The sequence below is a fragment of the Aotus nancymaae genome, unplaced genomic scaffold (assembly GCF_030222135.1).
Source record: "Aotus nancymaae isolate 86718 unplaced genomic scaffold, 86718_ANA_hifiasm-v0.15.2.pri h1tg000014l, whole genome shotgun sequence".
Lineage (NCBI taxonomy): Eukaryota > Metazoa > Chordata > Mammalia > Primates > Aotidae > Aotus > Aotus nancymaae.
The window spans coordinates 17,457,732-17,746,089 of NW_026988425.1; the positions used below are offsets into that span (position 1 = coordinate 17,457,732).

At 42.4% G+C, this 288,358-nt stretch overlaps 1 protein-coding gene, 1 long non-coding RNA gene and 1 pseudogene across 3 annotated transcripts; all 3 read left to right on the plus strand.

The window, feature by feature from the left end:
- Positions 1–19,154: 19,154 nt before the first annotated feature.
- BASP1 (brain abundant membrane attached signal protein 1) lies at positions 19,155–114,967 on the plus strand. Of its 2 annotated transcripts, none has more exons than XM_064375886.1 (2): positions 19,155–19,243; positions 113,323–114,967. In XM_064375886.1, exon 2 carries the CDS (start codon positions 113,332–113,334, stop codon positions 114,013–114,015), a length of 684 nt encoding a protein of 227 aa, XP_064231956.1. In that variant the 5' UTR covers positions 19,155–19,243; positions 113,323–113,331; the 3' UTR covers positions 114,016–114,967. The 2 variants fall into 2 exon arrangements, with proteins under 2 accessions (XP_064231956.1, XP_064231955.1); XM_064375885.1 differs by lacking the exon at positions 19,155–19,243 and adding an exon at positions 51,525–51,620.
- On the plus strand, positions 34,627–37,566 carry LOC135274833 (DDB1- and CUL4-associated factor 13-like; annotated as a pseudogene).
- Positions 114,968–238,039: 123,072 nt separating the features above from the next.
- On the plus strand, positions 238,040–248,508 carry LOC105733071 (uncharacterized). Its single transcript, XR_001111180.3, has 3 exons — positions 238,040–238,924; positions 247,039–247,961; positions 248,296–248,508. It is a non-coding gene; the product is annotated as an uncharacterized LOC105733071 (long non-coding RNA).
- Positions 248,509–288,358: the final 39,850 nt, after the last annotated feature.

Genomic DNA, 288,358 nt, shown 5'->3' on the forward strand with positions numbered 1-288,358 from the left:
TGGAAATTACTAGAGATTTGTAAATGACTATTGTTTGAAATTTACATGGTGATAAATTTACATGGTGATTTACTACCTACAAGTATATAGTCAAAATCAACCATGAAAGTTATTTTCTCCTTACGAAAATATAAAAGTTAAAATTAGCCATAAAAGTTATTTTCAAAGCATTTCCTTTTGGACACGCAAGGAATGCTGACTATTCAACAAACAGTAGTTGTTGCATAAAGAAGATTTTTGGTCCCATGATCTGGCTGAAGCTTTGCACGAACAGCTGCTTATCTCATGAATGGAATTTCCTGTTAATATTCTTGCAGGCTAATTGTTCATCAAAAGTACAACAAACGTCAACAAACATCACAAACGTGTTACATCTTAATATTTAAGAGACATTAGAAATAGTTCAGATGTTTAACTTGGTTGAGCTTAAAAGGCAGGAGTGCAATCTTTAGCTTTTGTCACAAACTACTCTTGAAGGGATTCATGCTATTCATATAAGCCATTTGTTTTAAATGCCCTCTTTCCTGTTAATTTACAACATACGGCTTAAGATAGCACAGGATAAGGGAAGAAACAAAACTGTAACTTCAAACAGTGTAGTTGAAAGCACCTCTGTTTTGAATGGATTTCATAGACTTTTCATCCCAATTACAAATGGAAATAAATTTTCTTAGAATAAAAATGCTTCAAATGGACTCTTAGACTGGACGCGGTGGCTCACTCCTGTCATCCCAGCACTTTGGGAGGCCAAGGCAGGAGGATCACTTGAGGTCAGGAGTTTGAGACCAGCCTAGGAAACATGGGAAAACCCCATATCTACTAAAAATACAAAAAATTAGCTGGGTATGGTGGCGCACGCCTGTAATCCCAGGTACTCAGGAGGCTGAGGCAGGAGAATCGCTTGAACCCAGGAGGTGGGGGTTGCAGAGAGCCGAGATCGCACCACTGGACTCCAGCCTGGGAGACAGAGGGAGACTCCATATAAAAAAATAAAGGACTCTTAAATTCTGTGGCAGCAACCACAAAGACATCCACTTGTCTAAGTGAGAGGTGGGTTTCCTAGGATGGAGGTCCCAGGAGAAAATAGTATCACCAGGCCATCAGGGTTCGGATGAGAGGTGAAAATTTAGAATCAGTAGAAATTTCCTGAAACACAGACAACAGATTTTGTTTTTAAAGCATTTCCAGATTTTTGTCTTTTTTCTGTGAGTGAAAGTAGCATTTTGCACTGAAGCGTCAGTTCAGGAGCTGTTTCAGGAAGGTGCTCAGGGAAGGTGCTTTAGTACAACCCCCCGGCCTCCTTCATGATACTCATCATGCCCTATTTCCCTTTCCCTAGCCCTAACAAACGCAGAGTGCTGAAACACTGGGAGCCAGCCACAGGTCTTTTTCCTGTCTCTTCCAGATGGTAGTCATCTTGTTCCTCTTTCAGACATAGGCGAAAATGGAAGCTTCTAGAAACTGGAGCTTCCTTCTCGTCGTCTTGGCATCTTCTTCTGGGGAGAGGGGTAATAATTTTACAGGTACTGGGAGCCACTTTTTAGGTTATAAGGAGGGAAGTTTAGTTACCTCCACCTCTGCTATCTTCTCTATTCCTGTACATTTTAGGCAGGAAATGTCTCCATTGGATATTTGTGTTTAGGATTTTTTTTTTTTGAGACAGAGTCTCACTCTGTTACCCAGGTTGGAGTGCAGTGGTGCAATCTCAGCTCACTGCGGCCTCCGCCTCCCAGGTTTAAGCAATTCTCCTGCCTCAGCCTCTTGAGTAGCTGGAAGTACAAGCAGGCACCACTATATCTGATTAATGTTTGTATTTTTTAAGTAGAGACAGGGTTTTGCCATGTTGGCCAGGTTGGTCTTGAACTCCTGGCCTCAAGTGATTTTCCAGCCTTGGCCTCCCAAAGTTCTGAGACTATAGGCATGAACCACTGTGCCCAGCCCTGGCTAATTTTTTTAAAAAGTTTTTTGTAGGTTGGATACAGTGGGTCAATCCTGTAATCCCAGTACTTTGGGAGGTGGAGGCAGGAGGATCACTTGAGACCAGAGGTTCGAGACCAGGCTGGGCAACATGAGGAAACCCTGTCTCTACTAAAAGTACAAAACATCTTGGATCACTTGAGCCTGGGATGTCGAGGGTGCAGTGAGCTGTTATTGTGTCACTGCACTCTGGCCTGGCTGGCAGAATGAGACCCTCTCTCAAAAAAATATATAGATATGTGTGTAGAGGCAGGGTTTCGCCATGTTACCCAGGCTGGTCTCGAACTCCTGGGGCTCAAGCACTCTGCTCACCTCAACTTCCCAAAGTACTGGGATTACAAGTGTAAGCCACCATGCCTGGCCTATTTAGTTTTAAGAACCCCCCCAACTCTGGCATGATAAGTACCCATAAACACCACTACCCTCTCCTCACCCCTGGACAAAAGTAAGACAAATGACTGAACATGGAGTATGGCCTTATCTACAGGCTCCTGTCTGTAAGTCATGCTCTGGGTTTACACATAGTCTTTTTATTGTTCAGTATAGCTGTGTTTTCTGGAGTAATAGCAAAGTCTTGTCAGTCTGCAGTACAGTCGTCATATGTGTCCATGAGTTTCACAAACATTTAGTGAGCGTCCTTCCTCATGTGCTCTGCTGTAAGTGAGGCACAGGGTAAGAGATTTTTGCTGCCCGCAAAGTACCTGAAATAGAAAGATGACATAAGGAAGGTGTTGGCAAACTATGGCCCGAGGGCTAGATCTCAGAACAGCACCTGTTTCTGTAAGCCCTGCTAGCTGAGGATATAAAGGGTTACAAACCAGAAGAGAGTATGCAGCAGAGATTTATGTGGTCTGCAAAGCCTAAAATATTCACCGTCTGGCTCCTGACAGCCAAAGTTTGCCAACCCTTGACCCGAGGACTGTAAAGCAAGGTAGAATATTTCAGGATCCCTATCAGGAGTGGCTAAAAGGCACTGCAGTGCAGAGGAGAGAAACACGACCCTCAACTCATGGGATCAAAGAAAGGTCTGTGGATGGAGGAAGCGGGTTTTAAAGAAAAGGTGTTTCAGCGAAAGGATAGGGAACAGAAGCCGTTCCTGGGTGAGGGAAAGGAGAAAAAGAGCAAATGACCAAGTGAGTGCTTCTCACTCCTTGACCGCACATTGAGATGCTTTGGAAAGCTTTTAAAATGTATTCATGTTGGTCGTGCACGGTGGCTCACACCTGTAATCTCAGAACTTTGGGAAGCCAAGGCAGGAGAATCACTTGAGGTCAGGAGTTCCAGACCAACCTGGGCAGCATAGTGAGACCCACATCTCTACACAAAATTAAAAAAAAAATTAGCCCAGTGTGGTGGCGTGTGCCTGTGGTCCTAGCTACTCAGGAGCCTGAGGTGAGAGGGTTGACTGTGCCCAGGAGTGTGAGGCTGCAGTGAGACTCTTCCTCAGTGACAAACCAAACCTTATCTCTAAAAAATTAAATAAAGTATATTCATGTCAAATTCTAAAATTAAAAACAATGGAAACAAATACACCTAGCTGTATACCGAGTTGGAAACGTAGGCATAACGGGAAATAATTATTTCAAGTGACTTTTGACCTCAATGCTCTGACTAGACATTTCTTATGGGAAATATTGTGAGAGTCAAAAGAACTGCAAGGAAATCTTAAGCTTTCCTCAGTAGCTTTATTAGGAGTTGTAAGGCTGGCACTGTAATTTTGAAATTTGTTTGTTTGTTTGTATTAGGGCATGGTGGGGAGCGCCTGTAGTCCCAAGCAAGTTGGTAAATATGTTAATTGTATTAAAAATCAAGGTTTTGGGTATAAAAGAAAAGAAATACAAATTAAACAATAAGAAGCATTAAGAAGGTGAAATATTAATTGGGAGTATTAGCATAAATCTGTCATTTCAGTGTATGCATAGCCCCTAGTTCTTGATTTAAAGTATTTATGTATGCATGTATTTCTAATGAAGAAAACTAGAGGTGATGGGTGTCCAGTAGCCACAAGAACCCTGCTGCTCAGAATGGGTTTCTAAAGGCTATTAAAAGGAACCCCATCTTTTGGAGAATGGCTGATCCTAGGCTTGATTCAGGAAAGTTCAAGGTGAGAATGGGAATCTTATCGTGCCAGATGGCAAAAATGTGTCAAAACCCAATGAAGTCATGTCGAAAGGTTAAGGACTAACTCGACAGCCTTCCCACTAGGGAAGAATTGAGAAGAATTTGAGCATTATTAAGAATGATAAATGTAAGTGATCGTAAAATGTGGAGTAAATAAAAATACCGAGGTCTGCAGTTATAAAAAGAAAAGGGAGGGCCGGGTGCCTCACGCCTGTAGTCCCAGCACTTTGGGAGGCTTAAGGCGGGTGGATCACAAGGTTAAGAGATTGAGACCATCCTGGCCAACACGGTGAAACCCTGTCTCTATTAGCTGAGCATGGTGGCGCGTGCCTGTAGTCCCATCTACTCGGGAGGCTGAGGTAGGAGAATCACTTAAACCCAGGAGGCAGAGGTTGCAGTGAGCCGAGATCCACCACTGCACTCCAGCCTGGGTGGCAGAGGGAGACTCCATCTCAAAAAAAAAAAAAAAAAAGAAAGAAAGAAAGAAAGGAGAATGACAAAAAAGAGGAGGTCTGGAAGTGTCTACTGTAAAACTCTTTCCTCTAGAAATGGGTAATTAGGTGGAAAAATCAGCATTTACTCTGCCTTGATAAACCAATCAGTGGTTCATCTCAAGTTGATGAGGAAATGCTTTTCATCATGGGAGAATGCCAGCTAAGAAATATAGACGATGACGGAATTTAAAAACAATTATTCAACAATCATACACTGTGGGGAGAAACACAAGATGGTCCAGCCACTGTGGAAAAGAATTTAGCAGGTTCTTCTGAAGTCAAACACACATTTACTAAACAACTCAGCCATTCTACTTCTAAGTATTTACCCAAGTGAAATGAAAACTTTTGTTCACACAAACGCCTGGAAGAGAATGTTTCTACGGCTTTATTTGGAATTGCTCCAAACTGAACACAACCCATCTGTCCTTCAATGTGGGACTGAATAAACAAGGTGGAAAACAATGGAACACAATGGAATAGTGCTCAGAAATAAAAAGGAAAAAACCGCTGATGCGTAGAACAAGAAGGGATCACGAATGCATTGTGTTAAATGAAAAACACCAGACTCAAAAGGCTGTACGGTGTATAATTCCAAGTGTGGGACATTCTGGAAAAAGCAAACCTAAAGGAACAGAACGAAGATCAGTAGCTGCCAGGGGCTGGGGCTGGGTGAGGGGCTGACATGGAGGTATTTGGAGGGGATGGTGGAACTACTCTATGTCTTAATGGTTGTGGTGGTTACATGAATGTATACATTGGTCAAGATCTAAAAAATTACAGAACAGAGGGTGAATTTTTACTGCCACATAAGTTATTTCTTAATTAAAAAGTAAAAAAAAAATGACCATTTTTTTAATTTGCAACTAAGCAATTCTTTCAAAGTCACCAATGGATGGCAAAACTATCAGGTGAAATTTCATAGGGAAAACAGTATATTCATGTGCCAGACTATCACAGATTCCTGGCTAATTGCAAATAGACAAACATATTGTAATGGAAAGATACGATGGCCATTCCTTCCATCAAGGGATGAAATTCAGCATCACTAAGAGTATGACAAATGGACAACCTACACTGGTTGTGACAGGAAGTTCCCATCTCCTATGAATTGTACTTGCCCCAAATGCTTAATCTGAATATAAATTCAGATTTAAATTTCAGTTTACAGGACCAAGTGGAAAAATACACACAAGTTAAAAGATACCAGGAAAAGACAATCAGACCAATATAGATTGTCAACTATTCTATAAGAGAGCTGGCCTGATTGCTTTAAAAAGTCAAAATAAGAAGTAAATAAGGAACCAACCCAAATGCCCATCGATGATAGACTGGACAGGGAAAATGTGGTACATATACACCATGGAATATTATGCAGCCATCAAAAACAATGAGTTTGCATCCTTTGTAGGGACATGGATGAACCTGGAAACCATCATTCTCAGCAAACTGACACGAGAACACAAAATCAAACACCACATGTTCTCACTCATAGATGGGTGTTGAACAATGAGATCACATGGATACAGGGAGGGGAGCACTATACACTGGGGTCTGTTTGGGGGAAACAGGAGAGGGACAACGAGGGGTGGGGAGTTGGGGAGAGATAGCATGGGGAGAAATGCCACATACAGGTGAAGGGGAGGAAGGCAGCAAATCACACTGCCACGTATGCACCTATGCAACAATCTTGCATGTTCTTCACATGTACCCCAAAACCTAAAATGCAATAAAAAAAAATTAAAAAAAAAAAGAAGTAAATAAGAATGTCAGGTGCGGTGGCTCATGCCTGTAATCCTAGCACTTTGGGAGGCTCAGGTGGGCAGATCACCTGAGGTCAGGAGTTTGAGACCAACCAGCCTGGCCGACATGGTGAAATCCTGTCTCTACTAAAAATACAAAAAGTAGCCACATGTGGTAATGCACTCTTGTAGTCCCACCTACTTGAGAGTTTGAGGCAGGAGAATTGCTTGAACCCGGGAGGTGGAGGTTGCAGTGAGCAGAGATCAAGCCACTGCACTCCAGCCTGGGCAACAGAGCATGACTCTGTCTCACACACACACATAAAAAGTAAATAAGAAGTAAATAAGTAAAAAGAGCAATAGACTAAAGAACCTTAACAATCAAATGCAATGTATAACATTTGATTGCATTCAGTTTTTAGAAAAAATACAGCTGAAAAGGAGATTTGGGGGACAATTGAGGAGATTTGAATATGCTTTGTACATTAGGGAATAATCGTTTCTTTCTTAGACATGATAATGGTATTGTGGTTTTGTAGGGACATTCTCTTATTGCTAGATAGTTCCATGCTTAAACTTAGGGGTCACACGTCATGTCTGCAAATTAGTTTCAAATATTTCAGTTCTATCTATCTATCTATCTATCTATCTATCTATCTATCATCTATTGGCTATCTAGTTACCCATCTAGTGTATTGCAAATTAGTCACAATTATAATGGATCTATAGATTTTCATGTATTATTTGTCCAATTCTTTATATTAAAAATTTTTATAACAAAAACTAGGGAAAAAAATTAATACCAGATCCCACTCCAGACTAAATAAATCCGGATGTGTTGGGAAGAGGACCTAAGCTACAGCACTTTTAAAAAGATCTCCAGATGCTTTTTTTTTTTTTTTAAACATAAAATGACCATTTTATTGGGCTCCTGGATTCTGTTGGTCAGAAATTCAGGCAGTGCAAACAGGTGATGATTTATCTTCGTTCCACGATGTCTGGGGCCTCAGTTGAGGTGTGGTGGTGCCTGGGGCCTGGGGTCATCTTGGATGTATCTTACACACACACATGTCTGGCAGTGCAGCCTGGCTGCTGGCTGGAACCTTAGCTGGGCTTCTGGCCAGGACGCCTCCATGTGGCCTCTCCATGAGTCTCTCTGCAGAGCCTCCAGGTGATTTTAATGCGAAGTCAGAATTTCCCCAAACTTGAACAATCATTAGGATTACCTTAAGTATTTATTCAAATTCAGATTTCCCGGCTGGGTGTCGTGGCTTATGCCTGTAATGCCAGCACTTTGGGAGGCCGAGGCGGGCAGATCACCTAAGGTTAGGAGTTTGAGACCAGCCTGGCCAACATGGTGAAATGCTGTCTCTACTAAAACTACAAAAATCAGCCAGGCATAGTGGTGCACGCCTGTAATCCCAGCTACTTGGGAGGCTGAGGCAGGAGAATCGCTTGAATTCGGGAGGCAGAGGTTGCAGTGAGCTGAGATTCCACCACTCCACTCCAGCCTGGGTGACACAGCGAGACTGTATCTCAAAAGAAAAAAAAAAAGTCAGATTTCCTGACCCCTCTTCTGGGTCTGGGGTGAGGCCTATTAATATTACGTTAAAACTCACCGAAGTGATGGTAAGGGAAAGGGAAGTCTGGAAAGCACTGACCTAGGGTGTTAGCCCCATAGTTCTTTTAAAGTCCCAGATCTGTCCAGACATCAAGTACCAGCTACCACAGAAAATGGGAAATGTCACATACTGCTGTTCTATTTCCGAAACTTTGTCCTAGACTATTCCTTTGATTCCTAGTTTATTTTGCTGCCTACAGCTTTGTCTTTTCCTTGGCTATGAATACGATTCTCCTAAGATTATTTATGTGGGTCTTGCTGCTCTAGTTAAAACACTTGTCTTACTTGACTATGCCCTTGGAAATTCCTTAGGCAAGACATAATTTTCTTTTTTTTTTTTTAATTTGAGATGGAGTCTTGCCTTTTTGCTCAGACTGGAGTGCAGTGGCACCATCTCAGCTCACCACAACCTCCGCCTCCTGGGTTTAAGTGATTCTCCTGCCTCAGCCTCCTGAGTAGCTGGGATTACAGGCGTCTGCTATCACGCCTGGCAATTTTTTTTGTATTTTTAGTAAAGACGGGATTTCACCATGTTGGCCAGGCTGGTCTTGAACTCCTGACCTCAGGTGATCCACCTGCCTTGCCTCCCAAACCCCTAGGATTACAAGCATGAGCCACCAAGCCCGGCCAAGACATGATTTTCTAGGTATAGAAATTAGATAAGTTTGAGGTAAAATGGGAGAGAAAAAAAGAAGCTAGGTCATATCAATTCTTGAGGGGCGTTACACTTATTTTTTTGTCTTTTTTCCCCCCTTTTTGTGGAGAACAGGGTCTCGCCATATTGCCCAGGCAGGTCTCGAACTCCTGGGCTCAAGCTATCATCCCACCTCTGCCTCCCTAGGAGCTGGGATTACAGGCATGAGCCACAGTGCCCAGCCAGGTCATATCAATTCTTGAATGCCAGGCTGGGGAGTCTGACCTTAAGTCAATATGCAATGGTAATCCAAAGAGGATCGATCATGAATTCAAAAGGATCAGCAATGTACATTCAGAAACATGATCAGGAGCAGTGAAAGCCTAGAGGCGGGGAGAATAGACCAGGCCTAGGAGAAAAGTTATGGGGCATTTACTAAGATGACGACAATCTCCATATTAAGGAGAAGATGGATCTGGGACATGTTGTTTAAACATTCCTTACAGACCATTGTCACGTTCCTTGGCATCATGTTGGTTTATTGAATAAAATGAATAAACATTTTAAGAAGAAAGATGACACTGATAGTTTCTAAGCTCCACTCTGACTGGGCTCTAGGCTTGTCAATGTGTATTTGAGGTGATCAAATGGGATCAGACTCTCCTGATTGCATTGTTTCCTTTTTGGCCAATAGGACTCAAGCTGAGCTAAGCTTTGGATCTGTGGACATTTTCCTCGGGAGTGTGGTTTCCCAGCCAACTGAGTAACCTAAAGCCAAGAAAGACCTTCTGTCCCCAGATTAGAACCAGAGAGACGGACTGTCTTCCGGGAGGTTCCCACTGGTATCTGCTAAGTGATTACCTAAGCATGTGGGTGTGATTTTTGTTTTGTTTTGTTGTTGTTTTTTGAGATGAAGTCTCACTCTGTCTCCCAGACTGGAGTGCACTGGCGTGACCTCAGCTCACTGCAGCCTCCACCTTCTGGGTGCCAGTGATTCTTCTGCCTCAGCCTCCAGGGTAGCTGGGATTACAGGCACCCACCACCACACCTGGCTAATTTTTGTATTTTTAGTAGAGATTAGGTTTCACCATGTTGGCCAGACTGGTCTCGAACTCCTGACCTTAGGTGATCTGCCCACCTCGGCCTCCCAAAGTGCTGGGATTACAGGCGTGAGCTACCTCGCCCTGTCGGGTCTTTTCTTTTCTTTTTTTAAAAATTTATTTTTTGTAAAGTTCTACCTAAAGTTAATGAAGGTATAGTTTCTGCTAGTTATTTAGAAATAAAGAGTAACTTCTAGATGAATCCAGGACAGGTCATCAGATTATAGCCCACAGCTGAATAGGGTCAATGCCTGCTTTCGTAAACAAAGCTTTACTGGATATAGCGGTGCACATTCTGATTCTCACGCATGGGCTATGGCTGCTTTCAAACTACAAAGGCAGAGTGGAGTGGTTGCAATGAAGGCCGTATGGCCTGCAAAGCCCGAAATGTTTACTATCTTGTTCTTTATGGAAAATGTTTGCTGACCCCTGATCGAGGAGACTGGCTTTCTCATCAACGGATGGTGTGGTCTTCCGTACGTTGATGATGTTGAAGAACAACGAGAGGATCGAAAACTTCTTTATCCATTTTCTTTTTCGTCTTGAAAGTCCGGTTGAGAGAGACTGGGAAATTTAAATTATCCTTTTTGTGTGTTTTCTTTGAAGTTCTTACTCTGCTTTTAAGGGAACTGTTACTAGATTTATATTTGGCAGAACTACAGTCAGGACTCATCTGTGATTTGTGGAGCAGTAGTTAAATCCGTGGGCTCCGGAGCCTGCCAGCTCATATTCACATCCTCACAACTCCACTCACTCCCTGTATAATCTGGGGCAAGTTATCTGGCTGCTCTGTGCTTCAGCCCCAACTATATTAGTAGAACCTGCTGTCTATGGTTCTTGGGAGGATTAAATGAGTTAATGCATGAAATGAGCAGAACGGTAAGTAGCTGGCATACAGTCAATATCCTGTAAACAGTAGCTCTTATTAGTATTGATTTGATATAGGGTCGTCTATAGCCAACATTCTTAGCTGAAAGCACTGGCATTCCTCTTGTCAATGATGACTTATGCTTTAGGTGGGAGGGAAGAATCCGTTGTGTGTTGTCTGAAATCAGAGAGCCCTGAAATCAGACAACAGATTTCACTTCTTCCAAGTGTTTCTCAAAGTGTCCTCCCTGGACTAGCAGAATCAGCCTTCCCTGGGAACTTGTTAGAAATGAAAATCATAGGCCAGGTGTGGTGGCTCGTGCCTGTAATCCCAGCACCTTGGGAGGCCGAGGCGGGCAGATCACAAGGTTGGGAGTTTGTGACCATCCTGGCTAACATGGTGAAACTCCGTCTCTACTAAAAATACAAAAATTAGCCAGGCATGGCTGTAATCCCAGCTACTCCGGAGGCTGAGGCAGGAGAATCGCTTGAACCGGGGAGGTGGAGGTTGCAGTGAGCTGAGATCACTCCATTGCGCTCCAGCCTGGGTGACAGAGTAACACTCCATCTCAAAAAAAAAAAAAAAAGAAATGTAAACCATCAGGCCCCATCCAAGATTTACTGAACCAGGGACTCTAGGGACGGGAACTAGCAGGTGGTGTGCTGGTACAGATTTAACAACCAGCTCTCCAGAAAGCAAATGCCCTTGCACTGCTGATTCTAGTGGTTTAAATTCTCACACTATGACTGCCTGTAAGTTATCAACCTGCTGTAATTGACTGCGGAGTTGGGAAGAGGTATGCACAAGAAGCTCTCCTGAACTGAGAGGAGGAGCTGGCTCACGCACACTGTTGGCCCAGCCATCTGTGCTTCAAAGAGCTTTTCAGATTATTCTGATGCACGCTCAGATTGGAGAGGCATTGAGTGTGCTGATCCCCAAAGAGCATGCTCACCTCAAGTCCTGAGAAGAGAGTGCGACAGAGCCCTGACGTCGGCACCAGAATTTCTGGGTGCAAATCCAACTCCACCACTTCCTGACCTCGAGCAAATGCCTGACATGTAGTTAAGCATAACTGCACATTGGTTGTTATTATTATTGCTCCAAATGCATGTTTGCCACAGTCAACCAACACCTTCCCCAATACTAGGAGGAGCTCCAAGGCCTTGCTGCTGCCCGGGGTCCCTAGGGAAGCGCGTGAGGCTGCATTTTGCAGGCAGATCTCCAGTACTTTGCCAAGGGCTTTGGTGTGTTATGTATTGTGCTTCACAGTGAGTATATATAGTGGAAAATGGTTTTTCTTTTCTCATTTTATATGACAATAGTAAAAATAGGCAACATCAGTGGGGGGATTTACAGAGTCTTATTCTCATGCTGGGTTGGGGTCCAGGATGTAGGCAAGGTGGAGGCTCATTTTTGCACTTTAGTAACAGAAGCTACTTTGTTTGAGAGGAGGGGAGAGGACATCTAACATATCCTTATAATTCCAGTTTCCACCACAATAAAATAGCTGGGCTGTGTGTGTCAGGGTGCCTTGTGGGCAGAGGCCAGGATGGTCAACCTGTAGTCTAACGAGGCTTCTTAAACCCCGCTGAGCTTCTCACCGAATGGCTACATTCACACCCACGGTTCAGACCTCACCAACGTCTATGCTGGTCTTCCTTCCTGCATCTCCGTCATTGTCAATTACCAGCCCAGAAGCCACCTCTTCTTCTTCCTTGTGAACATAGCCCTGATTTTGTTCACACACCATGAGAAAATGTGCTCAGGGAAGATTTACCCCTCATCTGACTGCATGGGTGAACTCTGATTCCAGCACTGCTCAACAGACCTTCATGGGTGATGGCAACAGTCTAGAGCTGCACTGCCCATTATGAGACCACTGGCCCCATGTGGCTACTGAGCACCTGAAATGTGGCTCGAGCGACTGGGCAACTGAATTTTATTTTATTTTATTTTTATTTTGTTTTGAGATGGAGTCTCGCTCTGTCGCCCAGGCTGGGGTGTAGTGGTGCGATCTCGGCTCACTGCAACCTCCGCCTTCCGGGTTCAAGGGATTCTCCTGCCTCAGCCTCCTGAGTAGCTGGGATTACAGGCACCTACTACCACGCCTGACTGATTTTTATATTTTTAGTAGAGATGGGATTTCACCAAGTTGGCCAGGCTGGTCGCGAACTCCTCCACCTGCCTCGGCCTCCCAAAGTGCTGGGATTAAAGGCGTGAGCCACCACGCTCAGCCTTAATTTTAAATGTTATTTAATTTTAATTTAAATCTAAATTGCTTTATGTGGTTAGCAGCTACCATGGGAGATAGCACAGAGACTCTAAATTATGACAATTTCACTCTCCTTTGCCAGGTGTTGGCTCAGATATCCCTGCGTGGCCCAATCGTGACCTAGAGGCTTTGACAATGCATGAGGTCTGGGAAAGAGTTTTCTCCCTGCTAAAGGAGAGAGATGCCCATGGGAGGCTCATGTCATTCTTATCCTTTGCCTTGTCTCCTCCAGCACTTTCCTTCCTGTCCTGTGTGCCGTCATGTGTGGTGTGAAAGCCTGCTGCTTTGGAAACGATCTTGTGACAATGAGGGATGATAAAAATAAATGAAGATGACAAGAACACACACTCATAGTGCTTATTATATGCCAGGCTCTCCCTAAGTGGTTTATAGGTATTCACTAATTTAATTCTAACAGCAACTCTGGAAGGAGATACTACTGTTTTCTCCAATTGACAGAGAAAGGAACCGAGGCTCAGTGAAGTTCAGTAACTTGTGGGAAGTTTCTCAGACCATAAGCACCAAAGCTGGGATTTGAACTCAGGGAGACCCATGGCAGAGGTTGCGCTCCTCACTGTCATGCCATACTGCCTTTCTAGAACCAGGAGAATTGCAGAGAAGCTGCTGAACCTGGGAGCCATAAATCTCTGGACTTCTTGTTGCGTGAGATAAACACACATGGTTATGCTTGAAGCCACTATCAGTTGGATTTCCCATGAGTTGCATCCGCAGACATCCTGAGTGATACCAGTGTCTTTGAATGCGTCTCCTCCAACCCGGGTACCCGACTACAGGAGTCCACTGAATCATTCCTCTATCACGGGCTGATTCACGGCAGACGTGGGTGAGGAAACCATCCCAACGTCCAAGAGAAACAATCCATCTAAGGCAGGGGAACACCGATGTGGCAATACCCAGTGATGACACCCGCAGGAGGATCCCACTGGGACCCCACCCCAGAGCTCACAACAAAGCTCAGCTCTTTGGCATCTGCCCGTTATCTCTGATTCTAAAAAATAAAATCTGTCCAAAGGCATTGTGGGAATGGGAAGTTCAAAGGCACAGGGAAGTTTGAAAGCCATCTCCAGAAGCCTTTGGCACATACCTGTAATGTTTCAGCTGTCATTATTCATTATGCTCTCATTGGTAGTCAGCGTCTGGGTTTCCCCAGGGCCCCAAATTCTCTCTTTGGTGACTAAGAATTTAGGATGACTTGCCATTGGATTTCACTAAGTGGGGTGTTCATCTTTCCAGGCTTATGAAAATGTGGAAATATATAAATGCTCAATCCTTTCAATCAGAGGCAAACATGGGCTTAAGGGAATGACGCTGAGGACCACCTGTCCAAGGTAGCACAAGATACGTTATATTGGGGACACAGCAGGCTCCCATTGGCAGGCAGTTGCAGGAATCGCCCTTCATCCCCATAATCGTCCTTCTTCCTTCCTTGTGCCAGGCTGGCCCTTTCTCCCAGCTTCCCACCGCCCTTCTCCCTCCCCGACCCTGGCATTCCCTTCTTACCACATCCCAGGATTAAGCAGGGCCTAGGTTGCAATGGCACAATGAATGGGGTCATATAAGGAAGAAAGAACAAATCTAAGTGGCAGAGGGTCCCAGGGCCCACCTCTCACCACGGTCTTTACTGACCCCTTCGCTCATTCAACAAAGAATTACTGAGCACCTACTGTGTACTAGGCACTGGAGAGACTAGTAGAAAAACTCTTTTTTATTTTTTTTTAGATGGAGTCTCTGTCACCCAGGTTGGAGTGCAGTGGTGCGATTTCGGCTCACTGCAACCTCCGCCTCCCAGGCTCAAGCAATCCTTCCACTTCAGCTTCCCGAGTAGCTAGGATCACAGGCACACTCCACCACAGCCAGCTAATTTTTTGTATTTTGGGTAGAGACAGTTTCACCACATTGCCCAGGCTGGTCTTGAACTCCTAGGCTCGGGAGATTCACTTGCCTCGGCCTCTCAAAGTGCTAGGATGACAGGTGTAAACCGCCACACCTGGCTGAAAAACTCTACCTGGAAGAAAATGCAAACGGTTTGAGTATCCCTCTGGGGTTTTATTTCTGAACCTTATTTCAGTATTTGGTGTATCCAAAGACCTGGCATTGTCTTTAGATCAAAGCTATGAGACAAGTAAGTTAGGCACCATTGTCCCATTTTTCATGGGAGAACATGAGACTGATGCCGAGCGATGTCTTCGTGGGATGTGAGTAACGGGTAGACTCAGGCCTCAAACTCACGTCTTTTGACTCATTTCTTTTCCCCTGACATGCCTCACCCCAGAGGCTGGCCTGGGCAGGACCAGCCACCGCAGGCGTCCACACTGCTCTGAAGCGGATTCTCCAAAGTGCTTTTCACCCGAGGCCCCTCATTGTGGGGAAAGGCGGGGTTCACTCACAGTCCCCTGCACAATCCTGCTGGCTAGTCTTTGAAGTAAAAAGCCTTGAGATCAAAGGAAATATTTTGTTGAACTCAGCTATTCATCCTTGATCTGCTAAAAACCTTAATTTAATTAGCAATATAAACTTTGTAAAGACTTCACTTTCTCAAGTTGGTTCAACTTATACTATTTTTTTTTTAATTTGGAAGTAAATAAGGAAGAAATAAAGAAGAAAAAGTATCTAAAATATCTCACATAAGTCATGGACTATGCAATACTTACGTCTCATGAGTATTTTTACGTGGTATTGACCTAAATTTTTATACTTATCGTCCAGTGAGCAATAAGTTATAGTAGGAAATATTTTGGACAGAATTATCTAGTTGTGCTCTAAAAAGGCAAACTTCTCAGATTCCCTGAGGTTTGAAATCACAGCATTTTAAAAGGGAGGGTACTGGCATTATGACATTCCTTAAGTCAGGTGCCTTATATACGTTTAAATAATTCAATCCTTACAAGAATCTGTGACATCGGTATTCCTCTTTTTAGTTTTCAAAAGAAAGCAAGCGGCAGTCTCATGGTCACACTGTGTAGAACTATGGATCAAAGATTTCAATCCACACTGGCAGATACCAAGCCCTACTCTGTGTTAATAGTTTACTGTGGTTTTAGAGCTACCTTTATTTATTTATTATTATTATTATTATTATTTTTTAGATGAAGTCTTGCACTGTCACCTGGGCTGGAGTGCAAAGGTGCAATCTCGGCTCATAGCAACCTCTGCCTTCCGGGTTTAAGCGATTCTCCTGCCTCAGCCTCCCAAGTAGCTGGAATTACAGATGCCTGCCACCATGCCTGGCTAATTTTTTTTTTTTTTTTGTCTTTTTAGTAGAGATGGGGTTTCACTATGTTGGTCAGGCTGGTCTTGAACTCCCGAAGTTGTGATCCGCCTGCCTTGGCCTCCCAAAGTGCGAGGATTACAGGCGTGAGCCAACAGGCTCAGCCATTATTATTGTTTTTTAAGATAGGGTCTTGATATGTTGCCCAGGCTTATCTTGAACTCCTTGGCTCAAGCCATCCTCCCATCTCAACTTCCTGAGTAGCTGAGACTACAGGTGAGCGCCACTGCACCCAACCGGAGCTGCCTTTAGAACTTCAGAAATCACCTGGTCTACTTACTTCCCTTATGTCACAGCAGAAGAAAATGAGGCCCAGAACCTAAAGTACCTGATGGAGTGGAGAAAAATCTCAGGACACCAACTCTCCAGACTGTGGTCTTTTCCCTTGTACTTTTATAGATGGTCAAGAAGGAGAAAATTTGTCCCAGGTGGGTGCAGGCTACCTCTGGGGTCCTTGAAAAAACTCATATTAATGTTGGTGCAAAAGTAATTACCTTAAGTAATTACTAATGTGTGTGAGTGTGAGAAAGCTATGCATCTGCCTCTGTGAGTCTGCATTCATTTCAGACAAACATCTGCCCTAAGCATTTGTTCTGGGAAGGATTCCACGTGGAAGTGGAGAAGCCACTGGCCAAGATTTCAGGCCCTGATCAGTGTCATGCCAAACCTATGTTTGCTGTTATGAAGACGTGGTCAGTATTTTGGGGCAGTCATTTGAGTTCATCGAATCCCACAATGGGAGGTTTCAAATGACTCTGGTCATAAATGACATGGCTAGCAGACGAGCTAAAATCGGCTGCCACCGCCTGTATTTTCACCTTTCACTTTCACCTGCTAACAGAAAACAGAAGACCCTGGCAAGTGACTGTATGATTGTTAATATTGATGATATAAATTCACTTTTTCTCGATCAGACCTTGTGCTTCAAAAAAGAAAGAAAGATCAGGCACAGTGGTTCATGCCTGTAATCCCAACGCTTTGGGAGGCTGAGGTGGCAGGATTGCTTGAATCCAGGAGTTTGAGGTTAAAGTGAGCTGTGATTGCAGTACTGCACTCCAGCCTGGGCAACAGAGCAGGACCCTGTCTCAAAAATAAATAAATAAATAAAAAGAAAAGGAAGGAAGGAAGGGAGGAAGGAAATCCCGCCACACTTGAGAAACTCTCAACAGATAAACCAATGTCTCCTTTCACCTCAAGAATACTAGCCAGCTCAGACTTCCTCTAGAATTATCTCCAATGATTCACCCTGAGATGATCTCCCATAAGGTGCTTTTCTTTAAACAATCTGAAGTGTAAATTTCCATGACTTGTCTGGAGTTTTCAGAAATCAAATGTTATTCCCCCACTCCGCCCCCGGTCTCCCATCACTCCTGCCACCACCAGCATTTCTTTAGCTGGGAAAATTTTAAGCTTCTTACTGGAAGTTGCTGCCATGTGGTTAAAATCCACAGAAGTAAAATGTGAGCTTGGCATCAATAATCAGTTCTGTTTTAGAGTCGCATTCATAATAGTAAGTTGCAATGAGACAGATTCCTTTTTAACTAGGCTTCTAGTGATTTCCCTGAAATCTAATTGAAATTTTGAGTCTAGGAAGAATTTCGTAAAACGAATTGTATGTAATTTGTACCGAGAACTGTTTTAATTTGGGTTCCAAAATAAGAGGAAATAGGGAGGAACATGCTCCAAATCTTGTGCAACACATTTTAATGTATTCTTCTTTCCTTTTTCTTTGTTCTTTTAATTTTTTTTAAATAATAAAAAGTGATGGGGTCTCGCTCTGTTGCACAGGCTGGAGTGCAGTGGCACAATCATGGCTCACTGTAGCCTCGAACTCCTGGGCTCAAGTGATCCTTCTACCTCAGCTTCCTGGGAATACAGACACCTTCCAGCAAGCCTGGCTAATGTGAAAGTTTTTTATAGAGACCAGATCTTGCTCTGTTGCCTGGTGGGTCTCAAACCCCTAATCTTAAGCAAGCCTTGGCCTCCCAAAGTTCTGGGATTACAGATATGAGCCGCCACGCCTAGCCCTTTCTTTTATTTTCTCTTTTCTTCTTTTCTTTTTCTCTTCCCTTCCTTTCTTTCCCCCCTTTCCTTCCCTCTCCCCTTCCTTCCTTTCCTTTTTTCCGTCATCATCTACTGAACATAGTGGCTGAAATGAGTTGACAGTTGTTGAATGCTGAGGCCAGGTGAGGGGTTTACAGGGCATTGTTATTCTTTTATCTATATTCTTGTATATTTGAAATTTTCCATAATAAAAAAGGAAAAATGAAATAGTGGCCGAGAGGAATAATCCTGGCTTGAGTACTGGGCTGTTCTTAGCTTGAAAGAACCATTGCAGAAAACTCAACAGAACCTGAAATTACATACAGTTCAAACTCATTTTCCTAGGAGACTTTTTTTTTTAAAAGAAGTATTTTGCTGGAACCTAAAACCACACTCCCAAACTGTTTCAACATGATCCCTCCTGGCAGGAGTCAGAGATGGCTGGCGTACAAGACGGTTGAGAAAGCCATGACCTACAGTTAGTGGCTGGTTGAGATAGTTTCCAAATATAAGTAAGTGATTGCAGGACTAGAAAAATCGGCAGAAAGCAGTGATTCTGACATTAGCCACATGGCTACCATACATGACCTACTTTACTTGAGAACCAAAAATATCGTTTCAGGTTCTTACACATTATAGTTCCTACCTGTCTTGCTGCTTGAAGGGGGAACTCCACGTCTGGCTTTTTCTAAACAAGCAGAATGTGCAACCACGCTTAGAGCAAACTGCTCTCAATTTCAGATTTTACAGGGGAAAAGAGGAATGTACATTAGGCAGATTATTTTACCTCCCTAGTCATGCCAGGGTAAGCTTCCTAGACTAATTCTCCTTCGAGTTCTGGCACCTCCCAGCTTCCAGCCGCCAGCCGGGCCAAGCAGAGCTCCTTCCTCCTTCACCATCTGTGGCCCCAAAGATTCCCCTGCCACCAGGGTCGACGATCAACTGACCACAGGCTGAGTGCTCCAGGCCCTGGCAGCTCAGAGGACAGGGAGACAGCAGCACACGTGCGGCCCCCTGGAGTCTATCCCATCTGGTCTACCATCCTGTCATCTCCAAGAATCACCCAAGCTCTGGCCAGGCCGGTAACATGTCTCCTTTGCACGCCCTTGCCCCCTGCTGCTCCGTGGGGCTTCCCCACGGACTCCTGACTCCTCTTTCACTCCCACACCAACCTTTTCCATCGGGCTGTCTGGGATTCCTGATCTTCAGTCAATACTTCCTTCTGTGTCCTCAGTCTTGCACCCTTGCTGAAACCCCACTCTCTCCAGAGTACCCCGGCTTCCCCCTTTCCACATGTCATCTACTGGGTTGGGGACTGATTTACGCCAATCCTCTGTGATCACGTGCAATCTATGACTCTTCCTGCTTTTGGAAAATATCCCTGCTCTGTTGAGTCCTTGATATTTAAGGGGTGTGTGTGTGTGTTTGTGTGTGTGTGCACGTGCACTCGTGTGTGTGTACATATATAGTGTTAAGGGCTCCAGCTTCAATATCCAACGACGTGGGTTCTAATTTTGGTTTCGTACTCACTAGTTTGTGAGACTTTGGTCAAGTTACTTTTTTCAAGGCTTGTTAACTCTTCTATAAAACGTGGATAGCGGTACTTCTATAGCATGGGATTGTTGTGAGGATGACGCGAGAAGATCCATATAAAGTGTCTAGCGCATCTCCGTGTAACTCAGTCAATGAGAACTACGCTCACATTTGGGCTGCTTTCCTTTTCAAATTCCCCCTCCATCTTGAAAAATGTCAACGTTCTTTGGCACTACACAACCCACTCCTGACAGTTCCCGGCTTCCTTCACTCTGGAGCATGCGTTTCTACTACACACCTGCCCCACTTGCTGGAAACGACCTCCTGGTCTACCTGCTCATTCTCCCTGCCTGGGTCACCTCCTTCCTCTCCACCATGTCCTTGCCTTCCCATAGCACTAGCCTGGGACGCTCCAACCTCAGCCAGATAGTTACTTTCACTGAGACCTACACAGTTTGTGGTGTGTATCTGATTCATCTTGTGTGAATGTCATGTTTATTCTGTGGTTATATTTTTCATAATTCTTCTGTTATAAGGATCCATATGGGGCTAAACTATTTCCGATACCCCACCCCCATTCCCACAAGCCAGATCGCATGTGAAGAATCTGATAACCTCCCGCTTATCTGAAGATTTGGTCTTAGTTGAGTAATGCCCCTGATCCCAGGGAGTTAGTTGTCTAGGACGCAGACTTGGCAGGGAGGTGAGGTAGCACTTTTCAGTGGCCATGACTCGGTGGCTTGGAAACAAGGAGGCTGCAAAGTGGTCTTGGTCATCTGGACCAAGTGCATAAGCTTGGATGAAGGGGTGGAGCAGGGCTGGTGAGCGGTGGACACGCTCAGCTGTGTTTCTTGTGCTTCTGAGGTTTAGGCTTGTTACATTTTCTTGATTTTCTTTGATTTCCCTTTCTCTTTTCTTTAGTAAGTTTTGGAAATTCTAGTCTGTTTCACTTCTGCTGAAGCACAGCAAGGGTAAGGGATTTTGCCCTGGCGTGGCTCCGTCTTTAGGTTGACACTCATCTTTGGGAGGCAGAATGCCAGGGGCAGAGGGAGTCGGAGTGAGGGCTCTGTATGTTGATCCCCCGCCTGTGGCACACAGAGGATGCCCAGGTCACCGAGCTAAGACCTTCCTGTGCCAAGGATGTGTAGAACCGGGGAATTTGGGGAGAAGATTTAGCTCGGCTGTGTCTTATCTTTCCCAGCATTCTGAGAGGTGAGGTGGCTCTTTCTCAGAATGGAACGGAGAGGAAGGAAGATTTTGGAGAATCAGAACATGACAAGGTACTCGCACCATTTTGTTTGAGGTTTTATGAATTCTCAAAACATCAGAGGCATTTCTATCAAAAAAAAGAGAAAGGTCACCTCGGGCCGGTGGCTCATGCCTGTAATCCCAGCACTTTGGGAGGCTGAGGTGGGTGGATCACAATGTCAGTTCGAAACCAGCCTGGCCAATATGGTCGAATTTTGTCTCTACTAAAAATACAAAAATTAGCTGGATGTGGTGGCGGGTGCCTGTAGTCCCAGCTACTCAGGAGACTGAGGCAGGAGAATCACCTGAACCTGGGAGCGGGAAATTGCAGTGAACCAAGATCACACCATTGCACTCTAGCCTGGGTGACAGAGTGTGACTCTGTCTCAAAAAAAAAAAAAAAAAAAAAAAAAAAGAGAAAGTTCTCCAAAAGGCAACTCTTGATTGACCACCATTTTGGAGGATTTATTCATTCTTGTGTTGTAGGTAGATAATAAAGAATAAAATATAATTGTATAATACTGGTAAAAGACTGTATGAGAAGCTGGGAGTTCTGTCTGCCAGGCTCTGTTCGCTCGCTGGAAGGCGGTGTGATTTACTCTAAGATCCTTAACTTTGCTCTCTATTTCCTGAGGTTTAAAATAAGATTTGTACTTATCTTTTCCTCTAAATTGTCCTGAACAACAAGGGAACATTTATGTCAAATAATTTGAGCAACTCAAGGGAGCTAAGTGCTTTAAAAATGCCAACCAGACTGTGAAGTTTTTAGGTTTTTGAGGAGACCTATAAAATGCGCTGGAAAAAATAACAGACATGTGTCCAGAAATCGCCAACAGCTGTGCGTTTACAGAGAAAGCAAAATCATATTTCATATTGAGAAATTGGAATATCGGGGTTGAGTAGACAGGAAAATAGGGAAGAAAAGGAGAAGATGCAGAAAAAGAAGGCTTTAAAGATTTGCGCCTTGCCATTGAGCCTCTCTTCATTGTCATTCCCAGAATTTCATTCTACTTTTTCCAAATTTATTTTTTTGAGGGGGATGAAGTTTTGCTCTGTTGCACAGGTTGGAGTGGAGTGGCGCAATCTCTGCTCACTGCCACCTTCGTCTCCCGGGTTCAAGCGATTCTCCTGTCTCAGCCTCCGAGTAGCTGAGATTACAGGCACCCGCCACCAGCCTGGCTAATTTTTGTATTTTTAGTAGAGATGGGGGTTTCGCCATGATGGACAGTCTGGTCTTGAACTCCTGACCTCAGGCGATTCACCCGCCTTGACCTTCCAGAGTGCTGGCGTTTACAGGCGTGAGCCACCGCCCCCGGCCTACTTTTTCCAAATTTGATCATGAGTTTCCTGGGGCTGCCATAATGAAGGACTACAAACCCGAACCGGGTGGCTTAAAACAGCGGAGATCTATTTTCTCCAATTCTGGAGAACAGGAGTCTGAAATCAAGGTGTGGGCGGGGCTGGTTCCTTTCGGAGCTCCTTCCACCTCTCCCAGCTGCGGACAGTCCTTGGTGTTCCTTGGCTTTTGGACGCATATCTGCTCTCTGCATCTCAGTGTTCAAATCTCCTCTCCTTATAAAGACAGCAGTCATATTGGATAAGCGCCCTCTAGTGACCTCAGTTTAACTTGAGGCCAACTGCAAAGAACCTCTTTGCAATAATGTCCCATTCGCATGTAAAGTGGTGTTAGGACTTCAACATGTTTTTTGGGAGAAGACATACAATTCAACCCATAACACTGACCAAAACTTCACTTTCCCTGGGTGATCCAGGCATTGGCAAGTTTTCTGCGTGGATGAGGCTTCTGAGGATTTTTGTTGTTGTTTTCTTGAGACAGAGACTTGCTCTGTCGCCCAGGCTGGAATGCAGTGGCAGGATCTCGGCTCACTGCAATCTCCGCCTCCCGAGTTCAAGCGATTCTCCTGCCTCAGCCTCCCGAATAGCTGAGATTACAGGCGAGTGCCTGGAGGCTCAGGGAGTCGGAGGTAGAGGGACCTGAGTTGTACTGTAAGCGACATGAGGGTGCTTTGCTCTAGTTTCTTTCCTGGGTCTCGTCACGCCGTCTCCTAGCCCTCAGTTGTTCTTCAGCTCTCAATCCAAGAAATTTATTTGCAGTTTAATGAACAAATCAAATGCTTTAAATAATGGGTTAGTTTAATTTAAAAAAATCAAAGCCTTTAAAAAATGGATCACGATGTGTGTCTCTAGCATCTTGCATTCACCTTTATCTTTCCTCCATCTGCTACAGTCACAGGGAGAGCCTCCACTTGACCTGTAGTCAGGGACCCTCACTCAGCTGCCTTCAGCTGGTGACCGCAGATGCGTTATGAAATTAAATGTCCTCCACTTTAAAATCTTATTTTAAAACTTCTACAAGTCGTTAAAATGTTTTCGTTTATGAATATCAGCAGGAGTGGTAGGGTGGGAGGAGGATAAGGGAAAAAAGAGGACGTTTTCAGCTGAGAGGAGCAAGCAAAGTTTGACATTTACAAGACCCGCGTGTTATCTCTGGCCTGGCCGTCTTGGTTCACATTCTTGTGCGGGTTCAAGTTTCCTGAGCACAGGCATATTGACCTTAGGCCAGTTCTGGATTGCCATGAGTCAGCTCACTTCTGCTGCCAGAAAATGGATTTTTTTTCTTCAGCAAAAAGTGCCTTGTGCAATTTTTGCCTAATCATGTCTGAAAAATAGTGACCTCTCATTTTTGCAAAAACAGTTTACTATTGACAATATTAATAAAAACACCTGAGTGTACATAAATTAAGAGTGTGAGTCCATTTCTCTGTGCTTTGGCTGCAGTGCCTCCTAGTGGACACTTTTATGTTATACAAGTTTCTCATGGTCAATTTTCGCAGAAATGCGAAGAATGCATTTGAACAAACTCACTGTTTTCTACAGAGGGTTCCTCTTTTGTTTCTTGTCGGGTTTTAATTTTTCCCCAGCTAAGGTTCAATTCAATACATGACCAAATTGTACAATCCTCTGATTGTTCTCAGGAAGTTTTCTATACCTCCCCTTCCTCAGGAGAGAATGGAGAGATGGAATAAAATGCGTGCATGAGGAAGTTGCCATAAGAACTTTTAAACTGTGGTTGGTAACCTGATATATGTATCAAGAAAAATTAAAATACTAAAAACACCATGATAATGAAGCTTTAAAACTAAGATGATTATAACTTAAATATTTAAAAGCAGGAAAGGAATAGGAATGCCTTAAGCAAGAGTTAGATATCTATTCCATCCTAGCGGGCTGTGGCAAGCATGTGGGAAGGAGGGGCGGGTCCCCAGATAAAGGCCACCTTCTTGCTGCTTTGCAGAGAGGTGTCCTGCCTGTGACTGTACCCCCAGATGATTCAGGGAAAACTGGCTGTCCAGCTGCCCGCCCGCATGTTCTCTCTCACTGTGGATGTAATTGGGGTTCAGGTGAAAGTCCTCACCTCACTTCCTGGCATTGTCGCTTCAGGGGTCTGCAGGGCGGCAGAGTGAAGGGGTTTGAGCAAGGCTTGTCTTGTGTGGGGCACAGCTTTGGAGGGTTCTGAAGGCTCCTTGAAAGTGGCTGTAAAGTGACGGCAGATTCCCAGACTTTGAGATTTTACAAACACACCAGGAAATAAAGCGTGCTTTTAATGGGGGATTAAAAAGATGTCCAATTAAAAAAACAAACAAATAACTTTTCCCCTGGCATTAAAAACACACTAATCATGCCGGCAATCCTAGCACTTTGGGAGGCTGAGGTGGGTGGATCACCTGAGGTTAGTAGTTTGAGACCATCTTGGCCATTATGGTGAAACCCCATCTCTACTAAAAATATAAAAATTAGCTGGGCATGGTGGTGTAATCCCAGCTACTCAGGAGGCTGAGGATTACAGGCATGCACCACCACCTCAGGAGTCTGAGGCCTCCTGAGTAGCTGGGATAACTGGAGCCCAGGAGGCAGAGGTTGCAGTGAGCCAAGATTGCACCACTGCACTCCAGCCTGGGTGACGGAGCAAGACTTCGTCTCCAAAAAAGACTAATTATGAAACAACTACCATCACCTACCATCATTGGTTCAAAGTGTTCAGAGAAAGAACACTTTAACACAAAAGACAAGGCATAATTTTAAAAGCTAGGACATTTCTTCCCGGGAGAACATGTTTTCTGTCTATGGTATATAGATGTGTGTAATATATATGAATATACGTGTATATACACACACACGCACACATCTGTTCTTACTTTTCTTTCATTTCATCATGAAGCAGAGAAGAGTTTCTTGTGAACTGGCAGTTGTCTGTGGACTGGCATGTGGGGACTGATGTGAGAACTTTGTCCCTGAACTTTCATGTTCTCTGTGTGATTTGCAGAGTGCCTTCGCTAAGTCCTTTCTTTGAAATCAGGACTCGGGATGACACAGTTGCTTAAGGAGAGATTTTGCCCTCTTGAGTTACAGAACTTGTTCCCTGCTGGCCTCTGCTTGTGGTGGAGAACACGTGAGAAGTTCAGACCCGAGAGGCTCTGGGGAACCACAGGACCTAAGGGGTCCGTTAATCCTCCCAATTCAATGCAGAACTGTACGTGATTATTCCAGACAGATGGGAATGTGCCCGTAGGTTCAGAACCTCAGAGGAAGGATTCCAAAGCCTCCCCAGACATTGCATTCCAATACTCAGGAAAGCTCGCTCTCAAAGAGGAAATTTATAGACCCGTAGACAGCCATTTACAGCCAGAATGGGCTTAACATCACTTGGTTTGAATTTTCTTATATTACAAAGTTGATAATCAGCCTTGGAGACACGAAGGACGTGCAGGGGTTCACTCAAGTTGTTTTTGGAGAGACCAGTACTGCTCTATGTGACCCACACAGCCTCACGCTGCAGCCTTGAACAGGGGCGCACATCTCAGATGACGGGATGTAAAATCACACTTAACTCAGCCCGCTGAGATGAGACAGTGATTCATCTCAAACCTAACCCCGCTCCCTGGAAATACAGCAATGCATAATTTCACATCTAACCTCCCCCCCGCAAAATATAGTGATGCATCTCACACCTACAGCGAGGCATAATTTCACACCTAATCTCCCCGCCACCCCACTGAGATGCAGTGTTAAGCAGTGAATATCCCTGCCCCACATTTGAGCTGAAGGAAAGTCAACATTTCCTTTCCTGAGAGCCTTCACCTGATGGGCTTGGACCCATTATTTTATTTTCCAAGCTTTCTTTTATTCATGCTTGAACTTTTCATCCTTTATTTAAAGGCCTTATCATTTTTTTTTTTTTTGAGACGGAGTCTCACTCTGTCTCTCCCAGGCTGGAGTGCAGTGGCATGATCTTGGCTTACCGCAGCCTCCATCTCCTGGATTCAAGCCATTCTCTTGCTTCAGCCTCCCGAGTAGCTGGGATTACAGGCATGCGCGACCACACCCAGCTAATTTTTGTATTTTTAGTAGTTTCTCCATGTTGGCCAGGCTGGTCTCGAACTGCTGACCTCAGGTGATCTGTCTGCCTCGGCAGCCCAAAGTGCTGGGATTACAGGTGTGAGCCACGGCACCCGGTCTGAAGGCCTTATCTTAATATTTAATTGTTTGATGTTTTTTCAAATTTAATTCCATTTTCACGTGTCATTCCGAATGTGCACGATATTCTAATGCCCAGTTGATACTGAATATTTGCACAATGTATGCGTTCTCCTACTCTGCATGTTGAAAGTCTACACACTGCATCCTCTTACTTGCAGATATTTGCTGTGCATCTTTCAATTTGCTTTGTTCTGTCTTCCTAACCTTTGAATTGTTGTTTATCTGGGCTATTTAACTCAGTTTGTTGGTTTTGGATAATGTCTTTATAGTGGGTTGAGTGACACCGTCCCAAAAGATATGCCCAGATCCTAATCCCTGGAACATATGCTGGTACCTTATTTGGAAGAAGCCTCTTTGCAGATACGATTAAGGATCTTGTGATGAGGAAATCACCATGGGTTATCCTGGCGGGCGTTAAATCCAATGATAAGTGTCTTTGTGGGAGACGTACATAGGACAGACAGGCCAAGGAGAAGGTGATGTGAAGACGGAGGCAAAGGTTGGAGCGATGCGGCCATAAGCCAAGGAATGCTGACAACTGCTGGCAATACTGGCAGCTACCAGAAGCTAGAAGAGGCGAGAGATGGATCCTCCCCTAGAGCCTCTAGAGGTAGGGCAGCCTGCCAACACCTTGACTTTGGACATCAGAAGAGTACGTTCTGTTGTTTTAAGCCATCAAGTTTGTATTACTTGGTTATGGGAGCCACAGAAAATGAATCTGCTGAGTCTCCAATATGCCAAGGCTGTGTTCAGCACATTTCCTATAAGATGCTAGTCAGTCATTATTTCTTGATTTAATAACTTCTTACTCTGCCGTTTGGGTCACAGATCTTGGTCATTTTGCATTTTCTAGTCGTTACATTTTATTGGCCGACTTATGGGCTGTGTCTAGAATTGGAGACTTCTGTATCTTTACCTGTCAACAACAACAAAAAAATTGGTTTATTTCTAATTCTGACATTTTGGAGCAAAAGCCTAGAAAGCTTACAGAATTGAAGAGTTTGACATCTCAGAAGGAAATGTGAGTCACATGAGGGTGTTTTTGAGCATTTGCACTCATCGTATTGTTTTCACAGTTAGTGTGTGTTTGGGAGCTGGACTTGCAGGGTGGGAATCCAGCTTTCTCAGTGGGCTGTGAGCGAGTTATTTGTTTTCTCTGCCTCGATTTCCACATCTGTGAAATGGGTACAATATTATTATACCAAATTGCAGGGTTATTTGGTGAAGATTAAGTGAAGTGATACATGTGAGGTTTTTAGAACAACACCTGGGACAAAGCGAACACCACAGAAATGTTAACTAGTGTTCATGTGTGTATGTTTACACATCTAATCAGCATAAAAGCTCCTTAAGAATGGGAGGGTCTGGGCGGGGCACAGCGGCTCACACCTATAATCCCAGCACTTTGGGAGGCTGATGTGGGTGGATCACCTGAGGTCGGGAGTTCGAGACCAACCTGACCCGCATGGAGAAATCCCGTCTCTACTAAAAATACAAAATTAGCCGGGCGTGGCAACTCATGCCTGTAATCCCAGCTACTCGGGAGGCTGTGGCAGGAGAATTGCTTGAACCCGGGAGGCAGAGATTGCAGTGAGCCGAGATTGTGCCATTGTACTCCAGCCAGGGCAAAAAGAGCGAAACTCCATCTCAAAAAAAAAAAAAAAAAAAAAGGGAGGATCTGAACTTTTATAACTTTAAATTATTTCCTTAGGCTAAGAAAATCAAGAAAGTGCTCCTAGGTACATAATCCTTGATAACCCTGAAAACAAGGTTTTAGGTAGAATTAAATATACTTGGATGAGTAAGAAATGACACACTCATAAAGCCAGTATTAATTATGCTTTATGCTGTTGATAGCTAATTAGCAGGCAGCATGACAAATGCCCTCCCTTATTAAACCAGCTAGCCTGTCTCATTCCTTAATCCTTTGCACTATTTCTCAGATTTATTCCATCATTTCAATTCAAAGGCTAATTGATTAATTTCATTGAGCTCATTATATCTTCATTCTAGCACTACTGTAAATCTTCATGGAGCTCATCTCCATGTAACTATTTTCCCTTCAGCAGAATTTTGAGCACAGCGTTCTGTAGTCCCCAAACCTTGTGAAACTCCCAAAGTCTACAGCATGGGCCTCAAAGCTATTTTAATTCTGCATACAGATGGTGGGGAAAAAAAGTGACATGCCACATAAATAATACACAAATGCTATTAAACTAGTCATATATACTTGATAAAACACATAACAGAAAGTTTTGAGAAATGAGTTTAAGCTGAAATGGGAAGTCTTTCTAAATGTCTGCTAATCATGGTACTCAGACCTATCATTAGCTACCATTTCAAGGCACACTTTATGCTTAGGTGAGGTTTCTTTTTAATAACAGTGGATACAAATCTCATGACAATGCATCTTCCTGGTAATTTAATTTTTTCCTAGCTTATTATTAGAGGTGATGTGATCACTGCTGCTTTTTTTTCTTTTTTTGAGATGGAGTCTCGCTCTATCATCCAGGCTGGAGTGCAGCGGTGTGATCTCAGCTCACTGCAACTTCTGCCTCCCAGGTTCAAGAGATTCTCCTGCCTCAGCCTCCCAAGTAGCTGGGACTATAGGTGGGCCACCATGCCCAGCTAATTTTTGTACTTGTAGTAGAGACAGGGTTTCACCACGTTGGCCAGGCTGGTCTTGAACTCCTGACCTCAGGTGATTCGCCCACCTCGGCCTCCCGAAGTGTTGAGATTTTGGGTGTGAGCCACTGCGCCCGGCCCACTGTTGCTTTTAGCTCAGGCTGGGACGTAGGTGAGTCTGCTCTGCAACTTTCTTGTTGCTTGCCTGTTCTTGCCCTGTTAGTACTATTAGTGCTAATGATCTGTAATTTCTTTCCAGGAATCTTTTTAAGCCACTTGTCCATTTTTTGAGGGTTAATTAAGCTAACACATGAGCCATGTGTACTGCAAAACAGGACAATAAATAGGAAGTGAAAGAGTGGGAAAGTCTGTATGTGAGACGGTTCATGAATCTATCTCCACTTCCGCCACCCAAACCACGCTGGGATAGATTCAGGCTGAGTGAATTACATTAATTGCTGTAATTAATGTTGACAAAACAGAAGACCCAACGTGCTCTTGCTGTCTGTCATTTTGTGCACCTTCAGTGTGGATCTGCAGCTCTTTGGGGAACACTGAAAAGCTTTTTAACCTGACTTCTAAGACCTTTCGGAGCCTGGACTCCATCGACCCTTCCTGGTTGGATGGTTGAACAGCTCCTGTAGGACCCAAATTGAGCAAAAGCAGTTAGTTAGTATTTACATTGTATATATAAAAATCAAGGTAATATATATATAATTCAAAACATTATCAGTACAAAAGAGCTTATAATGGGCCGGGCGTGGTGGCTCACGCCTGTAATCCTAGCACTTTGGGAGGCTGAGGTGGGTGGATCACCTGAGGTCAGGAGTTCGAGACCAGCCTGGCGATCATGGTGAAACCCCATCTTAAAAAAAAAAAAAAAAAAAAAAGAGCTTATAATGGAAAACACCCTTGCCCTACTCACTCCTTCCCATCTTTCTTTTTGCTTTCCTTAGGGATAGGGTCTTGCAATACCTCATTGATTTTCCTGGCAAGTTCCTCTATATTTTACCGTTTTTTCCTAATTTTTGATTTGTCACATGTAGACATTGTTTACTGATTTCTGTTATGTGACATAAGCATAGAGCGTTCTGATAGCTCTCCCTCTCATCTCCCCTTTCCTTCTTTTCAGCCTTGCATTTTCCTAATATGTTGTAATTTGTTGTTAAATTGTTAGTCAGTATTTACATTGTTATGACTGTATAAATATGGTTTACCACTGAGCCAAGTAGGGTATATAAGCTGATGCCTTTTTACAAACTTCTGTTTTTCCTGAAGTTGCCACCTTTTCTCGTGTGTTTTGTTGTCTCTGAAACTGTAATTACTTTTGATTTCTGAGTATCTATCAGTATTAGTTTCCAAATTCTCAAATGCATCATATAATCTTCTGGTTTAATTAATCTGATATGGACCAGCTGTTGTCTGGATTGGCTGTGCTGTTGTTATGCTGGGACTTCCCTCTGATGCTCCCTTGTGTTGGACACCCTCCTTTTTGGATTCTATGTCTTTCTTCTCCTTGGCTTTGACCCTCATTCTGACAGGCTTTGAAAGTCTGAATATGTCTATTCTATCCTTTCTTTGGATGGATAGATTGGTTGGGTATAAAATACTAGACTGGTTGGGTGTGATGTCTCATCCGTGTAATCCCAGCACTTTGGGAGACTGAGGTAGGCAGATCTTTTGAGCACAGGAGTTTGAGACCAGTATGGGCAACATAGCAAAACCCTATCTCTACAAAAAATACAAAAACTTATCTGGGCATGGTGATGTGCTATGGTCCCAGCTACTCAGGAGGCTGAGGGAGGAGGATCACCTAAGCCTGGAAGTTGAGGCTGCAGTAAGCCATGATCATTCCACTGCATTCCAGACTGAGTGGCAGAGCAAGATCCTGTATCAAAAAATAAAAAAATAAAAAAATAGGAAATTCTAGATTGACAGCAATTTGCCTTTAGAATTTTGAAAGTCTTTATCTTTTTACATCTAGCATGGCCATTCTGATTCCTGATTCCAATTGTTTGTTTCCTCTCAGGAAGTCTTCTGCATCTTCTCTTTATCTCTAGGGTCCTGAGATTTCAAGATGGTGTGCTTTCTTATGCTCTTTTTATTCATTCATTGTGCTTGACACAGAGTGTGCCTTTTTAATTCAGAGACTTGTGATCCTCGGTTCTGGGAAAAATTTTCTACAATATCTTTGATAGTCTCTTTTGTTCTTTTGCTGGAATTTCAGAATGTTGGACCTCTTGTTTTGAATCTCTTTGTCTTCTTTTCACTCCTATTTTCTATTTCTTGACATTTCTGTTTTCCTTTCTAGCATTTCTTCCATGTTATAGTCTAATCCTCTACCGAAATTTATCTTCTACTGACTTCTCTAGTTCATGTTGCAAGTTTTCTTTCTTTTTTTTTTTTGAGACAGAGTTCTGCTCTTGTTGCCTGGGCTGGAATGCAATGGCGTGATCTCGGCTCACTGCTCCGCCTCCTAGATTCAAGCGATTCTCCTGTCTCAGCCTCTCGAATAGCCGGTATTACAGGCACCTGCTACTATGCCTGGCTAATTTTTTTGTATGTGTGTATTTTCAGTAGAGACGGGGTTTTGCCATGTAGGCTAGGCCGGTTTTGAACTCCTGACCTCGGGTGATCCACCTGCCTCAGCCTCCCAAAGTTCTAGGATTACAAGCACGAGCCACTGTGCTCAGCCACAAGTTTTCTTAAATACCTGGTAATCCTTGGCTGTCCTTTTATAATTAAGACTAAAATACATAAAAGCAATTTGCAAGTTTGGGCAGAGCTTGTGAAAAAATGGGTTTCCCAGTAGGTGCAAAATGCATTTTGGCTAGAGAGCCAGCTGGCCTCTGCATTAGGTCTCCAGAGAAGCCTCCAGTCTCCTACTGATGGGTATTTTCCTGGTTACAGACTTCTGGGATCAGACTGTGGGAAATGGAATGGGCACTGTCCCATCAATAGGCTGACTAAGGTTAATTCCCCCATTCCCAGGTCTGCCCCTCAGTCTCCCTCCTTCATGCTTATCAGTAACAAACAATTAGACTGGTGCCTCTTGGAGTCAGTTTCTCCAGCCATGTTTCCAGACAAGGGTGGGAGTCAGGGCGTTGGAGGTGCTTGCCTCTACTGAACAACTGGGAGGGAACCCCTGCAACTTTTTGATATCCTTTGCCTCCAACTCCTGGACCTTGGAGGGCACTGTAGGTGACAGGCTTTCAAACCCTCCAGTGAAAGAATTACAGTATAAACTGTTGGCCCACATGAAGGAATATCACTGTGAGGTATCTAAATGGATGGAGTCTGTGATGCTTGATCTGGGTGGAAAGAATGGATGGGAACTGCAGCTCAGAACTGACACCACTCAGGGCAGTTTTGTTAACATGCAGACATTCAAAGAGCATGAAGTTGACATCGATTTGAAAGTCCATTTGCATTCCCTGGGACCTTAGAATGCATCTGCATTCTTGACATTCAGCTATGTCAAGGGGATTTCAAAATAATTCTGATTTGGCACCAAATAGGCCTGGCTCTGTCAGCCTGCCCTAGCGCAAGTAGAGGAGTGCCATTTTCCTTTCCTAGATGCCAAGGACCCACTATCATAAGTGGAAAACAAAAATTATTCAATAGAATTGAATAAAAAAAGTAAGAGTATCTTAGGTTGAGTAATTTCTTCTTGTTGGTTGTATTGAGCAGTCGAAGAAATTGTACCTTCCGAACTACAAGAGGCCGCAAAGGCAGAGTTGCAGCGCCAGGGAAATGAGCGCTGAGCGCCCGGTAAATATTCTGGAGCGCATGCGTCCCATGAATGGCACTTCATCCTCTGCGCTTTTCACTGCTTTCCATGGAGAGGATATCGTAGACTCTTTATTGGACTCTAAATCTCATTTTAAACCTCTGAATGATGCCAACACCTTGTAAGGGAAATTAGATAGTGCCTACATGTGCTTTTATCCGGAATATGGCAGATAAATTGAATGAATGAATAGTGATCGAGGATATTAACAACTTAATATGTATTCGTTGCTTAAGATATACCACACACGGGGCTAGGTATTTTACACATATTAGCCCACTTATTCTCACAGCCACCATAGGTTGTATCAGTTAACTTAGACTAAGTAATGGCTCAGTAAAATTAGTCCCCAAATCTCAGAAGTTCACAGCAGTTCACGTTTACTTCCGCCCACGTGCCGTGTCCGTCGTGGGGCTGTGTCACTGAAGGAAGGCAGCACTTGTGTGGAGATTGGTAGTTTCGAGGCAAAAGGAAAGGCGAGATGGCAAACCAGGAGGTAGCTCTTGAACTTTTGTGCAGACGTGAAACACATCACATCTCCCCACAATTCAATGGCCGAAGCAACTCACAGGTCCCTTCTAACCTCAATGGGCCAGGGAGGTTTTGTCCCACTGCATGGAAGGGCATCTCAAATCCCAGGGCCACGTGTGGTATCAGTGGGTGGGGAAGCACACTCCTCCACCAGGGAGGGGCAGCAAATATTTTGGGTGATATAACCCCCCACAGAAAGACACTATTATTCTCACCACTTTACTGATGAGGACAATGAAGCCAGGGTAAGGATGACGTCCAATTCTCAAACTCTATAAAGGAAGCAATTGATTTGGACACCTAAAAGACTATAGTTTTTATCTAATTAAAATGCAAGCAAAGCAGAACAGAACAAAAATGCCGTGTCGGGGACATAATCACACAGAAGCATCAGAATCAAACCCTGTATGTCACTTTTTTTCGAGATAGACTCTCATTCTGTCACCCAGGCTGGAGTGCAGTGGCATAATCTCAGCTCACTGCAAACTCCGCCTCCTAGATTCAAGCAATTCTCCTGCCTCAGCTTCCCTAGTAGCTGGGATTACAGGCGCCCACCACTGCACTCAGCTGATTTTGTATTTTTAGTAAAGATGGGGTTTCTCCATATTGGCCAGGTTAGTCTTGAACTCCTGACCTAGGTGATCCACCTGCCTCAGCCTCCCAAAGTGCTGAGATTATAGGTGTGAGTCACTGCTCCCAGCCTACATGCCACTTTTTAAGAAAGGACAAAAATTAATTTTCACCTGAATTTTCAATATCCTAGGGTGTAGTTAGGGGGAAAAAAATCAAATGTTAAGATAGTCTCAATGAGGAATAATAACAAAAGATTTCTTTTCAAAAGACCCAATCTAAGGCTGGTGCAGTGGCACACGCCTGTAATCCCAGCACTTTGGGAGGCGGAGGTGGGTGGATCGGTTGAGGTCAGACCAGCCTGGACAACATGGTGAAACCCCATCTCTACCAAAAAACACAAAAATTAGCTGGGGTGTGGTAGCACGTGCCTGTAGTCCCAGGTACTCAGGACGCTGAGGCAGGTGAGTTGCTTGAACCTGGGAGGTGGAGGTTGCAGTGAGCTGAGATCACGCCATTGCACTCCAGTCTGGGTGACAGAGCAAGAACCTGTCTAAAAAAAAAAAAAAAAAAAAAAAAAAACCAGCCCATGGAAACTTATTTACACAAATGAAATTCGCATTATTAAATCAAGAGTCCAGACAGTTTAGGTGGTCTCAGAGAAGATCCTGAGGGAGATTCTCTAGTGTTTTGCATTTCTCATGTGACTTTGAAATTTGCCAAATGTAAGAAATAGCTGAGAGGCAGTAAGTATTGTTATTTTAAGGGGAAATCATTTCTAAGAGAAAATAGGAACCCAGAATGAAAAGCTGGTGGAATTTGGCAGGAAGAACGACCAAGAGGAAGGTGAAGATGCTGAGCTGGAACCCAGATAACTATGTCCGTGAAACCAAGCTGGACTTACAGAGAACTCCCAGAAACTATGATCCTACCCTTCACCCTTTTGCCGTCCCCCGAGAATACGTAAGAGATTTAAATGCTGTCAAACTGGAATGAGTATTTGCTAAACCATTCCTTGCTTCCCTGGATGGTCACTGAGACGGGGTCAATTGCTTGGCAAAGCATCCAAGGAGCCTGGCTCCTGTCCTTTCTGGGACATGTGATAGAGAGGTTAGAATTTGGAACCTGGCTCAATGAAAATGTGTCACTTTTGTGAGTCTTCTTTTTTTTGCTCTTGGCGATGATAGGACCGTGAAGCAGTGGGAAATGGAGGGACCGGGCTATGGAGAAGGGAAAGAGCTTTTGCATATGGTATTAGGGAAGGCAGTGGATACTGGGATTGATCGTCACTGGAAAGAAGCTGTTTTGCCACATGTGGACAGCAAGTAAATATTTGGGATGAACAAAGAGCTAATCCTAGTTGGGTGTGGTGGCTCACGCCTATAATCCCAGCACTTTGGGAGGCTAAGGTGGGTGGATCACCTGAGGTCAGGAGTTCAAGGCCAGCCTGGCCAACATGGTGAAACCCTGTCTCTACTAAAAACACAAAATTAGCTGGGCGTGGTGGTACATACCTGTAATACCAGCTACTCTGGAGGCTGAGGCAGGAGAATCACCTGAACTCGGGAGGCAGAGGTTGCAGTGAGCCGAGATTGCACCACTGCACTCCAGCCTGGGTGACAGAGTGAAACTGTCTCAAAAAAAAAAAAAAGAAAAGAACTAATTCTGACTAATTCTGGGTGGGCGCAGTGGCTGATGCCTGTAATCCCAGCACTTTGAGAGGCCGAGACAGGCGGATCACCTGAGGCTGGGAGTTGGAGACCAGTCTGACCAATATGGAGAAACCCACCTTTACTAAAAATACAAAATTAGCAGGGCATGGTGGCAGGCGCCTGTGAGGCTGAGGCAGGAGAATTGCTTGAGCCTGGGAGATGGAGGTTGCAGTGAGCCAAGATTGTGCCACTGTACTCTGGCCGAGGCTATAGAGTGAGACTCCATTAAAAAAAAAAAATCTATCTACACCCAGATTCAGTAACCGCACATCATGAAAGAAGCTTTTGCCAAAAGAAAGTGAATCGTGTTAAATACAGCAAGCCTGGATCTATGCTAATTGCACCAGAGAAGAAACTCATAGTGGCAGCTGTAAAATAATATTTAGTATTCCTAGTAATCCTGATATATAATTATCTGTAACTTTTTATTTGAGAATTCTACAAATAAAAGTGCTGGGTCTAGTTTAACTGAGAAAAAAAAAAGAAGTAATTTCACATCACCAGATCTTAAGATTTTGAGTCCCTGGCTAATCCACATTTTATCTCCTTTCTCATGGTCGCAAAAAGTCTTGTCTGACATAAGACGAACAAATACATGAACATTCTAATGCTATACTTTCCTTTCCAGTATGTAAAATGTTCACTTAAAAGTCGTCACTTCTCTGGGCTTACTACTTACTACACAGAAGTCAGCCAAGCAGGCCACACTGTGTTTTTTTTTGAACAAGCCTGCCACCTTGTGGTTATTTGGAAAACCAGACTGGCAAAACCAGGGCTCTGCAGCGCCTTTGCTTCCCACCACACGTATTTATTGAGTGCGTAATGTTATAGTCAGCAAGCCCTGTGCTAGGCTCTGAGCTTACAACAGTCAATGAAATGGGCAAGGATCCACACTATCCTGGAGTTTATGTCTCAGAGCATAAGAACATGTGCATCTAAGTTAATATTTGGAAACGTAGCCCACCTTCATCAACCTGTTAACCTAATAGCCTACCTACGCGTCAGCCCTTCTTCCCTGTCATTCTTTCTCTTGTAGGTGGGCAAAACACCCCTGTTCCTACAAAGCCCATCCCTTCCCTGTTTCTATTCCCTGGACCCAAACACCCCTTGCCTTTTCAAGGACTCAAGGATTTTGCACTGTATCTGGCCTCTCTTCCTCCGATCTTAGCTCCCTAGCCCTTGCACACCCATCAGCATATACACATGCTCTCACAGCCTTTATTACAAAACCTTTTCTGTAATCCAAAATTCTCTCTCTTTTTTTTTTTTGAGACAGAATCTCATTCTTGTCGCCCAGGCTGGAGTACAGTGGCGTGACCTCGGCTCACTGCAACCTCCGCCTCCTGGGTTCAAACTATTCTTCTGCCTCAGCTTCCTGAGTAGCTGAGATTACAGGCACCCACCACCACACTCAGCTAATTTTTATACTATTATTAGAGATGGGGTTTCACCATGTTGGCCAGGCTGGTCAAGAACTCCTGACCTCAGGTGATCTGCCTGCCTTGGCCTCCCAAAGTGCTGGGATTACAGGCGCAAGCCACTGCGTCCCGCCAGTCCCAAATTCTCTCTAGCTAATGCTGCATTTCTCTGCTTCCTGTCACAATCAATAAAACTTCTGGAAAGTTTCATCTGTGTTCACAGTCTCCATTCCCCTCCACTCACCTTAGCCCATGGCGTCTGTTATCATCACTCCCCAGGAACCTGTCCAGCCGGGGCCACGCACTACCCTCATCCCCAAAGCGTCCCTCTGTCCTCACCTCACTCTGTCCCTCAGCACTGAACACAGCAGATTGCTGCCCTTGCCTCCTTCCAGAAAGCCTTTGTGGCTTTCAACTAGCGGAGCCCTGTATCCACTTCCACCCTCTCCTCAGGAGCCAGGGCTGGCTCTCAAGGTTCAGTGCTCCTCCTCCCATGCGCCTTCCCCGAGTTCATTAGAAAGAGGCCCCTCCTGAGAGGAAGCACCATCTGGAGTGATCTTGTTCTTTTTACCCCTATGCCGGCAAGCCTTGCATCTGCCCTGTTTCTTGCTGAATTCCCAGCACTCAGGAATAGTTTCCAGCATTTAGTAGGTGACCCCAAATTATGTTTAGTTTGTATATGTTTAAAATTCATGTTGCAATAGTGGCCACCCATCCCATCCTGGTGCAGGGATAATGTGGTATTTCAAAAACTGAAGCACAGAAAAGCATTGAACCGACTGGCACATCACATTCGGCACTGGGAAGATTCTTAACCTTAATGTGTCTTAGATGCCCAATTTATAATAGGAGGAAATTGGACTACAGTGGAGATGACAATGACATATCAGCTTTGGGGTGAGATCAGATTAATTGGCAGTAGAATCTGGGACACAGAAAGAATGCTTTGATTGATTGATACTGATTGATTATCAGTATCTACCCCGGATGTGGGAGGGGACTTGGCTGTGTATTTTTCGACATGGTTTCCTTCCGTTCTAATTTTTAAAGAGTGATTTAAAAAGCTTTTCAAAACATTGTTCTTTCAATTTTATTTTATTTTATTTTATTTTGAGACGGAATCTCCCTCTGTCACCCAGGCTGGAGTGCAGTGGTGAGATCTCTGCTCATTGCAACTTCTGCCCCTGGGTTCCAGAGATTCTCCTGCCTCAGCCTCCAGAGTAGCTGGGACTACAGGCATATACTATCACGTCAGGCTAATTTTTGTATTTTTGGTACAGACAGGGTTTCACCATGTTGGCCAGGCTAGTCTCAAACTCCTGACATCAGGTGATCCACCGTCTTGGCCTCTCAAAGTGCTGGGATTACAAGTGGGAGCCACTGTGCCCAACCTCAGTTGAAATTTTGATTTGAACTAGACAAACTTTTGAAGGGTTCTCAACATGTAATGATATAATAAAAATAAAATCCAGACATAAAATGATTAAACTGCAGTCTTCAGGAATTAATCTAAGATAACTGAAAATAGATCTACATTTATTCATTTAGCCAGGAGTCATCTGCTATCCTATATCATGAGGCAAAAGTTTTCTATTGTAGAATATTTAAAAATGTTCCATTCAGAAAAACGTCCTGCATTTGTTCTGCCTCCTATTTTATTTCCTTTTATCTCCACGTCATTTAGTTGGCTGACATTACTTGCTTTCTTTCCCCCATTTTGCTTCTCTACAAGGAGATAATTCCAGACTACATTGGCAGATATTTCAAGCTATATTTCAATTACTAGGATACTGTGAAATTCATGAGATTAAAATAAAATAAATCTCAGAAGCAAGTATAAGCCTCTTCTAATGGAAATCGGGATTAAATTCAAGTTGTCATCACCTTATGTCATAAATGTATTGAGTGGATGAAAAAAACAATGAAATATATTTAAATACATGAAAGAATATACAGAGTTAACCTTAGCAAAAAGAAAAAGGGATGACTTGAGAATGTAGAAATATTCACATGAAATTCTCTAAATGACATGTTCAAAAATTAGAGAACTCTTTTTTCTCCATTTATTTGTTGCTTCCAAATAATTTCCTAAGGTAGGGAAGATAACACATATTAAAGCAATTTGAATTCTTTGAAAGGAGCCTTCAAACTCACATAATTATAGTTTAGGAGTGATTTTAGCAGGAATAAATTATTAATGATATAGATCAGGAATGGGCAAACTGCTGCCCTTGTGTCCAGAGTGACCTGCTACGTGCTATGTAAATAAAGTTTTATTGGAGCACAGCCATGTCCACTTGTTGACACATTGTCTGTGGTTGCTTTCCTGGTACAGTGGCACGGTGGGTAGTGTCAACAGAAATCTCATGGCTTTCAAAGCCAAATATATTCACTATTTGACCCTTCATGAAAAATGCTGCTGACTTCTGCTCTAGATTATCAGCATCTCTATCAGACTCTATATTTTTTGAAGGCATGGCCTCTGTGCTTAAACTTAGTTTTCAATTGATCTTAAAAACACATGTCGGTTGGCACAGTGGCTCACGCCGGTAATCCTAGCACTTTGGGAGGCCAAGGTGGGTGGATTGCTCAGGCTCAGGAGTTCAAGACCAGCCTGGGCAACATGGTGAAATGCTGTCTCTACTAAAATACAAAAAAATTAGCCAGGTGTGATTGGCAGGTGCCTGTAATCCCAGATATTCTGTAGGCTGAGGCAGGAGAATTGCTTGAACCCAGGAGGCGGAGGTTGCAGTGAGCTGAGATCTCACCACTGTACTCCAGCCTGGAAGAGAGAGTGAGACTCTGTCTCTAAAAAAAAAAAAGTATGAAAATATGTCAGGGCCGGGCGTGTTGGCTCACACCTGTAATCCCAGCACTTTGGGAGGCTGAGGTGAGTGGATCATCTGAGGTCAGGAGTTCAAGACCAGCCTGGCCAGCATGGTGAAACCCTGTCTCTACTAAAAATAATCCCAGTTACTTGGAAATCTGAGGCATGAGAATCGCTTGAACCTGGGAGGTGGAGGTTGCAGTGAGCCAAGATCGAGCAACTGCACTCCAGCCTGGGTGACAGAGAGAGACTTTGTCCAAAAAGTAGTCCCAGCACTTTGGGAGGCTGAGGTGGGTGGATCACCTGAGGTCAGGAGTTTGAGACCAGCCTGGCCAATATAGCAAAACCCCGTCTCTACTAAAAATACAAAAAAACTAGCCAGGTGTGGTGGCGGGCGCCTGTTATTCCAGCTGCTCCAGAGGCTGAGGCAGGAGGGTCGCTGGAACCCAGGAGGTGGAGATTGTCGTGAGCCGAGATTGCACCACTGCACTCCAGCCTGGGCCACAGAATGACTCTGTCTCCAAAAAAAAAAAAAAAAAAGGAAGAAATATAGTGACAAACAGGTTTATGCAGTGGGTGGCATTCTTTATACCAGAAGTTACGTGTGTTCTGTAGGTTCATTCCACTTCCCCACCCTCAGCTGGGGGCTCCAGCATCCCCATCCCAGAAGGAGCTCTATGCAGACGTCAGGTCCCTGATCTTCCAGTTTGGGTCTCCTCCCAGTGTTCTCCAGGAGCCACTTAGGGTGCTTCTGGGTGGGTCCAGGGAGTTGCTGGGGAACAACTGCCCTCAAAAATCCTCCTGGCCCAGGTTGCCTCTTTCTTTCTCTATGCTTCCTGCCTCTGGGGCTTCCCCCAGCAATTTGCAGGCCCTCAAACAGATTTTTTTTTTTTTTGAGAGGGAGTTTCGATCTTGTCACACAAGCTGGAGTGCAATGGCGAGATCTCGGCTCACTGCAACCTTCACCTCCCCGGTTCAAGCAATTCTCTTGCCTCAGCCTCCTGAGTAGCTGGCATTACAGGCACTTACCACCACGCCCAGCTAATTTTTTTGTATTTTTAGTAGAGCTAGGATTTCTCCATGTTGGTACGGCTGGTCTCGAACTCCTGACCTCAGGTAGTCCTGGCTCTACTAAAAATACAAAAAAATTAGCAAGAGAGGAACTACCAAACACTTACAAAACCATCAGACCTCATGAGAACTCACTCACTATCACAACAATAGCATGGGAGAAACCACCCTGTGACCCAGTCACCTCCCGCTGGGTCCCTCCCTCAACACCTGGGGATTACAATTCGAGATTTGGATGGGAACACAAAAAGCCAAAGCACATCCATATCATATAAGGCCTGATGAGAACATTTCTTGATCGCTAGTAAAAATATTCACAAAAAATCGACTTTAAGAAATTCAGCCTGGGCGCGGTGGCGAACATCTGTAATCCCAGCATTTTGTGAGGTTGAGGCAGGTGGATCACCTGAGGTCAGGACCAGCCTGACCAACATGGTGAAACTCCGTCTCTAGTGAAAATACAAAAAATGAGCTGGGCGTAGTGGTGATGAAACTCTGTCTCTACTAAAAATACAAAAAATTAGCTGGGCGTAGTGGTGGATGCCTATAATCCCAGCTACTATGGAGGCTGAGGCAGGAGAATCACTTCAACCTGGGAGGCAGAGGTTGCTGTGAGCTGAGTTAGCACCACTGCACTTCAGTGTGGGCAACATAGCAAAACTGAGTCTCAAAAAGAAAAGAAAAATTCAGTAACCCTTACAAAAAGGGATATATCAATACAGCCCTCTCAAAGTTGACTGATAAGATTTGCCCTTCCTGACACATTGGAAAGATTTTCTTTTACTGGATAATAGGAGTTAAATAGTCCATGTTTTAATATTTTTTTCTTGCCTGCCAGGAAGCTGAGAGCTAAATTCCTTGTGCAAACATAGCAACATACTTCAGGTTTTCCACGATAACTCTCTGTGCCTTCCTTCTATCCTTTCAGATTAAGTACTTAGTTCTTTTTTTTTTTTTTTGAGGCAGAGTCTTGCTCTGTTGCCTAGGCTGGAGTGCAGTGGCATGATCTCGGCTCACTGCAACCTCTGCCTCCCAGGTTCAGGCGATTCTCCCACCTCAGCCTCCTGAGTAGCTGGGATTACAGGTGCCAGCCACCACACCTGACTAATTTTTGTATTTTCGGTAGAGATGAGGTTTTGCCATGTTAGCCAAGCTGGTCTCGAACTCCTGACCTCAGGTGATCCTCCCGCCTCAGCCCCGCAAAGTGCTGGCATTACAGGTGTGCACCGCGCCCAGCCCCATATTCAGTACTTGGTTCTAGTTTTATCTTTCCCTTAATGGTCCTATTGGTGGCGCTATAAAATCATCTTCACAGCACATTTTCTGAGTGTGTTGTGTGACTTGGCTAAGGGCTTTACATACATTTTCTTATATAACTCTTAGAATAGCCCAAGAAAGCTGGTAACATTCCTGATTTCCAGGTGAAAAGATTAGGTTAGAGAGATGAAGAAATGTGCTCAAACTCACAAAGATAGAAAATGGAGGATTTTAACTTCCATTAAAATGTTAGGATTTTAACCCATTACTACCTACTCACCAAGCTTGTCCACTTAACCACTAAGATGTACCATCTCCCTAGTCATGTTCCAGTGGAGTTCAACATATGTGAAAGAGAACTCATGTGTAAGAACCAGATCAATTTTCGCATTTAAAACACGATTGTCAAAAAGATGGACAGTGGCCAGGCACAGTGGCTCACACCTGTAAACTCAGCACTTTGGGAGGCCAAGGCGGGTGGAGTACGAGGTCAAGAGATCGAGACCATCTGGCCAACATGGTGAAACCCTGTCTCTACTAAAAACACAAAAATTAGCTGGGCATGGTGGTGTGTGCCTATAATCCCAGCTACTTGGGAGGCTGAGGCAGGAGAATCGCTTGAACCAGGAAGGTGGAGGTTGCAGTGAGTCGAGATCGTGCGACTGCACTCCAGCCTGGTGACAGAGTGAGACTCTGTCTCAAAAAAAAAAAAAAAAAGATGGTCAGTTAGAGGACTTTTATTCATAAAACTGGAATTAACCCTTTCATAGGAGACTGATACAGTTACAGTAGACCAAACCCAAACAGTGTACCAACACTGGAAAAACAAAGTCTAACCTTACCAGCAATTAAATATATGCACCTTAAAACCATTTTGTACCTATAAAAAGTTGTAATGGTCAGGCGTGGTGGCTCATGCCTGCAATCTCAGCACCTTGGGAGGCTGAGGCAGGGGGATTGCTTGAGGCAGGAGTTTGAGACCATCCTGCGCAATAAAGTGAGACTCTATGTTTACTGCCCTCCCCCCCAACAAAAAAAGGTTTTAGGGTGCCTTGGTGTTGAAGCTCTTGGTTGCACTGAATTTATTTAATTTTATTGGAGGACAAAAGTCATAAAAATCAGCATAGTCCTGATTCAGCAGCAATGCTGTGTCACAGAAGATCATTCAGGGATACTGAGAAAAACACAAAAAAGAATGTTGTGTGGAAAACAGAACTTTGTGTTTGTGTTGTGGGCTCATTAATACAAAAAGTAGGTTAATATATGAATGGAGAAGGTAGGAGCTACCGATAGGCTAAAATATTCTTTTTCTGTAAGCGCTACTCATTTGATCAATAACCTTAAAATGAACAACGCTAGAGAGGGGTTCCTTTGCACTAGAAGCGGACTGGAGACCTGCACCAGGCGTGGAATATCTTTCTATTTGCTCTGAGGTCAAAATGAGTGGAAATAATGCCACAAAGTCAAAAAAGAAGTGCCAGGGTTTTGGCTCCATTCTTCACTCGCGTGGAGTCACTCGTTGTAAGATGAAGAAGCAGAAAGATGTAGGAAGCAGATGTATGGTATTAAAAAGAGGCTGGGCGCGGTGGCTCACGCCTGTAATCCCAGCACTTTGGGAGGCTGAGGCAAAAGAACACCTGAGGTTGGGAGTTAGAGACCAGCCTGACCAATATGGTGAAACCCTGTCTCTACTATAAATTCAAATTAGCCGGGCATGGTGGCACATGCCTGTAATCCTAGCTACTTGGGAGGCTGAGGCAGGAGAATCACTTGAACCTGGAAGGTGGAGGTTGCGGTGAGCTGGGATGGTGTCATTGCACTCTAGCCTGGGCCGCAAGAGTGAAACTCCATCTCAAAAAAACAAAAAACAAAAAGCAAAAAAACCAGTCCGGGGGCTGGGCTTGGTAGCCCACACCTGTAATCCCAGCAATTTGGAAAGTGGAGGCAGGCAGATCACCTGAGTCAGGAGTTTGAGACCAGCCTGGACAACATGGTGAAACCCCGTCTCCTCTAAAAACACAAAAATTAGCCGGGCATGTTGGCGGGCACCTGTAATCCTAGCTATTCGGGAGGCTGAGGCAGGAGAATTGCTTGAACCAGGGAGGCGGAGGTTGCGGTGAGCTGAGATAGTGCCACTGCACTCCAGCCTGGGTGACACAGAGCAAGACTCCATTTCAAAACAAAACAAACAAAAAACGCCCTTGCTTAAAAAAAAAAAAAAAAAAAAAAAAAAGCAGCCCAGGGAGAGCTGATAAAAAGGCAGGCTTCAATGAGTGATTTCCTAGCCCTGAACAGGAATCCTGGGCGACTCCTAACATTGTATGTTCTGAGTACCAAAGTGACAAATGGTCATTGCAAAAACATTCGTTCAACATAGAATTTTATAACATGGAAGGAAAGCTAAGCTATCCTCTATCCCACCTCTGAAATGACACCAGTTCCCAGCGACATCCACTCTTAGCAGTCTGGGGTATTTCCCAGGGTTTTATTTGTAACATCAATGGGACGGTCTCTACAAACTGTTCAGCAACTTGCTAGAGGCATCTAAGAAGTTGTTTTTGACAAGTTCCCTAGTGTTTGATTGTGATAATGTTAACATCTTAATTACATGAAATTGCTTTTCTTTTTCTGCCCAAGTTTTTCCAGGTGCACTGAGGCTTCAAGACAGTGACCATGAATTCCTTGTCTTGTCAAGTACCCTGGTACATCGTATGTTCATTTACCCCATCTTTTTTTTTTTTGAGACAGAGTTTCGCTCTTGTTGCTCAGGCTGGAGTGCAATGATGTGATCTCGGCTCACCCCAACCTCCACCTCTCAGGTTCAAGCGATTCTCCTGCCTCATCCTCCCAAATAGCTGGGATTATAGGCACATGGCACCACACCCAGCTAATTTTTGTATTTTTTAATAGAGATAGGGTTTCTCCATATTAGTCAGGTTGGTCTCAAACTCCTGACCTCAGGTTATCCACCCACCTCAGCCTCCCAAAGTGCTGAGATTACAGGCTTGAGCCACCACGCCTGGCCCATTTACCTCATTTTCATACATGCCATTCTGTTTCCCTGAAAACTATTGACACAGTAGCTGGGTTTTGCTTGTTTGTTCAAACCTGGCTCTCTTATTTCTTATCATCTTACTTTCTTCCTGTGGGAAGAAATCATTCTTTCTGACCCTGAGTTGTACTTATCTGAGTAGGAGATTGCTAGGGTCGAAAAGCAAGAGGGTTATGGCATCTGTTTGGGAGTCTTAGAGAGTTTATCAAAAGAGCAGAGTTAGCATGGTGAAATCCTGTCTCTACTCAAAATACAAAAATTAGCCGGGCATGGTGGTGTGTGCCTGTAATCCCAGCTACTCGGCAAGCTGAGGCAGGAGAATCGCTTGAACCCTGGAGGTGAAGGTTGCGATGAGCTGAGATCGCACCACTGCACTCCAGCTTGGGTGAAAGAGTGAGACTCTCTCTCAAAAAAAAAAAAAAAAAAACGAATAAAGATGACAAAGATGACTACTCCTTTGGCAGAGCAGCGGCATGGGCTGCTTGGCTAAAGATACTTATAGTTATTTTTTGATCATATTCTAAACAAGAGGTGGATTATTCGTGAGTTTTCGGGGGAAATAGTGGGCAATTCCGGGAACTGAGTGTTCCTCCCCTTGTTAGACCATATAGGATGACTTCCTGATGTTGCCATGGTATTTGTTAACTGTCATGGCACTGGTGGGAGCAATGAGGACAATCAGAGGTCACTTTTGTTGCCATCTTGGTTTTGGTGGACTTTGACCAGCTTCCTTATGGCAACCTGTTTTATCAGCAAGGTCTTGGAGACCTGTATCTCATCCTGTGACTTAGAAGGCTTAACTTCCTGGGAATGCAGCCCAGTAGCTCTCAGCCTTACTTTACCCAGCCCCTACTCAAGATGGAATCACAATGGTTTAAATACCTCTGACAATTTTATGTATTTTCTTACTAGAAAATGTTGGGCAGGGCGCAGTGGCTCACGCCTATAATCCCAGCACTCTGGGAGGCTGAGGTGGGCGGATCACAAGGTCAGGAGATTGAGACCATCCTGGCTAACATGGTGAAACTCCGTCTCTACTAAAAATGCAAAAAGAATTGGCCGGGCATGGTGGCGTGTGCCTGTAGTCCCAGCTACTTGGGAGGCCAAGGCAGGAGAATAGCTTGAACCTGGGAGGCAGAGGTTGCAGTGAGCTGAGATTGCACCATTGCACTCCAGGCTGGTCGACAGAGCGAGACTCCATCATAAAAAAAAAAAAAAGAGAGAAAGAAAGAAAAAGAATGCTGGTGACTGGAAATGCATTTTGGGACTCAAAGAACAGGTGGAGGAATTAGAGTGTATGAAAGGGAGAAGGGGGTTGGGAATGAGCTGTTTAGGTAGACAGGATTGCTTTTATCTGCCTCTATCTTGGGCAAATGTTCCTAACGTAGCTCCCAGGCCAGGCTGTCCCTTCCATTTCAAGTCCGGTGCTTCGTAGTAAACAAATGTTTGCTCAGGTTTCCCAGCTATCTTTTTACAGTACATGAAGAGGAAATTCAATAGGGAATCGAGGTTAAGTCATTTTCTTCCAGTTACTAGGTGTGGGTAACAGGAAATGGAATTCTAAATCCCTGTTTTGAATCTTTGACATTCCTCTTGAAATTATTGCCTCAATTTGTGTTAGTGCGGAGAACGGTGCTGCTCAGCGTGCACTGTGCATTGCAGGCCCTTGTTAAAAGGGAATTCTCCATTAAATTTTGTGCCTCCAAGCCTGCTGCCCTGCTGAAGATACCATAAACCACAGCAAGAGGCAGCTTCTCTCGGCAGCATGCGCTCTTAGAAAAAAAAAGATGAGGCATCTTCCAACGAGGCAGCAACGTTATGCTCATTGAAACCTGGGTTTCTCAACCTTGCCATTGCTGAGGCCCAGATGACTGTCGCGGGGTTGTGCTGTGTGCGTTGCGGGGTGCTTAGCAGCAGCCCTGGTTTCTACCCACTAGAGCCATAGCACCTTTTCCTCCTCACCCTTTAGCCCACCATGGTGACAGCCAAAAATGCCTCCAGATATTCCAGTTGTCCTCTGGATAGCAAAATAGCCCCTGATTGGGGCAGATTTAAACAAAGGAAGTCCTTTCACTTTGCTGTGTGAAAGGTGAGGTTGTAATAACCAGGTAGGGCTGGGAGTAGGAAGGAAGAAAGATGAATAGATTTCAATATTTTCTTTGGTTAAAAAATTATAAATATATTTAAGGGGGAAAAAAACTGTACACTTTCATCTGTAGTAATACCATCTGGCCTTTTGCTTGAAATTTGCAGGTGAGATTTTATAAACAAATTGCAGCAAGTTGGTCTTCCACTGAAAACTTACCAGTAGAGCTAATTTACTTTCCAATTCTCTAAATGGGTTTCTGAGGGTTTGGATTAAAAGCAGTGGCTTTGAACAGAAGATATCCAGAAGGATGTCAAGCAAAAGTGGCTAGAGTCACACTCGGGTGACACTAAGGTCACCATGCTTCTGGCTCATTCTCGCTCTACATCTTTTACTTGAGATTTTAATCATCTTTTTAGCATTTAAGAGGAAAGGATGGGGAACTGAGAAAGATGCTAGGCCTTGGATGATGTGGGAGGTGGGGAAAGGGAAGGTTAAGAGTGAGGTTTTGAGACTTGATGAGGTCTGTGTAATAATCTATTGTAGGTGTTGTAGTTGACACAATAGATACAATTTGAAAAGCTGAACACACATGGAAATTTTTGTAAACTGACTAGTAATTTAAGTGACAATGAGTCCATTATACTGCAAGCAATGACAAATCTTGTAGGAAAAAACCAGCAATCATAGAATAATTCATCTTTTGGATAAAGATTTTCATAATGCAGGGTATGCTTTCCTGGAGCAAGTTATGCAGGCAATTAAAAATGACAATGGAATTTAGTTTATAACTGATGAAATCCAGTTTTGTTTGTTGAAAATATATTCATTCCATTTGGAGAGTAAAGCAGTCTTTTTTTCATGATTGTAATGGGGAAAGCTAATTAAATTCACCATTAATTACACCCTTAACATTTGTTCCCAAGTTCATTAGTCTATAATCTAAACAGATACATCCACAATAGTTAATGTTAACAGTGTTCTAACATTCAGAACTTTAAAAGTTTATTCATTTATTCCCCAAGTGTGTGTTCAAAAAATTGTTTTAAAGAGCATACATATTAAAAATGTATGATGTTAGATGAACAACCAACTAAAAATGAGACTACGAACATCACCAAATTGAATTTTATGTAGTAATATAGTTGCATTGAGATGTAACATCTTGGCAATCATTTGGTGCAAGCCTACAAATTCCGTAAAAGATTCTATTCTTAAGATTAATAGCACTATCAGTCAATTGCATCTTTATATCATGAAGATGAATTCTCACCACCCTTTAAAAAAAAACTTTAAAGAGAACAACTAAATCTGATGGAAGACAAAATGAAGGAGACCCACACTTCTCATTGGTGTAAGCTTTTGCCTCTGGTTTCTATGGTAACCTATGATCTGTATTCCAATCACACCTTTGAAAGGCTTGTTTTCTCCATCATGAAAATTTAGCTGGAAGTGCCGAAGGTACTAAACATTAATTTTTATGTTGTCTTTCTTTTCTTTTTTGGAAAAATTGGAGAAAGAGAATAGAGAAGGAAGATAACATCCACAGGCTTATACTGCAAAAACAATGAGAAAATCTATTTGCCAATTTTAAGATGATTTACACGCCTGGAAGATCACAAGAATAAAAACCCTGAATGCTAATTGAACAAGTCCGCAGCTCCTCTAACAAACTCAGAAAATGCCTTGAGCATAACATTGCAAATATTCATGTAATTCAATAGGGTAAAAACCTAGAGACTTGCTCATAAAGGCTGAAAATATAGCTCAGTGGTTTTCAACCCAGAGTGATTTTGCCTCCCAGGAGACATTTGGCAATATCTGGAGACATTTTTGGTTGTCACAACTGGTGCTAGTACTGGTGGTGTGTGTAGAGGGTGGTACTGGCTGCTGGTAGAGGCTAGCAATGAATGCCAATCATTCTACGTGCGTAGGACACCTCCTAAACAAAGCATTATCTGTCCTCAAAAGGAGGTTGTGAAAATCTGCATCCTGCGTTTAGCTTTATAGATGGTGTACTGGTGTGAGGGAAATAAATGTTCAAAAGAATAAAAAGTTTTGGAGGCAACCTCATTTGTAATTTGCATCCCCTGTTTATTTTACCACACTAACTTTTAAATTTTACTTTAAATGGCAGAAAGAGAAAAAGGAACAAACAAACAAACAGTTCTCATTTTTTTCTTACCTTTGGTTTAAATGTGAACATTTCCAGCTTGCATGTATTAATCTAATTTGGTACTGCTTCCCACCCGTAAATGTGTACAGCAGGGTGGTCAAACGTAACCGCTGCAAAATCGCTAGTGCGGTTGGGTAGACATTGCCACTTTGCTTAATTTAAATATGTAAGTTAAAATTATGAGAAGTTAATTTTCCTGTTTAGTGAAAATGCACTTACCTTTACCCGGATGAATACAGCTGCACTTGCCTTTGACGTCTACCTCCCTAAGTATGGTTACAGTTTGTCGCTCCGGTTCTGGAGGGCGACCCTGTCCCTGAATTCGCGCCCAGGTCACAAGGGCAGAACCATCCTGAGGACAACCTGCAACTCAATCGATGTTTTCTTTGCTGGGACGCTGGCGAGCATGAAAGCCATCCAAACACAGCCAGAGGGCGCCAAAATGCCGCAAATAAAAGTTCCAAAGGCGTCAAATGGCTTTTGCGGGAAGGTAAAATGGGCTTTTGTCTAATCAAAGAGCTACCGTTGTCAACGATGTCACGTTACATTATTTTTGCATGTCCCTCTTGCCAATAGGTAAGCAAAGTGAACGCATCTCCCAACCCCGGTGGCTATTCTGTGTCCCGGTGCTATGCCAGGTGTCCGCCCCCCAGGGCACCCGGCCACGCCGCGGTTGGCCGCAGCTTGGACTCGAGCGCTCGCGGGCAGCGGCGTGCAGGCTGCCTCGGGCAACCCCGTCTTCTCAGTATTGGTGGCCTCCACGAAAGCACGGACATCAGAAACATCGACGGTCCCTTTCCCCTCTTCTCTTCCCTCTTTCCTCTCCCAAGTCCCGAGAGCATCCTCCGAGGGGCGACGTGGCTCGCCCCGCCAGCTGGACCTTGAGGGCCGCGCCAGCCTTCGGGGCTCAGCCCCGCGGGTGCGGCTGCGGGTGCGGGTGCAGGTGCGGAGCCGCCCGAGGTGCGCAATTCGTTTTCAACGATGCCGCCCAGACGCGCCTGCAGCTGGGGCTCACCCCAACCTCGCTGCCTGCGGGGGTAGCGGAATCGCAGCCAACGTCGGGAGCAGGCGGGACTGGGGTCTGAGAAGGGTAGCTGGTGTCCAGGGGCGTCAGGCATCACCTCGAGGCAGCTCCCTAAGTCTGAGCGACAGCCCGAGCACTTCTCCAACTGTTCCGAGTAAATGAGAAGCGGGGTGAGAGAGAGAGAGAGAGAGAGAGAGAGAGAGAGAGAGAGAGAGAGAGAGAGAGAGAGAGAGAGGATAGAGAGAGAGAGAAAGAGAGGAGCCCACGGACAGCCCAGGCGCGGCGGGGGAAGAGGGAAGGGGGAAGGGGGAAGGGGGGCACCGGAATGGAGGGGAGGAGAGGGGAGGCGGATGGGGGATCTGAATAGAGGGCAGTTAGGAAACGTTGGCGGGGCACTGGGTTGGAGGGAGGGGGGAGAGGTGGGGGGAAGGGAGGGATCAGGATGGAGGAGAGGAGAGAAATGGGGGTGACTGTGCTGGAGGGGAGGGGAGGTGGGGGCCCAGAACTGGGGGGAGTAAAGTGGAGCCGGGCGTGTTGGGGCTGGAGGAGAGGGGAGGGTCTGCGCCGGAGGGAGGGATAGGGAGGGAGGAGAGGGAGTGCAGGGGGTGGGGAGCCCCGAGCTGGAGGGAGTGGAGGGGAGGCGGGCGGGGCACCGGGCTGGAGGGAGGGGAAAGAGGCGGGCGGGGAGCGCGGGAGGAGGGAGGCTGGGCGGGCGGACGCGCGGGGGGAGGGCTCTGGGCAGGAAGGGGAGGGGGAGCGAGCGCGAGAAATGCAGAGGCTGCAGCGGCGGCGGCGGCGGCAGTAGCGGCAGCGGCGACGACGGCGGCGGCAGCGCTCCAACTGGCTCCTCGCTCCGGGCTCCGCCGTCGAGCCGGGAGAGAGCCTCCGCCAGAGGCCAGGCACCAGCCAGACGAGGCCAGCGACCCCGGCCCCTCGGCGGCACCGCGCTCACCTAGGGGCTGTACAGGCACCCAGAGCCGGTAAGGAGGCGCGCCCTGTGGCCCCGTGCCGCCGCGGACCCGGGGGCCTCCGTCCCCCGCCCCGCCCCGCCCCGCAGCCCCCGGCTCTCCCTCAGCAAAGCGGGCAGCAGGGGTGTGGGCAGGCAGTAGACGGCGAGGGCCTGGGGGTCCCTCTGTGCGCTTCGGGGATCCCGGGTGACGGGGGGCCCCGAAGTGGGCGGCTTCGGCCGCTCGCAGGGTGGGGAGGGCGAGGGGGGCGGCGAGGCTGGTAAGCGGAGCTGGGGGGAGGGGGCTGTCGGGGAGAGAAGCTGCGGGTGAGGGACGAATTGCCGAATGCGAAACGCCCTAAGCGCGTGGAGTCCCGGGGAGACGGTTCTGTGGGCTGAAAGGAGCGCTTCTGTCATCGGAGCCCTTACCATCCCGGGAGAAAGCGCTCGGGGCGAGGGGCGCAGCCGCCAAAGATGGAGGGTGGGGGGTGGGGTGGGGCGGGAGTCTAGGGAGAAAGAAGACAGGGAATCTGGCTCGATCCGAAGGAAGGGGCCGGTTTTTGCTTTGGCAAACGGGTTTTCCCGACCCGTGGGACTCCGGGATCTTGGTTCTGGTGGCCAAGGAATACGAGGTTCACACGGCAACGTGCACTTGGAAGCACCTCCCGAGCAGATCGGAGCCCCAGCCTCATCGGTGGCGGAATTGCTGCCTTCTTACTAACCCGTGGGCTGCCTTGGAGCGATTTGCTTTTTCGAGCCTTCTGTTCCAAGAATGCGCAGGGCGCCTCCGCCCTGGGCCCCGGCCCCGGTCCCGGCCCGGGGGGTGTGGGCTTGAACCTGACAGCGCGCGGCCTTAGCGAGGCTCAGCCAGGCTGGGAGTGCGGGGTTGGGGTTGAACAGCTTTTGCCCAAAGCGCTAACGCTGAAACCTGACGCCCGGTTCCTGCTCCCCTAGTCCCCGTCCCCCCTCCAACTCCAGAAAAATAAAAATTGCGGAATCCTGGATCCGATCGCACGCACAATGCGCGGCTGCAAACCGCATTCTTTTCATGAATATTCATCGAACGCTTGGCCGGGTTCCTTATCTGCTTCCCCAGAGACATTTCCGCCTTGAAACGAACTCGGTGGACAGCCTTTGCCCGTGTAATTTTCACTCTGTTGAAATTAGCACAGCGCACATGTGTGCATTTTTGAATACCTTATACAGAGTTGACACACCTCTGTCTACCCCGCGGCCACTCGCACTGTGGGCAGGCAAAACCCAACACTAGCATCGAAATGGCCTTGTGCTATAGAGGTGTGGACCGACTTCTCCCCTTCCCCCCGGGATTACAGCCCGGGCTAACAGACCCCCAGGACTGCAGGCAAAATGAATGAATCGGGACTGTAATTACCTATTCCTTTGTCTTGGCCTCGCGCATGCGCCGGAGAGCTGGGTGTGGAGGGCCCGGCAGCCCCATCCCATCTCCATCATCCAGCCACCCACTCCCCTCCCGAGCCGACGAACAAAGGCGTTTGCCCTAAATGTTGCGGGAAACCCTTGAACACCAATGACAGTTTTTCCCGCCTGTGTGTATGTTTCTTCTTTTCCAGGCCGTCTCTCATCTTTTGCTTTCTTACTGATTTCAGTTGACCAAAATTAAGATTTGCCTCGATGATGAGGGCAAATTGTGGATTAAATATTTTGTACCCGCACACTGCGATTTTTCCTTTCTAGTACTGCTCATTGTTCTTTTTCCCGTAACATATCTTACCGCAGTGAGGGTGCTTTCTTAATTTGCATCAATTAAACGTTTGACAGATCTTTGTTGGTCATTTGATTAAGGGACTGTGGCCTCAAAACTGTCAGTGGGCGTTGCCGCCAGTGACACCACTTGGGGAAAATTAAGACATATTGGCGTTTATTCTAACAAGATGGCCTACGAAAACCAGAGAGAAGAAAATGGTTACCTTGTCAGGATCCTAACACTTTCTGTTTTTCTCTGGACCCCTACCTCATTGTTTCGTTAAGGATTCCAAAAGGCGAATGGCGTCCAGATGGAAATCTACTGATAGGGGGAGGAAGAAGGCAGCCGTTGGGGTGAAGCTGGTTAAGTTCGCAATGATCCTTTTTTTCCCCCGGTTACCTAACAGAAGCCATGATATACCTTTGATGGCTGACTTTCTTTCAGATGATCTATTTTCCAGGTTATGGCCATTTAGATTTCTTTTTGGGCTAGTTGTTTTTACCACCCAAAAAGGGATTTATTGTGTATATCAAATAGGAGCCAAATATGAAATTTTCTGCAGTGGTAGGTTATGTTTAATAGGGCTTTATGCTTAAGTATCGTCAGTACATCCTGGTGGAATAACACGTGGCAGCAATGGAAATCATATCTTTTGTCCTTTTTGATGAGAACTTGATATTGACCACCTTCAGTATATCAGGGCCCATCTTCTGGCTTGGGTGGCTGTCTAGCTGTCTTGTAGGTGCCACGGATTGTACCCTCTGTACTCCTTAGTATTGAGTTTCATTATGATTTAGAGAGCTACGTGTATGGGCTTCTTTTTTCTTTTTCTTTAGATTGTGTTTTTGGCGAGGGGTATGTTGGAATATAGAACAAATTCAATAGCAAATATATACCAGCATGTCCCAAATTCAGTAAGTCTTAGGTTTTTGAGTGAGATAGTATTTAAATCGAATTTTAAAAATTATTACAGAATTTAAAAATTTCTATCATTTCCCTTAATCATTTAGCCAGGTAGCTTTTTGCCAAGCTTTAGCAGGTAGAGAAATTGAGCCTTTTGAGAAAATGCACCAACAATGACAGTGGCATTTCTGTTCTTGAACTGGTCCTCAGCCTGCCATTGTGACGTGTAGAAGAGAACCGTTTCTCCTCACATCACCCTAGTTTAAAGGCCCAATGGGAGAGCCCTAAACATTTCGGCTCTCTATTCTTAGAGGTCTCTTCTAATCCTCCTGGGTTTACCGGGATCCGTAATCCTCCTGGATCTGATGATGCAAGAGGTGATGGGTTCTGTCTCTTTATTTTTAAATTTCACAACGAAGAACAATTTGAAGCCATTTTCATTCTATAGTCAAGATAAGTGGAGTGTGACATCAGAGAGAAACTTTCATTTGGGGGAGATTTGATCACTCTAAAATGGATGTCTGTGTTAATCATAGTAGTTTTGTAAATATTGCAAAATCTACACCCATTTTTAAAAACAAGATGTCATGTATATACACATGCACACATATACATATGTGTTTATACGCACACTATAAAATCTTATGAATAACTTGAAACAAACTGGTTGGTATAGAATATTATTTTATAGTGCTTTCACACTGGTCTTTAGAACATAATCAGTTTCTTCCTTTCTAAATATGTGTTTGAAAGGGAAAGCCTACCTAGCCTTTTCCTCACTTAATAAGCTCTCTTCCCATTTATCCCAGTGTACCTGGAGCATTAAGCTAAGAGGTTCATTCACAGGCTTAAAAACTTACATTAAGCACTACTGAACTTTACAAGCTGGAATAAACAATGTCTACTAAATAAAGGATTTATAACATTGTTCTGTCTTATTTTTGTGATCTCTAGTAAAAATTTTTTTTCAAAAATATCCGAAGAAGACCTGTGAACTATTATTTGTCAAAAGCAATTGCCCTTGGTATCTGATTCTGTTGAAAGAAATGCTTTGATTTGTCCAGGCCTTTACCTTAATGTAGTTTGTACCTACTTATTTCACACCTTCTTTCTCTTCTTAATGATGGTCTTAGCTTATTTCACACCTTCTTTCTCTTCTTAATGATGGTCTTAGCTGGTAAGCTGGAAACCAGGTAACTGCTGAGGAAAAACGCCGAGTAGGTATAAAGACAACTTGAATGTTCTCTCAGAATGGGTATGGAATCTTTATCAGATTTTCTCTGTTCACCTAATCCTTTGCATTTATTGGATCTCTCAAGACTTTAGATAAACCATGGACACGAGCTTTTCTCTTTGTCTTAATTATAGTGGACAAATAGTAGAAAGTAACAGTGAGGTTGCAAATAGAATTTTTTGAGTACTAAAGTGCTCTTTATGAGTTTTGGGGCAATGTTTTTGGGGTGGCTTCTCAGGAAATAGTGTAAAGACACTGGCAGTGGGTACCCACCTGGGCAAATTACTTAAAACCTCACTGAATTTCACTTTCTTCAATTCTAAGATTGGGATAATAATTTAATTCCTATGTTGAAGTAATAATAATAATAACTACACAAGATGTCTGAAAATGAGTAAATGTGCAATGGCTGGCTCCTAAGGGCTCCTCAACCTCTGTCTCAATTACTTAGTGATGTCAATTACACTACAAGTGTTTTCAACAACTGATAGTGTCAATCAACACTTGCAGTGTAATTGACATCACTAACTAATTTCAGTATATTCACCTGTATTTTTCTTTCAGCTTGATTAATGAAGTCTTGGGGACTCCCAGAGTATTAAGTTAGAAGTAGGATGTCTCAATCCCAAAGGGGACCAAATATCATAGTTCCTATTTACTGCCCTTGTGTTGGTAGATATTGGAAATTCTGTGAGACATTATATGGGAATCAGTCTGTAAGTGCATTTCATGATGTCAGGATGGCCACTTTCCTTGAATTCTCCAGGTCTGCTTATGCTAATGTAACTCAAGAGGTGACATTTACTTTCTCTTGAGAAAAATACAAGGGTGGTCTTGAAACCCCAGCAGTGCCCAGCCTGCCCAAGGAAGGCTTTTGTGAAATGCCTTTCCTGCCACATCCATTGAAACAGACGTCTAGTTAAGTGTCACATGAGAACAAGTGTCTGGTAAACGTTCTCAAGAGTAAAAATCAACCATAGAGAGTCCGTTTCTCACCAGAATATAGTTCAATTATAATTTAATTGTGATTTGGAGGAGCCACAAGCCTAAGAAGGAAACTGATTAAAACAGCATTCTCCTTTTCCCTGGAAGTCAGGAATGGGATGAAATGGAGGCAGAGAGAATGAAATAGTATGTTTTTCTTCTGCACTCTAAGGACTTAAGTAACATAAATTATTCTTTAATTTTTTACAGACTTTCCATACTTAGTACATTTTTGAACAAAAACAGGGAAAACTGAGCTGTTTTGACTCACCAAGGCCATCAGTGCTGAGAGGTGGTGATTGAGCAGGATTGGAAGTCTAGGAATACATTCCTGAAAGCTTTAGAGATTTAGAAATAGAAACCATCTGCAAGCACAACAGGGGCCCAGGGCATAAGGAAACACTTCAGGATAATATAGGAAAATGGTGTGCAGTGGAGAAAGCAAAGCATTTACACGATATTTTCCCCGTATCACTTAAGCATTTTATGAACTCTTTTTTTTTTGTTTTGTTTTGAGGGAGGCAGGACTGGACTTCATTGGTTTGTTTTTGAACTTCTCTTTGAAATAGATATTGCAGCAATTTGTATATTGTGTAGGGAGTATGATACTTAGAAATCATGATTTTGGGGGTTAGGCATGGTAAGGGTGGACTTGTGAGCCACAGCACCAGGTTAGAATCTTCTCTCAGCCATTTACTGCTCGTACGATCTTTGGCAAATTGCTTACTTTCTCTGTGCCTCAATTGTATTTAGAAAATGGGGATTGTAAAACATGGTTACTGTAAGGATGAAATGAAATTGTCATGCACTTAGGACAATGCCTCCTTATATTTAGTGCGTCTCTTTAATCACAGTCACCATAAAGGAGTGAGAATATCAGTTTTCTTTACTGCGTCCTCCATCTATAGGTATTCATATGTTTGTTTCTACCAACTACTGTCTGAGGCACCACCATTAGCCTGACGTGTTTATTGCACATCAGGCTAATGGTGGTGCCTTGGACAGTAGCTGGTAGAATAGAGAAGTCTGTGGTTTAGAAAAGTCCTCCAGGTGTAGCTAGGATACCCTAAATATGTCAGCAGTTCACTTGGACTGAGTTTCAAAAGTCCACAGTGGGTAGGTTAATATAACCCCAGCCTCCATCCTGAATTTGTATTTTTTTAAATGGAAGAAAAAAAGTGAAGGTTCTTGGAACTTCAGAGACAGGATCACTGCTTTGATGTGTTGAGACCTGGACTCACCTTGATTAGCTGTATGACCTTGGGCGTAGATATAATTCATTTAGATTCCTGAAAATCCTTAGCTTTGTTGTGTCTTGAATCAGATGTATCATTAGCATTTGAAAGTTGTCTAAGTCGTTAGTACTAAGGTTGATGATGTTTTACATTCCATTTTAGTCCCCCTACCTCCACCCCGCCCCGGCCAAACATGCATCACGTGACCACCGCCTCCATACCTGGAGTAAAACTGAAGCGGGTATTATGTAGGAATGTAAAGAAGTTGTAATGTACTGACAGATCTTTGGAAGCAGTTATCTTCATGGAGACCTTAGGAATCAGGAACTCTGAACAACAAAACAAGTTCTTTGGAATTTTAGATGTTTGGGGTGGATCAATTCTGAAATTGGTTTTAGCATTTCAGACATTTACTTCAGGGATATGCCCAAGGGATTTGCCTTTGTCCTTCTGGACACTTTTTTGCTGTTGAGCAAAGGTGAATTCACTCTTCTGGGTAAATTGTTGTTTAATAGCTTCTTTAATCAGGTTTTTGAATCCTGTGGATTCTGGGGGGAGTTGCATATTTTACTTTATCTGTCAGGTGTTTTCTGTAAGGAAGGGGATTTTAGATTTAGTTTCCTAGGATTTTAGAAAAAGTTTCCTAGGATTTCAACCCATGTCTGATGGAGCCACACTGTACTTCTAAGCCTTGCCATTTTATCTTAGGTAATATGGACTCTTGGGGGAAAAAAAAGGGGGGGTGTTCTTGGATAAAATGGGTAACCTTTTCACATTGACGTCTTCAGTATTAGAGAGAGCGATATTAACTTCTTCAATGAAAAGTTATTTATCATGGAAAAGATTCAGTATGTGCCTTTAAAAGTTAATCGGTATTACATCAAATTACTTGTAGATTAGAGGTGCTTCTTGTCATAGTGAACGGGGGCTAGTACCTTAAGTCATTCCTCTCTACTATGATGATGGCGGTTGCTCTTACGACTCGAAGTGGAGATTTGGTTGACCCCTTCACGTTTCTCCTTGCTCATTGCAAATGGAAGTCATAAACCCAAATGCCTTATCTCCAATTCTGCTCTGAGACACGAACCAAGTTCTAGTAGACCCTCTGCCACTGTGTAGTGTTGCCTGAGTAGAAATAAACCAAGTCCTACCTAAATTTGTCAGTCTGTTTCGATCTGCGTCCACGCAGGATTCATTTACAGAAAGCCAATGGCTGCTTTTAACCACTATCCAAACCTCAGTCCTTTGTAAATACCTTCCTTGGAGCAGAAGGTTGAAAAGCTCATGACTAAACTCTTATTTTGGAACTCAAAAGAATCTTCGAGAAGTTAGTGGATTGCTCAAGGTCTCATGAGCTCCTTATCGGCTCCGTGGAAACCCAGGTTATTTCCCCAGAAAGCCTCACTCCTGCTGCCCCTCCCTTCTGAGACAGAAGCAGAGAATATCTAATTGAGTCAAACATTTACTCACTGTCTGCAACTTAAAACATTTTTGTCCATTTTTTCTGTACCCTAGAACCATTTAAAAGAAATCCAATCTAGATCCTATATCTGTCTTACTCTCTTGCTCAGAGAAGACCTCTTTGGCCTTTTAATACACCAACCATGCGCGGGGGTAGGGAGGGGGGTTTGGTGGGGGTTTCGGGGGGAACGACTTTGCAGTCACTACCTGCTGCCACTTCATCCACAGGTCATTTTCCCTTCAACTGACCCCTCTCTGCTTCTTACGTTATAGGCACATGCTTTCCTTTATATGCCAAAAAGTGCTGGGTGCAGTGGCTCACGCCTGTAATCCCAGCACTTTGAGAGGCTGAGGTGGGCGGATCACCTGAGGTCAGGAGTTTGAGACTACCCTGGCCAACATGGTGAAACCCTGTCTACTAAAAAGACAAAAATTAGCTGGGCGTGGTGACGTGCACCTGTAATCCCAGCTACTCGGGAGGCTGAGGCAGATAATTTCTTGAACCTAGGAGGCAGACGTTGCAGTGAACCAAGATTGTACCACTGCATTACAATCTGGGTGACAGGGTGAGACTCTGTCTCAAAAAAATAAATATATACATATTTTTTTGTATATATATGTATATATATGCCAAAAAGTGTATGGCATGCACTAAAACAACTTTCTTCAAAAACTGAATTTTAGTTTTTTAAAAATTTAAATTAAATCCTTGTTTTTTTCTCCCAGAAGGCACAGTGGCTGGGGGTTGGGCAGCTGGCGATGGTGGGTATGCGCTTGAAAATAATGCTAACTGGTTTTAAACTTATTTGGGGGCTGTATAGCCAGTGGAACAGTCAGGCATCCCACCCCAGAAATGCTCCGGACCCTCTTGGCAGATCCAGTGTGCATGGTGCTGTGGACGGGTGGTGGATGGAAAGCTTTTATGCTGGTTTCTAGCATTATCTGGCTTATTGGTTTGGGAGCTGCATAAAATGGGATGTTTAATCTTTTTTATTTAAAATGACCATTTATAGTATTTGGGGGTGGTTTAGAGGATTTAAAAAATCTGTTGGATTTTGAAGTAGCCCTTAAAATATGGAACTTAAGCGCTTAAGTTGCTAAAACACTTCCTAAAGCATACTGTAGGGATGTTGAAAACTGATGTTTGTGTAAACTGTGTGCATTTGTTTTTGGATAATCTGTGATAAGTTTAGTTTTTGATGAGACATAATTTTATTTTCACATTGAAAATGATATATTTAGGTCAATAAGAGGAGCTTTGAATTTACACTTTCCAGAGAAACCCACAATTAATAGGTAACTTTAGTTTTCATAATGCTTTTAATTATTACAGTTACATAGATTCAGAAATGGATATATTCCTGAAATAAACCCTTATTAAAACTTCTTTTTCCTTTTAAAAAAAGCTATGGTTCTATTAGGGAAAAACACTTCTTTTTTAAGTTTATGAATAAATCGATGTTAGATAAAAACTTTTCCTGGTTGAACTTTCTAAGTTACAAGTTTCCTCAATTGCTTGGCAAAGTGAATTTGAAAAGACCCATTTCATTTTTCCTTTGATAGTCTGTTCCAAACACCATTACACATAGGTGAATACGACAGCCAAGGTAAATAGTAACGAGATCTAATTGGGGAAATAGTGTATCAAAAGGGGAAAAATAGTATCCACTGACAGAGAGAATGAGCTGTTTCTTAAAGAGACAGAGAAATTTCCTCAGAGTTCTTGGGTCTTCACAGGGTGCTGTCCTGGGCCTCTCTGAGCTTGCCTTGGAAGCTGTAGGGGCTGTAGGAATATTTGTTTCTTTAACTCTTACAAATGTTCTCAGCTGTTTCAGTAGAGGAAAACAGTGCCTGTATTTGCCTTAGGTGTAAGATGATTAGAGAAAAAGGAAAATGTAGAGAAATCAGATTGACTTCAGATTGACAGGCAGAGAGTTCTGGAGTGACTTCCCACTCGTTTATATTGCAGTGCACCCAGAGGGCAGGGTGAGGGTAGTGACTACCTGGGTATTTACTAAAGCCATTACTATGATTAGATAAGTATGGAATCTTCTCTGAATAACTCATTTTTGTCTTTGTCTTTTTTTTTCTTTTTCTTGCCCTGTCACCCAGGCTGGAATGCAGTGGCGCCATCTCAGCTCACTGCAACGTCTGCCTCCTGGGTTCAAGCAATTCTCCTGCCTCAGCCTCCTGAGTAGCTGGGATTACAGGCGAGTGCCACCACGCCTGGCTAATTTTTTTGTGTTTTTAGTAGAAAGAGGATTTCACCATGTTGGTTAGGCTGGTCTCGAACTCCTGATCTTGTGATCTGCCTGCCTTGGCCTCCCAAAGTGCTGGGATTACAGGTGTGAGCACCACGCCTGGCCAATTTTTATATTTTTAGTAGAAAGGGGGTTTCACCATGTTGGCCAGGCTGGTCTCAAACTCCTGACCTAAGGTGATCTGCTCACCTCGGCCTCCCAAAGTGCTGAGATTATAGGCGTGAGCCACCACACCCCGCCAAAAACTCATTTTTCTAAGGAAGAAAGAAAGAAAGAATCTCAATTAACAGTTGGTGATTATAGTGGCTCCCAAGGCTTCTCATAATCACCCAACCTCAAGTAAACAGGGTGAATGGCACTCTGTTGACAGAGGTTTATTGTGGTACTGTGTTTTCCTCAGGAGCCCTGGTGATCTATCGTTGAGAACCCAAGCTCAGATTTCCCAGGGCTCACCCAACTGAACTTTAGAAACCTGGTTCCAGAATTTTCAAATGTTTGGTTTTTCAGACAAATAGTAGCAAGTGTTTGTACCAGTGTTCTCCAGAAGGTTGTTAGGATAAGATTGATAATGCTTCCCAGGTATCTGTGTTTTTTCCTCACTCACAGCTGCGTGTTACTAGTTTTCCTCATCCGACCCAGTGATTGATCGATGGAAAGTCTCATTGAAGGTTTGGTTATCCTTTCATTGGTGGAGGAGACAAAAGCAGAACCCAAAAGGCTCCTTCTATTCACCTCTCCTTTTCTATTGTAACTGGATTTATTTCTGCCATCCAGAGAGCGTGGGGTTTGATTTCATCTGTACCGAAGTTTGCTGGGTGGGCAGGTACAGGGGGTCATCATAAGAGGACTCAACTGACCACAGTGCAGAACGAGGTGACTATCCAGTAGAATGGTAACGTGGTCCCCGCTAAGGTAAGAACTGTAGTATGACATGAAGTGAATTCTTGATGGGAAGGGAGTTATTACATTTAACTTAATTAACTCTTAAATGCAGGGAATTTAACTAAAAAGTGAATTTAACAAAGAAGTGAATTGAAAAGTCAACCAGCTTCACCACTTCTCTCCAAACCCGTATTAATTAGCCCTTTTGCTTAAGTAAAATCACCTTGTTGAACTTTAATGATGTGACTAGCAATGCATCCTTTTACCATATGCTTGTTTCCAGCAACAAATACTACTGTTTAGGGGAGAAGGAAGTGATGGATAGAGGGAACAGTTGGCAGATTGGAGCCCATGTACACACATTATCCCTTTAACTTGCTTTCTTTAGACCCGTGGCTGCTATCTGTGAGTCTCATTTCTGTATTGATCCCCACTGGCTGAGCATACGACCAAAGAAGGAACCTTTTGTCATTTCTTCAGTGAGCTAGCCAGGAATCTCAGATAAAGGGCAAAGAAGCCCAGAATGACGTAATGCTGCAAAAAACGTTACTGCTGTTTCTAAGGGGAGTGGAAGAAACCCAAGCCAGTTTTGAGTCGGGTGTGATTCCTGTTGGAAGGGGGTGAGAATTCAGAGATGTATGCCTATTAAAAAAAAACAACTCAGGATATTCAGCCAGTTGTTCCTATTAGCAGCACATAGAATGGGAAACTAGCATTCCCTGACCTGTTAGCAGGTGTTTGCATAGTTTACCTGGTAGAGAAAGTATCCAACGGATAGAACCAAATGTTTGACACTAACAGGCGCTGTGGCTAGTGTAAGGTTTAATTGGCTGGATGCATTTCCATTTAAATCTGATTCTGATAACACATTTAACTACCTCCCTGCTAATTACACAGTCCCAGGCTTGAGGGAGGAAGAGGCATCTGTGAGCAGCGTCAGGTCTTGTTGAAGGGTTTGAAAGCCCTTCCGAAGAGGAAGAAATAACTGTGCTGGGGAAGTCTGAGCATGGTAACTGTGCTCCTGGCTGGTGGGGGAGCAGGGGGAAGAAAGCCCTTCCTTTCTACTCCAAGAAGTGTCCAGATTCCCCTTATGTGGGCAGAATTTTTGGTAAGTGCAATACAGGAAGCAAAACCGCAGGGTTCTAGGTCAGCAGTCAGTGACCTCTTACTCTGAGCCCCTCTGTTCCCTCCTCATTGTGTGTGTAGGGGACAAAAGCACCCAGCAGGAGAAGAGGAGGGGAAGGCTGGGGGAGGCTGGGAAGATGCACCCACATTGACACAGGTCGGGGGGAACCAGTGCTCTGTTCCTGTGTCTACTCAGGCTGCCATAACAAAATAGCAGACGGTAACTTTACCGAAATACACTTTTTCATAGTTCTGGAGGCTGGAAGTCCAAGGTCAACATGTTGGCAGGGTTTTTTTGGGGGGGAGGGCGGAGATGGAGTCTTGCTCTGTCGCCCAGGCTGGAGTGCAGTGGCTCAATCTCAACTCACTGCAACCTCTGCCTCTCTGGTTCAAGCAATTCTCTGCCTCAGCCTTGTGAGTAGCTGGGATTACAGGTGACCACCACCACGCCTGGCTAACTTTTTTGTATTTTTAGTAGAGACAGGGTTTCACCATCTTGGCCAGGCTGTTCTTGAACTCCTGACCTCGTGATCCACATGCCTTGGCCTCCCAAAGTGCTGGGATTTATAGCCGTGAGCCACTGCACCCGGCCAGGGTTAGTTTTTTTTGTGGCTTTTCTGCTAGGCTTGCAGGCGACAACCATCTCCCTGTGTCCTCACGTAGTCTTCCCTCTGTCCATTCACATCCCTGGTGTCTCTCTGTGAATCTGAATTTTCTCTCAGAGGGACACCAGTCAGGTTGGATTTGGACCCACCCCACCTCTTTTTAATTATATAAAAAAGGCCCTATATCTAAATATAGTCACGTTCTGGGGTGCTGGGGGTTAGAGCTTCAACATGAGTTTTGGGGAGACAGAGTTCAGCGTGACCGTTCCTCTTTCGTATTCAGAAAGAGTGTTTACAGTGAAGAACATCTGAAGCTCCTGTGAAACACACTTCGCTAGTGCCTGCCCTTAACCAGGGGGCGACAGGGAATTGGCGACTTGTAGCCCTGGTTTAACTCTTATGAATACATGTGAGGCAATCATGAGGGTCCCCATATGACACATGAGATGCAGAGGAGTTAATTCCCCAAGATTCATATCACGAGGAAAGGAGAGCCTGGTGTGAGATCCGGTCAGGGTTCTGTGGCGGCGTGGTACTGAGGATGCAAAGGGTGTGTCCAGGTCCCATCCCCACTGTCTCACTCATCATGAACGTGGGCATGTGGCAGAGGCCCCAACACAGAGCCGTAGGCAGCTGCCACCCATCAACCAGCATTAACACACAGTCAAGTCTATTTTTTGTTCTGACACTATTGTTTTTTTTTTCTTATTTTTCTTTTAATTATTATTATACTTTAAGTTCTAGGGTACATGTGCAGAATGTGCAGGTTTGTTACATAGGTATACATGTGCCATGGTGGTTTGCTGAACCCATCAGCCCGTCGTCTACATTAGGTATTTCCCCTAATGCTATCCCTCCTCAATCCCCACACCCCTGCTATCCCTCCCCTAGCCATCCACCCCCCGACAGGCCTCGATGTTTGATGTTCCCCTCCCTGTGTCCATGTGTTCTCACTGATCAACACCCACTTATGAGTGAGAACATGCGGTGTTAGGTTTTCTGTTCTTGTCTGACACTATTGTTAAAATGCTTTCTTTCTGCTTGAAGACTTTCCCATTTGGGTATCTGTATACTCAAATGCAGTCACGCATTGCGTAATGACAGAGACACATTCTGAGAAATGTGTCATTCGGCCATATCATCTTTGTGTGACCGTCACAAAGTGTACTTACACAAATCTAGATGGTAGAGCCTTCTGCACCTCCAGGCTATGTGGTATTATAGCCTGTTGCTCCTTGCTTACAAATCCTGTGCAGCATGCCACTGTACTGAATACCATAAGCACTGTGACATCATGGTAAGTATTTGTTTATCTAAACATAGGAAAGATACATTAAAAGTATCGTGTCCTTTGTGGGGACATGGATGAAGCTCGAAACCATCATTCTCAGCAAACTGACGCAAGAACAGAAAACCAAACACCGCATGTCCTCCCTCGTAGGCGGGTGTGAACAATGAGAACACGTGGGCATAGGGAGGGGAGCATCACACACTGGGGTAGGTTGGGGATGGGGAGCTAGAGGAAGGAAAACACTGGGAGAAATGCCTGATGTAGGCGATGGGGGTGGGGGACAGAGACTACAAACCACCATGGCATGTGCGTACCTATGCAACAGCCCTGTGGGATGTGCACATGTGCCCCAGAGCTTAAAGTACAATAAAATAATATATATGGTATGATAATGGGACCACCACCATATTTGCAGCCTCTTGTTGACCAACATATCGTTATGTGGCACACGACTGTCTTACAGGAGAATGGATAAAGAGAGGAAGATGTGCTTAGTGCATGTCGCGGGAAGACATAGCCAGACTCGACTTTTCTAAATCAGAGTGGAATTATAATAGGAAAACTCATTTTAAAATCTCTTACCAAGAGTGGCGATGGTAGAGAGCCCTTCTTGTTCTAGACGGAGCAGTTGACCAGATGCCTAGGCCACTTTAAAATTCTATTCTAGGCCAGGCACGGTGGCTCACGCTTGTAATCCCAGCATTTTGGGAGGCCGAGGCGGCCAGATTACCTGAGGTCAGGAGTTTGAGACCAGCCTGCCCAACATGGCGAAACCCCGTCTCTATTAAAAATACAAAACATTAGCCCTGTGTGTTGGCGGGCACCTGTAATCTCAGCTACTCGGGAGGCTGAGGCAGGAGAATCGCTTGAACCGGGGAGGTGGAAGTTGGAGTGAGATGAGATTGTGCCACTGCACTCCAGCCTGGGCAACAAGAGCAAAATTCCATCTCAAAAAAAAAAAAAAAATCATATTCTAGCATCTGTGCTTTCTGTTGGGGATTCGTCAGACAGACTCTTATTGTGGAACAGATTTTGCTGGATAGAGACTTGGGGTTGAAGATAGAAGACGGGGGCTTGGATAGAAGCAAGTGCAGGAAGAGTGGTGGAGGTTTTGACAGCAAGTGTATGAATCAGTGGGACACTGAGGAAAGGGAAGTAAGAGTGTCAGGAATCATGAAATCCTCTGACTATAAAAACCAAGGCTAATGAATTTTGGGGCCTTTCCAAGCAATAAAACAAGTAATGATACTTACAGGGATTCTTTTGAGGAGCATTCTTAACAAATGTGGGTGTGGGTATGTCTACTCTTAACCCTTTTGAAAGGGTCTTTTTTTATTATTATGTTGTTTTGTTTCTTGAGACAGGGGCTTGCTCTGTGACCCAGGCTGGAGTGCAGTGGTGCGATTTCAGCTAACTGCAACCTCCACCTCCTGAGTTCAAGCTGTTCTCCTGCCTCAGCATCCTGAATAGCTGGGATTATAGGTGTGCACCACCATGCCTGGCTAATTTTTGTCTTTTTTTGGGGGAGAGATGGGGTTTCATCATGGCCAGGCTGATCTCCAACTGCTGACCTCAAGTAATCCACTGCGTTGGCCTCCCAAAGTGCTGGAATTACAGGCCACTGCGCCCAGCCCAAGAGGGTCTTTTTAAAACAGTTTACAACTTTTAGGCGTACCCTGTCAAGTAATTCCGTTATTGCTTTCCTGTCTCAAATTTTAGGTGACATCACATTAATTATGGCAATAAGAATATTGCCTCATGAATCCCCAGTGAAATTGAGAATATCAATTTAATTTTACTACTCTAGATAAACAAACCACTGGCCTTAAAAATAACTGAAACTTGATGCTGTTTATTATCTTTTGTAAAAACTTTCACTGGTGAATTGTCTTCTACATAAAACATAGAATGAAAGTTATTGTAGAATTTAAAATTTTTAAGTCTTAAAATTGATGCAGTTTCTGTTTTCAGCTCAGTGTCAGTGAGGGCCTTTAGCGCTCACTTTCCTAATAGGTAGCACGTTCTTCCAGTCATGCCAGAAAACAAGGCTTGTCTCCTGGAATTCCCCATATGGCGTCCTTCCTGGGTAGTGAAACTCACATATGTCCATTTCCCTCTACTTGAAGCCTTGAATCTAGTGGAAGCTTCTATCCCTCTCCTGGATCGCTGCCCTAATTCTCTCCTAAATCCAAGCATGACATGGCTCTGCTTAAGACTTTATATCATAACTCTCCATTATACCTGCAAAAAAAGGCAAAGCTCTCAGCACGTTCATCTTCTATTTTCGTCTTTTACCTCCGTTCCTACACACACTCTCACCCACCCTCTTCAGCCATGTCGGTACCTTTTGGGTCTCCCAGGGCTCCAAGCTCATGCCTACTGTTTCTTCTGCCTGGAATATTCTTTTCCCCACTGTTGAAGTTACTCCTAGTTCAGATCTCAGTTTAAATGTCACTCTTGCAAAGATGCCCCCACACCTCCTGGCACTGAGGATTTTTGTCCCTGCATTTACCAGAATTGATGAGATTATATAATGTCTCTGCTCCTCCAGATTAAAACATCCAGGAGGCAGGGATGTGTCTGTTTTGTGGACCCATAACAGTGCCCTATAACCATTTCTGATCCATACCAAGAACCCCATGTCTGTTCAGTGTTGAAGGCTGTCTGTGGCACCTTATGTTCATGGAGAGCACGTGTCTTCTGAACATCCCCTTTGGCAGCTGGGATGACTTCCATTAAGGGACCAAAATTTCACCTCATCAGTTGTGCTTACTGTGAAGATGAATAGCTGATAAACTCCAATTAGAGTAATTATTCTGTTTCCAGGCAATAACCTTAGTAGTAATTGTTCTAAAGCCCTGAGACTTTACAAGTAATGAGTACTGATGGCGCATGCATCTGAGTGTCCTCCCAAGGTAGAGTCTGAAATGAAAAATGAAATTGTGTATTATTTGAGGGAGACAAATGGTACTGCATTGTGGGAACCTTTCAGAAACACAACACGATGAGTGAAAGCCGAGGATGCTTGTAGTTAACACTCCTCGCCCTCGCCTGTGCCATTGGTCTGCTTTGGATTAATCGTTATTGAACAACTTAACCGAATACATTTTAGTAACAGCCTTTGTGAAGTTGCGGACTATCAGGCTCCCAGAAGAGCAGGTGGCTTGAAATCTTTACACATTAGTCAATTATAAACCTAATGAAGTAAAAGGCTTTAGCCCAGATTCTACGCTATGACTACTTACTCTACATCGTGAGTTCTGTGAGGTTAGGACATTGCTTTGTTCATCTTTGGATGTTGGTTTCTAGCACCTAATGGACCCTGTGGTCCAGTAAAGGGCTGGATACATGGAAGGATATTTTTCATGGCCATGTGGCATCATGCTGTACAAATAAGGCAAGTTTCAGAATGACATGCTTTGCTTTACTTTCACATCTAGGAACCAGCTTGTAATGAACCTTTGGCAAACATCACTGGGTTTTTTTTTTTCCTTTGGAGGAGGAAGTAGGGGGACAACTAAGATATCATTTGTGATTTACTCCCCCTCCTCTTCGTGTCACATACCTCTTAGATGGTCAACATTCAGCTTCTGCTGTCTCATTTCTGAGTGCCATTGGCTTTAGTTTTCACTAGGATTATTAGAGAGAAATATTTTTGTGTCCGTCTTGAGATCTCTCATCAGATCAGTGTGTCTAGTTTTCTTTAGCTGATTATTGGTGGAATTCTTATTAAATAAAAAAATGTTTGTAGCTTTTCCCGATGGTGTGAAATGGATTTCTAAAGTAGCCTGTAGTTAAGAAATAATAATGTAGGATTCTAGTCAGCATGTCTAACTCTAGCAATACAGTTTTCTCATCGCAAAACCTTTCTGGAGTGGATCCTTTATTTGAACAATTTTTATTTTAATGGGCTTCTGGTTTACGTATTAAAACTGTAGTTATAGTTGAAGTGTTGGTAGGGTCTTTATTATACATGTGAGCTGGGTTGAAGCGTAAGACATTCTCATACCATCTGTGTAATCTGTGCCATAAACATTTGGCACTTGAACCATTAAATCAATACTTTGTCTGAAAATCGTCTCATTTTAAATGAATTCAGCTCATGAATTGGCCAGTGGCAGCTTCTTCAGCTGAGACTCCTTTATCTCTTCCCCCTTCTTCGTGTTCCTCCCCTAACACACTCCCTGGGTAAGGTCTGAAGGCGCTGGCTATGGGTCGTCTAGTTCCGAGGGCCACGTCAGTGTGACGTAAGTCGGGTAGTAGAATGAAAAGGGCAGTGATAGCTCCTTGCAATTAATTTTTTCTCTTAATGTTTAGAGTCCCTACTGCACCATACTGCCTCCTGGTTTCTCACAGGCTGTACTGTGTGTTTTGTTTGGAAACCTTGGCTCATCTTGTGGGTTGTGTACTTGGGGTATGTAATTAGCCAGAATGATACAGTATCGATGGTTGAGCAGCGGTTTATGACACAGATGAGTAACTGGGTGACTGATATGCCTTTTGATGTGTCTTTCTAAGTAGATGTTATTTTCTTTTTTTTTTAACCTTCTGATGTGATTTGCTAGTGATGGTGATGGCATCATTTTGGTTTTAAAACTGGAAAATACAGGCTGGGTGCGGTGACTCACGGCTGTGATCCCAGCACTTTGGGAGGCCAAGGAGGGTGGATTGCCTGAGGTCAGAAGTTCGACACCACCCTGGCTAACATGGTGAAACCCCATCTCTACTAAAAATACAAAAGTAGCTGGGCGTCATGGCGCACACCTGTGGTCCCAGCTACTAGGGAGGCTGAGGCAGGAGAATCTCTTGAACCTGGGAAGTGGAGGTTGCAATGAGCCGAGATTGCACCACTGCACTCCAGCCTGCGTGACAGAGTGGAGACTCACTCTCAAATAAACAAACAACTGGAAAATACAAACAAGCCCAAGAGTGATTGACAGATGTTGAGATTCTACCATTTCTCAACTTTAGGAAATGTTCTGTATGGGTCTCAGTCTTCTGCTATTGCAGGCACATACCATACTTCACCCCCTTCAACAGTATGAAGATTATTCTATTTCTGCTCTGTAAATATGTTATTGGATTGGATGAATAAGATGTCCGCCTACACATTTGAAGCTGTAAGTAAAAAAAAAATTTATATAGTTAAAAGGTACAAGTAATTGCTTTGTGGTGAATTTATTCTTTAAATGAAAGATTGGTGGCATTTGTTCGCGTATTTCTCAAAGCTTTCTAAACAGTTCAAGTGGCTCCAAAATGCTAAGAATATGTTGAAAACTTGTTTTTCTGTATACAAATGAACAGCTAACATGAGGTGTTTCTAATTTGTTAAATACAACGTGGGAACATACAAACCACATTAAAATATTGCGATGCCGAATTAATGTTTGTTTATTGATGGAGTTGGGAGATGTAACTCCATTAAGTAGCTTACAATCAGTGAAGGCAAACAAGGAAATCAGTAATTACAGTGCGGCAAGTGTGGGTCTGTAGATACGGGGTAGAGATATAAACAGCAGATAGTCATTAAGTTTATTATTCTGATCAATTATATTCTTTTTCTTCCATCTGTCTTAAAATCCACCTCTTTTGCCTGAGCCATGTGAGATATCCCAGTTCAATTGGCTATTATTTAAAGAGTTTTACGTAAATATCATTGTAGAGAATATGGGAGAATTCAGCATTGATTACATTTAGTTGAAAGGTCTTAATCACTAGGTAGAAAAGAGATTCACACATCTTAAATTTCCACCAAAAAGCAGGTATTTTGGCACTAGAAATTAAGGAAAAGACTTCGAAGAATAGCTAGTTCTTAAAACACAGTAAGAATGAATATGCTTAGCTCTTGAGCACAGTGTTTTTGTTTTGTGTTTTGAGATGGAGTTTCCCTCTTGTTGTCCACGCTAGAGTGTAATGGCGTGATCTCGGCTCACCGCAACCTCTGCCTCCCGGGTTCAAGAGATTCTCCTGCCTCAGCCTCCCAAGTAGCTGAGATTACAGGTGCCTGCCACCATGCCTGGCTAATTTTGTATCTTTAGTGGAGATGGGGTTTCTCCATGTTGGTCAGGCTGGTCTCGAACTCACGACCTCGGGTGATCCTTGGGGAAGTGTCTCCAGCCGGTGCTGTCTCCTGACAGGCTAACTGCATTAAGATGGGCCACTTAGCTTGAAAAACAGAAAGATTTGCTATTGCTCTCATCTTCGAGTTTAAGAAAAGCTCACAATAGTTTGCAAAATCTTTAAAATCTTTTCTCTAGGGAAGTTGTTCCCTAACTCCAAGGAGTGAATGATATTTCTCTGTCGCTCTAAAGGAGGGTGTCATCTCTAGGAAGTTGGAGGTACCTGGAAATGACTCTGAAATTGCTTGTGACATATGATGAAAAGGGGGTATCTTATTTCATTTTGATAAAACGTGTTTGGAAATATTAATTCTAGAGTTTCCTCGTGGGCTGGGTGAATTTGCAGTGCTAATGTTAACAACTGATCTTTTTTATGTTTTTCATAGGAATTACATTTCCTTACATCCCTACTCAGATGTAGATATTACTTTTGCTCAGAAGTGCTCTTTTCTCTTGACTCCTGAGTTGCAAATAGCTTACCAAGGTAGCTGGGACTCTTGACTATGATATTTTAATTTTTTAATTTTAATTTTTATATATTTATTTTTTTTGAGATGGAGTTTTGCTCTGTCTCCAGGCTGGAATGCAGTGGCGCGATCTTGGCTCACTGCAACCTTTACTTCCTGGGTTCAAGTGATTCTCCTGCCTCAGCCTCACGAGTAGCTGGGACTACAGGCGTGCGCCATGACACCCAGCTAATTTTTGTATTTTAGTAGAGATGGGATTTCACCATGTTGGCCAGGATGGTCTTGATCTCTTGACCTTGGATCCGCCCATCTCGGCCTCCCAAAATGCTGGGATTACAGATGTGATCCACCGCGCCCGGCCAACCATGATATTTTTAAAAATGAAATCTGTCAACAAACGTAGGGCAGGATTGGTAACTAGTATTTTATCATTCCTCTAACCTTCACCTTCCAGCCTGGTTTGTACTACCTACCATCTGTAATTGACGACTGTTTCTCATGACCCCACAGGAAACTCCTTGGATGTAGGAACTCTGCCCGCCTGAGTTTTGTTTTCCTAGACCTTGAGACACTACTTGTCCCAGAGTAATCGCTCTTTATGAATCGCTGCTTTAGTCCAAGCTGGTCCAGTTCTCTGGCCATGACGGCTTTGAACGTGTCTGACACCAATTTGTAAACTTTATTAAAATGTGATATTATTTTTTTCTTTTTTAACTCATTAGCTATCATTAGTGTATTTTATGTGTGGCCCAAGACAATTCTTCTTCTTCCAGTGTGGCCCAGGGAAGCCAAAACATTGGACACCTCCACCCTTGCGTTTGGTCTTTGAGACTATTCCACCTTGGGAGGGAAAAGCAAAAATGATTTCTTATTACATGTATTTAAACCAGTATTTACATTTGTAAGGATCTTGGGCAGGTTATCCAGAGAGCTAGGCTAGTTTCTTTCTTTCCTTCCTTCCTTCCTTCCTTCCTTCCTTCCTTCCTTCCTTCCTTCCTTCTTTCTTTCTTTCTTTCAGATGGAGTTTCACTCTTGTTGCCCAGGCAGGAGTGCAATGGCACAGTCTCGGCTCACTGCAGCCTCCACCTCCCGGGTTCAGGTGATTCTCCTGCCTCAGCCTCCTGAGTAGCTTGGCTTACAGGTCCCTGCCCCATGCCTGGCTGATTTTTTTATGTTTTTAGTATAGACAGGGTTTCGCCCTGTTGGTCAGATTGGTCTCGAACTCCTGACCTCAGCTGATCCGCCAGCCTCCACCTCCTAAAGTGTTGGGACTACTGATGTGAGCCACAGTGATGGCCAGGAGCTAGTTTCTTGATTGATAAAATGTTCACTCCTTGTTGATGTCCTCTCCTGTGTAGTTAGATGGCTACTGAATATGTCCTGACAGCTGGTCCTAAGAGTTTATTTTTCATGTCATTGTTGGAAAAGAAAAAAAACAAAACCAGTAATATTTTAATAATAGGAATTAAAGATATGAAGACCCTGATATCTGAAAGTTGAGTGGTTCAAATATGGTGAGCAATGCACTCTTAACTAGACCCATATCTTATGGGGAAAAAAAAATGTTTTTAGTAGTTTTCTTGGTATCCTCTAATCTTAAGAAAAAATTCTTAACAGGCAGACTTGATGTAAATAAACCACAGTCCTGTATATTTAAAAAGCTGCTTCTGCTACTGTGTCATTCCCCTGGAATTTTCAAAAGCTGGGATTTTTCTGTGTATACTTTGAAAGCTAATGGAATTTACCAGCCCACGCGGTAGTAAACAACCAAGAATTCTTGATGGAAAGGAAAGGTGATAAGACTGTCTAATGAAGGACCCACAGAACTCTTGCTGAGCTCACCCAGAATGCTTTTCTGGAAACTGAGAACCTGTTCTTAACATTAGTGACTTGGGTATTGTTCACTCTGAAGAAGGAAAACTGCCTAAATCTATGTTTGAATTTGCACACATTACAGGTCTCTGGAAATAAGATGCTTAAACAGGTTCTATAATCTGGTTCTTACTAGGTAAGTGTCCCCAGACATTGCTTTCTTTCTTTCTTTTTTTTTTTTTTTTTTTTTTTTTGTGATGGAGTCTCTCTCTGCCACTCAGGCTAGAGTGCAGTGGCTTGCTGCAACCTCCACCTCCCGGGTTCAAGCGGTTTTCCTGCCTCAGCCTCCCGAGTAGCTGTGACTACAGGCATGCACCACCATGCCTGGCTAATTTTTGTATTTTTGGTAGAGACAGGGTTTCACCATGTTGGCCAGGCTTGTCTTGAATTCCTGACCTTAATGATCCACCCACCTCAGCCTCCCAAAGTGTTGGGATTACAGGCGTGAGCCACTGCGTCCAGCCCCCTGACATTGCTTTGTAAAGTAAGATGACCCGTAGTTCTCAGTGTTCGCCAAGAGAGTAGAAAACACAACATGGGTTAAGAGGCTGTTTAATTACATAAATGCTTATTTGGGGGATTCTTGTTCTCAATCGCCTTCTCTCTTTCGGATAGATACAGGCAGTGTGATTGGCGCTCCTATTGACACTTTATTTGGGTTGTGACTTGTTTGTCTAGGTGCCTTTCTATTCATATTTTTTCTCTATTTAAACTGCTCTCTTTTTTTCAGTACAGCACTGGACGTTTTCTTTAAAAATCTTCCAGATTCATTGGTTGTCTTCATCATCTCAGCTTTTCTCACGCAGGAAAAATGTCACTGTTCAGTCAATTCAGTCTACATAGCTGGCTGAGTTTTTTTTTTTATTAAAACCAAAATAAACTTCAAAGAAACGGAAGAAGCTGAGCCTCCCTCCCCTCCCTTTCAATTAACACGTATTGACGTTTATCTTGGAAATAATTTGATGTTTATTTGAAGAAACCTGTAGTTAAGGGTTAATGGAGGCTAATGTCAAGCTTCAGAACAGTGTGGAGAAAGCTTTAGTGTTCTGTGTCTAGAGTCTGATGCACGGGCTCTGTGGAACCGATGCAAGCTGGGAGAGAAATGCTCGCCTGATACCCAAATAGTCTCCTGTGAATGTACCGAGGCATCACCGCGTTCATTCCAAATCTGAACCTGACCTGCTTTTCCCCTTCATCTCCTGCATCTCTTTCCCTAGTTTGTCATCTTCTTTTCCAGCTCCACGAATGATTCATACTTTCTGATAAATATCTGATGTATGGCATCAATTATATGACTATTTAAACATGACTCATAATGAACTGCACTTAAATATTGATATGACCTCATGCGTTTTTGAAGAACCTGTGAAATGTTTTTTTGAGTGTAGATTACTAATCACCTGTTTTCTGTTCAACTTTGATTATCTTCAGTAAATTTTAATGTCTTTCCCTTCAAATGAGGACTTCCCGGCTGTGTGATCAATGGGTAGGAAAGGACAGTTGGTTCTGCGCTTGCTCATATCAGTCCTGTAAGAAGCCAGCTCAGTTTAGCTCATCTAATAGTTGGGGAATAAAACCACACAACTCCTTTCCTTACTTGATATCAGTCAACACTTGACTAAATCTTACACCCTGTCTTCAGCTCTTTCTTAAAGAAATCCTTGGCATATGTGAAAATTCTCCTTATTCACTGTGGTAAATAATTCTTGAGGTCACTAAACTCAGGATCTAAATAAAACAAGTCAGCGTGTTAGTACATGGAACAGAAGACCATATTTTTGGTGATAATTGTTGACTCCATACTCACCCTGGAGTTTTCCTGTCAATGACCTAGTATGTGTTTAGATAGCCCGGGCTGTCAATCTTGTAATACAGCTTTGCTTAGCTTTCTTCTAGAGCTTTGCAAAGTTAAGCTGATCCTAGTTAGGACCCAGTTAGGAATTCATATATATATGATATATTTGCATGGGATACTGCCCTTCATTTGAAAACACAGGCTTAAATTAGTGAAGTAAAACTCTTTTGGTCTGGAATCCCCCCAAAATCTGTGAATTTTTACTAATTCAAAATCCTCTTTGCTGGTAACCACTGTAGTGAGGTCTTTGGAAATTTCATCCCAGTAGCATGGTGGTGTTGCTTTTTCTCTTGATTAGTCTAGTTTTACAGTCAGAACTGTTTATAGAGATGTAATTTTAAAGTGACCCTGCGCTATGGTTTGAACATGTGTGTTCCTCCAGGATTCCTATATTGGAACCTAATGCCCCATGTGATGGGATTAAGAACTGGGACCTTCTGGGAAATGCTGAAGTCATGATTGTTCCACCTTCGAGAATGGGATTAGTGCTTTTATAAAACAGGTTGGGAAAAAAAAAAAATAATTAAATAAATAAAAACAGATTGGAGCCCAGGAGTTTGAAGTTGGAGGGAGTTTAGAAGCCGTGATCATGACGCTGCACTCCATCCTGGGCAACAGAGCGAGGCCCTGGCGGTGGTGATTCATGCCCATGATCCCAGCATTTTGGGAGGCTGAGGTGGGCGGATACCTAAGGTCAGAAGTTCGAGACCAGCCTGGCCAACATGGTGAAACCCCGTCTCTACTGAAAAATACAAAAATTAACTGGTCATGGTGGCGGGCACCTATAATCCCAGCTACTTGGGAGGCTAAGGTAGGAGAAGCGCTTGAACCTGGGAGGCAGAGGTTGAAGTAAGCTGAGATTGTGCCATTGCACTCCAGCCTGGGCGACAAGAGCGAGACTCCTCTCAAAAAAATAAAAATAAAATAAAATAGTGAAACTCCTCAAAAAATAAAATAAAACAATAAAAAAAAAACAGAGTGAGGCTCTGACTCTTAAAAAAGAAAGAATGTGCTCACTTCAGCAGCACATATACTAAAATTGGAGTCCTGTAGAGATGAACATGGCTGCTATGCAAGAATGACAGTGAAAATTTGTGAAGCATTCCGTGTATTTTGAAAAATAAAAGATAAAAATAAAACAGGTTGAAGGGAGTGCCCTCATCCCTTTTTGTCCTTGATCTTGGACTTTCCAGCCTACAGAACTGTGAGAAATACATTTCGATTCTTTATAAATTACCCAATCTAAGATAGTTTGGTAGAGCAGCCGGAATGGACTACTAAACAAAAAGACAAAATTGTCGTGATTATTCTAAGTTGGAAACATAAAACCATCATTGCAGAGCAAAGGTTTCTTTTTTCAATGGCATTTAAAAAATATTTAATAATCTCTTTTGATCATAACATTACAAAATAAAACCTTTTAGTCTGTTGAGCACAGGCTTAGTGCTTACCATGTGCCAGGAAGGCCACGTCCTAACCTTTACACAGATTGACATTTTACTTTTTTTTTCTAATTTTTGTTGTTGTTGTTGTTAGACGGAGTCTCACACTACCACTCAGGCTGGAGTGCAGTGGTGAAATCTTGGCTCACTGCAACTTCCACTCCCCAGTTCAAATGATTCTCCTGCGTCAGCCTCCCAAGTAGCTAAGATTACAGGCATGCGCCACCACACCTTGCTAATTTTTTGTATTTTTAGTAGAGACGGGGTTTCGCCATGTTGATCAGGCTCGTCTTGAACTCTTGACCTTGTGATTCACCTGCCTCGGCCTCCCAAAGTGCTGGGATTACAGGCATGAGCCACTGCTTCTGGCTCTACTTTTTTTTTTTTTTCTTGAGTCAGTCTTGCTCTGTCACCCAGGCTGGAGTGCAGTGATGCGATCTTACCTCAGTGTAACTCCGACAGGTTCAAGCTATTTTTGTGCCTCAGCCTTCTGAGTAGCTGGGATTATAGACATTCACCACCATGCCTGGCTAATTTTTGTATTTTTAGTGGAGATGGGGTTTCACCATGTTGGCCAGGCTGGCCTCGAACTCCAGGCCTCAGGCGATCTGCCCGCCTCAGCCTCCCAAAGTTTTAGGATTATAGGAGTGAACCACCGCGCCAGGCCCAAAGATTGATATTTTAAAATACAGCAGCTAGATGAGGTGGATTCTATCATTATCCCATCGTAGAAACGAGGAAGCGGTGGCACAGAGAAATAAATAACAGGTTACATAGCCTGTGTGACCCAGAACATCTTAGTTCATGTGCCATGCTTCCCATTTGCTGGAAGCGTTCTCAACAAAAAAATTAATTTTTTTGCTTCCAGTTTGAGTAATGTTTCTGACTTCTTTAAATAAGTGCTGTCTATTTGCTGCATTTGCTGGGAATGAACGAGGCCCTGAAGCTTTCGTAGATCTGTGCAGGAACTGGAGTGAGCTAGTGTGTGTCACATGGGTGTCCCTCAGTGTCCTCTCCTCCTGTCCCTTCAGCTGGGCTCTGCGGGAGTCAGGCCATGGGGACAGTTCACAGGAACAAAACAGATGCCCTAACCAAGAGCCGCAGGATGTGAGGACAGAGCTGCAAAGCAAGAACATGGCGCTGGCACGCAAACCCAGTGCTTTCGGAAACTCAAACTTCAGCGATTTTGTTTTCTTTAATTAAATGGGGGTGGGAGGGGACTCTCAACTGAGATATTGAACTGCACTGTGTCTCTACAAAATGTGAGTGTCCCGCATTTTAAGGGTGAATGGATATCTGTAAAAGAAAACACCTCTCCCATTCACGTCCATTCTGTATGCCTTCTTGATTGGCTGGGAAAGGAGTGAAATCATCATGCTTTCCTTTCATGCCCCTCCTTCGACCTGGAAGGCATTCTTTGAGGCACCATTAATAGTTTTAGCAATTACTCTCAACTACAATGAATGTGTAACTCCTTTTTTCTTTTAAATTTGATCAATGACACAGTTGTTATTAAAATGTGAGAAATAGTAGAAGTTTTCGTATGTATACCTGTGATGAGTGCAGGTGAGAATGGTCCTGTGGTTTTATTTCTCTTTTTTGTTCGACTTTATTTTTTAGATCAGTTTCACAGTCACACAAAATTGAGTGGAAGGTACAGAGATTTCCCACACATCTTGCCCCGGCACGCCTAGCTTCCCTCATTATCTTTTTTTTTTTGAGACAGAGTCTCCTCTGTTGCCCAGGCTGGAGTGCAGTGGCGTGATCTCGACTCACGCCAACCTCCGCCTCCTGGATTCAAGTGATTCTCCTGCCTCAGCTTCTTAAGTAGCTGGGACTACAGGCGCCCGCCACCACGCCTGGCTAACTTTTGTATTTTTAGTAGAGATGGAGTTTCACCATATTGGCCAGGCTGCTCTTGAACTTCTGACCTTGTGATCCACCCACCTCGGCCTCGCAAAGTGCTGGGATTACAGGCTTGAGCCACCGCTCGCGGCCACTTCCCTCATGATCAACATCCCCCAGCAGAGTACATCTGTCGAAGCTGATAAACTTGCATTGCCAATCATTGTCACCCAAAGTCCTTTGTTTACATGAGGGTTCCCTCTTGGTGTTGTACCTTCTATGAGTTTGGACAAATTTATAATGACACGTATCTATGATTAGAGTAGCATAATTTTATCTCTCTATAAATGCTCAAGTCAGGGCTTCTCATTTTAATTTAAGGGGTATTAAAAGATCGTTAAGTGCATTTATTATGTCATTGTGCTTATTAATAATCTGTTTATCTGTAGTGCTTTGTGTTATGACTTTAAACAACAGAAAAGGTTGTTATTTGTAACAGCACACCCTTGCTTTGCTTGCTAATGTCCTTGAGGAGTGGAAGTAAGTCTAGGGAAAGAAAAGTCAACTCAGTTTAAAAAAACGAAGAAAACGTCATTGGAAGCACTTTTTTCTTCTAAAAGGATTTCTTTGTGTGGGGGGCAGGGAAGACATGTCTTTAAATAAGTAAACATGTGCTTGTGATGTTTTTTAAGTGCTCTCATCCCTGTAAGTCTGTGCCTTTCTTACAAATCTGGGTATGAAAGCAGATCATGTGCGTAAAGGGAAAGGGAACATTCTGGAACACTGTAGTATGTTGCCCCCAGCAGGTCTGCAGCTAGGTGACAAAAGGGCATCATGATAAAGCCACTGAGACTTAAATTCTTGCTCTTTTTTTTTGTTTTTATTTTTGTTTTGAGAGGGAGTCTCATTCTGTCACCCAAGCTGGAGTGCAGGACCATGATCTCGACTTACTGCAACCTCCATCTCCCAGGTTCAAGCAGTATCTCATGCCTCAGCCTCCCGAGTAGCTGGGACTATAGGCGTGGCATGCACCACCACACCCAGTTGTTTTTTGTATTTTTAGTAGAGACAGGGCTTCGCCACATTGGCCAGGCTGGTCTTGAAGTCCTGACCTCAGGTGATCTGCCCAACTCAGCCTCCCAAAGTGCTGGGGTTACAGGCATGAGCCACCACACCCAGCCCCTCCAGCCTTCTTAACTTCAGTTTCCCGCATCTAACTTGATACTATTGATGTCTACCTCGTGCTGTGAATTAGCAGAAGGTGAGGACTGGCCAGGAGTAATGCCTCTGTAAGGGTTGGATATTCCTGCCATTCTCCCTGTTCTAATTAAAGTCTGTTTCCTATATTGCATCCCAACACATGGTAATATTTTGTGAATTTGTCTCACTTGTTTGTGGACTGTGTCTTACCATATGATCTTGTTGTTGGTGAGCTTGTCTTATTTATGTGTGACTCTAACCATTTCCCTTCCTCCTCTGTCCTGGAAGCTCTGTGCCTCCAGGCCCTGTGTCTGTCTCACAGGCTGGACCCCTAACATCCTGCACCTTGGTTCTCACCAAATGCTTTTCCACTGCCAGCAGAAAACAAAGCACTGCTGTCTCCCTGCAAAGCACTGCAGCTCTTGCCAGAATGTCCATCGGGTGTGATTTTTCAAGTGCAAAAAGTCCTGGGTACTATGTGAAATTAGCTAAAAATAATTTTTTTGCAAATATATCCTTACATTGTAAACTATGATATAGGGTTGAAGTTTTCGAATTGATATTTTAGGTGTTTATTTTTTTTTGACCGAGTCTTGCTCTGTCGCCAGGCTGGAGTGCAGTGGCACGATCTTGGCTCACTGCAACCTCTGACTCCTGGATTAAAGCAATTCTCCTGCCTCAGCCTCCAGAGTAGATGGGATTACAGGTGTGCGCCACTATGCCCAACTTATTTTTTTAGTTTTTAGTAGAGGTGGGATTTCTTTATGTTGGCTGGGATGTTAGGTTCTTAAATATGGAAGATTACTTTTAATTTGGTGAGAGTCTATACATGAAAATATTTCCAATGTGTTAAGAAGGTATTCTTGATAGGATTATACTCATTGTACATTCTCTAAATCTTGGGGACACAATACTTAAGTGAAAGGTGACTTCAACACCACGTGCGCTTTTTCGGACAAATACATGAGTCCATGCCAGTGTAATGGGATCTGTGCTTGTAAGTGATCTACTTTAACATCAGACTGGATTCTCTATGGTGTCACCTGTTTTTTGATTTGTTTTGTGTATACAGGTAACAATGATATCAAACCTCAAATATAAATAAAACATAATAGTGTTTTCCAGTATGAGGAAAACAGCTTCATTAAGGATCCTTTATGCATGAGTGTCTAGGAGCCTAGGTTCTAGTCAGTATCTCCACAAAGTTGAGGATCTGACCCTGGACACAGCCTCAGGAATCCTGGGAGTCATCGTTTACAACTCTGAATTGTAGGGTGAAGAGCTTATGACAGAAGCGTCTGGGTGTGACCCACCGCCACGCTGCCATATGTACATCGTCAGACTTCAAGTTCTAATTTAGCCTTCATGAGACTTGATATGAGGGTAGGCATTGAATATATATTTGTGTTTATGTATATAATAATAATTTTTTTTTTGAGACGGAATCTTGTTCTGTTGCCCAGGCTGGAGTGCAGTGGCATGATCTCGGCTTACTGCAACCTCCGCCTCCCGGGTTCAAGCAATTCTTCTGCCTCGACTTCCTGAGCCTACAGGTACATGCCACCATGCCCAGCTAATTTTTGTATTTTTAGTAGAAACAGGATTTCAACATGTTGGCCAGGATGGGCTCCATCTCTTGACTTCATGGTCCACCCGCCCCGCCTCGGCCTCCCAAAGTTCTGGGATTGCAGGCGTGAGCCACCGAACCTGGCCAATACTAAAATTATGGTTTTAAAAAATGTACTTAAATGTCAGTGTTGAAATAGGACATTTTTTCCCCAGTAGTGGCTGTCAGATAATTTATATTCAAAATTATTTTTGCTTTCTCCCATTTTGAAGACGGAGTTTTATGTTACAATTGTGGATATTATTTTGTCTCAGTGGAGCTAGTGCATTAATACTGTTTGGTTTACTGCTGCATTCTAATTGTTAACAGATGCCTTATCAATACTAAATCTAAATGCCAAATATGATATATTTGTATTCAGAAGACCAAATCTATCAATACCACTTTGTTTCAGTGGATAATTCCTTTTTAAAAATAAACACTCTTAGGCCGGGTGCAGTGGCTCACGCCTGTAGTCCCAGCACTTTGGGAAGCCAGCGTGGGTGGATTACGAGGTCAGGAGTTCAAGACCAGCCTGGCTAACATGGTGAAACTCCATCTCTACTAAAAATACAAAAATTAGCTGGACGTGGTGGTGGTTGCCTGTAATCCCAGCTGCTTGGGAGGCTGAGGCAGGAGAATCGTTTGAACGGGGAGATGGAGGTTGCAGTGAGCTGAGATTGCGCCACTGCATTCCAGCCTGGGAGACAGGGCGAGACTCTGTTTCAAAACAACAACAAAAACAAACAAAATAGACACTCTTACCCTAGCAATTTAATATCAGATTAATGATAATAAATTTTATAATTTTATAGGCCTTGAAAAATTAGTAGGCGCTGTGTAGAAAGCTACTTTTGTTTCTCTAGGCAGAAAATCTCAGTTTTTACTGTTTGGCTCACTTTTTTCAAAAACAAAAACATACATAGAAAAATTGCTGGAGTGGTTGAAGGAAAATGGAGAAAGGGATAAAAGAAAGACGGAAGAAGAAATTGAGGTCAGAGTGAATTAAATACATTGCTCAGGATAACTCAGGGGTTAGCAGAAGTTCTAGGATTCAGATGCCAGTCTGAATAATGCCTGAGCTGTGTGCTGGCTTTCATGGGGTCAAAACATAAAACTAGGGGACAGTAGTGGATTACTAATAAATCAAAATAATATCAACATGTGGATAGAGAAAAAAAATAAGAGAATTCCAGAAAAAAAAAAGGTTAGATATTTTCTAGAATTTTCTAGAATTATTGGAGAAGGCTTCTCTGGGGTATTTGGAGGAAGTCTTTCAGCCAGAAACAATAGCCACAGCTGTGGGATGGGTTTGGCCTCATTAAAGGACAGTTGAGACTACCCTGACAAGAACCAAACTCTCCCTGTAAAATAAAAGACCTTTGGAAAGGTCTAGACTGCAGGAGATGTGGCAGCCCTGAAAACTGGCTGAACTTTGTTAAATATAACTCATGATGAATAGTGCTGTTTTGTGTCAACTCACTTCTCTGTGACTAGATGCAGGCTTCTTAGGATATGTGTAATTTGAAGAAATCTGGAAGAACTTCATTCTCTAATTGCCCATTTTCCCCAATTTGCTTTACAAATCCTTCTGTGGAAAGTCTTTTTTAAAATAGCATTTTTGCTCCCTCTTAGCCTCCAGGGTCTGAATGCTTTGGCTATGACTATGGCAAGTCACCCTGCCTTCTATCAGTTACCTTGTCTCACCTTATAAAAGTCATTTGGCCATTGCAGTGGCTCACGCCTGTAATCCCAGCACTTTGTGAGGTCGAGGCTGGCGGATTGCCTGAGCACAGGAGTTCAAGACCAGCCCGGGTAACAAGGCGAAACCCTGTGTCTACAAAAAATACAAAAATTCGCCAGCAGAGTGGTGTTGTCTGTAGTCCCAGCTACTTTGGAAGTTGAGGTGGGACGATTGCTTATGTCTGGGAGGCAGAGGCTGCAGTAAGCAGAGATTGCGCCACTGCACTCCAACCTAGGCAACAGAGCCAGACCCTGTCTCTAAATAAATAAATAAATAGATAAATACCATTTGGATTTTCTGAAAGTGGAGTTTATCTTTTAAAGGTCATTTGGATTTCTGAATGTTGGATTCTTAAAGTTCTGAACATGTAAAGTGAGGCCACTGGATCTGAGAGCTTTTTGTCCAGGTACCCAGAGGCTGAGAAAATGCCACAGAGGTTCTAGAAAGCACGTGGGTCCTGACTTCATACAGGTCAACAACTACGTTACTGTGTTTTCTTCTGGTTTAGAGGATGGGAAACCATCAACGTTAACTATGCCATCATTCAATTACGGAAGAAATGGGTTGAATGCCAGACAGCCCAATGGATGCAGTTTCTGTATATTTTCAGGCTTTGAGGCCTATCTGAAGTTGTGCCTCTAACCATGAATGCTGTTTCTTCAAAAGGTGCCAGTGGTTGGGGATCGGCTTTGATGTGGCCTATCAAGTTCCTGGGCCAGCACTTAGGCCTGCGTTTCAGGACATAACCCCTCAGTGGGATTTAAGAAATTGCAGCTCTTTCAGTGTGAGACGTAGTTTCACTCTTGTTGCCCAGGCTGGAGTGCAATGGCGCGATCTTAGGTCACCGTAACCTCTGCCTCCTGGATTCAAGTGATTCTCCTGCCTCACCCTCCCAAGTAGCTGGGATTACAGGCGCGCACCACCACACCTGGTTAATTTTTTATATTTTTAGTAGAGATGGGGGTTTCACAGTGTTGGTCAGGCTGGTCTCCCAACCTCAGGTGATCTGCCCGCATCGGCCTCCCAAACTGCTGGGATGACAGGTGTGAGCCACCACACCTGGCGAAAAAATCATAGACTTTATAAGAATCAGAGGATCAATGCACTGCAGAGGATGAGAAAAAGTTTGGCATTTTTGTGGTCTCTCTTCAGCAGTGCCTCCATCTTTCCTGAAAAAGGACATTGGTGACCAGAGAAATTGTGACTGTTTGCATCCCAGGCCACCACGAAGTTGTCTTACTTGTAGACTGGCCATAGCCCAGGGTCATCCCGCCTCTCTCCGTCTTGTTCTCAGTTGCTTATCATTTCCATTCAAACACTTGGATATTCCAGATCTGGGATAGTGGGCAGATGGTTTCATGCTGTTCAATATTCTAGTAAATATCTTTTCAATGGTTGTCGGTAGTCAGTCATATTGTCAGAATTCTCACTTCGGCTATAAATGTGACAGTCCCTTGGCTCACTCTTAAATTTAGCCCAGTGCTTATAAACTGTTGAAATTAAGGGACCTAGTTACTACCTAATGTTTGTTATCTGGAGTAGCCTCTATCAGCAGCTCGATGTATTCATTTGATGCAAAAACAATTATGTGATAGTTGAAAATAAAAGAACTTTTTTCAACATATGCTGTTGCTGTACGTGCTGGATAAGACTTTTGTAATTAAAAATTTCCCTGAATGGGCGGGTCGTGGTGCTCACACCTGTCTGTAATAACAGCACTTTGGGAGGCCGAGGCAGGCGGATCATGAGGTCAAGAGATCGAGACCGTCCCGGTCAACATGGTGAAATCCTGTCTCTACTAAAAATACAAAAATTAGCTGGGCATGGTGACATGCGCCTGTAGTCCCAGCTACTCAGGAGGCTAAGCCAGGAGAATCACCTGAACCTGGGAGATGGAGCTTGCAGTGAGCCGAGATCAGGCCATTGCACTCCAGCTTGGACGACGAGTGAAACTCTGACTCAAAAAAAATAAAATAAAATAAAATTTCCCTGAATGTTAATACATATATGGCATTAATTTTATTGTGGACTATGCTGTGTTACTTTAGATGGAAAGGCCACTGCAGCAGAACCAACAGAAAATGTCTGTTTCAGCCCCAATTGGAAATGACTCTGGGTATGCTGTTGTTTAATAATCATTACATTAGATGGTTCAGTGTTTATCCAATGATTGCATACATTTGAGGGTTAGTAAAACCAAGCTCAGACACTCCAGTATTATTTTAAACTCTGAAGGATGTCCCCTGTAGAATGTGGATGATTTCCAGCCCGAAGTAGGGCACCATGTCCTAAAACACACATATTTATGGGTGCCTGCAAGATGGCACAGAATGAGTCAACACCATAATCTCTTCAGAAATACATACCACACTGCAATTGTGCTTGTTGATAGTTTGCAAAGCACGTTTACACGTGGTGCGCCTATGCTAGGGATCCTTTGTTTCCTTCTTTCCGTCATATTCCACCGTTCTATGGGTCTAGCATCCTTTTAAGTATGGAGGCCCTGCTCCATGTCATATTAAACATCGACACTCACTCCCGTCCCCAGTTAATTGTAGTTTGCAAAATTATACGTGTTGAGTTGTAGAAGCTACTTGGCATAAGTATTCCTGTAGACAAACACATTAAAATCTAGAGGTCTTCCTTTTTTTGTATTTTGGAGGCACTATTTTATCTTTTGAGACCTCAAACTTTTACACTTTCAGGGTCCTTGTGAGCTCAGATCCCCTTATCCTGTGACTGCAGGGACAACGCAGGAACCATGCCTGTCGATAGCCTTGCACTGATGCACCTCTTGGCAGGCCTGGCTTGTGTGGGGTACAGTCAGTTTGAGTTTTCCTGCAGCCGCCTTGCTTTCATCCAGAAGCAAATTTGGTCAAAACAAGAAGCCATCTGCTCATCTCTCAGGCATGCCTGTAACAGCAAGTCAGGATTTTCATCTCCTTGGATTGCAACATTCAGGGCCTTCTGCATGATAGATCCCTCCTGAGCTTTGGGGCCAGCAAAAGTCTAGGTGGGTGTGATTAACTGATGAGGAGTTTCAGAAGCCAGATGCAGTTACTGTTAACATCACGAGGCTTTTCTAGTCACCTCCAGGCAATGCTAAGGCATTTTCCTGGCATACATTTTTTTTTAACCTTACCTAAAATCACTTGTTGCACACAGCCTTTTTACCTTTTTTTAAACTTCAATTTAGACTCTGTTTTTTTCCTATAAATGATTCTTCTGTCTGTACCAGCATTTCTCTATCTTTGCATCTTCCAACTTTATTTTTCTTCAACCCACAACTTGAAGTCTTTTTCTTGACCATTTATAAGGCTTCTCATTCTAATGTGTTTTAAAGATTTTCTTTTATTTTTGCTTGTTGCTGAGACCCCTCTTGCTAGTACTGTTTTGTCCACCTATGCTAAGGGACACCATTGATTTTAATTTTTAATTTTTTTTTTTAAGAGATCAGAATCTGGATCTGTCATCCAGGCTGGAGTGCAGTAGTGTGATCTCGGCTTACTGCAACTTCTGCCTCCCGGGTTTAAGCAATTCTCATGCCTCAGCCTCCTGAGTAGCTGGGGTTACAGATGTGTGCCACCATACCCAGCTAATTTTTGTATGTTTTTTAGTAGAGACAGGGTTTCACCATGTTGGCCAGGCTGGTCTCAAACTCCTGACCTCAAGTGATCCGCCTCCCTCGGCCTCCCAAAGTGCTGGGATTTCAGGCATGAGCCACCGTGCCTGGCCCTGATTTTAATTTGAGGCATATTCCACTTGGCTTTAAAAGGTCACTTTGTTCTCTATAAAAACTTTGCACTTCATAAAAAATGTGTACTTTGATGAACTTGTCTACTCTTTTTTGAAGTTTTCTGCATTGACTTTATGATAACTATTAACAATCAGCCCAATTTTTTGATACTACTTATTTTTTACAGCATCACTATATGTTTTGTGTGGAGACTTCGTTGAGCAGAGTTGGCGTTTTTAAGTGATCCTATACTCTGAATACTAGTCACTGAGAAACGTTTGTTTGAGAGATGATCATAGGAGGAAGGGCCACATGGATGATGCATTGTCAAATGTATTGAAATATTTTAACCTGAATTTTTGGTGTTTGAAGAGTGGTTTTGAGAAATCTACATGCTGTTAGATTTTGCCGCATGGAACAGAAAATCTAAAATTACAATGGCTTACATGAGAGAAAAGTTTAACTCTTCTTATGTTAAATTCCAGAAATGGGTTCTAGGGCTGATCTGGCAGTTGACAGGTGTGATCAAGTTTCCAGATTTCGGATATCCAAATACCCTAATTTTATCATTGTATACAAGTATCAAAATATCACATGTACCCCCGAAATATATAAAATGATTATACATCAATACAAAATCATTAAATATCCCAAATGCCCCAATTTTATCATTACACATTGTATACAAGTGTCAAAATATCTCATGTATCCCCAAAATACATAAAATGATTATACATCAATACAAAACCATTAAATATATGTTTAAAAGATTTCAGACTCATCTCTCAGCTCTTCCTTCCACAGTGCTGGTTTCTGTCTTTAGGTGCTAAACAGCAGCTGGAACTCTAAGTATCCTTGTCTAGCAGCAAGAGGAGGCAGGGAAGAACAAAAGCTTTCTCACAAGACCATGCAGTATTTCAGCTCACATTTTGTTTTCTAGCACCTAGCAGTGGAGTTATGAACATATTTTAAGTGGAAGAAGAACATAAGCATTGGATGTGAGGGTAGTGGTGGTGGTGGTGAAAGTTGGTCCAGAAAGACCCCCACATTTCTGGCCGAGCAATGGGATGGATGTGGTTCTATCTCCTGGGTGGGAGCACAGGAGAAGGAGAAGGTTTGAGTAGGTGAGAAAGGTAATGATAAGCTCACTTGGGGAAATCTTGAGTTTGAAGGACATTCCATTGGGTTAGTTGTAGACCACTGTGTACATGAGTCTGAAGCTCAAGAAATAATCTAGTAGGATGGAGAGTGTAGACAAAAAATCCTCAGCATCCCAGAGAGCTTTCAAAACCCTGCAAGTGGATGGGTCTCCCAGGAAGTGCAGCAAGACTGAATTGATGAGCACTAAGGGTGGCCCCTTGAACCTTTGGAGGAAGTCATGGACAGAGGGCAGAGGAGAGGAGCTTAGGCTGGGTCTTGGAGATGAGAAAGATACGTCTGGGAAGAATTAAAGGGAAGCTGTGACTGGGGAGTAAGCTCATGATAAGAAATAGCTGTGTTTTCTTTAGCTTCAGTTTTGCCATTGGGCTCTTGTTTGGTATTATGGAAACATCGCAAAGATGAACATTTTAACTTAAGAGATGGGCAGGCATGGTGTAATCAGGAGGGCGCTGTAAGACCATGTCATCTGCTCAAGAGGGAGCATTTAAGTCTTTATTGTCTTATTTAATTTTTATAAATCCCCACTCATGTCAAGGTATTGTTATTCCTATTTTGTGCTTGTGAAAAAACAGGTTTGGAGGTTAGGTGACCTGCTCTATGCCATGCAGCAGAAGGGGATGGAACTCTTGCTTGACACCCAAGCACGTTTTTCGGAGCTGTTCTCTGTGGATTTTGTGCCTTGGGACCACGCCTCTTGGGGAGTTTAACCTGACCTGTCCAGAGTTTTCGACCTGGTGTGTGCTGTGTAGCAACCTGTCTCTTTGATCTCAGTCAGAATACATAGAAGAAGGAATTAGAGTTAAGAAACAAAATAACTATCTTGTTTCCCAATCTTAAAACCTTCCCTTGTGACATTCTTTTTCACTGATAATATTGTTGCAAACCAAAAAGTGCCTGATTAATCTTTGCAGCATCCTTTAGACCTGAATCACAGTCTCATCTGATCATAGGAACTGAGTCACTATTGAAGTATGTTCATCTAAGACTATGGACGGGGGTCAGTCAAGTTTTTCTTAAAGGGCCAGATAATAGTAAATACTTTAGACTTTCTCAGCCATGCAGTTTCTGTTGCAATTCCTCAACTCTTACTGATAATATGTTAATGAATGGCCATGGCTGTGTTCCAATAAAACTTCATCAGGCAGCCCACTGTACTGACCTCTGCTCTAGAAGAAAAGACTAATTCTAGAATTTCTAGCTCATAATCTGGCAAGTAAAATCATCTGACAAAATCGTAAAATAATCAATTGTTTTTTTTCTTTATTTTCAAAGTTCAAATGTTTAGTTATTTTAAAAAAGACTTATCTCTATAATGATTATTTATTTATTTATTATTTTTTAAGACAGGGTCTCGCTCTGTCACTCGGGCTGGACTGCAGGCGCTATAATGGCTCACTGCAGCCTCAACCTCCTGGGCTCAAGCAATCCTCCCACCTTAGCCTTCACAGTAGCTGGGACTACAGGCATACACCACCATGCCCAGCTAATTCTTTGTATCTTTTTTAGGGATTGGGGGGGGTCTCATTATGTTTCCCAGGCTGGTCTTGAACTCCTGGACTGAAATGATCCTCCTGCCTTGGCCTCCCAAAGTGCTGGGATAACAGGCATGTGCTACCATGTCTGGCTTATAATGATCTTTTCCAAGTGTAACGATGGTTTTAGGAGAACAGATGCAGAGTATGACATTAGATTCCCCACTTTCTTCTCTATTTTTTTTCTGTGTAGTCTTGGTGGAATTCTGCTTAATCATGGTCCTTCCCAATCACTGAATATGACCCATGTCTTTCAAAACTACCTTCTAAATCATAAAGAGCCTCAATTACCAAAGTGAAAAGTTTAAGTTGCTTCGACCACCGTCTGTGTGTAGCTGAATACCTGGGGTTATCGACTAGAATCTGTGATCGAGGGAAAGCTTGGATACTCACTTTATTAACAGATTTACATGCATTTTACTCACCAATGATGAGAGGACCACTGACACATTCAGGAGGCTTTATAGAACAGAAAAATCCTTCAACATTAATTACTGTATCTGGTGTTTTTATTTGTATGCAGAAGACATACATAGCTATTTTGGAAAAGCATTATAAGCAGAACCTGCCTGTTGATAGCTTTACGATGTGTTCAGATTACAAATCTTCATTTGTACTATTCTTGAGAGTTTTTGGTAATTTGAACTAGACTAGATTTTTAAGGGAAATTTTTTTTTCTTAGAGAACAAACCAGGAAAACTTTAACATCTTGTAGATAAATTAGTGTTGATTATGACAAACAAGAATAATTAAATTTGCAAGTAGTCATATGCAGATTCTCTTATTTTTAGCAATTAGTTCTCATTTACTTGTAATTGAAAAAACAAATAATCTGCTAACATAACTGTAATTCATCTTTTATGTTCATTTTTAAAGTGCCTTTTCCTTTCAGGCAAGCTGCACTCACGGCAGTGATACAAGGGTGGATTTGTAGACTGACTTTGGGGAATGCTATGAATCTATTATGATTGCCTATCACAGTCAAGCTTCAATGATTCCAAGTAATGGGAGACAGTTTTGCCTGACTTTAGTGATGGTTCAGATTCTAGCATAGTTTCTTTGGAAGTGCAATTCTGTCGCTTTTAAAGCTACTTTACAAACAGAGTAAGTCTGTGTGAATAAGTAAAGGCAGGTAGGTTGATAAAAGCATTCAGTTTGCAATGAATCTTCAGTGTATTATGGAGTACTTAATACAATTTTTGACTAAATTTGAATCCTTACAAAATATGAATCCTGTCATCTAGAATACTGAAATGTACTGTGTACCATGCTTGGTACTGATCTGAAGACATTTTAGATTTTAATTTAAAAAAGAGGGGCCGGGCAAGGTGGCTTACGCCTATAATCCCAGCACTTTAGGAGGCCGAGGTGGGTGGATCACCTAAGGTCGAGAGTTCAAGACCAGCCTGACAAACACGGAGAAACCCATTCTCTACAAGAAATACAAAAAAAAATTAGCCGAGCGTGGTGGTGCACACCTGTAATCCCAGCTACATAGGAGGCTGAGGCAGGAGAATCACTTGAACCCGGGAGGCGGAGGTTGCAGTGAGCTGGGATTGCACCATTGCACTCAAGCCTGGGCAATAAGAGCAAAACTCCATCTCAAAAAAAAAAAAAAGAAAGAAAAGAAAAGAAAAAGAGGCCCAATATAAAGACAGAACAAATCTTAAAGCACCATCCATGTTGAATATTCTTATTGTGATAGATCCCACATTGGACAGAAGATTTCAGCTGACATCAAATGAAGTAGGAATTTTCTGAGACTGATGGGTATCTTGGCAAATGCTCTCTGTTTGCAGATGGTCGTAGATAATTTCAGTTCATCCCCTGCTTCCTCTGCTTTCTTCCAACTGATGAAGGTGTAGCTTTGATTTTTTCCCCCTCTTCATGTTACCTGATCATTTATTCTAAATGGCAACTTTTATTTGTTTATTTATTTGGACTTATTGTCCCAAACATTTAACTGTCTTGGATCTGCAAATGTTTCTGTATTGGTATTTACTGTATTCATGTTTGAGATACCTGGAATTTTAGAGACAAAGTGGCTCAATCTGTTCATTTTATAGAAGGAATCTTACAGATGCAGAGACGTGAGGGACAGGTATAGGTTCACATGAGCTAGGACATGCTGTTCTAACAAAAATCCTCCTTCCCTTTGGTTCAATTTTTAATCTATTTTAGGTCCTTCCATCTCACATTAATGACATAGTAATCTACCCACTTAATACTGTAATAAGTTCACTAGGTTTTTTTCCCATTAAAGCAGATGCATGAGTCATAGTTTACTATTACTTTCCAAGGTTTTATTCTATATTTTCCTTAACATCTGAGAATCATGTGGTATCTGTGGCACCTGTGCTAATCTGAGACCGCTGTGTAATCTGAAACCTCTTGCCCCACACTGGATGCCTGGCGTCAATCAGGAAATGTTGTAACGTGTAACACATCGCTTACCACTCTCGATGGTGTTACAGGGTAGGAAGCTGTGGGGGTATGAGGCTGGCTGTGGACGTAAATAATAGAACCTTCAGAATCATCACTGAGGCTGAGTTTCGCCAGCTTGTATAAATCAGGTAAATTTGCTCATGTGAAATACATCTTTTTCACTTCCACCTTCTGTTTCAAGTTGACAATATGTTTGCATTCAACTCTCTTATTAAAACAGTATGCCTTTTCTCAAACATACCTGTTGCAGTTTCATGATTGCTTAAGACTAATGCTGTCACCAGTATATTCCATTTAGCAACATCCAGACCAGAGTAGGTTTCTAGACGGAGAACTCCAGATACCCACATGAAGGAGGCATGGGTTGAGTATGTAGGTAGAAACTTGGTCTGTGAATCAGGGTATTTGCATCCAGCTGAGGGAATCTTGAGGTGTCCTCTCGTTGACATCTGAGGTTTCACATGCTCCTCATTTGTCTGGTATCGGGATGTCTTGTCTGCACCCCACTTTTTTGCAGCTTCCACCTGGCCAGTATCTCAGAGCACAAACAATTTGAAGGACATTTCAAGGAGAGTCCAGAAAACTTCATTAGGAAAGATTTAGGAGCCTGCCTCGGTCTTTTCTATTCTAACTCTTGCGGAATAGATAGATTTTTCTGTTGCAGTTTATTAAAATTGTTTAAGCCACACTGTCAGAATTTAGCCCACAGGCTAGCATTGGCTCTGCTACCTTTGACCTTTTTAAGAGGCACAGTTTTCCTATGATGTTGACTGGAAAGATCTATGTGCAGTCGGGGTCGACCTTGATTTCCTTTGGATGCCCTGTTTCTAGCGCAGTGCCTGGATTATTTGTGTCGTTTCTGAAATAAGTAAGTGAATTTGAGTGCTCAATGGACTCTAGCTGTGTGTGTACATTATTACTGCATGTTTGTGCAAAAACTAAAAATTATAGACATAAAGGATATGATTCTAGTCATTTATATTACAGATGAAGTAACCAACCTTGGGAAGTAAACAGTAACTTGTTGAATGTAAGCAGCTAGTTTAGTGGCTGTGATGAGACTCAATCCCAAATTGGACAGAAATTGTTTAAAGATTCAAGTTTTAAAAATCATGTACAGGCCGGGTGCAGTGGCTCACACCTGTAATCCCAGCACTTTGGGCGGCTGAGGCGGGCAGATTACCTGAGGTTGGGAGTTCAAGACCAGCTTGACCAACAGAAACCCTGTCTCTACTAAAAATACAAAATTCACCGGGCTTGGTGACGCATGCCTGTAATCCCAGCTACTTGGGAGGCTGAGTCAGGAGAATTGCTTGAACAGGGGAGGTGGAGGTTGCGGTGAGCTGAGATTGCGCCCAGGTCCAGCCTGGGCAACAAGAGTGAAACTCTGTCAAAAAAAAAAAAGTACAATGAACGATGTTGGCTTCTTTCTAAGGAGAGTGATTTGGGTGTTACTGTGCTTGTGCAGAATGAGACGAACTCCACTGAGGAATTAAGTCACGTGTGGGGAGGTGTTAGCCCTTGGTCAGCAGGCTGTGTACCAGTGCGAGAATTGTGTGGCTGGGAGTGCAAGGCCACATTCCCTGGTGGCTCCTACTTCCAAGAGCACTACTCCTGGATTTGGGTAATCTAGTTTTTTTGACTTGCTTCCTCTAAGCCTATAGGAAAAAAATAGTGGTGGCTGACTGTGGCCTGAATTGCATGCTAAGGTTGAGGAAGGATCTCCAGTAATTCTTTGTTTTACTTTGTGTTTGAATATAGGATTTTATAGCTGTGGGTGGAAAAAAAAATATTCTTAGGGAAAAGCTTTACTGATAATTTAATTGAACCCCAGACAGGTGAACTGGGTGAAACAGAATATGACACATGGTCCTTTGTCGCAACCTCTCTACCTAACCTAAAGCCAGTAAGATGGAAATAGAGTTTGGAAAACATACTGTCTTTCCTGAGGTTGCTTTAAATGGGTTCTCTTTGGGGACTTAGAACACATTTTAAGGCTCATTCTCCCTTTTAGATTGTTTATTGGCAATGTTTTTCTGTGTATACTGGAAGCAGGCATTTGAATTCCTGGTTGGCATTCATCTTTTACCAGTGTGAGCTGGCTGTTTTCATCATTGTGAGATTTGGTAACATTTACTTGCTCTTAGAATCTATAGATTAGTAACGGATATTGCAGGCTGTAATGTAGAGTTTAAATATTAAAAAGTGTGGTTTAAAAAAAACAAAAAAAAGAAGAGTGATTGTTTTTGTTATAATTGAATCAATTCCTATTGTTTGCCTGTTTTGAATACTGTGGTTGGTCCTACCGATCTTTCACTTAATCTGAAATTCAGGGTTACTCTCTATTCTACATGAACGAAGCTGGGAAATGGTTTTAGGTAAAGGAAAGTAAAATACACTGAAAACCTACTGTGTGTCATGAACTGAACTATGTCCTTTATTGCAAATATTCCACTTAATGCTATTAACAACCTCCTCCCCTTCTACTTTCTGCTGCAGGCAAGGTTGAGTTCACTAAGGCCGATTCCCTGCCCCAGGTCACATAGCCAAATGTGGTCTCTCACCCCCTTGCCTATGTGCTTTTTTTGCACAGAGTATATTGGATCGAGATTCAAAACTTACTGGCAAGCCATCAAAGTTCTGTTTGAACTAAAAGAGGAAAACCTGTTTTCTGAAATGTGAACTCTAATTACATAAAATGGAGGCTTCTGAAAACAGTATCGTCTCACAGCGCAGGCTGTAAACCTTGAACAATGGAAGCCTCATGTTGTGGAAGAAAGGAGCTTACAGAGCCAAACAGCACTGTTCCTGTGTTTCCCCCACCAGGGACAGGAGTGTCTGGGGTAGCAAAGGGACTGCCCAGGGCCTGATGTAAACATGGAGGGTTCTCGAAATCGCCCACATTGCTCTTGCTTTTCCATACAGGCTGCTTATATCTTGCCTCCTCCGGCGGAACTGTGGTACAAACACGAGGGGCTGGAGGAACGTGGAGGGAAGAGGAGTACGGGGTGGTGATGGCAGTGGCTGCTGGGGTGATTCTGGTAGGGAGAGTAAGTCTGGGTCATTCTATTTATTTGTGGCTCTGGTAGCAAAGAGAACTCAAAGGCAGTCTATCTCTGTAGCTGATGAGATTTCACTGGGGCTGACATCACCTGTTCCATGCACTCTCACCTCTTGGTTAGACCTGGCTAGGTTTTCTGCCGTGCTTGTTTAGCTTTGTAACCAGCAGTAATCACATTGGTCTTTGGGATTTTGATGTTTCAGGTTTTACAGATCATGCAAAAGCATTAGCTGATTCAAAGTCACTGCACATGCTACACATATGTATTTCACACTACAGGTGCAGGTATATGGACCCTGCACTCCTTGTTTGGGCTTTACCTGGTCAACTTGGTAGAAAATAGATTCTTAGGACTCATGCTGAGCCCAGTAATTAACCTCTGGAAAGAGATAACACTCCCCTCATCTGTATTTTTAACAGGCTTCTCAGATGATTCCTGTATACACAAATTTCACTACTACTATTGGACATGTTATACAGAAATATTGGCAAATAAGAGGTTGAAGTGACTTTGGTCTGAGTCACATCATGAGTAAGGGACAGTTGGTATTGAATTCTAATTTGTGTTTCATCCCCTGAGTCTCAGGATGAAATGCATCCTCTCAGGAATTCCATGGGTGGGGACAAATACCCTCCATTATGTTTTTAAATCTCATAGCACTCTGGGATTCACACCTTGGGTGTTACGTGGCTCAGTGCCTGTCTTGTTAGGTAGCTAAAAGTCTCGAATTTGAAGAAGGCAAAAGTGTGGAGCAGAAAGTGAGCATGGACAATTTGGGGTGAAGCATTTGCTTAAGAAATCTGGGGAGATACATTTGAATTTATAAGGAGAGGCAGGGTGACAAATGTCACTGAAAGTCACACTATGCTGTTTGAAGTCATCATGGCAGCAGAGTCTGAAAATGGCACAGTGCGTATGTAGTAGCCCATTTTTCATGGTGCTGATAAAGATATACCTGAAACTGGGCAATTTACAAAAGAAAGAGGTTTATTGGACTTACAGTTCCATGTGGCTGGGGAGGACTCACAATCATGGCGGAAGGTGAAAGGCAAGGAGGAGCAAGTCATGTCTCAACATGGATGGTGGCAGGCAAAACAAGAACTTCTGCAGGGAAACTCCCGGTTTTAAAACCATCGGATCTCGTGAGACTCATTCGCCATCACGAGAACAGTGCAGGAAAAGCCCGCCCCCATAATTTAATCACCTCCCACCAGGTTCCTCCCAATACACATGGGAATTGTGAGAGTTACAATTCAGGATGAGATTTGGGTGGGGACACAGCCAAACCATGTCAGCGTACTATTCACCTTTAGATTGAGTACATTCTTTTATTAATTTAGCAAACATTTACCGAACCCCTGTTTGTGCTGAACGTGACAAAGAAAAAAGCAAACTCTTTTGTTTAATGTGTCAAGGACATACATAAAGGATTTTCGAATGGTTTTCATTGAAAATCATTAGAATATGAAATAGCTTTAGGACTAGAAATACTACATTTGCTTTTGGTGCCAAAAAAAACCTTGATACATTAAAATGTCAATATGTAAGAATTGTAGGTGGTCATAAAATGTGTGAACCAGCCCTTTATTTTTGGAGACAGGAATTACTGGAAATAAATTGCAGTTATTTCTGGAGTAGCCAGGCCTCCCCTCTTCTTCTTAATCACCAACCTGTCTTTGTCAGGTGCCCACATTGACTGAGCCTGGCATGGCTCCACACCCATCATGGTCTGTCTAGTCCATTAAGAAGCAGCAGAAATATCTCAACTTCTCTAAGTGTTTTCCTTGTGCCTTATTTTGAGTTCTGTTTGGAGAATTCTAAATTAGTTGTGGTTATATGACATATTAGTTTCCTGGGTCTATGGAAGAAAGAAATGGTTCAGAAATGATCTCTATAGTCTGCATTTCCTGAGCTGGTTGTGGTTCGCTTACTACCTTTATTGACCAAAAGAGCAGGTGGTTCATGTAAAATCATATGTTAGACTGCAGTAGCTGGGGCTTTTGAAAGGACCACCCGTTACGTGCAAATAAATAACAATGTGAACACACAGCAGACTCTAAAAAGCGTATCAGACTATTGATGAGAATGAATAGTGCATGTTTTCTGATAGTGTTTGGTACATGTGGCAGGGTGTATTAAAAAAGAAAACACCCTCCGCATAGTGTCTATATGCAGTCAACCTTGACATTTAAGGAGAAGCGTAACTTCCTCTGCCACCTTTGTAGTAGCATTATCAATTCAGGGTCTGTGGTTAAAACTTGCAGAATCAATTAGGAGATACACCTTTACAAACCGGTCTCTACAATATGCACATAGTAACAAAAGAAAAAAAAATCTCATCAATATCGTTGCCATGATTTCTGCATTCTGGTCTTTCATTATGTGATGGGTTTCAGTGGCAGAGAGTTTGTGGTCGTGGATGGTGCCTGGAACTTGGCCATGTTTCATTTAATACAATGGAAATTTCAGTTATAATTTAGCATATTAATTTTTTTTCTACTGCTAGTGAAAGGTAAGTTACATAACCCAACTTACAGTGATGGACTCTTTCATCTTACAAGTTTATAATTTGAAAATTAGATGTTTCAGTCTGTAGTGAGTCTGTGATATTTATCAAGTACCCATTGTACATTAACAGCCGTGAAACAAAATCTTTGTTCTGAAGCCATCAGATTTATGTTGAATAAATATTGAAGAAAGGCCCAAGGTCAATATTCAAGTGAAGTCAGGCAGGCCTATTTTACTGCTAGAACTTCGAACACAGTACAACAATATAAAAGGGTTAAGCAGGCCTTGGCTAGTGGCTCACGCTTGTAATCCCAGTACTTCGGGAGACCAGGGTGGGAGGATTGCTTGAGCTCAGGAGTTCGAGACCAGCCTAGGAAATACAGTGAGACCTCCATCTCTAAAAATTTTTTAAGAATCTATTTTATAAATAAAATTTAAAAAGGCCTAAGCAATGATGATTTAGATAAATGAAGATGGTTTATCTAAAGACCAAACTGCATAATAAGGACAGAATAAGAAGTTCTTAAGAATTAAGGTTCGGTTTTTCTTATATTTATATAGAGAATACACATCTAGATGCTGACTGCATTTCTTGATCTCAGAAGCTCGTGAAACCATTTATAATGCAGCAACCTGTTCGCTTTACTTTTGCATATCTGTTGTTTCACAATAAGACCTCTTCAGATTTAGGGTCACTGTGGCAGTTCTTCAGCATTTTAGTTGTTGAAATGTGTCTGCCCTTTTCCCAGTGCTTAAGAAGTCGTAAGTGTTGTAATATGAGAGTATGAAGAAGGTGAATAATCGGATAATGAAATACTGAAGGTAAAGGATTATTTTAAAGACACGTGATCTAACGTTTACCATGTGGAGATCTTATTGAGCCATTGCTCTGGAATAATTCAGATTTAATCATATCATTTAAAAGAGAGCATGTTGAGTCAGAATAACCCTCAGATTTGGAATTTATCTCATTGGCCTCTCTCCCTCCCCCATCTGAATAACAAAGTGTTCCACTTCAACAAACCTCTGGACTTACCTTTCTGAGTCTTCCGGAACTGGGTTCTGTCAAGATTCCTCCCTCATCTTTCCACTTTAGTTTTGATTTTTATCCTCTGTCTCATCCTATCTTCCCATAGATATTTTCAGTTCTCACAAATCTTTATAAACAAATAAAAGTCTTGCCAAAATTGCACGTCTCTGCTGTTACTTTTGCCTTCACTTTTTACCAACACCCTTTGGTGCTGACCATTGTGGTGATCTCTCCTGGCTCCTTATGTGCTCTGAGTCCTTTCAAAGAGGCAGGTGTCTTCACTCCTTTATCTAAGTGACTGTAGGGTCCATTGTTCACAGCCCACCACCGGATCAAGATCTCTCTTCTTTTCTTCCTTAGCAGCATATGCCTCCTCTAAGCTGCTTTGTAAAATTTTCTCTTCTTTTGATTTTTAGACATAATCTTCTCCTTTCTAACTCCTACAGAAGAGCTGCTTTTCTGCTTTCTGTCATCTAAATAGAGAGATTTTCCCTATTAGGCAGTGTTTATAGATTTGGAGTCCATCTTTTCTCACTCCAAGTATATGAGAGTCCTCTCCTTCCTCTTAAACATCAGTAGGGTTTTCTGATCGTCTCAACTGGCCATTTCCTCTTTTTTGCACTTCCGCATCCTCATCTGTAGAAAGCTTATCTGTTCTTCATGATGGCTAAGAGACCTTAACCTTAACCCGGTTGAGTGAGCCAGAGTGCCTGCATTCACCTCACACCTCCACAAATAACTGGTTGGTGGATCCTGGGTCAGTTACTCACCTCCTATATGTCTTAGTCTCCTCATGCTAAAAAGTAGGAACAGTCCTCCTAGGACTGATGGGATAGCTAATGAGTCGGTATGTGTAAAGATCAAGCATCAAAACAGACTTATGCTGAGTGGATATGCATAAGTATTTTTGATATTTCTACTATCTCAGAATCTACAAACCTTTCTGATCCTGATCTCAACTAATCGTCCTCTCTTCTGGTGAAACTGTTGCTTTTCCTTCTCTTGATAACGCTTGACTTACTCTCATTGTCTTCATATGAAGACACGTCTTACACCTAGTACACAGTTCAAAAAAGATATTTTCTCACTAAGATCTAATCTACTTCTCTAGACTAATTCTGAACATCAGAAGTCCTTGATATCACTCTGGATGTTGACTTTTAAAAATTATATTGTGACAAAGTTGTGACAAAGTGTCATTGTGTATGTTTCTGGGGTACAAAGTAGTATTGCAGTTTTTAAAAAACATTTCTTTCTTTCTTTCTCTTTCTTTTTGAGATGGAGTTTTGCTCTTGTTGCTCAGGCTGGAGTGCAATGGCGCAATCTTGCCTCACTGCAACCTCTGCCTCCTGGGTTCAAGTGCTTCTCCTGCCTCAGCCTCCCAAGTAGCTGGGATTACAGGTGTCCGCCACCACGCCCGGCTAATTTTTTGTATTTTCAGTAGAGACGGGGTTTCTCCATGTTGGTCAGATTGGTCTTGAACTCCCAACCTCAGGTGATCCGTTCACCTCGGCCTCCCAAAGTGCTGGGATTACAGGCATGAGCCACCACACCTGGCTTTCTTTCCTTTTTTAATGGAGACAGGGTCTTACTATTGCCCAGGCTGGTCTTAAACTCCTATGCTCAAGTGCTCCTCCTGCCTCAGCCTCCCAAAGTTCTGGGATTACAGGCATGAGCCACTGCGCCCCACCTGCTATTACAGTTTTTGAATAAAATGTGGAAAGATCAATTAAGATAATGAACATCCCTCACTTCAGATGTTTATGCCTTTTGGATTTTTGGTGAGCGATCCCCAAAGACCCTGTGCTGGTGCTTCTGCAGGGCTAGACTGGGCTTCATGAAGACTAATGGAGGGGTTTCTAGTGAATTCACCTTCTTTTGTATTTGGGGCTTTCTGACTTTGTAGATCCAAGTCATCTGAATCACCTCTTTGGGAAAATTTGGTTGTAGAAGTGTGAGTGTGCTTCTCTGTGTATGTGTACTTCGTACCCTCAAATTTGTGCACATCTTTATCATACTTTTTTTACAATGGGGAACTTTCTTCTTTTTTTTTTGAGATGGAGTTTCAACTCTTGTTGCCCAGGCTGGAGTGCAATGGCATGATCTCGGCCTACCGCAGTCTCCACCTCCTGGGTTCAAGCGCTTCTGCCTCAGCCTCCGGAGTAGCTGGGATTGCAAGCATGCACCACCACACCTGGCTATTTTTGTATTTTTAGTAGAGATGGGGTTTCTCCATGTTGGTCAGACTGGTATCGATCTCCCGATCTCAGGTGATCCACTCTCCTTGGCTTCCCAAAGTGCTGGGATTACAGGCGTGAGCCCCCATGCCCAGCCAAGGGGAACATTTTTACTGTGACAAGGTAATAAATTGTGTCGAATGTTTTCTCTGAATTTTTACTCATGATATTTCAAAGGTTTACCTAGAAACTTAGACATGGGTTGGCAGCTCTTACAATAGTTTCCTCTCTCTAGCGGACATCTGCATCCTCTAAATGATGGGATGTTATTAGAATTGCTAAATATGAGCCTTGGCTGAATCAGACACTGACAACAATAATTTCAACAATGGAAATTGCCACCGGGCACTGAAGAAACTTGACAAGTCACTGCGACAGCGCACATATTGGTCGGAATACTAAAAATACCGGGCTGCATAACCTTTATTTCATTTTCCTCTTTTAGAATAAAAATGTTGGCCTTTTAAAAGAAAAGGGCCAGTCATTTATTGAAAATAGAAATTGCTGGACATAGGCTGGGCATGGTGGCTCACACCTGTAATCCCAGCACTTTGGGAGGCCGAGGTGGGTGGATCATCTGAGGTCAGGAGATCAAGACCATCCTGGCTAACATGGTGAAACCCCATCCCTACTAAAAACACAAAAAATTAGCCAAGTGTGCCACAATCCCAGCTACTCTTGAGGCTAAGGTAGGAGAATCACTTGAACTTGAGAGTTTACTCCAGCCTGGGCAACAAGAGCAAAACTCCATCTCAAAAAAAAAAAAAAATTGCTGGACATATTTTAGATTTCTTTCTTCTAATAGTATTGAAAACACTTTGTATGTGGTATACTTTTTTATTCTTTGTAAATTCTTTTCCCCATATATCAAATAAATTTTTTCCTCTTATTCCAACATTTGCTTCAGGTAGGTTTGACCAATAACTTGGATTCTTTCCACCTGCATAATTATAAACCCAAATTGTTGGTGATGGATTTGCCTGTAGATGCAACTCAGTTATAACTTTAAATGTGACTTAAAAAAGATTGATGGTGGATTGGCTGTTGTATAATCCTTGTAACCTTTGCAGCTCCGAATTAGCAGATGACAGTTGCTTGTCCCAGGGTACAGAGGTAACATGCTCCAGCCACATATTGAACTTGGTCATGAAACTTTGATTCATTTCCTGCATCTTTGTAAGCAGTTATATTTTTTTCTGATTATAAGGTGGAAACAGAATGAAATGGAGATGACTTGATGTCTTGATCACATGATGAAACTGCAATCAAACCAGAAATAACACTCCAGTCTCTGACACATACTGTGACATATTTATGTTGGGTTTTGCTTTAGACTTGGAGCCATCTTCTCCATTGGCACCTGTCTGGTTTCATCCTTAACTTTATTCTGCTGATTCTGGATGAAATGGTTAATAAATCCAAATTTAAATTTTCAAAATAGAAACTTTGTAGTGGTTAGGACCTTTCTATGATTCCCTATATAGGAAGTGCTTGGATATTACAATAATGCAGGGAAAGAAGATATAAGTAGGAATGGCATGTAAAGTAGTGAATATAGTAACTTTCAGATCATATGGATAAATTTGATATCATTTTCTTATTGTTTTATATAGCAGTTAATGCATGCCAGTGATTCTCATTACATCACAGAACCACGTTGTTGTTCACTGACAGAGCAACGTAAATGTGAAAACATGTTAACGAAAAATCAAATTGGAGATGTCATGGAGTATGCAGTAATTATGGGAAAAATACAGTGCATGTCAACCCCTTGGCTTCGGGGTGGATAATGCCGGGAAACTGTGTCACTGTGCAAGGTTGCATTTTCTGAAGAAAGGCAATGGTATATTTAGGACTCGCATTTTTCTCCAAAAACTCATTTCATGCAAAGACTTAGATAACACTAAGTAATGGATATAACCAACAAAGTGCTACTGAAATGAAGGTTTGACAGTCCACAAATGGTGATCATCTGCATTTCAAACCTTCTAAAATCAGTATGTGGGCTGAGATAAACATTAGCATTAGCATTTCATTACCAATAATTTTGCTCACCACCAAAATGCAGAAGGGCTCTTGAGAGCTGGAACCTGATGGCATGTCATCACTTAGACCTGCCGCAAAGCACTGAAATCATCTTTAAGGTGATAATGATAAGGCTATTGTTTTTCCTACTTGATTCTCCTTTTGACTCAGCATTTCTCCCTTTCTACCTCTCCTGTATCCAAACAACCTATTTAATAAGTGTTTTATTTAGAGGAGTAAGGAAAGGAAGTAATAAATGATAGCTCTCAGAAACCTCACATTTCATTGGAAAGCTATTAGAACAACTTCCAGCTCAAATGTCAATTAGATACCATTCTGATATACAGGGTTGTGCTTTTTTTTTTTTTTTGGGAGACAGAGTCTCACTCTATCAACCTGGCTGCAGTGCAGTGGTGTGATCTCGGCTGACTGTAACCTTCAACCCCTGGGTTCAAGCAATTCTCTTGCCTCAGCTTCCTGAGTAGCTGGGATTACAGGCGCCCACCACCATGCCTGGGATATTTTGGTATTTTTAGTAGAGATGGGGTTTCACCATGTTGGTCAGGCTAGTCTCAAACTCCTGACCTTGTGATCTGCCTGCCTTGGCCTCCCAAAGTGCTTAGATTACAGGCGTGAGCCACCACACTCAGCCAGATGTGCCTTTATATGTGTCTTTAAATACTGCTGGTGTCTTGACCCAAATCAAAAGAACACCTAGGCAGCAGAGCTGAGCCATGTGTTTTCACTTGGTACCAGCAAAGGGATTTGAGACCCCTTAGTCACGGCAAGGGGCAGAAGTGTCTTCTACTGAGGACATAGTAAGTACTGCTGACGACTAGGTCGGCTCAGGGGCTCCACTCGCCACAGCAGTTGTTGGTCAAATTGGGTTCCTCTGGTAGCATCAAAGAGCAAGGGACACTACCCCCATGGGCTTCCCAGTGCATCCACCATTACTCTCACTTTGGGGCAGAATGGAGGTACGATTTAAACCCTACAGTGCAGGATACTTTCACTCCGGTGTGCCTCTGACAGTGTCCTGCTAGAGAAGCTTAAGGAGCAGTACGTGTGACTTCAGTTTCCTTAAGTTAAAAATGCAGAAAAAGATTATGTCTGGTGGAGGAGTAGATATTCAGAAAAAGCAGTTTTAAGGAGGATGAAAAGAGAATTTATTCAAAATGAGAGGCGTTCTCTCTGCTCCTTCCCCCTCTCTCCCTCCCTCCCTTGCTTGCTTTGTCCTCCCTCCCTCCCTCCCTCTTTATCTCATTCTCATTCTTGCTCTTGTTCATATAAGAGTAATGAATCTTTGCCTTATTGTGTTTGAATTCACCACGACCTCCTTGTTGATATTCCTAAAGTTGGCATTAAAAGTTATTTCTAGCGGGGGGCATGGTGGCTCATGCCTGTAATCGCAGCACTTTTGGTGTCTGAGGCAAGCAGATCACCTGAGGTCAGCAGTTTGAGACCAGCTTGGCCAACATCACAAAACCTTGTCTCTAATAAAATACCAAAAATAGAAAAATTAGCCAGATGTGGTGATGCACAAGTAATCCCAGCTACTCAGGAGGCTGAGGCACAAGAATCACTTGAACCTGGAGGCGGAAGTTGCAGTGAGCTGAGATTGCACCACTGCACTCCAGCCTGGGCCACAGAGCAGTGGGATTCTGTCTCGAAAAAGAAAAAAAAAGCTGTATTTGACTTGGAACTCTTTCCCAACATAGGAACTCCAAACATAATCTTTCAAAATGTTGCCTGTGGATAGCTCTGCAAAAATGGTGATTGTTTTGTTAAGTGGTTGTTTCGTGCTAAAAATTTGGGCCTGAGAACTTTTCCCACTTTTCCTCAACGTTTCTACGTAACACTAAACTGAATATCATGTTAGTTTTCGAGAATTGTCATTAGCCTTTGTGAGATTGATTTAAACTGTATTTGAAAGGATAATTTTAAGGTATCTGTAGGCTGATATTACTTAGCATCGCATAAAAGAAAAAGATGGTTTGGTTATTTTTAGGAAGCAGCCTTGCTCCAGAGAGTGGGCACAGGCCAGGCCTTGCAAGGCAGGACCACCAGTGGCTGGTAGATGACCCATCAAAAATAGGTAAAGGGGAAACAGCCGAGTGTCTTCCACACCAGGGCACTGTGAACTAGTTCTGCGTGAGCGAAGCTGATGAAAGCTGACTTTTATGACAGTTATGACTCTATCTGAGATGTCTTCAGTGAGCCGTTCCATCCTGACTCATTCCTTACAGAGTTGACACATTATTCTGAAAATATTTTCCAAATATAATTGAAAACATTAAAAAACATTCTATGCTTTAATAAATATTTGGATGTCATTTTATACATTTTTATTTGTACTTTTTTCTTTTTTTTTGTTTTGAGACGAAGTCTTGCTCCTGTCACTCAGGCTGGAGCGCAGTGGCGTGATCTTGGCTTACTGCAACCTCCGCCTCCCGAGTTCAAGCGATTCTCCTGCCTCAGCCTCCTGAGTAACTAGGACTATAGGTGTGCACCACTACACCCGGCTAATTTTTGTATTTTTAGTAGAGATGGTGTTTCACCATGTTGGCCAGGATGGTCTCAAACTCCTGACCTCATGATCCCACCTCGGCCTCCCAAAGTGCTGGGATTTCAGGTGTGAGCCACTGCACCTGGCCCTTTATTTTGCTTTTTAAAATTGTTTTTTATTTCTAATTTTCAGCAAGCTTTACATATTGAAATGATGTATGAACACATCTGATCATAGTAACAGCAGCTGGTTGTCAATTTAATCTTTAGGATGTAAGATGATATGTTTTTATGATAGTGATTAGCAGGTATATAGAACTCTATTGATAATATGACTTTTTTAAAATCTTGTATTGCATTTTATTTAGTGCCAGAAGCATTCATAAAATTATTTTTCCCCCTAGAAAGAGAATGCACTTTATGTATATTCATTTTACTGACTAGGAAGTTTGAGCTTCTAGGTAAGAGGTAACCATTGAGTCTCACAGCACTTTGTTGATGGTGGAGACCAGCCCCCAGCACTCTTACCATTTTTAGCAAACTTCATACTGAATGCTAGGTGGCTTATTTTTGACATGAGCCACACAAAGAAAATATTTTATTATTTATTTATTTTTTCTTATATGGCATTTTGCTATCTACTCTACCACCTTTATTTTCTCAAAGTGAAAGTCTGAATTTTAATTCAGTATACTGTGCTAATGGAGTGGTTTAAGGTAAGAAAAAATGTAAGTGGGTATTAGGAAAGTTCTGTGTGTGTTTGGTCATGTCAACAGCCAAATCATGGTATAGTTTGTAAGAACTTGGTTGTTTAATGAAATTCTTTGCTATTAAGCGTGTACAGAGGGGATTTGGGCCCAGGGTATCCTGTGGATTCTGTGTACAAAACAAACACAGCAGATGATTTGAATGGATAAGGAATATCTCCTGTGTTCCCTAACAGGTTTCTGGAGAAAAAGGCACAAGCGATTGGAAAACTTGGTAGAGGAGATTGTCTCTATTACAGAGAGTCTTCATTGCAACATCAGATTTCAAATTATTTCTCACCTTTACTCTTTCAAAGAAATTTTCGTATTAAATTTAAACTCTCAATAGTAAGAACCAATTTACTGGCTTTTTTTTTTAGGTTTGCTAATATGGCAGTACATAGGATCACATTTTTTCCTCCTTTAACGTCGAATATTAATCTTATAAATAGGATTTTCTTCTGTAAAATAAGTAATACTTGTCAGCTCTAAGACTTAACAGAATTGTTCTGATTTGCTTTGGAGGGAGAATTAAAGCCTATTTTTTAGGCCATATGTTCCTTGTTTTTTTTTTTTTTTTTTTTTTTTTTCTGTTGTTGTTGTTTTTAACCAGGCCCTCTGAAGAAACTAAAATATAGTTGTTTCTGAGGACAAAATAATAATAATCACCTTACCTTGTCTAGCTAGCTAGGAAGTTGCTCTTTTATGTGCTTTCCTAGGCATGAAGAAGTTACAGAAACTCGTCTTTAGCAATGTCATGAACGTTCATAAATGTGCACTTTCATTGATTAGGGAACATGATTTGCTGCCAATAAACATGTCGGGACTGAGTGTGCAGTCTAGGCTAATATCAGTTATAGGAAGTGAGACTCAGGAGGCGGTAGGTATGTATTTTACGGATGCAAACGCTTTCTGAGTTTCCTGCCAGGTGTAGGCAAAAAAGGGTCAGGCTGGTGTGATGAGGAGCCCTCTCCAACCTTTCCAGGCCCCCCTCTGATTTTCTTGCTTTCCACCCAGGTTGCTCTGATCAACTCACAGTGCTAGAATAGCACGTTCTCTTCTCTCTTCACCATAAAGCAGAACTTTAACACATTTCTTCCAGAATATCTCTTTATAGCCAAGTGGGATTAATTAGATAAAGGTTTGGTTTTATAAGGTGGAAGGGAATAAAAGTAGTCACAAGGTAGTTGTAGGGGATTTTAAAGATGTAAGTTAGTATCTTTATTAAGCCACTTGACGTATTATAAAAATGATATTCATCTGTGGGAAGTGGCAAAACAAAATGACATTTGACAACGTTAGCTTCTCTTGTAAACGTGGTGTGTTTAGCTCACTAGCCAACATAAGGTGTAGACCAGGTTTCTACCCTTTACATGTGAAATTTGAGGTGGTAAATGAGTTTTAACTAAAGAATTGGGATTCCTTTTCCATCTTGGTGATCAAAAACAGTTTTCTCTGGTTTCCTTGGACCAGGTGATGAAGAGGTTGGTGAGGGCACAGCAGAAGCCGGAATTATATTTCATCTCTTTTTCTGATCACTCCAATACTAGTTCTAATTGGGAGGAATGGATTTGGTTTTTATCTCTGTATAGAAACTGATTTCTTGGTAGAATGGACTGTTAATATATTTTAAAAGACTCGTGACCTCTTAAAATCTAATTTTTTCAAACAGAGTCTCACTCTGTCGCCAGGCTGGAGTGCAGTGGTGTGATCTCGGCTCACTGCAGCCTCTGCCTCCGAGTTCAAGCAGTTCTCCTGCCTCAGCCTCTGGAGTAGCTGGGAATACAGGAGTGTGCTACCACACTCGGCTAATTTTTGTATTTTTAGTAGAGACAGGTTTTCACCATGTTGGCCAGGATGGTCCCTCGACCCCCTGACCTTGTGATCCACCTGCCTCGGACGCCCAAAGTGCTGGGATTACATTCGTGAGCCACCACACCCAGCCTTAGAATCTTAAGTACATAAAATATTCAGATTTTATTTTACTCAGAAGTAGAGATTTTATAGTATGGTGACAACAGATAACTGTAAAAGCTTCTTTTCCTCAATCATAACTTTGCAAAGATAAAAAAAATACAAAAAAACAAACAAACAAAAAACTTCTTTTTCAAATGGAGCCAGCAGGGGCGTGCATGGAACATACATACCAAACATCTGTTTGATAACATTAAACATTTTTTAAAAGATGTTAAATGTTCTTTTTATTGTGGTGCTTCAGATGCCTGATTCTAGAACTTGTGTGCATGGAACCTGTATTCTACTATTCTGTTGGAGTTTACAGGCAAAGATAATGATGGGGGAAGGAATTAACATTTTTGCAGGCCCTGGAAATGTAAAATGTATTCACATGACCTCACATTAAATTCCCATGAAATTGACATTTTTTTGGTAAATTTAATTTTAAAGGAAGTGGAAGGACAATGAGATTAAATAACTTGCCCAAGGATTCTGGGTGGGTGTGCTGTGGAGGTGGGACTTATATCAAAGTATCCTTGAAATAATTCTTGCCCGATATTTAATTAAACTCAGTGAAATTCCTCTCTTTGCTGCTGTTTAGGGTTAATTATATTCTGTGCCAATATTAAGCCAGAAGCCTTTCATTTTGGCCTTTGTGGCACAGAATTTTCTTTAAAGGACAGCTTTTTTGTTTGGTTGGTTTTGATTTTTTTGAGACAGAATTTCATTCTGCTGCCCAGACCAGAGTGCAGTGGCATGATCTCAGCTCACTGCAAACTCTGCCTCCTGGGCTCAAGCCTCTCAAATAGCTGGGATTATAGAGTGTGTGCCACCATACCTGGCTAATTTTATTTTTTGTAGAGGTAGGGTTTTGCCAGGTTGGCCAGGTTGGTCTTGAACTCCTGACCTCAAGTGATCCACCCACCTCAGCCTCCCAAAGTGCTGGGATTACAGGTGTGAGCCACCATACCCGGCTTTTAAAGGACAGTTTTAAAGGACAGCTCCAGAATTTGCTTTTTTCTGAGATGTCATAGGAGAGGTCAGTTTTAATGTTTCGTTAACACATAAACACATAGAGCCGAGGTCAGTGTGTTCAGCATTGGTCTGAATTTTCTTGCTGTGCCACTCAGTTTCTAGTGAATGTCCTAATTGTGGAGAAATGCCAAGTCAGTCTCAGCCCTTTCAGCAGGCTTTGATTTAGGTTTAAGTGACTTTCAGAGTGGATTACCTATTATTGCTGTATTTTTTTTAAACTGCTGTATTTTCATCTTAGAAGTTCCAACTTCTAACTTCTACACCAAATGATTTCTTTCAAAATTAGAAGCAACATAAATGAATGAAATCAGCTGGGCACGGTGGCTCACGCCTGTAATCCCAGCACTTTGGGAGGCCAAGGTGGGCGGATCATCTGAGGTCAGGAGTTCAAGACCAGCCTGGCCAATGTGGTGAAACCTCGTCTGTACTAAAAATACAAAAATTAGCCGGGCATGGTGGCAGGCGCCTGTAATCCCAGCTACTTGGGAGGCTGAGACAGGAGAATTGCTTGAACCCGGGAGACAGAGGTTGCAATGAGCCAGCATTGCACCGCTACAGTCCAGCCTGCCTAACAGACTGAGACTCCGTCTCAAAAAAAAAAAAAAAGAAATGAATGAAATCATTGAAGTGTGTGCTCATTGCTTTCTCTTGGTAAATAGCTTCTCTGGCAAATAGGAAGATGAAACGTTGAGAGTTGAGAGGCAGAGGATACTCGAAAAACTGAATTTCTTCCTTACTCCCTCAACACCTGAGTTCTAAGCTACCTACCCCAGGTGGCATCATCCTTGTAACTCAGGTGTGGTAACATTCCTGGGCTGAGAGCTTTGCCCAGTTGCCGGCTTCTTAGTGGAGTTCCTTCTGCTCACTCCGTGGTGCCTTCCTGCCTTACGGAATTTTGCCGGCCTTGGCCTTTGCTTGTAGCACAGCTCCATGAACTCAGCTAGTAGCTGTTCCTTATGGGTAAAAGGAGAATGTGAGTGGCATAGTACCCCATGGTGCTGTTGAGATTACATGTTTTATGTAGTATATTTAGGAGCAGGATTGTGTAGATACCTAGGAAACAGTTCATAGATGTTGTGGGCAAGGTCTTCACCCATATGGTCTTGGAAAATAATGAGACAACCCTGCTTTTCCAGGGTTCTGGTGGGTTCTGTGAGCCCCCTCTGATACCTCAGTATAACCAGCAGAGGTAAATTAGCAAAAAGCCAGGGGCGTTTGTTAACTTTGTTTGAAAAACAAACTGGATTGAGACAGTTATAACTTGATTATGTGTGTTCATTTTTGACCCAGGAACAAATCGCAGCTGGGCTTAAGACAAAGAATAGAATGTGGCCTTAACTGTGTGTCAGAAAGTCAGTTTTAGTAACTCAGATTTTAGGTTTGTAACCCAACGTGACTTCAAAGCTCTGGGATTGCTGTATAGAATTTCATGCTGTGGGTGTCAGAAAGCAGCACCCCGTGTTAGACTTATAGTACCCGCTACGTTTGCAATTTATCTTAGCGTCTGTAATTTCTAAGTTGGCGTACGGGTTTCTATTACTGGACTGAGAGAAGACCCTAAAGGCAGACCTGTCAGGTTTCCTGTTTCTTATTTAGTTCAACCTAAGGGACCCAAATATATCTTGAAATACCAGAGCTGAGATTATATTTGGTATAGGCCATGTGTGCATACTGACTGGTTAAGAATTCAATGGAAGACTTATAAACTACAATTTAAAATATTGATCCAGTTTATTTCTTTATATTTTAATTTACTGCTATGTGATTGCATATAGGATGAAAGTATATTTAATTGTATTTTTTGCCGTGTATATTTGTTTCTACTTTTGAGGGAGAAATAATCAAAAGTTAAATCCGATAAAGACTGTCTGAGGCAGGTTATGACCAAATGCCACTCCCTTTAATTTTTTTTTTGGAGACGGAGTTTTGCTTGTTACCCAGGCTGGTGTGCAATGGCACGATCTCGGCTTACTGCAACCTCTGCCTCCTGGGTTCAAGCAATTCTCCTGCCTCAGCCTCCTGAGTAGCTGGGACTACAGGCTGTGCCACCATGCCCAGCTAATTTTTGTATATTTAGTAGAGACAGGGTTTCACAATGTTGACAAGGATGGTCTCGATCTCCTGACCTCGTGATCCACCCGCCTTGGCCTCCCAAAGTGCTGGGATTACAGGCGTGAGCCACCACCCCTTTTCTAAAAAAAGGACATGTAAGAGAATCTTAGGTAACATCATAAAGACCTTCCTTGAGAATATGAATAGTATTTTAGTCAAATTTCAGTTTATTGCTTTTCTCTCTCCCAACTACTGAAGTCATTCCAGATAGGAAATTAGCATATAGAGTGGTGAGACAAATTTTGACTGAAGAATCATTTTCTTCCACCCCAAACCCGACTTTTAATAAGATAAATGTAGGTTATTTCATTGTTATGAATCTTGATTCCAAAGAGGTAATAAATCTTTCTCTTCTAAATGAAGGATGTATGTATTTGCAAAGCTGGCAAAGGAGTGCTTACAGTTCTGCCAGTGGGCCTGACCAGAGCAAAACCAGGTGGTCCCCACTTCTCTTTCTAACCTCCCTTGGCGTCCAGGGCGAGGCTAACACCCTCTCCTGGGCTTTTCTCCTTTGTTTGACTGGTGAGTCTAGTGTGATTTCTGCCACGCTTCATCCAAGAAAAGCATCTGATTGTCTTTACAAAAGCAACATTTCAGTGGGTTCTTACTGATGTATGGTGACAGAAAAATGGACTTTAAGGAAAAAAAGAAACAAAACCAAGAGACTGTTTAGCTCTGGCCATGGTTCTGGGTGAAATTTATTATTTATAAATTTATAATTTATTATTTATCTGGTTTAATGCTTGATTTCCAGAGGAGAGAAATTCAGGATTCAAATCCAATCAGAGTTTCTTGTGCCAGAATGAAAGCGGCAGCCTCAAGACAGTTGTTAATAACCATTGAATGTGCATGTGTAGTTTGAATTCTAATCAGGAAATTGATCATGAAGAACAATTTCATATTACTATGGAACTTTTTTTTTTAACCAGAAAATACCTTAAAAAGCAATGAATTTATGTCAGACAGAACCAGCAGGAGACACTGGCTTTTTCATAACTGCCCCTGCTTGGTAAGAAGATAGACTGAATCCTGCTTGCCTTACATGTTTGAAGATGTGTTTGCTGATATAAAATACACACATATGTAGCAGAGTGAGTTTGCAGTTTCAGATCATTTTCTTGAATTTTGTGATTTGTGCTTTATTACAGCTGTGCAGTTTCTCCAGAAAGCATTTTAAAATGGCAACGCCTTTCTCTAGCTCTAGCCTGGGTCTAAGATGGCTGTCCCTGCCACGTTGCACACGCCTGTTCCACTCGTGGTGTTTGTGTCAGATATGGGACAGCAGATAAGAAACAGATAGTGCTCCTCCTGTCCAGGGTTGACAAGCTTCGCCTCTAATCACTGATTCTTTGATCTCAGCTTATTATTCCTTCAGCTGGCTATGATTAGAAGCTCTACAACTGAGCTCCTTCATTTCTTTTCTTGACTCATTGTTTTAAAAACTCATTTAGAATTATGGCAAAACCCACTTCACTGAGCTCCTTAATGTGTTTGATTCATTGATTAAAATTTTTTTTTTTTTTACTTTTAATTGTGTAATTACTGCCTAATGTAATAATTTAACTAAGTAGCCGGGCACGGTGGGTGCTCCGGAGGCTGAGGGGGGAGGATCCCCTGAGCCCAGGAGGTGGAGGCTGCAGTGAGCCGAGATCTCGCCACTGCACTCCAGCCTGGGCAACACAGCGAGACCCTGTCTCAAAAATAAACACAAGAATAAAAATGCAGCTTTGCGTGGTCCCCGCACTTGCCGAGTAACCCCCGTTTTGTTCTGTTTTGTGTTTGCTTCCAGAACTCCAAGATGGGCGGCAAGCTCAGCAAGAAGAAGAAGGGCTACAATGTGAACGACGAGAAGGCCAAGGACAAAGACAAGAAGGCTGAGGGCGCGGCGGCGGAGGAGGAGGGGACCCCGAAGGAGAGCGAGCCCCAGGCGGAGCCCGCCGAGGCCAAGGAGGGCAAGGAGAAGCCCGACAAGGACGTCCAGGACGCCGAGGGCAAGGCCGAGGAGAAGGAGGGCGAGAAGGACGCGGCCGCCAAGGAGGAGGCCCCGAAGGCGGAGCCGGAGAAGACGGATGGCGCGGCCGAGGCCAAGGCCGAGCCCCCGAAGGCGCCCGAGCAGGAGCAGGCGGCCCCCGGCCCCGCTGCGGGCGGCGAGGCCCCCAAAGCTGCCGAGGCCCCCGCGGCCCCGGCCGAGAGCGCGGCCCCTGCCGCCGGGGAGGAGCCCAGCAAGGAGGAAGGGGAACCCAAAAAGACTGAGGCGCCCGCAGCTCCTGCCGCCCAGGAGACCAAAAGTGACGGGGCCCCAGCTTCAGACTCAAAACCCGGCAGCTCGGAGGCTGCCCCCTCTTCCAAGGAGACCCCCGCAGCCACGGAAGCGCCTAGTTCCACACCCAAGGCCCAGGCCCCCGCAGCCCCCGCGGAAGAGCCCAAGCCCGTGGAGGCCCCGGCAGCTAATTCCGATCAAACCGTAGCGGTGAAAGAGTGACAAGGACAGCCTATAGGAAAAATAATACCACTTAAAACAATCTCCCCCCACCCCCCTCTTTCTCTCTGCCCCCCTCCCTCCCTCTCTCTTTCTCTCCCCCTCCCTTCCTCCTCTCTCTCTCTCCCCCGCCCTTCTCTCCTCTCTCTCCTCTCTCCTATACTAACTTGTTTCAAATTGGAAGTAATGATATGTATTGCCCAAGGAAAAATAAAGGATGTCCCATCAAGGGAGGGAGGGGGTGGGAGAATCCAAATAGTATTTTTGTGGGGAAATATCTAATATACCTTCAGTCAACTTTACCAAGAAGTCCTGGATTTCCAAGATCCGCGTCTGAAAGTGCAGCACATCGTTTCTGCCTGAAACTGCCGCCACAATGCACTCCTCCACCGCCGAGAGTTGAATGAAAAGCTTTCCTTCTGCAATGGGAGTTGGGAGTGATGCGTTTGATTCTGCCCACGTGGCCTGTGCCAAGGCAATCAGATCTTTATGAGAGCAGTATTTTCTGTGTTTTCTTTTTAATTTACAGCCTTTCTTATTTTGATATTTTTTTAATGTTGTGGATGAATGCCAGCTTTCAGACAGAGCCCACTTAGCTTGTCCACATGGATCTCAATGCCAATCCTCCATTCTTCCTCTCCAGATATTTTTGGGAGTGACAAACATTCTCTCATCCTACTTAGCCTACCTAGATTTCTCATGACGAGTTAATGCATGTCCGTGGTTGGGTGCACCTGTAGTTCTGTTTATTGGTCAGTGGAAATGAAAAAAAAAAAAAGTCTGCGTTCATTGCAGTTCCAGTTTCTCTTCCATTCTGTGTCACAGACACCAACACACCACTCATTGGAAAATGGAAAAAAAATAAAAAAACAAAAAAATGTACAATGGATGCATTGAAATTATATGTAATTGTATAAATGGTGCAACAGTAATAAAGTTAAACAATTAAAAAGAAGTGATAAAGACTTGGGTTTTTTGTTTATTTCTCCAGTCCCCCTCAATCACTGCTTTATTTGAGAACAGAGCACTATATTGGGCATTTTTCAGAATATATTTGGATAGAAGTAAAAAACAGGCCGGGCACAGTGGATCACGCCCGTCATCCTGGCACTTTTGGGAGGCCGAGGCGGGCGGATGGCTTGAGCCCAAGAGTTGAGGGCCAGCCTGAGTAACGTAGTGGGACCCCACCTCTATTTTTAGAAAAAATTGTGAACATTATTTGTTAATAAAAGTAGCTAGGCCAATGTAAACTATCTCAGAAGAAGTTAAATTGAAAACATACTATGTCTATGCATATGCACCCTATAAAAATGTGGGTGTAATTAAGAAGAACAAAGGTTTTGAATAAAACACATTAAAAGAAAATAAATATATTTGATCTTGAAGGCTGGGGAAAATGAAAGACAGGATCTTATAGAAACCTGTGTTTGTAAATTGTGGCACCACTAATAATGGTTACTCTGGTCTCTCCTATCCCCCACTTTTATTGTTATCATATTCACTGTAGAGCCAGGGAAGGCCACCTAAGAATTGTGCCATGAGACAGGAGTGATTTGGAAGCCAGCATGGAACTAGCCTTGATGGTGACCGGGTTTCCGTTCTGATTTTGCCACTGGTGACCTGGATGGCTTTTAAGTCACTTCCAACCTTTCCAGACTTCCTTGCTTTACCTACAAAAGGGTGTAGTCTTTATCACCTCTGAGGCAAGGTCCCTTTGACTACTGAACCATTGAGTAGCTTGGGGATATACCGGGTGACAATTTAATATCAGTCATGATGCATAGGTATGCACCAACTGATGTGATGTCTCTCCCATCTCTTGATTTTCCAAAGCTCACAGAGTAATGAATCATACTTTAGAAGATTCCGGCATAGGAAATATCTTGTGGAATTTGTGAAGGCCAGTGTAATGGAATTGATCTCAAAGGGACATTAATGATACAATGGATTCAGATGAGCCTGGTTCCATTCTTATGGGTTACATTATACATGGTTAAATAAATTTTTTTTGAGTATTTTGGGAGTAACCTGTAGTCTGTCTCTCACCTCACTCGGAAAGAAAAAGTGATGAAACTGAGTATTATGTAAATGTACCCATTGGGTTCAATTGGTATTTATGATCACTTTTTGGGTTCTTATTTCTGTAGTGAGATAAATTTGAATTCTTAATGCTTGAAAGCACAGCATACAAGAATCTGTAAACACAGTAACCACCACACAACTGTTTTACATAAGAAAAAAAGAAAGGGAATGTCCAGGTTATCACCCATGTGTCCTCAAATATACAGAACAGCTTGGGGACCAAGTGATGGTGGTGGAGTGGTTACAGATTCAGTGAACCATGGAGGACATTTATATAGCTACTGATTAAATGCCATGCATTTTTTGCAGGAAAATGTGCTTGGTGGAAGTAATATTTTATATATTCTGTCCCCACTTCCCCTTCTTCTAACTGAAAAAAATGCTAAGCTTTTTGGTGATTAGAACAATCAAATCAGCCTCCCAGATTAGCATTTATTACTATAAATTGCCATTTTTGAACAAATAAGACACTTTTCTGAGTTTATTTAGTTGTTAAGTAGAATAGGATAATTAAAATCTGAGCTGTATATATTTATTTTTCTTTTATCTAACTCTATTAGGTGTTGAAGCAATTGAAAAATGTTAGAAATGTAGTCACCAGAATGTTTAAATCAGAATTTTAACCTAGCCATGGTTCATGACATTTAATTTTACCCTACTGAAGAAAAAACCTTGGGATGTAGTTTGAAGTTGTATATGCAGCAGAAAATGTAGTACACGTGGGAGTAATTGGCTCAGCCAGGAAGGGAACAATGTTGGGCACCTGTTAATTTTGGATTAACCTAGATTGTTCTCTCCTCGTGAATGATTTAAAATGACAAGAAGGGACCGCACAGGCTGTGCTGAACAGGCAAGTCAGAACCATCGGGGAACTTACCGCCTATTTGCTTCACTAACTCAGGGATGTCCCTCTCTACGAAGAATGACGGGTTCCAGGGTCTAACATTCATCTACTGGGCGCCTTTGTGCAGCGAGGAGGAAACTAGGAGAAATCCAGAGGAACGTGTACAGGGATGCCACGCTTGTCCCTCCAGTTTGAAGATCCTGTTCAGTCACTGGTGCTGCCTCTGAATGATGGGAATGGACTCCGGTCCCCAAGAGCTGGCATGTGCCATGCATCCCAGGGTGGCCCTTCCTGGCTTCAACCCTGAAAGAAGGCCATCTTCAGCCTCTTCCTAGCCATATGGAGGCAGAGGCGATACCGGCAGTCCAGGAACGTCATTCTCCATTCTTGGAGAATCTCCTTTCTCTCTAGAATCAAAGCGTAGGTCTATTGGACAGTAAGGACTTGGTTGTCAATTACTTGTGCCGACAAGATCTAGATGTACTTTAGCTGGATAACTTCACCTAAGTTGGGTAAATTATTAGGTACCAGCATACCCAAGGGTACTTACTGCATTGCTAACAGGAAGTTTGTTTTCATAAAGCATCCTGGGACTTTAATTTTCGTTAAATGAAACATCCTGGTATAATGAAGCACAGTATCTTCATCAAAATACGCACATACTAGTGTCCATGATCAGAGCTAGCTGTAGGACACCGATCTTAAGTGGTTCTTTCATAGACAGAAGGCATATACACATCAACACATTTCAGTAAAACTTCTTTATAAAATTTCCTATTTTCATGTTTTCCAGTTTCTTGTCTCAATATTGAAGGGATTACTCTTCATCCTTTTGATTTCTATTCTGCTATTTGAGAAGGTAGCTGGAGTTATTTTGAGCTTCGTTTTAGCTAATCTGCAGAATAATGAAAACTGGATGCTCAGGAGGTAATCTTAAAAATGTACCGAATGGCAGTACCACTAGTAGTTGTGAGATTAATCAGGTGAGCTTTTACACTCATGCTTATAAAAGGAGGCACAATTTGCTTGATTTGTAACTGGCACTGATTGTTTTACTAAGTAGTTAATATTTTAAATATTTAGCTCAGAGAGTGCTATTTGGTCACAGGGTCACATTTTCTCAACACTATCTCCTAAGAGAAGAATTAAAAGGCCAATGTAGGGAGTTTTTCATGAAGCTGTGTGTCATTGATTTTTTATAAATGCTATCTCTTACCATGATCCTATATGCTTTCCACTGCTTTTTTTTTTTTTTTTTTTTTTTACTGTTGTTGTTTGCTTGTTTTTAAAACTTTTTTAGAGAGTCTCACTGTCACTCAGGCTAGAGTGAAGTGGTGCCATTAGAATTCACTGCAGCCTCCAACTCCTCAAGAGATCATTTTGCCTTAGCCTTCTGAGTAGCTAGGACTGCCAGCAAGCACTACCAGGCCCAGCTAAAATGTTTTTTTGGTAGAGACTGGGGTCTCACTATGTTGTCCAGGCTGGTCTTCAACTCCTGGACTCAAGAGATCCTTCCCAAAGTGTTGTAATTACAGGCCTGAGCCACCATGCCCAGCCTCAACCTTTTTAAGGACAAAATGTATTAGTAGTGTATAAAATCTCAAAGTCCAGGAAATCATTGATTTGGTACATTTCTCCAACTTTACCTCAGTCTTCATCTTATTAAAAGCATTATTCATTCTGAAGCTGCATGCTTCCATTCACATACATATTTAAGGGAATTCCTGAGGGAAATAACTTTGAAAAAGAACCATGATCATAAAAAAATAAAAAAAACTCTGCAACTGCACACACTGAAATAAATAAACCAAGTAAAAATCTCATATCTCCTTATCTCCTTCTATTTTAAAATTATTTATTTATTTATTTTTGAGACAGAGTTTCGTTCTTGTTGCCCAGATTGGAATGCAATGGCACCATCCTGGCTCATTGCAACCTCTGCCTCCTGGGTTCAAGTGATTATCCTGCCTCAGCCTTCTGAGTAGCTGGGATTTCAGGCATGTACCTCCATGCCCGGCTACTTTTTATTTTTAATAGAGACAGGGTTTCTCCGTGTTGGTCAGGCTGGTCTCGAACTCCCGACCTCAGGTGATTCTCCTGCCTTGGCCGCCCAAAGTGCTAGGTTTATAGGCATGAGTCATCATGCCCGGCACCACCACACCTGACCTCTGTTTTTATTTTTAATTTTTAATTTGTATTTATTTATTTAAGATGGAGCTTCACACTTTCACCCAGGTTGGAGTGCAGTGGCACGATCTGGGCTCACTGCAACCTCCTCCCAGGCTCAAGTAATCTTCCAACCTCAGCCTCCCAAGTAACTGGGACTACAGGTGCACACCAATACTCCCAACTAATTTTGTGTATATTATTTTTGGAGGCCGGGCACAGTGGCTCAAGCCTGTAATCCTAGCACTTTGGGAGGCCGAGGTGGGTGGATCACCTGAGGTCAGGAGTTCAAGACCAGCCTGGCCATCATGGTGAAACCCCATCTTAAAAAAAAATATATATATATATTATAATTTATATATAAACCCCATTAAAAATATATATATATATAATTTTTTTTTTTTTGGTAGTAGAGACAGGGTTTTGCCATGTTGCTCAGGTGGGTCTCAAACTTCTAAGCTCAAGCAATCTGCCCAAGGTGGCCTCCTAAAGTGCTGGGATTATAGGTGTGAGTCACCACGCCCAGCCCTATCTCTTTATCCTATGTGCACTTGACTTCCATTTTTTCCTAAGGTCCATATGCACATTTATTCTTCATTTTGTTGTCTTTGAAGGTAGTTTTATATTTTCCCGAGTTTCCCTCTGGGTCCAGGAAAATTTGGCATTAATATCATTCATTTATAATTGAATGGCTTTGCATAACGTGCCCATTCCTTTTATTGCAGCTCCTTTAGGTCAATGTATTAAAATGTTAAATGAAAAAATGAGGGGTTAATAAGCACTTATTTAGAATCACATAGAGAACACATGTACTTGCTTTCTTTAGTTTTCATTTTTATTGCTTATATAGTCCAGGATTTAAGAGACTAAAAGGGTCTCAATAAAAACCTTGTCTTGGGGAAATCTCATCTTAAGTATCATTTTTACTATATTTCATGAATTCAGAATCAGAGTTTCAGATAATAAAAAACAAACCACTGGTAGTCTACAGGCTTCCCTGAATCCCTGGGTAGAGAAACTTATACCAAAGCTTAAAAAGAAATATAGTTTGGGCCAGGTGTAGTGGCTTAGGACTGTAATCCCAGGACTTTGGGAGGCCAAGGTGGGCAGATCACTTGAGGCCAGGAGTTTGAGCCCAGCCTGGCTAATATGGTGAAACCCCATCTCTTTTAAAAATACAAAAATTAGCTGGGCCTGGTAGCACACGCCTGTAACTCCAGCTACTCAGGAGGCTGAGGCAGGAGGTTCTTGGGGTGGAGGCTGCAGTGGGCTGACATTGTGCCACTGCACTCCAGACTGGGCAACAGAATGAGACTGTCTAAAAAACAAAACAAAACAATATATATATATATACACACACACTAATTAGAGAGCACTTTCTATATATATGTATAGTTTGTAAAACCATATATATACGATATGTACATATAGAAGTATATATATATATGTATAGAAGTATACATATACATTTTGATAAATTTTAAAAAAAAGATCTTAGAGACTGAGTTCCAAACACTAGAGGCTCTCAGTTGGTGATCTCACTGTCTTTTTAGCTATGAATTTACTCAAGTAGAAAATAAGTTTGAATAGGCAACAAAGATTCTTGCCTTGTAATTGAGAGAGTTAATCTTTAACGTTGATTTGTCGTATTTAAAAGCCACACGCCTAAAAGTCAGGCACATCACATAATTACTAAAAGTAAAACAGGCCCCTGTTTTCCCTTGAGGAAGTTCTGTTGACTTGTCACACGCTTTTGTGAACAAAAAAATGTGGGGAAGAAAAATGAAAAAAAAAATGCACCCCAGTCCTCTCTCTAAAAAGAAAGCAATCCTCAAATACTGCATTTCAGTACTGCACCAACAGAAACAAACCAGTTTTGAGTTTCGTCGTAAAAAGAGATGATACATGTAATTACAAGAGCCTTTTACACAGGTTGGGAGATCTGATTTGACAGTTGAACCCCATTAAAAGAAATGACTGTAAGGTCCTACAGCAGCAGTGAACAATTTCCGTCCCACTCTGCCTCAGCACAGACGGCTAAGAATAGAGGAACTCTCAGCCGGAACCACCCACTGCCAAGCGCACCCTAGTCTGCCTAATATGCAAATTCCCCAGAGGGTGGGGTTTCTCTTTTCTTTCTCTCTCTTTTTTTTTTTTTAATTTTAAGAGCTAAGAATAATAGAAACTATATTTTGCTTGCTATCTATTCAGTTGCCTTCTCTTTCAGGAGCTGAAATTGTCTTGACATTCAGAGCAAAATCTACCCTTACAAAATAAAACACACACACACACACACAACACACACACTATAGTGGAACTGACAAAAATCAATTAAATAGAAGACAAATTTAATTTAATTAGAGTGCATCAGAAAGAGTTGTTTACACTTTGGATGCTAATTAGAACTTCATTATAACTTTTTTGTCTTTTATTTCCTCCCTTTCTTGTTCTGTTTCCTCTACATTCTGTCTTTCCCATCAAACTCCCTACTTCCTCTTTTTTTATTGTTGTTCAGGTACATAATTTCTATTGCGATAATGTCACTCTTTCCTCCCTCCCTCCCTTCCTCCCTTCCCTCCTTCCTCCCTCCTTCCCTTCCCACCTTCTCTCCTCCCTCCCTCCCTCCCTTCCTCCCTTCCCTCCTTCCTCCCTTCTTCCCTTCCTCCCTTCCCTCCTTCCTCCCTCCTTCCCTTCCCACCTTCCCTCCTCCCTCCCTCCCTCCCTTCCTCCCTTCCCTCCTTCCTCCCTCCTTCCCTTCCCACCTTCCCTCCTCCCTCCCTCCCTCCCTTCCTCCCTTCCCTCCTTCCTCCCTCCCTCCCTTCCTCCCTTCCCTCCTTCCTCCCTCCCTTCCCTCCTTCCTCCCTCCCTCCCTTCCTCCCTCCCTCCCTTCCCTCCTTCCTCCCTTCCTCCCTCCCTTCCTCCCTTCCTCCCTCCCTCCCCTCTTTCCCTCCTTCCTCCCTCCCTCCCTCCCTTCCTCCCTTCCCTCCTTCCCTCCTTCCTCCCTTCCTCCTTCCTCCCTTCCTCCTTCCTCCCTTCCCTCCTTCCCTCCTTCCTCCTTCCTCCTTCCTCCCTTCCTCCTTCCTCCCTTCCTCCTTCCTCCCTTCCTCCCTTCCCTCCTTCCCTCCTTCCCTCCTTCCTCCCTCCCTCCCTTCCTCCCATCCTTTCTTCCTCCCTTCCTTCCTCTCTCTCTATTTTCTTCTATCCTTTCCTTCATTCCTTCCTGCCTTCCTTCCACTGACCGCACACTGAGGCAAATGCTTACACTGCGCCAGAACTATACACATTAAATGTATAGTTCTTACATTTTTAAGCTGGCTGTTTTTTCTGACTGCATAGTCCTCATTCGTCATTTTCTCAGGAAGAATACGTATAATTTACTTGGAACTGTACTTTACTCATCTTCCTTTTCCACTTCCCCTCACCCCCCATTCATTTATAAGAATAATAAAGATTAAGAGAGACCATGTTCAGGATCAAGGTGATGTGAAATAGTCCTTGATGTACAGTGCTTATTAAAAGACAATCTTGAAGGTTCTACCACTAGCTCTGTTTCAGAAAACAAGGCATCAGTTCCTAAATGTCACACAAAGTGACTACGGAAGAATTTTCTTGGATGTCTAAATGAAGAGATCCCAGCCCCTAAGCTGTGATCCTGATTCAGTAGTTTTTTTTTTTTTCTTGTTGTTGTTTTTGTTTTTCAGAAGGGCAGTCTTGCTCTCTTGCCCAGGCTGTAGTTCAGTGGTGCAATCTTGGCTCACTACAACCTCCGCCTCCTGGGTTCAAGCGATTCTCTTGCCTCAGCCTCCCAAGTAGCTGGGACTACAGGCGTGCACCACCACACCTAGCTAATTTTTGTATTTTTAGTAGAGACGGAGTTTCACCATGTTGGCCAGGCTGGTCTCGAACTCCTGGCCTCAAGTGATCCACCTGCCTTGGCTTCCCAAAGTGCTGGGATTACAGGCATGAGCCACCGCATCCAGCCTGATTCAGTAGTTCTTTAAAAAGGTAGAGGGGTAGGGGTTAGGGCAAGAATGTCATGAAGCTCCTCTTTGGGAATCTACTGGGATAGTGTGACTCACAAGGTCTGAACAAAGAAGGCTTGGCTAGAATCAGGTTTTAGCAGATCGTTCTTTGATTTTAAGTCTACCTCATTAGAAAAAAAAAAGGTAATAATAGCAACAGAGTTGCTGTGAAGATTTTCAATAAAACCTGGAAGTAACTGCTTGTGATACACACTTAGTGAACCGCAGCTGTTCCAATGGAGATATCAGTTCCAAAAAAAAAAGTTGGGGTCATAAGCTCTGGCCTGTCTACTTCAATTGGAAAGGAATATGCAATGGGAAGGAATTTCATAAGGCTTCCTTGGAAATACAGTCACAAAGACCACAGAATTGAGATCTAAATTTTCCTACAGAGAACAACCCCTCTTTGTAGGAGAAAAAGAAAACACACAAATATGTATGGCAACCTTTTTAGGGGAAGAGGGGGAGGTCAAAATCCAAGATGGTTTTCCTGAGAATATTCAAATCAGACTGTGGAGATAACTAAGACATGAACCAAGGAAAAATAAGGAATTGCTTTTATGTATGGGAGGCCAGGTTGCTGCAATCCCGCCTTCGTAACTTAGTTAGCTCTGTAACTGGGGGACAGATTTCTTCTCAGAGCCACGGTGTGTTTACTCAGGAACTGGAGAGGCCGGGCGCAGTGGCTTACATCTGTAATCCCAGCACTTTGGGAGGCCAAGGAGGGCGGATCACTTGAGGTCAGGTGTTCGAGACCAGCCTGGCCAACATAGTGAAAACCGATCTCTACTAAAAATACAAAAATTAGCTGGGCAGGGTGGCATTCACCTGTAATCCCAGCTACTCAGGAGGCTGAGGCAGAAGAATCGCTTGAACCTCGGAGGTGGAGGTTGCAGTGAGCAAAGATCGCACCACTACACTCCAGCCTAGGTGACAGGGCAAGACTCTGTCTCAAAAAATAAAAAAAAACAAAGAACTGGAGAATATATCTGCCTCGGGGGCTGTGGAGAGAACAGAAGGCTGCGTTTAGCACACAGCTGAATACACAAGCATTCGTTAGATGGATGCAAGACCATGACATTCATTTCCTTCTGAAACAAGGGAGCAATCAAGAGTGAGGCAATCTCGTCTTTTCCCTCACCAATTTTTATGAGCAATTTCTCTTAAAGGAAAATTTTAATGTTATGGATTGACTCTGGTTTGGTCTTTATTCATTCTGTATATATAGAACACTTCCCCATATGTCAGCTCTCCTAGTGTGTTCTGCATTGCTTCATTCATTCGTTCACTAAATATTTATTAAGCAGCTGCTATCTTCCAGGCACTATATTCCCACAAATGCTAGGAATAAGTTGAGCATAAAAACAGGGCTGGCCAGGCTCAGTGGCTCACGCCTGTAATCCCAGCACTTTGGGAGGCCAAAGTAGGAAGAGCCCATAAGTCTAGGAGTTCAAGACCAGCCTAGGTAACACAGTGAGACCCCATCTCTATTTTAAAAACCAAAAGCAGAAACAGAGCTCATGAAGGAGATGCAAATTAAAACCACAATGAGATATCACCTCACACCTGTCAGCGTGGCAATTATTAGAGACACAAAATATAACAAGTGCTAGTCAGAATGTGGAGAAAGGGAACCCTTGTACATCGTTTGTGAGAATGTAAATTAATACAGTTGAGGGAAGGTGTTCTCTTTCCAGGTCCACAAGGGGGCGTAGTTTTAAGGGTAAGAACTTCCCAGTGCCAAGCCCCCCTCCCATCTCTTTCCATCCGGGAGATTTAACGATTTATGTTTAAATTTCACAGCCTGGAAAGAAACTAAGAGTCAATCACTCCAGTAGAAGTTCTAAGGAACTCCTTTCATTGGCCAGGGGTCTTAGAGAAGGTGGGGGTTCCTCTCAGGTTAAAAGTCCCCTTCTTTCTCACACCCCTTTGGACTCCATTGTTTGGATCCCCTTCACGAACACTCCCTTCGTGGAAGCTCTTTTTCTCTCTCCTGGATTTCCCCTCTGGGGTCCCCTTCCATACTCTCTCGTGGAAGCCTGCCTTCCCCTCAACTCCATCTCTCTCTATTCCCTTCCACTCAGTGTGGAAGCTGCTTTCCTCTCCTGGATTCCATCTTTCTGGATTCCCTCACTCAGTGTGAGAGTTAGCTGTTTCTTTCTCCCTCCTTCTCCTTTTTCTCTCTCTCTTTAAATAAATCACTTTCTACAAACACTTTTGATTCCGGCATTTACTACGCACTGCGCAGTGGTCCCCTCTCTCATTCTTGAGAGGGCAGGAGACCAAGAACCTGGAGAAACGTCCTCTCGAGAGAACTGAGAGCACCCTGAATCCCTGAACTCCAATATAACACAGTCATGCAAAACTGCATGGAAGTTTCTCAAAAAACTAAAAATAAAATTACCATGTAATCCAGCAATCCCACTTCAAAATTTCAAAATTTGAAATCAACGTGTTGAAGAAATGTCTGATGCTCACGTTCATCGTAGCATGAATCACAATAGACAAGATACGGAATCAACCCAAGTGTCCATCAGTGGATGAATGGGGCAGGCCAGGTGTGTTGGCTCACGCCTGTAATCCAAGCACTTTCAGAGGCCAAGGTGGGCAGATCGCTTGAGCTCTGGAGTTTGAGACCAGCCTGGGCAACATGGCAAAACCCCCTCTCTACAAAAGATACAAAAAAACTTAGCTGGGCTTGGTGGTGCATGCCTGTAGTCTCAGCTACTTGGGGAGCTGAGGTGGGAGGATGACTTGACCCTCAGAGGTGGAGGCTGTAGTGAGCTGAGATGGTGCCACTGGAGTGGAAAGAAAAAGTGAGACTCTATTTCAAAAAAAGAAAACAGAAAATGTGGCAAAAAATGATGGAATACTAGTCAGCCTTATGAAAGGAAGAAATTCTGTCATTCGTGATGGCATGGATGGAATTGGAGAATCTTATGCTAAGTGAAATAAGCAAAACACAGAAAGACAAACACCACATGTTCTCACTGACGTGTGAAATCTAAAAGAATTGAACTCAGAAGCAGAGAGTAGAGCGGTGGTGATCAGAGACTAGCAGAGGGGGGAACAGGGAGATCATAGTCAGTGGATACAAAGCCTCACTTAGGCAGAAGGTATAAGTTTGATTTTTCTTTAGATGTATTGCATAGGGTGGTGACTATCTCTAACAACTGAGTACTGTACATTTCCATATAGTTAAAACAGTAAATCTCAAATGCTTTCATCACAAAAAAGGTCAAATATTGGAAGTGATGGATAAGTTAATTCACTCAATTTAATAATTTCATATTAGATTCAAAAATCATAACATTGTATTGTACTTAGTAAATACATATAAACTATAATTCATCTGTTAAAAGTCCCCAGAGCCCACAACTCTCACTTCAACTCTGGACTCCGAAACGTCACTAGCCTCTTGCCCTCTGCCCTCGAATGACCCCCAGGTATGTCAGAGGTAATACATCCTGACATGAACTTCTGATTTCCCCCACACCTTGCTCCTTCACCCTTTCTGGGTTCATCTGAGGGTAACCTCATCCTCCAGATACTCACTCCGAGCCATCAACTCCACTCACCTTTTCTTACACTCGATACCCTGTATTTCAGGAAATGTTGTTGACTCTACATGTCCCCCACAATCAGGATCCTACCAGTCTTGTCACCCTGGCCCAGGCCAAACGAATCTCTTATTTTTTATTTTTCTGAGATAGAGTCTCACTCTGTCACCCAGGCTGCAGTGCAGTGGTGCGATCTCAGCTAACTGCAACCTCTGCTTCCCGGGTTCAAGCGATTCTCCTGCCTCAGCCTCTTGAGTAGTTGGAATTACAGTCATGTGTCACCATGTTCAGCTAATTTTTTTGGATTTTTAAATAGAGATGGTGTTTCACCATGTCAGCCAGGCTAGTCTCGACCTCCTGACCTCAGGTGATCCACCTGCCTCAGCCTCCTAAACTGCTGGGATTACAGACATGAGCCACCAGAGTCTCTCATTCTGATTATTTGCAAGAACTTTCTTACCAGCTTCTCTGCTCCTACCCTTGCTACTAAAACTCAACTCTTCTCTTTAGAGCAGCCAGAAGGACCTTGCTAAAGTGTAAGTGGGATCACTCCCTCCTCAACTCGAAACCTTCACTGGTGCGCCCTGTATTGCTCAGAGGGAGAGCCAAGGTTTCCACTAGATTAGACCTGGCAGAAGGAACAGTGACTCACTAGGTCCTACAGCCAGGACTGACTGCAAAATATGCTGGGCCTCGCTCAAACCCTTTTAAGAATTTCAAGATAAATTCTTGAAGAATTTCAGATCATTAGATCCAGCACAGGACTCTCAGTGTGGGGTCCTATGTGACTGTCCAGGTCACATGCCCGTGAAGCTGGTCCTCCCTACAAAATTTCCACGGGGCTTCCTTCCCCTTCCTCCCTCTGATATCTCTGACTCCATCTTCTTCTTTTCTCTCTGCTTAACCAGGTTGGCCAGCTGACTGGTCCTCCGAGAAGAACTCAGGCATCTTGCCACCTTAGGGCCTTTGTTCTTGCTAGTCCATCTGCCTGGAGCTTTTCCAAACTCCTCCTTCCCCTCATGACTTTGCCCCAGCGTCACATTCTCATGAGGCCATCCCTGATCATCCTATTTTAAATTGCAACCCACCACACACCTTGCGCTTCTCCCCATTCCCTGATAATTTCCTTCGTAGTGCTAGTCATCAAGATATGAGGCCTTTTTCTTTTTTTCTTTAAAAAAATTTTTTTAAAAATACAGATGGAGTTTCTCCATGTTGGTTAGGCTGGTCTCGAACTCCTGACCTCAGGTGATCTGCCACCTCAGCCTCCTAAAGTGCTGGGATTACAGGCGTGAGCCACTGCACCTGGCCTGAGACCTTTTTCTTAAATAATTTGTTATTCTGTCTCCCTCCATAGACTGCAAACACCAGAGGACTGCGGTTTTTGTCTTTTTCGTTCAATTCTACTTCCAGTGCCTAGGATGGAGTAGATTGCCAATACATCTTATTTGAAGGGATGAGGAGGTCAGTGGCAGAGGAGGTAACAATTAAACAAACAATCATCCAGCAATACACAATTAAACCAGAACTATGTACTGAAAAGGAAGGTAGCTGTATTAGTCTGTTTCCATGCTGCTAATAAAGATATATCCAAATCTGGGTAATTTAAACAGGAAAAAGATTTTATAGAATTACAGTTCCACATGGCTGGGGAGGCCTCGCCATCACAGCAGAAGGCAAGGAAGAGCAAGTCATGTCTTCCATGGAGGGCGGCAAGTACAAAGAGAGCTTGTGCAGGGAAACTCCTGTTTTTACAACCATCAGATCTCATGAGACTTATTCACTATCATAAGAACCACATCATGGGAAAGACTCGCCCCCAGGATTCAATTAGCGCCCCCGCCAGGTTCCTCCCATGACATGTGGGAACTGTGGGAGTTATAATTCAAGACGAGATTTGGTTGGGGAAACAGCCAACCTGTATCAGTAACCTAGTTCCACAAAAGACATGACCTCAACCAGGAGCTGGCTGGGGAGGGGCAAGGTGGTACAGGCCGAGGGAACAGCGGGATAAATGGCCTGTGTGCTGAGGAAACAAGGAATGCTAGGAGCTGAGTGAGGCCACGGTAGCAGGAAGGCACAGAGAAGAAGCCAAGCTGGAAAAGATGAGTGTGAGCACCTGGCTGAGGTTTGGGCCAGCAGACCTTCAAGCCATGCTGTGGACGCTGCCCTTCATCCTAGGGATGCTTAGAAGTCACAGTAGGGCTGCAGACAGCAGGGCCGTATAGGAGAAAAGAAAAGATTGTTCTAGGTTCAGAGCAGAGAACATACAGGGGTCCAGGGTGGCCTCAGGCAGACTGGGGAGATAGTTATTGGCAGACTGCTAGGTGACAGTTGCTTGGATGACAGAGGGGGCAGAAAAGATGGAGAAAACCAAGCTGTTGAAGCTTTTATTTAGGTGGTAAAAGCCACAGGATTGGCTCATGTCTATAATCCCAGCACTTTGGGAGACCAAGACAGGTGGATCAACTGAGGTCAGGAGTCCAAGACCAGCTTGGCCACCATGATGAAACTCGACTCTACTAAAAATACAAAAATTAGCCAGGCATGGTGGCAGGCACCTGTAATCCCAGCTACTTGGGAGGCTGAGGCACGAGAATTTCTTGAACCCGGAGGCAGAGGTTGCTGTGAGCCGAGATTGAACCACTGCACTCCAGCCTGAGTGACAGAGTGAGAATCCGCCTCAGAAAAAAATTATCACAAAATTGGTAATTCAAGATTTATTTATTTTTTTAATTTTTGTTTTTTTAAGACAAGGTTTGGCTCTGTTTTCCAGACTGGAGTGCAGCAATATGGTCTCAGCTCACTGCAGCCTCGGCCTCCTGGGCTCAAGCAATCCTCCTACCTCATTCTCCAAAGTAGCTGGGACTACAGGCACACACCACCATGCCCAGCTCATGTTTGTATTATTAGTAGAGATAGGGTTTTGCTGTGTTGGCCAGGCTGGTCTTGAACTCCTGACCTCAGGTGATCTGCTGGCCTCGGCCTCCCAAAGTGCTGGGATTATAGGTATGAGCCATTGTGCCTGGCCCTAGGTCATTTTCTAACAAAGAGCAGCCTGTAAAAATCGAGCATCATAGATGCTGGCAGTTGTGGCAATCGTGTTCAAGATGATGGCTCCATCTTCCCTTCTCTTTGTCAGCCAGGTATACAGTAAGGAGCAAACAAGATGGCCCTGGGCAAGAGGAAAGTTCATTTGCATAATAAAATTAGGGTGGGGCAACCAGGCTTTCCCATGAGCTATGTAAATGTCACATCTGACCAAACCCTACATAATCTGTGAACCCTACTGATCTGTGAACCCTACATAAATCAAACACGACCTCCTCAACCCAGGCTGTAAGAACCCCCATGCATCTGCCTCTAGCAGGCCTTTGCCTCTCAGAAGTCCCCTGCCTCTCACTAGAGAGAGAGCTGTTTTCCTTTCTCTTTATTTTGCCTATTAAATTTCTGCTCCTAAACTCCTCGTGTGTGTCCATGTCCTCAATTTTCTTGGCATGAGGCAAAGAAACTTGGGTATTTACTCTAGACAATGCAGCCACTTCACAGATAAATAAAGGGCATAGTGGGGGGACTCCAAGGTTGGGATTTTTTTAAATGCATGTGACAGAAGCCTAAAGGAACAAGAGTTGGCAAGGGTTTTGTTGCTATGGTGGCCGAAGAATGGACAGAGAGAGGCGTGAAGAACGAAGCCTGATGGATGGGGAGAGAGTGAGGCAGCTCATGGACTCGGGGGAACTGAGCACAGTCAGAGGCTGAACAAGCACACGGGGGAGACAGAACAGGGTGTGTGAACCGACAACGCTGGAGTGGAGAAGTTTGGAACAGTTCCAATCCTGCGGTGACTGAGGAAGAAAGGTGGCAGAGGTGGTGTGCATCCAAGAAGAGGAGGTCGAGTTGCTGAGAGGCCAGGACATGGGAGAAATTGTCTATGTGGAAGGCCATGCCATCCAGGAGGCTGGTGACCAAGACAGTAGGAAGCGAGGGAGCCCCCAGGGGCTCACAACAGTCGTATAAAAAAAGAGTATGATCTGGCCCAAGGGCAGATGCCTCAAAGCCAATTTAGTGTAGTTGCTGCTGTTTTTTTTTTTTCAAGAAAGTGGAAGAACAAACATTTGGAAGTAGAAGCAAGGAGGCCACCAGCCTCGTTTGAGAAGGCTGTTGCAGGCTGGGTGCGCTGGCTTACGCCAGTAATCCTAGCACTTTGGGAGGCAGGTAAATCACGGGAGATCGGGAGTTCGAGACCAGCCTGGCCAGCATGGCAAAACCCTATCTCCACTAAAAATATGAAAATTAGCTAGGCGTGGTGGTACTCACCTGTAGTCCCAGCTACTCAGGAGGCTGGGGCAGGAGAATCGCTTGAACTTGGGGGGCAGAGGTTGCAGTGAGATGAGATCGTGCCATTGCACTCCAGCCTGGGACAGAGCAAGACTCTGCCAAAAAAAAAAAAAAAGAGAGAAGGCTATTGCAAAGTGGTGTCCTCAGAGGCTTCAGTTAGGGCAAGGAGGTGGGAAGGATCCTCGGAAAAGAAGGTTGAGGGTAAAAAGGAGTTTGCAAGTGATGAGGTGGCAGTTTTGGGGGGCGCTGTGGCAGCACTCAGGAGGTTCGGGGAGAATCAAGCTGAATCTGGGATAAGGAACCATATGATACCTTATGGATTTGCTGGTGTTGCAGCAAGTGTTTGTTCATGGCAGTTTACCCCTGGGTGTTGGCTGATGGTGATGGGAGATAAGGGACACGGAGATTAGATTTCCACAGTCCCTCGGGGGATGGTGAACCCTGGGCCTAATGTCCAAAGGTCTCGAGTCACAAGACCTGGGGTGAGGTTCTTCTAAGCTTTTGTGTAGGAAGGTGAATTCCACCCCTGCACAGCTCTGGGTCATAGCTTCTTGGAGGTTGATGCTATCTTAATAAGTGCAAAGGAGGAAGCCCTGAATTTTCTCTCTCTCTCTCTCCCCCTTTATTTTTTTTTAGACAGAGTCTCGATATTGTCAGCCTGGGCTGGAGTGCAATGGCACGATCTGGGCTCACAGCTACCTCTTCCTCCTGGGTTCCAGCAATTCTCCTGCCTCAGCCTCCGGAGTAGCTGAGATTCCAGGTGCCTGCCATCACACCCATCTAATTTATTTATTTATTTTTTGTATTTTTAGTAGGGATGGGGTTTCACCATGTTGGCCTGGCAGGTCTTGAACTCTTGACCTCAGGTGATCCACTTGCCTCAGTTTCCCAAAGTGCTGGGACTACAGGCGTGAGCCACAGCGCCCGGCCTCTTTTTTATCTTAGACCTTGACTCTGTGGTTTCCCTTGAGGCGGTTTTGGGTTTATGGAGGGGTTAGAAGAGAGTGCTGTGTGATCTTTGAGGACTCAGGAAAGTCAGGGTCCTGAGGTAATCGTTTTGACAGGAGAGATGCCTGAAAACCAGCAAGGCCCAGAAGGGAGCATGCCCCCAGGGAGCCAGCAGAACCTGGTAACCCATGTGAGCACCCTGTCAGCAGACAGGGTCAGAAGTCAGCGATCTTTATGATTTGTGAGGCAGAACACCCAACTACACGTGCATTTGACATAAGTGCTCAGTGTGTTCCACTTTCCCCCAGTGGATCTCTGCCTTCAGACTTCTCCCCAGTCCTCTAGGGTTTTTCCTGAACCTGTGGGCTGCCCATGCTGCCTGCACTGTTCTGCATTCCAGCTCTGTTTATCATAATAGGTTTGCCAAATATAAAAAAACTTTTGGCCAGGTGCAGTGGTTCACGCCTGCAATCCCAATACTTTGGGAGGCTGAGGTGGGCGGAACAGCTGACGTCAGGAGTTCAAGACCAGCCTGGCCAACAGGGCGAAACCCTGTCTCTACTAAAAATACAAAAATTAGCTGGGCGTGGTGGCATGCACCTATACTCAGGAGGCTGAGGCAGGAGAATCGCTTGAACCCAGCAGGCAGAGGTTGCAGTGAGCTGAGATTGCACCACTGCTCTTCAACCTGGAACAGAGCAAGATTCTGTCTCAAAAAAAAAAAAATTTCATCTTTTTGAGATAGACGGGTGGGAAGGTAGATATAGCGATTACTGTCTTAGAATATTTACCTTCACTTAACAACTATATTTAAAGGGAACTAATGAGAACTATGGAGGAAAGTTTTCTGTAATAGAAATAAATGTAATTTTCAAAAGTTTTTCATCATGACTGAGTACACTGAAGAGGGAGAGGGACTATCGTATAACTTAGAGTATTTCTCAGACTTAATTCATATAAAAATCCCCTGCAGCTCTTGTGAAATTGTAGCTTTCACAGATTTGCATTAAGCTTTGCTTCTAAAAAAGCTTCCAAGGGACATTCGTGCTACCGGTCCTTTATCCACACATTGAGTAGCAAGGTTTTAGGGGACTTCAAATTATTAATATCATTCTATGTCATTGGAAGTTATCTGCTTCTGAAAATATATGTCATAGGTATGTATCTAATTTCTTCTAGACTGATAATTAAAAATTATCTCTAGGGCCGGGTGCAGTGGCTCACGCTTGTAATCCCAGCACTTTGAGAGGCTGAGGCAGATGGATCACTAGGGGCCAGGAGTTCAAGACCAGCCTGGCCAACACAGTGAAACGTAGTTTCTACCGAAAAATACCAAAGTAAGCCGAGCGTGGTGGTACATGCCTGTAGTTCCAGCTAGTCATGAGGCTGAGGCAGGAGAATCGCTTGAACCTGGGAGGTGGAGGTTGCAGTGAGCCAAGATCACACCACTGCGCTTCAGCCTGGGCAACAGAGTGAGATCCTGTCTCAAAAAAAAAAAAATTATTTCTAGGCTTTATACTTTGCTGTGTGTATTTGAATAATGCTAGGCTTAAGTGGTGAAATGTTGAATGGATATTACTTGGCCCCCAAAATGAAAGCTAAATGACAGCTTTTGTATCTTCAGGTACTTTTCAAGTTGTTTTCTTTTTCCCAAAGAGTGGTTGATCATTCCCTCTGTCTCCCCAATTCACATGGGACTGAAATAGAAATAGGCTTAAATTAAGACTGCACAACTTTGATTTGCTTGTAAGGAGAACTTACAGAATGCTGGGGTATGCACGAATCTTCCTCAACTTTGAAAAGGGTGATCTTTCAAAGACGATAAATTCTAATATAATCCCTGCCCTTGAAGAATAACCCAGATTTAGGGCAGAACCCACTGATTAAGGTATAGAAGTTTGGATCGCTGGACCTCACAAGGATGGCTCCAGGTAAGAATGGAAAGACGACACTGTCACTGTCATTGCATAGATAGCCCCTGCCAGTTCCGGTTCTCATCCTGTAAATTCTGCTCTGTCTGCCTCTGGGAATACTTTCTTCTCACATAAAGATTCATCTTTGCCCCCAGGATAGAGGACCATTCTTGATCTCAGAGAGTTTGAGGATTTAGGAAGCCCTAGTTCAACATTGAAGTCAATAATGGCATTTTGTGGGCTGGGCGTGGTGACTCACGCCTATAATCCCAGCACTTTGGTAGATGGAGGTGGGCAGTTTGCTTGAGCTCAGGAGTTTGAGGCTGGCCTGGGCAACATGGCAAATCTCCATCTCTACAAAAAATACACTGGGCATGGTGGTGTATGCCTGTTGTCCCAGTTACTCGGGAGGCTGAGGCAGGAGAATCTCTGGAACCTAGGAAGCGGAGGTTGCAGTGAGCCAAGATCACGCCACTGCACTCCAGCCGGGGCAACAGAGTGAGACTTTGTCTAAAAAAAAAATTATGAGACTGTGGCTTTAGTCCTGAGGCACAATCCACTCTTACAACCCACTTAGGGTAGGAGGATCAGAATCATATTCCAGAACATAAGCTCTCCAAAACCATGCTCCTCCAAAATGCTGGCCTCACCGAGGTCTTACCAGTCTTCTTCTAGATTAGGAAGCCTCAGCCCATTGTCAGTGGCAGGATCCCAGCCAGCAGCCAACACGGGTTTCCCAAAGTCTCTGCAGAGGCTGCCTCTGTGGAGGAATCTCTGAATTTCCCCTGTTCCTGGATCTCCTGTCCCCTTTACTTGTACAGAGGATTCTGTTATTGCTATTCCATCTCACACATCCTGACATTGGGACCATGTGCTTGGACTGGAAGAAATTTGCCAAATTCTCTGCATGAAGGGTTTCACTGCCAGACTTGGCTCTGTCCCTGAGTTGACAGGAGTCAGGGTCCTCTGAGATGCCCCCACCTTAAGGTGTGGGTCTGTTTTAGGGCTCAACTCTCCAGTCTGATCTTCCCACTGTAATGTGTCTGACTCTTCCTGACAACATCCAGAGATGAGCCCTGGGTGCCGGGGAGAAGATGTTCCTTGATGCTTCTGGGTGTGTATATATATACACACAATAGGATTTATCTCTCTATCATCAATCAATCATTCATCTAGCCTATACATGTTTATATATCTTCTATTAGTTCTGTTTCTTTCGTACTGACTTATATAATTCCATATGCCATATTTTAACATTTCAATTCCTCACAAAAAAAGCCCCATCATCAGGTAAAAAGTAATGATTTGTTTCTGTTACTCATGGGCACGAGGTAAGCAGATGGCATAGTGGTTGATAACAGACTCAGAGGGTTCTCTCACTGGGTTTGAAGTCCAGGTCTGAGTCTATCCTGAGCTAAGTTCTAGCTAAGTTACTTACTCTCAGCCCCATCTGTAAAATGGGAACGCTAACAGTGCCTACCCCATGGGGTTCCTGTGAGGATAAATGGGGTTAATCATGCCAGAGCCTTGGTAAGTGCAGCTTACATTTTTTCATTTTTTTTTTTACTACATGGAAATCTCAATCTGAAATGGATATTTGGTAGCATCTGAATGTTTTTATGCTGCTGTTTTCTTTTTTTCTTTTCTTTTCTTTTCTTTCTTTCTTTTTTTCTTTTTCTTTTTTTTTTTCTTGAGACAGAGTCTTGCTGTGTCACCCAGGCTGGAGTGCAGTGGTGCAATCTTGGCTCACTGCAACCTCCACCTTCTGGGTTCAAGTGATTCTCCTGCCTCAGCCACCTGAACAGCTGGGATTACAGGTGTGTGCCACTACACCACATCCAGATAATTTTTGTATTTTTAGTAGAGACAGGGTTTTGCAATGTTGGCCAGGCTGGTTTTGAACTCCTGACCTGAAGTTATCCGCCCACCTCAGCCTCCCAAAGTGTTGTGATTACAGGCATGAGCTACCGCACCCAGGCTATGCTGCTGTTTTCTAATGTCCCGACTTTCTGTGGATTTCCAGCTGTACATAAATATGTCTCAGTTTAAATCTGGCTTAAAACTTTTCTTGTTCTTAATTGGGTAGCCATTTTATTGGAAAGCAATTTTTCTCTTCTTTAGTTTACTTCAAGGGGGAAAGCCATGAGTTCTGGCATAAATGTGCCTGGTGCTCACTCAGCAAGCAGCTGTGAGCCTGAGTGTGATGGTTGGTAAGCCTTCTGACTTAATACTCCTTTGGATGTTTCCATACTAATGCCTAACTCACTTCTGCGTTCATATCTGTGTTCAAGATGGCTTGTGCTTCCAGAATAAGATGCTACCAAATCACTGTCTTGAGGAATGCTTTTGGTCTTCATACATTAAATTCATGGCTACTGTTTGTGTTGGAAATATGGGCTGGAGTTTCATGCCTTATTTGTCTAGTTAATCAGACCTCTGAAAGGGCAACGTTCCTGGAGAAGTACTAACATGGTTTGGGAGGGGTTATTGATAGATAATGGGTTCGTATAAGGGTGTGGCTGGTATGTCTATATTTATTAACGACAAAATGGAAAGAGAAATTGGATGGAAAATTGCTGTTTTAGACACATACTTTAGATTAAGTTTGTGTGTGTGTGTGTGTGTGTGTGTGTATATGTGTGTGATTTTTTTTTTTTTTTTTTGAGCTGGAGTCACTCTGTCACCAGGCTGGAGTGCAATGGGGCGATCTCGGCTCATTGCAACCTCCATCTCCCGGGTTCAAGTGATTCTCCTGCCTTAGCCTCTTGAGTAGCTGGGACTACAGGCGTGCACCACCATGCCCAGCTAATTTTTGTATTGTTAATAGAGACGGGGTTTCACCATGTTGGCCAGGATGGTCTCAAATTCCTGAAGTCAGGTGATCCGCCCGCCTTGGTCTCCCAAAGTTCTGGGTTTACAGGTGTGAGCCACCATGCCTGGATTTTTTTTTTTTTTCCCCTTTGGTTATTGTTTTTTTTTTTTTTTTGAGACAGAGTCTTGCTCTGTCACCCATGCTGGAGTGCTGGAGTGCCATCTCAGCTCACTGTAATTTCTGCCTCCCGGGTTCAAGGCATTCTCCTGCCTCAGCCTCCTGAGTAGCTGGGACTATAGGCACACACCACCGCGCCTGGCTAATCTTTTGTATTTTTAGTAGAGATGGGGTATCACCGTGTTAGCCAGGATGGTCTTGATCTCCTGACCTGTGATCTGCCCACCTTGGCCTCCCTAAGTGCAGTGCTGGGATTACAGGCGAGAGCCACCGTGCCTGGCTAGATTAAGTTTATATATAGACAAGCAAGTGACAGTGAGTGGAAAGCATGTGTACATTTGCATGTGGATGTATGTGCACATAATAAGTATTAATAGGTAGAAAGCAAATGAACATACTGGAGATGTTGACAGTTACCATGAGTCGGCAGCAATCCTACCAGAGTTGATAGTGCAAGGCAGAAGACGGACACAGCTGTTACTCTCTTCCCTCCCTTTCTGAGCTGCCAGTCTAAGAAGTATTGCGATGCTCAGGGGAGTTTGGGGAAGAACCAGTTTACATCTTTCCCGTAAAAACAGAATAGAAGTAAGACTGGAACTAAAATTGAATCTAAGTTGTTTTTATTATAAATTCACCCAGTTCTTAAAGAAAACATGTTTGTTATCTTGAATCATTCATAAATCAGGGAAGCATCTTTCATAAGTAGATATTTGGAGTTAACACTGTAAGCGCTTACGAACTGAAGCATTTTGGTAGCCATAGCCATCCATGCACATTTCCAACAGTAAAAATTTGCTTTTTAGGTCAGGCATGGTGACTCACGCCTGCAATCCCAGCACTCTGGGAGGCCGAGACAGGAGGATCACTTGAAGTCAGGAGTTTGAGACTAGTTTGGCCATCATGGTGAAACCCCATCTCTATCAAAAATACAAAAATTACCCAGGTGTGGTGGTGCATACCTGTAATCCCAGCTACTTGGGAGGAAAATTGCTTGAATCCGGGAGGCAGAAGTTGCAGTGAACTGAGATCGCGTCACTGCACTCCAGCATGGGTGACGAGAGCGAAGCTCCGTCGCCAAAACAAAAAAATGCTTTTTGAAAGAAAATACAAAAAATATTTTTTTGTTACCAGTGCTATAGAGTAAGTATATTTCTTCAAGACCAAAGAGCACACGTCGTGGATGCACCGTATACCGCGTAGTTTCCTTCTTATCTGGGAATGGAGGTTGGGCATGGGGACCAGGTTGATGGAAACTCATGAGATGTGAACCCAGGAACAAGTCAAAGAGAACCAAGTGCAACAAACAAAGAAAACCCCTGCCACGAAGCCTAGAGGCTGCCCTCCAGGGGTTCTCAGACCCTGCTTAGACAAATGTCTGTAAGTGAGGGAGTGGTTGAGAAAGACAGCAAGCTTCTTTCGCAGTGAAGGTTGTCACGGAGAGAGGAGACAGGGTGGAGTCTGAGTCTGTCAGGCACAGGCGACGGTGCCACAGGTCGCAGGAACTCTTGAAAGCATCCTTGAGCTGAGGTGCACAGTAAAATATCTGACATGCATAGAGATGACTGAATCACAAAGAGAAGCTTAAATTATGCTCAAGGTCATTCACAGGTCACTGTCTTTTCATTTCACCCACCAGACACTCAATGTTCTCTTTGGTCATGTTGCTATGAGTGCCCTCCTCCTCTTCCTTTGATCATCCTTCAGTCCCCAGATACCAGGGCAAAGCCCCAAGCAGTCTTTGACATTAAGCAGAACCTTCTTGATGGTGCCACATCAAATGGTAACATCACTGTGCTATGCACAGTGGATCCAGGCACAGAATTCTCAGCTGTGACTCTGCCTTCATCCCCAGGTCTCCGCTATCACTAGCTCTGATTCGCCCTCACCCTCCCTCACTGGGGGTGAGGGGGGCCGTGGAGACTTCAGGTGCCTGCCGGAGCCAGGTGGGGCTGCTTGGGGACTGGGCAAAGTGCTCTGGGCCAGCTGCAGTTCACTTCCCATGCTGCCTGTCGTTAGTGAATGCAGGACTGGAGTCTCCAGACCTTTTCCCAAAAGAAGTCCCCAGTTTGAATTTTTGCGTGAAATTTCTAAAATATATATATATATATTTTTGAGACAGAGTCTCACTCTGTCGCCCAGGCTGGAGTCCAATGACATGATCTCAGCTCACTGCAACCTTGCCTCCCAGGTTAAAGCAATTCTCCTGTCTCAGGTTCCTGAGTAGCTGGAATTACAGGCATCTGCCACCACGCCCGGCTAATATTTTGGATTTTTAGTAGAGATGGAGTTTCAACATGTTGGCCAGGCAGGTCTTGAAATCCTGACCTCAAGTAATCCAACTGCCTTGACCTCCCAAAGGGCTAGGATTATAGGCATGAGCCACCGTGTCAGGCCTGAGAGTTCTAAATTTTTATATGTATGTTAATGTAATACTTAAAAATATGTGGGCCAAATGTGACACTCTGTAGGGCCAATCTGGCCCATAGATTTGAGTCTGTCACATCAGCCTTATCTGTCTTTAAAATTTATCCCATCTCTGAGTCTCTCCCATCCCTGACCTGTGTCCAATCAAGTATGTATTAAGGACAAAGACGTTTATTAAGACATGACTTCAAGCTTGATTACAATAATAATATTATACAATAACATTTTATAATATATAGTAGGATAGTAATATAATCTATAATATAATGATAATATCATAATAATAGACTAGGACAGCAATGTATTTCTCAAAAGGATTATGTAGTCTTTAGTTATAAATGATATATTAGGGGAAAGAAAGTTTATACATAATTTATTTTTAAAAAGTTGAATTCATGATGAACAAAATAAAGCTCTAGTTAGTATTCTTCAGTGGTTGGAAACCTCTCTGAACTGTTCAGATGTAGCTTGGGGCACATTTAGGATGGAAGAAAGAGAAATCTGATCAAGTAAAATGTAATTACTATCATGTGCACAGCACAACAAACGTGCATTTTAATCACACCATGGAAATAGGGGAGTCAGAATAGATTACGTTAATCATGAGAAATATTTTATAGGCAATTTTGTTTGGTCTATCAAGTTTCTTTTTCAAAGAGAGTTATTTATTTAAGTTTAAAAATTGTCTATATTTATGGTGTACAACATGATTTAGTATATCAACAGTTTCTATTGGGAAAAATTAATGCATCAGTCTCAAGGAAGTCCTTTGTGAAGTTCCTGCCTCCAAAAAACACTGGAAGAGTTCCATCATCATCCTGGCTACTAATAACTTCCTTTTATCCCCTTTGATGTATACCTGAAGAACCCCAAATTTAGCTTTGGGTAGCCCCAAATTCTCAGACTGAGATTGTTTGGGGATCGGTCAACAGCTTTGAGCTGGCGTTGTGCCATGAGCTTTATGCCAATCTAGTCTAACTGTACAGAATGCGGGAGGGTGGAGGAACTCAAAATACCTTATTCCTAGATGTCAACCCCAGGCCACCCTGATGACTTTCCCCATCTTAAGTCACTGTGTGGTGCCTGGGCGTGCCATCCCAGGAGGTCCTTGCTCACTGTTGTCACACTTTCTTGACTTGTCCTTGGATCCTTCTCAGACTTGGGGCTTCACCGGCCTTGCAACTCCGGATATTTCAAATAATTCACCATAGGCCTGAGGCAAATTTGCCATACTCTTAGCTTAGCAGCCAGTTATCAGCTTGAGCTACAGGCTTGAGGTCACCATTGGTCCTGCCACTTAAAAACTGAGATGCATGCTTCTGCTCTGGCCCCATGGTTTCTGCCTAGACTTGTGTACACTTGCTCTTCCCTGCTGCATCTTAAAACCCTGAATTGTTTGTCTGTAACGGGGCTGAGAATTCCTCTTATCATTACCCTACGTTACCAACCTGGAGTAAATTGCTTTATGTGGAAGTTCTGTGTGGAGGACCTCTTGTTCTGGAGACAGAGTCCAGACTGCAGAGAGTTGCTCCAAAAGCAATACTGAGTGATTTTCACAGCTTCGTAGCTTGGCCAAGTGGGAGCGTAGAGCAGAAGAGCTGCTGCTGAATCCAGCTGAGCTTACAGGAGGCAATCTTCCTGTTCTCCCCTGGGAATCTTGGGTGGATACTGAGCAGGCTGTTATGCATCACGCTTGTTTTATAATTAACAGTATATCTTGGAGATTGTGCAATATGAGGGCATATCGAACTGTCTCCTATTTTTGGAGACTACATATTATAATTTATTTAGCCATTTCCTTATTGAGAAACATCCAAACTTTTGCTCACAGATACTGCTGCATGCAATGTCCCCGCACACAGGCTATTTCACCCGTGTGCCAATAAATCTTCCTCAGAAACTTTCAGTTGGCACAATTAAGTAAAATGAAGAAAGAAAGATGCTATAGTATCCGTAGCAGAAAGGCCACAGGACCAGGAATTGGAAGACATGGGTTCAAGTCTCAGCTCTACTAATTTGTGAGATTTGGACCAAACAACTTTTCTGAAGCTGAATGTCCTTATAAGTAAAATGGAAATACAATTCCTTGCTTTGCTTTACTTACGAGGGTTCTATGACCATTAGATCATAAAACCTCTCCTCTTTCACTTCCTTCCTCCCTCCTTTCTTTGTCACCCAATGTTCTTTCTACTATTCCACAACTTTAGGGAAATTCAATTTTCCGTCTTCCAGAAACTACTCAGTAGCATTCCCCAAAGGAGCTCTGCTCCCTTCTTGGGGTCTCTGGTGTGGGATGGGCCCACGTGCTGTCTGTGTAGCTCTTATCCATTCTCAGTAGGCCCAGAGGACTAGATTGCCTTGAGATGGGTCCAATATGCTCACCTGAGAATGGATGAAGGGGTCAGTTGGTATCTGACAACATTTCAGCAGGCAACATTCCTTGCCCCAGAAATTCTAGCAGATCCTCTTGCACTTAAATAAATGTGATTATTATTATTTTTTTTATTTTTTGAGATGAAGTCTCACTCTGTCATGAGGCTGGAGTGCAGTGGTGTGATGTCGGCTCACTGAAACCTCTGCCTCCCAGGTTCCAGTGATTCTCCTGCCTCAGCCTCCTGAGTAGCTGGGACTTCAGGTGCCCACCACCATGCCTCACTAGTTTTTATATTTTTGGTAGAGACGGGGTTTCACCATGTTGGCCAGGATGGTCTCGATCTCCTGACCTCATGATCTGCCTGTCTCGGCCTCCTAAAGTGCTGGAATTACAGGTGTGAGCCACCGCGCCTGGCCAAGAAATGTGATTATTTTTATTTCAAGGGTAATCGTTGGAATTCCAATGAGGATCTTTCATACTATTGAAAAACTAATACAGGACATAATGACTCTGAGGTTATGGGTCACGGGGACAGGACTTGGGAAAAACTTTCAGTCTTTCTAAATTAGGGTGGCCCAAGTCTCCCTGGCCTGCTTCATTTTGCTTACACTGGGAAAGAGTGACTTCAACTAAGGATTCAAAAGGACTGAAGCCCTCTTTGTGCAAAACTCTCAGTTGGGAGGTCATTACTTTTCTTTTTCTTTTTTTGTTCTGCCACCCAGGCTGGAGTGCAGTGGTGCAATCTCGGCTCACTGCAACCTCCGTCTCCCAGGTTCAAGCAATTCTCCTGCCTCAGTCTCCTGAGTAGCTGGGACTACAGGTGTGCACCACCACACCTGGCTAATTTTTATATTTTCAGTAGAGATGGCGTTTTACCATGTTGGCCAAGGTGGTCTCAAACTCCTGACCCTCAAGTGATCTGCCTCCCAGAGTGCTGGGATTACAGGCGTGAGCCGGCACTCCTGGCCTGGTAATTACTTTTCATAGTAGAGCCCTCATCCCACTTTATTTCATGATTAACTCCTTAAAGATTTGACTTAACAATGACAGAGCAGTTCTAGAATTTATTACGGAACTAGGTACTTTGCCAGTCCGTACAGTTGTATAAATGGATAAGATGTACAGTAGTTCCCCGTAATCAGCAGGGGATATTTTCTGAGACCCCCAGTGGGTGCCTGAAACCACGATAGTACCAAACCCTATATATACTACATTTTTCCAATCTGATAACTGAGGAACCAGTGGAGAGCATAGACAGTTGGAGACATAGGACAAACGGATGAGTCATGCCCCTGGTGGGACAGAGTGGAACGGTGTGAGATTTCATTTTACTCAGAACGGTGTGAGTGAAAATTCCAGATATAAAGATATAAACATATCTGGAATTTCTACACACACCATTCTTAGTGTAAGTATTATTTGTGTCTGGAAGTTTCCATGTAATATTTTTGGATTGTTGTTGACTGTGAGTAACAAGCAGCAGAAAGTGAAACCATGGATAAGGAGATACTACTGTAGTTTCTTCCTGGAAACAATTCATTGTTCAGTGGAGGAGAAAGACAGACAGTTTTTGTTGTTGTTTTTTTTTTCCCAGAACAAATCCACTTAATACTCACAATAAAATATTAAACTACTCCTGGTAGTCTGGGCGATACTGGTAACTACTTTTTCCTTGAGTTTTCAAGTTCTAGAAAGGGTAATATACTGAACCTCATTCCTTAGCAGCTAATATGAATTGTGTAACCAATCATTTCCATGTTCATTCAGCATCACAATATGAATTACCAGGCACCAGAGATACAAATCCTTTGCCTTAAACACCTTCTAATTGCAAAGTAGAAATGGTAGCATCACAGACTTCTGCGAAAGACTGCATGTGGCTGGGTGTGGTGGCTCACGCCTGTAATACCACCACTTTGGGAGGCTGAGGTGGGCGGATCACCTGAGGTCGGGAGCTGGTGAAGAAGTGAAGACTCAAGGCTGAGAAAAACCTAAGACCTGATCAACATGGAGAAACCCATCTCTACTAAAAAATACAAAATTAGCTGAGCATGGTGGCACATGTCTGTAATCCCAGCTATTTGGGAGGCTGAGGCAGGAGAATCGCTTGAACCCAGGAGTCAGAGGTTGAGGTGAGCCGAGACTGTGCCATTACACTCTAGCTCGGGCAACAGGTCCAGTCTGAGCAGCAAGTCCAGCCTGGGCAACAAGAGGGAAACTCCGTCTCAAAAAAAAAAAAAAAAGACTGCATACTTGTCTGTATGGTATGGTGTCCTGTGTCAAGATCAACAAGGCTGCATGATTGGGAAATATTTTTCTTGTAAAGAAATGTTGCTTATAACGATATTTATTCTGTTTAATGTTTGACCTAAGCTGTGATGATAACTCAGTTGGGTCACTCAGCTTTGAGAAAGCAAAGATCTCTTGTTGCTGTGTTTATCTTTCACCATTTGGGAAACTTTTCCAACAGGTTTCATCTGTCTGCAAAATGATACATTGAGAAGGCAGAGCTATACAGTGACTAAAAACAGCTTGAATTTGTTTTTGACAAGTGGAGGAGCCCTAATGGTAAATACATGAATAAAGATCTTGTTTATTATAAAGAGGAATGTTTTGTTTGTTTAAGGAAGACAACATGTCTCTCTTAAAACTGCCACTTCAGTAAGGGGATTCGATTGCCATTTGGTAGGAACAAGAAGTAGCAGAGTTAACTCCGTTGTCACAGTTCTCTCTCACCAACATAATTAATATTGTAATAAGTGAAAAACCCCTTCACAGAATTTTTAAAAAAGGCATAGTTGATGTTAGAAACCTAATATCAACATCAACCTTAGTTTTGACTAAGTAGTGACTTATACAACTCACAACAATGTGACTGAATTGACAATAATAACATAGATACAGGCTAAATCTTGTAACCTTTGTGGAGGTACATAGAATCAGGAAAAACAGCATCCATATAATGAGGAAGTAGAATGACGCCTGGGGTTTTTGCTCTTGGAAGTCACAAACGAAGTCACAGAAAGATTAGGAATATCTCAAGATTTCCTAAACTCCAGCTTAGTGTATCCGCAATATCCACATACTTTGAATGATCACCAAGTGATTGTTTGAGCAGCTATTTGGCTCTAGATAGACATGGAATTTTTATTGTCACAATTCATTTAAATGGTGTTGATTTTGGGTGGTGAACAAGCTGGGATCAGACCAGCTTGATAGTGCTTCAGGCAATGATGTCAGCAGTTGCGTGTTGAACAAACATATTAGAAATTCCTTTAATGCCAAGTTACACAATCAGAAAGACAACAATCTCTTTCCATTTGCTTTTTACAAGGTTTATGTAACTTCAGGGCAAAATCCAGAGCAAGTCCACTGGCAAACCTGGGGCAGGGAACTAGTGATTATTTTCTAACATGGCAGATAAATGAGACAAACGCTCCGACCGTAAGTCCCTGAGCCCGGCAGTGGAAAAACCCCGAGTCCGGGGCCGCCACTCACAGAGCATACTCCGGGTGTGCCTGACTTCTCAGCTGCTCAAGGCTGTCTCCTGGGCAGGCTGCAGTCGGCCCTGGCCTGTCTCTGGAGTGCTGGGCAGCCATACCTGCAGGCCCCCCCTTACAGCACACAGCCAGCTGGCACAGGTAGGGCTGCCTCCCTCCCTGGCAAGGGGGCCCAGCTGGAGCTCGAGGAGATGCTGGTCCCCAGGAAGATGTCCACCAGCCCCCTGGAGAGCTGCCTTACAGCCCGCTGCCCCATGCCCAGTCTGGATGCCCGACTCCAGGGACTGCGGCTCCAGCCCAATTCTATGAGTGTCCGCCTAGCCCAATGCGGGAAGGGGCCGAGCAGGAGGATGAGAAGGTCTGGGATGCACCTCAGATGCAGGGCAAACATGTGTTGAAGACCTGCGGGCGGAAGATAAATTGCCGCAAGTACCGGAAGGGGCGGAGAAGCCGCGGTTCCCGCAGCGGAAGTTCCGGGAAGGACTCCGGAAAGCAGATCACGTTCAGGGGAGACCCGAGGCGCGTCTGGCTGAAGCAGGGCTGAAGGAAACCCCTGAGGCTGGCAGACCCCCCAAGGTCTACCTGAGGGGCAGATGGGTCTGGTGCCTTTCTTCCCGCCCCGTTGCTGCTGGTGAGCCATGGTAATAAATGCTATGGTAATTTTAACTCAGCTGTTTAAAAAAAAAAAAAGAGACAAACGCTGAGAAAAACTTCCAACCCATTTCTCCAACCACCCGGAAGTGTGTGAGGTGAACAGTTGTAGGGCGAAGGCTGTAAGACTCTTCATTCTCTGCAAGGGACCAGTTCCCACTGACACCTGCCTTCCAGATTGCAATAATTCTCTATGAAGTGTGCCTTCAGCTGTATGCTATTTAGCGCTGTGTTAATTATAATTGGTAATAATAGCTGTCATCTCTTGAGGGCTTCTTTTTTTTAACTTTTATTTTAGGTTTAGGGGTACAAGTGAAGGTTTGTTCCATAAACAGGTGTCACGGGTTTGTTGTACAGATTATTTCATCGCCCAGGTATTAAGCCCAGTACCCATTAGTTATCTTTTCTGCTCCTCTCCCTCCTCCCACCTTTCACACTCAAGTAGAGCCCAATGTCTGTCATTTCCTTCTTTGTGTTCATAAGTTCTTATCATTTAGCTCCCACTTATAAGTGAGAACATGCGGTATTTAGTTTTCTGTTCCTGCATTAGTTTGCTAAGGATAATAGCCTCCAGCTCCATTGATGTTTCCATGAAACACATGAGCTTATTCTTTTTAATGGCTACATAGGATTCCGTGGTGTATATGTACCACATTTTCTTTATCCAGTCTATCACCGATGGGCATTTAGGTTGATTCCATGTCTTTGGTATTGTGAATAGTGCTGTAGTGAACATTCATGTGCATGTGTCTTTATGGTAGAATGATTTATATTCCTCTGGGTATGTGCCTAGTACATACCTGGGTCGAATGTCATTCCTGGGTCAAATAACAGTTCTGCTGTTAGCTCTTTGAGGGATCACCATACTGCTTATATACCAGCTACTTATTTAGGGGCTTAACTATATTTGATTGTTCACCACTGTGGGGTCATCTTTTAAAATAACACCTTTTAAAATGTCAAATATGACTTATAAACAGATCCAGAAATGGATTAAGTAGGGGGAGTAAGAAGAATAAACTTGAAAACAGGTACTCAGATAAGTACTTGTACATGACTTTTCATAGGAGCATTATTCACAATAGCCAAAAGGTGAAAACACCCTAATGTCCTTCAGTGGATGAATTGATAAACAAATTTTGGTGTATCTATACAATAGAATATTATTTAACAGTAAAGAAAAGAAGTGGCCGGGCACAGTGGCTCACGCCTGTAATCCCAGCACTTTGGGAGGCCGAGGCGGGTGGATCACCTGAGGTCAGAAGTTTGAGACCAGCCTGACCAATATGGTGAAACCCCGTCTTAAAAAAAAAAAAAAAAGAAGTACTGATACATGCTACAACACGGGAGAACTTGGAAAACCATTATACTGAGTTAAAAAAATGCAAGACAGAAGGTCTCATATTGCATGTTTTTCTTTATTGCCAGTGGGCACATGGTTTTCTTTTGGGGGCAATGAAAATATTTTAGAACATGAGAGGAGGTGTAGTTGAACAACATTGCGAATGTACCAAATGCCACTGAATTGCACACTTTAAAATTAATTGTGTGTTATATGAATTTTACCTCAATAATAACAAAGAAAGAAACCTAGAATAAAATAAAATCCTTCCTTCCTCCCTTCCTCTCTTCCTCCCTTCCTCCCTTCCTCCTTTCCTTCCCTTCCTTCCCTTTCTCTCCTTTCTCTGCTTTCTCTTTCTCTCTTTCTTTTCTTTCTTTCTTGACAGGGTCTCACTCTGTCTCCCAGGCTAGAGTGCAGTGGTGCAATCTTGGCTCATTGCAACCTCAGCCTTCTGGGCTCGAGTGATCCTCCCACATCAGCCTCCCTAGTAGTGGGCACTACAGGCTAATTTTTGTTTGTTTGCTTTGTAGAGACAGGGTTTTGTCATGTTGCCCAGGCTGGTCTGAAACTCCTGGACTCAAGTGTTCCTCCCTTTTTGACCTCCAAAACTTCTGGGATTACAGACATGAGCCACTGCACCTGGCCCAGAAATTTTTATAATTTTTATTCACTGCTGTGCTTAAACAATGCCCATACAGGACAGTGTGCAGTACATATGTGGTGAATGAATGTATGGATGAACATCAGTATTGAGTCCTACTTTTTCTCGACATCAGGCATCATGGGTATTATATTAGGGTTCTCCAGGGAAACAGAATATATTAAGAGATTTATTATAAGGTATTGGCTCATATGACTCTAGGGGCTGAGAAGACCTCAGATCTGCTATCTGCAAGCTGGAGACCGAGGAAAGCCAGAGGTGTAGTTCAAAGACCTGAGGACCAGGAGCACTGCAAGCAGATCCATGCCCCAGCCCAACCAGGAAGGCAGAGAGAGAATCCAGTCTTCCTCCACCCTTTCATTCTATTCAGGTCATCAGTGGACTGGATGATGCCCACCCATCGCATTGGGGAGAATTATCTGCTTTACTCAGTCCACCAATTTAACTAATAATCTCTTCAGGAAACATCCTCACAGATGCGTCCAGGAATAATGTCCAGTCACCTATCTGGGCATCCCATGGCCAAGCCAATTGACGCATAAAATTAACCATCACAGAGACCATAAAGACGTAGAATTTTCTAAAGAAGAGGAGGTGCGTTTAATCTTTTATTGCTAACTGGAAATGGATGATGCTGTTTAGATAGTTTTGGAGTGAAACTAAAGACAATCTGGTTGGCAAGATGAGACAGGTAAACAAAAAGTTAAATGAGAGTGCAGTAAAATAACATGATGATATATTGCAAGAAAAAACCATCTGGGAATCATTAGATTTCATTTCTGATTCTGGCTCTTTTACTCAGGAGCGGGCCTCTGTGGGCCTCAATTTTCTCATTGGTAAATTTAGAAGGTGAGACCAGATGGTTTCTCTGACCCATTCTAAACTTTGCTTATTATGCACATGTGTTTGGCAAAGGACAAGAACTCTATGCATTTAAATAAATAGAAAATCGTCCTAGGTCAGGTCAGTTAACCCTTCCTCCACCCAGATCGTGTGATAGGTCAAAAGAAGAAGAAAGCTGAGAAAATCTCTTCCAAACATGAAATTCTGTTGCTTAGTATAATTTTGTGAAATGTGGGTGAGAATGAATCCTAAGATATATCCCAAGCTTTTTGAGAAAGCAATTCTTATTTACAAAAGTGGTGAGTACGTGAAATTCAACTTATTGATGTAAACTTTTTTTTTGTTGTTGTTTGTTTTTGAGATGGAGTCTTGCTCTGCTACCCAGGCTGTAGTGCAGTGGCGTGATCTTGGCTCACTGCAACCTATCCCTTTAGGGTTCAAGTGATCCTCTTGCCTCAGCCTTCTGAGTAGCTGGGATTACAGGAATGTGTCAACACACTGGGCTAATTTTTGTATTTTTAGTAGAGATGGGGTTTCACCATGTTGGCTAGGCTGGTCTCAAACTCCTGACCTCAAGTGATCTGTCCACCCTGGCCTCCCAAAGTGCTGGGATTACAGGTGTGAGCCACCACACCTGGCTTGATATAAACTTTTGGAGACACTTAATCACTTAATACTATATAAAAAAAATTCTGAAGGATTGTAAGTGCATCATTAACCCTACACATCAGTGAAAGGTCTAATTTTAATGATTTCTCCAACTGGAGTTCTAAAGAAAGATATTTCTAAAGATGAGTAAGGCATTTGCAAACTCTACATAAACACAAACACAGAATTGAAGTCCAAGCAAGAACTGCCCTTTGTCTGGAGTTTGAAATGAAGCAACAGCAGCATCATACTAACAAAGATCAAGGTTCAGCTGGCTTCTTAAAGAAGCTGGTGGAATTTAAGACACTTGACATGTTTGCTGAAGTCTCTGAAATGTGATGGCAGGATTTGGCAGGTCTGTTTATTTGCAGTGTTAGTGTAGGAGCAGAAAAGGGAGCTACAATGTAGAAAAGCAAAACATAATAATCTTGCAAAGAAAAAATCAACTGGGGCAGCACTATGAAGACATTTAAGGCAGAAAGCCAGGAAAAAAATCTGTTTAATGATTTTTCCCTCTGAGCACTATGAAAAAGAAATAATCTTTCCAAAGTAAAATAATTTAAATTCAATTCAACAAACATTAGTGTACAGTCTGGGAAACGTACTATTTTTCAGTGAAAACAAAAATAGGGTTGGCTTTTTAAAAAAGTGTAAGAGTCATTGTATAAATGTGACCAATATATAAATAATTTCTCCCTCTTAGTTTTTTCTCCTTTTGGGGAATATTTCTGCCTTATTCTCATACAGAATATAATATTCCTTCCACTTTCTGTATTCTTTTGAAATGTGCGTGATTATTTTTCTCCATACTTTTTCTTGTGTTGCTTAATATTTACAATTATTTATATTCTTTATATATAAAAATATGATTTACAAATATATACACATTTGTGAATTATATATATGTGTGTGTATATACATATATATATATGTATATATTATTTTCCCCTCTCTCCTTGGTACTAATATTTACTTCCTACTTCCTCCCACACTCTACCTAGATGAACTGTGGCTGAGTATTGTATATCGTTCTTCACTTAGATCAAATAAACAGAATTGAGAGTGAGAACTGGGTTATAATCTTTGCAATTATTGTTCTGTGTGCAAATTAGTTAAATTCTCTAGGCCTCATTTTTTCTTCCTATAAAATTTACAGGGAGTAAAATGTGAAAAAATAACCTTCTAGATTCATTACTGGAACCCTTGGTTGAGTTTGTAATTCAGACATGTCAGGAAGAACGATGGCATATGGCACAGATGGCTGACTGGTGGTAGTCTATTAAGTTGACCCTATATTAGCATAAATGGAATGTTTATTTAGTTGCTAGGTGGACATGCACGATACAGCTGCTGAGGCTGGGTGTGGTGGCTCGCACCTGTAATTCCAGCACTCTGGGAGGCCAAGGTGGTCAAATCACTCAAGGTCAGAAATTCGAGAACAGCCTGGCCAACATGGCAAAACCCTGTCTCTACTAAAAATACAAAAATTAGCCAGGTATGGTGGCACATGCCCATATTCCCAGCTACTCAGGAGGCTGAGGCAGGAGAATCACTTGAACCCAGGAGGAGGAGGTTGCAGTGAGCTGAGACTGGACCGTAGTACTCCAACCTGGGCAACAGAACAACAGAGACTAATATGGTTTGGCTATGTGTCCCCACCCAAACCTCATCTTATAGCTCCCATAATTCCCACTGTGTCATGGGAGGGACCTGTGGGAGATGATTGAATCCTGGGATTGGGTCTTTCCCATGCTATTCTCATGATAGTGAATGGGTCTCACGTGATCTGATGGTTTTAAAAATGGGAGTTTTGGCCAGGCACGGGTGGCTCACATCTGTGATCCCAGCACTTTGTGAGGCTGAGGCTGGTGGATCACCTGAGGTCAGGAGTTCAAGACCAGCATGGCTAACATGGTGAAACCCCGTTCTACTAAAAATACAAAAAATTAGCCAGGTGAGGTGGCACACGCCTGCAATCCCAGCTACTTGGGAGGCTGAGGCAGGAGAATTGCTTGAATCCTGGAGGCTGAGGTTACAGTGAGCTGAGATCATGCCATTGCACTCCAGCTTGGGCAACAAGAGTGAAACTCTGTATCAGAGAAAAACAAAAAACCTGTGAGTTTCTCTGCACGGGATCTCTTTTTTTGCCTGCTATCCATGTAAGATGTGACTTGCTCCTCCTTGCCTTCCACCATGATTGTGAGGGCTCCAGCCATGTGGGACTGTAAGTCCAATAAACCTCCTTCTTTTGTAAATTGCCCGGTCTTGGGTATGTCTTCATCAGCAGTGTGAAAATGGACTAATACAGAGATTCTGCCTCAAAAAAAAAAAAAAAAAGATATAACTGCTAAATTGTAAAAGGGATCTTGAATTAATAATAAGTCTGAGATAGCCTAAGATAAAATATTTAACTGGGAAGTATTTTTATATCTTACCAAGTAATAAGGCATTAAAGGTGCCTGCCTGCTAGGTTGACTATTCCCTAACAATCAACTGATGAATTACATTAATTCAGAAGACTCCGGCACATCTATTGGGAGATTGTTAGAGAGGATGCCTGCTACTAGGGATTGAATTGAAAACCAAATTATACTTGTAAGGATAGGATTAGTATTCCATGTTTTATCATCAAAATGACTTCTGAAACGAAACTGCTGCAAACATCATTGAAAGATCCTAGAATAGTAGAGTGTCACCTGGATGACACCAAACACAAATCCAGACCACTTAGAATATAAGAAACTGGAAGAAAAAGAAAAACAAAACCCCCAAACAAAAACCCCCAAACATAACATCCTTAATTGAGGTCATGTTTGTTCTAATCATGCTCATTTGAGAAGCTTGTAAATGAAAAGACAGGAGACTTCCTACTAGACAGCTGTTGTGGTTGAATTGAGAAGCTGAGTGGTGACAAGGAACACTCAATTGCTATATAAGAGTAATACACAGATTGGGGTAAAACAACCAGAATTAGGGTGGTTCCTTAGGAAAGGTGTCAGATTACCTCTGAATAAAACCATTTCCCAGGATAACTTTAAATCTGTTTATGTGGAAAACCTGGTTACTTAAGCAGTCCATACCTACCAGCGCCAGCTCTTCTAGCAGGCGAAGTGTCTTCAACACTAAAGAATTTTACTCATTATTTACCTAAATAAATCTCACCCAGATGGAGGAAAAATTAATTTACTTCACCTAGAATTTTACTACTCTGAGATCGAGGATGGGTGCCCCATCCAAAGATGCTAAATGCTCATGTGTGTCTGTGTAAAAGGCACCATAAATAGGCTTTTTCATATTTCTGTGTTAAAGTGAATAACTCTGAAGGAAGAGCTATTTATTTATGTTTATACAAAGCAAGCTGTTTTTAATGAAATCTCTCCCAGGGATCATGAAACAGCTCTACCTGGCCCAAACAAATGATTATTGCTGACTTATCCTGGCCAACGTGGACACTTTTTTTTTTTCTCTGTCACCCAGGCTGGAGTGCAGTGGCACAATCTTGGCTCACTGCAACCTCCACCTCCTGGGTTTAAGTGATTCTCCTCCTCAGCCTCCTGAGTAGCTGGACTACAGGCACATGCCACCATACTCGACTAATTTTTGTATTTTCAGTAGAGCCAGCATTTCACCATGTTTACCAGGCTTGTCTTGGACTCCTGGCCTCAAGCGATCTGCCCACCTCGGCCTCCCAAAGTGCTGAAATTATAAGCGTGAGCCACTGCGCCCGGTCGTGGGTACTTCTTTCTTCTCTCCTCTATCTTGTTGCTTTGTCTGTAAACCGTAGTTCTCCATTTGTGGTCTTGGTGGCATGACTATCACCGGGGAACTTGTAAGAAATGAATATGGTTAGACCTATGGGATGAGGAACGCTGGAGTGGGGCCCAAGGATTTATGTTTGATCTCATCCTGTCCATGACTAATGCACGCTCAAGTCTGAGAATCAATGCTCTAAATCAGGGGTCTGCAACCTTTGGCTTATAGGCCAAGTCAGCTTCTTGACTGATGTGGTACAGTTGATGAGCAAGGAATGATTTTTATATTTTTAAACATTAAAAAAAGGTAGGCTGGGCGTGGTGGCTCATGCCTGTAATTCCAGCACTTTGGGAGGCCGAGATGGGCAGATTATAAGGTCAGGAGTTCAAGACCAGCCTGGCCAACATAGTGAAACCCTGTCTCTACCAAAAATACAAAAATTAGCCGGGTGTGTGGCACATGCCTGTAGTCCCAGCTACTCGGAAGGCTGAGGCAGGAGAATCACTTGAACCTGGGAGGCAGAGGTTGCAGCGAGCTGAGACCATGCCATTCACTCCAGCCTGGGTAAAGGGTGAGACTCTGTCTCAAAAAAAAAAAAGGTGAATGGTATTTCCTGAGACATGAGAATTATATAAAATTTAAGTTTTAGTGTTTGTCCATAAATACAGTTTTATTGGAACATGGTTACGCCCGTTTACTTACAGCTTTTGCATTACAACAGGTTACAACAGCTAAGTGGGGTCGTTGCAATGGAGACCATATGGCCCAAAGGCCTGAAATACTTATTATCTGCCCCTTTATAGAAAGAGTTGCTGACCCAGCTCTAAATCCTTTGTTCCTTTAGCCTCCTCCTCTATCTCCACTCCCCATTCCCATCTGAGTCCAAGACTCAGTCTGTGACATTCATTGTCACTGATAGTCTTCTATCTGCTTGGAACTCAGGGTCAAAGAGACTGTTAACCTTCACTTTAGGATAATGTGCAGGGAAGCAAAGCAGCTTGATTTTCATATGTAAACCGGATTTACTGGTGTATGTCCAGAGAGAACATTACCCTATGTAGTTTGCATTCACATTTTTGTTTCAGGGTTTAGGGCATATATTTTCTTAGTATTTGATTATGGATCTGTATTTAGAGGAAAATGCTGTGGGGCAAAGACTGGCCTGCTACTGTTGTTCTCTCTAGAATGCTTTGGCATGTATACAGTAGATTATTGTAAATTGTTGAAAGGAATATTTGTAGTTTAGGAACTTGTTAGTTGTCATTCTGGATGAGGTTGTGTGTCTGTCAACTTCGGGTTCTCACTTCCTGAAAAAGATCCTGTCCTAATGTTTCATGAATTCAGGCTCACATGCACATGAAGTATGAACGCAATTGTACTGCCTGTGGCAAGACAAGACGCTTCTGCCTTGCAACTATCAGCTTCTTTCTGGGACAGGATGCTTATTTGCTTAATGCTAGCATAATAACCACTGAAACTGTGATCTGTGTTAAAATTAATCTTTTTTTTTTTTTTTTTTTTTTTTTGAGACGGAGTTTCGCTCTTGATACCCAGGCTGGAGTGCAATGGCGCGATCTCGGCTCACCGCAACCTCCGCCTCCTGGGTTCAGGCAATTCTCCTGCCTCAGCCTCCTGAGTAGCTGGGATTACAGGCACGCGCCACCGTGCCCAGCTAATTTTTTTTTTTTTTTGTATTAGTAGAGACGGGGTTTCACCATGTTGACCAGGATGGTCTCGATCTCTTGACCTCGTGATCCACCCGCCTCGGCCTCCCAAAGTGCTGGGATTACAGGCTTGAGCCACCGCGCCCGGCCTAAAATTAATCTTTTAAATCACTTAATAATGTGCTGCAGGAGCAGCCAATTGTACATGGACTACTTAAGTGAACTACTTTTAACATGAAGAGGAATATTTCATTTTGATTTTAATTTCACATTAATTTAATTATGTGAGTGTCTGAGAATGACACAATTTCACTTTACTTTTCCCTGGGGAGATGTCAATGAATTCTCAATTTCCTTCCAAGGAGCCAGTCTTAGAATATTTGTGTGGTCTGTTTCATTGCTTTCCTGTTCCGTTCTAATAGGGCCAGCTGGGCTTCGACTCAGTGTAGTTGAGTGGGGGTGGAGGAGGGGGAACTGAGTGTGTGTGTCTGTGTGTGTGTGTGTGCGTGCACGCGTGCACACACAGCCATGTGTCTTACAAGGAGGGAAGGACTGGCTTGAATTCTGGGTTCAGCAGTAAGGGGTGTAGAAGAAACAGCATTCTGGAAATTTCAAATGCCAACAAATGCAAGTGGAGGTCTACATTTCAACAAAAATCATGGTTGATTATTAGTAAAAGTTTTATTTTAGACAACCCAGTTCTCTCTACAAAGAGCAACTTTCTTAATGTGCACATTGAGAGGTAGGAAACTGTTTTACTTCCTTGTTGCCTGAGAAGAGAAGAAGTCGGTATCAGGGAAGAGATGACAGGAAGGCATGAGTAGTTGGGGAGAAGAAAAGACTGCAATGCTGTGAAGAAGGTCTTTGCTATGTTTATACCCATGACCTTTTTTTTCTTCTAACTTTTAAATGAAAAATTTTAAAGATACAGAAAGTTGAAAGAATAGTCCAATGAATACCTGTATATCCACCCAACTAGATTTAACAAATTCTTAACATTTTCTTATTTTTACTTTATCCACCCATCAATGTATCCATCTGGCATCAATCCCTTGTCCATCTGGTATGTGTCTCTATCTCTTCATCCATGCCATTTCATCCATCCGAACTAGGAAGACTGAATAGTGCCCTGCTTAAGAACCAGAGTGATGTCTTCTGCTCTTGATCTTCAGAGCAGAAGGGTGTTTTTTTTAGGCCCACAGGAGGGGGATTCCATAAGGGAAATGAAAGATGAAGGTGACTTTTCTGTTGTGATCTTTATAATAGATTCAATGGGAAGCTAAATGCCTAGCATCTATGATCACTCAGATAAAGGAAGCCAAGGGCTTTCATATGATTAAGTGACCATTACCATGAACCAACCTGGAAATTTGTCTGTGCTAGAAAGTAGAAGAGTAAAGTAGGTAGATAATTTTATCTTACATTGTTGAATTTTATTACCAGGTAATATAGAAAATATTATCCTTTATCTTTTTTTTTTCTTTTTGAGACAACATCTTGCTCTGTCACCTGGGCTGGAGTGTAGTGCTGTGATCTTGGCTCCCTGCAGCCTCTGCCTCCTAGGTTCAAGCAATTCTTGTGCCTCGGCCTCCTAAGTAGCTGGGATTACGGGCATGCATCACCACGCCCGGCTAATTTTAGTAGAGACGGGGTTTCACCATGTTGGCCAGGCTGGTCTTGAACTCTTGACCTCAAGTGATCTGCCTGCCTTGGCCTCCCAAAGTGTTGCATTACAGGCGTGAGTCACAGCCCAGCCAGAAATTATTATTATTATTTTTTAATGTTTGTTTTCTCAGTTTGGTTTACTAATACAATCCAAACCTCAGGGCTTTTATGTATTCAGGTGAAAAAATGGAATATTAAGATAGATTTCCGAGTATACTTCCCCCAGAGTGATTCCACATTGACAACAGGAATACCTGAATGGAAAAGTTGCTTAAAAAGAAGATGTTGGAATTATCCCATTTATTTAAGTCTCTTAGATATTGCTTCCGTGCACATGCTGAAAACGCAGGTCTCAGGATCCTACAAAGAACATGGCCTTGTTTCTTCCCAAGTGGCTGAAGACAATTGTAAGCCACAGCACTCTCAAGTTCAAATCACAGGATATGGATTTTGTGGATCCTTTAATTATTGAGTCTTCCTTACAAAATTTCTTAAATATGAATGGAGAGGAATTCCCAGTTCCAAACAAATGTGATTTTGTTTACCACTTACTAACAATTAATACATGTCCTTTGATTCTTTCCTCTGCCTCTTTAAAAGTGCTATTGAGAAGCAAGGAAGCGGTAAAGGACAGGTGAGACTGTGCAGAAAAAGAGGATGGAGCTTGGCCAGGCACGGGGGCTCATGCCTGTGATCCTAGTACTTTGTGAGGCCAAGGTGGGCAGATCGCTTGAGCCCAGGAGTTCGAGACCAGCCTGAACAACATGACAAAACCCCGTCTCTACAAAATAAATAAATAAATAAATAAATTTGCTGGGCGTTGTGGTGGGTGTCTGTTGTCCTAACTACTGGGGAGGCTGAGGTGAGAGGGTAACCTGAGCCCAGGAGGTTGAAGCTGTGCTGAGCCGTGATGGTGCCACTACACTCCGGCTTGGGTGACAAAGTGAGACCCTGTCACCAAAATAAGCAAACAGGTAAATAAATAAATAAGTGAAGAGGACGGAGCCGCTCCTAGCCTTGGGCTGCTTCCAAGCCCTCTAGCACGCATCTAGCTTATCCCTGTCCAGTGGAGCATTAGCTTACCTTTGTGCACTTCAGTGGAACATGCCCTCTGTCTGGCCTGGTGTTGGAGAGTTTTTGGCATCAGGATTTATAAACTCCTCCGTCACCACCAACCATCTGTAATTCTTCACTGTCGACTGCTTTCTCTTAGCTTCACTCTTGCTTCTATTCTCCCTGCTGCCGTCTTGGTCAGGGCCCTCAGTTTCAGCCTGCTCCAGGTTAGTATTCTGTTAGAATTCCAACAAGTTAGAACACTGCCTCTCCGCTCTCCCTACGCTTGTCCATGCTGTCTGTGGCACTCCGTCAATCTCCCTGAAAATCATATAGCTCAGATGGCCTTGTATTCAAAAACATAGAATGGCCCCTACGATGGGTACAGAGAAAAAGGCCTAACTCCCTATATATTTTTTTCGACGGCCCTCAATTCCCCATCCAACTTTATCTGTCTCTTACAACTCACCAATAAGAACCCCTCTGCTTTGGTTATATTCATTTATTGTTTGTAACTCCCTGCATGTATCACATTGTAAACATCAAGGCCAAGAGAAATCATTATTTTTGTAATGAAATCTCAGGGAAAAGGGTCAAAGATAAACACCAATGGATGTAGCAAACTTACTTAAAGTTTTAATAGCTGTTATAACTCTACATGAACCTGATGCAGTCCTTATTATAATGAACTTTTTGGTCACAATAGGTGGTAAGACAGAGTAGGTGGCTAAATCCCTCCCACTGGAAGCAGATCATATTGTGTAGGAAGCTTGATCTTCATATGATTCCTACCTTCAATTTTTCTTTCTCTGTCCTTTCTTTTGAACTCTGCTTGTTGACATTTATTTTAAAGAGGGTCTGCAGTTCCATGTTCCTGAATATTAGCCATCCTCAGAACAGCTGGGTTTATTTTGATTGATGTCCATTGCTCATCATGCAAACACAGCATCTCTTTGAACATGATTTTGAATTTGATGAATGTTCTGAGGGTTGATTATACATGGGTGGTCTTGTCTGTGGCGTAATCCCCAGTCGATTATGGAGGCTGCCCACATTCACATGTTTATTACTCTAGAGTTCACTTTGTTCACTAATTCTAACCCTTACTTTCTTTTATTCTTAATATCCTTGTGATCAAATCAATACTTTTGAATTCAAATATTATCTATTTGTATGCTTGAAATTAATTTTACTCTTGGGGTCTAGTTTTTGCTGTCTATAAGATACTAATAAATTAGTTAATGTTACAATTTGTAAAGAAATAAATGCACATATATATTAGAGATGAACTCTCACTTTTTTTTTTTTCTTTTGAGACAGAGTCTAATTCACTCTGTTGACCAGGCTGGAGTGCAGTGGTGCAGTCTTGGCTCACTGAAACCTCTGGGTCTTGGGTTCAAGTGATTCTCTCGCCTCAGCCTCCTGAGTAGCTGGAATTTCAGGCATCCGTTCCCACACCTGGCTATTTTATTTTTAGTAGAGAGGGGTTTCACCATGTTGGCCAGGTTGGTCTCAAACTCCTGACCTTAAGTGATCCACCCTCCTTGGCCTCAAAGTGCTGAGATTACAGGTATGATCCACTGTGCCTGGCCAACCCTCACATTTTTAATGGGGTGGGGTACATGATAATATGATATAAAAAACTTGGATACCATTAAATTAATTAGTTAATTAATTAATTTTTAGAGACAGCTTCTCACTTCTGTTGCCCAGGCTGGAGTACAGTGATCACAGCTCACTGCAGTCTCGACTTCCTGGGCTCAGGTGATGCTCCTGCCTCAATCTTCCATGTCACTGAGACTACAGGCATACGCAACCACACCCAGTTAATTTTTTCATATTCTTTTATAGAGATATGGTTTCACCACGTTGCCCAGGCTGGTCATGAACTCCTGGGTTCAAGCAATCTGCCCATCTCAGCCTCCCAAAGTGCTGGAATTACAGGCATGAACCACTGCACCCAGCCATTTTAGAATTTTTTCACCATTGGTTTGATAATATTTATTATGTTCCACAATATGTGATTATCTTTTTTATTTTTTATTTTAGTTTTTTTGTGATTATCGTTTTTAAACAGCTTTATTGAGATATAATTTGTATTTCATAAAATTCTTTCATTTTACGTATACAATTAATTATTTTTAGTCAATCTGCAGAGTTATGCAACCTTCAGCACAATCGAATTTGAAAACATTGTTATTATCTCCCAGAGATCCTCTGTGTCCATCTGCAGTCACTCTCTGTTCCCACCCCAAGCCTCAGGCAGCTGATGGTCTACTTTCTCTCTCTCTAGATTGATTTGCCTCTTCTAACTTTGCATAGAAATGGAATTATGCAATATGGTTTTGTGATTGCCCTCTTTCACTTGGAGTATGTTTTTGAGGTTCTTCCATGTGCTAATGTGTATAAATACTTCATTTGTGAAGTATTCATCTGTACAGTATTCCATTGTATGGATATACCACATTCTGTTCATCTGTTCACCAGTTGCTTGCCTTTGAATTATTTCCAAATGGTTATTATGAATGAATAACATTGCTATGCATATTCATGTGGACATGTTTTTATTTCTTTTGGATAAATTCCTGTGAGTGGATATAGGTGGGTGATATGGTAACTTCATCTTTAACTTTTTCTTTGGAGAGGAAGTCTTCCTCTTGTCACCCAGGCTGGAGTGCAGTGGCATGATCTCGGCTTACTGTGACCTCTGCCTCTGGTTCAAGTGATTCTCCTGCCTCTCAGCCTCCTGATGTCTAGGATTACAGGTGCCTACCAGCACTCCCGGCTAATTTTTTGTATTTTTAGTAGAGATGGGGTTTCATCACATTAGCCAAGTTGATCTTGAACTCCTGACCTCAGGTGATCCACCCACCCGGGCCTTCCAAAGTGTTGGGATTATAGGCATGAGCCACCACACCTGGCCAGTTCATCTTTAATTTTTAAGAAGTAGAAAGCCATTTTCCAAAGTGGCTTCACCATTTTACATCCTATCAACCATGTGTGAGGTTTCCCATTTCTCTCTATCCTGTTCATCAACATTTATCCCTGTGTTTTTTATTATAGCCATTCTGGTGGGTGTGGAGTGGTATTTCATTGTTGTTTTTATTTGCTTTTCTCTAATGATACACAATATTGAACCTCTTTTCAATGTATACCTTAATTGATGAAATGTTCATTCAAATCTTTTGCTAATTATCTTTTTTAAAATATCTTTTCCAAAAAAAAAGTAACCCTCCATGGGGAAAGGAATGATGTTTTCATACTTCTTTGAACTCCGTGTGCCTGCCTGGTACATGAAAGTGTTGTAATAATAATGGCCCCAATGCCTGAAAGGATGATGATGATTTCTGGATTAAATGTAAAAAACTTAATATCTTATCTCATAGGCTCACGCATTCAAATGCCCACAGAGGTCATGCTGGTGAGATAGATATTCAACTTGGCTCAACTTTAAAAAAACAGAGTGATGGAGACGGCATGCCCTACTTTAAAAAGACATCTAAGTTCATTGAAAACTCATCACTGTGCAAGCCAAGAAAATGCTTTCACCATTGGATTTGACCTGTAGAGATGTCAGATTGACCCCTTGTTAGATGTTGCGAGACCCATCCCTTGAACTGAATTCGGGAGAAGTCGGACACTAACCAGGGTGAGTTTCTTACTCTGGTGCCATGGGGATCTTCTAGGAGAGATTCTTCAGTCTTCTTGTAGGTCTTCTCTTCTCAAGCTTTGATAGTTCCAAAGCCGTCTTTCTGAGTGCACCCCTCTTGATATCTGTGACACTTAAAACCCTTCAAAGACTCCTATTGCTCTGTGGATCAACTCTGAATGTTCTAACATGGCCTCTAAGGGGAGCTGACCTGAGCCTTTCTGATTGTGTTAATGCCCAGCTCACATTGTCAGCACTAGCTTTTTGCACCCGCACTTTCAGCTTCCTATAAGATTCCCCCCCAACCCTATGCTGACACCTTCAGCTGGTAACTCCCACTTAGCCTTCTGCGCTCTCATGAGAGCACTAAAAACTCTCATAGGATCTCATACTACTCTTGCCAGAGCACATATCACATTTTGTTGTAATTTCATCTTTTCTCGTAGTTTCTCTGCTATTTGAGCATGAGGACTACAGGGATATTATCTATTGGTATATACTCAGTGAACAGAGCTTCTGGCTTCAGAGTAAAAGATCTATAAGGGACTCCATAGCATCGTTTTGGGGAATGGCATGATGGTGAAGAGTCACTAAGCCTGATGAGCAAGGATGCAATAAAACCATCTACTCACCCACCGAGTTGATACATGCTTTTCACTCATATTCTCCTCCGAGTTTGAAGCTTGGGAAGTGTTTAACATTTTTTCTGGAATGAGGTTTACTAGAGTTGCTCAGTAAGATAATATCTGGAATCTGGAGATGAAACTCCAAGCTGTGGAGCCATCCAGCATGTTGTCTGACAGGCCTTTTCACTCTGGTTTATGGCCGTGCCTGGTTATCTATTTACTTCCATCAACAGAGTCCCCAGGGAGTATGAAATACTTACCTAACATACTACTTTTTATGATATGCAAAGTGATGATTACCAAATCAGTTCATGGAACTTAATTTAATCCTTGCCTTAGGAAACTCAGGGCTGGGAGTGGTGAAGATCTGTATATGCCAAAAATTGACTTCATCTTCTTGTTTTAAAGGCTTAGGTCATCTGTAAACTAGTAGGGTCACACAAATTCACCTTACTTTCATTTGGAAAAGAAATCTATGCTTAGGGCTAAAGTTTTAATTTTTTATATATACATAATATATATAAAAGATATATATTTAATTATATATATTTAATATATTATATTTTATATACTTTTATTTTTATATATTTATGTTTTATATTTATATATATTTTATGTATATTTTTATATATATTTTATGTATTTTTTATGTATAAATATATTTATATATTTAATTATATATATATTTATTGTTGTTTGTTTGTTTTCTTGTTTTGAGATGGAGTCTTGCTATGTTGCCCAGGCTGGAGCGCAGTGTTGCAATCTTGGCTCACGGCAACCTCTGCCTCCCTGATTCTCTTGCCTCAGCCTTCTGAGCAGCTGGGATTACAGGTATGTGCCACCACACCTCACTAATTTTTGTATTTTTGTAGAGATGGAATTTCATCATGTTGGCCAGGCTAGTCTTGAACTCCTGACTTCAAAGTAATACACCTGCTTTAGCCACCCAAAGTGCTAGGATTACAGGTGTAAGCCATCATGCCTGGCCTTTAATAGGATTTTAACACTATTTATTTGGCATGGTTAAGGAGTGAGAGGCTTCCTATTTTGTAAATCATTAAGTCATCTTGTGCCAATAAGCAATAAAACATATGCTTATCTTTATTATATAAAGAAACATATATTTCTCTGCCTTGTTAAGATTTTGTAAAAACCACAATCTAATGCAATATTGATGACAGGTTTATCATAAAGAACCCCAAATTTTGTATTGGTGTGCCCAGATACTCCCACTGAGGTGGGTAGATCTAGTTGGTCCTTCACTGAATGGCCCCACTGGACTGCTGCATAATTTATTTTTCTTTTTAAATCCTGAGGTCTATATTTTAAGAATTCTTCTCCCTCATTCCTGCTGTCAGGTTTTGATCTCTCACTTCTTTTTGCTGATACGAGATCTCTTTTAGTAATTCACTCCCCATCTCCACTTTCTGATCTGTGGCTTCAGATCTATAAGCCCATCATACAATGGGGCTGGACAAATAGATCACTGAGCTCGTTAGAACTTAGTGAGTAGGCACAGAGGTACTCTCTGAGGGGTCAAGTAGAGGAAATTTAGTAATGGAACGTGTTACATCCAACTTGGCCTGTTGTTACAGTTCTGGATTTTTTTTTCTGTTGCAGGCAATTGAAAATATTAGGTAAACTCTGCTGAAGTAATGTGTTCTTTTATCGTATCTGAATGCACAAGGAATACAATTCTAGAATGAATCCCTACTTTCTATTTTTTTTCAGGCTGTGAGGATGATTATGATGAGAGAGAGAGAGAGAGAGAGACAGGAGAGAGAGAGAATGCTCATAGGGCTTCATCATAACCTCAGGACCCAGTTTCATCTTTCAGAAATTTAATCTTTTAGTTTATCTAAAGGTTATCAAATTTTGGAAAATTAAATCATACTAACTGTATTAGTTTCCTATTGCTGCTGTGACAAATTATCACAAACATAGTGGCTTGAAACAAACCCCACACATTTATTATCTTACAGTTCTAGAGGTTAAAAGTCCAACGTCGGTCTCACTGAGCTAAAGTCAAGGTATCTGCAGGGCTGGCTCCTTTTGGGTCTCAGGACCCCTTCCTCCATCTTCAAAGCCAGCATTGCAACATCTTCAGACCCTCTCCAACTATCTGACCTCTGCTTCCATCATCACATCTTCCTCCCTGACTTTGAGGCTCCTGGCTCCCTCTTGTAAACGCCACAGTAATTACTTTGAGCCCAAGTTGATAATCCAGGATAATCTACCCATCTCAAGAGCCTTAATTTAATCACACCTGAAAAATCCCTTTTGCCCTATAAGGCAACATATTCACAGACTCTGGGAGAAGGATATGGGCCTCTTTGTATGTGTGTGTGTAGGGAGGTGGGCATTATTCAGCCTCTCACACTAACAATGTGCTGATTTAAAAACCAGAATGGCAATTTTTAAGTAATAATTTTAAGACATCTGATAGGATAACTGGAATCGCCTTTGTTACTTAGGACACTCTTCTACCAGGGAAAGTGAGGAGACCAAATAATAACTTGCTTGGTGAGCATAGAATTATACCAATAGATATGGACAAGAAACTGTAGTATTAGAGCTTGGCAAATTGTCTTTTGTTCTCTACAAATATTTCTATCCAGATAGGCAGTAATGGCTATTAGAACTGTTTTTCTGAATAGTTCTTGAGTTCTTCGATCAATGATACAATGTATTAATGATTTGTTATATCACTTGATACATTGATACACAGATACACTGACTCTTTGGTTTTCCTCTCACTGTATCCCATGAAACCATGGCTGGCTGTTACAATGTTTCTTTGTGAACACATAGTGTAATGCCTGCGGTTAAAATTAACTTTGCACCTTAAAGGCAGTTGAAGCACCATAGTCAGAATCGATTTTCTAGGATGGATAGTTAGCATTTAAAGTATCATAGTGAGGAACCAACTCTTCATTTACTTACTACTTCATGTCTCTTGCAATTAAGAGATTTATTAATTAGCAACTGGAATGTAGGCAATAATTTTTCAGTGGTGAAGGGAGTGTGTTCCAAAGTCAGTGAATGGTTAGAAACATTGGATGGGTCCCAGTGTCTTTAGTATAGGACCCAGGAAGCCCAGGGGCTGAAACAGTCAGTGTAGCGTTACAGTCTAGAGTCATGTTAGTCCTACATTGCTGTTTTATGGAGGGCGCTGACAACTTACCAGGACCTCGTCCTATCTGCAAAATATCCTTTAATCTGCCTAAGAGTGCAACTTTTATGCATGGTGCCAGTCAGAATGCCAGACAGGAGACTTTCCTGAGCTATGAGAAAAGGTCTTGTGACTGTTCAGTGCCTGCTTGCTAGTAAATATTTCTACCCTTATCAGGAATTGGACTAAGACTTGCTTTCTTTGTAATCTACCACCTGGTATTGGCAGAAGGAACAGGTAGCTCCAGAAGGTTGGATGAGTAGGTCCTTGGCTCTCCAGCTTTAGCCACCAGCATCAGTATCACCTGGGGTTGCTGGTTAGCACACAGGTGGCTGGGCTCCAATCCCTGAGTTTCTGAGTCTGTCAGTCTTAACCTCTGAGAGTCTGAGACTTTGCATTGCACAGGTCCAGGTGATGCTGTTGCTGCTGGTTGCGGAGCACTTTTTGAGAACTGCTGAGGTACGTTTTGCTGTGGGTTAAAGCAACAAAGGGTTATTTCTGGCTCACATAACATGTCCACCGTGAGTTCACTGGAGGCTCTGCTCTGTATCATGGCTGATCTTGCTTTGCAACGCAGGCCAATGGAACAACCACCATTTCTATTTGTAGTGCACATGTGCAGGAGTGCTGGCAGATAGGACCTTGGTAATGTAAAAAGATTCCTTGCAACTCAACATGAGCTGGTCAGGTAACTCAACCTGGCAAGTAAGTGCCAGGATGTACAGGGTGAACATGTGTCTCAGAGGATGATAACCTGAATATTTATAAATAGCACTAATGATTACCACTGGTATTACCCAACTTTAACCAAAAGAACCTGATAACAACTTAGCAGCCAAATTGATTTAAGAAAGCTCACAATACTTGGACATGATACAGCAGATGTTACCGTGGCTCTGTCATGGTTATTGCTTGGTCTTCTCAAGCAGAGTCAGAAATTATACTAACCTCATTGCTGCCATACTTAAAAAACATCTCTATCTTGGTTCCTCTTAGATAAATGGTTAATCTTTCTCTCCTTCCACCCATACCACCTTCACTGCTCCCTTCTCTGATTTTTAGATTCTGTTGCAGATGTGACCTTTTCTGACTTTCTTGTTAAATTCTGGAGACAGACTTGGCTTTGGAGGCTCACTGCCCCAATGTGCTGGTTACAACCGTGATGAGAACAAAGTCTGAGAATTCTGATCATCAGCAACCCTTATTTTGTGATGCCCTTCCTCCCTCCTTCCCTCCCTCCCTCTCTCCCTCCCCTCCTTCCCTCCCTCGCTTTTCTCTTCTTTCCCATTATAACTTTGCTATCAGTTTAACCATCCAGAAAATTGACAACATAATGAACAGTTTAACCATAAACATAAATATTTGCTCCGAAATTATATCTCAAGACCTCGAAGTATCACTTCAACCAATATTCTTGTTAAACTGTCCTATTACAGGTTCTTACTTTCAAGCAGGGCAGAGAGAATAGTCACATCTTCACCCAAGGACAGACTCGAGGGGAAACATCAGGGTGAATATAGACTGTTTGTTTTGCATTCTTCAGTTCAATCACTTTAGTTCATCAGGGAAATAAAACTGTCAGCACAACATCTCTGAATACAGAGGATGATGGCACCGTATATGATTCAAAGGATTGCCCAAGGCTAAAGCAACTGTGTAAGCTTTAATTAACTAGGACAGTCAGGGGTCGGTGCTGTAGGAGGGAATACTATCTCTATTAATGTTAATTTTTTATGTGAATATAGAGGAACTCCTAGATGCATTATTTCATAATTAATTTTCTTATAAGTTATGAATGTCCTAGATATTCCCTAAAGAAAGGTTAGAGAGATCAACTTATTTAATGCAGCTAGTTTTTAGAGGCTTTTCTGGCAGCCATATATTATGGCTACCATTTTGCTTCACAAAATGTGTTTTTTTTTGGAGCCTAAAATAGTTCTGTCTTTAAGGTGGAAATGGTTAATGATTTTTAGAATACTCCAAGTTCCTTGTGTGCATTTTAGGCAATAGGTCAAAGTGAGATGAGAAAAAATGGTGGCTTTGGAGTTCCTGATGTAGTCAAGTATTGCAGGAAATACACAGGTGTTTTTCAACCAAATAAATGTTTGCTTTTTTTTTAAGTTGAGGTTATCCTGGCAATTGGTTTATTGAGTCAAAATAGTTTGCCTTATGCAAAATGTTTTATATATTTTAATATTTTATTATCCTAAAAGTTGAGGTTAATTTTATTAACATCCGTATTTTTATTGTTCTTTACCACAAACTTAAATGGGAACAGGTAGGGCTCAGCAATTTGTATTTGCTCCAAGGTTTAGAAACAAGGCTGATAAGACAGTGGTTAAAGTGGTTCACATCAGTTAAACCAGATTTTCAGGTAGGACAGAACTGCCAGGATTCATCAAAAGCCTGAACTCAACCCTGGGGTTGAGTGGGCTAAAGGGGAGGGTTCAGTGGGATAGAGAAGATAATTTTTCTTAGAGAACATGCTTCCTTTTGAACACTGGTAGGTTTCTCAAACCACAGCATGCCTGAGATATTTGTTGTGTGGGGGGTCGAAAACTCATCAAAACAATTAGCTGTACCAACCTGTAGCTGTTAGGCAGATGGTGCTGGGGCGAATTGTTTGGCTGAGTTCAAATGCTCTGCAACTGACTAGCTGCAGGACCAGACCATGGTGGGCACATTCCACCCCTCTGTGCCTATCCCTCATTTGCAGGATGAAGATAATGAGAATATCTGATCTCATTGAATGTGGAGATTAAGTGATATAATATGCAGATAGCAGCTTGAACAATGAGTGTCTGACAGATAGGCAAACACTTAATGATATGGTTTGGCTCTGTGTGCCCACCCAATGTACTTTCATAATTCCCATGTGTTAGTATCTGACAGATAGGCAAACACTTAATGATATGGTTTGGCTCTGTGTGCCCACCCAAATCTCACCCTGAATTGTACTTTCATAATTCCCACGTGTTAGTATCTGACAGATAGGTAAACACTTAATGATATGGTTTGGCTCTGTGTCCCCACCCAAATCTCACCCTGAATTGTACTTTCATAATTCCCACATGTTAGTATCTGACAGATGGGTAAACACTTAATGATATGGTTTGGCTCTGTGTCCCCGCCCAAATCTCACCCTGAATTGTACTTTCATAATTTCCATGTGTTAGTCTCTGACAGATGGGTAAACACTTAATGGTATGGTTTGGCTCTGTGTCCCCGCCCAAATCTCACCCTGAATTGTACTTACATAATTCCCATGTGTTAGTCTCTGACAGATGGGTAAACACTTAATGGTATGGTTTGGCTCTGTGTCCCTGCCCAGATCTCACCCTGAATTGTACTTTCATAATTTCCACGTGTTAGTATCTGACACTTGATGGTATGGTTTGGCTCTGTGTCCCCGCCCAAATCTCACCCTGAATTGTACTTTCATAATTCCCATGTGTTAGTATCTGACAGATGGGTAAACACTTAATGATATGGTTTGGCTCTGTGTCCCCGCCCAAATCTCACCCTGAATTGTACTTTCTTAATTCCCACGTGTTACGGGAGGGACATGGTGGGAGAGAATTTGAATCATATGGGCAGTTTCCCCATACAGTTCTTGTGGTAGTGAATAAATTTCATGAGATGTGATGGTTTTATCTGGGGTTTCTGCTTTTGTATCTTTCTCATTTTCTCTTGCCACTGCTGTGTAAGAAGTGCCTTTTGCCTCCCACCATGATTCTGAGGCCTGCCCAGCCATGCAGAAATGTGAGTCCAATTACACCTCTTTTTCTTCCCAGTCTCGGGTATTACTTTGTCAGCAGCATGAAAACAGTAATACACTCAGTAAATGTTAACTATTATTGTTATTACTTTTTTTCCTCATCCTTTCATAAATTTACAATAATCAAGCAACAAGTGTACATTGTCCTCCTCCCAGTTATTAGGTGTTTCTGGGCTCACACATAAATATAAGCCAGTCTTTCTGTTATAAATAGGTTCCACACAATTGGCAAGATAAATCATAAATAAGTGATGATTTAGAAAATATAAGATAAAATAAATTCTTATCAGTTTCCAAATAAATATTGCAGAGCATGTACATCAAAGAAATTCAGAAGGGGGAGAAGTGACTCTGGAATGATGTGGTCTGGAAGTCTTTACAGAGGAGGAGCAATTGGGATAGGTACAAAAAGTGTAGGTGGGCTGAGTGCAGTGGCTCACGCCTGTAATCCCAGCACTTTGGGAGGCCGAGGTGGGCGGATCACCTGAGGTCGGGAGTTTGAGACCAGCCTGCCAACATGATGAAACCTCATCTCTACTAAAAATACAAAAATTAGCCAGGTGTGGTGGTGCATGCCTGTAATCCTAGCTACTTGGGAAGCTGAAGCAGGAGAATCGTTTGAACCTGGGAGGTGGAGGTTGCGTGAGCTGAGATTGCACCATTGCACTCCAGCCTGGGCAACAGAGCAAAACTTTGTCTCCCTCCCCCCCTAAAAAAGTGTAGGTGGAGGTAAAAATGGTGGGGAGGGAGGGCGAGGATTAGAATGTCAGCCAGGGAAAGTGATGAGACTGAGAGCGGGGAGCCAAGGAAGTGCGGGGTGTGTTTGAGGAAGAGGAAATCACTGTTGGTGGGAAAGTACTTCACTGGCGAGTGTTTAGTGAGGAAAAAGAGTGTTTAGAGTTATTTTAGGGAGGAAACTTGTTGACATATGGACATTTTTGTTAGAGCTATCTTATAAGTGAAGTTGAGAAAACATGGCTGCTAACATTTTAGTTGTGGCTGAGAAAGAAAAATAGCTCAGAGCATTCTGAGGAAGTTGAGATATGAAAAATTTATCAGGTCCAGAAAGATGTGAGCATGGGGCTTCAGTCATTTGCCCCCGTCCCTGCACCCACATTTAGGGCAATTGTTTCAAGGCACTTTGTTCTTTCTTTTATTCTGGGTGGTTTCCAAACTAGCTGATAAATTACTTAAAATGTCACTGCAAGTTGTACCATGTGACTGCCATGTACTGTCTTCATGTTCCTGGAATTTGTGATACAAAGAAAAATGTATAGGCAATCACTAATCAATGTTATTTTTGTAAGCCAATGAGAAACTCTGTCAAGCAAGTTTGTAATAGCCACTTCTTGTCCGTTTTCTGCCTTTAAAAACCTGCTTGTAACAAAGACTCATATTTAAGGTTACTTGGGTCTGAGTCTTCCAAGCAGCTATTCTCATCTTGGCTCAAGAAAAAATTCTTTTTTTTTGAGATGGATTCTCACTCTGTGGCTCAGGCTGGAGTGCAATGGCGTGATCTCGGCTCACTGCAACCTCTGCCTCCTAGGCTCAAGTGATTCTCTTGCCTCAGCCTCTGGATTAACTGGGATTGCAGGTGTGAGCCACCAGCCCAGCTAAGTTTTGCATTTTTAGTAGAGACAGGGTTTCACCATGTTGGCCAGGCTGGTCTCAAACTCCTGGCCTCAAGTGATCCGCCTGCCTCAGCCTCCCAAAGTGTTGGGATTACAGGGATGAGCCACTGCACCTGGCCAAGCAAACTTCTTAAAATTATATTTTGTGCCCCAGCTTCTTCCCTTAGGTTGACAGGGGTATACATTTGATTCTTCTCTATGCAGTGCATGGCCATTGTAATGGTTCATTTTATGTGTTAACTTGACTAGGTTAAAGGATACCCAAGTAGCTGCTAAAACATTATTTCTGGGTATGTCTGTGAGGGTGTTTTTGGAAGACATTAGCCTTTGAGTTGGCTGACTGAGTAAGGAAGACTGTGCTCACCAGTGTGAGTGGGTATGGTCCAATCCCATGAGGGCCCAGATAGAAACAAAAAGGTAGAGAAAAGGTTGTTTGAAAAAAAAAAAAAAGAAAACCCAAATTTTAGATGATATTAATTTAACAGTTTATTTGAGTGAAGGATAATCCATGAATCAGAAGAGGTACAGAACGCTCTGCTTCAGCAATGTGGGCAGAGAGCTCTACTAGGTGGATACAGGGGTAAGACAAAGAAAATATATTTGATTGGTTAGAATGGAAAGATCTTAGTTAGAGGGCAGCTGCAGTTTCGATTGGTAAAGTCTCTATTTTTATTTTACTGTTTCTGTTGGGCTTAGGTAGACATTAGAACTGCTCCAATCTAACAACCTCCCTGTTAACAATTTCTTAGCAGGGCGAATTCACTCTTCTTGAGCTGGGACATCTGTCTTTTCCTGCTTTTCCTGCCCTTAGACATTGGTGCTCTTGATTCCTGCACTTTCAGACTTGTAGCAGGATTTCCACCCTTGGCCCGCGCACCCATTCTTAGGTCTTCAGACTTCGACTGAGATTTAAACCATTGGCTTCTTTGGTTCTCAGGCTTTTGAATTTAGCTGGAATGACACCACCAGCTTTTCTGGGCCTCCTGCTCATAGAGGGCAGATCACAGGCCTTCTCAGCCTCCATAATCCTGTGAGCCAATCCCTCATGCTCAATCTCTTTCTATATTTCTATACATACCCTATTAGCTCTGTTTCTCTGAAGAACTCTGTCTGATACAGTCATAATATCTTCTTTAACACTGTTAGTTTGTTTTCATGCTACTGATAAGGATATACTGAAGACTGAGTAATTTATAAAGGAAAAGAGGTTTAATGGGCTAACAGTTCAATGTGGCTGGTGAGACCTCACAGTCATAGTGGAAGGTGAAAGGCACATTTTACATGGCGGCAGGCAAAGGAGAATGAGAACCAAGTGAAAGAGGAAACACTTTATAAAACCATCTGATTTCGTGAGACTTATTCACTACCACAGGAGCAGTATGGGGGAAACTGTGCCCATGATTCACTTATCACCCACCAGGTCCCTCCCATAACACATGGCAATTATGGGAGCTACAATTCAAGATGAGATTTTGATGGGGACACAGCCAAACCATATCAAATATGAATGTAATCAAAATAGTAGAAGGCCATGGGCATACGCCAGATTCTTCACAGTGAATCCCTTTACACCTTCTCTCCCAGCTTTTTAAACAGCACTTCAAGCCAAATAGCTATCATGTGGCATTTACCTGATATCGTGCTGTATAAAACCTGCTTTTATAGACTGCTGATTCTTTGCACTGACCGTTTTACACCCATAAGACATACTCATTGACCTGGCAGAAGAAAATATTCAGCCTTGGATTGATAGATAAGTACTTATATTATATTAAATGTAATTATCTATTAAATCATATCTACTGTTGTCACAGCTTATCATTTTTTGAGAGGTGATGATGCTAAAATATTATGGAACAACTAGAATAATTTACATATTCTTTACTTTGGTCACATTTTTCGTTGAAGCCATACAAATACTTAAAAATATTTTTCACCCTTTAGTATGAAATTATCTTATATAAGTTGACTGTTTTAATAAAAGCATCTAAATCAGCATTTGTAGCCCAAGTGTCAGAGTTGGTATTTTGCAAGATTAAAATATTTTCTTTGTAAAATACCCAACTAAGCTCACGTCCAAGAAACATATTCTTGATGACAAGTTGTTGTTTTCCCTCCTCCTCCTCCTCCTCTCTTCTTCTTCTTCTTCTTCTTCTTCTCTTCCTCTTCTTTCTTTTTTGAGATGGAGTTTTGCTCTTGTCACCCAGGCTGGAGTGCAATGGTGTGATCTCAGCTCATTGCAACCTCTGCTTCCTGCATTCAAGCAATTCTCCTGCCTCAGCCTCCCGAGTTGCTGGGACTACAGGTGCTACGAGGAGCACCTGTAGGTGCTGTAGGACCATGCCCAGCTAATTTTTTGTATCCACCCTCCTTGGCCTCCCAGAGTGCTGGGATTATATGTGTGAGCCACCGTGTCCTGCCAAATGCTTCTTCTTTTAAGATTATCGTTTAGTGATCACAATCAAGAGTGAGAATGAAAAAGGAAAGAAGGGAAAAAGGAAAGGAAGGAAGAGAACAATCCAGGGAAAACAAATTTAGGTTGCTTGAATGTTCTGGATGCATACTTTTTAAAAAAAATTTTATTTCAACATTATATGATAAAAAATTTAAAATGTATTGTGAATTTGGAAGAATTTTAAGTCAACACCCGTATGCCTACCACCTAGATTGTACAACTAACACTTTACTGTACTTGCTTTATCACATATCTATTCATTTCTCTGCCTTGGAGGTATAAATGTTTTAATTCTGATTTTGCAATGAGTGACTGAATCAATTTTATACAATCAGAGTTCCAGTCGGCTAGGTCTATGCTATCTGTTTTCCTTTTTCTGTGTATCTACCATCACTTCCAAGTGAGACAAGTGGGACAGATTAGAAGAATCAATTCAGTTTATCAGAAAATGCTTCTTGGGCATTTAATGATGTGCCTTACATGCTTCTGTGGAGCTGGGCTGGCTTAGAGGCTTAGCAGCCATCTGGGGAGCTTCTTAACTTGGTATTCTCACGGGCTTTACTCCCCCAAATTCTGAGTCAATAAATCTGACATGGGGACTTGAAATCTGCATTCTTTTAAAGGATATTTTAAAAAGGCATCAAACATGATTTTGAGGCCCCCTCTCACAAAAAAACTGATAAGAATAAGTGTCAGAGTGAAAGGATGAGAGCAAAATCTTTGGTGAGACCAGTGACTACCCTCACTAAGACAGGGCAGCTGCAGAACTTGAAAACTAATCTCTAATGACAGCAAGCAAATCAGTGGTTGTCAAGCGGTGTGCTTAGAAGCCTTTCCTCTCAGCCAGGCCCACTTCTGGGAGCTAGAGATACAGAAATAGATAAAACTTGCCTTGCAAGTTAACAATAGGATTTAACAGGTGGTTGGATTTGGAAACCATTGACCTTGACACTATGAAAGAATTCTATGTTACAGTCCTTTTTTTTTTTTTTTTTTTGACAGGGTATTGCTCTCTGTTGCCTAGGCTAGAATGCAATGGCATGATCTCTGCTCACTGTAGCCACAACCTCCTGGGCTCAAGTGATCCTCTTGCTTCAGCCTCCTCAGTAGCTAGGACTACAGGGAGTACCACCTGTAATTTGTATTTATTTTTAGTAGAGACAGGGTCTTGCTATGTTGCCCAGGCTGGTCTCAAACTTCCTGGGCTCAAGTGATCTGCTTGCTTCAGCCTCCAAAAGTGTTGGGATTACAGGCATGAGCCACTGCATTTTTAAGGTCTTGTGAGAAGGCAAGATGTTTTGGAGGAAAAGTCAATAATCCAATATCTAACCAAGTCCCCAGTTCTGTGGTTTACACTGTAAGTGCTTGTATTAGTCTGTTTTCACCCTCCTGATAAAGACTTACCTGTGACTGGGCAATTTACAAAAGAAAGAGGTTTGGTGGACTTACAGTTCCACGTGGCTGGGGAAGCCTCACAATCGTGGCAGAAGGCAAGGAAGAGCCTGTCACTTCTTAAATGGATGGTGGCAGGCAAAGAGAGCTTGTGCAGGGAGACTCCGTTTTTAAAACCATCAGATCTCATGAGATTCATTCACTATCACGAGAACACTACAGGAAAGACCTGCCCCCATAATTCAATCACCTCCCACTGGGTTCCTCCCATGACACGTGGGAATTGTGGGAGTCACAATTCAAAATGAGATTTGGGTGGGGACACAGCCAGACCATGTTAGTGCTTGAGGTTTCGAGTGGATAGAAAGATTAATGTAGGCTAAAAAGCTGGTCAGAGTTTCATGGAGGACAAAATGGGTAAACGGAGTCAAAGAGAATCAGTAGTGTTTGAAGAAGTCATGAAAGAAGAAACAGGCAATCCAAGAAAACACAGAAAGGAGAGTGTCAATGAACTGATGGCAGGAAAATGTCTATGCTCAGGAGATGGGGGGCGGGGTTGTAGGCTTTGGAGGGTAGTGCTAGACAGTAGCAAATGTAAATTTCTGAACAAATTTTAAAGAATAGCCTCAAGTCTCCAGCTCCTGCATAGCAATGAATGACACACTGATTATATTTTGTAACTCTCTCCTGTGGTTTCTGGTAGACACAGAGTTACATGTACTCAATAGGAGGTCTGTGGAGTCCAGCGCACGCCATTTTCATCCCAGGAAGAGGCATTCTCCTAATATTCCAGTTGCTCGCTCCCGTTTGTGTATTAGGTACTTGCAGTTTGAACTACTGAGATCACAGAGGGCTTCTTCTCATTTTGCCATTGAGTTCCTTGTACCAAAAACCTTGTTTAGCTCATAGAAAAAATGACACTGAGATTTCTTTCCATCTGCACTCATCTCCAAGATCTCTGGCTCCCATCAAACTCATATTCATTTGTTGTTGTTGTTATTATGTTGTTTTTCACTTTCTGGCCGCCAGCGTTAAGTTGACTACTGAGGTCATGGAATATCTAGATGTTGCACTGCCATCTTGGACCCCTCTAGATCTTTGACTTATTTATAGGACCACAGAACTTCATTAGTTATTCATTACCCTTCTGATTTCAGTTTCCAGGTGTCGGGAATCTGGGTGTGGCTTGGCTGGGTGATTCTGGCTCAGTATGTCTCATGGAGTTGCAGTTGAGATGTCGGCTGGGGCTGCAGCCATCTCAAGACTTGACTGGGGCTGGAGGATTCAGATCCAAGTTCACTCATGTGGTTGTCAGCAGGCCCCAGTTCCTCCACTAGCTGCTGTCAGAGGGGACTGGAGTTCCTTCCATGATAGGCTTCTCCACATGGCAGCTCACAAGGTGGCAGCTGCTTTCCCCAGAGCCAGTGGTGTCCCAGAAAGAAGGCTGAAGAGCTGGAGAGAGCCAAGCTGGGAGTCTCAGTGTTCTATAACCAAATATCAGAAGTGGCAGGACATTACTGCTGTCATTTGCTGTTTGTCATGAAAACCAAAGGATCAAAATCCATTCCTAGTACACAGTAGAAAGGGACCATAAAAGGGACTCTGAAAGTATCAGGAGACTGAGTTCCTTGGGGGCTGCCTTGAGGGCTGGTCAGTGCAGGAGCCCTCACCCCAGTTAGGGTGTCTAAAACTGTCCCAGCTCCATATCCATCTAAAAGCTTCCTTCATCTCTCTTGCTTGAACAAGAAATGGGAGAGACACTGAGTACCTTATCAGGAAAGCATCAGTGCATTGCCTGAGTGCCTTTTGTATACTAAATGCAACAGTGGGTTCCATAGAGTTCACTGAAACAATAGGAGAACTTTTCCCCTCAGGACCTTTAGGATATGTTGAGAAAACAGTATAGACATGAAGGTGTGGAGAACATCGTTTCTCATGGAACTATGTAAATTCAACTCAACCATAGTTTAGGCAAAGAGAGACATTTTCTGGAAGCCTTGTGTGGCTCAGGGAAGGGCAGGGGTGTGGGCACAGCTGGACACAAGGCCCAAATCCCACCAGGACTCTTCCTGTCCATCTTCATTCCTGTTGCTCTCTCTGTATTAATTGGCCTCATGCACTTCAACTGGCTTCTTTCACATGGCAGCCAACAAGGCTTCTGGCAGCTCTTGGTCTACATCTTACAGCTGTGCAGTATGGAAGGTAATGATTGTGTGTAGTTCCAAATTTTAAAGTTTAAGGGGAAGGCTCTGATTGGTCCAGCCTGATTCCTGGACCCATCGGTGTGTCTCTATGGTGTTGTCCAACCTCATTAGGTGTCAACCCTGTGACAGACACTATGGAGGTACTGGAATTACAAAACCCAAAATAAAACACAGTTTCTTGCTAAAGAGATGGCAGTGATCTGGAGACAGGGGGCAGGAGGCTTAAGAAACTCATCTGTAGGCCTGAAACAATTCTAACTGGAAGATCCTGCTTGCGTAACCATGCTGCATAACAGGGAAGGTAGTCAGAGGGTGGTGAGCCTGCAGGTTGTGTGAGGCTATGTATTGTTTCCATTCCCTTTTTTTATTTTATTTTTTTTTGAGATGGAGTCTCACTTTGTTGCCCAGGTTGGAGTACTGTGGCACGATCTCAGTACACTTCAACTTCCGCCTCCCAGGTTCAAGCAATTTTCCTGCCTCAGCCTCCCGAGTAGCTGGGATTACAGGTGCATGCCACCACACCTGGCTAATATTCGTATTTTTGGTAGAGATGGGGTTTCACCATGTTGGCCAGGCTAGTCTTGAACTCCTGCCCTCAGGTGATCCACCCACCTTGGCCTCCCAAAGTGCTGAGATTACAAACATGAGCCACCGCACCCAGCCTCCATTCCCATTTTGAACTTCGGTTCTTTTCCACTAGTCTTGATTTAGCTGGGTCTACAGGTTCTCTCTATGCTGCTTCATTAGGATGCCAGTTCTTTCATAAGAAACCCTTCCTAGGCTGTGTTCTGAGTAGCTTGGAGCTCGCTGAAATGCATAGGATTTCTAACAAGTCATAATAGTTTCTGACAGGAGCTTTCTTTCGGAGGAAAATGTGAGAAAGCAAGTAGGATAGAAATGTCTTTGTTTTCACTGAAGTACAGTCAGGATGAATAATTAAGAAACTGATACTGAACTCAGTTTCATTACCTGAGCTATTAGTCAAAACAAGGTATGCGAAGGTGTGGGTGTGCTGGTGCTTCCAGAAGGTAGTTGGAAGCTCTCGAGTCCTTGAGTCCATGTATCTGTTAATAGTTCCATCCAAATGGGTGATGAGGGCAGAATTCCTATTTTCCAAAGTGACACATTAGTGTGTAGTGTGTAGCTAGCTACTCAAATGGTGTAATTTCAGGAAAGAGATAGGTTTCTAACTCTAAAAGAATGCTCTTCTATAGTGAGCCATGTTCGTGCCACTGCACTGTAGCCTGGGCAACAGAACGAGACCCTGGCCTGCTGACCCCCACCAAAAAATAATGCTCTCAACTCCATGCTCAATATCAAAATGCCTCAGTCAGAGACAAAATATTTTATTTTATGGTTAAAATGAGACAAATATTTCTGAAAGATTTAAGACACGGATGTACATTTATATTAAAATGTCAACAAATCACATCAAGTGCTTTCTTGGAAGGTTGTTTAATTGAATGAGTCACATGCACGGTCGTGTGTGTGTGTGTGTGTGTGCGTGTGTGTGTATGTGTGTGTGAATATGATTAGGGACATGGACATCCAATTCCTAATACCTAGTTTTACCTAGAGCTGATTATGATATTAAATTCTCATTCTGCTTCATACTACATATAATTAATATGTTTGAATGGGAATTCTGTCTGCAAAATAGCAATGGAGAACCAGACGTTGGACTCTTGTAGAATATTTATGCCTTTGACTGTTTAGTTTAATAATGCATCTGGATATTTGCATCCTATAAGGTCAGTTCTCTCAAAGCTTGATTCTATTAAATAGGAACATACAAGTTAACTTTTCCCCCTCTCAAGTATCTAGTTCAGGAACAGAGAGAAGTTCAACATTCCTTTCCCAATGTGATACCTTTACTAGAGCCTTATCGCCTTCAAATGACAAGGTTTGGATAGAATTCAAATCAGATAAGGCGTGTTATTTATTTTAAGGCCCTTTAAGAACTCAGCCAATTAGAGCCCATTGAATGAGATGCACATCACTGAGGTTTCCTAGAAAGGGCTTGGTCATGGCGTTTTGAAGCCCTGTTACAAAGCATGGCAGGTTGCCTGTTTTTAAAAGGACATTTATTTTTGGAAACCTGTGATCCTCTTGTTGGCCTCAAACTCCCTTGCTTGTAGGTGTTTCAAAGAAATCTGAGCCCTTGCCAGGCTATTTCTATAAAGTCACCTATTTTTTTTTCTCCCCCAGAGGTTGCCTGGGAGAAGGATTTAAATAAAAATAGGTTTAATAAAACTGTTCCATGCTTAATTCAACCGACTTCATATCAATAGTTAATCAAATTTCTATTAATGAATTGCTTCATTAATTCATTTATTTCGCAAATGTTTATTGAGGGCATAAGATGAGCTAAGTATCACAGTTAACGCAGTAGATTTTGTCTCTTCTTTTATGGCGATATCCAAATATATAATCATGTGTAAACATGAATACACAAATGGAGAGCGGATACAGCTAAGAGCCTGGCTGGATCAGTGCCTGAACTGAGAGGGCTAGAGATACTGTCTTTTGGGGGAAGCCATTGATATGAGGTCTGCATGACCAGAAGGAATTAGACCTTTGAAGACCCAGGGCAAAGCATTCAGAGCAGAGAGAAGACTTGGTCCAAAGGTTCCAATGTGGGACTATACTCAATATGTTGGAAGAATACAAAGAAGATCTGTGTGACGCAGCTTGGAGAAGTGGGCAGGGCCTAGCCATGGATGAGGTTGTAGGTTGGGGGAAGGAGTTCAGATATGAGTGCAATGAAAAGCCACTGGAGAGTTTTCAGCAGAAAAATGACAGGCTCCAATTTAAATTTTCTTCGGGGAAAATTGATTATAGAAAATAAGAGTGGGCCAGGTGTGGTGGCTTATGCCTATAATCCTAGCGCTTTGGGAGGCCAAGGTGGGCAGATCACCTGAGGTTAGGAGTTTGAGACCACACTGGCCAACATGGTGAACCGCCATCTCTACTAAAATACAAAAAGTAGCTGGGTATGGTGGTGGGCACCTGTAATCCCCAGCTACTCAGAAGGCTGAGGCTGGAGAATTGCTTGAGCCTGGGAGATGGAGGTTGCAGTGAGCCGAGATCGCATCGCTACACTCCAGCCTGGGTGACAGAGCAAGACTCTGTCTCTGAACAAAAAAAAAAAAAAAAAAGGAAATAAGAGTAGAGATAGGGAGATCAATCAAGAAGGAATTATATTAAATAGTAGGCTAGGGCTAGGATATACATAGTACAGAGGGTGTGTGGAAAAATCTCATCGTGTGGAGGAAGAAAATATACACCTGTGTGGGTATATACACTTATACACATACATACAAGACAAAGACACACACACATGTCTTAGTCCATTTGGGATGCGATAACCAAATGCCATGAACTGGGTAGCTTGTAAACATCAGACATTTATTTCTCACAGTTCTGGAGGCTGAAGTCCAAGTGTGTGTGCTGAGGACTGGTTTCCTGATTTCTAGATAGGTTTTGCGGTTTCCTCACCCAATGGAAGAGGTGAGGCAGCTCTCTGGGGTTTCTTTTATAAGGAATTAGATTTGTGAAGGAAGGCTTGGTCCAGAGGCCCCAAGGTGGGAATAAACTCAATATGCTGGAAAAATACAAAGAAGGTCTGTGTGACAGATATTTACAACATGGTGAAACCCCATCACACAAAGACAAACACACATTCATGACTGCTGCACCCTCATGACCTAATCACCTCCTCAAAGTCCCACCTCTTTATAAGTATCATCACATTGGGGGTTAGGCTTCAACAGAAATTTTAATTGTTGTGGGGGACACAAACATTCAGACCATAGTGGTATATATTCATTTTTTCTTTAAAACATTCCATTTACATCTTACAACATATATAATATATGGATACAATGGCATGTACATTATTTATAAATAAATCAGTATATCTAATGGAGAATTGTATGTGCTCAAAAATAATTTATTGGTGGGGTGTGGCAGTTCACACTTGTATTCCCAGTGTTTTGGGAGGCCAAGGTGGGAGGATAGCTTGAGTCCAGGAGTTTGAGACCAGCTTAGGCAACATAGTAAGACCTCATTTGTACAAAAAATTAATAATAATAATTAGGAGGATGTGGTGGTATATGCCTATAGTCTCAGCTACTCTGGAGGCTGAGGTGGGAGGAAATCGCTTGAGCCCAGGAGGTTAGGACTGCAGGAATTGTGCCACTGCACTCTAGTCTGGGTAACAGGATGAGGCCCCCTCTCTCTCAAAAAAAAAAAAAAAAAAAATATATATATATATATATATACATTTACACACACATATATATATGTTTTACCGATGTGTGTGTGATCAAATGGTTTTGGAAGTCATGGTCTAGGTGTAAGATGATGGTGACTTGGATTTGTTGGCAGTAATAGAAGAGGAGAGAAGCAGATGCATTGGGGATAAGGTTTGAAGGTTAAATTAACGAGATTTATTGATGGGATGTACCACACGCAATGTGGGAGCCGTGAGCGCACATATGGCTCAGATGCAGCCCAGCCCTCAAAAAGCCTTGCAGCCCTAATGTATTTTCTTGACTGAAGACTGAGGATATAGCGGTTCTCAAATTTTGTTTACTTTCACACTCATGATGGCTCACAGTTCCCCCAGGGAAAATAATTTTTTCTTCACTTCACACCTCTTTGCACACTTCTAGGGGCCACCATTTTGCATTACATTGTCTGGAATGGACCCAGCAAACAGTTTAGAATGAGATCCTGAAAAGGTGCCGTGTGTGTCTGTGTGTGTGCATGCACATGTGTCTGTCTTCAAGAGTCTTTTCCAGTAAAGCGACTCTGGCTTAGTGTTGTATTGTTTTTTTTTTGTTTCCTGGAGGTAAGGGGTCTTTGAGACTGCAGAAACAAAGGAATAATTGGAGATTAACCCTCTCACCACATACTAACAGCTCAGGTCTCAAGGATGAGTAGGAGGTTTTCTCCTGGGACTTGGAGCCACGAACTGTGAGGCTCTCATTTGTTTTTATTGAATATGGTTATAATAGAATGTAACCCAACTATGGAGATATAATTTGGATGTGGGTTATAAATCTCATGTTGAACTGTAATCCCCCGTATTGGAACTGGGGCCTGGCGGGAGATGATTGAATTATGGGACTGGTTTCTCATCCGTGGTTTAGCATTAACCTTGGTGCTGTCCCTGCAATAGTAAGTGACTTCTTGTGTGATCTGGCTGTTTAAAAGTGTGTGGTACCTCCCCACCTCTATCTCTTCCCCCTGCTTTGGCCATGTGAAGTGCTGGCTCCTTCTTCCCCTTCCTCCATGATTGTAAGTTTCCTGAGGCCTCCTCAGAAGCTGAGCAAATGCATCATGTTTCTTGTACAGCCTGCAGAGCCATGAGCCAGTTAAACCTCTCTTATTATTTTATTTTATTTTATTTTTTGAGACAGAATCTTGCTCTGTAGCCCTGGCTGTAGTGCAGTGGTGCAATCTTGGCTCACTGCAACCTCTGCCCCCTGGGTTCAAGCAATTCTCCTGCGTTAGCCTCCCAAGTAGCTACCCACCACCACACCCAGCTAATTTTTTGTATTTTGAGTACAGAAAAGGTCTTTCACCATGTTGGCCAGGCTGGTCTTAAACTCCTGACCTTGTAATCCACCCACCTCAGCCTCCCAAAGTGCTAGGATTACAGGTATGAGCCACCACACCTGGGCAAATCTCTTTTCTTTATAAATTACCTAGTCTCAGTTGTTTCTTCATAGCAATGTGAGAACAAACTAACACGTGGTGATTTCTACCTATAATCTGTTTTTGTCTTTGCTAGGCTTTACGTGTTATGTAATGCCTACATCCTTTGTTCTTAATCCCCGACACACTACAAAAAAACCCACTCACACCAAAGGCACTAGTGAGCACTATTAAACTTGTTGAAAATGTTGACCCCAGAAGGTGTCTGTTTATTCCTGAGTCCACTCTCACTGGCCATCCAGAGGCTCTTTCCCTCATACAGCCCTGAAGCCGGCTTCACTTCTCTCAGCTTTCTTTTTCATCGCAAATTGCTGCCTCCTTTCGGGGACACCCTGCTATATGCTCTCAAAATTATCTTTTAGACAAACCTGATCCCTCATGGAGATGGAATTCATGCACCAACTTCTAGAAAGACAGCACTTTCTCTATATTATAACAATACAATCACAGTGATCGCTACATGTGAATAATCATAATAGTACCATGATTAAAAAGAGTTTTGAGTTCCATATGACTGACCAACAAATGCGCTTTTAGAACATGATCTGTATTTATGTTAGAGACCATCTTTTATCTATTAAAATGATCTACTTAAATTTTTCTAAGAAACAAAACACTGGTTTGAGGGCGATCTGGCTGTGACATCTGTCACCCCATTGATTGCCAGGGTTGATTCTGTTGATCTGGCTGGCTAGGTGGGTGTCCCCTTCCTCCCTCGCTTCTCCATGTGTCCCTTCTGAAACTGTGCACTCAGTCGAAGAAGACGACCATCCCTGATAGAGGAGGATCAGTCTTCGGTCAAGGGCATACGAGTAGCTGCACTCCTCTGGTAGAGCCTCCAAACAAGCTCTCAAGAAACAAAAAACCTATTTCTTATTATGTCAGAGTGTTTTAACTTTTCAGGGAAAAAATACTCTATAAACAGATAAAGGCTATGTTGTTATTATTTTTATTCTAGGAAAGAGACTCACGTTCTATTAGGTTAGAACCATTTTTAAAGAAAAACATGGCTGGGTGCAGTGGCTCACACCTGTAATCCCAGCACTTTGGGAGGCTGAGGCGGGTGGATCATTTGAGCTTAGGAGTTTGTAACCAGCCTGGCCAACATGGTGAAACCCCATCTCTACTAGAAATACAAAAATTAGTTGGACATCGTGGCGGGTACTTGTAATCCCAGCTACTTTGAGGGTTGAGGCAAGAGAATCACTTGAACCTGGGAGGCAGAGGTTGCAGTGAGCTGAGATCATGCCACTGCACTCCAGCTTGGGCAATAGAGAGAGACTCTGTCTCAAAAAAAAAAAAAGAAAAAGAAAAACATAAAGTTACTGTTTTCTAATAAGGAGGAATGAGAGGGACCACTCTGCCATTTTGTGGCTGCTGTTTTGGGTGGAAACTAAGTCTTGGGGTCTGGGTTTTGGTCTTGAATGTTTGTAAAGCATAGAAGACTCCTTGTACTCTAACAAAGTGAAAATCAGAGTAAGAAAATTGAACACATGCAAACAATATGACGCAAGACACTTGGTGAATTAATGGTTAGGAGTCAAGCAGTGAGCCAAGATTGTGCTATTGCAACCAAAACAGCAACAACAAACTTGTCATTTCACTTGACAAATGCTGTTTTGTCTATAGCTTGATTGTAATAACCACGAAAGCATGTCAGTAGCGTAGTCTGAGTGAAAGGATGAAAATGTAGGTAGAAGGCCGGGCGCGGTGGCTCACGCCTGTAATCCCAGCACTTTGGGAGGCCGAGGTGGGTGGATCACGAGGTCAAGAGATCGAGACCATACTGGTCAACATGGTGAAACCCCGTCTCTACTAAAAATACCAAAAATTAGCTGGGCACGGTGACGCGTGCCTGTAATCCCAGCTACTTAGGAGGCGGAGGCAGGAGAATTGCCTGAACCCAGGAGGCGGAGATTGCGGTGAGCCGAGATTGCGCCATTGCACTCCAGCCTGGGTAACAAGAGCGAAACTCCGTCTCAAAAAAAAAAAAAAAAGAAAATGTAGGTAGAAAATGTAAAATCATCAGGTGCTGGACAATGGTCATGTTTTCTGACTGCCTGATACATTTTAAACATTCTTAAGCTATCTGGAGAATTCTACAACTAGGTTTAGTCTTACTGGCTTATTATCTTAGAGTTTTGGAGATCAGAAGCCCAAACAGTTCTCTCCGTGGTAAAGTCAAGGTGACAGTGGGGCTGCCTTCTGAAGGATTTAGAATTGGTCTCTGCTTTTTTCAGCTTCTAGAAACTGCCTGCATGCCTTAGATCATGGCCCTGTTTATCTTTGAGGTCAGCAGCATAGTCTTCAGATCTCTCTGTCCTCTGCTTCTCTGTCTCCTCTCCTCCTCTCCCCACCTTCCTTCCTCCCACAAGGGACTCCTGTGATTAGATAAGGCACACCTGGATAATCCAAGATAATTTTCAAGTTCCTCAGTCACGTCTGCAAAGTCCCCTTTGTCGTGTAAGGTAGTATATTACTAATTTCTGGCGTCAGGACGTGGATCTCTTTGGGGGCTGTTTTCTGAGTACCACACCCCCCCATTCAACTTCATACCCAGAACCTCACTTTCCCAGTCTCCTTTGCATGCGCTGTGGTCAGCATGAGTGAGTGAGGCACTTACGTCACGGGACAAATTTAAGGGGCACCAGAAAATGTAGTAATCAAGATAAGCAACTTTTTTTTTTTTTTTGAGATAGTCTTGCTCTGTTGCTCAGGCTGGATTGCAGTGGCATTATCTCAGCTCACTGCAACCTCTACCTCCTGAGTTCAAGTGATTCTCATAGCTCAGCCTCCTCAGGAGCTAAGATTACAAGCACATGCCATCACACCTAGTTAATTTTTCTATTTTTAGTAGAGACAAGGTTTCACTATGTTATCCAGGCTGGTCTCAGACTCCTGACATCAGGTGATTCGCCCACCTCAGCCTCCCAAAATGCTGGGATTGCATGCCTGAGCCACCATGCCTGGCCTAAGATAAATAACATTTTAATGCAATCTTTAAAGTTCAAAAAAATTTATGGTGGTTAGTATTTTAAAACAAAGAGGGCATTACAGATTTTCCCTTTTGACTTTGTCTTCAATATGGCCAAGCATGGCGGTATCCTTCGCAACTAAACAGAGTATGTGACCCAGACTGCACAATGAGGTGCACTTGTGGCAGGCTTTGACTTAGAGCAAGCAAAAAAGAGGCAGGGGCCTGACACACAGTGTTCATGCCAGCTTGGTTGGGTTGCTCACGGCTGAGAGCAAAAGTGGAAAGCCTGAGGCCTCGGAGATGTGAGCTGCTTGCCAGGGTCCTTGCTCTGGGAAATGTCAGTGGCCTGTGGGCAGTCGGTTGGTGAAACTTAGGGTTTTTTTCCTCATCACAGTGCCTATAAACCCATTCTCTGATCCATAAGGAGATTCTGAGAACTATCTGTTACCCTTTATGAAACCTCTTTTCTGCTTAAATAGCCAATCTACTGCTTTTTGTAACCAACAACTCTGAATAATGTAACTTATCACAGTAAGGACAATCTGAGTTGGTTGGCACAGGCAAGACAAAGCCACAGGTGCAGGTCAATGTTAAAGGGCATCACATTGGGACAAAGTGAGACCCCCATCTCTACAAAAAATAAAAAATACTAAAGGGCATCCTTAATCAAGGAAATAAAGCACACGTGCCTCATGTAAAAACTCACCCGAATTGGGCATGGTGGCTCATACTTGTAATCCTAGCACTTTGGGAGGTTGAGGTGGGTGGATCACTTGAGATCAAGAGTTCGAGACCAGCCTGGCCAACATGGTGAAACCCCATCTCTACTAAAAACACAAAAAATTAGCCGAGCGCTGTGGCATACGCGTGTAATCCCAACTACTCTGGAGGTAGAAGAATTGCTTGAGCCTGGAGGCGGAGGTTGCAGTGAGCCAAGATCGTGCCATTGCACTCCAGCCTGGGTGACAGAGCGAGACTCCATCGCAAAAAAAAAAAAAACCAAAACAACAGCAACAACAACAACAACAACAACAACAAAAGTCTCACCCTAATATTCTCTGGAATCTAGAAAGAAAATCTTTACTTCTCAGTTCCTCACCTAGATATTTCACCAGTTCTAAATTAGTAGCTTATTCAGGGCTTTATTACTAATAAGAAGATACTGACTTTATCTTTGCACATTGAATAACAAATCAATTCCTGTTGGAATCATAGGTCCTGGAAGATGTTTCTGATGATGTGAGCCTTGGTCCTCTCTCTCTCTCTTTCTGAGTATTCTGAGAGGGGCAAAATTGCTTGTGATTCCAAATTTCAGAATTTCCAGGACTTATATTCTGGTTCTTAATTTAGCTGATTTTTCTGTGGAGGGTCAAAGATGGTAGTTTGCTCCAAAATTCTCACAAGATATCTGGCTTGTATGGCTCCTTTCATTAAGATACTTCTTGTACAGATCCTTTCTTTGAGAGATTTCTTGTCTTTTTGTCCAAGCCTATTTAATTAAATTGACTAAGTATTAGAATTGTTTACGCATTTGAAAAATAATTCCCTTGAGGAATCGCCACACTGTCTTCCACAATGGTTGAACTAATTTACACTCTCACCAACAGTGTAAAAGTGTTCCTATTTCTCCACATCCTCTCCAGCATCTGTTGTCTCCAGATTTTTTAATGATCGCCATTCTAACTGGTGTGAGATGGTATCTCAGTGTAGTTTTGATTTGCATTTCTCTAATGACCAGTGATGATGAGCATTTTTTCATATATTTGTTGGCCTCATGTATGTCTTCTTTTGTAAAGTATCTGTTCATATCCTTTGCCCACTTTTGAATGGGCTTGTGTTTTTTTCTTGTAAATCTGTTTTAGTTCTTTGTAAATTCTGGATATCAGCCCTTTGTCAGATGGGTAAGCCGCAAAAATTTTTTCCCATTCTGTTGGTTGCCGATTCACTCTAATGACTGTTTGACCCAGCAATCTCATTACTGGGTATATATCCAAAGGATTATAAATCATTCTACTATAAGGACACATGCACACGAATGTTCATTGCAGCACTGTTTACAATAGCAAAGAACTGGAACCAACCCAAATGCCCATCGATGATAGACTGGACAGGGAAAATGTGGCACATATACACTAATGGAATATTATGCAGCCATCAAAAACGGTGAGTTCGCATCCTTTGTAGGGACATGGATGAACCTGGAAACCATCATTCTCAGCAAACTGACACAAGAACACAAAATCAAACACCACATGTTCTCACTCAGAGGTGGGTGTTGAACAATGAGAACACATGGACACAGGGAGGGGAGCACTACACACTGGGATCTGTTGGGGGGAAATAGGGGAGGGACAGCAGGGGGTGGGGAGTTGGGGAGAGATAGCATGGGGAGAAATGCCAGATATAGGTGAAGGGGAGGAAGGCAGCAAATCACACTACCACATATGCACCTATGCAACAATCTTGCATGTTCTTCACATGTACCCCAAAACCTAAAATGCAAAAAAAAAAAAAATCTGGACTTCTAATTGGAAGCTAATCTTTATAACAGAGTATATGGTGTGAGGAGAAAGAACCAATAACAGAGATAAAAACCTTCATCTGAATAAATAAAATAACACTGTCAAAAAAAAAAAAAGAAAAATAATTCCCTTAATCTTAGGACAGTAATTATTATTATTGAATCACAAATCCGTGTCTAGTAGAAAATAACAGATACAAATAAGCAAATGTTGAGATTGGTAATGGAGGGAACTTAGTGAAGTAGGTTGTCAGTCTAGTTAGGACAGCATCCTGTGACATGTTGGCAAGCTTGAGATCAGTGGAAATTAGCTGAAAATGGCTGTTAGGCTCCAGGTATTAGCAGACTCATTTTTACTGAATGGAAATCACAGACTTTATGGGCAAAACCAAGAGTCCTATAGTAGTTCTTCTGTGCTAATTTTTTCCTACCCCTTATTTCTCTCTAACTTCTTCAACTCTGTTACTAAGGTTTAAAGTGGTTTATGGAAGGCCAACAAGTAGAACGATATAATCAATGACTGTGGCCAAATCAGCGCCCTTCCACATTGATGCGAGAAGTACTCTTTTATTCCTTTCAAGTGAAACTAACACGTTTATATGTCGAGTATTGACAAAATGCTCAATACTGTCATAGGTATTACCAGAGATAAAAGCGAAAGCTCTGAGGCTCGCCTTCTAGACACGTAAAATATAATTGGAGAGTGCAAATTTATATTTAAGAAAAAAATACAGAGTAAGATATGACAGTGTGAACTTAGGAGAAAATTGTGGGGTACTGACTACCATGCATAATTTAGGAATTCAGACAAAAGACAGATGAATGCTGGCCAGAGGGAGCCATCTAGGAAAGCTTTTTTTCTTTTTTTTTTTTTGTTGAAACGAGGTCTCATTCTGTCACCCAGTGCAATGGCACAATCTTGGTTTATTGTGCCTTAACTTCCTGGGCTCAAGCTATCCTCCTGCCTCAGCCTCTTATGTAGCTGGGACCACAGGCATGCACCACCATGCCTGACGACTTTTTTAAATTTTTTGTAGACATGGGGTCTCACTTTGTTGCCTAGGCTGGTCTTGAACTCGTGGGCTTCCATGATCCAGAGAGAGCTTTCTTGAGGGTGGTTGCCTGTGTAGCCTTCTTCCCCACCAGGTAAACCTTAGAGTTTAGAATATGAATTAAAGATTACAAATTAAAGGCGTATTTAATAGAGAATATGAATTAACGAATATGCTAAGGAGTAGCTGGTTCTCAGCTTGGAATCAGTCAGGAAAATAAAAAGAAAAAGCACTTAAGGTATTTCCAGCAGAGAGGTATTTAATATGGAGAACTAGATTACAATTTACATTAGAATTAGATTACAATTGTTAGAAGGGTTGGAGGAGTGGAAAGGAGAGTGTGGTTTTCAGAGGTGAGGAGCTATAGAAACCTGCTTCCAACTGCTTAGACACCGCTAAGGCCTCAAAAGGAAAGGTTTGTGCTCTCCTTCTACCTTCTAATCTCTCACAACAGCCTCCTTTTGGCAGACCCTCTGCTGGAACCAAGCCGGCATGGGGGTCTGGGAAATGTGGTTTCCAGGCTTCTAGCCCCTGCGAAGAACCAATAGACAATATCTAGCTCAGGACTGGTGAGATCCACATGATATTTTAGAAGGATTTTTCTGCTGGTGACTGAAGTTCAATTTCCCTAAGAATGCTTTTCCTTTTCTCCTCTAACCCATTCTGTATCCCGTTGCAGCTGCTTTTGGGTTTGTTTTTGTCTTGTTAGTTTGTAAATTAACACCATATGCTTGCTTTACATGTGTTAGTTTTATTTCCATAACTGGATTTTTTTTTCTTTCCTAACTAGAGTTTTTAAATATTGGGAGCAGGCTGGATGCAGTGGCTCACATCTGTAATCCCAGTACTTTGGGAGGCTGACGAGAGAGAGTTGCTTGAGTCCAGGAGTTTGAGACCAGCCTGGTCAATGTAGTAGGACTTTGTCTCTATTTTTATTTTTTTAATTAAAAATATTAGAAATAGAACTTTATTAATTAGCAAATAATAATCTCTCATTTGCTAATTAATACAAAAAACAAGACACTGTTCAGGGTGCTGAAGATAGAGCAGTGACCAAAACAATCTTAATCTTACTGGAGCTTCCATTCCAGCAAGGGAAAATAAGAATAAACAGCAAATGCATGTTTAATATCACATGGAGATAAATGCTCTGGAGAAAAAAATCTAAGTATTATAAAGTGATAGTCAAGGACAGTGGTGGGCTGGCAGGGGGCTACGTCATAGATAATGGTCAGAAAAGGGTTCTCTGATAAGAGGAGGGTAGGATATGAGAGAGAGGGAACCATGTGCGTTTCTGGGGAAAGAGGTTTCTAAGCGGACAAACGAGGAAATATGGAGTGAGGTGGGAAGTCGCACAGCACATTTGAGAAATGGCCAGAAGTCCAATGGCGATGGAAAGGAGAGACGAGGGGAAGTGGAAAAAAATAAGATGAGAGAAGGGGAAAGATGTTATGCTACTTATATCTCGTCTCTTCTATATCCCTCCTAGAGTTGGCCTTCTTTTGGGAAAGTAGCTATGTTTCATTTCAGTCATCAAAGCCAACACCCAGCATCTCAAGAATTATCATTTTCCCTTCTGTATTTTATTTTGTGCCTTCTCTCCGATGTGGCTCTGCAGCTACATTTTTTTTTTTTTTATTAAATTGCAAAGACCGCTTGCTGGAATGATGTATAGATTGGTTATTCCTGTAGGCAGGTTGCCCTAGCAACAGGGAAAATCTTACCTATTTCAGCAAATTTTATCAATGAAGCAATCTAACCAGAGACTAATGTTCACATAATTAAACGTCTGCTATTCTTTTCCTCTGTTCCTTAAGCATGGCAATTGTCAGATTGTTAATTAGGTGAATGCCAATCGATCGAAGGCCTCCACAGGAGCGGACACTAAGAAAACGTAATAATAGAATGAGCCTAAGCAGTCACAGGTGACAGCCCAAGTCACCGTCTTGCTTTGGTTTCCAAGTTAACTGCAGCAAATCTTTATCCCTTCCAGGAAGAGGCATGCAGCTTCCATGTTGAATACCTGGAATCCATTTAGACTGGCAAGTATCCACTACCTAAAAAGCTTTGGGTGCTAAGGAAGCAGCGTTTGAAAGAACAGAGTGTATCCAGTCATGCCAACCACAGTCTAAGAATGATCAGTGATGTGGCTCCCTGAAGGGGCAAACAAAGTAAAATAAATACATACCAGCTGGGCACAGTGGCTCACGCCTGTAATTCCAGCACTTTGGGAGGCAGAGGTGGAAGGATCACTTGAGTCCAGGAGTTCAAGGCCAGCCTAGGAAACATAGTGAGACTCCATCTCTACCAACAAATAAAATAAAATAAATAAATAGATAAAATAAAATAAAATACATTAGCTGGGTGTGGTGGTGCACAACTGTAGTCCCTGCTACTCAGGAGGCTGAGGCAGGAGGACTGCTTGAACCTGGAAGGTTGAGGCTGCAGTGAGCCAAGATTGAGCCACTGTACTCCAGCCTGGGTGGTGGAGTGAGACCCTGTCACACACAAACACAAAATACATGCCAATCCTCTCAGGTTAAAACTTCAGGTGACCTCGGATTCAAACAATAATAGTGGCTACACTGAATATGTGGTCAGATATTTGTTAAAAACATAAACTTTAAGTATAACCCCCTCTATAAGATCATATGTCCAATTCATTTATAACAGAGTTGACCTTAAGAGATCAATATGTCTACTTTCTTGTATTCATAAAAGGCTTTGTATACATTTTTCTAATCTTGTCTGCATTTGTGATTTTTAAAAATACTTCAGAAAAGATGATATCATGGTCTGCTATGGCTATAAATGGTGTGAATATAGAATCATCTTTATCTTCTTTTGGGGGAAGTTTTCTTTGGAACACAACCCAAGTCATTTTAGGTTCTATGTCATGCATAGCTATCTAATTTGGCACGAAGGATTCTCTTAAATGATTGTTTTGGCTTGCCAATCAATAACAATGTAACCTCCTTATTCGGAGGGGCATAGTTCACTGCAACAGGAAGAGGTATATATAGGTATTGGAGTGAGATTCCTACCTCACCACTTTTGAGCTAAGTTTAATCAGTCTGTTATCCTCACTGATACACACTTCCACCACCACTGTTTTCTCCACTGTGAAATGAATAAAATGCCATCTACCACTCCTGGCTGCTCTGAGAATTAAAAGATAACCTACACAGGGCCTGGCACATAGGAAGCATTCAGTGATTTTTTTCTCTTGTCCTTAAAAATATACAACATGAAATTAAATATGATCTAGCTACACTGTTGAAATAATTTTTTTGCAGAAAATCTTATATGTTTTATTGTTTATTTATTTATTTATTTATTTTTTGAGATGGAGTTTCTCTCTTGTTGCCCAGTCTGGAGTGCAATGGCACGATCTCAGCTCACTGCAACCTCTACCTCCTGGATTCAAACGGTTCTCCTGCCTCAGCCTCAGGAGTAGCTGGGATTACAGGCATGCAACACCACACCTGCCTAATTTTTGTATTTTTAGTAGAGACGGGGTTTCACCATGTTGGTCAGGCTGGTCTCAAACTCCTGACCTCAGGTGATCCACCTGCCTCGGCCTCCCCAAGTGCTGGGATTACAGGCCTGAGCCACCATGCTTGACTGTATGTTTTATTTTATAAAAAGAAACATAAATGTAGGTGAAATGTAAATGTAACAAATAAATGTATGTTAAAAGAGTAACTAAAAACACAAATACCAAATACAATCCTATAGAAAGACTTTAATTTTCTATCACTTTATCTATAAATGTACCAATATGTATTTCAAAAGATAATTACTCTTTTTTTGGTAAAATAACTGCAAATCATTGATTCGTGCAAAAATATTAACACATTTCTTAGTATCATCCAATGACTATTCAATGTCATGTTTTACAGTTTGCTTTTTATAACCATATTCCAAATAAAAATACATATATTTGAAAAAATAAACTTAAGGTGATCTCATACCATTGGAATAAGTTAGTTAGTTACTGGTAAAACAGGTTCATATGGTTTGGCTGTGTCCCCACCCAAATCTCATCTTAAATTACAGTAATCCCCACATGTCAGGGGTGAGGCCAGGTGGAGATAATTAAATCATGGGGAGTGGGGGTGGGGGGGTGGTTTCCTGTGCTGTTCTGGTGATAGTGAATAAGTCTCACTAGATCTGATGGTTTTATAAAAGGGAGTTTCCCAACAAGCTTTCCTGCCTGCTCCCATGTAAGACATGTCTTTGCTTCTCCTTTGCCTTCCACCATGATTGTCAGGCCTCTCTACCCATGTGGAACTGTGAGTCCATTAATCCTTTTTCCTTTATAAATTACCCAGTCTAGGGTAATATCTTTGTTAGTAGTGTGAGAACAGACTAATATAGGCATATAGAAGATTTTTTTTGTTACAATAAGTTGTATCTCTTGTCTAAAATATTTGTAAGCAAACCAAGAAAAAAGCTAGCATTAGTCAGTGTTCCTGGAGAAACAGTACACACAGTGTATTGGTCCATTTTCACAGTGCTGAATAAGATCTTGTGAGACTTATTCACTGTCATGAGAACAGCACAGGAAAGACCTACCCCTGTGACGCAATTACCTCCTACCGGGTCCCTCCCACAGCACATGGGAATTCAAGATGAGATTTGAGTGGGGACTCAGCCAAACCATATCACACACACACATACACATGCACACACGTGTACATATATACATGCATACGTACATGCATTTATCTATTGATGATTGATTGGAATTGGCTTACATGATTCTGGAGAGCAGCAACTCCAAAATTGGTAGGGCAGACTGGTAGGAAATTTAGCTAAGAGAAACCTCAGTCTTTGCTTTTAAGGCCTCCAACTGATTGGATGAGGCCCATCACATCATGAAAGGTATTGTGTTTTGCTAAAAGTCTGCTGATTTCCGTGTTAATTACATCCATAAATACCTTCACAGCAATATCTAGACTGGTGTTTAAATAAACAACTGGGCACCATAGCCTAGCCAAGTTGACATGGAAAATTAACCACCACAAAGCTCAAAACAAGAGATTTAATATTGATAGTTCTGGTTTTCTAATGGTAATTTCTTTTTTAAAATGTAAAGGGATAAAAAAGAAGTGAAACAAGGATGTAAAAGAAGTCTGGTCACTAGAATAAAAGTGATTCTCCTCATAATAGCAACTTCTTTATCCTTCACCTTTTTCATTTCCTTATTGATAGCTCTTTTATATGATAAAGCTTTAGGGAAGCTGGGTAGAATATTCAGTAGGTTGCTTTGTAATTATTTTATGTAATACTGTCAAGTTAAAAGAGTAATCATGGCTGGGCATGGTGACTCATGCCCTTAATTCTAGCACTTTGGGAGGCCGAGTAGGTGGATTACTTGAGGTCAGAAGTTTGAGGCCAGCCTGGCCAACATGGTGAAACCCCATCTCTACCAAAAATTCAAAAGTTAGCCGGACGTGGTGGCTCACATCTGTAATCCCAGCTACTTGGGAGGCTGAGGCAGGAGAATTGCTTGAGCCCAGGAGGTGCAAGTTGCAGTAAGCAGAGACCTTGCCACTACACTCCAGCCTGGATGGCAGCAAAAAAAAAAAAAAAAAAAAAAAGTAATTGTGTACCTTGACAATGAAAACTATTACATATCCTGGGTAAAATTAAAATGCGTGTAATTTGAGACCTCTTTAGCCAAGATAACATCTTTTTGTTAATGTGATATGGTTTTCATTTATTTTATTTTAGGTTCATGGGTGCATGTTCAGGTTTGTTATATAGGTAAATTTATGTCGCAGAAGTTTAATGTGCAGATTATTTTGCCACCCATGTAATAAGCATAATACCCAAAAGGTAGGTTTTTGATCCTCACCCTATCCCCACCTTCCACCGTCAAATAGAATCTGGTGTTTGCTGTTCCTCTCTTTGTGTCCGTATGTATTCAATGTTTAGCTCTCACTTATAAGTGAGAACATGCAATATTTGGTTTTCTGTTCCTGTGTTAGTTTGCTTAGGACAATGGCCTATAGCTCTATCCATGTTGCTGCAAAGGACATGATCTCATTCTTTTTTATGGCTGTATAGTATTCCATGGCATATGTGTACCACATTTTAAATTGATGAGCATTGAGGTTGATTCTGTGTCTTTGCTATTGTGAGTAATGCTGCATTGAACATACGCATGTATGTGTCTTTGTGGTAGAATGATTTCTATTCCTCCGGGTATACACCCAATAATGGGATTGCTGGTGGAATGGTAGCTCTGTTTTAAGTTTTTTGAGAAATCGCCAAACTGGTTTCCACAGTGGCTGAACTAATTTACATTCCCACCCCAGTGCATAAGCATTCCCTTTTCTCCACAACCTGGCCAGCATCTGTTACTTTTTGACTTTTTAATAATGGTATAGTTTTCTTAAAACAAATGATTTTTGTTTTGACAGCAAAAGTGTATAGAGGACTAAAATCAATGAATTAATGGGTGTTGGGTTTTGGCCTTACAGAGACATCTCTCTTGTGTGGTTATAGTGTATGTATATTTGTGCAGTTTTACATGACTGTCAGCTTCTATCATTAGATGATCTTCTCTCACACAGCAGGAGCTATGCCTTCAATGTCTTGGTAACATCCTTCCAATCTGATTTAGACTTGCTGACACTGGAACTATATTCCTTATTCATGAGGACTGCCACATTATAATTGTCAGCTTTGATGTCAAGTTTGTATGTCACTTTAGCTAGGCTATAGTACCACATTATTTAATCAAATGTGCATCTAGAGGTTGCTGTGAGAGTATTTTGTAGATGTGATTAATATCAGCCATCAGTTGACTTTAAGTGAAAGAGATGAGCCTTGATAACAGAGGTGGGCCTCGAACAATCCATTGAAGGCCTAAGAGCAAAAACTGAGGCTTCCTGGGGGGGAATAAGAAACTTTGCCTCAAGACTCTAGAGCAGAAATTTTGGTAGAGTTTCTATCCTGTCCCCCGCCCTGTGCATTTCAGTTCTGCCAACTCCTACAGTCACACAAGGCAATTCCTTGAAGTACTTCACTGAAAAATGTGTATATATACATTTATATGTATATATATTTATATTTATATACACACACACATATAAATGTATATCCTCTTAATTTTTTCTCAGAGGAACCCTGAATGATACTAATACTAATGCTGCTTTTGTTTGACTCATCCATTTGCATTATTGAACTTGAAATATATCTGTTAAAAATCAGCTATCTTTATGAAATTGCGTGGTCCAGTGGACATAAGTAATCATTTAGACCATGCTACTGTGGACATATTTGTATTTCAAACAGTCTAGGAATGGTTATTGGTTTGGAAAACGTCTTGCATGTTACATTAAATGTAAGGTTTATTAAATGAAACAGTACCGTGTTATAAAATTAATTCATTTGGCTGTGGGATTCAACTTTGAAAGTATTAATTGCAAATATTCCTAGGATTGAGCTTCTAGTAATATAATTAGATGAATGAAAGTACTTAAAATCATGACCAACTTCAAATTATATATATATGTATATGAGATATATATGACAGATATATCTGTATACATCTCTATGTATGTCTATATCTCTATCTATCTATCTATCTATCTATCTGCAAATGAAAGCATCCATGAACACAGGGGTGAGGGATTTGAGAGGATTTAATCATGACTGATGGGTTAAGTTCAAAGCAAGTGGTAAAGATACCTCCACAAAATTTCAATACCTTAAGCAAGGATATCAGAGGCTCAGCTTGGTTTAAAAACAAACACTAGCTGAGGCGTGTGGTTTAGTTTCTGATAAGGACCCTGAAATGGAGACCAGCATGGATGTTTAGGGTCTGGGCTAATTTGTGCACCTCATAATTTCATTCAACAGAAATCTGCTTGAGACGAGGCTGGATGTGGAGTTCGTTGTTAGCACTTTTCCAGAAAGGCAGCAACAAATATGGAGCCTTTGGAAACTCAACCTGGAGCCACTTTGTGACAGAGATCAGAAAACTGGCAACAAGCATTTCTTGAAACTGAATTTTCTGTGTGCGTGTTAAAACGTGGTTTTACAAATGATCACAAGTATCACCAAACCCACAGTCTTATTACTCACATAAAGCTTTCTTCTGCTTTCTTGAGTTAACCAATGGAATTGGAGGGGTCTGACACATGAGTATTTTTATAAGAAGTTGGGAAAGTGATGTCAGGAAGTGCAGGATTAGAGGGGATGATTTCTGGGTAATTTGCATCGAGCAAAGCATAGCCATTCCTTTCTCCTGATGCTGCTTTTTTGAAGGTGATGATCTCTCTCTTCATTGTCAAGTCCCGTGACTTTGGGTCTCCCCTTGTTCCCCAGGACTTCTGCTGGAGTTACTCCTCCAGCACGCTGCTTTCTATCACTTTTCTCTAGCCAGTTGTTCTTCTGGTCTGCGGGTTTCTCCTCTTTCTCCCAGGCTAGATTGCTTGCACTTTCTTTTTTACAGAATGAAATTTAAGAGCCCCTAAGAATAAAATCATTTGGGGGAATGATTATTTCATCACTGGGAAAACAAATTTTCTAGTCTCAACTTTTCTTACCCTCTGCTATCCCTTTTTCTTACCCTTTGTAAAGAAGAGAGAATTTTTCAATCATAACAAAGCGTGCAAGGAATCCTTCAGAATTAACCAGAGAAAGGTATTTGCTTATGTTGTGACTACTGCACTAAGAAGGGCCACTAAGAAAGGCCCCTGGTGTTTCCTGAGAGAGATAGGTGGGTACTCCAGCTCCAAGGAGTTGGCTTCAGTGTGGAACCAGGGACACGGGTCCCAGAGACCCCAGCAGCATGTGTTGGGAGAAATAGGGAAGGAGAGACTGGGCATTGGCAAGGGTAGAACAGAAGGGAGGAAAGCGAGTGAATGAGATGGGCACAGGTACACTTCCCACAGCCCAAGAGAGCCCCAGTGTGCAGGGGCTGACGGTGCCCTTGGGGCAAGTATAGACTTGTTTTCACAGTTCCTTCTTACGTTGCACGTTTGTGAAGTTTGCATGTCTGCCAGATTTTCTCCTAGAGAGAACTGTGCCTGCCTGCTCTTCCTGCCATCGCAAGGCTGATAGAGATCTCACCCGTGGGACCAGACGGCACAGGATCTGGACTGTGGGATGCCCTTGAGATGCAGCAGTTGCTGTAATCTTTCTTCTGTCATTTCACCAAAGCATCACACCCACATCCCTAACTACCTTCTGAAGCAGCATCTTTGTCTGGAGTAAATACTCGGGGTCTGTCGTCTTGTGCCAAGATTAAGGACATGCATCGCACTCTAATCTTATGCAAATGGCCTTTCCACTTGGCCAGCGCCATCTTGTCTGCTTCTTACTGTACACGTGGCCTTCAAAGAGAAGGGAAGATGGAACTGCCATTTGATCATGCCTAGTCACATAGTCTTTTGCTACTGGCACAGCGGCCGGCATTCACCCGTGCAAGCTTCCGGCTTGCTTGTCTATGTCTGCATCTTGATTTTACAGGGGGCCTTTGTTAGAAAAGAAAATTATTTGGGGGCTGCTTTTCATTAGAAGAAAAACTTTACCAAGGACTCCTGTACCCTCACTATCTGGCTAAGTACTTTCTTCTTAACTCTTATATCATTTCTAAAACTATCACTTAGATCTCTCAATGACTGGATGAACCCAACCTGCCCAAACTGTATTCTTCCTTCTCTCAATATTTTGTCTTATGTACCTCATTCTCAAAGATATCATTATTTTCCCAATCAAAAGGCTCGAAAATTGGGAGTTTTCTTCCACCCTTCTTTGCATCTGATAACACAGATAAATTCTGTGGCTTGTTGGCTTGTGGTTCGTAGTTTATATCTGGTCTCTTTACCACTGACTTTGTGAATGTCCTTATTCAAGGCTTGTTCACCTTGTGTGACAGCCTTTCAATTGGCTTCTTCCTCTTTCCTCTCTATCCCAAACTGAAGACATTATGTAGACTTTTTTTTTTTTTTGAGAAGGAGTCTCACTCTGTTGCCCAGACTGGAGTGCAGTGGCACAATCTTGGCTCACTGCAACCTCGGCCTCCTGTGTTCAAGTGATTCTCCTGCCTTAGCCTCCCGAGTAGCTGTGACTACAGGCAGGAGCCACCACGTCCTGCTAATGTTCGTATTTTTAGTAGTGACGGGGTTTCACTATGGTGGCCAACCTGGTCTCGAACTCCTAACCTCAAGTCATCCACCTGCCTTGGCTTCTCAAAGTGTTGGGATTAGAGGTGTGAGCCACTGTTGCCCGGCCTAGATTTCTTCTTCTTCTTTTTTTTTTTTTTTTTAAAAATAATTCCCCTTAGTCTGCCATTACTATTCAAATATTCTTGGTTTAAATCCATCTGTCTGGTTTCCAGAGCCCTTTAATTTAGCTTCATTCTCCAAGAATTCTTGTTTCTCCATCATAACCTTTTCATTCTTGTTAGAATGGTCCTATGGGTACGTAGGCTATATAGTTATCTCTGATCACTACACAGAGCTGGAAACAAGGTGTCACATTTACTTACAGATACCAAAGAAAGTGTTTCACAAAGCATTAGTGAGCAAGGTGGATTTTACCAAAGATTTCCAAGGAGATGCAGGGAAAGGTGTCAATTAACACAGTCACTAATTTCATTGCAATCCTATAAGATTGAAAACCAATATGTAATTTTTTGTCTCTGTGTTAAACAATACTGGGATCAGGCATACTTTCCTGTCTCTGTGTTAAACAACATTGGGAACAACCCCCGAAACCCAAACAAAAGAGTCAGCTACTCGCTTCAGGGCTCTCTTCGAACTCCTCATCCCACTGCCTCTCAATCCACTCCTGTTATGTCAGAAACTCTGGCCAGGCCCAACCATTTCCCCACCATGTAAGACCCATCTTACAATCACCCAGACCCCCAAACTCTCTGAGTATGTTTTCCCATTTTGAGATACAGTTAAGCCCTGTCAAGTGTTGTTTGCATTTATTACAGGAAGTCTAGTACACCTAGCTGTGCTTTCTGGTGGTTTTGGAGAGATTGATGAGATATTTTTGTTCCCCCAAAGTCCTTCATTTTCTAGGCTTCCCTCCCCCATAATTCATGTAGCTCCTAACTACCCCTCTCCCTGCCAACTACCCCATTGGTGGGCAGGACAATTTAGATCTGTTCCTACTTGCAAACCCATCAGCCCTGGAGAGCCAATTGTCAAGTACTCTCACCCAAAGCATTCACCCAACTGGATGGGTCTACATTTAGGGAGATTCATATGATTGTCTCCATCCAATATAACCCAGCTGGGTGTGATGGCTCATTCTGTAATCCAGCACTTTGGGAGACTAAGGCAGGAGGATCGCTTGAGACTAGGAGTTTGAGAGCAGCCTGGGCAACATAGTGAGACCCTGTCTTTACTAAAAATTATTTTAAAAAGCTTAGCTGGATGTGGTAGTGCATACCTGTAATCCAAGCTACTCAGGAGGTTAAGACAGGAGGATCCTTTGAGCCCAGGAGGTTGAGGCTACAGTGAGTATGATGGTGCCACTACACTCCAGCCTGGGTGACAAAGCGAGACTCTGTGTCTAAATTTTTGTTTGTTTGTTTTTTTGAGACAGATTGTCACTCTGTAGCCCAGGCTGGACTGCAATAGCATGATCTCGACTAACTGCAAACTCCACCACCAGGAGTCAAGTGATTCTCCTCCTTGAGCCTCCCTTGTAGCTGGTATTACAGGCATGTGCCACCATGGCTGGTTAATTTTTGTATTTTTAGAGTTTTAGTAGAGATGGGGTTTTGCCATGTTGGCCAGGCTGGTCTTGAACTCCTGGTCTCAAGTTATCCTCCCGCCTCAGTCTCCCAAAGTGCTGGGATTATAGGCATGAGCCACTGGGCCTGGTCTAAAATTTTTTTTTTTTTTTTAAATCAAAAAGTTAATATAAATAAATGGCACAACTCTACCTAAAATCTTGGTGGTGTGGAAGTCTCTGTGGGTTTGTATTCTTTTTTTCTTTCTTTTCTTTTCTACCTATCTCAGGAGGCTGAAACAGCTGCTTAGCAGCTGCTCAAGAAAGAGTTTGAAAGCATAGAATCAGCAGACGGTAGGAAGAAACATTCAGAACCCTGACTCTGCCTTACTTCCTTTCTTCCAAGGACAGGAACATTCATTTTTTGGTGTGGATATAGATTTACATGAAGATTACGTTTCTTTCCGACCAACTTCCCCTGCTTTAGACCATGGCATGGCAACATCTCTGATTTCAAAAAAGAAAAAAGGAAAGAAAGACTTTGAGGAAACCCAGAAATTCTTTGGGATTAACCAGTGTTTGTGTGAACCTGTTGGAAGCATGCTTGAATTCCTTAAAGCACAAGGGTGCTTTCAAAAGCTCCCAATCAAAATAATTTTAATGACTATGTAACATATCATCATAGGCACATTTAGTAATTTTTCTTTACTGTTTCCCTGTTGATGGACATTTAGGTTGTTCATTTTTTTTTTTTTTTTTTGGATTTGAACATCCCTGAGAATAAGTACTTGTCTGTATTTCTTATTGTTTTCTTTCAGCATGAATTTCTGGTTGTGCAATTACTGGATAAAAGGCTATGACCGTTTTAACAGCTTTAAGTATACACTGTGAAAGGGTTTCTTTTTGGAAATTTGAGATGCCCCTCGTGAGATGGATAATTATGGTAGGGAAAGATATGCAGAATTAGTCATAGGCATTAGCTGCTGGCCGTATTTACATGGAAACCGTACTTTGGGCTATCAGTATGCACCAAATCGTATCTTTGTTTTCGAACAGCAAGCTGACCCAACAGATGGTTGTCAGGGTCTGTCTGTTTAGGGGGAAAACTTTACCATTTCAAATGCCAGATTCAAGAAATGCCATGATTCTCTGTTTTCCACTGGAGCAGCTGGGACTCTGGACTCCCTGGAGGACACTGAGGCCATGAGGGTTGAATCCACTTTCTGGTCTCGGATAAAGCGTTCATTTCCAGTTAGAGGTCTTCTCCTCTCTCGAAATACTTTTCTGTATTTTCTTTTTCTCAGAGCTCATTGTACTTTTGAAAAGCCAGGACCCCTCCTTTCCCCTTCCCTTGCCATGTTGAAAGTGGTGCATTTTTCTAAATTGTCTAACCAGGCAGAGCAATTAGTGCCCAAGGAGGCAGGAGGCCGAGTGCCTTGCAGAATGAATTGTTTTCATGGGAACAGCGTTGAGAGGACCTTACTGAGCAAAAAAGCTTGCCAGGAACCTTGCTTGGTGCTGGCCCTCCTGTTTGGATTTCTAGAAGTTGTTTATATTTGCTGATGCTCTAATAAACAGACCCTTTCATGGAGCAAATCCTTGAAATAGTTTCATTCCCGGCATGAGTCCCTGTCACCAGTCGATGCTACAGCACAGAACCAGCTGAGAGTAATTGTGGTCTCTGCTGTTTTCTGGTAAATAAATTCAGTTATTGCTAAGTCCTGGGTTTTCATCTCCTGTGTGAAGGCTTTCTTCAACCACCTGGTCTCTAAATATTCATCAGTTGGCTGAGTGTGTCAGGTCCTGTTTTGGACACTGAGGATTGGAGTGAGAGATGAGACAGATAAGGTCCTGTATCTCATGGAGGTTACGTACTAGTGCTTGTAGACAGACAATAAACAAGTAAATAAACACAAAACGTGGAAGATGCTGATAGGATGTGCAGAGAATTAGACCAGCCTACAGTGCTGGTGGCTCTCTGTCCCTGACTGGGCGGTCTGGAAGCGTATCTCTGAGCTGACTTCTGAGTGACAGCTCGGACTGGCTTGTTGAGAAGAGGGTGAGGATGCCAAGCTGAGGGAGCAATGACCAAAATCAAGAAGACTGGTGGATTTAATAAACAGAAAACCAGGAGGAAGGCCAGCATGGAAAGGACTCAGTGAGCAAGTGGGTGTGGTATGAGATAGGAAGGGGCCAGTTCACTAAGGGCCTTGAACGTCACAATAGGGTTCTGATTGGGTTTTAATGAGTGTAATAGGAATTGCTGGAGGGTTTTAAGCAAAGGATATATTGTGGCTTATGTTTTAAACAACCCATTCCACAGGCTGAGTGTTAGCAGTATCATAAGACCAACAGAGGCAAGCAGAATTAGTAAGGAATCCCGTGATGGCTCACGCCTGTAATCCCAGGCATGAGGGATTACACCAATTCTCCACCAATTCTCCATTTCTAACTACCACCAATTCTCCATTTCTCCAACACTTTGGGAGGCTGAGGAGGGTAGATCACCTGAGGTCAGGAGTTCGAGACCAGACTGCCAACATGGTGAAACCCCGTTTCTACTGAAAATACAAAAATTAGCCAGATGTGGTGGTGGGCGCCTATAATCCCAACTACTTGGGAGACTGAGGCAGGAGAATTGCTTGAACCTGGGAGGCAGAGGTTTGCAGTGAGCCGAGATCGTGCCACTGCACTTCAGCCTGGGGAACAGAGCGAGACTCAGTCTCAAAAAAAGAAAAAAAAGATTAGTAAGGATCCCATTATGTATGGCAGTCCAGGAAAGAGATGATGATGGATTGGGACTAAAAGGGTAGCAGGGGAGACAGAAAGTAGTGTCGGAATGGGGATATGGACCTGTGTAATTTTTCTCTACCACCAATTCTCCATTTCTCCAACACCAACTGGGTGTCCAAAAACTCAATTCAATTCTGATACTAACTTCAGGGTGAGCACAGAGCCCACAGGTCGAGGGTTCAGTCCCACAAGACTGCCCCTGTTTCAGACATCAGCCATAAATTCGGTCTCCAGGCCACCCGCACTTCTGCCTGGGCTACTACAAATGTAGGGGTTCCCATGACCTCTCCCTACTCAGGTCTGAGAATTTGCTAGAATGACACACAGAATCCAGACAAGTGCTCATCTTCCTATTGCAGATCATGATGAAAAACACAAATGAGTCAGATGAAGAGCACAGAGGGCGGGGTGTGGGACGGTCCATCACGCAGGAGCCTCTGTCCCTGTGGAGTCAGCGTGTACCACCCTCAACAGGTTCAACAGCTCAGACGCATCCTCAGCCTCTTTCTCTCAGAATTGTCATTGAAGTTTCATTATGCAGATGTAATTGATTAAATCATTGCCATTGATGATTGAACTGATTCTCTAGCCCTCTTCCTATCCCCGGAGGTTGGGGGGTGGTGGTCAAAATTTCTACCTTCTAATCACATGCTTGGTTCCTCTGGCAACCAGACCAGCCCCCATCCTGAAGCAATCCAGGGGCCCTGCCAAGAGCCACCCCATTCACATAATCCCAGGTATAATTGAAAAGGGCTCATTATGAATAACAAAGACACTCCTATCACTCAGGGGATTGCAAGGGTTTTAGGAGGTCTGTGCCAAGAACAGGAACAAAAGCCAAGTGTATATTTTTTAATATGCCACTGTTCTTGCAGTAGAATTGATAGATTTGGATGGGGGGAATTTGGAAAAAGAAAGCGTGGGTAATTCCTGGTTTTCTTGCCCGAGTGTCACCAAATTGCACTGGTTGGTTTAGCTTATTCAGTGGGAAAGATATATGACATAGGTTTCCAAGATTGTTTAGATTAATTTACAACACATTTTATTCCCACAGCATTTTCTGGGAGGTTGTGAGAACAAACTTGGAAGCAGGAGAAGAATTGGAAACACTAGTTAATGTATTTAGAAATGTCAAATTGACTGGTAATTCCATGCCCACCATAATATGAAAGAAAGAATGAAAACCATGTGTGAGTGTGTGTGTGTGTGAGTGTGTGTGTGTGTGGGGGTCGGGGGTGTGGGGGGTCGGGTGCAAAATCCCGCCATGTTGCCAGCGGGATTGATGATGGCAATGATCTCAGTTCCAGGTCTTGGAGCTCCTTCGGTTTAGCACTTTCCTTACCCATATGCGGATCTCAGGTATGGGCTCCGTTCTCTTGATCTTAATAGACAGGACATGAGCAACATTTGCAGCAGGGAGGGGTATCCAGAGGTGAACTGGCCGCTGGGGAAGCAAAGTCCTTGCAGGGTGAGGAGGTCAAATAGCACCGTTTCTGGACACAGGCAGGGCTCATGGGCGTGACGGCTGCAGGGGCTGCAGGACTTGGGTCCTCTGCTCTCCTGAGGCTTTAGGGGCTCAAATCCCTTGCACCTCTCCTGCGTGGCCTCTCCAGGTCCAGTTCTTTCACGAGGAACCCCCCAAGCCTCTTGTTTTCTCTGTAAGTCTCCCCATTCCCCTAACCTAGAAGAATTGCTTTCTGGTCTTTGAGGGAGAAATTGCTTCTTCGGGGATGTTTCTGCCGGTGATTTCTGTCTCTCTCATTTTACACAGCTTTCCGTGTAAATTCTAAAGGACCTTTGCTTCAGTTTGGAAATAGGGCTTTGGGAAACCAAAAGCTCTGAGCTTTGCGTTTGTGCAAGCTGAACTCTCTTTGAAACGGGTGGGATGAGGAAAGATGCTCGGGGATTTGGAAAGGAAAGGGAAAAACATAGAAGGAAAAAAATATTTAATATTCTGAAAAGAATTAGCTTGACCCATAAAGAACAGGATTTCAACCCACTAGTTCTCTTTTGTTTTATTTATTTATTTATTTACTTATTATTTTGAGAGGGAGTCTCGCACTGTAGCCCAGGCTGAAGTGCAGTGGTGTGATCTCGGCTCACTGCAACCTCTGCCTCCCCGGGTTCAAGCGATCCTCCCTCAGCCTCCTGAATAGCTGGGATTACAGGTGTGTGCCACCATGCCCAGCTAATTTTTTGTATTTTAGTAGAGATGGGGGTTCACCATGTTGTTTAGGCTGGTCTTGAACTCCCGACCTCAGGTGATCTGCCCACCTCTGCTTCCCGAAGTGCTGGGATTACAAGCGTGAGCCACTGCGACCGACCGATGTTACGATGCTAACGCAATTAACATGGATAGAATATAAAAAGAAATACAACTATACAATAGAAACGTTCAGGACTCCTGACCTAGAAACCTTACAGGTTCACATTTTCTTTTCTAAGCCCTTCCCTAAGTCATTGGTCCCGGAAAGCCAGGGTTGCTTGTTAAAAGTGTTTCTCCTCACCCTTCTTTGTGTTTCAATTGGTGTTGGGCTGGGCCCAGCAGTCTGCATTTTAAGAAGCTTTCTAAATGGTTCTTTTATTGTTTCTTTCTTTCTTTCTTTTTTTTTTTTGAGACAGTCTTGCTCTTGTTCCCTAGGCTGGAGTGCAGCGGTGCGATCCTGGCTCACTGCAAACTCTGCCTCTCAGTTTCAAGAGATTCTCATGTCTCAGCCTCCCCAGTAGCTGGAATTATAGGCATGTGCCACCATGCCCCGCCAATTTTTTTGTATTTTTAGTAAAGACAAGGGTTTCACCATGTTGCCTAGGCTGGTCTTGAACTCCTGTGCTCAGTGATCCACCTGCGTCGGTCTTCCAAAGTGCTGAGAGTACAGGCATGAGCCACTGTGCCCAGCCTTTTCTTTTTTTTTGGACAGGGTGTTGCTCTGTTGCCCAGGCTGGAGTGCAGTGGTACAATCACAGCTCACTGCAGCCTCCAATTCCTGAGCTCAAGTGAGCCTCCCCACTTTAGCGATAGCTGGGGGACTACAGGTGTACACCATCACACCCAGCTAATTTTTTCAATTTTTAGTAGAGGCAAGGTCTTACTATGTTGCTTAGGCTGGTGTCAGACTCTTGAACTCCTGAGCTCAAGAGATCGTCCTGCTTTGGCTTCCCAAAGTGCTCGGATTCCAGGCGTGAGCCACTGTGCCCGGCCTTCTTTGCAATTCTTGCCACTCCATAGCCTTCCATTACTCATTGCACTGTGAGTGAGTAGTCAGATCTCCGAAGTTGTTCCCTGTAATTAAAAGCAAAGTGACAGTGATTTCCAATGATGCTTTTACTGGCCACCTGCCCTGCAGCGTGGTCCCCCACATCTGGTAGATGGCCTTTGACATCAGAATCTTTATACTTACATGCACTTATGCCCCCAGCAACACTGGCATGGGGCATGCCCATGAATGAACTCAAGATGTGACCTTTTAAATATTACTCTTAAGGCCTCAAGCTGTGGGGTGAATACAAGGAAAATGTCATACCAAATGTTATACGGCCTGACCAGTATAATTTCCTCTATTTCCACCATGGGGAAGAACACATTTATACTTTAGCTGTAGATTCTTTCTTATTTTGATAGTGCGTAGAGAAGGAAACACAAAGGAAATAAACGAAGGAGGGGCCAGTTGTGCGTGGCTGAGCAATAACCTCACCTGGTGATACTCAAGCCGGGCGTGCATACCTCGTGCAGCCAGTGCACTTTTTCCAAGTTTTAGGTGGAGCCTTGGAGAATGTTAATGGCTTCAAGTTCTAGATATTCAGTTTCCACATGTGCTCTTTCCTGGAAAATGATTTGCCTCAGAAGGTGTCCATGACAGTGCACAGTCCTTTTCCTTCCCACCTCTCCTTGCAAAATATTATTTTTGTTGCTTTATAAAAGACAGCAGGACTCTCCTCTATGTCAGTTTTATTATGTGGCCTTATTTGTGATGAATGATCTTCAGGACATTCAAAATGAACTTCATGGACAGCTCAAAACACTACATTGGTATCAGATAAGTTTTTAAAATCCATGCACCCACACCTTGCCTATCTATTTCATTAAGAAATGTATTTCCAATTTTTTTTTTTTTTTTGCATTTTATTACTTATTAAGTACCAACATGTATGTATTTATGTTGTTTGGATCAATTTTTTTAAATTTAAATTTTATTTTTTTGAGACAGAGTCTCATTCTGTTGCCCAGGCTGAAGTGCAGTGGCACAATCTCAGCTCACTGCAACTTCCACCTCCCAAGCTCAAGCAATTCTCTTGCCTCAGCCTCCCAAGTAGCTGGGAGTACAGGCCACCACGCCCAGCTGATTTTTGTATTTTAGTAGAGATGAGTTTCACCATATTAGCCAGGCTGGTCTCAAACTCCTGAGCTCAAGTGATCTGCCCACCTTGGCCTTCCAAAGTGGTGGGATTACAGGCATGAGCCACCGCACCTGGCCCGGATCAATTTTGGACTAATAATACTAATAATTTCTGAAACTCCTGCCCTCCAAATGTTAACACTTAAAATGATATGAGCACAATGGCTTAAACATTATATAAACTTAAAATTATCTACCTGTGTTTGATCACTTAGGATGATCAATGGAAGACATTCAAACATAAAAATATATTACATTATGATAAATTATCTGGGAAAATGAAATAAAAGTATGATTTCAAAGAGAAAAGAAATAATGTAAAATTGCTGACTTTTACAAAAGAGCTAATATATATATATGTGTGTGTGTGTTTTTTGAGACAGGGTCTTACTTTGTCACCCAGGCTGGTATGCAGTGGTGTGATAACAGTTTACTATATTCTTGAGCTCCTGGGCTTAAGTGATTTTCCCGCCTCAGCCTCCCAGGTAAGTAGGACTACAGGCACGCACCACCACACCTGGCTGTTTTATTTTTCTTTGTAAAGATGGGTCATCCAGGCTCTCTCAAACCTCTGGCCTAAAGCAATCCTCCTGCCTTGACCTCCCAAAGCACTAGGATTATGGGCATGAGCCACCATGCCCAGCCTTTATTAATATATTTAAAAAATGGATGGTGGTAGAGTTCAAATTGCTTTAATATTTCAAGTAACAGTCTTGTTTTAAAATATTACAATTTAGATATGTGCCAGAAATTATATCCTTTGCAACTGCAACCATTGAAACCAACATGAAAACATTTTAGATATCAACTTAAAAACGAGTTAGGTAATCAAAAGTTTGAAGGTCTAAACCACTGGCTAACAGTGTTCTGAGTTGCTATTGGAGGCGTTATATAATAGGCATTTTTTTTTCCATCCAGTGAATTCTCTGTTTTTAGTTTACGGGTATGTTTAGAATTATTCTCATCAATCTTCAGTCCTATCACAATGGGGGAATGTGGACACTTTTAGATGCTGAAGGACAAGAGCTGGTTAAGAGGAATCTATGGAAGATACAGATGAGACAGGGAGCCTGATGGCCCAAAGCCCTGGAGAGGAACAGAGCGGCAGGGACGCACCCCCGGGAAATGCAGCTTGCATTGAAGAACGTGAAGAGGCAGGCCAGCCTTTTTCTCTGTCCCTGGTGGAAAGGAAGTGAGAATGAATGTGGATGGTACTAAGTTTGATGGTGATGGCAGGGTGGAGTTTTGTTTAGCTAATCCAAGGCAAATAGCCTCACTATTCTTGCCGAAGGAGGAAGCCATTCTTCTTTCTTTTGTTTGAGGGCGAATGAAGCAGAAGTTGAGTAGTCAGCGTGCAGCATGCAAAGGTTTGGAATCGCCTCCTTTAGAATGGGAGAGGAATCTTTAACTAAGGTCTGCCAAAAGATTGTGAGATGGTGCCCAGGGTCTGGCTGTCTCCTGACTGTGATTATGTCTATGTGAGTCAAATGTTGGGCTTACTCCTTGACAATGATTTTTATTTAATTTTGCTTGTGAAACAGAATCCTGTTGATTTGCAATTCCTCCTCCCTGCCAAACTGCTGATCTCAAACCGTTTTTCTAGAAGTTGATTCTCTCAGGATTTAGACAATTTCACTGTTTTCCTCCTCTTCTTTCTGTTATGACAGGAAGAAGAAAATGCAGAGTCTAGTTTGTGTGTGGGGCTTATTATCCACCGTGAATCAACCCAAAGTCTTCTGTGGTCCTCAGGGCTCTGCATCAGTCTGTTAAAATGCGAGAACGAGAGGAACCTTGGGAGTCACTCTCCGTGAATTTGTGTTGTGATGTAGGAAGAGGCGGCTGATAGGAACTTCGGTGGGTCCCAAGCTAGCATCTTGTGTCTCAAGAGTTTATTCATGGACTTGAACAATGGATGATGGCAGGAATCAAATTGCACTGCTGTCTAAATTGTCTAATATTTGCAACGCCTAACAGACTATGCCCCGAATATTTCCTACTACCGTTTAGCCTCTTACACATGACCTTGCAATGCCCTCGTCCTGTTTTCTTTACCTCATTTACCCCTTTCTTCTGAACCACGCTCTATGCCAAGGATTTGCAACAGAAAGTTAGCACCAAAATTAACGTAATTAACAGCAAAGCTTCCTCATCACTCTGGGACTCATAAACAAAAACTGTTTCCCAGGTCTTGGCTTAAAAATGTTTATCTGAGGGTTTTTTCTTTAATTAAAAAACGTATGCACCTGGTGTTATTTTTGGTTGAGAGCACAAACATCTAATAAGCACTTTGAATCAGCTGTGTTAGATTCACTGTTTCTCACCCTGTTATTATTTGTTCACTATATTTCATTCTTTCCAATATTTGCTATAATGAGGGCATATCATGGTGTCTAAAAACCATACAATGCAGATCATATTCATTCTGATCAGAATAATCCACTTCTGGAGAACCCGCATGAATCTTATTTCTTTGAACCATAGGCATTTCAGGCGAGGGGTAGGTTGAGTTTGGTTTGATTTTGTAATGGGCTACCCAATCAGCTTGCAGCTATGAAATGTGGGCTAACCCCAACTCCCAGCTCCCTAAAGGAAAGGAGTCAAGTGTGTGAGCTCCAGCTTGGTTATGGCTTTTTGTAGGAATGAAGCTCTTTTACCCCCAGGAACAGACTTCCTGAGAGGAAAGTCTCCCTCACCAGCTCTTCTCCTTCCACCCTTCCTTTATAGTCTCCGGCTTTGGAAATAAATCTGAACACGCTCTCTCTTTCTCTTCCTTCCCTCCCTTCCTCTCCCTCCCCCAACAAGACCTTGTGAGTACAAATCAAAAGCCGCAGATTTCTGAGTGCAGGAAGTGTAACATAATTTATCTTTCAATAATGGAATTTAATTCCTATTATAAACCTTCATTCTACCAGGCAGCAAAACCTTTATCTAAGTTAATTTAGTCCCTACCCACCCTCATTTTTAATGGGGTCCAGCCTCATTTCCAAGGAGCTTTACCCAGCGCCTCTGTCTGGTGGGGATGGGAGGGGGTCTGGCTGTCCCTGTCATCAACCCACAGCACTCATTTCTGCCTGCCTGTTGGTCATTGGTTCATTCAGATAGTGCTCGGGGTCCCCTGGCTCTAACAGTGGATGCCTGCGAGGCATGACCTCCAGAAAAATACCCGCTGCCTCCCGCAGGGCTGCGAGATCGACCTCCTGTCTGTGCACCCTATTGTGCTCCTCGCTCACTCACATTGGGAATTTCTTTTTTGTTTTGAGACGGAGTTTTGCTCCGTCGCCCAGGCTGGAGTGCAGTGGCCTGATCTTGGCTCACTGCAACCTCCGCCTCCCGAGTTCAAGCTATTCTCCTGCCTCAGCCTCCTTAGTAGCTGGGATTACAGGTATACATCATCATGCCCTGCTAAGATTTTTGGATTTTTGTAGAGAAAAGGTTTCACCGTATTAGTCAGGCTGGTCTCGAACTCCCAACCTCAGGTGATCCACCTACCTCAGTCTCCCAAAGTGCTGGGATTACAGGTGTGAGCCACCACGCCCAGGGTATTGGGATCTTACGGCTTTCCCAGGACCTGTATGGGCCCTTCCAGGAAGAGGTTGTAGGTTCCAAGCCTATCAGTGCTCTTTTGGGATTGGAAGGAAAAGAGAGGTTGGGGCTTAGGACTTCTTCTTAGGCATCCATCAGCTCTGAATCCTCGTCATCTCTTCTGAATCTTTCTTTCCCCTCTTTTTTCTCACTGAAGTGAACTTCATTTCATGTTCAGGACAGAAAAAAGAACCTCTGCCCGATATGGGAATTACTTCCCAGTGTTTTTAGCCTGAGACCCACCTAGGCTTTTTAAACTCAGAAGCTGAGGGTAGCAGCCTGCCTCCTGTCCCTCTGTTCTTTACCGCATTATCTTTCTTTTTTTTTAGTTTTTATTTTTTTGAGATGGACTTTTGCTCTGTCACCCAGGCTAGAGTGCAGTGGTGTGATCTTGGCTCATTGCAACCTCTGCCTCCTGGGTTCAAGCGATTCTCCTGCCTCAGCCTCTCGAGTAGCTGGGATTACAGGCATCCACCACCATGCCTGGCTAATTTTTATATTTTATATAAAATAAAATATATTTTATTTATTATATTTATATAAAAAAGGAGTCGGGGATTCCTCCATGTTGGCCACGTTGGTCTTGAACTCCTGGCCTTAAGTGATCTGCACACCTGGGCCTCCCAAAGTGCTTGGATTACAGGCCACTATGCCTGGCCCCATGATCTGGTCTGATTGTTCTCCACAGCATTTTCATCAATTGGTACTTTAAAATTTTTTTAATTTTCTAGTTATTTGTTCATTTACTTCCCCCTACTAGAATACAAAAGTCACTAAAGATAAAGACTGGGTCTAATTTGTTCACTGCTTTATTTTCAGCACTTAGGACAGTGTCTTGCGCATAGATGGGGCTCAATAAATGTTTGTTTAAAAAAATGGTGAATAAATGAGTGGAGCTGATCATCTTGAGTTATTCCTTTCTTGAGGCAGTGGAAGTGGCTTGAGCTGGGGAAAGGTCTTTGGAACCACAGATCCCAGAAAAAAATATGTGGATAATACCTCATGATGTTTCTCATTACATATAGGCACAAGGTAATAACTACGCGATTTATAGGCTTATTATGGAAAGGGAGTTGTTTTCCTGAAGGTAGAAGCATCTCTGCCGAGTTCCTTCGAGGCAGATATATTTCACTTCTTGATGTGTGTGCTGGAAGGACTTTGGTGATTTGGAATGTACCACAATCTTTTGTCTCCAGATAGCTCAGTGGAGATCTTTTTTTTTTTTTAAGTTATTTTGTTTTCCACTTTACTTATTTAGTTATTACAAAATTGACCAAAACAAGTAGAGATCTTTTGTTTTCAGTCATATCCATGTGTTCTAGCTGGAGTCACTGCAAAATCTTTGTTTACATTTTTCTTGGAAACTCTTGATATAACTGGTTGCAAAATCACTATGGAATGCAATAAAACATGAAAATGAAGACACTAGTGGGAAATGGACTTGAAGTTCATGATGTTGTTTTCTTCTGACAAAGATGCATGTGTAGATAGATTTATTTTTATAAAACTAACATATTTTCTCTAAGCTGCTCTGTTCTAAATAGAACTGTCGCTCCTGCATTTTTCCCCCCAAATCTGAGCTGAGTATGAAAGAACAGAAATATTTTGAAAAGATTTACTGACTCACCGGTGTATCTGCAGTTGAGAGAGCAGACATCAAAGGCATCCTTTGGGGAAAACCAGTGAAAATTCCTAAGGTCACGAGTCTTTGTGCAGATTCTCTTGGGTTGCAGAGAGGAGAGATTTGGAATTCTCTTTGAAAGTACAGCTTACTCATAGATCATAAACATCAGCAAGGCTAATATTTTAAATCATATATTTATTCTTGATACTGGATGATTACTCTGCAGCTAGGAAATTAATATCTTTGCGGTCATTTAAAAATACTTGACAGTAACAGACCCTTCTCTACCAAATGATCATGAGTTAGCTATTGGGGGGTTGAAAGTATAGCTCATTTTTGCAGATTCTCGTGTGTTTGAGGACCTATTTCTAAGAAGAATTATGCTTTTCACATAATTCAAGCCCTAGTCAAGCTTTTCCATTCTGATAGCTTCCAGTTCAGATGTTTCTGATTTTATGCAGTAGCACTCCTTTGAAAATGCAACTAAGCTAGACCATCTTTTAAATGTACTGAAAGCACTGGCTGTAATAAATCACGAAAAGCGATATCTTCTCCAAACTGAATCACTACCTCTAATGTAGCTGACTTTTGAATTTGAATTCCCTGAGGTTTGGCTTAAAGCTTGGCTTTGGGCCAAGCTGCCATTAGGAGATTGTGTGGGTAACTCCAGTACACTCTGTGTAATTGCCCTCAGGCTTCTAAATGGTCTCGACTAAAGGGTGAGACACATTTTTGTATAGTTTTGTAGACAACAAAGATACAACAGGGAAACTGCGTTACAGTTTCTACTTTATATTAGCCGTTGCTGCTTATGTGTATATAAGAAAAGTAATAACATAGGTATAATTAAATTGGAGAGAAGAGCGTATTTCCATCCTGCTGGTGCTTATCTATTGTAGAGAAAGTGAGAATAAGATCTCATCTGGTCATGTGGCCATGTGGGTCACTTTTTGACCATATATACATTATATGCTTGAGGCCACGTTTCTCATCCATTTTCCCCGTTCACTGTCAAATGGAGCAATTTATGAACCAGATGTCTAAGAGCTGGTGGAAAGCATGTATTTATTACAGGGTCTCTGCATCTTAGTTCCTGCTTTATGGTTTTGTGGCTCATTAAAGAATGCAGACTTCCCCAAAATATCAGCTCACTGTAGGTGATGGGTTGTAGGTACTATTGTTAGAACTAAGGGGCTCCTTCTGGTTTCCCTGGAATATGGAAACATGATTCCCACTGAGAGCTAAACTTTGAAATCATCTCATATGAGATTAGAATATTATACACAGAACTCTTAAAATAGAAAAAAACCACAGCTTTTAGGACTTTCTAACCCAGTGAAAATATTCTGTCTTTCTTTTTTTTATTTTTTTGAGATGGAGTTTCACTCTTGTTGCCCAGGCTGGAGTGCAGTAGCACGATTTCAACTCACTGCAACCTCCGCCTCCCAGGTTCAAGCGGTTCTCCTTCCTCAGCCTCCTGTGTAGCTGGGACTACAGGTGTGGGCCACCACACCCAGCTAATTTTCATATTTTTAGTAGAGACCGGGTTTCTCTGTATTGGTCAGACTTGTCTCAAACTCCCGACCTCAGGTGATCCACCCACCTTGGCCTCCCAAAGTGCTGGGATTATAGAAAACATTCTTTCATTAGCTGTGTTACTACCATCATTCTGAATGGAGGTTGAGCCCACTCAGAAACCTGATTAAAAGGAGAGTCACAGGCAGACATGGTATTACCCATCTTAGCACGCTCTTGGGGAAGTCAGTTTAGCCAGGAAACCTCAACTGTTAAAGACTCCAACTGATGCCACTGTCTCTATTCTAGAGATTGTAGCTCAACAACATGCCATTTCCAGTTCATCTTAGTCGCTCTGTTCTGATTCCTGTTTCACTAGGCCGCTTACTGAAGATACTTCTTCCTTTCTTTTTCAGATATGCATGGCATTTTGCAGTTTAGTGAGTCAGCTGGACCTTGTTGTATGTCAGAGGACATACATGCACCTTACATCCTTAATTTCTGTGAATTTGCGCCTGAAAGACAACAGATACCATATCAAAGCTTACAGAAAAAAACAAACCAAAAATCCTCCAAAACCTTCAAATACCCAGTTTTCTTTGTTCAGCCAATGAGTATTCATTGTGCACCCATGAGGGGCTGATGCCACTTTGCAAGGCGTTTTGAGAGAGGGCGGAGGATGCCTGGCTCAAAGCCACTTTCCATTTAGAACTACCTACAGGCTTTTTTTTTCTCTGTTCCCTCTTCCACTTAAGCCTTTCTCAGTGTCTGATGTGGCACTGTTGTCACCAGATGCTCCCTCAACCTTTCAAAAGCTTTGATAATTTTCACTAGCTTCCTCCGTGGCAAAAAGTGGGAGAAAATCAAGCTCTGCTTTGCAGATGCGGCTTGTGAAAACCATTCATTGCAGCCACCCTTCATGGTCACTCCTGGGGCTGTCCCTTCTTTGGTGGAAGGCTTTGGGATTTGGAAAAGGTGCCTTAGCGCACAGCAGCATTTTCACTAGCAATTGCTTGTAAAACCTTGGGGTCACTCTCGAGACGGAAGGAGTCTGAAAGATTATCTGGTGTAACACTCATGTTTCCAAAAGGAAACCGAGACCACAAAAAAGTGAAATCCTTTGGCCAAAAAAACCCTAATTTTATTTGCTTTCTGTGATTTGGGGCTAGTGTCCAACAGTCTTTAGCAGTGTGTTTTCTTCTTTTTTTTTTTTTTTGCTCATGGACACTTCTGACAGTCATTCCAGCCCTCCTCAAGTTATTAAGTTTCAATGTAGTCAAATTCAACTGTACTCAGATTATGCTAGATGGTATTTCATACAATTTTAAAGAGGCAGGTATGCTGTGGTGCAGGACATGCTGAGATTATTTAGTTCTGATGAATACTAAAAGTCAGGCTGGCGCGGTGGCTCATGCCTGTAATCCCAGCACTTTGGGAGGCCGAGGCGAGCAGATCACTTGAGGTCAGGAGTTTGAGACCAGCCTGGCCAAGATGATGTGAAATGCTGTCTCTACTAAAAATACAAAAATTAGCCAGGTGTGGTGGCGCATGCCTGTAATCCCAGCTACTCAGGAGGCTGAGGCATGAGAATCACTTGAACCTGGGAGGCGGAGCTTGCAGTGAGCTGAGGTAGTGCCACTGCACTCCAGCCTAGGCGACAGAGTAAAACTGTGTCTCAAAAGAAAAAAAAAATCAGTGATGCAGCTGCCTCAGCAGGAAGACATGTGACCCTGCCGCTGTAGGTTCTATGACCCTGTGCGTTTGGTAGCATCAGTTTGTCTTCCAGTGTTATTTGTTTTATTCATCTTTGTTGTAGACAAGTCATGACCAAGATCCTCTAAGAGAGGGCTGTGGTAGACAGGCTTCTCAGATGGCCCACGATGACCACCACTGCCTGGTTTGATGGCCTTGTGCTATTCTTTCCCCTTGAACATGGGCTAAGCCTAGTGACCTGCTTCTAACCAACCAACTCCAGCTAAGCTGAAGGGATGCCACAGTTTTCAAGCTTCAAGGATTAGCTTACAAAAGACTGTGACTTCTGTTTTGCTGCTGGCCTCTCTTTATTACCTTCTTGGCTTGAACACTTTGAGGAAGAAAGCTGCCATGATGAAGAGGCCAACATGACAAGGAACTTCTGAGGGTGGCTTCCAGCCAACAGCAGCAAGGAACTGAGACCGTAAGTTCAACCGTCTGAGAGGAACTGAATCCTGAAAACAGTCTCATAAGCTTGGAAGCAATTCTTTCCCCAGTTGAGCCATAAGATGGCTGCAGCCCAGCCCACACCTTGATTGCAGCCCATGGAGAGACCCTGCAGTGGCGGATGCAATTCAGCCCTCCCCGGATCCCTGACTTACCGAAGCTGTGAGATAATAAATATGTGTTGGTGTAAGCTGCTATACTTGGAGAAATTTGTTATGTAGCAATAGATAACTAATATGATAGGAAGAAAAGTCAGACAAGGCTGTAAGCATAAGTTTAAGTGCATTGCCAACCGTATTAATTTTTGCATTACACATGACCTGAATTTGACAATTTCAAAATTTAAAACATTTTGAATGAAAATGCATTCAGACAAGAATGTGCAAGAGTCCTCTGTACCTTTTCAATCCACAGAGACAATGAAGCAGCACTTGTGACTTAATATACAATTTGAATTGCACCAGACTTTTCAGATTAAAGGAATTGTAAAGTGTGGAGGGAAGGTGAAGTGATACTTGCCATTTTCCTGTTAATACTTACACAAATCATGACAAAAACTACTTATTTGGCACCCAATGTATACTAGGTAATGTGCTAGTTGATTTTGCACCTTCAAGGAATTCTCTCGTCAACTATGATGAGGGTAGATTATCCCAATATTTCAGGTGAGAAAAGAAATGCATTGGGGAGTTTTCCAACTCCTAGTTGGTGACAGCGATGACGTTGGGACCCAGTTTGTCTCACTTGAAAGCCTGTGTTCACAGTTTTCAAGCTTAAAAAGTTGTCTGAAGTAGCTGGGCATGGCGGCTCATGCCTGTAATCCCAGCACTTTGGGAGGCCATGGTGGGTGGATCACTTGAGGTCAGGAGTTTGAGACCAGCCTGGCCAACATGGAGAAACCTTGTCTCTACCAAAAATACAAAAATTGGCTGGGTGTGGTGGCATGTGCCTGTAGTCCCAGCTACTCAGGAGGCTGAGGCAGGAGAATCGCCTTAGCTCAGGAGGCAGAGTTGCAGTGAGCCGAGATCGTGCCACTGTACTTCAGTCTGGGTGAGACTCTGTCTAAAAAAAAAAAAGTTGTCTGAAGTGACAACTATTCCTTTCCTCTGCTTTGTTCAACCAATGGTAGCAGGTCACTACAAAAGCTACCTTTATTTTGTTAAAAAACAAAACAAAAACAAAATGAATTTTCTGAGTCTAAAAGCCACTTTTTCCAGGGATATGTTTGCAATTAATCATATTCTGACTTGTGATTTTTTAAATGCTTGTCCTCTGTGTCAGTTTTATTATTATTTAGGCTTTTTTACCCTACAGATTTTTGTGTTATATTCACAATTAAATTAGCTTTTTGAGGACAGGAATAATTTTTTAATACTTTCATGTCTCCAGCCACATTTGTCACTGTATTTTGCAAATAATAAGCATCTGGTAAATCTTTTTTGATGAATTTGATTCACTCTGAAATGAAAACAGTAATAACATGAGAGATTGTTTCTTTCTAGGAAAATGTCAGCTTTGCATAAGGGACCAGAGATGCCAAGAAAGAACCATGACTCTGCACAACCATGGTGTTGTGCAGAGAATCAGGAGAAATTGCTAAAGATCAGCCTTAGGAATTCTCTTCTTTGCAGCTTTGCTCCTGGACCATTTCTGAGAGGGATCATGGGTAAATTAGGATGGTTAACCATCTGGGTTTGCCTGGGACTGATGGGTCTTCAGTACAGTCTCAAGAAGATGAGGATGAAATGATCTTCCTAGCAAGCATGGGCATTTGGTGGGAAGGGATGTGCTTTTGCATCTTCATGTGGCTTTTTTCTATGACTTTAAACCTAACCAAGCAAGCAAGCAACCAACCAAGCAACCAACCAATCAATCAACCAACCAACCAATCAATCAACCAACCAACCAACCAACCAACTAACCAACCAATCAACCAACCAACTAACCAACCAACCAACTAACCAACCAACCAACCAACTAACCAACCAATCAACCAAACAACTAACCAACCAACTAACCAACCAATCAACCAACTAACCAACCAACCAATCAACCAAACAACTAACCAACTAACTAACCAACCAATCAACCAACCAACCAACCAATCAACCAAACAACTAACCAACTAACTAACCAACCAACTAACCAACCAACCAACCAACCAACCAGCCAACCAATCAACCAACCATCCAACCTCTGGGTATCCTAAAAGGTGTACTAGAGCCTACTGTTTCATAAGCGTTGTATGTTTTCTATCATAAATCTTAGCTAGATTTAAAAAGTAGTTTTAGCATGGAAGATCTAGCAATATTTTGGAGGTCGTTATCATCAGTATTTAGCTGTAATATGCAGACAGGACCCCCGGGTCTGTTCCATGTTCACAGATCTCCTTTGAAGTCCTGCAGAATTTTGCCCACTGAGCCACTATACAGGGTACAGAGAGGAATAAAGGCAGGTTATTAGCATGCACTCCAGGTCCAAGACAGCTGTATCAAAAGCTCACACACCAGGCTATTTAATTTGCTGACTGCTCAGTAGAAAGAGGCCTGCTGGGCAGGGTGGGTTGAAAGAATTAAATGGAGAGAAATACAAACCAGTATAATTCACACTACTGTTTCTTGGCTGCACTCACATGTGGATAAAAAATGTTTCCTACCGTAGAGCTGGCATATTTGTTTTGCCACTTTGTCTGAGCTAGTACCCTGGCAGCTGAAAGTTGGTGGAGAAAATCACACAATGGAGCTGACTGGTTTTAACTTTTGGTAATTTTGAACTTTCATTTGGCATTGCCTGGTAGTTGGACTGTGTTTCTCTAGTAGGTGGTCTTCCCCAAACTTTCTCCTTGCCCCCAAACCACACACATCCTTTCCTTCAGCAGGCGACCTTGCCTCCTTCTTCGTGGAGATAAAGCAAATATGTCATCAGCTTTGGTCCTATAACTTGTCACCACCAACTACAGCAGTCTACTTCTGCCTTCTGCCACACGTGCCTCTCCAGCTCAGTTATGAGGGAAGAACTGCTCCTCCTCTGCCAGGATGAACCATCTTGTGTGTGCTTCATGCACTCCTTGGTTCTAGGCAGGCAGCTTCTGAATTGGCCCTCAGCAATCCCTGTCTCCTGGAATTTATGCCCTTGTGCAATCTCCTTAGAGTGTGGACCTACTGACTTGCTTCTAATGAGAAGAATATGGCAAAAATGATGAGCTGTCACTTCCAAGTTCAGATTATGGAAGACTGTGAGTTTCTTTTCTTTCTTTCTTTCTTCCTTCCTTCCTTCCTTCCTTCCTTCCTTCCTTCCTTCCTTCCTTCCTTCCTTCCTTCCTTCCTTTCTTTCCTTTCTTTCTCTCTCTCTCTCTTTCTTTCTTTTCTTTCATTTTTTTGAGATGGAGTCTCACTCTGTCATCCAGGCTGGAGTGCAGTGGCACAATCTCAGCTCACTACAGTCTCCTCCTCCCAGGTTCAAGTGATTCTCTTGCCTCAGACTCCTGAGTAGCTGGGATTACAGGCGCCTGCCCCGACACCAGGCTGATTTTTTTTGTATTTTTAGTAGAGACGGGGTTTCACCATGTTGGTCAGGCTGGTCTTGAACTCTTGACCTTGTGATCTGCCCGCCTCAGCCTCCCAAAGTGCTGGGATTACAGGTGTGAGCCACCTGTGGCCAAAACTGTGACTTTCATCTTGCTTGGACTCTGTCACCAGCTGGCTCTGATGATGCACCTGCCATGTTGCAAGCTGCCTTATGAAAAGGTCCTAATGGCAAGGAACTCAGGGCAGCCTTAGGCTAACAGGAACAATACACAGAGGTCCTCAGTTCAACAGCCCATGAGGAATTTGCTTCAACAGCCTATGAGGAGTTTGCATCCTGCCAACAACCATCTGGGGTGGCTGGATGTGCACCCTTCCCTAGTTAAGCCTTGAGATGACGGGGGCCTCAGGTGACACCTTGATTTCAGCCTATGAGATACTCTGAGCCCGCAGGCCCACCTAAGTGGCACCCAGAATCCTGACACACAGACCTGGGAAATAATAAATGTTGACTTAAATCAAGTTGTTTTACACAGCAATAGATATCTAACATATCTGAAAGTTTTCACACCTATATTTGACACTTGATTCAGGGTGAATACCTACAGAAATACAGCTTGCTTTATTTCTAAAATGGTGCTGTCCAATAAAATACAGAATGAGACAAAAATGTGAACCATATATTTTTTAGCAGCCACATTATAGAAGTAAAAAAAAGGTGAAATTAACTTTAATAATATATTTTATTTAATCCACGCATCAAAACTATATTGTATAAATATGTAATTCATATACCACATGATTAAAGAGATAATTTAGATATATACTTTTTAGACTGAATCGTTGAAAACCCACGTTTATATTACACTGGCAGGACATCTCCATCAGACTAGCCACCCAATGACCACCTGACCGTTCAGCTCACCACAACCTCTGCCTCTGGGGTTCAAGCGATTCTCCTGCCTCAGCCTCCCTAGTAGCTGAGATTACAGGCATGCACCACCATGCCCAGCTAATTTTGTATTTTTAGTAGAGACGGGGTTTCTCCATGTTGGTCAGGCTGGTCTCAAACTCCCGACCTCAGGTGATCCGCCCACCTCAGCCTCCCAAAGTGCGTGGGCCACGGCGCCCGGCCTCTTCAGGCTCTTAACTACAGCAAAATAAGAAACGGAAACAAGCAAATGAAAAGGAGTGGGCAGTGTTAATTTCTGTCCCCAGTGTTAGGAGATATCCTGCAGTCTTCCTTATTCCGTTGTTAGCTGAGATAGACTCTTTGCTCTAGGTGATCAACCTCTGTCTTCATCTTCCTATCAAAGCCCTTTTAGTTTAGAGAGCAATACTTTTCCCTCACTAGCTCTAATCTTTTGCTAGTTCAAAAGCACTTTGGTGTAAGATCACCATGAAAGTTATGTGAAAAAGAAAAATCATCATTCACCACTTCAATTGACCCCGTGTGTTAGTCTGGGCCTGACCTCCCAATGAAAGTTGTTGATCTAGTGGGAGAAGAGAAACATATCTCATTAAAAGTATGAAAAAATATTATCCTCTCCCTCTGCCACCCTGGCAAAGCCCCCGGTGCAGTCTCTCCCTTTCTGCAGGATTTTTTTTTTTAGATGGAGTTTCACTCTTGTCACCCAGGCTGGAGTGCAGTGGCACGATCTCAGCTCACTGCAAACTCCGCCTCCTGGGTTCAAGCGATTCTTCTGCCTCAGCCTCCCAAGTAGCTGGGATTACAGTTGTCCGCCACCATGCCTGGTTAATTTTGTAGTTTTAGTAGAGACGGGGTTTCATCATGTTGGCCAGGCTGGTCCGGAACTCCTGACTTCAGGTGATCTGCCTGCCTCGGTCTCTTAAAGTGCTGGGATTACAGGCATGAGCCACCACGCCTGGCTATTTAAAAAATTATTTATTATTACTGAGAGAGGATCTCACTCTGTCACCTAGGCTGGAGTGCAATGGCGTGATCTCTACTCACTGCAGCCTCAACCTTCCAGATTCAAGAGATTATCCCACCTCAGCCTCCCAAGCAGCTGGGATACAGGCACACACCACCACACCCAGCTAATTTTATATACTTTTGGTAGAGACAGGGTTTCACCATGTTGGCCAGGCTGGTCTGGAACCCCTGACCTCGAGTGATCCACCCTCCTCAGCCCCCCAAAGTGCTGGGATTATAGGGGTGAGACACCATGCCCGATGCTGCAGGATTATTTACCACTAGCCTGGAAACAGGCTTCAGCCGGAATGGCCACATTTCTGTAATAACAGCTCTCCACTTTCTCCCTAGATTTCTGGTTTTGTAGAGAGAGGCAGGCTCAAGTGCATTTTCTAGCAACCTTTGCAGAGAGATGAGGCTGATGAGAAACAAATCCAAATCACTAGTGCTGCTTCTGGAAAAACTACCTTAAAAATGATTACTCAGCTTAGCTGTCCTTTGTCCTCTTTCTCCTTTTTCATTTTTTTCTTATTTGGAATGTAGAAAGTAATGGCTGGAACTAGCAGCCATCATGTGATCATGAGGCATCCTTGAGAATTGAAGCTTGGTGCTAAAAATGAGGTGACAGGGTAGAAGTAGTACAATATTGATGTCTAGTGTCAGCCTAGATAGCCTACATTTCTGGAATCTAGGCCCTGGGATATCCACCTCTATATGTCATGTTCTGTGAGAAAAATAAACTCTTCTGGTTGAAGCAATATTTCCATTTCTAGCAGTCAAATTCCTATCCTAGGCATGCTTACTTTAACTTCACTTTCATTGTTTCCAACAATTGCAACTTGGAGTTTCCTGCTGTCACTTTTTTGAAACTGCTCTTGTCAAGTTGTTTTTTAAATTATTATTTTATTTTTTGAGACAAGGTCTAGCTATGATGTCCAGGCTAGAGTGCAGTGGCATGATCTCAGCTCCCTGCAGCCTCTACTTCCTGGGTTCAAGCCATTCTCCTGTCTCAGCCTCCCAAGTAGCTGGGATGGCAGGTGCATGCCACCACACCTGGCTAATTTTTGTATATTTATTAAAGATGCAGTTTTACCACGTTGGCCAGGCTCGTCTCAAACTCCTGACGTCAAGTGATCCACCTGCATCAGCCTTCCAAAGTGCTGAGATTACAGGTGTGAGCCACCACACCCGGCCAACTTTTACTTAACATAACTAGGAAAAAAAAAAAAAAAAAAAAAAGAAAGCAAAGGAATTACTGAACTTCAGATTATTTCCTTTTTATTTTTTCCTTAAAGACACCTCTACATTAAGAAAAAAAGATTTGGAATCAGTTATATAAGTTGAAGTCATTGTTTTTTAAACAGTATCTTTAAATTTTAGGCACTATTAATCATTCATTTATCCTTTGAGTTCTCTCTCATCTTCTGCTTTTTGATGGTTACATTGTTATTGGCACACTGCGATTCTATAGCATCGCATTCTGTTCTGTACCTTTCATTCTAAAACTGTTTTGCTTTAATTCCAAATTTAAACTCATTCTGAATTCACCCTTATCCTTTTATCATAACTTCTTCAATCCTTGGTAGAGATAAAAGTTTCTATTTCTTTCTTTGGCTGCCATTTAAAAAAATGACATTAGGGTACATTGCCTTCCTTTTTGGTTCCTATGGATGATTTTTTTTCTTTCTAGTTTCAATATTTTTGTTTTGATTATTTTTGTTTAAGTATTATAACTGATTCTATTTGTCAGATCTCTTTGCTTGCAGATTACAGAAACTCAACTTAAGCTAGCTTAAGCTGAGTAAGGCTTCTTTTTTTTTAATGCAAAGGGAAACATTAAGGGGGCATCCAGCTTCAGGCATGGCTGGATCCAGGAGAGCAAATGTTGTCAGTAGGACTTTGTCTCTCCATGTCTGGGCTCCATTGGTGTTATTCTGAGGTAACTTCTATACTTGTGGTGGCAATGATGTCGACCAGCATCACAAGCTTCCATTGTCATCATAGGCAGAGTAACAGACAACACGGCTTGCAGAACATATTTGGTCTCAGAATTAAATCCTTTTCATTGCATCTGATAAATACAATGTTAGACATATTACTATGCAATTTCCTAGAATTGGCTATTAGTTATATATGGCCCTTTTCTCTCTATTATGCTCCCATTTTGAATCTTTCAACCTTATTCCAATTCCGTATTATTCATCTAGTTGACAAGGATGGGAAATTGATCAGCCACAAACCATTTCCTTGGAAGAGAGAAAGAGGATTATTTTAGAAAAATACGCCAACGTTTCTTGATGATCTAACATCATGTTTACCTGACAGAAGGGCAGGAGGAGAGAGCTTGTATTCATCTTGACACCTCTCTGTAAGCGATGAGGGGCAGCCTGACTCTGGGTGAATATCATACTCAGGGCTGAAGTAGTTTTTACTTTAATCATTTTCAAAGAAAAAGCTTCCCAAAGAAATCAGAGATGTTTCTCAGGTGCTAGGTCATCCTTCTGATCTGTTCAGCACCCATAAAACGTGCCACAGGCTCCAATGCAAAGCAGTGTGTGAGTTTTGGATTATGTGAGATCCTTAATGCAAATGGGGAAGTCAGAGGATGGTGGGAAGCCAGTCCATGTTGGCAGGAAACTATTCTAATGTTTTCCTTTCTAGATCTCCAACATGTTCATAGCACATAATAAGCACTAAATAGATATTAACTGATTTGAGTAACCAGCTCATATGTAGAACAGTTAGACATAGACATAGAGGTAAAATGGAAAAAATAAAAAGGCTGGATGCAGAGGCTCATGCCTGTAATCCCAGCACTTTGAGAGGCCAAGGCAGGAGGATCGATTGAGCCCAAGAGTTTGAGACCAGCCTAGATGACACAGTGAAAACATTACCCAGGTGTGGTGGTACCTGCCTGTAGTCCCAGTTACTTGGGAAGCTGAGGGGTGAGGCTCACTTGAACCCAGGATGTCAAAGCTGCAGTGAGCTGTGATCTTCCCACTGTACTCCAGTCTGGGCAACAGAGCGAGACCCTGTCTCAAAAAAAAAAAAAAAAGTAAAATTAGAAAGTTCTACCTGAATAGCTAACTACTTGCTAAATTTAATCCTTGCACCCTGAAAAGACTCAGTAAATGTTCTTTTATACCATTAACTGATATCCAATTAACCTGTGATAACTATCTTAATAATTCTGGAGCAGTAATTTGAGTCTCCTTAAAAATTGTCAAGCATTTTCTTTTGTTGTCTGTTTTGGGGTAATGAGTCACAAATAGTAATTACTGGGTGAGCATTCATTTTTTTTCTTTTTAAATACAATGATAAACATGTTGCATTAATATTAATAATTCTAAAGAGTGCTTCAGTAATTTGGAAGTTATTAATAATTGGCGGACAAAAAGATTTTATTCAGTTGTCCAAGCATATGCCAAAAGAAAACTGGCTTAAGTTGTTGAATTTCTGTTTTCATTTTCCGTTGAATTGCTGCTTAAAAATAAAAATGGGCCAGGCTCGGTGGCTCAAGCCTGTAATCCTAGCACTTTGGGAGGTTAAGGTGGGTGGATCACTTGAAGTCAGGAGTTTGAGATCAGCCTGGCCAACATAGCGAAAACCCATCTCTACTAAAAATACAAAAAAAAAAAAAAAAAAAAAAAAATTAGCCGGGCATTGTGGCACATGCCTGTAATCCCAGCTACTTAGAAGGCTGAGGAAGAATTGCTTGAACCTGGGAGGTGGAGGTTGCAGTGAGCTGAGATCACGCCACTGCATTCCAGCCTGCGCGACGGGAGGGAGATTCCATCTGGGAAAAAAAAAAAAAAAAAGAACTGGAGAACATGCAATTACTCCAACGAAAAACTTGTTGCCCTAGGTGGTAAACTGCATGATTAAGAGACAATAATGGTGGGTGAAACGTGTTCAGTAGTGATGTCAATTGCATTTTGGTTCTGTAAAGCACAACTGAATATCAAAGAGTAGTGAACTGCCTATGATTTGCATCTTTATATGATAGTTAAGAATTCAAGAAATTGGAATATAGTATTTATAACAATATGTGGCCAAAATGTCCCATCAATTTCCTAGACTTCTGAGTGTAGGAGGACAGAAAGGGCCATATTCTCAACTCATGTAATTGATAACTACTAATTTTCTAACAATTTTCCAATGATCGCTTGCTATAAAAATGTAAAATGGAGCCAGAAGCTTTAGCATATATTATTCACACTGTAATCTTGGTTTATTTCCTTCTAGACTTTTTCCCCATAATTTTTAGAACGGTTATAATCATGTTGTACATATAATTTACCCTTCTTTTTAAAAATCTACTGTTATAAATATTACTTATGTTTAAATAGCAAAAAAATAAAAAAAATCTAGAAACAAAGTAAATAGGTACCACACTCAATAGACACATCATAATCTTAAAGGTATTGGTTATAAAGATGATATAATTTATTTTACAATTTACATATAGCTGGCTATCTAGACTGTCTATTTTTTATTATTGCAATGAGACAAATATTGCGGTGCATGGATTTTTTGCACACTTTTTTTTCCCAGGATTTTGGCTGTTTTATCTTTTCTTTTTTTCTTTTTTTTGAGATGGAGTCTTGGTTTGTCACCCAGGCTTGAATGCAGCGGTGCGATCTTGGCTCACTGCAACCTCTGCCTCCCAGGTTCAAGTGATTCTTCTGCCCCAGTCTCCCAAGTAGCTGGGACTACAGGTGTGTGCCACCATGCATGGCTAATTTTTGCATTTTTAGTAGAGATGGGCTTTCTCCATATTGGCCAGGTTTGTCTCAATCTCCTGACCTCGTGATCTGCCTGCAGGCCTCCCAAAGTGTTGGGATTACAGGCTTGAGCCATCTCGCCCGGCTGGCTATTTTCTTAGAACGTTCTACAAGGAAAATTAGTGGGTGGAAATTTATAAACCTATTTATAATGACTCTTGAAGCAAAATATTATTCAGAAACTTTTTTGTTTTTATTTATTTATTTATTTATTTTTGAGACGGTCTCACTCTGTCACCCAGGCTGGAGTGCAGTGGCATGATCACGGCTGACTGCAAGCTTTGCCTTCCTGGGGTCAGGTGATCCTCACACCTCAGCTTCCTGAGCTGTGACTACACAGGTGTGCACCACCACATTCTGCTAATTTTTGTATTTTTAATAGAGACAAAGTTTCACCATGTTGCCCAGGCTGGTCTTGAACTCCTGGCCTTAAGAGATCCACCCACAAGCCACAGCACCTTGCCAGACCTATTTGTTTTCAAGTGACATTAACTAGCTTAAAAATAAAGGGGGAATTTATTAGAAGCAAACAACATATCTTATGTAACAGGAGAAACAGAAAATACATCTAGATGGCTAGAACCAGAGACTTAAGTCCACCAGAACTTCCTCTGACTCTAATTTCTTTACAAGTCTCAGCAGTCAGCCTCATTTCATTCATTTGCTGGCCAGAATTACTGCTCTAGAATTGAGGTAGTTATTCCACACCTGCTGCCTCAGCTGGAATGTCTACAATGTCTGTGGGCTTGCTGGATGTCTCTCTCTCCACATTTTCTCTCATCATTCTGTAGCCCAACTCAAGATTCTTTACATACTAGCTGTCTTCTAAAAATGCAAAACAGCCAGATGCGGTGGCTCACGCCTGTAGTCCCAGCACTTTGGGAGGCTGAGGTGGGTGGGTCATGAGGTCAGGAGATTGAGACCATCCTGGCTAATATGGTGAAACGCTGTCTCTACTAAAAAAACAAAACATTAGCTGGGTGTGCTGTAGTCTCAGCTACTTGGGAGACTGAGACAGAAGAATCACTTGAACCCAGGAGGTGGAGGTTGCAGTGAGCCAAGGTTGCACCACTGCATTCCGGCCTGGGCAACAGAGTGAGACTCTGTCTCAAAAAAATAAAATAATGCAAAACATGGGAGATGCAAGATTCCTTGTCACACAACACCACTTCAATGCTGTTCCATTTGTCAAAGCAAGTCGCAGACTAGGTCTGATTCAAGGAGCGGGGAATGGGCTTCACATCTGATGGGAAGAATGGCGTGGATGATGGTTACTTTTATGAGTTAACTTGACTGGACCACAAGGTGCCCAGATATTTGTCTCTGCATGATTCTGGATATGTCTGTGAGGGATTTCTGGATGAGATTAACATTTGAGTTGGTAGACCACATAAAATTAGTTGTCCTACTTTGTGTGGACCTCATCCACTCAATCGAAGGCCTGAACAGAACAAAGAGGCTGAGGTCAAGAGGGAATTCCTCCTGAACTGTGGGGTCAGGAAAGGCTGGGGTGCCCCTGGAAATTAGCCTAAAAGGTTTTTCCAAGTTTGTTGCTTGGTATAGGTAATAGAGTCGATTTTCTGTAGAAGGACTTTTTCTCGTCTATATTCCTTCAGTGCACTATGTTTCCCCCTGGTCTGGAGCAGGATGCTTTCTTAGTTTATGAGGCAATGACTTCACGGTGGATGTCTGCTTTATTTCTTTTTGAAATTCCATGAACTTTGAAATGAATTCTTTTTACTCTGAGTTCTTCATATACACGTAAACAAAATGTTCCACTGAATCCAAACAACCAGAGCTTTAAATTTTGAATAACTGTGAGAAAATTGAGTACTTGAGATTCCAAGAAAAACACAGGCAAATGCTCCGACATTGCTCCCCATCCCAAAGTTGACTTTCATGGTAAGTCATTCAACTGAGATTCTCTCAGGATCTGGGGCAGAAAACTGCGCTAGGTTGTTTTCTGTTTGGTTCAGGTTGGGTAACATTGGCAAGTGATAGAGATTCTCTTTTGAATTATGTCAAGAATAAGAGCTTCACTTTTATGAGCAGGGAGTTTCAGTATAGTTTGTGTCATGAGTAATCCCGCCGGACATGGACCATGACCCTTGAACATTCTCAAACACAGGAAAATTTCAAGTCTTAATATGATCAACAAGGAGCAGCATCTTGTTACTTTTGCTTTCAAATTTAAAGTGTTATACTTCTGACTCTATATTGTACATAGAATTTTAAATGCGGGTTTATATTTAGACTTGAATATTGTAGAAAACAAGACGATATGTTTTGCTTCATGATGACACATCTATCTATCATCTATCTATCTATCTATCTATCTATCTATTTTGTAATAAACTTTATATTTTGGAAAAATTTGGGGTTTACAGAGAAGTTCCAAAGATAGGACAAACATACATATTTCTCACGTAGCTTTGGTTTCCCTTCATGTTATCATCTCACATTACTGTGCTGCATTTGTCAAAACTAAGTAACTATTGTTGGTGCATTACTAGTAGCTAAACTCCAGCCTATATTTAAGTTTCACTAGTTTTTTCCTAACGTCTTTTTCTGTCCCAGGATCCCAACCAGGATGCCACATTGCATTTAGTTGTCACGTCTTCTTTGTCTCCTCTGCTCTGTGACAGTTTCTCAGTTTTTTCTTTTTTCTTTTTTCTTTTGAGATGGAGTTTCATTCTTTCACCCAGGCTGGGGCGCAGTGGTGCAATCTCAGCTCACTGCAATCTCTGCCCCCCAGGTTCAAGCGATTCTCCTGCCTCAGCCTCCTGAGTAGCTGGGCTTATAGGCGTACATCACTACATTTTGTAATTCTTTTTTTTCTTTAAGTAGAGACAGAGTTTCATGATTTTGGCCAGCAGCTTAGTCTGGAACTCCTGACCTCAGGTGATATACTCGTCTCGGCCTCCCAAAGTGCTGGGGTTACAGGCGTGAGCCACCATGCCCAGCCTTTCAGTCTTTCCTTGTGTTTCATCATCTTGAAAGTTTTGAGGGTATTGGCCAAGTTTGTTACAGACTCTTCTTCAATTTTGGTTTGTCTGATGTTTTTCTTAAGATTAGCTTGGGGTTATAGGTTTTGGGGTAGAGTAACACAGGAGCAAAACACCATGCTCATCACATCGTATCAAAGGTTATGTGACATACACACGATTTATCACTAGTGATGTTGTCCTTGATCGTTTGGGTAAGATCATGCTTACCAGCTGTCTGCACTGTAAAGTTACTATGTTTCACTATCTTTGAAGTGAGTCACTATGTCCTGCTCACCCTCAAGGGGGTGGGAGGAATGAAGCTTTCCCCGGCTTATTTGGAATGCAAAATCATATTTTGGTGATGTTTTCAATTTCAGTGGACCTGTATTTTGTGTGTTTGACGGCAGGAAATAAATAAAAGCCTGGTGCAAGCTCTTCCTTTTTGTTTCTGTTCTGAGTAAAGAGCCTGTGTCCAGTGCCTCGCTGACTCTCTTACTTTGTCTAAAACACCCAATGATATTGACCTATGCAGGATTATGATGGACGTAAGTTGAAAGAGGTTTGCATATTCTTTTGAATGTATTTTCATCTTCAGATGAGGTAAAGATGAATTCTGTACTAGTCTGTTCTCATATTGCTATAAAGAAATACCTGAGACTGGGTAATTCATAAAGAAAAGAGGTTTAATTGGATCATGGTTCTGCAGGCTGTATAGAAAGCATGATGCTGGCATCGGCTCAGCCTCTGGGGAGGCCTCAGGAAACTTACAGTCATGGAAGAAGTTGAAGGAGAAGCAAGCTTGTCTTACATGGCTGGACCAGGAGGAAGAGAGAAGGGGAAGGTGCCACACATTATTAAAAAAACAGATTTTGTGCTGGGCACAGTGGGTCATGCCTGTAATCCCAGCAGTTTGGGAGGCCGAGGAGGGCAGATCACCTGAGGTCGGGAGTTCGAGACCAGCCCGACCAACATGGGGAAACCCCATCTCTACTAAAAATACAAAATTGACTGGGCGTGGTGGCACATGCATAATCCCAGCTACTTGGGAGGCTGAGGCAGGAGAATCACTTGACCCCAGGAAGTGGAGGTTGCAGTGAGCTGAGATTGCGCCATTGCACTCCAGCCTGGGCAACAAGAGTGAAATTTTGTTTCAAACAAACAAACAACTGAAAAAAACAGATCTTGTGAGAATTCAGTATTATCACAACACCGCCAGTGGGATAGTGCTCAAGCATGAGAAACCACTCCCATGATCCAATCACCTCCCACCAAGCCCCACCTCCAACACCAGGGATTACAATCGAACATGAGATTTGAGTGGTGACACAGACCTGAACCATATCAAATTCTAAATATGGAATGTAATAAACTCGTTGATTTTAATCCAAAGTTAGGGTTTGACAAACTCCCTAGCCACACAGTTCTCTGTCTCGGTTTTAGCTTTGTCTTCCTATACATGCTCAGTGATCAGCTGGCAAACAGGTTTCTAGCTGGACAAGCATTCTTGCCTCCTCCCTCAGACCTCAGCATTGACCCCCAGGGTAGATGTCAGGGGTTGCATTGTGTCCTCTCTCCCCCAAATACATATGTTGAAGCCCTGAACCCCTCTGCTCCAGACTGTGACCTTATTTGGAAATTGGGTCTCTGCAGGTTAGTTAAGATGAGGCCGTTAAGTGGGCTCTAGTGAAATTATTGCTGGGGGCAATCTGTCAGACAACGGTTGAAGAATGAAAGGAGTAAAAACGACACAGGTGACTGTTGTCCTTAACAAAAGTGGCAATTTGGTGACGTAGAGGGACACACAGGAAGAACCCCATGTGAGGATGAAGGGAGAGATCAGGACGATGTTTCTATGAGGCAGGAGAATCGCTTGAACCCAGCCTCAGATGTTTGGCAGGAGACGTGGAGCAGGTTCCGTCTCACAGTCCTTAGAAGGAGCCAACCCTGCCAGTACCTTGATCTTGGACCTCCAGCCTCCAGAACCATAAGACAATCAATTTCTGTTGTTTAAGCCACAGTGTACCCAGTTTATGATACATTGCTACGGCATCACTAGGATAGTAGAAGTTTAACTGAGCAACCCAGCTTCTGTGGCCCCAAACTTGCTTGGTGGTAGGGCTGTATCTTGGTCACAGGCTCTAGAAGGAATCTGCAACTTGTCATTGACTCTTGTCAATAAAAATCCCAATATATAGGATGTATAGGAATTGGATTCAGCAAACTATGTGCTATATAAACCTGAAAGTTGCCTCTAATTTCCCAGCTGGTAACCTCAGTTCTCGTGATGGGCACAGAGTCCATTCCCCAGTGGTCTCAGCTCACTTTGGGAGCAGACCGTGACTCTTCTACTCAATGCTTATTCAAGATTTTTTTCATGGTGTGAAATTCATAGTATTAGGATTGTAGAACTGCATATGATGTCTTTACTTTCCAAAATTTCCTTCAGTGCCTCACAGCTTTCTATCTACTGACCCAGTTGTGATGACAAACCCGTGCTGGCTTTGGTAGTCAAATTCCTGACCGCGTGCTAATGGTTGACTCATTCAGTTTTGCCTGCGGATTTGGTCTTAATGACATATGCCACACTTTTTTATCTGATAAAGGAGCATTACCTTCTGGGGGGAGTAAAATGTGCTTGTTCTTTGACAGATGAGTGGGAAAACTTTTTGTGCATTTTCCATCTGAATCAAGCTTAAGCCACTCCCCTAGTCAACCAGGGCTGCATTAACCGTGGACTACCGGTACCCCAGCAAGGGGATGCTGTGGATACGGATAACTCCACACAGCTGTGCCTGAAGCCTGATGGACTCCTCAGTTTTATTCAGGGACCAGAATATGTTCACCTTGCATGGAGGAGCTGATTAATTAAGTGATGGAGTGGAGAGCAAAGAGGTAGCAGGTGATTATATTCATTAAAGGAAATGGAAAATTAACTCCTTGAAAGGTATTATCTTGTAATATCATATATTCTGCACTTCCCTAGAATAGTTCAGTGTATTTCTTTCATATGCCTGATAATAATCTCAGGAAGCAGGACTGGCTGACTATCATGACGTCTATTTAGCATTTAAAGGAACTGAAATGTGGAAATGTACATATCTTTCCTCCCTACTCTAAAGTTTAATTCCAACGCAATTGCAACCAACATTTCACTAGGAAGGTAGCTTGGACATTTGAATAGACAAATGAATATCTGGCACTCTTGTCCATTTTTCAACACACTGTTGTCAAGTACAATTCTGGTAGCTTGAGGGTTGCAGAAGGTGGAACAGGCGGCTGCCGCCCTCAGCACTTCCTTCTCTAAAGGAAGCAATGCAAGATTGGGAAGATTGCTCTCTAACTGTGGCAGGTAAACACGGTCTGCTCCCAAAGTGAGTTGAGACCACGGGGCAATGGACTGCCCAGCCATGTAGAATTGAGGTTACCAGCTGGGAAATTAGAGGCAACTTTCAGGTTCATGTAGCATATAGTTTGCTGAATCCAATTCCTGTATATCCTATATATTAGGATTTTCATTTTTAGAGCAAAAAGTTGAGTTCATCCCTCAAAATGCCTATTTCATCTCTTTTTGGAGTTAATGTAATGTTAGGGAAAGTTTTAATGTATTTTAGGGAAAGCTGCTGGCTCTGATTTCTTCAATTGTCAATTCCTTATCCCTTATCTGGAAATCACTGCAGAGCCTGGAGCATCCGGAGGCAGTTTTGGGGCCATCTCCCATTCTCAGAATGACATCAAACCGTAAATTGGAAGGTTAGAAGGTGTTGAGAGAGGGGAAGAAAGTATTTCCAGCAGTAAAATGAACTAGGATTAAAAAACCCCCAAACAAAACAAAAACTGAAAAAATGAGAACTGGAGACCTAAATACCTCAAGGTGATGAAATCATCACTTACCAGAGCAGAACCAAACAGCAAAGCCTTCAGCTAGAGCCAGCCTGAGAGCTGCAAGACCAGAAGGGGAAGGGAAGGAAGCTTCGAGGAGGGAGCAGAAACAGAATAAAATAAGTCAAAATAAATAAAAAGCGGCCTGGCCTAGTGGAGAGGCACAAGCGTGGTGGCTGATAGGCTGCGGATGGAGACTGTCATTTTCCTAGGCCATCAGTGACTAGCAGGCAGTGATAAAGAGGAGTGGCTGTCAGGTCTGCGGGGAAGAGAGCCGGAACCATTTTGCTGTGTAGAAAGTCACCATGCTACATGTCATGGCCCACAAAAGGCTGATTATATTAAAGCATAAAGAAATAGTGGCTCAGAACTATGATCTTCAGCTATCAAGAAAACTTTGAATTTAATGTTTGCATATTTTACTAAAGAAGGAAAATAAGTTTATAACATGAGGTGTTTCATTTGAAAGTGAAAGTTTGAGTTAAAAGGTTAAATTCAGTGATCTGGAAAAGTGTTACACAGAGCCATGTATTCCTTGAAATACTGAGAAATGAATGTGCACATCGCCGTTGAGATGAAAAGACTGGAAATTAGATTTCACAGAACAAAAATCATTGCTGGGGGCAATTTGTGAGACAGCAATGTTGACGCATAAAAGGAGTAATAATAAAGATGAACACACACACAGAGATACACATACACACACTCACAAACTTACACAGACATACACCAACTCACATATACACTCACACACACATACACTCTCATATTCACACATGCACTCACTCACACATGATCAATGCTCTCTCAATTCCCTTTATTCTTTTCCCTCCCTTGCCTTTTTCTAGAAAGAACTGTATTTGCTACCCTTCCTGTTTCAGGAGTGCTAATGTGAAATTTACCCAGGTGGGAGGACCAGGAGGAGAGACTTGTTTGCCGAATGAAAATTCGTAGCAGAAGTGGGCTCTGAGAAAGCTTTTCTCTCACTTCTGTGTCATCAAGGGACTTCTTTCTCCCCCACTCCCCATTTCAACTTGGCCTTAGGCACACATTTCTAGGGCTTTCTGTGCTCATGTATTATTGACAAGTAATCCCTTTCTCCATTCCCACGGGGGCGCCGAATGAGCACTGCGGTGAGCTAGCACTTTAGAAAGGGGAAGCTGTGAGTTAAGAGTCTGTTATTTCATCATCTCAGCAAGCAGAACAACTAACTGCCTCCCTACCTGTTGTTTTCTTCTAACTGGATGGACACCAGCAAAATGTCATTAGGACAGGAGGTCTGGGATCTGTAGCTTCAAGCCACTGCATCTCTAGCCCCTTCAGAGGAGAGACTGCTGGGCCCCAGGAGATGGCTTTGAAGGAGGAGGGTGGGTTGAAAGGGATCAAGGCCACGGCAGTGGGCTGGATGGAGATCACCTCGGAGATCCCTGGAATGCATTATTTGTCTTCTCACTTTCAAAGTATAGGGTTCTAAGACACATGTCTGCGAGGAAAGAAAAATAGAGCATTCTGAGCTATGTGAGGTATGTGAAATTTATCAGGCCCAGAGAGACAGAAGTATAGAACTTCAATCACTCCCTCCCCACCCTGCGTCCCTGCCTGGGGATAATTTCTTAAAGGCATTTTGCTCCAAATTAGCTGCCTAACATATTATCTTCATGTTCCTGTAATCTGTGATACAAAGAACAAGGTATAGCCAATCAATAGCTTATGTTGTTTTAACATAATTCCTTGGTAAACAACTCAGGAACTGCTTTCTTCTTTTCCTTTAAAAATCCATGAATACTGTCTAGGGCTGCAATTCTCAAGCTTGGACCAAAGTAACTCTCTACTTACGTTAATTTTGCCACAGCGTCTTCCTTTTAATTGACATCTGAGATGCCTGGAACGTTGACGGGACAGGTAAACATTTAGACAGTGAACAGATAAAGTAACGAGAATTAGAAGGTCTTGAGTTTAGAGAGAGCTTTGTGTTTGCTCTCTGACATTTGTTTACTGTGTGTGAGGCTTTTACAAGTGAATCCCAGGGTGGGATAACAATAGTGACCCGTGTGGCACCAGCTGCCCGCTAGGCTTTGGGTGCTGAAGAATTTCTGGACATTTTACAGGCTAATCGATTTTTAAAAATTCTAGTAGTTCTGTGGGAATTCCTCTGCAAATTTTAAAGTAAGTTGTAGGAGCAAAAAAGTGAGACTTTCTCTCTCTCTCTCTTTTTTTCCAAAGAGCAAAAATGAGCCAAATTTAGAGCTAGTTTTGAAAGCATTTTCTCACTTTGTTTTAGGAACGGAGAGTGAAGAAAATCAAGTGTTAACAGCGCTGGCTGTTTGAATGTGGGTGCGAGGAAGCACAAAGCCCTGGCTTGTTTCAATTGAGCAAGACAATGCAAGAGATTCAGAGATTTTAGGTTACAAAGGACGAATGAGCGCCTTGGTTACAAAGTTCATCCTATTGCCGTTGAGGCATCTGTTTTCCAGTGACTATAACCCCGGTTTCCTGAATCAGGGCTGCCTGCTGCGGTAGGTCACAGAGGGAACGGATCGTGGACCAAACTGTGGGTGTTGGGAGCCACGTGGTGGATTAAGAAGAAGATGAAGAGGAGGGAAGAAGATGAAGAGGAGGGAGGAAGAGGTTAAATTGGGTTCAAGGATGGGAGCAGGCCGAGGGGTTTTCAGGAAAGTGAAGACGCAGGGCAGAAAGGCAGTCAGAAATACCAAAAAGTCAACATGGTAACCTGGGAGGTGGAGACAGATTCCTCCAAGGCTATCCCAGGACTAATCTCTCATTCCACTTTCAGACTTAAAACTAGGAAAAATGTGTTCTCTTTCCTTTGAGCTAAGGCAGGCTATCAGCTTAGCAGACCTGCCTTAGTTTCATCCTTTCTTACAGGCCCCCTCAAGGACCTGCCAGGATTTTTGTGAAAGTCTCAAAATATGATCCTCTGAGCTATTTTTCCAACTCTCCTTCCCAGAACTCTGGGGCATGCCTGGAGGGAGAGAGGAAGGCTGAATCTTCTTCATCCTGCCTTTCAGGTTTCCTATCTCAGGATTCCTGCTAACATTTTCTTTGGGGAAAAAAAAGAGAGTTCTGTTGATTAACAAAACATTTGAAAAATCACCCATCCTTTCTCTTTTCCTCATTTTACAAATGAGGAAACTGAAATCAAAATAGGTTAATAGACTGACCCAGGATTCTGCCATTAATGGCACAGATTGGGTTACAGTTCAATTTTTCAACCACCAGGGCACTGGTGATGATTTTCAAGGAGACCTAAGATAAAGAGAAGAAGACCGAGTGTTAAATGCGCTAGCTGCATTTCTATTTTAAACCACGCATGCGTACATGGCGCTAATCCTCCATGTTTCTGTGATGTATCTATTTAATAAGGGTATAGTGACCTGTGGACTGGAGGAGATTAATACGTTCTTTTTTTTCTTATAGGGTTATAATACAGTAATTCTAAACACCTGTTTTGCTGGTTTGCTTCTTTTATGAAAGTGGAATCAATCTCAGATTTCTTATTTTAGATAATTCAGTTGATGACTGAAATTTAACCAAGTGGTGAGTTTCTTCACATTAAGAAACGGCCCTTAAGAAACAGAAATAGGCTGGGCACGGTGGCTCACACCTGTAATCCCAGCACTTTGGGAGGCCAAGGTGGGCAGATCTCCTGAGGTCGGGAGTTCGAGACCAAACTGACCAACATGAAGAAACCCCATCTCTACTAAAAATACAAATTAGCTGAGTGTGGTGACGGGCACCTGTAATCCCAGCTACTCAGGAGGCTGAGGCAGAAAATTGCTTAACCCAGGAGGTGGAGGTTGTGATGAGCCGAGATCGCGCCATTGAATTCTAGCCTGGGCAACAAAAGCGAAACTCCGTCTCAAAAAAAAAAAAAAAAAAGAAACAGAAATAATTATGTTTATGACTTAAAAAATTTATAGTAATACTTACCTTTTCCCACTTTCTCTGCTTTTTCCCAACTTGAAAGCTTAACCTCATTAGATCATCTTCCATCCAACCTTCAAACATCGTCTGTACTGTACTGTTATGTAGTAACCATGCAGTGTGTGTCTTTAGTAGGGAATCAAATGCAACCACTCTCTAGGGGTGAATGAAAATATCTAATGGTATTAGCAAACCAGTATAAAGTGCATAGTAGAAAAAAATCTGAACTTGGAATTACACCCTCTTTTCCAGTTTCTCTGGTGTTAATATTTTCTGGAAAGCATCCTCAAGGCTTGTCCTAGCTACGGTCTTCCTTGTCCCAGGTGTTGCAGTTACTAATGTGGGCAAGACGTCCTCCTGGCCTTAGCGAGTGTACCCGAGAGTTATATAAAGGATATTCTGGGAGCCAGTAGCAAATAAAGCAGACTGCACAGATGGCGCATGGAAAGGCTTTTAACAGAAATGAACACTTTGAGACCAGTTTTGAAGGACTGAGTAGGAGTAAACCAAAAGAGAAGAAGCAGGACAAAAGAAGCACCGTGTTGGAAGCTCAAAGCTGCACTGGAAACACAGTCTTCCAGGATGTCTTGAAAGGGGCACGTCTGTTTGTGTGGGGTAGCAAATGCAGAGACACAAACGGATAGAGAAGAGACTGCAGAGGGCTCTATGTGCTGAGATGAAGGTGCAGACTAGATTTAAATTTTTTTTTTTTTTGTAGAGACGGAGTTTCACCATGTTGGCCAGGATGGTCTCGATCTCCTGACCTCATGATCCACTTGCCTCGGCCTCCCAAAGTGCTGGGATTACAGGCATGAGCCACTGTGCCCGGCCAGCAGACTAGATTTTTAAATCGAGAATGCAACAGGGAAGGATTTCAAGCTTGGAGTGAGAGGGAAGACTACGAGCCTGCAGTGATAAGGCAAAGCTGAAGATTTCAGAGCAAAGGCCACGCCCTACAGTTGCCATGGAATGGGGTGGCTCAGTTGGCTTTGGAGGTAAAGTCTGCAGTTGAGAATTTCAAGGGTAGTAAGTACTTAATGCCAGGATATAAGGTCAATCATCCCTTTTAAGACACAGAGAGCATCTGCAGCGTTTTCAGGAGTGGAGATAGAGAAGAAAAGCAGGCAGCTACTAGATACTCGAATCTTTCACAAATGTCAGGGAGAGAGTCAGGATGTTGATAGAAGAGATCAGTAAAGCTGAGTACCATAAGCCTCAACACGGGTGTTTTTATTTCAAGGTCGGGGAGCTGTGCTTTGGAAAAGCAATGAGGAGGTAACAGGAAGTCTCTTCCCCTCCTAAATCCTGTGTTCATGGAGGAGGGTGGGAGGCTGAGTTTTCTCCTCTTGAGAGGGAGTTACATCCAAGTTTAAGGGAAAAGAGTCTGAATTTTCCACCTAAATAATTCTGAAAGAATCAGGTAAGTAGTTGCTTAGAAATAATTACTAAATGTTGCATAAAGAGATACAGCTCCTCTATGGAGTAACAGATCCTGACTACTCAATAGCTTTTTGCATTTTTCCTGGGCTATGGTGATATTTGCAGCTTTCCTTTACATGTTAATATCTCTAATCTTACCACTGAAAGCTTATTTCTACCAATTCGCCTTGAAGTGAACTGCAGTTTCATATTTGTGATTTAATTTTTACTAAAATGAAATGGCTCATTTTTATTAAAAAATGATTAAAAATACTATAAAGATAGTAAAAATTAAGATTTTACCAAGAATATTATTGTGTGCTGGATGCTGGAGGTATGAAAGGGAACAAGTTAAGAACTATGGCTTCTTCATGGGCAGTTGGTATGGAGTTTTAAAGACTTTTGAACACTTAAATTTATATCTTTCTCTTAAGAATCAATAAAAGAAGAGCAACTCTTTATAGCAGCATTATATTGCATCGTCTTCAAAGATCAATGTGTGTACAACGTTTAAATACATCAGTATCTAGGCATGACGTTCATCCTTCATGATCAACCATGGCTTAATCTAACCTGTGTTTACTTTTAATTCTTTCAGAATTTGTTGACATTTTAGAAGCATAGTTTTTGTTCTCCAAGAAATATGTCATTCAAAGTCCCTGAAATTATTTGTCAAATTGTTGGGCTTTTGTCTCATGTATTTCTTAGCTCTTTGAAACAACTAGAGATTTATCTTTACCCATCTTCCTGTTTTATCTTTTTGAGTCTCATTTTTTTTTACAATGGTCTGTAGTCAATTTATGCAAATCTCTGTGTGAGTATTCTCTATCTCTATGACTCTTGGCAGAGGTGAATAACTTTTCCTTTTTATAAGAGGAATATAATTTTCCTCATTCCCAGTAGACATTAAGCTTATTAGTTACTTATCTTTTTGATAATTTGCATTAATTTTCTTCATAGCAACAAAAGTCTGAGTTGGAAAGAGAAAAAATTAGTTTACACCCCAAATTACTTTTATAAAAGGTTGTATATTTCCTCTAGCAATTATTTAAAAAGCAAACACAGAAAAATAACGTAATAAATCACAAAAATAAAACTAAAAATGGCTTTAATCACAGGTGTAGTCAAACTCCAGTGATTGTTACAAAATCTGTCAAGACTCATATGACTAAAATTGTGATTACTACATAAATAGTTTTATTATTTTTAAGCGCATGTGTAAAATTTAAGGACCATTTAAGAGTAATTGTCATTAGCAAATTATTTCTAAAGTAATCTTAAAATGCCTTACTTATTTGAAAGGGTAGAAATCTCTGGTCACATTTACTTTGTTCTACTCTGATAAAAGGGCATAAGTATCTCAATTATTTTATGATCAAAACATACGTGTGACTGTGTGCATACAAGTATAGACATGAATTAACACACAATTCCATTAATAATGAGGTATATCCTTGATGGGTTCTGTTAGCTGAATATCAAGCAGTTGAATCATTTCATTTTCTTTCTGGAAAAGTTGTTTGTCAAGAGTTGATAAATGATTGTCCTCACAGTTCAGGGTAACCATGTTACCAATGAGATCTAAGGAGAATTCCATTTACGGGCTTCTGGGAGAGATGTTTCTTTCTGTGGAAAGGGTCAGGTGCAAGAAGACAGCTCCCTGGTTCTGCCCCTTGCCCTGTTTTCCCGGCCATGAATGCAATTCTGCAAGAGAATGACTCTGGCTCTGTGGCAGCTATCTTGGTCAAGCCCATGAGGCAATTAGCCTAAGGAAAAAAAAATTCATCTCATATCTTGGATGACAGAGACAGAAAATAGAGAAATGGTATGAAGGATGAAGGGAGGATAAGAAGAAGACCACGTCTCTGATAACATCAGTTTGTTACTGCACCAAATTTGCAACCATTTACCTAGAATTTCATTGTGTGTGAGATCATTAAAAGTTAGCTGTGCTGACGCCCCTATTGGCAGCTGAATGCTAACTGATACACTATCACACTCTGTCTCATTCCTGATGTCACATTTGATGAGTAAGTATACCAGATATCCAAACCCAGGGTTTTGAATTCCAAGTCCAGGGTTTTCCTGGTCTTGCTGTCTCCCTGTGTTGTCATAATCTGGGAAATAAATCCACATACTGTGAAGTACTAACATACATTACTTATTCTGAAGAATTTCCCTACTCTGATTGAAAGCTCCGTTTCTCTCTTCACCCTCTGGACTTACTCTGCTCATCGTTTGTCCAGGAAATTTTGGGTGTGAATTTCCCTTTATAGTCACTTGTGACTGAATGTCCATTTGCTTTATTACAACTTTGGGCATGTTACCAGACATCACCTTATATTTCCTGATCTTTGTAAGAGGATAATTCATATTAACCTTTTCACATATTTGATACTCTTGTTGGGTAGAGAGGAGGTCATGGGGTGGGGCTTAATTCATTATCAACATTTGGCTTTTTAATTTTATTTATTTATTTATTCATTTATTTATTTACTTTGAGACAGAGTTTTGCTCTTGTTGCCCAGGCTGGAGTGCAATGGTGTGATCTCAGCTCACTGCAACCTCTGCCTCCTGGCCTCAAGTGATTCTGCTGCCTCAGCCTCCTCAGTAGCTGGGATTACAGGTGTGCACCATCACACCACGCTAATTTTGTATTTTTAGTAGAGATGGGGTTTAACCATGTTTTCCAGGCTGGTCTCGAACTCCTGACCTCAGGTGATCCACCTGCCTCGGCCTCCCAAAGTGCTGAGATGACAGGCGTGAACCATTGCGACTGGCCATTTGGCTTTTCTAAACTAGTGGATGTTCCATGGGTGTTCACATATTTTTGTGTGTCATAAACATTTCATAATGACTACTAATAGGAACACAGATTAGTTTGTAAAGCTTGCGAAATTGCCCTGCTGATGGGAATTTGGCTTGCAAGCATTCATGCAGGAGAGAAGGTGGAGATTGAAGGAGCTCACGATTGCCTGCCAAAGTTGTCTGCATCTCCGTTGGAGAGGATTTGAGGCTTACTTTGAGTCTTTAACAAAGAAACATTTTAATATCAAAGTACGGTAGATATGAATTTAGCATTTGAATCTCAGTTAATTTTTTTCTAATTTACTGTCTACTATATGACATACGAATAGAAATTACACACTGAATAAAGGCCTATAATGAGATATTACTTTCCACTTGGCTTAATTGTAAAGGAATGGGTGTGCTCCACATTTTTCTTCAATCTGTTTCTAGATATGAAGCGTTAAAGATCTGTATGTAGATGTTTGCCACGTATGTGACTGAAATCTAATTACAGAGTTATTTGTATACTCAAAGAAACCACAGTACCTCCAGTCAGAGCTATGACTAAACTGGGTACTACCATGAGCTCCTTAAGAATGCTGAATTAGGCTGGGCATGGTGGCTCACACCTGTAATCCCAGCACTTTGGGAGGCCGAGGTGGCGGATCACCTAAGGTCAGGAGTTTGAGACCAGCCTAGCCAACGTGGTGAAACCGTCTCTACCAAAAATACAAAAATTAGCTGGGCGTGGTGGCAGGTGCCTGTAATCCCAGCTACTTGGGAGGCTGAGGCAGGAGAATCACTTGAAACTGGAAGGCAGAAGTTGTAATGAGCTGAGATAGTGCCATTGCACTCCAGCTTGGGCAACACAGTGAGACTCCGTCTCACAAATAAATAAATAAATAAAATAAAATAAATGCTGAATTAGGAAACATGAGACAGCCCCCTGAGGACACTGTGAAACTGAGTTTTAAGGAAGCAGAGTAGGGATTCGCAAAGATACTGATTAGGGGAAAAGTGATCCTAGGACAGTGGGACCTCAACTCTCAGTCAATGAAATGTATCAACATATTTAAAGAAAAATATGTGTCCAACAGATGGGGGATTGAGAAGCCAGAAAAGCAGAAGAAATCACAGAATTGCTTTTTGCTTTTAAACCAAGACTTGTCTGGAGATGATCTCGGAACCAGGGTAGATCTCCAAGGGCAGGCATATTATTATTGGTGTTATTATTATTAGCTTCTCATAGATATTGGTTGTTTTCTACATCAGATGCTACACATTTTATGTATCATGTAACTTAATCCTCATCAACACTCATGAATGCAGGCACTATTATTTACTTTATAAATGCGGATATTAAGGTGGAAAGAGATCAAGTTGCTTATCTAGGAGCCTAGAGCTAGTGGGTGGCAGTGTTGATATTTGCACTCAGTCTTGAGAGCCTGTACATATAACCACAATTATGAGAACTTATAAGGACAAAAGAGAATTCTCTTTTCGATTTTGCAAGGAGGATCAAAATTTGTGACAAGCCAATAGTATGTGTCAAAATTAAGACAGTAATTCAGGTCTCGCGAATCTTAGTTTGAAGTATGTCTAGTATACCTGAATTCTTCTCCATAGGGAAGTCATTAAAGGAAGGTCAGTAAAGGGTAGATTGCCTTCACGGTTGGGGCTGCAATGGAGAACAGTATTCTCTGGAAGAAAGTTACTATGCATAGCTCGCACTTAAGGAGTGGAGAGTTATTCTCCATCTCCTTGAAGGCAGATTATCTTTATATATTGGAATTCTTCTGCACTGGAGAATTGTCTATGGAATCTATAAATAATGGTAAGTGACTGTATGTGTAGAAGTACACACATACACTCACGTCCAGAGGAGGGTGCGTGTGGAGATGTTGAATGCTCCCAACAGCCACCCGAGGTAGATATTACTACTATCCCTATTTTATGAACAGAGGGACAGAAAAGTTAGGTAGCTAGCCGAAAGCTATAAAGCTGGCAAAGTATTTAAACTCAGGGATTTAGAATCCAGAGCATGTTTACCTGATAGTTAATACCTAACCTGATACCCAGTTAAGAGTTAATTCCAAAATTGTCGAATTTTCCCCACTTACTTATTTTTTCAATCATTTATATCAGTATCAACTCATGGGTATTCATGGTGTGTGTTGGGTTATAATCCAAAAGGTTTTATTTATCTTTGTGCTTGAACTGTGCCAGCAGAAGCCACTGGGAGCATGTTCTGTTGGCCCCTTTGTCCTCTTGACAGGCCCATAATTGTGGATTTTTTTCTTAGCACTTAAAAAAACTCTTTTCATTTCAGGGGTACATGAGCAGGTTGGTTCTGTAGATAAACTGCATGTCCTGGGGGTTTGGTGTACATATTATTTCCTCCCCAGGTAATAAGCATGTACCCAGTAGGTAGTTTTCTGATCCTCTCCCTTCTCCCACCCTCCTCCCACCTCTCCCTCCTCTCCCTCCTCCCACCCTCCTCCCACCTCTCCCACCTCTCTCTCCTCTCCCTCCTCCCACCCTCCTCCCACATCTCCCTCCTCTCCCTCCTCCCACCCTCCTCCCACATCTCCCTCCTCTTCCTCCTCCCACCCTCCTCCCACATCTCCCTCCTCTCCCACCTCCCACCCTCCTCCCACATCTCCCTCCTCTCCCGCCTCCCACCCTCCTCCCACCTCTCCCTCCTCTCCCTCCTCCCACCCTCCTCCCACCTCTCCCTCCTCCCACCCTCCTCCCACCTCTCCCTCCTCCCACCCTCCTCCCACCTCTCCCTCCTCCCACCCTCCTCCCACCTCTCCCTCCTCTCCCTCCTCCCACCCTCAAGCAGGCCCTGGTGTCCACTGTTCCCTTCTTTGTGTCCATGTGTACTCAACATTTAGCTGTCACTTGTAAGTGAGAACATGCAGTGTTTGGTTTTCTGTTCCTGGGATAGTTCACTTCGGATAATGGCCTCCAGCTCCATCCACATTGCTGCAGAGGTATGATCGTGTTCTTCTTTCATGGCTGTGTAGTATTCCACAGTGTGTATGTACCGCATTTTCTTTATCTGGTCTACCATTGATGGGCATTTAGGGTGATTCCATGATTTTGCTACTGTGACTACTGCTTAGGACTTCTTTGTTTTCTGGCATTACGGGATGCCCAGGTGTTCCTGCTTCAGTCTTAGAGCTAGCTATTTCTCCAAGGAGCCCTGGTTCCTTTGACTGAAGAACGGTCTTAGAAACCAAGGTTGAGGCACTAGATGTGAATCTTATTTTAAATAGTAACTAATACTTAGAAGTCAAGACAGTGGCTGCCCTTGGAAAGGTGGTGGTGACAGGGAGACGTCCTCAAGAGGCTTCAGGGGTATCTGGTCTGTTTCTTGATCTCAGTCCTGGTTGCCTGGGCTCCTTCATTCAGTGAAATTCATCTAGTGTACACTTAGGATATGTGTAATTTCCTGCCTTCATGTTATATTTCAATAGAAACTTGTTTATTTAGAAAATAAAGCAAAAAAACAAGACAAAAACTAACGGTTAACTCTTAACTGAGTATTAGGTAAACATGCCCTGGATTACAAACCCCTGGGTTTAAATACTTTGCCAGCTTTATAGCTTTCGGCTAGCTACCTAACTTTTCCTCCCTTCATTTATAAAATAGGAGTATTATCTGCCTCAGGTGGCTGTTGTGAGCATTCAACGTCTCCACACACACCCTCCTCTGGACACGGATGTACGTGTGTACTTCTACACATACAGTCACTTATCTTTATTTATAGATTCCGTATTTGCAATTTTGCCTACTTGCTCATATTTATTTCAAACCTCCAAGTTAATCAGTCAAGTCTTGTGGCATTTTTGTGGTCATTTGTGGCTATGCACAGCGTAGCAACATTTGAGAATTGCCTGATTCCCATTTCCCAGCGAGCTCAAACAGCTAGATGTCTTGCCTTCTTGTTTCAGCTCTCGTGCTGGCAACGAGGGTCCTTTTCTCTCTCTGTATATCTAATGCCACGTTTTCACATTTCTGTGCTTTCTGTGGGTGATTTTAATGTCTAAAATGTTCCCCATGTGCAGTGCTCAAGGCCTGTCTAGTGTTCCTAAGGGCTGAGGTGCCTTACAGAGAAAATACGTGTCAGAGAAGCTTCGTTCAGACATGAGTTACAGTGCTGTTGAGCTTAATGTTAGTGAATCAACATCATATATTAAGTAAGAAACACAACTAAAACAAATCAATTATGAATTGGTGAGTTGATTAAAATGTTGTGACCAGATGCTCTTAGAAACCTGTGTATTTCCCAAAGGAGCAGTGGGTCAATATTTGCTAATGTAGTGTTTGTTACAACTTTACAGAAGATAAAAACTACAAATAACGAAAATCGGTTGTATATATGTGTATATACATACATATCTATATGTAAAAATATCTGTGTATGTCTACCTACCAATATGAGAACAGTGCCTATTATTATTATTATTTTTGAGGCGGAGTCTCACTGTCACCAGGCTAGAGTGCAGTGGCCCAGTCTCAGCTCACTGCAGCCTCCACCTCCCAGATTCAAGTGATTCTTCCGCCTCAGCCTCCCAAGTAGCTGGAACTACAGGCATGCACCACCACGCCTGGCTAATTTTTGTATTTTCAGTTGAGATGGGGTTTCACCATGTTGGCCAGGATGGTCTCGATCTCTTGACCTTGTGATCTACCTGCCTTGGCCTCCCAAAGTGCTGGGATTACAGGTGTGAGCCACCGCGCCCGGCCAAATAGTGCCTATTATTTATTATTAATATAATAAGCCCTTAACAAATGTTTAGCTATTATTATCTAGGTATCTGAGTAGAATTGCTCTGCAATCCACAATAACTCCTGGGAAAGATAATGATGTTTTTCGGCTCTCAGTAAAACTTCTCCTTCATGATATGGAAGGAACAGCAATAAAGGAAGCACATCCCTTACGCTTATGGAATTTATATCGCAAAATAATTAAGATCTCAGTTTACCGCTGTGTGCACAGCATCTAGTGCATAGTACCCAATACTCAGTACAGACTCAATGTTTTTTTGCACTATCTTGAAATCATAAGGAAAAAGTGGGAGTATGATGAAAGAAAGTTCAAAGTGAAGTCACTGTATTAGCCTAAAATAGACAAGCATACAGATGCGCCATGCGTAAGGGATTTTTGCAATGACTTGTCTGTATCCTGAAACTTAATAGCCTATGGATAGATGCCTCAAGTTCTACATAAACAATGAGAACCCTGCCTGATGTAGGAAATCAACACATGTTCTAGCTTTCAAGTCAATTAGTGAGATATTCCTATTTCTTTTCTAGGTTAAGAAGCAAATCTGCTCTGATGCGATGCCAACTAAGTACATGATCTGATTGTTCCAGTTATCCTGTGCCAAAAAGAAGCAAAAAATGGGCTTTCCACGGATTATTGAACACAGTGGGTGTCAGTGTGCCTGAAAAACAAGCCACTATTAAAAGCTTTCTAGGCAATTTGAATCAGGTTGCTGAGCTTTGAAAAACATTCTACAGCCAAGTGTAGGAGACCAAAGAACTTGGAGAACATATGTGCTCTGAGCTATTTCAAAAAATGCCGCACTTACGTTAATTGAGCTGTCGTCAGGGCAACACGGATGTGAATAACAGGAAGGTAGATTTTAGTAGAACAGGCAAGGGATGGAGTCACGTGCATTTGGAACACAGGACAAACATAAGCCCTGTTTATCTCAATAAAGTAAGCACATTTGGGCATTCTGTGGGGCGAGATCATTTGCTGGAATTTAAATAAGGCCCAGAACAATCCATGGATATCAAATCCACACAGAAACCTCCACTAGAATTGTGCCAGAGTAAGGGCAGTCCTGGAATTCCTCCAGGCGGTCCTACCACACCACCCAGATATCTGGTTTCCAGGTGAATGAACTGAAGAAAGATCAAGAACTATATGGTGGGTAAGAGGTAAGAGAGAAAGCCTGTTTAAATTAAATCAGATCTCCTCATGCATAAACCAACTCAATGACTTCTGAAGCTTCCTCTTATCTCTAACATACAATAATTGAGTTAAAGGAAAATAATATTCTTGTTTCAGGAATAAGGAATAATTGTTTTAGCCAACACATAAAAGATAAAAGAACTACCAGTGTGCTTGTGTCGTGTATTGCTAATGCTATTTTCTTCTTCAGGTGCTGAACTGTTGGTCTTCCTGGGGAAAGTTCTAGGGTAGAGCTAGCAAAATATCAAGATAGCAGGTATACATGTGACAGCCAAGAGGCGCCTTGCTCAGCTCTCCCATTGAGAGAACTTGCTTCAAGGTGGGAGGTTGGGGAACACTCTCCAGCTGCTCTGTCTTCAGATGCACTGGGGCATTCATGCAGAAGCTACCTCTTCCCTGGACTGCTCCCAACCTGTGACTGAGCAAGGCAGAAGTGGTAGCACCATGCCATTCCTGCAGAAAGTGGGTTTCCTCTAGTGGGTCAGCTTTGCTCCAGGGCTTGCCATCTGCATGGACACAACACTCTCAGAGGTTGCCGGACGCTGAGGCCCCTCCTACCAAATCATGACACTTTGTCTCTCCTGTCACAGGTGTCACAACTGCCTCTCAGTCCGAGGATCGTCCTCTACATATTCCTGCTCCCTCTCTCCTCCTCTCCCTCATTCCTTCCCATGTCCCCCACCCCAATCTCTCAAATATCTACTTTCGTCTTCAAATCTGCTTCTTGGAAATCATGAACAAAAGAGGATTTGCATTTGATAAGATCCAAAGGGAGAAGAAGGGGATAATCCATATATTTCTGACACTGGCCACCAGGTGCTTTTTTTTTTTTTTGACTGAACGCCTGATGGAGCTGTTAGAATAAAGTCACATATGAGGTGATACAGACTGGCTTCCCCTTTTGGGGCAGTGCCCAGGAGGGACAGACGACTCATCATAGTGTGGATGGGGGTGGAGGATCCTGGCTCCATCTTGGAACACAGGCTAATTAGGGGTGAGAAGGAATAGACAGACCGACACAAACGACCTGCTCCACCACCAAGTTTCTCAACTGAGATCGAGGCGAGACATCAGCTCAGCAGAGAAAGACAGAGGTTGTGTGCTTAATTCCCTTTGCACTTTCCATCGGGTTTTGGGGTGTACTTCTGGGACCCCTCATGTCTTTCAGGGTTTCCCTGAATATTCATTAGTCCAGCATCCCTGGAGGGAAAAGACGGGGGACTTTGCCTGGTTTCGTACCAGGCAAAGCTTCAGACCATCAGAGCTTCAGACCATTCCCTTGTTTGTAGCTGGGCCAGTGTGAGTGTGAAAAGCAAAGGGAGGTGGGGCAGAGGGACCATGGACAGTACCCAAACGTGAGGCACATCTCCACCATCAGGTTTAGAACCTATGAACTGGAAATCTTAGAAAATAATCATAAAATTATACTGGCTTTTTTTGCCCTAAGGACTGGGGAGACAGATTCTTGCAGAAATCTTGCCTTGCCCAACCCAGCCCATGACTTTCCCCACCACAAGGAGAGCACTGGTTAAGGAGGTGATTCAGAGTTAGGTTCCCCAGATGCATCCATTGATGAGTGACCTCTCCTTGGCAACAGGGACATACTTTCATCATTCAGGGAGGATCACTGAGCTAGGAGGTAGAAGCTCTGGGTCCTGCTTTTGATGCTTACACAAACTCACTATGTAGCTTTGAGCAAGGCAGCAAGCCTCTCACCCTCAGTGTCCTGTGCAGCCAAACTGATCGACCTGTGAGGCAATGTGTGTCCCAGCTCTGCCATTCCTTATATCACCAGTCATTGTCCTAATAAAAAACTGGCACTGGAACATAGCAATGTGATTGCATGTTTCAAACTGAGGTTGTCCTTGTAAGTCTGGGTAACCATCTTTGCAGCATCGGCTCTTTCAAAAGAAAACTATTTTCATAAATATTTCATTTGAAAATTCCCATTTATCTGGAAGACTTAATAAAGCATCTTCTGTAGACATAGAAGCACATTATCGCCTACTTACTTCAGAGTTAGGTTACCAGAAATATTCATAAAAAAAAATAAAGCATATTACTTTAGTCAAACTTTACAGAGAAGACAGATTGCCTACAAAGAAGTTATTGTAATAAAGCTCATAATTTTTTCAAGAGTATGCTAAATATATGTATAAAATATGTATGTGTGTATATATACACATATACACACATACATACATTCATATATTAATGTATTTAACTTCTCCAAAACATTAGCTGCCAAACAGAATATTAGATTAAAATATTTTAAATTGAAAAGTTATTCAGAGAAAAATAATAGAACTCTCAAATATCTCAAATAGCTTATGCTGACCTTTCCCCCCAACTCTAAACATTAAACTTTATTAAGAGGAAAATAGTGCGTATGCAGGATAAGCACGAGAAAGACAGCGACTCAGGAGTGCAGAGTAAACATAGCAGGCTCATTGTTCAAGTTGAATGAGTGCAATTATCTGACAGCCATTTGTACTTCCCGTAAAATACCCTTTTTCCTCCATATTTGTTGCTACTAATTTTGAGAGAGAGGTCTAATGTTTTCTGCTTTTAATCCCTTTGTCAACCATCAGCAGATAGTGGAAAAACAAAACGGAATCACTAGGTTTGGCCTTCGTATTATCCTCTCCCCAGTTGCACTGAGAGGGGACAGATGGGTGACCAGCTGTCGTGACACAGGACTAGGGTCACGGTGCCCCCGCACACAAAGCAGCGAGCACTGCTGGGTCTTCGAGCTGCCTCTTCCTCTCAACACCCAGCGAGGCTCTCAGGCCTGCGTCACTCACGCTCACCAGTGAGGCTCTCAATGTTTTGTCTCAAACCAGGAATGTTAAAGGCTCTGGTTCTCTGCAGCTGGTTAGGAAGCATTTCACCATTGTTTGCTTCTATGCATGCCCTGTTCAGCAGCCACTCTGCGAAGAGGAAACCTCAGTAACAGGAGGGGGAAGGACGCTGCCACGGATGCAGTTCTACCCTCCAGGGAGGTGATGTAAGAAAAAGGACTTGATGAATTGCAATATCCCTCCGGAGGAGCACCCCATCAAGAGAATGAAGAGGACTGCCTTCAGGAATGAAACCGCCTTGCAAAAATTTTAACAGTGAGAAAATTATGAAAGTGGCAAGAGACCTGACCTGAATGACGCGACGCCATCTCGCTTCTAACCTTCAAGCTGCCCTAGTTCATTCCTGGGTGCTGGAGGAGCTAACTTTGTGGGGAACTCAGTTCATAGTTTAACTTTGAAACAAAGATGATAACAGCCCTTTCCCAAAACAAACCATCGTCTTGCTTGGGGGCCAGACTCCCTTAGTAGGACTAACAAATTCGCCAGAAGGTTAGAATTGATGGTTTAGGAGTCATGCAGCTAAACATTGCAGCCAGACACGTTCAGAGTGATTTGAGTAATCATAAAATTCTGGTCTCCTGCACAGCCAGCTCTGCAGCTCTGCATGAATTATTTATTTATTTATTTTTGAGATAGAGTCTCAAAAATAGGCTGGAGTGTAGTGGCACAATCTCTGCTCACTGCAACCTCCGCCTTCTGGGTTCAAGCAATTCTCCTGCTTCAGCCTCCTGAATAGCTGGAATTACAGGTGTGTCCCACCACACCTGGTTAATTTTGATATTTTTAGTAGAGACAGGGTTTCAACATGTTGGCCAGGCTGGTCATGAACTCCTGACCTCAAGTGACCCTTTCTCTATTGCAGTTCCTGTCTAGATGAATAGACTCTGTCTGGGCAGCTGGCAAGGAGAGCCTGTTAGGTGGTTACAGGAATAGGTAGGAACAACGTGTACCCTTTTCTTCACAAATCAAGACGATTTATCAATCCCATTTTACAAATTAGTTGAATGCGGGACTATCTCAACTGCTTATTCCAGTGCTTCTTCCAAAGTGGAGTCTCTGCACATTTATACCCTGTTGGTGGGAATGCAAATGAGTTCAGCCCCCATGGAAAGCAGTTTGAAGATTTCTCAGAGAACTAAAAATGAACTACCATTGGACCCAGCAATTCCTTTGATGGGCATACACCAAAATGAAAATAAATCGTTCTACCAAAAGACACCTTGACTCATGTTTATCACAGCACTATTCATAATAGCAAAGACATTGAATCGACGCAGGTGCCCCATCAGTGGTCGAATGGATAAAGAAAATGTAGTACATACACAATGGAATACTATGCAGCCATAAACAATGAGACTATGTCCTTTGCACCAATATGGTTACAGTTGGAGGCCATTATCCAAAGTGAATTAACTCAGAAACAGAAAACCAAATACCAAACGTTCTCACTAATCAGTGGGAGCTAAACATTAGGTACACATGGACACAAACATGGGAACAATCAACCCTGGGGGGCTAGGTGTAGTGGCTCACATCTGTAATCCCAGCACTTTGGGAGGCTGAGGCAGGCGGATCACTTGAGGTCAGGAGTTCGAGACCAGCCTGGCCAACATGGTGAAACCCTGTCTCTACTAAAAATATCAAAATTAGCCAGGTGTGGTGGCATACATCTGTAATTCCAGCCACTCAGGAGGCTGAGGCAGGAGAATTGCTTAAACCCAGAAGGCAGAAGTGGCAGTAAGCCAAGGTTGTGCCACTGCACTCCGGCCTATTTTTGAGACTCCATCTCAAAAATAAATAAATGAACACTGGGGATTCCAAAAGTGGGGAGGGCGCCATAGGGGCAAGGGTTAGAAAACAACCTATTGGGTATTATGTTCGCTACTTGGGTGATAGGATCAGTGGAAGAGCAAACCTCAGCATCATGCAATACACACGTATAACAAAGCTGCACACATCCTCAGCATCATGCAATACACACGTATAACAAACCTCAGCATCATGCAATACACACGTATAACAAAGCTGCGCACATCCTCAGCATCATGCAATACACACGTGTAACAAACCTCAGCATCATGCAATACACACGTATAACAAAGCTGCACACATCCTCAGCATCATGCAATACACACATATAACAAACCTCAGCATCATGCAATACACACGTATAACAAACCTCAGCATCATGCAATACACACGTATAACAAACCTCAGCATCATGCAATACACACGTATAACCTCAGCATCATGCAATACACATGTATAACAAACCTCAGCATCATGCAATACACAGGTATAACAAACCTCAGCATCATGCAATACACACGTATAACCTCAGCATCATGCAATACACACGTATAACAAACCTGTGCACATCCTCAGCATCATGCAATACAAACGTATAACAAACCTCAGCATCATGCAATACACACGTATAACAAACCTCAGCATCATGCAATACACATGTATAACAAACCTCAGCATCATGCAATACACAGGTATAACAAACCTCAGCATCATGCAATACACACGTATAACAAACCTCAGCATCATGCAATACACACGTATAACAAACCTCAGCATCATGCAATACACAGGTATAACAAACCTCAGCATCATGCAATACACACGTATAACAAACCTCAGCATCATGCAATACACATGTATAACAAACCTCAGCATCATGCAATACACACGTATAACAAAGCTGCACACATCCTCAGCATCATGTAATACACACGTATAACAAACCTCAGCATCATGCAATACACACGTATAACAAACCTCAGCATCATGCAATACACACGTTTAACAAACCTCAGCATCATGCAATACACACGTATAACAAACCTCAGCATCATGCAATACACACGTATAACAAACCTCAGCATCATGCAATACACACGTATAACAAACCTCAGCATCATGCAATACACAGGTATAACAAACCTCAGCATCATGCAATACACACGTATAACAAACCTCAGCATCATGCAATACACACCTATAACAAACCTCAGCATCATGCAATACACAGGTATAACAAACCTGCGCACATCCTCCCTGACTTCGGTGTGTTTTCTCATGTGTAGGAGGAAACATTTTACGAATATGAATGTGAAAATATGAGTTTTGATAATATGAATTTGAAAGTATCAATGTTATAAAAACATCAGTAAGAATCTTAGAATAGCAAAAACTTCAGCATACACGGAGTCACCTGGAAGGCTAGCTAAATTACAGATGCCTGGGCATCACCCCGAAGTCTCCCATTCAGTAGGTCTTTGGTGCAGCTGAGAATTTTCATTTTTAGCAAGCTCCCAGATAGTGCTGATGTAACCGGTCCAGGACCACACTTGGGTTTGGTTTTTTGTTTTATTCTATTCTACTTAGCAGATTTTCACAATACTTTCTAAAAGGCCTTGGAATAATATTGGTTCCATTTACAGACCTAAAAACCCCATTCCATCCTGGTATAATTATACCTGGTATAATTATACTTACCTCTAGTAAGTAGGCAGTTATACATTTTATATTTTTTACTTTAATTTTGTTATCTGCCTTAACAAATAAAACTTTCCTGCATCCTAAATAACTATTATAAATATAAAAAATACACTTTATAAAGAGGGCCTTAATTATCTTTGATATTCTAATATAATGCACAGGCTTAGCATCTTAAGACTTAGATCTTAAGACCTGAAGTTTAAGACAATGACTTAAACATATGTTTTAAATGAACATTAAAAGATTGCCACTTCAACAGACCAAATCATTCCAAGTATTTCGAAATGTTTGGTTTGAGAATGTTTGTCATGAGAAGCATATTAAATACATATAGATTCCACTTTAATATAATAATGGCCAGTTTATTGAACACCTTTTTGTGCCAGGCATTCTTCCACGTTGTTATTATTATTTGAGGCAGGGTTTCACTCTGTTGCTCAGGCTGGAGTGCAGTGGTGTGATCTCTGCTCACTGCAACCTCTACCTCCTGGACTCCAGCGATCCTCCTGCCTTAGCCTCCTGAGTAGCTGGCACTACAGGCACATGCCACCACACCCAGTGAATTTTTTTGTGTGTGTTTTTTGTAGAGATGGGGTTTCACTGTGCTACCCAGGTTGGTTTCAAACTTTTGGACTCAAGCAATCTGCCTGTCTCAGCCTTCCAAAATGCTGGGATTACAGGCATGCACACATTATTATGATTATTTTTCATGAAACATTTTTAAAGATAATTTTAATGGTGGGCTCTTGCTATGTTGCTCAGGCTGAACTCAAAATCCTGGGCTCAAGTGACACTTCTACCTCAGCCCCGTGAAGCTGAGACTACAGGTTTACACTACCACACCTGGCCTCTAGATTCTATTGAAACACAGATAATACACCAAGATTTTCAGGCTCTTACCATTTTCTTTGGTAATTCTATATTTTCTCAAGGTAAAAAGATGCTTCCCAATTTATGGAAGATAGTAGACTCTCTCCCTGTTAATTCAGGTTACTTAAGCCTGGGAGTCTTTGCACGATCACAGTGGGATAGATACCCGGAGCCCTGTGGTATAGCTGTCATTTCATGGACTTTGAAATGTAATAAGGGTGGACCTCTTCGGTCCTCCTGTAGCCCATTCCTCTGGCTTGAAGTTTCATACACGTAGCTCCTCAATTCTTCTCTTTAGTCACAGAAATCTGCAGATTTTATCCAGGTGGATGACCTGATAGAACTTAACATTTTCTTGTTTTGTAGGATTTGTAAATATATTTTTCCTTGACTTCTTAAGACCATTGTACCATCTAAAGACAATTGATGGAATCTCAAGATATTTAAAAGTACAGTTTGTATTAAGTGGTAAAGATGCTTTTCTTGATGGGAGTCTGCGTTCTTTCATGGGCTTAAGAGCTTACAATTCTGATGAATGTTTAAGATGATATTCAGCTGAATTTCAGATAGCTCACTTGACTTTCTCTGACTTGACGTTACAATTTATGAGGCCATTCTAACAACGGATACACATATGCAAACATTTATGCATAATGGAGAAAATTTGAGCTCACAGGCCCACTTTCCATTTTCTCTCCTCGAAAGTGTAAATTGGTTGGAATAGAAAGAGGGGAATTGAACTTTCTTTTATTTCCTTGTGGATTATGTTGGAGAGGTAAATCAATATTAAGAACTGCATGTAAGAAAAAGGAAATTCCAAAATTTGCAATGGATTATATTGGTATATTCATAAGGGACAGCACACGTCTAGCCACTTCCAACTCATCTTTCTTTCAATATTCATTACCAAATATTTACTGAGCCCCTACTATGGGTCAAGTATGGTTCCGGGTGATTTGAGATACACACGTGAACCAAATGAACAAAGATAGATGATAAACCATCAGCATAATACAATAGTAATTCATATAATATCCCAGAAGAGACTAAATGCTAGGGCAACAGGGAACAGTAGAGTAGGGTAGTGGGGGAAGAAGAAAGGCGGTAGTTACCATTTGAATAGGGTGGTCTGGGAAAGCCTCACTGACATGGGATAATTGGAGCAAAGATTTGAAGGAAGTAAAGGGAATTAGCTATGCAGATATCTAGAGAAGAGGTTTCTAGGCAGAGAGGAGCTACAGCCAAGGCATAAGTGAGGACAGCAAGAAGCCGTTATGCTGGGTCAGGGATGACGAGGCAAACTCTAATGGGAGCAATTCAAGGAGGGCCTGGTGGCCCTTATGGGTGTTGGCTCTTCCTCAGAGGAAACTGGGGAACCTTTGTAGGGTATTGGGCAGAGCAGTGACATGGTCATTATGTTTTCAGAGGGTCATGTATTTGGAATAGACATTTGAGGGGCTACATGGAATCACAACGAGTCTGTGATCTAGGCAAGGGATAATGGCTTGAGCCAGTATGAAAGCAGTAGAAGCAGTGAGCAGTGGTTAGGTACGAGGAAGCCTTTGAAGGTGGAGCCAAGAGCGTTTTTGACATTGGATGTGTGATGTGGTGTGTTTTATTTCTAAAATAAACACATAGTTTGGTGGACATTTTCCAACTCAGTCTATTGAAGGAGTTTCCAGAACTAAGCCAGGTTGTTGAGCTTTCTAATGAAAGGATCAAATCGTAGTGCATGCAATTTTACATTTTACTCATTTACAAATTGTCATTTTATTCATGGTTGTGAACGGCACAAACTTGATGATATGCGACCTAGAAATGGGTCTGAAGACCCCGACAAAACCTCCTCATATTCCACATTGAGATGATCATTTAAATTGAACAGGAGTACATTCTACATGGTCTTTGGAAACGTCTCAGTCCTTAATGATTGTTACGCAAACAGAGGCAACACAGTTTTCATTTGAACATTTATTCAGATACAGCAATGCTAAAAAAGAATAGTGAGTTGGAGGTAATTTTAAAGCTTTACCTATTTTTCTGATAAGAAGGATATCTGCTTATCATTTAAAAAGACTCAACTTGTTACAGAAACATATAATAGGGAGAGGGAGAATCTCCTGTAGTCTTGCCCAACAGTTTTTTGACGATATTGAAGGGAGAGATGATGGCTGGGCTGGAATGTTTCTACCTGCCGACGTTTTGAAACCCCTCTGAAGTTTAATCATGGGGGTTGTTGGGATTGCTCTGGCCACACACACACTGTAATTAGTTTGAGCTTCGGCCTTGATTTGTTAGCCCAGGCTGATGCATTTCTGAGCACCCAGGAGAAGCACAGCAACTCAGTCCCTGCCAGGCAAGGAATGCCCCGGCAAGCCCCAGAAAAGTTCTGTTCTGTTTGGAACAGGGAGCTCGGTGAGGCTTGATCTGACTGCTGCGGATTCTCCTGAGGCCCACCGCCTCTCTGCCCCTGACCTGGAGGATTTGATGCCCTTCAAAATAGAGAGACTATTGATCTGTTTTCTAGGCAATGAATGCTGAAGCCCCATCCGCTAATGTGACTGCAGAAGGTTAAATATGGATTTGGCAAGAATTACAAGTTTCCCACAAATGTTTTAGACGTGGTCTGAAATGCAGACATAGAGAAAGGGGCAGCACAGGGGTGGGGTTTGTGGGCATGTGTGCATCTCCCGGGGTGAAAGTTATGTCATTCCTGTTTCATCTGGCCTTGCAGTATCCTGGAACTTCATTATACGATGCCCACACTTGAAAATTTAGTACAAACGGGAAGAACACAGACAAAGTCAAAGACAAAAAAAAAAAATTCACTTTACACACGTCTTACACATTTTTGGTATTATGCATGTATTAATCAGCCAGCCTGTCATTCTCCCACTGCACCCGGGAAGGTAGGGTATTGAGAGAGAGAGAAAGAATATAAAATTTTCTGTAGAAGGCAGACTTGTAATACATTGGGACAAAGAAAACAAGAATTTAGCACTATGTTACTAAGTGACAGATTTAGAAAGTTCTTTGCCATTTGATCTTCAGGCTTTTTTTTCTCCTCTTGCTTTTTATACAAAGCATGGGCAATAAAAATAGTTCTGTTGGTTTTCGAGTCTGGTTTCACGTCTGTCTTTTATGTGGTGGTAGCCATAGTATGCTTGAATTCATAGAAAATACCTCAGAGAATGCTTACAGTCTATGCTTGGGATATTTTCTAGAATTTTGTTTAATAAAATGTGTGTGTATATGGACTGATTCATATTAAAGTGGATTTTTGCTGAACATTTCAGCCTCGGAAAACTTATGCATGAAACTTGACTGTAGTATCTCCCAGCCATGTAATGAGTAATAATATTACATCACCTCTCTCAGCTCACGTTTTTTATGTGTAAAATGCTGATAATCACGTCACTCACATGAGATTTCACGGGGTTGCCTGGTGTGTTACAACTATGAGGTAGTAAATTGCAAATGATAAAGCCCACTAAAGACTAGGTGTTAATATTGAAATATTTCTGCCTTTATTTGAATATTACCATTAAAAGAACCTGTTTGAGAAAAAGTCCTAAAATAGAGTTTAGAGCTCTCCTTGAATAAAAGAGATGTGGAAATGATGGGATGGCTGAGTCTTCTGGATTTAGGTATTAGCCCTGTAGACAAACTAAAAAGGGAGGGGAAATTTTTCTGAACAGGCTTATGGATAAGTAGATACCTCAGAGATATGATACGTCTTTGATTTTTCAGGCGCTGTAATTGATTTATTGTGCCTGTGTGAAGTTTGTGTGCAAATGTGATATTAACCCATAATTATATTCTAAAACTGTGGATTATATAGGCAATTAAATGTTATGAGACTGAAAGGTGATCTTGTCCCAGAGGTACGATTTGGTAGGATCAGATTTCCATTGTGTGTGTGGGTTTCCAGAATTAAAAACAGCACCCTACTCCCTCGCCAGCTCCACTGTAGAAGTAATATGGGTCTGCATGATTTAGAAAATTTCTCTTCTGCTGGTTGTAGGGTGGGGCTTAAATTGAAAAACGAAACACTGCTCATCGCAATGATCAGATCTAAAAGTATATGTTGTGACAATAGATACAGGAACAAAAAGTTCTGCTGGTTTCTCTTTGGCTTTTTAAAGAGGGTGAGGTAGAGATAATATTCTTTCCTCTTCTGTGCAGCTCTAAGGACCTTGTAGATTCTCAAAAATTACTCAACTATCCATGACAGTTTCATATCTATTGCATGGGAGAGTGTCTGAATGGAGTAATAGATTTCACCAGTTATTTTCTTCCTGAATGAATATTCAGCTTTTGCCAAGTCCAGGAGCACAGAGCACTTTAAAAATAAGGAGACTGAGAAAGCATATTTATTTTGTGGATGAATGACAACAACTGTAGATGCAGCAAGTAGAATCAAATCAAAAAGTCATTAAAAAATGCTAGCTGATGCTAATTGATTTAATGTGTTGGAATATCCGAGAGTTCAAAAGTAGCTTCGAATAAACTGCTCTGTGGTTGTAACCCAGCTTCATCACTTATAGATGTGAAACTTTGGGAAGGTTGCTTAGTGCCTTTGAGCCTCAGTTTCCTCATCTGCAAAATGAGGGTTGGGCTATTGTGAAGTTTCCATAAATTATTACATTAAGGTACCTGAAAGTGTGCCTAGAACATCACACTCACTCACTAAGGCAGGCTATTCTTTAAATATTTTAGCAAAATAATTTAAGCAAGGAAATCTCATATACTGAAATTTCTTATAAAGTCAGAAAAAAACCAATGTGTCCAAATTCTTTGGTTGGCTTTCTTTTTTTTTTTTTTTTTTGACAGTGCCTTGCTCTGTCACCCAGGCTGGAGTGCAGTCATGTGAGCTCACTGCAGCCTCGAACTCATGGACTCAAGTGATCTTCCTACTTCAGTCTCCTGAGTAGCTGGAATTACAGGCACACACCACCATGCTTGGCTAATTTTTTCTTTTTTTTAATTTTTAGTAGAGATGAGGTCTTACTATGTTGTCCATGCTGGTCTTGAACTCCTGAGCTCAAGGAATCCTCCCTTCTTGGCCTCCCAAAGTGCTGGAATTACAGGAGCCCCTGTGTCCAGCTGTCTGTTGGTATTTGTATTATGACATGTGGCCCAATTGTTATGTAACAGAATTGCTGAGAAAAAAGCGTATTGTGCTAGGTGAATCTAGGCTTCATTTTTCCTGCACCACAGTCCTCACTGTGATTTAAAGAGGGACATTCAAATGTAACAATAAAAGATAATACTGATGATGTGTAACGACTGGGCTTAAAATATTCCTTATATATAGGGTAAGATAGTCATGCAGCAAATTCCCATTAGCCAATTCAGTTTTCAAAACAACCTCTGCTATTGCTACCCCACTTTCATATACAACATATATGACATCTGGCCGATGACCATATCCCCAGAGTCTCAATATCTAATACACGGAACCAATTCCTCCTCTAGCCTACCAGACATATCTCTTTCTTTCATTTGTTCTGTTTCCCCTTTCCCTCCCACAGTTTTACCATACTCTTTGTTTTCTTTAATTTTTTATTCTTTTTCTTTGTCATGTCTGAAGTTTAAAAAAAAAAAAGCTGTAGACATCCTCTACTACCGATTAAGTGACAGAAATACAAAAATTAGATTCTTCTTAGTGGAGTATGCTTTACTCAGTAAAGGAAGGATAGCATAATTTGGCCTTTCTAAACGTTAAAGTCATTGCAAATTCCTTTCATTTGAATGAATCATGGTTTCCAGTATTGTTGAAGTTAGAGTTAACTTATGTATTTCTGTAATTCTTTCTGCCAGCATATGAATACAGCAAAGGGTAACTTGATCCAAGCCAAAGGCTCCAAAAAAAGGAAGTAGTGGTGGGTTGTGCTTCTGTTGCTCTGGGGTTATACATTTCTTACCGCTCTTTGGAAAAATGAATGGAGATACCAATAGGCATAATTATCACAAAGCGAAGGAGGGAAAGAACAATGAAACTGACATGAGAAGAACTGTGCTACATAGGCTGGCACTTCCGAATGTGGAAGTGTTGCTGTTAGGGAGGAACAGAACATACCGCTTTGGGCTGAGCTCTAATCCTGCAGAACGGGAGACCCAGGGGGAAGGGGAAGAAAATGTGGGTGTAGCACAAAAGAAGCAGAAAGAAAATGAAGTGGTTTCCAAGGAACAGGTGACTAGGACTCAACCAGTTGTGAAAACAGATCAGCTTCTCTTCCGAGTTTTGTTTTACTATTGAATAAAGTCACAGTGACTCCCTAGACACTGCCACAGAACCTTCTTGTCTTGATGCATTGTCCTTCTCCTTAGCTTGTAGTAATGGGATTGTGTACTTCCTTCTCTAGCTAGACTGGCAGCCTCTCCCCATGTGCTAGTCTTCAGGTTGTGCAATTGCACAGCCACATTTTCTTCTTTGTTCAAAGGTTGTGCATGTGGCCTTGGAGACTTCACTGTTTTGGGCCGGAGTCAGTCTCTCTGACTCTGGTCTCAAGTTTCAGAGGGTATCTTCCTGTATTCCAGAAAAATTTTCCAGTTGTAATTTTTCTACTTTCTACAGTGCTTAAAAGTCAACGGGAATTGATCAAGGTACAAGAAAAACTCAGAGCTGTCTTTGGAATGCTCTCACGCTTTGTGACGCCTTTCTTAGAATAAGGGCATGGAGAACATGTCTACCCCACCTCTTGTCTTAGGGCCCTCACTAGGTTGTCTGGGACTCTGGGTAAGTTTTTATTTTTTTGAGACGGAGTTTTGCTTTTGTTGCCCAGGCTAGAGTGCAATGGTGCAACCTCGGCTCACGTCCACCTCCACCTCCTGGGTTTAAGCAATCCTCCTGCCTCAGCCTCCTGAGTAGCTGGGATTACGGGTGCCCACCACCATGCCTGGCTAATTTTGTATTTTCAGTAGAGACGGGGTTTCACTGTATTGGCCAGGCTGGTCTTGAACTTCTGACCTTGTGCTCCACCCACCTCCCAAAGTGCTGGGATTACAGATGTGAGCAGCTGCGCCTGGCCAGTCAAGTATTTTCTTTTGTGTGTGGGTCCCCGATTTATACAAGCAATTTCTTTGAAAAATGCTTTGCCAAATTTTAAATGTATATGAGGGTTAGTGATTAATCACTGAAGATTTAGAATGATGGGTAAAGAGGTATTGATGTATTTGTTTATTGTCTAGACTACTTGATAATTCTTTGTAGTATCCCGACACCACCTCTTTCCTTCCGGATCCAGGAATTATCTCTTCACATTTGTTACTGTCAAAGGTGCTGGTCCTGGGTAATTTCAAATCTCTCACTGTGAGAAAAAAGTAGCAATCTTGTGATTATTCAAGCCCTATGGCTTGTCAGAACCTGTCTATGCTGGGACATTTTGACTCTCCCTTGCCTCTAAAGTCCTCAAGGCTATTTGTTTCATGCTGGTTACATTATTAGTCACGATGCTGCACCATCCTTCCTGCAGCCCGTGAATACTGGCTTCCGATGGCTTTTCCAGAGGTTGTGCCTGTGCTCTTGAAGACGATCACAAATGCACAGAGCATGCAGGAAAATGTGCACAGTCGTTTATTTTATGGCCATGTTAAATTTATCCTTTGGAACTTTATGGTATAAATATAGAACAACACATTTTCCAGCCACGCCCTCTCTCAAACCTTTGAGGCTGTAATCACAGCATTCCTAAAGTGTGATTTCTTTCGATGCTGACTGCACCCTTGGTTTCCTCACGCCGTTTCTAGTGGTGGAGCAAGAAGAATGATCCCATTTATGCAAGGAATCCCTGACCCTTATCTGGCTCAGCTTAACCTGGGAAGGCACAGTCACCACATCAGCTAGAGGAAAGAATGAACATGGATGGGAGGAGCCTGCTGGTGTTGCAGAACAATCTGGAAAGCCCTTGGAGGAGATGGGTGAAGCCACCCTCAAGCACTGCGATGCAGCCTGCAGAGGGATGGGGGGATGGCCCTGGGTTTCAGTAGCAGGGTGCACAGCATAAACATTGCCTGCCACCGAGGAAGCAGCACCACAGTAGCAGCAGGGGGATAACTGAGGAGGCAGGGAACCTCACATGCAGCCCGAACTCAAGGGCTGGCTGACTCTGTTGGGTGCCCAGAGTCCTGAACTCATCCTGTGACCAAGTGAGTGAGAATCAGTCAAAATCAGGGTGTCAGCACCATTCTGGCAGCCCAATCGCACACCGTCCCATGACAGCAATCCTGTGCCAGTCAGCAGAATCAATCCACTCACCAGGCTGCTTTTCTGGAACTGGAGGTCAGCCCCAGGGCCCCAGGATGACCTTGCAGGCACGAATTCTGGAGCTCTTTGGAATGTCAAGTCCACCTCGTGCTTAAGGGAGTGTGTGGGAAAGAACTCTAAAGGGGAGAAAGGGGGACTGGGTACAAGCAAATCCCCATTGGGCTCAGGAAACCCGCCCAGACAACACTACCAACTCCAGCCAGGCCCAGAAACCAGAGGGTTGGGGGTGGGAGGGCGTCTCATCATGAAAGACATTTTCATGGGCCCCTGAATCATGAGGACTGAGAGAGGGTCCCAGCTCACCTGAGTCTAACATGAGCCCTGCTGTTTGTTTCTTTCTGCGACAAAAAGGGAGTGGAAAAGATAAAACAGAGGGTACGCATGGAAGAGATGAGGTCAAGTATGAACTACCCTTGGAAGCCTGAGTCCTGATAAGGGCTGTCCACGGGTTGACCCCTACTCGGGGGCTAAAAGTTTTCCATCAGATAATTGAATTAACACATAAACAGTCACAGCAGCAGCAACAACAGTAACAAACAGCTTTTATAATGAAGCTCTACCAGTTCTTCACTGGAGGGAGAAAGTGCAAGAAAGGACATTATGAGGTCAATAGACAAAACTAGAATATGATTGTTAGATTAGAAAAAAATTATTGTGTCAATGAAAATCTATAAAGTTGATAACTCTGGTGGTTGTAGAAAAGAATATCCCTTAGGATACACTCTGAAGTATGTAGGGGTAAAGAACAATGTTCAGAAAAAAATTTTCTATTTATCTATCAATCATCTGTCAGCCTATCAATCTGTTGATCTATTGATCATCTATCAGCTATCACAAATGACAAAGCAAATGGGAATAAACCATTAACAGCAGCAAAATCTGGGTAAAGGCTAAATGAATGGATGATCTTTATACTACTTTTATTTTTGCAACTTTCTGTAGCCTTAAACATTATTTCCAAATAGTAAGTTAAAACGTTCACCCCAACATAATGTATCAATTCTGGTAAAATTAGTTATAACATCCCTTCCCTTCCCTCTTCTTCGCTGTCTTATACACCACCCCTTTCTTCTTCTTTCCATTTTCTCTGGGACATCATATAAATGAATACAGTTAGAAAACTTTCGGCATACTGGCATGCTCCACTGATTAAAATAATTTAAAATTAAAGAATTAAAGTATTGGCTAGATCCAGGATAGCTGAGATGGCAACACAGTTGCAAGCAGAGGCAGGAAGATCCCAGAACTTGACTCTGTGTTTCCACAGCTAATAGGAAAGTTGTATAGAGAACTTGAGTAAAAGAATCACAATAATGCCTATATTTTTAAAATGTGAGAGAAAAGCCCTGCTTTATTTTCCTTCCCTCCCTCCCTCCCTTCCTCCCTCCCTCCCTTTCTTCCTTCCCTCCCTCCATCCTCTTTCTCTTTCTCTTTCTTTCTCTTCCTTCCTTCCTTCTTTCTTTCTTTCTTTTTCTTTCTTTCTTTCTTTCCTTCTTTCTCCTTTCATTTTCTCTCTTCCTCCCTCCCTCCCTCCCTTCTTTCCTTCTTTCTTTCTTCTCTCTCTCTCTCTTTCTTTCTTTTTCTTTCCCTATTGCTCAGGCCGGACTATAGTGATGCAGTCTTGGCTCTCTGCAACCTCTGCCTCCCGGGCTCAAGCAATTCTCCTGCCTCAGCCTCCTGAGTAGCTGGGACTGCAGGCATGCACCACCATGCCTGGCTACTTTTTGTGTGCATTTTTAGTAGAGATGGGGTTTCACCATGTTGTCCAGGCTGGCCTCGAACTCCTGAGCTCAAGTGATCTGCCCTTGTGGGCCTCCCAAAGTGCTGGGATTATAGGTGTGAGCCGCCAGGCCAGCCTAGAATGCCTGTATTTCTAATCTAATGGTTGCCAGGGGCATCACAGCACGCCATAGTGGTTAGTAATGTGGGCTCTGGGAAAAAAGAGTTTGGGTTTAAACTAAGCTTTTGCACTTCCCGCCTGGGTGATCGTGGACAGATGGCTTCATTTGATAATGTCTCAGCTTCCTCACCGGTAAATGGCACGTGAAAGGAATACCTTTGCCTGAAAGTAGCAGAAACTATACCTTACAGTAGCTTAAAGAGAAACCCAAAGAGCAGGTACTGCTGGTCAATAGTGTCAGAGAAATGAGGTTTTCTGTCTCTGCCACACGTTGTGTGCACTTCTACTTTCATACAGAAAAAGAAGAGACATGAGAGAATTTTAGCTGAGTTGGCCCTTTTATCAGAAAATCAAAACTTTTCTCCAAGTTCCAATAAGCAGAAACTCACGTATGGACCTGATTTGTGTCTCCTGACCACCTTTGCTTGAATTTGGGAGAGAAAAGGGATTGTAGATGCGGCTTAAGTCAGACAATCAAGAGTCTGGGTTATAGTGTGTTACAGGATCCTGAATACTAAGTGAGCTAACAGTTATAACGTTCTTAGAAAAATTCACAAGTGCTCAAAATGTTAGCTTGTTATCATTATTGGTAATATTAATACAAGTAGTATTTTTATGTACATATTGAAAACATCATCAGAAATAATTTTGAAAAAACCTGTGGAAACAGGGGAAAAAGGATGAAGTCAACGGCTCCCTCCTTAGTTTCACCCCTGGAGAAGGCTTAGAAGGAATGGAAGCATTGATGTGTAACCACCTACGTGCTTTCAGACACCTGTGATTGATTTCCTCTGTAGGCCAGGCAGGACTGGCGGACACGCTACTATAGAGAAGGGCTTGTAGATTTCAAAGAGGATGCTGGGATCCCACAGTATCCCGAGTGGCTGCACTTACTCGCTTATTTTGATTATAGTAATATATGCGGCCATCAGCTTCTCTCTTATTTTCCATGTGGATGGGCTGTATTTATTTTGTTGGCGTTGGCTCAGAGTAGACACGACGATCTTTGCCTTGCACATTTTCAGTGAGCCACGTTGCCCCTCCTGGAAGTGGGGGTGCTGTGTCTGTCCACTGGGGCTCCATGTACACAAGTGCACCCACATTTTATTGGTGGCTGTTTTCCAAGTTGCTAGCTTGGCGCTTTTCAAAATGTGCTGAAGGGCTGTTTGGAACTGGTCTCTGCTGACTCCACTGGGCTCAATTTCAAATCTCTCCTAATCCACTAATGAACCTTTATTAAAGTGGGAGAGGGAGGTTGAATCAGTCTTTGGACGCATTATTAAAATAAAGTAAGAGCAGTGAAATGATCAAAAGAGAACAGTAATAAAGGAAGACTCAGTCTCTCCACCACCCTCTATTTTGTTCTTTAAAGCTGATATTTTGGGGAAAGAAATGTCAATATTATTAGATTAGTTTTTAGTAGTCTTTAATTTTGTTTTATTTTAACTTTAATTTTGTTTTATTTTTCAGGGAAGCTCATGAAGAGACTGTTATTCACCAGCAAACTCCTGACCCCTCATTTTTCTTTTTTTGTAATTGAAAGTGTAGGTTGAACCGCTCTGTAGTTATTCACCCACTTCTGCTGGTCAAAGGCCCATGAAGATTTAAATGACTAAATAGGCCATAAAATGCCAACCTTTTAGAAGTCGAAAAACTGTCTGCTGGATCAAACACTGACCACGAACCACCCTTAGATTCCCCTGCCATCCACTTTCCTCCCTGTGTCTGGGACACCCTAAATCCACAGTGACTGTGCCGAACTATAAAGAAACCACCATGTACCTTTTCAAAAAGGTCCACTCATCCTTAAAGTCATGAATCAAGGAAGAGATGGCTTCCAGATACGCAGCTCGACTTCCGACAGCCGTCATCCTTTAAGATTTCCCTGTGCTTTCACTGGTTATTCACCCACTTCTGCTGGTTCCTGATTCACATAAACACTGAACAAATAACTTTCTATTAGCCCCAGAGGATTGACTATAATAGACTTCTGAATGTCTGAAAATTCCTGATCCCCAAGAAACCTGTGTTCTGCCAAATAATTTATTGCATAAGAAGTTACAATAAGTCTAGTCATTAAATCAAAAGAGAAAAACCTTACGTATAATATTGCTTGGTACTTGTTTTTGTCCATTCTGTTTCTTTATTAACTTTTTGATTGGGAAAATAAAGATCATTACACAAATCTATTCTTATATTTAGCCATGGATGATTTGATTTCTCTTTCTCTCTTTGTGTGTGTGTGTGTGTGTGTGTGTGTGTGTATACACACATACACAGAACAGAGTTGTCTCTCTATATACATACATAGAGCATATATATGTGTGTATATATATGTATGTATGTGTGTATATATGTATGTATATGTGTATATATGTATATATATGTATGTATATGTGTGTGTGTGTGTATATATATATATATAGAGAGAGAGAGAGCTAGAGAAAGGAGAGAGAGAGAAAAAAATAGAAAGAGAAAGACACTCCTCAACTTATGATGGAGTTATGTTCTCATAAACCCACTGTAAGCTGAAAATACTCCAAGTCAAAAATGCGGTGAATGCACCCGAGCTTTTGAACATCACAGCTTAGCCTAGCCCACTGTAAATGTGCTTATACACTTACCACGTAAATGTGCAACACTTGCATTGGCCTGCAGTTAGACAGAATCATCTATCACAAAGTCTATTTCATAACAAAGTATTGAGTATTTCGTGTGGTTTATTGAGTTCTGTACTGAAAGTGAAAAGCCGAGTGGTTACACGGGTACTTGAGGTACAGATTCTACTGAATGTGTTTCACTTTCACACCACTGTAAAGTTGAAGCCATCGTGAAGTTTACACATATAAACCTTATTCACATATATCTCATATATATATATACACACACACAAAATGTATATTGTGTACATATATATGAGATATGTGTAAATAAGATGTATATGTAAACAACATATCTGTAAATGAGATATATAAAAACATATAAATAACACATAGATCTCCTTTTGAATCCTACTGCGTACAATACATGATTTTTTGTGATGGGATTCAGCAGTGAAGAAAAGAGAGGAGAGCTCACTGGCTTCACAGAGCTTACACTCTGATGAAGGAAGACAAAAAATGTGTAGAATTATAAGAAGGGTGAGGGCCGAGTGCAATGGCTCACGCCTGTAATCCCAACATTTTGGGAAGCCAAGGTGGATGGATTACTTGAGGTCAGGAATTCAAGACTAACCTGGCTAACATGGTGAAACCTTGTCTCTACTAAAAATACAAAAATTAGTCAGCAGCTTCCTTTCTGAGGCCTGACATCTCCCAGCAGTCACAGTGATGTCTTCTTTAGATAGCTTCAATAATGGGGAAGAAAAGATGAAAAGTGGTGAAAGTTGCTAACTACTGTGTTCCTCTGCTTGCTTTTCATGCTGTGTGCCAGGAATCAAAGCTGGGTCTGTAATCCCAGCTCCTCAGGAGACTGAGGCATGAGAATCGCTTGAACTCAGGAGGTGGAAGCTGCAGTGAGCTGAGATCACGCCACTGCACTCCAGCCTGGGTGACAGACCGAGACTCCATCTCAAAGAGAAAAAAAAGAAGCTGGTAAGTACTGTATGCAAAAGCAGAGCCAGGTGGGGGACGGGAGTCTTGAAGAGTTGTCATGTACACATTTAGAGAATATGGTCAGAGAGGCCTCCCTGGGAAGGTGACGTCTGAACAGAGAGAACAGGGTGAGAAGATCTCTGCAGGAGGAGTAGAAAGTGCAAAGGTGCGGAGGCAGAGATGAGTCCCATCCGGTTGGGATAGAGTGAAAAAAGGGTTCAGCTGGAAGGGCCTGAGAGGTGAGGGTGGCAGGGAGAGTGGAGGTGGAAGCTCAGCAGATGGTGGACACCCTGGAGGCCACTGTGCGGCTCTGGTTCTCCCTCTGTGTGATTTCAAGGTCCATTGCATGGTTGCAGCAGAGAACAAGCCTTATGATCTGGTTTCTCTTGAAGAGGATCATTCTGGTAGGCACCTTGAGAAAACAACTGTATGAGGGCCTGGGATGATGTGGAAAGTCCTATTTGTAAGGGTTTGTGATCTGGGTATATGTCCACTGAGCAGTGAACTCACTGTCTCAAGTTCTGTATTCTAGTTGGGACTCTTCTGCTAACTGCTAGAGGGTATTGGCACAATCACTTAATGTTTTATTCAGAAGGGAAATAGAAGTGAACACTTAGTATTTAAGTTGGAGCCAGTTTCTTCTTAATCCCTATGACCTGTAGCCTGTTAGGATCCCCAAGTTTGTTTTTCTTTTTCTCCAACACCAGAACATGTGCCTTTGCTCACCCCACCTCTGTCCTCATGGTTTCTTTACTAACAGCTCGGACTTCCCTTCCCAGCCTCTCTCAACACATGCAGAAGACACGAGGCAGAGGACAATGGCTTTGCTAAGCCCTGGATTGTTCTGAAGTTCGAAGTTGTAACCCAGAAGCCATCTCTTTCATGAAAGCAGTCAAAACCGGATATTAGAAATATTTTGGAGGTTAATGGAAGAGCGACTTGAGCCTCCCTACTACGGAACTGTTTAATATTCTAGAATTTATGTTACACAGTAAAAGACAACTCTGCAGTTTTGGGACTGGGATATGCCTGTGCATACACGCATCTGATCTGTTTTGGTTTCACTTCACTTTAGTTATTTGATTTGGTGTCTGCAAAACCCTGTGTGCACATTTTTATGAGCCTTGGGACAATTTACTGCCAAGCTTGCTTGAACTCTAAAATATGCCTCCAGTTTCGGAAAACCACAAATTATTTACCAAGGAGGCAAGGAAATGGAGGTCACTGGGCTCATTTCTTACATAATTTTCAACTTCCTTTCTGAGGCCTGACATCTCCCAGCAGTCACAGTGATGTCTTCTTTAGATAGCTTCAATAAGCGGGAAGAAAAGATGAAAAGTGGTGAAAGTTGCTAACTGCTGTGTTCCTCTGCTTGCTTTTCATGCTGTGTGCCAGGAATCAAAGCTGGAGTAGTGGAAGGTAGATACAAAGTAACCCCCTTTTCCTAGGTTGTTGTGTTTATAAAGAGTTAAGAAGGAACTGCTAAAAACAAACAAACAAACAACAAAAAACTCTCTACTTTGTGGGAAGCAAAGTTATTTAAGATCTGAAAACAACAATATTAACCTAAAACAATAGAAAGATGATCACCAAAATGAAAGTACAGAACAGGTATAGAAAGTCGATCTCTGAAACACCAGCGGGTGTCAGTTTCTTCCAAGATAATTCAGGGGTGACTAACATGTAACATTCAACATATGAGAGAAAAAGAATGAGGATAAAGGGGGACTAGAAAATAAACAGGAGAAGAAGTGATGACCGTAGATCAAATGGGAAGGATAAGGAAGGAGGAAAAGATAGCTCCTATGTGTCCAGCTTGGAAAGATAATGACTCAGTTGAGTGAATAGGGGAGACACATTGAGGGTTTGAAAGCCAGGAACTCAGGAATTTTTAAAGACATGGCAAAGTTCTTGTTGTATAGGTTTACTCATGACACGTGGGTACATAGGTCTGTCCAAAGGGGCTGGGACACTTCGTTAGGTTTGAGGAATTTTTTTCTGCTATATTCTCTTTTTCCTTTCTTCCCAGGAGGCAGGGTAAGGAGCGGTACCAGGTGCTGGTGGATAGTTTACCTTGGAGATTGCCACCTCACGGAGCAAAGAGCTGGTAGAGTCAGCAGAGACCTCTTCTGGTGGGCCTCAGAGTTGTGAGTTAAGCACTTGGACCAGGAAAACATTGGATGTTTTCATGACATCAGCGGTATTTAATTCAATCAATGAATAGGACCCAGAAATAAATTAGCTGAGACAGTGGGAGAAGAGGGGCAGAATCCCAACTGTGCTAAGTTATAATTTCAGATGTAGAATAAAGAGTGCTCCAGGAAGCACGGCTCTAGGCAAATGATGAGTTTTTGAATTTCTTCATGTTTATGATTTTATTTTTTTCCCTTCATGCTTATGATTATAATTATGTTTCCCAAAGTGATCAGTGGAAACAGTTTAAGAGGAAATGAATATATGTGCTGGAAGGGGAGGTAAAATGAATATATGTGCTGGAAGGAGGGTGACATTCCATTTCATAGTCAGGCTTGTGGGTGGGGAGAGGATGGTGAGAGTGAAGAGAGAGAGGGGTCCGTAGTTTCTGAGAGGAGGAAGGAGGAGAGGAACACAAGCTTAGTTCCTGAAGAAAGACATTGATGGGATCCCAGGCTGATTCCACTCGGATCTGCAACACTCCAGAGAAATCCAGAAGCCAGCAGCTAGAATGAATGTTTATTTCTCAATAGAAAGAAAAAAGAGCTGAGATGGAGCTGAAAATACTGAACTGTCTGAAATGAGTTAGCTTATGAGGGTTCAGGCTAATGAATGAGTTTTTTTCCACATCCATGTATGATCCATGTGAAGTTCATTTCATATCTGCAACGATCTCTGTGAGAGTCCAATGCCTGGCACTGTTAAGGGCTCAGTAAATGCTGGTTCTTTACTTCTGATTCTACCCACAGTTATACCTGATTCTCTATTATTCAGGTATGTGAGCAACCTCAGTTGAGCTTTCTACAGTGTGTATCTGTGCTTTCTAAAGTCAACATGCAAAGTAAGAGTTAAGGCCGGGCGCGGTGGCTAACGTCTGTAATCCCAGCACTTTGGGAGGCTGAGGCGGGTGGATGACCTGAGGTCAGGAGTTTGAGACCCGCCTGATCAACATGGTGAAACCTCATCTTCAGTAAAAATATAAACATTAGCTGGGTGTGGTGGCACATACCTGTAATCCCAGCTACTCAGGAGGCTGAGGCATGAGAATCACTTGAACCTGGGAGGTGGAGGTTGCAGTGAACTGAGATGGTGCCATTGCACTCCAGCCTGGGCAACAAGAGTGAAACTTTGTCTCAAAAAAAACCCAAAACCAAAAACCAAAAACCGAAACAAAACAAAGTAAGAGTTAAAATGTAATGTTCCAAACTCTACTTATTTAGAATTATTTTCTCAACGTTCCAATTGACTCATACTTGTCAGGCATAAAGTTTCTCCTTAAAATTCATTTTATTTATCTCAGTTATAGGACAAATTCGAAACAAATGGTTTTTATTTGTTTTGAAAAGCAACTACAACCTTTGAATGATAAACACAATTTATCCATCTTTCATTTATTCTTTGTTTTGACTTTGTTGAAATGAATTTCCTTTTTAGACTAACAATATTCAGATAATTTGTGAAATATTTTATTTGGGTTTAAAATAAGGACGGTGGCACATTGATCATCTAGCCCACTAGAATCAGCAAGTCTTTCGTCTTCAGCAGTTTAGTTGTGAAATGCCTAGTTGTGGTTTTCTTTATAGCTGTCCTGAGTTGGCTGAGATTCCTGAATGTAAAGATTGCTAGCTTTAAGAGTTTTGAGAAATTCTTTTTTTCTTTTTTTTGAGATGGAGTTTCTCTCTTGTTGCCCAGGCTGGAGTGCAATGACGTGATCTCAGCTCACTGCAACCTCCGCCTCCCAGGTTCAAGCAATTCTCCTACCTCAGCCTCCTGACTAGCTGGGATTAGAAACATGCGCCACCACACTCAGCTAATTTTGTATTTTCACTAGAGACGGGGTTTCTCCATGTTGGCCAGGCTGGTCTCAAACTCCCGACCTCAGGTGATCTGCCCACCTTGGCCTCCCAAAGTGCTGGGATTACAGATGTGAGCCATCATGTCCAGCCGAGTTTTGGGAAATTCTTGACTATGTTTTCTTTACATATTTATCCCATCCTATTCTTTCTTTTTTCTTTAGTAACTCCAATAATAAGAATGAAGGCATTTGCACTATGACTTGCATGTGACTGATATGTGTATTCTTTTATATTATCTGTGCTTTTGTCAAATATTTTATGCTGATCTGTCTTTGGGATCATCGAGCCAATCTGGTTATACTGTTCAACTCATCCAATGAAGTCTTCATATCAAGTATTGTGTTTTTCAGTCTTAGAACGATTACTTTTTACAGATTTTGATATTTTCCATCATTTGTTCATATTGTCTTTCAATCTTTTTAATATATTGATCATTGTTTCTCAATGTAATATTAAGATGCTAAATAAAATATATTTTTATTTTCATCTGCTTATATTGTTTGTTTCACCTGGTAATTGATCACAACCTCTTGCTTCTTTTTATGTTAGTAATTTGTGACTGTATGCCAGATATTGTGGACAAAACACATGTCAAAGCTCTGTGTGATGCTACTTCAACCAAATAGGAATTTGTGTTTTCTCTGTGGGGCAGATGAAGTGAGGAGGTCTTCACCTCAATCCAAGAGGCTGAGTTAGATCAAGACTAGGTGAATATTTTAGTAAGATCCCCTCCACCTCTAGTTCTGTTTTTATTCATCAGGCCCATCTCTTCCATACTGTTGATTGAGAGCTCTAAAAGACAGTGGAAGGTTCAGGCTGTTCAGTATCCTGCCATACGCTCCAGCCAAGTTTGATGAGCAGCTTAGGGAGACCAGCCATGTTCTGTGCCAGACTCCTTTCCTCAAGTGGAACTTTTTCTCGCAATTATTATGGGACTTCTGGTGATTTTAACTTACTTTGCAGACACTTCTAACTTTGTACTCAGCCTCAATTTAGCAAGGGTACTGTGAGGAAAATTGGCAAGGCATTTGGGGATACTTTTGTTTCCAAATTGTTGTGGTTGCTTCTATGAACGCCACATGCTTTGCTGGCTTCTCTTTCCTTCCTACGGTGCTTCAGCACGAACCAGGTCTGAGCTGTTTCAAATCAGCAGATATCCCAGGAGAGAAAACAGCCTGTGAAAGTTAGCTAACCTAGGTAAAACACGCTGCTTTCTGGAATTTTTGTTCTAATTCTTTTTGTTTCTATAATTCACTGATCTCTTTAAATGGATTTTTTGCAATTAATTTGTGTTTTTTAGTTAGTCTAACAGGATTGTGTTCTCCTGCAACCCACGGCATTCTATTCATAAGCAGGAGTCCCCGTAGGGTCAACTTTTAAGAAGTCTTGGGCAGCTATGTCCTTCCAACCTAACAGTCCACAAGATCTTTCCCTATTTTTTCAGAAGCTGCAGATGAGATGATCACAAAGAAAAGTATGGACATGTGTGACAAAGAAAAGTTAAAAATTAAATTTGTACTGTCACGTGAAAAACTTGACTGTCCTTTTTTCTGTGCGTCCAGAGATACAGGGAGTCCATGGAGCCTCCCCTGCAAGCATCAGCACAGAAGTCGATGATAACCCGGGTGCAAGCCCAGGACTGTGTTGGACCTGGGGAGGAGTCCGCTGACTCAGAAGACCTGCATCTAAGGAATTGGCTATCCTTATCCTTAAGTATGATGACTATGTTTGCAATTCCAATAGACTCCTTGATGTGTTCTGAATAAATATGTCTTTTGGAAGTGAACTTCTAGAGCGCTTAACTTTGACCCATTATAGTTTCCTTTCTGTGTTTGTCTGTGTGTTTTTTTTTAATATATATATATTTTTTTGTAAAGGCAAGGTCTTGCTTTTTTGCCCAGGCTGGTCTCAAATTCCTGGACTCCAACGATCCAACTATACCGGCCTCCCAAAGTGATGGGATGATAGGTGTGAACCACTGTGTCCAGCTGTTTTCTGGTTCTTCTAACATCATGCTATTTCAACTCGGTTCTCTGTGTACATTTCCCTGATCATATGGTTGTGTCTTGGCATTTCAAAATACTTAATAGACTTTGTTTGGTTTGATTTTTACAATGAACTTTTATGACTAGGCATGGCCCCAAGTTCAGTTTTATAGACAAGAATTCTGTAGGTCAAGAGCACAATCAGTAACAGCAGGTGACAGGGTTTAAACCTGGGTCACTTACTTATTTTTTTTTTCTACTCTATCATTATGTGAATCTATCCTACTTCTGCAATGACAGATGGCCCCAGAGCAAGAACACTTCCTTACATCTGGTATACAGTTGAAAAGTGAAAATTCCACACAAATAAATATGGAAAGAATTTTTTTTTTTTTTTGAGACGGAGTTTCGCTCTTGTTACCCAGGCTAGAGTGCAATGGCACGATCTCGGCTCACCGCAACCTCTGCCTCCTGGGTTCAGGCAATTCTCCTGCCTCAGCCTCCCGAGTAGCTGGAATTACAGGCATGCGCCACCATGCCCAGCTAATTTTTTGTATTTTTAGTAGAGATGGAGTTTCACCATATTGACCAGGATGGTCTCGATCTGTTGACCTCCTGATCCACCCGCCTCGGCCTCCCAAAGTGCTAGGATTACAGGCGTGAGCCACCGCGCCCGGCCGGAAAGAATTTTTACCTGCTCCTGTAGCTTCCTTTCAGGGACCTGGCACTCACAGAGGCTGAGTAACCGAAAGGGGACTTATGTAACTTAACTCAAAGCAGAGAAGCTTACAGAGACTCTCTTAGCATAATATAACATGGAGTGATCATGCTCGGATGTGCAGAACGTCTGATGGTCTTGGATGTGGCTTGACTCTGAATTACACTAGTCAGGCAAGGGGAAGAGGGACTTGGGGGAGTGGGGATTCAAGGGGAGATGCTCTGATGAAGTGGAAGAAAGACAGCTACACAGGAGAACTAAGAGGTCACTGAAAGACTTCCCAGCTTTCCTTGGAAGAAGGATCAATTGCCCAGGGCAAAGCAAACTTGTTGGATCCAAAACTCTCATTTGAGACTTTTGTTGCCTAAAAATTATAAAATATCAGCAATTTCACATGGTTTAACATAATGTTTTATAACTCTTCCTTTTTCTATTCTAAAATAATAATTTTTAATAATGTAAGCTATATGCATACATGCTTTAAACATCTGACTATCATATAGTGGATATTTCAAGAAGTAAATGTTCAGCTTGTCTTCACCCTCACTTGAAGACATAATGTGTGTATTAGACTGTTCTCACATTGCTATAAAGAAATACCTGAGACTGTGTAATTTATAAGAACAGAGGTTTATTTGGCTCAGGGTTCTGCAGGCTGTACAGGAAGCACCTGCTTCTGCGGAGGCCTCAGGGAGATTTGACTCATTGTGGAAGGTGAGATGGCAGCTGGCACCTCATGTGACTGAAGCAGGAGCACGAAAGAGAGAGGGAGCGAGGTGTCACACTTTTTTTTTTTTTTTTTGAGATGGAGTCTTGCTCTGTCACCCAGGCTGGAGTGCAGTGGCAGGATCCTGGCTCACCATAACCTCCGCCTCCCGAATTCAAGTGATTCTCCTGCCTCAGCCTCTGGAGTAGTTGTGATTACAGGCACCCACCACCAAGTCCAGCTAATTTTTTTAGTATTTTTAGTAGAGATGGGGTTTCTCAATGTTGGGCAGGCAGGACTCGAACTCCCGACCTTGTGATCTGCCCACCTCAGCCTCCCAAAGTGCTGGAATTACAGGCGTGAGCCACCGTGCCCGCCCAATGCCACACACTTTTAAACAACCAGATCTCTCTTTTGAGAATTCACTCACTGTCTCACAGACACCAAAGGGATGGTTTAAACCATTCATGGGAAATCCGCCCCTGATCCAATCACCTCCCATGAGGCCCTACCCTCAACACTGGGAATACAATTCAACACGAGATTTGAGCCGGGACACAGATCGAAACCATGTCAGTGTATTACCCAGACGCTTGCAGCTATATGAAGAATGTCGTGGTTGCCCTAGCTACAAATGCAGATGTCATTGACAGGAGGGCACAGGGAAGTGCTGGGAGGACAAGGGCAGGTATCTGGCGAGGGCTCTGTCCCTGGGCCTTTGCCCACAGACCTAGGTGAGGGCAGGCACTCCTGCCTTTGCGCCCAAATGTTGCATTTCCCAAGACTGCCCTGGCTCGCCCTGCCCCCATCCTGTGCCTATAGAAACCCAGAGACCTTAGTGACACTCACGGAAGTGGCTGGACATCCAGAAGATGTCGAGAAGACCACGCGGATGGGGACCAGCAGAGGCTGGCAGGCCACTGACCGGCAGATGGATGTGGAGTTTGGCTGGGTGGCTGGAGGAGACCCAGGCCACTAAGTGGCCTGATTCCAGGGAAAAATCACCTTTCCACTCCATCTCCCTTCTGGCTCCTCCATCTGCTGAGAGCTACTTCTGCTCAATAAAACCTTGCACTCATTCTTCAAGCCCACGTGTGATCTGATTCTTCCGGTACACCAAGGCAAGAACCCTGGAATACAGAAAGTCCTCTGTTCTCGCCATAGGGCAGGGGGTCTAACTCAGCTAACACCAGTCACCTGCAGATGGCAACACAAAGACCACCTGTAACTCACACCCACTGGGGCTTCAGCTGTAAACATTCACCCCTAGACACTCCTGTGGGGTCCGAGCCCCACAACCCACCCATCTGCATGCTCCCCTAGAGGTTTCAGCAGTGGGGCATTGAAGAAGCCAGACACTTCTCCTGTCACACACCCTGCGAGGGGGCAAGGGAACGTTTTCTGTTTCATCATCAGGGTATTGTATTGGTGTCTTAAATAACGCTAGCATTTTGCCATACTCCAGCTCTGGGCCAGCTCTGCTTCCTGGCCTGCCTTTCAATCTTTTCCTTGCTTCTGGCATGAGTTCCCTTCTCTCTTGAGAAACCAATTATGCATTTGAAAATACACATAGCTATACATATTTTAAAGATATCATTTAGCAAGCTTGCTCCTTATTGGATGGCCTTTCATGTTGCAGGGACAGAGAACAGGACAGTTCCAGGTGAGGGAAGTAGAGCGATCTCATACACCGTGAAAGCTAAGCAGGCAATGGCCTTTCCAGAAGTAAGCTTTTCAAAATGTATTTGTAGAAAGGCAGACAAAGAATAAGATGCAAATCAAGCTATTTTTAAACCATTGTTTTCAGGGCCAAGGAAGAAATTATGAGAATGAATTCTTTAAAAAAAAACATCGTAAGGCCTTTGCTGGTGTTTTTAGTTGAAGTAATTTAGAGATGATTAGGTATTGTTATTTTTAATTCGATTTTTTAGAATAAAAGCTCACAGGAATAGAAAGCTTTGCCATTTCTTTTCCCCACAACTTTAAAAAGTAAACCGTGAGTGTTGGGTCACAATAACCTTTCTTTTTTAGTCTCCTTTTTGTGTAAATTCATCCACCATCAAATTACATTGTACTCCTTCCTCCCCTGACTACCTGTGGAGGAATGTTTGTGTAAACAAACTCAAAGCCCTGTCTTTTCGTCTCTTGCATTGAGTAAATGGTAAAAAATAGATGCCTTAGTCCGGTGATTTGATTTAATACAAATGGATCTTGTTAGAACACTTCTTTACATGGAGATATTGGAAGATTTACTGGTAACCTTCCTTGCTAAGTGAACAGTAGTAGTATTTGCTGTTTCTAAGATGTGTTGTAGTTTGAAAGATTTTGTTTGTATCATGCCAAAGTGACTGCATTAAGAAGTACCTAGTTGGCCGGGCGTGGTGGCTCACACCTGTAATCCCGGCACTTTAGGAGGCCAAGGAGGGATGATGAACTGAGGTCAGGAGTTCAAGAACAGCCTGGTCAACATAGTGAAACCCTGTCTCTATTAAAAATACAAAAATTAGCCAGGCTTGGTGGCGCATGCCTGTAATCCCAGCTACTCGGGAGGCTGAGGCAGGAGAATTGCTTGAGCCTGGAGACAGAGGTTGCAGTGAGCTGAGATTGTGCCACTGCATTCTAGACTGGCTGACAGAGCAAGATTCTGTCTCTAAAACAACAACAACAACAACAAAAAGAAGAACCTAGTTGACTGATGACAAAACTCCTTTAAATCATTCAGCTGTTTGACCTATATCAGTGCATTGGTGCTATACATAATTGTATATTTTGATGCTATTTTATTATGTGGCAGTGTATAGTCCCAGCATTTATGCTAATTACATAGTTCTTTGGACTCCAGTTTTTCTATTTGTAAATTTGGATAGATGTCTATAATGGCTCCTTTCAAAGAGAGCACTATATGTAAATGGAGGGTACTTTGATACCATTAGATGGATGGGGCTGAGATCTCAAAGAAATAGGCTACATTGCCTCTGGGGTGAATGGGTCCTATTACGTGTAGGGCTGCAGAGTAGGACACATGACTCTGGGGCTAAAGCTCAGGACACTGGCCATGCAGTTGAACATTTCTGCCAGTTCCTTCCGGGTCCCGCCTTTGCAATTTCCAGCTCCTTCTCTAAATAAATTTTGAAGATATGTATATACAGCAAAGGTGTGCCAAAGTATACAGTTGCCCAGATCATTTGCACACCTTGGTTTGGCCCTGGCCAGTTGAAGGAGTTATGAGGAAATAATTGCTGCAATGATTTCTGTCATTCATTTCTCTGTATATATTGGGGTTAATTGACTTTTTGGCAGAGCTTAAACTACTTTTGAACTTTTCCCCTTTCTTCTCTCTTCTGCTTCTTTTTCCAGACTGCTTCCAAGAGTGGATGAAGACAATCTATTGACAATGCTATGAAGAGAGGGATTTGGAGCGTGTTGGGGGACACACGTGTTGTTGACTTTCCTGTGCAGTCTAGGATTGAGTGAGGGACGTAGTTGGAAGGGAAGAGAAGACACCTCCGTCTTTCTGGTCTAGAGAAATTATGCTGGAGCCCCCAACCCAAATGAGAAAGAGATGTTTGTGTTTCCACCATCTTTGAGATCTGACTGCTAATGTAGCTACCTTTAAAGAATTCTTCTGTTTACAATAAAAGTGAGATCTCCCTCCTCCATCCTGTGTTACACACCCTGGGACTGCACCCTTGTTCCTGGCACCTTTCACTGCAGGAGCCTGCCTTTGACTTTCTTCTATCCCTGCTGCTTCTCTTTATAGAAAGTGCTGAGCTTCTTGGTGAGTGTCCCTCCCAACGGATGAGTATTCAGCAGAGAATGGAGAGCTTTCTACCATAAGAATCAGGATGTGGCTGTTTGTAAAGTTACTGCATTTTTTGAAGAGTGGCTGCAATTAGCTTTGGTGTTAGGCAGCAAAAACCGCAAAATGTTCTTTTTGGTTTCACATTGCTTGCACAATACAGATACCCATTTACTGGCAGAAAACTTTGTGGATAAGTGTATGAGTGTGTATGCATAAGTGTGTTTGTGTGTGTGTCTGTGTCTGTGTGTGACTCCACATATACTTCTGGAATACGTTCTATGTGTCAGGCATGGTGTTAGTTGACATACGTAATTGAGAGTAAAACAGTCATGATCTCTGCCCTTAACCAATTTACAATCTAGGATAAAATAGATCTTCCATGTTCAAATCCACAATGACATGAATTGCAATATGATCATTGTTGTGTTTGAAGAACAGTTAGGAAAAGCACAAAGAACTTACAAGACGGCTTAACAGAAGAACGTCATCTAGCTTAGAAGGCTGGATGGCCTCTTTTTAAGAAAGTGGTATGAGTAAGGATGAATAGCAATCGGCTAGATAAAATACGAAGCCAGGAGTTGGAGGTGGACGTGGGGGAGGGAGGTGACATTGTACTGATAGAGAGGTGTCAAGAGCTGAGGAGGCTGCTGGATGTAGAGATAAGTGGAAGTGTCCTGGATTGCAGTTCTTGGCTGGTAGAAGTGTTGTACAAGGGGACGAAAACAAGGCCATTGGAAAGGGAAGAAGTTGAAGGTGGGGGTGTTGGTGAAGGTTTTACTATTATTGCAGAATTATCTGAAGTGCAATTTCTAACGCTGACCAAATTCATGCTGTGACTGTGGAAACTGGTGCTCGAGGTGAGTGATGGCACCTATCAGTGGGTATCAGGGTAAGGAACTGCTGGGCAAGGTGTTGATGGTAAATCTAAGTGATGTTAAATCTGCCTAGCACTATGGTAGGGTTGGGTGAAAAGAAGACTATGAGTTGGGTGCTAAATTCTTTAAGGAGTGACCAAATGATTAAGTGAGGACTAGAGGGAGAAGAGGCTCTTACTGCCAGCTGCTCAAAGGAGCAACTTACAAAAGAGGGTGCAGTTGTTTGTCTGCAAGTGGCATTGGGTAGTCAGGAGGACATTGCATTGGTTCTGATACTGGGATATTTGGAGTTTGACAGAAAACATCTCCCAGCCCCCATTTGAGAGGTGAAGCAGTATCCTTAGGGGACAGTGGGTTTCAGTGAAGTTGAGAAAGTGTGTGTGTGTGTGTGTGTGTGTGTGTGTGACAGAGAGATAACTTTGAGATAATTATGGGTTGGAAACATGTAGATTAAGGTAAAAGAGACTACCCTTGGGCATTCATCCAAACTTTGAATTTCTTCTGGAAACCTCCTCTCAAGTCACAGTCAAATGATCTAGCAATTGTGAAATCAGTCTCTTCTAATGCGTACCATTTCACTTTTGGTAGCTCTTTCTGTCGAATAAATGATACTGTATATAATGGACACTCGACCATTCTGGTATTTCCTATGCAAATGTGTAGAAAAAAGGGCTTGGGGGTATGAAGTCAGGGTAGGTAGGCTAAAAGAGTATTTTTAAAATATTTTTCAGGATGACAATTTGGTCCTGTAATGCTTGTGTGATTTAAAATATAAAAATTAGACATATAAGTTGGAAAGTGCATCAAAACCTGAAAAATTAATTTGCAGACATTGTGTGTTATAGTTGGAGTTACGAATGTCACTTGTCTGAAGATGCTTCTTGGTCATTACCAATTCTACTTGTGCTTCATTTTCTTCTCATTTGAACTAAACTTCGTACAGTTTATATTTGACGGATGAACATTTACACTGAGGAAGCAAATTAAATAAAATATAGATATTTAAGTTAATTTAAAAGGTAAATTTTATTTTATTTTTGAATGGGGTCTTGACTGGATCCTGTAAACTGCAGCTGGTGTTTTTACTGCCTTGGTATAAACTGTGTAGTCAAAAGAACATTGGGAATGGTCACTGTGTGGATATTGTTGTTCCTGAGGTTAATTCTGTCCTAGGCAGCTGCTAACCAAAGGATCTTCCGGAAATGCTCTCCCAAACCACCGCCCAGTGGGTATCAAACGCAGTATCTATTTTAGAGAAAATTATTGCATCAGATTAAAGAATGGTTAAATTGTTTTAACATGCCTGGATCTTATCTTTTCATGAAAACATTTTTTATTAACTTTTTTTTTTAAGGAGGACAACTGCTCTTCAGATTTTTCCCATGAGAACTGGAGATTAAACTTTGATTTTTATCCTTTTATCCTCCCCGACAGAAGATGTATGCTTTGATGATAACCACTGGTTAAAAGCAAAATAGCCCTAAATAAATACACATACCTTAGAATGAATGAGCATTTCTGGTATAGTCTTAGATTTCACAGTGTCAGACTGACTAGGTTGAGAGAGCCACCAGAATCCCATAGCTCAAAGTTCAGGTTTTATACAGGATATATGTGTCCTGTAGAATATTTTGTTTGCTACAGTTTGAAATGAGTATCTTCTCTAGGAAACTAAAGTTTAACAGATAAGTGCAACCAGATTATCTAACAGGAGCTGGAGGGGAAAATTTCACCATTTTGAATGGGGTTTGTGTTTACCAGTACACAAAATGCATGATTATATTGTCGGTTATGTGAAAATATCTATAATTGTTAGAAAGGTAAAATCCATGTTCACCAAGAAAATCAATTTTTTCCATATCTGTCTTTGTGCACTGTGGTTTTAAAGCTTCCTTTTCATTTTTAATGGTATTTTCTGTTTAAAAAGATTATTTTTAAAAATTAAACAAAATTGTATACATTTATTGCATACAATGTAATGTTTTAAAATAGGCATGCACTTGGAATGGCTAAATCTAGCTAATTTTTATATGTATCTTTATGATTTTTGTGGTGAGGCCACTTAACATCTATTCTCTTAGAAATTTTCCAGAGAGAGAGATCCAAGATGGCTGATCACTAGCAGCTCGGGCTCCTAGCTCCCAGTGAAAGCGCAGAGAACGAGAGGACGCCACACTTTCAGACGAATATTTGTTGCTCACGGACCAGGAGATTCCCAGCAGAGGAGCCCCACGTGTCACCAGGGCGACTCTTGTGGCCGGCACAGCGGTTTTGCTGGCGCCTTAGCACGCCAGTTTTTGGTGCAGAGTCCGGAGATTCCCGGGCAGAAAAGCACCATCAATCTTAACACCGCTGTTTTGGCCGGCTCAGTGGATTGCTCAGATTTCAGCGCTGGGAATCAACAAGTTGAACGTCTGCTCAGAGACCTAGTTAGAAAGTCGATAATTACAAAGACAACAGAGGGATAATATATAATGAAGGGAAGAAACCAGCGTAAAAAGGCAGAGAATACTCAAAATCAGAGTGCCTCTCCCTCTATAGGGGATCGCAGTTCCTCATCAGTAACGGAACAAGGCTTAATAGATTACGAGTGTGTTCCAATAACAGAAGCAGGCTTCAAAACGTGGGTGATAAGAAACTTCTGTGAATTAAAAGAACTTGTTCTAACCCAATGCAAAGAAACTAAGAACGTTGAAAAAAGGTTTGACGAACTGTTAACGAGAATGGACAATTTAGAGAGGAATATAAGTGAATTGATGGAGCTGAAAAACACAACATGAGAACTTCGCGAAGCATGCACAAGTTTAAACAGTCGAATTGATCAAGTAAAGAAAGGACATCAGAAGTCGAGAACCAGCTCAGTGAAATGAAACGAGAAGACAAGATTGGAGAAAAAAGGATGAAAAGGAAAGAGCAAAGTCTCCAGGAAATATGGGACTATGTGAAAAGACCTAATTTACGTTTGATAGGTGTACCTGAATGTGATGAAGAGAATGAATCCAAGTTGGAAAATACTCTTCAGGATATCATTCAGGAAAATTTTCCCAACCTGGCAAGGCAGGATAATATTCAACTCCAGGTAATACAGAGAACACCACAAAGATATTCTTCAAGAAGACCAACCCCAAGGCACATAATTGCCAGATTTATTAGGGTTGAAATGAAGGAGAAAATACTAAGGGCAGCCAGAGAGAAAGGTCAGGTTACCCATAAAGGGAAACCTATCAGACTTACAGCAGATCTCTCAGCAGAAACCCTACAAGCCAGAAAAGAGTGGGGACCAATATTTAACATCCTTAAAGAAAAGAACTTTCAACCTAGAATTTCCTATCCAGCCAAACTAAGCTTTATAATCGAAGGAAAAATTAAATCCTTTGCGAACAAACAAGTACTTAGAGAGTTCACCACCGCCAGGCCTGCTTTACAAGAGCTTCTGAAAGAAGCACTATACGTATAAAGGAGCAACCAATATCAGCCTTTGCAAAAATATATCAAAAAGAAAAGAACATTAACACAATGAAAAATTTACACTAACTAAAGGGCAAAACAGCCAGCTAGCATCAAATGCTAGTATTAAAGTTATATATATTCTAATTGGATAAAAAGCCAAAACCCATTGCTATGCTGCATCCAGACCCATCTCACATGCAACGATACACAAAGACTCAAAACAAAGAGAAGGAGGAAGATTTGTCAACCAATCAGAGAGTAAAAATAAACAAATAAAAAGCAGGAGATGCAATTCTCACCTCTGATAAAGTAGACTTTAAAGTAACAAAGAGCAAAAGAGGCAAAGAAGGACATTACATAATGGCAAAAGGATCAATGTAACAAGAAGAGCTAACGATTTTATAGATCAACGAGACAGAAAATTAACAAGGACATCCAGGACTTGAACTCAGACCTGGAACAAGTAAACTTAATAAACATTTATAGAACTCTCCACTTCAAATACATAAAACATACATTACCACCTCACACCTATTCCAAAAGTGACTACATAATTGGAAGTAAATCACTCCTCAGTAATCGCATAGCATTTCATAGGTTTAAATGAAATATTGGTTGGCTGCTCGTTTGTTATTTTCTTCCCTTATTCCTTCCTGTTTACATCAAGTATAATTATTGGTATAAAAGAGGTTTTCAATACCCATTACTAAACTGCATTCTAGCCTGGGCAAGAAAGCAATACTTCCATTCTCTCTCTCTCTTTTTCTTCCTTTTTCCTCCTCTTCTTTATTCTTTTTCTTTCTTTCTTTCAAAAAAAAAAAAGAAATTTTCCAGAATACAGTACTGTACGTTGTTATTAACTATTAACTGTAGTCACCATGTTGTACAATAGATCTCTCGAGCTTACTACTCCTGTCCAGTTGAAATTTTGTATAGTTTGACAAACATCTTCCCAACCTCCACCTCTCTGCCCACCAGTTCCTTGTAACCACCATTCTACTTGCTGCTTCTATGAGTTCAACTTCTTTAGATTCCACATATAAGTGAGATCATGTGATATTTGTCTTTCTGTGCCTGGCTTATTTTACTTAACGTGATGTCCTCCAGGTTCACCCATGTTTCATGAATGACAGGTTTCTTCTTTAAGGCTTAATAGTATTCCATTGTACATATATATCACATTTCCTTTATCCATCCATCCGTTGTTGGACACAGGCTGATCCCATCTTTTGGCTATTATAAATAATGTTGCAATGAATACGGGCGTGCAGATATCTCTTTAACATGTGGATTTTGTTTCCATTGGATATATGCAATATACTCAGAGGTGAGATTGGTGGATCATATGATAGTTCTTTTTAAGTTTTTTTTGAAGAATCTCCATATGGGTTTGTATAATGGATGTACTCATTTACATTTTTATGTGCATTGTTTTCTGACATTGATGAAACAGTAGATCTATTCATTTCGCAGTATTATGTGCTTACTATGCATCAGCTTAATGGGAAGTACAGTTGATACAAATAGAAGGCACAGGCTTGCTCAGAAGCAGATATGGTAAGTATTTATTAAACAAAGGTGGCAGAGGTGGGCAACTGACCACAGGTGAGAAGGAAAGTGGAATCTAGGATGATATATAGATTTTGGCTTGGGCTATTGAGCTGGTGAGGAATATATATTTTTTGAAGTGGAATATACTGTCACCTTCTTTCTAAATAGGGTCAAGTTGGAAGCCAAGTAAAACTTTCCATTATTGGCTCTTGTAGCTTGTTAATGAAACATACTTGGTGATTATGAGCAGCTGGATTGAAGGTTAATTTATTTCTACTCTTGTTACCTTGATAAATAAGAAACAAATTTTATGGACAATAACACATCATTTGAAATAGCCATCTGACAGTTGGATTGTCATTGGTTACATGAGGTGATTTACCAGGAAGTTCAGCACATGCATGTAGTATGCTAATCTTTGCCATGTCTGTTTTCTGTTAATTAATATAAATTTTGTTGTGTAGTTTTTGGTATTCTGACTCAAATTGAGAAAATGTATACATTTTTATATACATGTATCAATATAAAACTTGGACCTGGAGAAGCAGATGTTTCTAATAAAGTGGCCAACATTTTCTTTGAAGAATTCAAGGTACCCTGAAGTACCTTCTCTAATGATTGAATTGTTATTGTTGGAGGTCAGTTCTCCACAGACTTTCTGTATTTCTGCATCTCTTGTGAGTGAGCAATTAACTGTCCTTCATTCTGAACTATCTTTTCAGGTATATTTGTGCTGTGAGCACATAGAGACAGTGTCTCTCTCTGGAGCAAAGGCCAGGCATGCTCACTGCCCATTATAAAAGATTCAGGTTCCCTACATTCAAGATTCCTCTTCTATAACACAATCACTGAACATGCAGGTACCATCTGGTTCCCTTTGCATCATCTTGCAAAATGGAGGCCTGGTTAACTGGTACAAAAAATGTTAATACTTTGGCCACTGTTACTGTCATGAGCACTAAACTGTTCTTTGTGAACCAAGAGTCTTGTGTCTTCTACTAGCATTCACGAAACTTGTCAGGCTAACTGGTTAGTTTACTAGAAGGGCAAACTCTCAGACCCGTCGCAGTTTTCAATGGTTAATTGACTTCAGCGTCTTATCTTCCAATCTGTAGACTATATTCTACCATAAACCATGAAACATTTCAACTTTTCCAGCATTAAGAGGGTGGAACTCTAAATAGTAGATTGATATGGTTTGACTGTGTCTCCACTGAAATCTTGACTTGAATTGTATCTTCCAGAATTCCCATGTGTTGTAGGAGGGACCTAGGGGGAGGTAATTGAATCATGGGAACCAGTCTTTCCTGTGTTATTCTCATAATGTTGAATAAGTCTCATAAGAGCTGATGGGTTTATCAGGGGTTTCTGCTTTTGCTTCTTCCTCATTTTCTCTTGCTGCTGTCACGTAAGAAGTGACTTTTGCCTCCCGCCATGATTCTAAGGTCTCCCCAGCCATGTGGAACTCTAAGTCCAATTAAACCTCTTTTTCTTCCCAGTCTCGGGTATGTCTTTATCAGCAGTATGAAAACAGACTGATACATAGATGAAATAACAAAAAGTAAAAAATGATTGCATCTGCTTTCCCTTGTGATTGCAAATTAATATGGCGCCTGTGATACCTCACATTTATTATATATCACGATTTTTAAAACCTCTCACGGAGAAATACTGGAGTGTAAGTGTACATTTAAAGAAATGGCTTTTGTGAAATGTGAACGTTTACTATCACTCACAGTTCATTTATTTTCAGTGTATTTAACTTTTATCTAAGCACCATAAAGAAGTGTTTTGCTTTCTTACTGTAATCAAGTTTATTGAGGTATAATTTATGTGTAATAAGCTGCATCCAATGTGCAGTTTGGTGAATATTGACAGTTGAATATGCCTGTAAGATCACCATCACCATCAAGATGAACACCTCCATCACCCCCAAAGGCTTCCATGTACTCTTTTTCTTTTTCTTTTTTTTTTTTGAGACGGAGTTTCGCTCTTGTTACCCAGGCTGGAGTGCAATGGCGCGATCTCGGCTCACCGCAACCTCCGCCTCCTGGGTTCAGGCAATTCTCCTGCCTCAGCCTCCCGAGTAGCTGGGATTGCAGGCACGCGCCACCATGCCCAGCTAATTTTTTGTATTTTCAGTAGAGACGGGGTTTCACCATGTTGACCAGGATGGTCTCGATCTCTTGACCTCGTGATCCACCCGCCTCGGCCTCCCAAAGTGCTGGGATTACAGGCTTGAGCCACCACTCCCGGCCCTCCATGTACTCTGACTAAATGGTATTTGATAATATGTGTAAGCCCTTGATATTGAGCAATTCAGGATTAATTTCTACTGAGGAATTTTTGCTAGTTTCCTATTGTGTTTACTTTTTAAAATTATCATAAGCATTAATATTTTTTCCCCTTGGTTATATGCTTTGATTTCTGTTTTCCTTTTAAGAGTCCTCTTTCTAGTCTTTCCTTCTCTTTCATTTTTGTTGGAGCAGAAAGACCAAATAATATTTTCATGAG

Excerpts from the sequence above, each read along its gene's own strand:
- BASP1 (XM_064375886.1), top strand. The coding sequence starts at position 113,332 with ATGGGCGGCAAGCTCAGCAAGAAGAAGAAGGGCTACAATGTGAACGAC.